Source organism: Cyrtonyx montezumae, unplaced genomic scaffold (genome assembly GCF_038088225.1).
Source record: "Cyrtonyx montezumae isolate F1298 unplaced genomic scaffold, pur_monq_1.0 scaffold_10, whole genome shotgun sequence".
Taxonomy (NCBI): domain Eukaryota; kingdom Metazoa; phylum Chordata; class Aves; order Galliformes; family Odontophoridae; genus Cyrtonyx; species Cyrtonyx montezumae.
This window is the reverse complement of record NW_027071826.1, coordinates 31,906,692-32,175,544: the sequence shown is the minus strand read 5'-3', so window position 1 is coordinate 32,175,544 and position 268,853 is coordinate 31,906,692. Positions and strand designations below refer to the sequence as shown.

Below are 268,853 nucleotides of genomic sequence, written 5' to 3'. Positions count from 1 at the left end.
GCTTCTGGTGTTCTAGTTGGTGCTCAGGTACCTGGGCTTAGTGGGGTCCATTATAGTGAGTCGTTGCTTTCGCATTTGCTGGTGTTTGTGTTCACCTTGAGATGAAAGTAGAAAAATACATACTGCTTCAGCCCTATGTTTAGGCATAAGGCAGAGGCTTTGTATCTAAGCACCTGGTAGTCCTTTGAGTGCTGTCAGTGGGAGCAACTGGTGCAGAAAGTCAGTGGTCTGTCCCTGAGATGGAGACACTGACTGACAAGCTGTGTTTCTCATGCACACCTGCTCTCCTGTTTTGCCATTTTGATCCATACCATGGACCATTTTTTTTCTTCCACACCACAGTGTGTGCTATCTTTCATGTTGGTAAATATTTCTCAGTGGCATTGCTGAAATTTCAGCACTAACGAGGTATGACGGAAGGATGGATTGCTAGATCTTCAGCAGCAAAATACTGTCAGAGCTCAGTGAAAGAGGGAACTTATCCTTGGTGATGTCTTCAGCTCCACGCTGTAACAAAGCTGGGCAGGTAACTCTTAGCAGCAAATGAGATGTCAGCTGTCCCATGCTGAGGACATCCTCCAGCTGCAAGCTCCCTACTTCTTGAGCTTCCTCCTAGAAAAGAGGCTGGTACATTCCCCCCAGGGACATTGTTACCATCCGTTCAGAATTGCACATCTTGGTGCACTTCAGAAACACTAATCAAGTTCCCAAGAGTTTGATGCTGTACCTGCTTTACCAAGTTGTGGGGAGTTGCAGTTCAGAACCTCACAGAACCACTACCCTGCCATCAGAGTACCACTGGGACACTCTTCTTATATGACCATTGGGGTGAACTGCTTTGGCAAAACCAGGCACATCCTGAACTAGCATGTGACTGATGTGGTGTGGGCAGCAAGCAGTCTGAGGACCCTGGCTCCATGAGCTTCTCTTTCTTTCTGAGGCAGGACATGCAACACTGCCCACGGAGCAAATGCCTGTTGTTGAAAGTGGCAGTGTGTGGCAGGTGCTTCATGGGCAGGTGGTTCCCTGTCACCTTTATAAAATGAACCACTTCATTAGGTAAATATTTGTGGTGCAGTGGGCAGGGCAGCAAGGGGACATTTCACCTGAGCCAAGTGAGCAGGGAAAGCTGCTCGACAAAGGCATGTTGGGTTTCCTTTTAAACAGGGAATCTGAACTGAGAAAAAATTCGAGGTGCTGAGCTCCTTATCCACTCTGGAGACAGCTGGAATTTCTTTTTTGCTTGTTTGGTTTTTAACCGGTGATGGACTTGGTAGTTTGTCCCTGTACCTGCTCTCCTGTATGGTGGGATTCACACTTCGTGTGAGAACTTGTTGCCAGCCCTTAAGGTGATCACACACTGATGTGTTTTGAAGATCTCTGTGTAGGCAAGGCAAGCTGTGTATTAGGACAAATTAGGACAGACAGTGGTAGATTCTGCATCCCTCGAAGTCTTCAAATCAAGACTGGGACTGTTCCCAAGAGACATATTTTAATTAAAAACAATTTTAGTTAAACACAGGAATGTCAGACTGAAGGTTTGTGCTGTAGAGGAAGCTAAACTAGATGATGTAATTGTTTTTCGTGTTCTTATTAAAAAAACAGGTGTTTACTGGTCAAAGGGATGTATTCAAATAAAGCTGTCTCTGGATAACAGGCTTAGAATACATTAGTTTAGCATATTCATAAAATCCTTCTCATTTTAACCCATTTTGGATGACCTAAAAAAGGTCACTTTCAGAAAATCACCTTTATAGATGCAGTAAATATTGCATTACATGCCCACAATGGCAGCTGCACTGGTGCCAGCTACCTCAGGCTTTTCCAGGGAATGAACAATTCAGGCTGCATTGTGTGAAACTGTCGCTTGGTTCTGGCTTTCCTCCATAGCTATGTGTGCAGAACTGCCCGGTGTGTGCCATGGTGGCTGGGGAGAGGAGCTGCTGTGGAGCTGCAGTGATGGCTCTGAAGCCAGGAAGCAGAGAAACGGTCCCTATCTTTGGATTGGATCTGCACCACCTGAATTAAAGCATACCTTAGGCCAGTCACTGAGCTAGGAAAGCCACTGTTTACTGTGTTCTGAAGCTGACGTTACTCTAAATAACTTTGAAGCTCTTTTTCCTCACCTTTCTTTAAAAGAGGATCAGTAAATTCTGCCCCAAAGGAAGAGCCTCCCACACTGCTCTGTGCTGTGGGGCTGCTGCATGTTCCACACACCCATACGTGTGGTCTGCCAGGGGTTGCTGGGGAGGGAGGAGAACATGGGGGCAGAAGGGAACATTAGTTAAGCTTGTCACTGCTGGAGGGGTCGTATGCATTGTGCATAAGGAAATTCCAGGTAGAGCTGAGCATGATTCTTCTGTGTAGCATAAAAATATTTTTAAAAATTTGCTTTTAAGGGAACCACAGTTAGTTATTCACATATCCAAGTGTAATCTAGCATATCATTTCATACACAAGAAAAAAAGGGAGGAAATATCATAAAAATGGAAACTGTTTCAGAATTAACGTGACCAGCAGGAAGGGCTGTCAGCAGTGTAAACCTGGTGTCTGTAGGTGGAATTGAGAAGTGCGGGGCTTCTTTCCATGTGGAAAAGGGTTTGCAGCTCCCCTCCGTCTGCACCGCTGGAGAGGTTGGGGAGTCCCACCTTCACCCACATCAAAGCACTCGGTGGAATGTCTACAGGAATGGTGAACAGCAGCCACTCTGCAGGGGCAGGGAGGGGAGGGACCTGGTGGGCTTTACTCCTTTCTTTCATAAATGTCAGTGAGAACATCAGGTGTTTTGCTGTTGAGGACTCAAGCCAATAGCTTATTAATGTTTGCAATATATTTCTGCCACGCTGGGTGAAAATGCAAAGTATTATTACAGCATTCACCTGTGTGTTTAGAATAAACATTGTTACTGTTATTTTGAAATGAGGAAACTACAGTTTCCAGATCAGCTTACCCCCTGTGCATGCATAAAGTTAACAATAAAGCCCTTCATGCTGATTTTTCAGGTACTGATATTTTTTCAGACAATAGATTTCAGTTCCACAGTGCATCAGGAAACATTCCCTCACTCCCCGTTTCTCAGGAGCCAGGGTAAGGGAAGGGCAGTATTGAGTCTTCATATTCATTTCATAGTCATCTCCTCTCCACATCTTGAAGGAAACGCCTGGTTGGCTGGGACAGAGCTCCTCTCTTTGGCATCCTGGAATGGTCTTTGCTACCATCTGTCGCACCTGTGTGTGAGATATCCCAGTCTGGGGTTTTGTCCCCTTGGAAAGGACTCTTCCTGCTGTTGCTGTATCAATCTTCCAAAGTGCAAATTCTCATCAAAGAACCATGTGCTTACAATCTTGAAAATCAGGATAAGGATTTCCTTAAATTCCTCAGGATTTTGAAAGGATGCATGCCAGAAAGGCAGATTACCACCATCACCATCGCAAGAACAGTGCTGGAGCTCGTGTGTTGGGTCACAGCCCAGGTGCCAGGTAAGGGCTGCATTTTGATGTCCACTCTGTACTGGCTGCACAGATTTTGCCAGCAACCTTAACTGGGAAGTAGCTGATCAAAATCAGAGTAAAAGATGTGGATGTTGTGCCCAATATACCCTTCCTTCCTACACTTCTTAGGAATATAACATAAGGGAAGTGCCCCTGCATCCTTTAGGGAAAACTATAATAAGTGCATGAGGAATTTCCATGTTCTCTCCTTTGACCTTCATTATGGAATGTCCTTCATTGTACATCCTAGTATTTTTCTTCTTCTAAATATATTCCTGAATTTCAGAGAAAGTGTGTACCAAAGCTGATCTGAAGGGTCTAGAGCGACTCAGAAACAGAGAGAAGTTCAGGCTAAACCACCAACTTTCACCTCTCCCTTTAGAAGTGTTCAGGAAACCCTTGATCAATGCAGGGAATCAAACTCACATGCTGACTGAATCCCAGTTCTGCATTAAGGTCACACAATCATTCTTTTAGAGTCTTTTGTAGTCATAAAATGTTCTTTAAAAATGCAGGAAGAAATGTTCCATTTTTACCTTGATGGCATTGCCTTTTTGTGCAGCAGCAGAGATCAACAACCCTCCCTCCAGTTTACTCTGCCTTTCTTCCAGCAATGTAGCCTGGGTCAGCAGTAATGGGGACAGGTCCAGGAATAATCTGTCTCATTGAATTTCGGATGTGAGAGAGGCTCAAAATCATTCAAGTAAATTGTCATCTGCACTGATAGTCAGATCACCTAAGAATCAGAAGTTTCTGTACAAGTTAAACTATTACTTCACCTGTTCCTTATCTGCCATTTCAAACACTTTTTTTTTCTTTTGGTTTGCTATAAGTGGTTGTAAAGAAAAACATCAACAAAAAGTTGGTGAATTGGGATCTTTGCTGCTGAACTTCAAGTTGACAGTGGAACACCATTGTCCCCATTAATCATAAGGGGGGAAAGGAGGAGGATAAATCTGTGACATCCTAATGCATCTCTCAGACATAATTATATTATCAGCTGTTTAATGCACTTTTGAAACACACAAGAAATGATCTTAAAGTAGTGGCAACCACATGAATTCATTGGTAGAGCCTTGATGTGTGATGTGATAGTATTTAATTTTAATTAGGAGATTTTAAGTTGTACATATATATATATATATATATATTTGTGTCCCATACTTAAGTTGTTTACCATAAATATGGCTCACCTACCAGGAATTGATCCAGAGTCCTATAATAGGTGTTACTGACCTTGAAAGAGAAGAAGGAAGAGGGAGAAATGGCAAAGATGTGTCAGCATTTTAAGAAAATAAGGCAAAAATTTCCCCTTACAATATAAATCACTGTCATATTTTGACCATGATTTATTGACACATGAAAAAGTACAAATTCACTAAAAGACAGACCAACTTCTCAGCTGCTCTCAGTCAACATTCTTTGACTGCCTACAGCCTGGCCAGGTGCCTTCAGAAGGTTCAGCCTGAGTACTATGAGTCTTTATTCTTTATTTAAAAATGTGTCGTTTTTACTAGTTGAGTACACCCAGCACATGCAAGAAAATAGGTGTTTCAGCCCCAGATGAGTCTGGTCCATTTACTACTGGTTCTGGTTCAGTCTGGTTCTGGTGATGCCATGTCACATACTTCAAAGCAAAATGTGATGTCTCAGTAGACGTTATGCAGCAGTCAGCAACCAGCCTAAATTTCTCCCTGACTTCATGGAGTCTGGACTTGATTGTTCAGTTTCCAGTGTACTACATTTTGATTTTCTGTAAACAACTCCTTCCTACAGTAACAATGTTCTACTACATCAGATCCCACTTCACTCAGCTCTCAGCTTACCTCCCAGCCCCATTTCTAATCTGTTCCAGCTTTTTTGATCTCTCTCTCTCTCTCCTCACGTGGAAATCTTCTCTAGCCTGCGCTGTTAGCATCTGTCCTTGGAGTCGGTCCTCTTCAGCTCCGTTTGCTCTGAGGCAGAAGGGGAGTTAGCATGACTGGGACATGCCACGGATTTACCAAAGGGGGACATGACTTCCTAAGCATGACTTCCCTCCCGGCTGTACATCCTGGCACTGTCCTTGCTTTTAGCCACTCGATGAGCGGTCCCTTAGCACCTTTTTGGCCACTGCAGGTCTGGAGGGAGCTTGTTTGGCAGCCGTGGGAGCCACGTGGCCTCGCTGCCAGCACACGTGCCTGCCTTCCCTGCTGCTCCAGCTGGGGACACGGTCAGACTGCCGGCGCATGAGATCACATCCAGCACGGCTACTCCCTGGAAGCCAAAGTGTTGCTTAGTAACCCACTCATGGAAGTACCAGAAGCATTTTTCAATCTGTCACGTCGGTGAAAAACACTGGCTTCTTGATTTAGAGGCATTCTGCTGTGTGTAGCAGGGCTGTGCTCCATTACCTTGCATCCAGCACTATCTGCAAAGACAGAACAAACCTCCCCAACATGGAGGGGCTGGGAGGAAAAAGCCACAGAAAGGATTTGCCCAGCATTGCGTGTGAAGCCTTTAGTCAGTTCTCCTGACATCCAGACCTCGTCTTAACTCCTTTCCTGTGGGAGATATTCCCTCCTTATGGAAGTGCACTCCAGGGTCCTATAGCAATTGGCCAAACAGGACCCTGCAGCACCTTCATCTATTATGAGACATTACTGCAATAAAACATGGTGTGTCATACAGAAACTGGATGAGGTATTGCAATATTTATGTTGTAAGCCTCAGTGTCATGGACAATTGCTACAGAATAATGTATGTCTTTTTTTAATGTGGTGGAGCCATAGCAGCTTCACAAGAGCACACAGAGCACAGGCCATCTGGGATTACATGGTTTCCTCAGTTATTTTCAAATTATTGTGTTACCGAGAATTAAATGAAAAACATCCTCTTATTTAAAAATAGGCTGTTAAGGGCTCTTATGTTACTTCCCTTATTTTATGGTTAATTAAATTTGGGGGCAAAACATCCAAGAACTGTGTTCTGACTCGAGAGACTTGCTCCATTATCTGGCACTGGTTGTTCTTTAAGAATGGCTTCAAGAAATAACAGGAGGGTTTGTTTTTATTTTTTATTTATTTTTGGTACTTTATTGATTTTTGCTATCAAATATCCTCAGGAAAAAGGTATCTATAGAATGTCTAGCTTTGAGCTCTGGTGTCCAGCTGGGCTCTTCCCATCCTGCTTCTTGTCACAATGAGTGGAGTCGTGGTCTGTATCAGTCTGACCCATTTCTATCTGTGTCCCTGAAAGTCCTCTGCAAAAACTGAAGGTGTTTTAGGTTACTGGAGGCTCAGAGTGACCTGAAGATCGGGTTGTCTGACAAGTGTTCCTGAGAGACTCTTTCAGTCTTCAGGGATTCTCTTACCCATGATGATTCTCAGTACTGTAGTGATGAAATCATCAAGGTTTGTTTCCTGTGCAAATCCCGTTCGGCAAAGGGTCACTGACACACACAGCAGCTGTGGTTTAAAACTTAATGCAGTACGAAGATGAAAAAAGTCCTGCAATGTGAGAAGATCCCAATTTGATTTCTGAAGAATTTCTGAGGAAGTAAGTACTTTCCTATTGTTCTTCCTAGTCTAATAGTTAAGTTTGGCTATGGGATGCAATCTTTTTCCATTTTTGGTTTACATGTAATTTAAGAAATAAATACACAAAGTGGTCAAAAAATATTCCTGATGGCTGGTGTGTCACCAGTGTGAGAGCGATTGAATACCCTGGGGGTCCTAGCACAGAAATGTCTGTCTCGCACAAATGTTCAGAAAGAACTGGCTTCTCTGGGCGGCAGGGAGTGATTTTAGCAGGGGAGACAAAGGCTGTGGAAGGAGGCCTTATTTACATTTTAATTCTTAGAGCTGGTGGTGCCAGCTCAGAATTGATGGAAATCTTGCCCTCGTGATGCTGTGCTCCGTGGAGGGACAATTCAGAGAAGCACTAAGTATACAATGCATTGTTTGTTTGAGAAGTAGCAGGGTATCTGTTTCCCGTCTTCTAATACCTTGACCTTGGAGTTTGTAATTAAATAGTGTTGTATAACCAGCTAGCCACTGAAGCAAAAGAGCTGTTGTTATAAAGTGAGTGGGCGAGGGAAGAGCATGCAGACTGGGTAACTTCTAGGCAAGATTGAGAGAGCACAATGATTCCCTGCAGTCACAGCCCCTCTTTCTTCTGCACGATCTGCGAGATAAAATGGTTTGAGCTGAGAGATGTTTTAGAGCACCTGAGTTATTTGGCTGCAAAGCGGGAGCTGTTCTATTAACGTCCATTCCTGCTGTTTAGTTTTTGAGGCTTTTATCCATTAGTATACTCAAAGCCTTCTTTTAAATATTGGAAATACTCTAGGTTATCTCTGTCTCACCTAACCGGGATCTGCTTTCTCTTAAGGAAGGAGTGAGGTGGAGGCTGGAACCTGCTCTGCCTCTGGCTGTACATACCCCTACACATACGTGACACACGTGTACGTTGAGTGACTGCATCACAGTGACTTTTGTAACCCGTCGGCTGTGGTGTCAAGATAACATGGCTGGAGAGAACTAGGAACACTTCACTCATTGTGAATAAATCAGTCAGTGAAAAGGCAGTACAGCTGAGGAAGTTTTCTTACTTTGAGTTGCCATCATGTCTTCCACGATATGCCATCTCTGTGTCCCCTGAATAGATGTTTGTCCTTTTTGCAGCAGAAAGGAAATGGACTTAGGTGTCTGATCCAAGCTGGAGTCACTGGCGTTCAGACTTTTTGTAATGTGCTGATGAATTGAGAAGCCAGCCTTGACAAGGGCTTGCCAACTTCCATAGCTTCCCACCAGAATAATCTAATACCGGTCAGTGAATAGATGGGAGGGGTTCTGGGATGCTGCTGACTGAAGTGTGCCATTGAAGTATTGGTCTTCAGGGCAATAGTGACAAGGAGATTTTATATCAATGCTCGTGAGAAAAATCTGGCAGTCTCAGATGAAGCTGGTTGTCCTGTTTGTCACACAGTAAGTACAGATGCAAGCTAGAATGACTGAGTGAGAAATAAGGCTTTCTGTCCGACAAATACTCTGGATATCACTCTTGCTTCAGATAAAAAAAGCTGCCTGTGACTGATGCCGGGGTGGCAAGGAGGTGGGCTCATAGGGCTGGAGTGACATCACTATAGAACATTTATCATGATGTCTTCGATCATGTAAATGTATAAGAATAGGATAAAAATGCTTTTCATTTCTTTCAAATTACTTTTCAGCTAAGTACACTACCTCCAGGTCACCCATTCTTACCCCACTGAGGCCTAATAGGGGTTTACGCTACGCTACTTGGTATTCATTTTTGGTGGCCACAGGCTAAGGTTACAGGTTTAGGAACCAGTGCATAATCATAAGGACAGCTTCTTGTGTTTTCTCTTTCCCTCTGTTGTAAAGTGTGAACCTTTCTTTTGAAATCTGAAGTGACTGTATTGTTAAAATGTGTGTATGTAGAGATTTGTTTTGATATGGCTTGTGTGGAGGACCTTTGCTCCTTTTATCTCACACTCTGTTTTCTTAAGTGCTTGATAGCTTTGCAAGCCTTTAGTGAGGGAGGAAGAGGTAGTGGGGTGGGCTCTTACTTTTCAGTCTTGATGCTTTTTGAGGGAGATTTTGCGCAGCTTTGCCCAGAACGACTGAGAATCCAGGGTGCTCTCAATTATTCTTAAGCTGTCCTGATCTGATTTCTTCCAGCAGAAACAGATCAGTTTTAGAAACCCTCAGAAAAAATAAGTTGCTCAGTGCCATAAGCCAGCACTGACCAAGGAGGTCCACTGGTTTGTCATGCACAGAGATGTGCGTGGTGTTTCTCCCTGGCCTGAAGGTGCCTATCTGAGCACAGAGTCCCACCCTTCACTCGTACAACTGATGATGGACCGTGGCTTACGATGTTGCACCTGCCAAGGATCAGCCCTTCTGTGCTTTGGCGGTTAGGAAGTCAGTGAGGGAAATCCTATGGGTGCTGGAGAGGAGAGGGCAACATATGCAGGAACCTCTCAGCTTTGCAGGATTTCTTTGGTATTCATACACATTTGCAAGAATGTATTCCAAGCATCTTGTACTGTTATTAGTAACTTGTACTGTAGTTTGTTAGCCGTGGTGACTACCTACATAACTAATATTCTGTTGAAGTTTAGAAATAGTGTAAGCGATTGCAGAAAACAGGAGTTTAGAACTTGTATGTACTTTTTTTTTTTTTTTATATTAAAGCACTTCAATTAAAAGTTCAAGGAAAAACGTTCCTGTACCCTTTGTTGCGCGTTCAAATAGATGTGTGAAAGAGAAGGGAGAGAGCTCTTTCTGAGATCTTCCCTTCTTGCTTTGCTGCAAATGAGATGGCCCAACCCTGCAGAGGGGCTCTGCGTGTTGAAGTTTATTCAGCAAAGGAGATGTCTGTCACCTAGTCCGGTATCTGTGATGGACTAGTGCAGTGCCTGAGGGTGAAGGCCAGGCTGGGCAAGCCCCAAGTGTCAGAGGGAATGCCGAGCCATTGCTAAGTGGTGATTCACCGAGTAAGGAGCTACAAAAGGGCTGGCAAATGAGGGGAGTTAATGAATGAGTCCGCTGTAAAGTATGTTAATGTAAAAGGAGGAAAAGCGTTTGCTTTCCAGAGTTGTTTCAGGGGTACGGGGAAGCTGTGGGGTCAGGGCAGTGGAAGAGCGGCTTCAGAGAATGGCTGTGCACAGCTCACTGCCTCCCAGAAATTATTTGTCTTTCCCCCTTATGAAATGTGTGTATCCAAATAGTCATCTGGATCACATTGCTGTGGGATTGGAGGGCACAAACAGATCTCTGCAGTGGCTTGTGATGTGGTGATCTCAGCCCAGTTCTTAGTAGCCAGATGCCCATAATACGAAAACAACCATCAAAACTGTCTTTTTTGCTGGCACTGTTTAATCAAAGGAACAATGGGGGAGAATGGCAGTCCTATTCCTACAAAGAGCCCTTCAATGTCAAATTTGCCATACAGTAGAGTAGCATTCACCTCTGTGGCAGAGACCACAGCCACTCCAGAGAGGAACAAAAGCTCTCAGACAGCACGCAATTAATCCAGCATCTATTAAACCAAGCACGGGTAATTTTGAAGGAACGCACCAGATTTCTGCTTTACATTATTCTAAGCACTATTTTTTTTAACTCTACATGGTACACACGACTCAAAGTAAGAAACAGGAGCCCGTGCTTCTGGCAGCTGTTTTCTTCTGAGTCGCTGTTTTACCTCCCCAGCATCTCATAATCTTGAGACAAAAGCCAAGTAAAGCGCAGCAAAGGAAGAACGTTAAAATGCTGATGACTTTCCTGCTGCCCACAGCCATGAGCAGGTGCCCAGTGCAGAGCAAACAATTAGTTCCATGACCAAGGGCACTAATGAAAGCTGGCTTCCTATGGATTTATGACAACACGTTGCCTTGGTGCCAGAGACTTGAAGAGTTAGAGTTTGCTAATATCTTGAATCCAGATGAGGATTTTATCAGCAATTGGCTCTGGAATGGCTTAATGAACTCTGAAGCAGTGATACACACACACACATACACACACACAAAGATGTATTGCACAGCTAAGTTTAGTGAAATTTCAAAGATAGTGTAGAGAAACTGGTCAAAGCAAATGTGTATTGCCTGCTAAGCCCTAAAAATGGGGCTAGTGCTGTTTGTACTGTGCTGTCTGTCTACACTTAAGTGCAACTGTTTTGAATAGCAGTGTAATTAATTGCCACTATAATGATATTTCCAATAAAAGACATGGAGTAGTTGCAGAGGTGAAGAATAAATGTGTAAATAAACAATATATTTTCACAAAGGAGGAAAATGTCACAGACAGATTTTCTTTTAAACGTATTTAGAAGTCATTTGGGAAAAGAGGACAAAGAGTGAGGTGAGAAGTTTGCTGAGAATGAAAAACTGTTCTGGGCAGTCAAAACAGGAGTTGGTTGTGAAGGGCTGCAAAAGTTTGTCCTGCTAATGAATGACTGGGTAGTAAAATGACAAATGAAATCTACTGTTGATAAATGCACAGTAATGCTTCTGGGGAAAAAAAAACCCACCCTAATTATACATGCATAATGAGGGGCTCTAGATCAGTCATCACTGCACAGGAAAACGATCTCAGCAGCATCGCTAATTCTGAGAAAATGACAGGTCAAATCTGAGCAGGTGTCAAAATAGCAAGTAAAATGTTAGGAATTCCTGGGTGGGGAGAAAGAAATGGAGAAAACAGAAAATACTGTTAGGTCCCTGCATAAATCTAGGCGGTGGTCCTGGTCTAGGAAGTGCCTGCAGCACTGGTTCCTCCTCCGTGGCCCTGCCCTCTCATCCGCATAGTGCAGCACATATGGATCCAAAAAGCCTTTATGAGAGCTAAGAGAAGCACAGGGGACAAGCAGGAATCCTTGGAGCTAAGGGACAGCTTCAGTATTAGGAGAAAATATGCCACGGGACTCCTGGCAGGATGTGATTTGGCAAAGCAGGAGAGGCAGGTCTGAGGAGCCAGCCACCACAACCAGCTGCATGGCCGTGTCCAGGAGCACCAGGCTGAGTGCACACAGCCCGGCTGTGAGGTATGTGCTCTGTACTCACCTTCCTTCCCATGTTTTTCTTTGCCTCTGAGATCCTTTTAGAGGTTATGGTTAGGGACAGTGAATCCCAATGACATGTGGTGTTAACTCTGGTTCTTACCTCTTATACTGACAGAATTATTGCCATCCCTGGGTATTTTTCCTGTCTCTTTATTTAGTGCGTATACTGGGGGAGGAAGATCTTCTCAACACTTTCACCGTTCTTGATCTCAAGTGATGCTGTGACTGCTTATTTAATATGGCAAAGCTGATAAAGGGTTATCAAATGGCTTGTGGTCAAAGCTTTCAGCATTATTCTGGCACAAAAACTGTGATAGGGTCAAACTCAGCAAACCACAGCTAAATTCAGGGGGTGGAAACCACGTAAGCCAAGGGTGAAACTCACATCCCCTTGTGTGGGGCTGGGTTTATCACTACGTGTAGGAGTTTCCTGGGAAGTTATGAGGGTGATGGCAAAGACTGAAGCAGACCTTTCACAACAGTAAAAATTGATTTAATGGCTTTATATTTTGTGCTCCCAAAAGGCCCTAGTGTGACCATGTGTTTTGATAGTGCAATAGCTCGCAGCTTTGCCGTCTCTGCTTCAGTAATTTATTTGTGCTCTCACCTTATTCCTGGGAAACAGGAATCCTCAGGGAGGGAAGCAGCCTCCTCCCCGGGGCTGCCTGCCTGGTGCTGAGCAGCAGAGAGCCCTGTCAGTCTCACCGAGGAGCTACAGAGAGCAGAAGAACCTCCCCGGCAGCCTGACCTTGGCAAGGAGACCGGGGACTCGACATTTGCGACAGGCAGCAGCTCCCTTTAATAAATATTTCACGGCAGAGAGCTGCAGACTTGGGGAGAAAATGGAGGGCAAGGTTCAGCCAGTGACGCAAGGTGATGTGACCGGACCTTGTCTGGTGGGGCTGGAGGCCACCTAATTGGCATTCCTGCGCCATGCTTGTGGAGAGCATTCTCGAGTCCTTTGGGAACACAAAAATAATTAAAAGGCCCCTCAGCACACAGTGTTGCTAATGGGCTATTGCCTGCCATGTGATGTTTTTGTGCTCAATTAGAGCTGAGCAACACAGACTGCTAAAAATTCACGTCTCCTTCTGAGAGACACCTGGGTGGACCAAGTCTCCTCTTTGGATGCACAACGGCCCTCCTTGCACATCATTGCAAGGTGTTTGCGATAAGGAACTGAAGGATGAAGCAACAGCGAAGCTTCATGTGGGAAATTACACACTGCTTTGTTTGCTGCTTGGCAGCGTGAGCTCCAGCACAGACAGCCTGAGCTTTCAGCTCGGAGCAGCCATCCCAGCGTGCCCCCGGCACTGCTGCCGTGACCTTGGACTGCAGAATGACTGTGCATATGGCGTGAAGCAGAGGGCCTGGACCTCTTCCAGGCGAGCGCTCGCCCGCGCATGGCACGTCTGTGCGGCTGCTGGCTGCTCCTGGCATGGTGCGTGCTCAGCCAGCGCCAGCTGCGGCCGCCTGGCACAGAGCCTCCACAGACCCCCTCCCTCGCCCCCGGCCTTGTGCTCCAACAGACCCTGTACGAGGTGATGCCGAGACCTATCAACACCTTCCATGCTTTCTCAAGAGGGATCTGGGCACCTAAAGACAGTTTATCTCCACAGTCTCAGCTGTGCCTTCTGCCCAGGCCCTCTCCTGTTTGACAGTTGTCCTGTGCCAGCTTGGTGCCCAGTGCCTGCTCTCCCACAGCCCTGATGCGCTGTGCGAGACATCGGTGGTGCTTCATTTGGACCCAAACAATTTGTCTCTGAGGTACAGTTGGTTGAGTATTCATGGGCTAAACTTTAGGTAATTAGCATTGTTAATGTTCTCCGTGTGATATTACAGCTGTGGGCCTCATTAAAACATCCTCTTGGGAGAAGCCAGGCAAAGAGTCAGGTGTCAGCCCTGCTTCGCATGGAAAAGTCTGCCTGCTATTCGTGAGTGCTGTTTGTTCAAACACAGGACAGGAGGGCCCCAGGTCACCATCCTGCAGCACGGCCACTAACAAAGCTGATCATCCTACCCTGCCTCCATTCTCTGTGCAAGGAGTGGGAGAGGTGAGCACATGGCAGCCGTTACCACTCCAGGCAGTGCCCCCAGCGAGAGAGGCCCGGAGGAGTCTGCATAACTCAGGCAGTGAGAGCTTCAAGGATGGGCTCTGCATTCGCTCTTTTTGTGACCTTTCTGAGTCCTTCTCCCCAGGCCGGCAGCAGCTGGTCAGGCAATTATTTATGAATGAGAGTGGAGCTTTTCCAGCTGAAGGTGGTTGCTGTGGGCAGATGTCAATGCAATACATGGGCACATCCCAGCTGTTTGCAGGCTCTGAGCTCTGGCAGAGATGTATGTTAGCAGATACAGACACACGTGATTGCCATCCTCTGAAACCAACGGCTTCAGGTTCTGGGTAAGTTTTCCCAGCAACTGTTTTTTGTTGTTGTTTGTTTGTTTTCTGCTATTTTTTGGGGTGTTCTGTCAGGTTGCTCAGACGGCTGACATCTCTTCCTTCCTTTTCACGTTAGCTAGTTACATGTCCTCCCTTTCCACAGATCTTTTTGCTGGTGGAAGCAGTAGGTACGCAGCTGGAAAAGCAGAGGGATGGAGAGACCCCATGGAGGTATTGGGTTCCTGGTGTGGAGCTGAGGGCCTGGCTGGGAATGAGGAGTGGTAATGGGTGAATGGGAGGAAGCCAAGTATGATGGGAAGTGGGAGAGAAGAGGATGCAGAATGGGGATGGAAGATTCCCTGACTGCAGGGAGATGATTTTATAGAGAGATGCTGCTTTGTATTATGCAAATAACATGCACCCACTGTGCAATGTCTTCTTGGTTTTGATGTGGTGGTAGAGGGGCATTGGCTGCTCCCCGGGCTGCTGCTACAGCCAGTGCTGAAGCAAGCAATGTCCTTCTCAGAGCTCGGCGGACAGTATCAGCTGTCAACACCCAAACTCAGATGCAAACAGAGCCACCTTGCTATGTCTGTGGAGTTAAAAAGGAAAAATATCAGAAAGGAGGAAAGCCGACTTTGTCTGGTGAAGAACTGGAGCCAGAAGTCTTGCCTTCTAACGTGTCATTTTCAGGTTGCTGTAGCAAGGCAGAGTAAAATAGAAGGTCTCTATCTCTGGAATCAAATATAGCGATAGTTGATGGCCATCTGTCTGTCTTAACAGTGTTATTTAATAACTTCTGTTGCACTTCCTTCCTGTTTTTAGCTCAGCTTCCTAAGGAAAGAAGAGCAAGTGCAGTCATGAAATCATCTGCTTCCTACTAATGCTTTCTAAACTCCTTGGTCATTTTGGCCAACTACAATAAAACCATATGGTTGTTAAGTTCTTACAATTTTTATGAAAACACATGACGAGCAGAGTGGGGAGATGGAATAAGAAATGTCTCGTTAGTCCCTTCTGAATGAAAGGACACAGCATGACATTACACCATATTAAACACTAGGGAACGAGAGAGAAAGATTATGATTGCCCCAGCTGAATGGAAATTTGCAATCAGAGCCTGCGACTCAAAGGCATTGGAGAATCCCAGTAAGCAATAGAAAGCCATAGAAAAAACGCTCCATTTCATCCGCTGTTCATGGCACATCATCTCTCATGCTATGGTTGAAGGATAAAAATGTCTTTTGGAAATTTCACGGAGGACAGCGTGAGGCCAAGAGCACAGGAGGGTAAGTGTAATTACCTTGGTCAGCTACTCTGGTAAGCGCTCAGCTGATTCAGATTGGAGTACCTCCATTAAATCTGCAGTTTTGCACCTGCCAAAAAATCTGAGCCATCAAATTTGTGCTCAGAAAAATGTTTATCTCTTCTTTAACTTTTTCGGTCCCCAGAGAAGGGAGGAAGCTGATCTGAGAATTATTTTCCTATTAAGGTGCTGCTAATAAAAGCGTAAGGCATTGGTAGTGTTACCTGTACCAGGCCATTCCTTGTGCTTTTGGGAACTTTTTACTGCAGCTAAAACCACGGATCATTTCTGTCATCCTGGAACTTCTTGGTGATGGGAGGAGTCTCATGCAGAGGGAGCTCAGTGGGACCAGTTTTCTCTTGGCCACTCCAGATATCCACAGTCCATTCCTGAAGCCTCCGGTGTTTCCAGCGGTGGTCTGTGCCACGCCAGGACCTCTTATACAGACCTCTTATACCTGCAGCAGCAACCAAGGACAGAAGTAAGAGTGGGAATCATGTAAGGAAAGCAATTTTGTTTCAGGAGAAATCAGAGTAGGGTTTTATATGATGGTAGAGACCAGAACAGTGCAATATTAACAACTGACAACTTCACTAATAACTCTGACTTTGGAAAATTGCTGGGCACAGGGTTTTTATGCAGTATAACTGTAGCTCTCCTGTGTTTCCTTTGCTGTGAACTTGTGTAGAAGGAAAGCAGAATAATAACTCTCCAGCAGATGAGCATTTCCACATACTGGAGATCAGCAGTGGCACCAATGAGGTGCGCAGATCCTTCCAGGTGCCGATGTTCCCACAGGGCTCAGCAGAGCCTGCATCCAAATTATCCTGGAGAGAAGTGGCACTTCTGCAGAGCAGCACCATGGATGCACTGGGACCTGGTCAAGGGGGTCTTGTGGCTCACCGCTTGCTGGTCGTGCCCCCATCCTCCAGTTATCTGCCCAATGGACTTGTGTGTGCATCCTATCCTGATGCTGTGCTGCACGTGAGTTTCTGTGTGCATCTGTGTATCTGTTTTGAGGCTGGTATGTTCATCTGATGATACATATTTAAATACTGTAAATAATTGACATGCAATGAGGAAATGTACTTTATCAAATGAAGTGAGACCAGGCTAAGCCCAGCATCAATTCATATTCATATGCTGTGCATTTCCTCCCTGTTTAATCTGTGTTTTAAAGGAACCTGTCCCTACTGGGAATTCCACTGCCAGCCCTCCTCGGCCTCATTTTGTGCATAGTATGCCTTCAAAACTAATCCATCCTCAAAGCCAGAGGCTCGTGTCAGCTTCATTTTGAGAGTGAGCATTTAATTTCTGCTTTCTCTGTCCCTTCAAAAACCCAACGTTTAAGCTAACAACAAGGGAGCTGCAAGGAGGGAGTAGAGAAATAGCAACCTGCACTTCTCCCTCCTTCCTTTAGGAGTTCATTCTCCCCTCAGCTTGCTTGGTACTGGCAGCACAAAGTTTGGGATGGGAGAGCAGGGCCCTGCACTTGCCCGGTGATTCTGACTGCCGGGGCTGGCTGAGCAGTGCAGAGCTCCCCAAAACTCAAGCTTGCTTGTGTGTGTGCACCCCTTTCAGGTTGTGCTCCTCTGAATGTTGTGGCATTAGCTCTTTGTTTTCAGGAATGTGCGGAGCGGTGCTTTTATTAATTGTGCGCTGCAGCCAGCGAGCAAATTAGCATGTGTGCACAAAGGTGCTTTCCTGGCTGCCCTATCCGTGCAGCTACAGCTAATTGGTGTGAATGCGGCCAGGGAGAAGGCATCAGGCAGACAGTGCATTTAGCTCTGTTCTTTCTTCCCCCCTCACTCAGGAATTCATCTACATTATTTTTGAATCGGAGTCCCCAGGCGCCTTGTTTAATTTATGCTGCAACTTTCTTATCATCCCTGGAAATGCAATTGGAAAGGAAAAAATCCATGCAGTGGATCTTCCAGCAAGGGAAGCTGCCGATGGTGGTTATGCAGCGAGCTGATCGGAATGAGGAGCAGTGAGTGTCCCTGAACAAACAAGTTATCAGTAAGAAACAGCAGCTTTGATCAATTTGCGTTCCAGTTGCCTCCCTGTGAAGCTGTAGCCCAATACTTCAAGTTGGGCCTTTCAAATCTGGCTGGTGGTTCTCAAAAGAGGGCTGCACAGAGCAATCCCTCCACCTCCTGGTTTCAGGCATTTCAGATTAGCCCCATGGATTGTTTCTTCACCTCCTTCTGAGCCCTGGCTTTTGTCTTTGGCCTGTGTTGCTTTCCTGTGCTGTGTCTCATTTTCACTCATACGCAGAGCATGAGGAATCTGCACATCCTGAGTGCCTCAGAGGGGCTGGTGAGAGCACAACTGGGGAATACGCCCTGGGGAAAGTGTCTGGAGCAGGAGCTGAGCCCTTTGAGACAGTGCTAGGAGTGCTTTTGTGCTCTTTGCCTGGTTCTTTGCGGAGCAGCCATCCCCACTGAGAGCTTCTGGATCCTCTCAGGGAATGTCCCCCAGTGTCTGCTTTTGGGCATCTCGGTCCACAGCCCCAGCAGGGGGTGGTTGGCATTAGCACAGCACCAGTTTTATGGCCCAGCAGCACTCGGCGGCCTGTAGAGCTGTGGGTACAAGGATAAATTAGCATGCATGTCTCCATGCCTCTTAGGCCCACAGCATCCAGGTCTCATAACTCTTCCTTTCTCTGCGCTGTCCTGATGCCTCTATTGTTTCTCATCAGCTCTCATTATGTTGATTTAACATCTTCTGCATTACCGGGGCACAAATACCTCTTGTCCTTCCCCCACATCTTCAAGACAGAGCTGTGCAGCTGCAGAGTCTTAGGAGTGCATTAGTGGCAGTTCTGACCTACAACCATCCTTTACTAATCTATTCAAGACGAGAGTCCAAAACCTCTAGACCTACAGACCATAATGAAAACATGTGGGGGAGAACAGGCTTGTATTCTCCCAAGACCTGGGGAAAGCATGGTTCCCTGCAGAGGCACTGATGCAGCTGCTTTTCAGGTGGGTGTGTTGATGGCAATCAGGACAGCTGGTTTTGGTACTGGAAGAAGGGCACTGGTTGCCTGTTTGGACCTCACGCAGATACGCAGGACTTCCACAGGGGCAAAAAATCCCCAGTAAGTACAGGAGTCAGCCGCTCCATGCTGCCTTCTTGTGTGGTGCCGGGCTGAGGATACTGCCCAGGAGGCACTGGGACAGAGAGAAACTGAGGCACAGGCTGGCTACAAGGCATGGTGCAAGAACAGCAGGTTTGGTTTCTGCCAAAATGGCACAAAAGTGACTGTCCCACAGCCATACACTGCAGTAGAGGATTCTTTCAAAGCAAAGCTTTGGCTCCTTTGAGATGAGGACTTGGCTTGTTGGGAAACACTGTTCCCAGAGTTGCTAAGAGATACTGCTGGACTCCACGGCTCAGTACTTCATTTGGATTTGTTCAAGAAGTAACACAAGGAGCTCATGTGAAATAGGGCCCTAGGCTTGCTTGGGAGGCAGCTCCAGGCTGAGAAAACAGCTTTGCCCCCAGCACCTCCACCCAGAGCCTTCTGCAGCCTGCCTCCACCTGAGCTGCCTTGTTTGTAGGGCAGCCCCAGGCTCCCTGCAAACCCACAGCCTCCGTGAATCATTCACCACTCCTGGAGAGCCTGCAGCAGAGTCTGAGCAAAGCTTTGTGTCTTGTGTGAACCGAAGATCTGTCATGTTTTGAAGAGTTAATCACGTGATATTTCCCTTGTTTTCTCTGCACCTCCTGTTCTCTGTCTGTGCCTCTCTTGTGCAGTGTTGCTGCTTTGTGCTGGATCTTGGAAGCTGCTGGAAACCCAGTGTAAGAGCTGGAAGCTGGAGTTCCTGGGCTTTCCACAGACAGCTATCACTGGGAATACTGCAAGCACAGAAGTTCAGGCATGGACTGCACTCAGATAAGGGCCTTCATCCCCCCCCTGCTATGCTTCTGCCTGGCTGGGGAAGCAGGTAGGGTGATCCTGGGGACTTGGCATGTCCATGAGCAAGGGGAGACTAAGGACAAGCAGACCATGACGGGAGACTGTGTGGGAGCATGTCAGAGGCAGGAGCAGAGGGGAAATGAAGAGGAAATCTCATATTTAGCCCTCTGCTGCAGTTTCTAGGAAAAAAATTGTTACTCTCAGCAGTGGAAAGGTTAGTTCCCTTAAACATCTTTTGCCCTCCATCCCAAAACCTGTTTCAGAAATAATCGAAGTATTTAATTAATACTTTGTAGTAGTCCAAATAAGTGCAGTCATCTTCCAGGAGGATGTACACATCAGGCTATAATTAGAAGCCTCCTCGGCACCAGCCCACATGAGATGACAGTTCACCGTTCCCATTACATATTACATTTTTCTATATTATTACTCAGTCATGAGTGACTGTGGACTGAGTTAACCAGGCTCAGTAGAAGAAAAGGTTTGGGTGAGCCATGGTGGGCACTGGAAATGCAGTGGGTGATTATTCTATTTGGGAATTTGCTGAGACCCACCAGTACCTCAGCTAAGTGGATACTTCTTCAACAGATAATGAGCCATGCTTTCCCTAGCTGAACTTCTTTCTCCTGCTGAGGTGGAGGGTGGTGCTTTTTCCAACCCACTGGAAGATCTCTTTTGTTCCAACAGAGCCTGATGAGTGAAGGAGAAATGGCACTTAGACAATCCCAACTTGAATGCCTTTTCCTCCTAGATCCTGAGGTAGCTGCTCAGACATGATAGCCCTTGTGAAGAAGCACAAGAAGAGTGTCTCAGACCAGAAGTGACTTTCTGCTGTTGGAGAACATTTATTTGGTTGTAGGTAGAGCCTTTGGAAGGCTGAGTCCCTGAGCATTGGCACTCTCAGCACACTTGCCATTTTCCAGCATCATATGGTGGCTGGGTATTGAAAAGGCTGCAACTGAGAAGCAAAGGCAGAAATAAACCCTTACATGTCTTGTATACCAACACTCCCCTTCGCTTGAGCCAATAAAATTAAGCTTGATATGTATATTTCTGATACTGTAGTTAAGAGCATCTTCACAATTTTTTTTTCTCCTCAGGAAGAATACCACCAACATTACAGTGAAACCAGTTCAGGGGGTTTATATAGTTTCTCAATGACCTATTATATTTTCCGAGAGTACTATTTCTTTTTTTTTTTCCTGTTGCTACAGATAATCTATACACATGCAAAGAAGTAACATCTTTTTATAAAAACGCTTGCTTATAAGAAGAAAAGCAGTCCAGGTCTTTGCCAATAGAGTGAATAAAGACAAAATTTTCAGTGAGTGGGTCAGACAGATATATTTTCTAGTATCCTGTGAAATTTCCCCTAGAAAGATGGTGATACATTTGAAAAAAGTTGAAATTCCCACCCTCACATGGAAAAAGTAATTTGCTGCGTGGTTCCTGGGAGCCTCTAAAAGATTCCCTGTAGAAGTATGTGATCTTTGCCACGTCCCCGCAGGCGCCCCATTGGCATTTGATAGATTTGTGGTGCTGTAGCAGAAGGTGCAGGAAATCTGCTGAGGTTTGGTACTGGAAAAACACAGTGTAGAAACAGAGACTTCGTTATTATTGTTTTACTCAATAAAAAGCCACTTGTAAATGTTCAAATTAAAAGTACGCATAAAACTAAGGAAAAATAGTGAGTAGATCCTTACCTTTCCTCTTACAGAAATGTTAGCATCCTTATTTTGTCACTCATGCACACACACGGCGTATTTGCAGAGCAGTTAGGTGGGCAGAGGCCCATTGAGGTGCGCTCCTGGACTGAAGAGAGTCCTCCAGTTTCCCCAGGGTGATCTTGACCTTCTTGCTGGAAACTCACCCCTAAGTAAGGTACCAGGCTTCTTCAGAAATGATAGCTCTTGGTTTAGAAACATGTTGGCTCCTCATTTAAGTGGGTCTCAGCCTGCAGACCGCTGTGCTGGGTGACATGAAGGGCATGGGTGCCCTTCATGCCTCAGGGCACACTGGGCTCTGCATGTGCTTGTGTGCCTCCCTCCAGACAGGCACCATCTGGCCCACCCTCCAAGTGTTGCTTTTCTCTGCACAGCCTCTCCCAGTGTTTGCCAGCTTGCATCTGTGATTTGGAGAGGGGCTGCGAAAGGTGGTGAGATTTGGCACAATTTGTTACTGCATAAGCAGTGCTGCTGACAGGACTTTTCTTTAGGATTTAATTGAGCTCTGAACCCCTTCAAAAATCCACATCATTTATTGAAAGGAGCTCTCTAAATCTGAGTCCCTCAGACTCCAGGAAAATGAGAGGGGTATGCTTGACTTCTGTTTGGTTTGGAGAACTCGTTGGTCTAGGTTCACTGGCTCTGCAGCTATTGTTTTCCAGCAAGGCTGTATGAAGGGCTCGATCCCCCACCTCCTCCCTTTTACAGTCCCACCACGTCACAGCTGTGCAGCCTGGTGGCCTTCTGGTAGGCTCTCTGCAGAAGTCCTCCCAGTTCACAGCCCACACATGCCTTTCAGAGACCAAGAGAAAGGGCTCATCCGTTCCTAATAATGGGGAAGAGAAAGGGGTATGCAGTGCCCTTCACGTCTGGCTGCAGGTAAGTGGAGTGGGGCTGTAGGGCTGAATAACTGAATGCTTTGCCAAATTCTTCTGGAAATGAGGCAGGAGGTCAGCCAGCAGAAGATCTGCCAAGGCAAGGTCGTGGGTCTCAGCCTGGTATTTGAAACTTAACCTCATCACAACATGAAGAGCTCAAGTGCTGGATCAGCACAACCCTAATTAAAACTGCATCTTTTTAATTAATGATGTAACAAATGGGGCCAGACATTTATTGTATACTAAAACTTGGTTTGCTCTGGTAAAACATGAACAATACTTGCATGGAGGTTCAAAGTGACACCTAGCCTGAGACCTGTGTGCACTAAGGCACAAACATGGGAATAAATAATGCCAAAGAAACGTAAGGAAAAAAAACAATCAAACAAACAAACAAAAAAACATCCTTCTGGACAAGACATTTTGAAAAGCAGTCCTTTTTCTCCCCAAGTGCCTGTACCAAGTTTGAGAGGAGAGTATAGAATAAGACAAAAGAAATGATTGAAATCACTGGCAGGTTGCTTTTTCTCCTTTTTTTTTTTTTTTCTTTTTTTTTTTTTTCTGATTGAAAGAGCTGTTTTTCAGAAATAATCAACTGCACTTCCCCCAGAGTCCAGGGGACCAACAATTGCTCTTTGCCTCCTAAAAATTGAGTCCTGGAGTGTTGCCAGCTCCCAAAGAAATAAAATACTAGCCAAGGGCAAGGAAATGCAGTTGGATTTATTGCACACTTTTAAAGTGAGTGGTACACCTTTTATATGTACTTTAAAAACAGTAGCTTTTTAATTATGGATTGGTTATATCCAGTAGCCTTGAGATACAATTATTATCTGTCTGAATGGAAAACCACCTGGGTGGCAAATTTAGAATGCAGGCTGCCTGGTTTTGCCCAAACAAGGGAACTTCGGCAGTTTTCATGTGGGTTTTATCTGTAGAAATGCTGCAAGCACCCACCAGTACCACCCCACACGCATCCTGTGTCCAGAGGACTGTGAATGGCACCGCAACATTTTCAGCAATTAACTTTGGCTGTTTTCACACCCCTTTTCTTTTCAGGAATAGTGTGACTTAGTTAGAACTTGACTTACTTAGAAGAACGTTTATAGAAACAGTCAGATGAAAACAAATATTGGAGAAAGGCTGAGGAAATCTGACAGTAACAGTGTTACTCATGTTTTCGAGTGGCAGGAGTCTACCAGCTGACCTGCACGTCCGAACACCACTAAGCAAAGCTCCTTGAATATTCAGCTGTCCAACGCCAGTAGCAACAGCTTTGCAAATGAGCCCGACAGAGAATTTCTCCAGGAATAACTCTCTGGCAAGTAAATATTTGGCAAGTCATACTCAAATAGTGAATAAATCTTGGAGATACTGCAATCTACTTGAAGGCAACTTGTTAACACAAGAAGAGATGGAATTTGTCAAAGACATCTTTGCCCAGGAATGACAGGCTCACGGGTTAATAGAAGTTAATTTTCCATCTCTAATACTGGGCACTAATTCTGCCTCATACCGCAGACCTTGACACTTTTTTGGCACACGATGTTGAAAACAGCCAGCCACAATTAGCGTTCACTGCCGCGTTCGCTGTTTAGCCCAGGGAGATGAGCAGCGCTCCCTGTTGGGAGTGGGTTTGCTGTGCCCACACAGAGCTGGCTCTGGGGTGGGTGGGTAGAATCTTCGAATCATTCTGGTTGGAAAAGTTCTCTAAGACCATCTTCTCCAACCCCAGCTCTCCCCCACTGTGTCCCTCAGTGCCACATCTACACATTTCTTGAACGCCTCCAGTGACAGTGACTGCACCACTTCCCTGGGCTGCCTGTGCCAGTGCATTACCACTCTTTTCAAGAATGTATTTTTCTGAATACCCATTGAATCAGAGAACCGTACCCCACATGGCTTTACATCCTGCTCAGGGGCTCTCCCATGGCTCTAACCTGGATGTGTAACCTTGCATCGCTCCACCACCAACATAACAAGCACAAGGTGATTAATTTAAAGGAATCAGTCTCTTCTCTGCTCTCAGCACAGTACTTCCCTGCAAACCCAATGCACACTCATCTCATTCAAGTGCTGACTTCTCAAAAGAGTAATTCACAATCCCACCTCTAACCCAGCCACACTTACCTACCAGTAAAATAAAATCATAAAAATAATACAGCCATCCCAATAATATTCAATTTCCAACACAACAAACTACAATAAATAGACATACAAAATAAAAGTGGTTTTAATACATCACCTCATGCATCACCCCCTAGGATGGTGTCAGTTGCCTTCAGCTGAGATGTCTGAGGTGACCATTGCATGCTCCAACTGTACTATCAAGTCTCCTATCATTGTTCTGTAGAGGTAAAAAGCTTCATGTGGACAGAGACACTGTAAGGATGGTGATGCTCACTCTACCAGCAGAAACACCATGGCAACTGATAGTGCCTTTATCTCCAGGGGGAACAGGTGAGTTGGGGCATTTCAGGTGTTCTTGCACCCAAACATTCAGCTGCAGTGAGTTATCTGGAGCAGGGTTCTGATGACAGCAGAGCAAAATGGGCCAATTTGTCTCTGTATAATGTACCTGCAGGGGTACTACAGAAAAAAATGCCTGACACACTTGCCTTATCTCACAAGAAACTTGCACACAGAAGTCCTGGCTTGGCTTTGGCAGCATCTGTTTGAATATATGCATGTGCTGACCAAGCATAGCAGTACATAGTTTTATAAAGCTTCCTCTGACTTGGCTGCAGGATGGTTGTGCCACATGCAAACAAAGAAGACCTATGCACATTATGCAAGCCAGTCCTGTGGAAAATCAATTTCAGGAATGACTTAGGCAGCATTGGCACATTCCATTGGATCTGCTTCCAAAAAACCTTCAGCCAGGTGCATTAGTTTCCATGAGGACAAGTGTACAGAGTGTTGTGAGTGTCATCCATGTCACATAGAATTCTTTTCCTGAGCCCACACATAGCACATTTTTGGGATCTTTTTTCAATCCGCTCTTCCTAGTTGGGCATAGCTGCAGGTTCCTCATGGTGCTGGGCACAGCCCTGTGCAGAAGGGACTCTGCTCCCCTCTTCAGCTTCTGTGACAGCACTGAAAATGTGCCCAGCAGGAAAGCTGGAACAAGTCTGGCAGTGACTCTGTGTTTCCTTGGCTTTCTTGCTAGGGTAAATTTGCAACTGAAATTCCAAATTTGGCAAGAAAAGGAGGAACCATTTTCCTGGCAGCCCCCTGTTGGTACTGAGGAGAGCGAACATGGGGAGCCACAGAACAGATGGCAGTATGAGACAGAGGTAGGCATAGTGGTCAAAAATGGCAATACTCAGACTTAGCAAAATATGTCACACCACATACACACGCATGTAGTTTGCCATGGGAAGCAAGCACAACGTTAGATGCTGCCTCACCTACACAAGTGATGGGTTCTTTGTGCCCATGGACTGGCACAGCCTTTGAGAAATGCAGCACAGGTGATAGCAGTCTTTGAGGAACAGGAATATGAAAAGAGACTCTGCTTTACAGCCTGAAGTGGGAAAAGACTTGAAGACTGGAAAGTTCTGAAGTATCTATACTGATACCCACAGATATCTACACTGTGCCGTGATAGAGGGTGAGAGCTGAAGTTGATGCAACAAGCAAAAGCTTTGACGAAGCAGAAAAATACATCAAGAAAACCATTTGGGGAAAAAACTACAGTGTTGGACACCTTTGCTGTTTGTGGCCCACAGATGGCTCTCACTGTGTTTGAACTCCCCCAGAGAAGGCTTTTTAATGTGTTAGATCAGAGGTTTGGTTTTTATCCTTGCAGCAAGAATGTTTCAGGTGTGGAAAAATGTGTTCTTGAGGGCATCTGCTGAGGTCCCATCACTGGAGATTTCAGAAGCATGGTAGATAAAGCAACATCGGTGAATATTCAGTAGGGAAAATCCTGCTGATTATACAGAGCATTGTGGGATGAACTGCCAAGGCTTTTATTGTCTGCGATTCCATGACTATTGGTAAGGAAGCGAGTTCTTACACAAAAGCTGCTCCTGGCTTTATTTATGCCAAGGCTGCATTCCAGGAAGGGGAAATCCATCATGTCAGAGACAAATGCAAACACAGAGCTTTCTCTCTTGCTCTCTCTTCCCTTTTGGACTGTCCTTTTCATCTGACAGGGAGTCTGCACTGCTCTGCGTATACTCTGCCACTTGATTTGCTTGAGACTCCCCAGAGGCGAAGAAATGCTGAGGGCAAGATCTCCTTAATATAGCAACACATCTGTTTTCTGGGAACTGATGGCTTGGCTAGAAGAGATGGTCAGGAGGGAAGGGCAGCACAGGCTGCAGGGAGCCAGGGGAGGTGTTGGACGTGGGGACTGCTTGGTGGGGATGGCAGGGCTCTGCAGGGGCTGCAGCATCACAGCAAAGCAGGTTGGTGTCCAGAGGTGGTCACTGCAGCAGGACCAGTATCTGGGGACAGGTGGCTCAGGGAAAGAGACCAGAAGAAAAACAGGAGTTTGGACACATGAAGGGGATTCTGATTTACAGGTGGCCCTGAGAGATGCTCCATCATGCTGAGCACAAGAAGAGGTTTTGTTCTCCCTGTGTTAGATGTATGTGTGTGAGCAAAGCTGGCTAAGGGGCTTTTCTGGCACTAGCAGGAAGCTCTAGCTAGCTTGAGTTGGCCCAAAACCTGCCTGTGTTCCAGCATAGAGGACCACCTGGTACCAGCCATGTATTGCTGCTGGCTGACAAACCAATGTGCAGCTGCACGGACAAAGATAGAAAGATGTCCGTGAGGTGACAGAAGGGCAGCCCCGAGCATGGCCTGCCTGCAAATGCAGTTTTGCTGAGCTGCTCCTGCACCCAAGATGTGCTTGTGCTGCCTGTGCTGCCTGTGGCTTTGAGGCTGGGAAGAAGATAGGGTGAGTTTAAGTCCACATCCGCATCACCCTCCGACTGTTTGTTTTATTATGGAGCAAGTGCAGAGCTCCACCAGCTTCAGCAGGGAAACCTCAGTCTGACATCCCCTATACGAGGCACTCAGGCCATCCTAAGAGAGAAGCCAGGAGTGGAGGGGAACTGGCAGTGGACCCGCAGGTGCTGCAGCAATCACTGCAGGTGTGGTGGCAGTAGCTCAGGAAGGGTTAACAGCACCACGGCTCCCTGCCATGGAGCAGCTGGGCCCTGCTCTGCCAGCTGGCTGCCCGCCCTGCCCAGGGTGCACAGAGCGAGCCCTGAATGGTCACCATGCCTGAGCAAAGCCAAAAAATACACGGCGCTGGGAGGTCATGCAATGGGGCTGCTTTCACCACTTCCCCAGCCCATAGCACAGATCCTAAGTGACCTTTTGCCCTTGCAGAACTCACCCGCACCCACTTGGTGCTCTCACACAGGTGAGAGGCCCTTCAGGCCTGTTTTCTTGTGTAGAAAAGTCCTACAGTGCCTCGTGTTTCCATGTTTGGCTCCAAATGGCCTCAGAATTGGCACAGCTGGGTAGCTCAGAATCCCTCCCAGGGGAAATGCTGTGCTGTGTAAAGCATGGTTCGAATTTTTCATCTGGTGTGCCTTAGCACACGTGGCTGCAGGCTGACAGTGAGGATGCCAACAAGGGGCTGTGATGCTGTGCCACACTCAGGCACAGTCCACACAGACATGGACAGAAGAAACCCTGACATGGATCCAAGTGGAAGCGATCACTCCTGAAGCTCAGCCCAGACAAAGCTTTCCTATTCCAGCCATGAAAGGAGAAGGCCAGGTCTTTTCTCCCACTGCCTGGGGTAGGGTGGCATGGTTTAAGTCCCCAGAGAAAACAGGTGGAAGCTCAGTTTTGTATCTCTGCTGACAGACAGCAATAGTCTGGGGTCACTGCAATCCCACAGCATTCTCCTCTGCCATGTGAGATGTGTCAAGGTCTATATGGGCCTCCAGATGGGATTGTGCGGGTAAAGCAGCATTGCTGTTGACAGCCGTGACAGGACTCACTCACAGCTGACCATCTCCAACTGCAGTGGGCTCCCTCCCCTACAGCATGTCTGAGCTGTGAGCCCATAAACTGCCCTCTACATTCTGCCCACCAACCTCCAGCCTGCAGTAGAGTGCGTGCACAGCTTCACGCTGCCAATGGAAGTGGGCAGTCACTCTGACGCTTGTGGCCACAGCCATAAATTCATGTTAAGAGGCTGTGAGTAATGGTGTTGCTGTGCAAGGCAGACTCCTGAAAAGCTTGTTTTCAGATGCTCAGCAGCAGGATTAGGAGGTTGCTGGCTCTTAGCGGTGAGCTTTGCAGATGTTAGGGGCTGGCAAAGCAAAATCTGTAGCACATGAAAAAGTTGATCAGGTCTGACTCCCTCCTGCCGTGAGATTACTTTTCTCACTACAAAGCATTTCTCCTCGCCAGTAAGTTCAAAGTCCGTATGGGCATGAAGATAGTGCATTGTTCAACGGCGCGCTGTTCTGCTGAGCAGCCGCCTCGCTTATTCTCTGTCTCAGGTTATAAACAGCACTGAGAAGCTGCAAAATTGCTCACAGCTTAAACTACGAAATCATGATAACCCAGCCTATCTCACCCTACTGCGAGCTCCGCTTTAATAATCCTATTTAATCATTAAACCACAATAAGAGTAAGCCAAGGAGTATAAGGAAAAAGCCACACCAAAACATATCAGAGCACTGCTCAGAATCTGAACCCAATTCCATTGGCTCCAGGCAGAGGGAGCCCTATCAGGGGATGGTAAAGCTGCTGTGTGAGAGGTCGGAAAACTGTGCCACAAAATCTGTCTCAGCTGGGACTGGTGGAAGGAGGCAGAGCCAGCTGTGAGCTGCTCCCAGTGTGCAGTGTGTCCTATTTACATCCCCTCCCCAGGAGAGCAGCTTGTTATCTAGTGCACACACTCATCCGAGCTGTGCTGTTGACATAGATGGTTGGCTCAAACCTTATGACTTTTTTTTTTTCTTTCCAGCATACTTTACCCTTTACAGAAGGGTACAAAGAAAGCAGTCCGGCCACCTACTCATTAACCACCATGTTACACATTGTCTTACAGCAAACTGATTTTTTTCTGAAGACATATCTTACAGAGATAGTGCTAAAAAAAGAAGGGAAAAGCAGGAAGGCAGTAAGAAGTACCACCCGAAGAGGCACCTGCCACCAGCCACCCACCTGGTGACACTGAGGACTGGTCCCCTGGGTGCACACAGGGCTCCCACTGATTCCAGCGGGATTCTCCATGTGCGTGTGACAGACGGAACAGATTCGGTCCTCGTTGCTTTGACTTTTCCAGGATGCTCAATTTATTTGTGCATTTCAGGAAACAGGACAGTACTGTCAGATGTTCTGTACCTGGTTTCCCATCCCCACCCCAAAACAGAAATAGCTGTAGGCTGAAAGCACCACCCATTCCAGAAGATGACAGAGCCAAAGCCTTCCCAAGGCAAAGGACCAATGAATTGCCAGTGTCACCTGAGGGAGAACTGACTGAAGAACTTCACCATCTGTGAAAATTTGGCCAAAAAGGCAACGAGTTGAGTTTGTATTTCCAGACCAATATAAGAGATTGGGTGGGGGAACACTCTCACCTCAGCCTTCTTGAAAGCAGGAGTGGACAGGATTAGTGCTGATGCAACCATTCCAGGATCTTAGCTGCCATGCAGGGAGTAGACCCATTTTTTGCAGAAATGGGGCACATGTTGCCTTCACTGTCTCACTGCCACGTCTTGCAGGACTTGCCCACAGCATGGAAGCATCGTGATATAGCTGTACAGTGCATCATGTTGCTGTTACTGTAGTAACTTATTTCTAGCACACCTTGTGTTGGCTTTATTGCTGCAGTACCTGACACAAATATACCACAGGTTGCCCACACGTGCCATCACTACTGCCTTATTCCCCAAACTAGTTTACTGCAGCGTCCTGTTGTGTCTTATTGCTGCATTACCAAAATGCTACTTTACTGCAAAGGCCTGTGTTACCTTATTGCTACATTTATCCTGGTATTATTATGTCAGCTTACTGTGGCTTTTTATGGCTGCCCTGCTACCATTTTATTACAGTACTCTATGGAATTTTAGCACTGAGTTATACATACACAGTGTGTATTAATCCATTTGCCTTAGCCTAACACTGCAGTGACCTGTCAAACCCTCCTCATGCTTGTCCTGGTGCTGGTCCACCACGATGGCCATTAATGCTCTGGATACTCCATTATCCAAATAATAGTGTACAGCCGTATTTCACAGCCATAGCCCTGCAGGAATGGGATGCCTAGTGGCTAGCTCTCACAGCATGGAGATTGTAAAAGCTTTTCAGCCTGCTTTTCCTTGAAACAATGCCATTGAGAACATAAGGAGAGGTGGAAAACTGATTTCCTAACTCATCTTCTAGGAGATGAGGTAGCTGGAAGACATGGATGCTTATAAAGCAGCAGATTACTGCTTGCAGCACTCAGTGGGTGGTGTTCGCTGGCGAGTGCACAAGAGAAGCATCACTTGCAGTAAGTGATGTCAATAAAGAGCAGTAATTCAAGGATGCAGGTTGTGTGGAAATAAGTACACGTTAGCACTGTCATATGTGAAGTAGAAGACGTGAACAGCCATTCGCATGTGCTCCTGGGAGGAGGCCCTGTCTGCTCTCATGATGTTTGTCTCAGAGAAATTTGGGCAGGAAGCTTGGAGAAGAGCTCTCTCCTCTGCAGAGCATACGCAGCTCCATCCGCTCGGCTCACCACTGCTGAGCAGATTAGCTGTGCGAGTGTGCATTTAGATGGCAAGCTGTTCAGCATCCAGGCCCCCTGATGTATGCCCATATGTGTGCTCGCTGTCTGTAGTTCCCCCCATGCTCTCAGCTGTTCGAACCCAGCAAATTACCTACAGGCAGCACACAGCATGTTCTTAGGAGTGGCACAGGGGGACACGTGTGAGTGCACATGGCTGGACGACTGGGGATGTTGCACTAAGAGCTGCTGTTGCCAGAGGGGAGCCTTTGGCTGGGTGGTCAGCATGGAACGGACAGGTCCTGATGAGACAGTTGAGTGACAATCAATCAGCAAAGGTCCAAATGTCCCCGTCAGAGGCAAAATCTCACCTGAATATACAGGCACAGCCGTGACGGTTCTACAGTCCTGGAGCTCTCGTTTGCCACGTATTGTAGGACAAATTTAGTCTGAAGACCCCAGATAATAGACTGATTATGGGATTTAGGTGAATGTAAACAACAAATACCACACTCAGTACTCTACCGTATAGTCATGCAGGTGTAAAAAGCCCTATAGATGTATGTAAAATTGATAACAGGAGCTGTCTGGAAAAAATAATTGAGGTATCAAAATAAGATAATTCATGGGTAAAGAGGGAAAGTCCTTTTTTCTGGTGGAAACTATGCTGGCCTGATTTTGTGCATATGTTAACCTCATATATTAGGATAATATTTGCCACAGAAATAAATACGGTTGGTAGCCAGCTGTCTACTTAGCGAGATAGATTTGCCTAGATAGGAATGCAGACATGTAGCCATGTAGCAGTTTCTACCACCCGCACAAAAAAACAGCTTGGCTTGGCATGAGGGAAGAAGATCAAATGCCTATTTTCACATTCACTCCAGATCTGAACTGCTAACAATATATAGGAGGGTTTGTGGTACTAAGTATTGAAATTGGAAATTCTGTATATAGACAGTATAATGTAGGTGAGTGCAGTCAATTTTCCATATCTGCAGCTAGTATAATGTAAGTCTTATCATTAACCAAATCACTTCGGCTCTGTCTTCATCCTAACCTCTGTAATCCCAACATTCTGAAACAAGCTGTTGGGTCATCTCTTGCAGTTCTATTCATGGGCTCTACATCAGGGGAATTACAGACACTCGAGCATCTTCACAGCCACAAACTGCTTCTGCCAAGCCCTTCTCCATCAGATCTCTCCTTGCTGCAGACTGAATTTTGCTCCTGATTACACATACCCACAGCAGAGTTACCTTTCTCTGTTTACGTGTGAACAGCTTTTGTCTTCCTAAAATTAGAACTGAATTTCCTCTAAGTGGTTCAGCTCTACCTACTCGGAGTAAAACTTGAACATCCATCATTGAATAAGTATGCAAAACCTCAAATAAATAGAAAACCAAATACAATAGAAAACAACTCACTTTTAAATACCACGGTATGTGTGTCTGTGTGTTTGTTTGTGCATGTGTGCATTATACATCTAAAACAGAGCTACGTCAGGCAGTCTTGCACTAAATGTACATGCAGAGCAATCCTGCCCAAGTTGGAGGGTTTGTACCAAGATCAGTCTGACGCAGTGGGGAAGATCCTCAGGTGATGTAAGTCACTCAGAGTCTCCTGCCTCTGGATGAGGATCTGACCATCATCTTTGGACATGCTACATGCCATTGCCAGAGAGTGACAAACTTGATGTGGGCCTTTCTTCCCCTGTTATTTTAAAGGAGGAGAGATATAGGGAAGAAAAAAAAAAAAACAAAGCTAAAGTCAATGGATCTGCAGAAGAGATGCATTTGATACTTTGTGGAAAGGAGCAGCAACTTCCAGCAGATATTTTATTGGATCCAGATGGCCACAGCAAAGGGAGCAAATGGGACTGCAGTGGCATCTTTTACAGCCTTGTCTGTGCTAGGAAGAGAAGAGGTGAAGCAAAACTACTGATCTCTCTGAGTTCCTCTTTCTCCAAGCAGTGGTGAGGTCTGTTTCCTTAAATAACGACACACCAAGCCCTTGCCTTGCTTCCTGTGTACCGTGGCTTGTGCTCCTCCAAAACCAAGCAGGAACCCAAGTCCCCTTGCAGAGCTCAGTGTCCCTATGAAGCTGTGCAGATAACATGTTGATGTAATCGGTGACAGGCGGGCTGTCCCTCGCTGAGCTGCTCTCTGATCCTGCTGTCCCCCGTGGCATCCCACTCTCCCCGGAGGGGCAGCAGACTGGTGGGGTGACTGTCAGGAGGACTGCATCAGGCCTGTCAGGCGCTTGCTGGCCAGAGATTTTCCCTGGAGAAAGGCACAGATAGACAGACAGAAGAGATCCAGAGTGTGAGTGAAGCTGCTGCCATGAGATGGGGATTTTAGGGTAGTTTGGCGTGGGTTTTGGTTGCCTGCAATTTTGCCCCTGAACTTGGTGAGGTGAGTTGTGGCTAGAGATATGCTAACTGGCCTCAGTCACTGCTTATCCAACCCTGCAGACACTACTTGTCCCTGGTATCAACCCAGAAATTGAACTGTTGACTGCATCTTTATGAATGTGACCATCTAACCAATTCCAACTAGAGAAGTTTTTGATCATCTTGCAACATATTCAGAGTGCAAAGGGAAGGAAAATCAGAACTGGCATGCAATTTATACCCACTAAGTATGGAAAGTCAGTAACTTAGGACAGTAATTCACCCCAATTACTCTTCAAAACAAGGTGGTCGCATCCAAAGTACTTACTGAGAATAGGCCTGTGCTCGTGACTCCTATTCTCAGACTCTGAAGCGTGCCATTTGGTCCAGGCCAAACCTCTGCCAGGAATCATTTGAGCAGTTTGAACAGATCCATGTCTGTTCCCTAGTTTAACACATTAACATTCTAAGTAAAAAGGATCCCCTCAGCCTCCTTGTTTCCTCATCTCTTCCCACTCCAGACTACAGCAGGAGGACGCAGTAGCTCTCTGCAGAAGCCTGTTGTCACCACCCAGATATTTTCTGGGCTTTCCAAACACACAGAGCTTAACATGACCACACTCTGCTGTGACAAACATTATTGTCACTTGGGCCATCCCTTCTGGGATGGGAGTGCCACCACCACCGTCCTGCAGGCTCTCTCCTGGGGCCCAGCTGCTATTTAAGATAAGCCTACTTTCTTTCACTGTAGATCAAATTCCTGGCTATTTTGATTTGTGAATGAGCTCCTGGTGAGCTTGGGCTGGTGCAGTCCCAGGAGCAGCACGCACAGCCAGCACGAGCTGCTGTAGGGAACACCAGTGAAAGGATGCTGAGGAAGTACTGATCCTTAAATTTCATTTGAAGGAAAAGAAGGTAAACATCCAGATGTTAACTTCTGGAGGCATAACATGGTTGGTTTTAGGAAAAAAACATTTCTAGCCATATTTGCAGAGTTCCTTATGAAAAAAAACACAACAACAATGAATAATCATTGGGGTTGTATAATGGACATTCAGTCAGACAGTAGATAATGGCAGCCAGGCAGCTTCTCCGTTATCTTCTCTGTGGCAGGCAGCTGGGGACACGCCAGCTTCCACCTCAGCATCCAGTTTGGCAGTGCAAGATGCTGCAGCTATCCCTCACAGCTTTCTTTGTCACTGCAGGCCCAGCTCCTGGCTGGCACAGCAGCAACAAGGTGGGTGAAGAGAGGAGCCAGCACACATGGGTTAACACTGAGAGAACTTTAGCATACATACTGCTCTGCTTTGGTTCCACAGTGGCCTCCAGTCACAGGCACATCTGTTCCAAACCAAGGCGGAAGAGAGAATCGGCCTCACTTTTGGTGCCTGAATGGGGTGAGCACCTGCAGGGTGGAGATTGCTGGGATGCAGGCATCTGGTTTGGGATTCTCAGTTCTAAGACACATCCCTGTATCGTGCAGCCGAAGAGCAGCTCCTGTCTAGAAGGAGCACCTTGGATGCCTCACTCTGGGGGTCTTTACAGCTTGGCCACCCATGAATGCCTGCATCAAGTGAGTGGACATGGCTCTGGGGATGTGGTCACACTTCTTCATAGCTGGGTGCAAAGTCTGCCAGAGAACTTCAAGGGTCCTTTTGGGTCTGACCTAGCATTGGGTCAGTGAGATCATCGACAGGTAGATGAAGTTTCTGGTCGTTACAAAAGATCTCACATTTTCTTTGAAAAGGCTCAACCAAGATAAATGCTTTTTTCCTTCCACATTTCTTTGTTTAGCAGGAAGCCAGCTGCTGGCCCACATTTCTAGCTCTCCTTTCCCCACTGCACAAAAATTTCTATAGCTCCTGCCTTCTTTCTATTATCTCCAGGAGAAATTTCACCTAAGCTGTGCTGACAAAGCACAGGGTCTTGAGCTCAGCACACTACAGTGCTTCTTTTATTCTGTCATACAGACTTCAACCTAGAGTAATCTGAGAAAAAAGTTAGGGAATTCTTAATAAACCTCCTAAAATTTCCTCCCAGAAGGTGGCTTCCAAGCTCTGAGGCCCACCTTCCCACTCGGCTATGTGCCTGGGAGGGGACCAGCCGGCCCCTGGGACCAGCAGAAGTCTCTCACCACAGCCTGCTGAAGCGACCCACAGGCTGCTGGATGTGATTCTATGGCTGAGCACTTCCTGAGCAGCAACAAAACTAAAATACAATTAGTAATTACCAGAATGAAGCAGAATTCAGCAACTTAACATAGACAAAAAGCTAAATAAGAGGAAAAAAAAGAACAACAAAAACCATCTGGGGTTGACACAAAAAGGAGACAGATCTTTCAGATCTCTTGTACAAGCCACCACTTTCCACCTTGCAATTTGCTTTCCTCTACCAAAGCCAGCACTTTGCACAGCTCGGAGAAAAGGCAAAGGCAGTGAACTATTATTTTTAGTAACTAGAAGTAGACAGTTTAGTTTTGTCCCATACCTGTGGTTTCAGACAAGTGGCATGCTGTCTCCAGACAGAGCGCAGCTCACGTGCACAACATGCAGTTGCTCACCACTGGCAGCATGCACTGGCTGGCACTCCCATGCACCTCATCAGGCACTTACCTGAGCTGCGGACAGTGTCTGTCCCCAGGAGCGGGGCCAAGGAAGCTTGTGGGATGCTTCAGGTGCTCCAGCACTGGTTCCCCTCTTTACCACAGCAACTCAAACCAAGCACTGTTGTGCCACTCCACTCTGCTCCTCACCCACTCACCTGGGGCTCTGCTACAGCTGACTCCAATGATTGCTCTCCATCCCCTTCTGCCCTCTGGTGCTGCCCCTTCCCAGCCAGAAGCATTGCTCTGTGGGGGAGAGGCCATCTCCTGGGGTGCAGTATGTCCCCATCCCTCTGTGAGACTGCAGTGGAGGACTGAGGCTGCTCTGTGCCCCACTAGAGGTGAGCAAATCTCTCTTCCACCAGCTGCAATTTGCGCTTTTTCACATGCTGACAGGCACTGCACAATTTTGTAACTTCCAGCTACTGTACTGTGAGAACTCTGGGAGTGGGCAGGCAGCATTCTGCTACCAAACTTAACTCCCAAAGGAAGGGATTTCCAGGACTCTGACCATGCCAGTGCACCTTGATTCACAGTATCAGAGTAGATCTTGGGGAAATTTTATTCTTGTATCGTTGAAAAAAAAATTTTATTAGATTTTTTTTTTTATGAGAAGATAACACTGCAAACATAAAATAAGCAACACAAATTAACAAAGTTAAATACAAAACAGAGTTAAAAATGATAAAAAACAATAAAACAATAAACAAATAAACTATACAATAGGGAACAATAAAAAATAACCTAGTTCAATGCAAAATAAACACAAACTATGAACAGTTATCACATAAATAAACACACAGAATGTCACAGACAAGACCACCAGTTCCATGCTGACACACACTGAACACTGGAGCTGCTGCAGGGGGCAAGCATGACAGCAGCATGCAGGATGCTCACCTGCTCCTACCAGCACAGTCTCGAGAGTCACCCCAACAGTGTGCAATGCGAGCCCGCTGCTGGTACCAAGGTGCCTGAGCTGTTCTGCACTGCTGCTGCTCCCAGTTCTGCTAACCAGGATCAGGCTTCTGACTTCCCCATTTTCTTTTTCAGTTAACGTGATGGGATATAAAAGCAGTTCAGTGCTGTAGTCCAATTAAAATTGGTATCATCCATCCCTGCTTTTATTTTTTTTAGATTTCCTATGCTTTCTAAGCAGGCACTGCACCTCTCTTTCAAAATGCCTGGTGCACAACTACATGTTAAACAAACAAGGAACGTACATCAGCCCAGTACTCACCTACTCCTCAAGCAGCTCCATGAATGCTGGAGCTCTCCTCTGCCTTCCTAGCAGCAGTGGGAGGAAGAGTCTCTTCTGCTGGGAAACAGTTTGGTTCTCGCGTATCTAAGAAGGTGTTGGGGCTCATTTTGGCATTAGTCCAAGCAGTCTGTGGACTGCTCCAACTCATCCTGTGGAGGGATGGCGTAAGAGACCACACAGTACCAGGGGCAAGTGCTCACCATGGTGCTGCATGGGGCAGATAGCCCAGACTCTGTCCAGTAGAGAACTGCCTGGGCAAGTGCAGCTCAGTGGTGTCTGCAAACCTGCCTTAAAACGTGCCTCATCGCTGGTTGTTTTACAGGGCCCTTCTAGGTGTCAGCTCATCCCTCCTGCAGTGTGCCTGCTGGGAGGGGTTCTGTCTGTTGGTGCTGGAATAGCAGCCTGGATGAAATCACTGAAGGCCCTAGCCCTCTCTGCAGAAATCCTTGCTGAGGTCATGAACCAGTAACTGCACCATGTGGAAGGTAAGTTTTGTCTTCTAGAATTTGTATGCAGCTGGAATAAAAGGCAATAGACGAATAGTAAGCATATCCCAAACTCCATATATGGCTGTCATCCAGAAGGATCCCAAAGACGGTGTGCACAGGAATCACTCACCCAGGGCAGGAACAGTGAACTATGGGGCTAACACTGCAGCTGTCCTGTGCCAGCAGGACCACACAGCAGTGTTTCGAGGACAGGAAGAGTAACTTACCCATGAGAAATGAAGAACACTTATCTTTTGAAGTAGACCTGCATACCAAATAGATAACACAATGTACACATGCAACCCGCCATTTCCTGAACTGAGCGTGCAGTGTAAACCTATCCAGACCACACACTGTACAGGTGGGGCACTGTGTGGGTACCAGGAACAGATGTAGTGCACACACGCATGCAGCGACCTGTTAGTGTGTGCACTTACACCCCAGGCATGCGGCCCTCAGCAGGGCTAACCATTGACCAGTTACTGCACATAACAGACAAATTTTCAATCCCCTCTGGGTCCCCTCATGCTTCAGGTGTGTTCTGGTGCTTCCCACACCTACAGAACACAAGCACCTTTTCCCAAAAGAGACAGTATTTGTTAATGACTTGAGTGCTGGAACAAGCAAATTTTCTTTTTAAGTAAGATATCATCCAAAGATAAAAATAATCCTTTTTCCAGATGGCTTTTCTTGGTGCCAAATCTAAGAAGCTTTGGCATCCATTCCTACATCCTTCCCTTCTAGCTGTCTGTTCCTGACACCCATTTCATCAGCATCGCAGGGTATCACCTTCTACTATCCACACTTTATCTCACTGTATTTTCTAGCCATAATGGCTTAAACTTTTGGCTTTATTATATTGCAGGTCATGAATACTTTCCATTCCCTCAAATGCAGTTATCTATTTATGCAATTAGGTAGAGCTGTGAAAGTGAAAAAGAAGAAAAGCTGGTAAGTGTATGACAGTTCTATGACATTATCAAGGAGCCAGCTGGAAAAAGAGACCTGATGATATCAGGCAGCAATTCCTCCTCCAGACCTATGCCATGAATTGTGTTCATGGTTAGTATTTGCAATATATTACAGTGACATACAGCTGCACAAAATATACAGTTCACCTGAGAAAGGTAAAACCCTATTGATATATTTTACATGTGTGGCTTCATACTCATGAATTAAGAATAAGGATGGAGACAGTCAGGGTGTGATTTGGACTTTGATCCAATAGCAGACAAAACAAGAGGACATAACAATAATCTGAACATCACGGGGCAGTAGCAGTGACCAAGAGATGAAGTCAAGAACTGGGAATACATGAAAGTGGAAGCAGGGGTAACAAGATGTAGCTAGAGGAGAAGACTACTGAGAGCATCTGGGAAGGGACAGCCATGTAGGCAGGGTAGACACTGAGGCTATTGTAGCTGCATAGTGCAGGGAAACAGATAAACATGGACTAAACATGGGACTTGAGGTTTTGCAGAGTACTATAGCTTCACCATGCCAAATTGGGATGCACATACAGGCCTGAGCCAAGGGCAGTTCAGCATGAAATCGCTAAGAGATACCAGAATACTGAAGCAGAGGAAGTGCACTGTGAAAATGCAGTTTGAATCGCTGAAAGAAGGAGTGCTTCAGACACCAGGCAGAGATTACATCAAATACATAAAGCATATATCAAATACAGGCTCTCCAGTAATATTCTTGTTCCTTGAAAACTCATCCCTCTGTAAGAAACCATGGAAGGACACTGACTTCATAATCACCAATTAATTATGCGTGGGACTCTGCCCATAAGGCTCCTGGATGACAGTGCAAACACCAGCTACTGCTACCCCAGGGACTTACAGCAGCTCCTGCTGACCAGCCTCTGCCTGCTGCCTCCTGCAGTTCTGTTTCCTATGGCTAACGAAGCTGAGCCCCTCTGTCGATTCAGCTATTCATATATGTCTGAGAACAGAGACAATCCTTGGTCTTCATTGACTTGCTGTCCTGTACAAGATACTCCATTCATAACGTCCAAGGTCCTTTAAATGAAAGCTCATTAGAGAAGTTCTATTCTTGCATTCTTAACCTGCAGTCCCCATGCAGGCCAAACACAGACCACCTCTTCCTTCACCTCATTCTTTCTGCAATGTGTTTAATTTACCACTTGGAAATATTCCGATTCCTTGACTACATTTCACAGCGCATCACTCTTCTGTACCTGATATCTTCTACTATGCTAAATTTAAGGTAAATTTCCTGAGTCTCTTAGTCTCTATATATACTCACATTTCCTCTAAAAGGTACCAGGAGGGCTCCTTTTCCTATTAAATACTGCACTCCTTATGAACTGTAACAACGAAAGATAAAAAACAGGCTGCAGTTTACCATATGCAAGCATAGCCTGCAAGCAGCTATGACATGTCTCTACAAATCATGCCAGAGCATATGCTGCAACGGCCAACTATTGGTTGAGAAAGGAGGTACGGCAAAGAAAACACAGGTAAGAGAGGTCCCATAGACTCCCATATGTAGCTCAAATTCTGGCACTTGCATTTTTGGCCCATGGCAGCTGCTGGTTTTGCCTGGGAGCTGCCAGGTCCTACCACTCTTCTCTCATATTCCATCGATGGAAGAGACAAGCAGAAGCTTTTTCATCTTATTAAGGTACAGAGCTTCTCAGCCCAGGAAAACAACAACACCATGTGATGACAACTGGTTCAGACAGAAGTTATAACAATTCCAAACAAACACTATATCCAATATCTGGCAACTTTCTTAAAGCATAAAGATTGAGAACTCTGGTGCTCTCAAAAGCCGTGTGCGTGCCTTTTGCTCATAAACAAGGGTCAGCTGGGAATAAAATGCAGAGATATGCTCAGTGCTGGGTCAGTGCCTCAGTATTGAGTTGGAAAATTTAACACCAGTTTACTTATGGGGGATATTCCTTCATTGGAATAGTGTGATTCTTAAAAGTTCAAAATCAAATCAGAGTATCATGGCCAAGGTTTATCACTTGAAGTTACCTGCTGAGGCCAGTATCCCCATAATCCCTGTTATTGCTGAGTAACCATTGCTGCTAGAGAGAGAGCTCAGGATGCTGCAAGGTGCAGCAAAGGAAAATAATAAACCTTCTCATTTCCTCTTTCATTAAATGGCCACCAGCACAACTTAAGAAGAGACTTGATAGTTCTCCGCAAGTCGAGAACACCAGTGGTTTCCCTAAACGTACTCATTAAAATATATTTTCCTTCCACTCTTGGCCCTGAAGGATCATCTCAGCTTATGAGAACTAAGCTTCTGTCTGATTATTAAATCATTTCTAAAGCAGATGGGAAACTACTGTGGTTTAAACAGCTAGGCTGAGACTGCACAGCTAAAAATAGTATAGCAGGCTCCTTTTAATTAGTAAGATGATCAGATATGACAGAAGAGAGAGATATAGATATATGGATTTGTGTGTATGTATGTCTTTAAAATTAAGTTATTACCTCAGTAACAAGTATTATTTATAACATATATGATACATGATGTCTGATTTTTATGATGTCATTTATCTTCACTTGGGAGAGAAGACAGGCTAACTCTGCTTTCATAATGTCAATCCTCGCTATATTCGAAAGGAAAATTGTAATAAGATAAACCTGCCACCATGTGCAGTGCCATCATTTTTTTAAATGAGGTGGATTAGTCAGTGCTCTGGTGCAACAGTCTGTCAGATCTGCAATGTACTGCCCAGAGTGAGCGCGGCTCCCTGAGACTGACCCTGTCCCTCGGAGCTCACAGATGGCCAGTCCAGCTTTGCACCTCTGACTTCACACCCAGGAGCCAAGCACAGGGCTGAAGGGGCCAGGGACTGCTATGTCTGCCCTACTGCTGTGCTGCCCATATACTTCTGGGGTCTTCTCAAAGCCTAAATGGTGAATCTGGGAGCAGTATTTGCTACTCAGTGTAAATATTTCGGCATAGTTTATTTAAAAAAAAATTCTCGCCTGTTCCTCTTGCTGGCAAACTTTTACAAAGTAGTAAATATGCAGATGGGCATAGTGATATATTTTGTATCAACATACTTTAAATGTGTGCATATGCATTAGCTATATAAATACATTCCTCAGGAAGCCTGCCAGAGGATATACTACAGAGCTCCGTATTTGGTTTGTATGTGCATCAGAAAGAACCGCTCCAAGTTTATCTGCTATACGATAGCTCACACTTACCTGCAGTTCCCCCTTTCCTATCTGGATGTTTTATATTTATACACTGTGTGTACATATATAGCATACATATATATATATTAACATACATAAATCCTTAGAGACACACGAATGCAAGCACATGCACTATATGTACACAGTCCAACCTCTTTGTTATAAAGCTGAATATCACAGCGGTATGGCAAAACTGCATGGCGTATCAAGTCAAAACGTACTTAATACTAAACAACGCTGGAACAACTTGTTGACACACCTCCAGTGCTAGCTCTCTGCCTCTCTGTGAATACTGTTGATCCCATCCTGCACCCTTCCCTTGCCTCTGCCAGCCCTTCCCAACAAGCCGGCTGTGCTACTGCACAGGTGAGTACCCCAAGGAGGATGGGGATACCCCAGTGTACATGCACAACACTGGGAGCATAGGGAAGCAGAGCACTGCTCTCTTTCTCTAGAAAATCATCAGAGCCCAAGTAGCTGGAGATCAGAGACTGGTGAAGGACGAGAGGAGAGGACCTCTGCCTGATGCCCTTGAGGTCTCACCATCACCTTATCTAAGAGATTTACCACCATCACGTTCCTTGCTGTTAACGCATTCCTTTTTGGGTGTTGGTACTATAAGCAAGACAAAGAGTATCATCCATCACTGCTTACATGAGTACTGACAAATGGGGGCGAAAGAGGGAGTGGCTGAAGTGTAGTGAGTTGCTATGCATGTATATAAATGCACAGGGTAGCAGGAACCATGCATGGAGGTCAGTATGAGTACTGTTGCAATGGTGCTATTAGAATCATGCTCTTCTGATTCCTTGTGCAAAGAAAAGCCAGGACAAATACTGTAGTGGGCACACAGCAAAAAGACATCCATCCATTTAATTTTGGACAGAAACCAATTTGCTTTTGCAGAGATGATTAGCTGGGATGGACATCGTGATGGAATTTGCTCCCCACCCGCCCTGTTTTCAGAGCTGCTATATTTAGATGAGCTACGGCACTAAAAGAGAAGCTGCAAAGGTGCTACCTGCAAACATAAAGATGAAATAAAAAGGTAAGCATCGACGTTCCCCCCAATGAAAAATGGAGTTCTGAGGAAAGGGAGGAGGGAGATAAAAAAGAACTTACCACACTGCGAGTGAACTTTTCTAGAGAAGTTCTACGACCTTGCTCATTCTCTGGCTTACCGGGGAAAAAAGTGGGGAGAAAAAAATACAGAAAAAAAATACCCTTCAGCTTAAATGCAGTTTTTCTAAACAGCAGCAAAATACAAGGAAGCAGCAAAAGGGGAAGAAGTTGTAAAAAAATGTAAAAGGCAGAAATCAATGTTTGCAAAAGCAAACACAAGAAACCAAAACTCCTTACAGAATGAGAGACATCACTACTTCTACTCTTGGAGAATGTCACCTTTCCTCCCGTGAGTTTTTTGAACGGATCAAACAGCATCTGTGCATTGCTGTGTCTCACAGCTATTGGTATTGATTTCATGTTCATTGAATTTTCCTTCTGTAGCTGTTTGAGCTGGGACCTCTGATTCTGGTTAACATCTGCCAAACAGCTGATTGGAGACTGCCGTCTACTTGCTTTGAGAGATGAAAAAAACACAGCAACTTTTACACTGCTAAAAAACAGTGAGTGAGTGAATACAGTGCTGGAAGGAAAATCATACTGAACTCATTGCCAGGGAACTATGTACTTCTCTACTTATCCTGAGGATAGAAGCAGATTTCCAATATGGTTGGCTACATCAAAACATGAGACAGTATGTGTACGTCAGTGCAAGGCCACGGAAAGACACGAGCCAACTTGAGGCACTGACATTTTTGTATCAAGAGTACAGGACTACTGATATGCAAGAAGACATTCAACTTCACCGTGAGAAGACAAGTGTATGTATCATGGCTCTATTAAGATATCCATGAGAAGTTTGCTTACCATCATGTTTCATTCATTTGACAACAGGGAGATCTAATAGTAATTAATAAGGAAATAAATAATTTATTGTCATGTTTGTTGGCATATCTAGTAGAAAAAAAAATTGTTATGGAGCTGAGAAGAAACTCAATAACACGAAGCAAAGCCCACTGCAGTCAGAAAACTGTAAGCATTGGTGATTTCCAGGAAAGAAAATTATTTCAATATGGTGAGTTGGTGAAATGGAGATAAGAAGATGGAAATAAAATGGCAGTGAAGGGGATAAGAAGCTTTTTTTTAAGGGAAAGCCACAGTAATGAAGGTACATGACATTGCATTGGAAATAAGCATTGCACTGGAGCTCCTCATCAGAAGATGATGTATTGAAATGTTGGAGAGTGGCAGCTGAGACCCAAAGCAAGGGGTGAGTAGGAAGGGAACAAGAGGAAGTACAGTAAAATAGGGTGAGGAGATTCCCTGGGAAGAGCTCCTGCAGAGATCTCTGCCAGAGAACTAGAGGAAATGCCGTCAGGAATCACTTTTCAGCAATGCTCTTACTGTGATCAAGCTCGGTTTTTCCTGTGGATGCAGCACCTTTGGGCTGCTCCACGTTGTGGCCCTGGTGCCGTGGGGACAGGGATATCAGTTCTCATCCTATGTGACAGATCTCACTTCAGCCAGTGCTGAGGACAGAGCCAAGGTACACACCGGGGAACAAGACAGCCTCTGTGGCTGGTGGGGAGGCAGGGACATACCTGAAATGCACAATTTCATCCAGGGAAATAACACCTTGTCAAAAGACAGTGATCTACTAGGCTCCATGGAGCGAGGAACTCGGAGTCTGCAGCATCACATTGCTACAGGCTGGAAAACCATCCCATTTAAGCTGAAGCTTTGGAGTGCACTGGGGACAAAGGAGATTAAGCTGATGAACCCGGTCCACACTGTGTCCCTGTACCTGCTGCCAAAATGTAGTGTCTTTGTTTTCACTGCAATCAAGGTGATGCAGCATCCAGCCTTGCAGAAATGCAGGGTGGTGGTCTCCAGGGATGCTGAGCACCTCACTGTGTGCCAAAAGCTCCTCTAGCACAGGTCACCACATGAGGCCATTTTCCTACCACAGCTGAGGATGTTGTGGGGTGGAGCAGGCACAGATCACCCCAAAGCACTGACGTGCCCCCCAGAAACGCCTTGCAAGCAGGGGCTGCAGCAATGCTGCGCTTTGGCATAGGGACAGTAGGCTGGGATCAGCTGAATAGAACAATCATCCCCACAGCATCCAGCTCTGAGTCAAAGTGTGACATTCTCTAATAAAATAAGAAGCAGCTGAGGCTGGCTGGCTGCAGAGCGATGAGTTGGCACAAGTAGATTTCCTGGCAGTGGGTGCGGGTGCTGATGCACAGCTCCCCAGCTTCCCCTGCCTGCATCCCTCCAGCACAGGAAAGGAACAACAATCAAAAAATAAAGAAAAAATATAAGAAAAAATTAGGAAAAGAGGTAAGCATTTCTTGGCCCTGTGAACACATCTTGGGTCCAGCCCAGGAAGTGTCGGATGAGCCTGTCGACGCCAGAGCTGCAGCACAATGGCAGCATTTGGACAAACACATAACTGCAAAGTGCCACATGCACAAGCCCAGGTCAGGTAGTCCTTGTATGTGCAGAAAGGAAGGGAGCCATCCTTGCCTGTAAACACACCAGCTAACAACAAAGGACATGAGTATTTGGATAAAACACAAAACCACCACCCCTGCTGTAGATGAATACATGTCAGACCAGGTAGGTGCTGAAAAACAGATCTTGTCAATTAGCCATTCACTAATCATTGACGATTGCCTTTGAGTTTTCCCTTTTTCACAATTAATTATTTATCTAACCATCCTGAATTTAAGACCCTTTGTGTAGATTCTGCTAGCATAAAACAGCGTTAAGTAGGAAATCTTACGAAAACCAGCTGACACTAATTATTAAAAGTAATTAGGAGAAAATTGCTCAGCATCTTCATAGCATTCAAGCCAGTCCTGCCACTGAATCACACTGGTCATGTGAACCCTGATGGGACCAAGCAAGGATGGCATCTGCAGTGGGAAGCAATACACAGAATCGAGACAGAGGCTCTGGATAAAAGCGATGCTTCATAAAGCATGTGCTGAAAAGGCAGCCTGCCCCTCCCGGCATGAAGCTCCCAGCCACCACCTGGCTGACACTTCTGCCAGGGACTTGAAAAGGAATCAGAAAATGCATTCAAAAGCTCAGTCTTCTGAACTGCAGGTCTGCAAAATTCCTTTCCCCCCCCCTCCCCGGATTAATTTTGTTGGCTACTGAAGGAGAAAACCATGTGTTGCAGAGGGATGCTGCTGCACGAAAATGAAGGGTAATCACTTCCCTGACACCGGTTCAGGAAAAGGCTAGAACCAGGTCCCTGGCTTCTCAGGCATCATTTATACCTGTCCAATAGGAAAAAGCAAGAGGCATGGATAATGCTACCAAATGGCTAAAAAAGTATTCTGCATCTTTTTGTTCTGCAGGGGCAGAGGAAGCTCACCTTTCCACGCCAGCTGATGAGGACAGTCCTGCACGAAACCCAGTGTGCCTGCTCTGGTGTGATGAGGCTCACTCCCACAACTCTGCAGCCCCTGTGGGACACTCCCCTGCCTGTGGGAAGCCACCATGTGCCAGACAGAAACACAGGAGCTATAGCAGTTCAGCCACTGCTCAAGCTGTCAGTCAGGTAGAGATGCTCATCAGCATCCCTGCTTTGCCTTCTTTCTTTGCACAATAATGGAAAGCATCTCAAGATCTTTCCTGCTCCTTTCACAAAATCAAGCAAATTGGAAAAGTTCTACCAGATCATGAGGCCTCACAATCAGCCCCTTGCCCTCTGCCTTGCTCACTAGGAGGCCAGCATGGAGGTGATGAGTGTGGGCTGGGCTTGCCCCTCAGCCCTTCCTCCTCCCCAGTGTGCTGTTTCCAGCCATGCCCACGCCAGAGGCTGACGTCCCACTCCCCGCTGAGTGCCCTGAATCTGCAGGATGGAGGCCAATAGTATTGTGGTTGCAATAATGTCATTGTGAAGAACAGAGGGAGGAAAAAAATCCAAAACAAAATAACAAATGATGTATGCCTGGTCTGTATGCAGCTTATGTCCTCCACTACCATGCATCAGTCGTGCAAACAATGCATCCCTTTTATTCTCCCCAGACCTTCCCGTAATTCTGTCCTTGCATCTCAATCCTGACCCAGAACTTTCCTTCTCTCTCTCCTTTTCATTACTGCACTCCCAGAGCAGGGAGTGGAAGCTCACACGTGTGGTTATTGTACAATGTGGAACTTAGAGTGCCTTCCAAACTCCAAATCCCACCATCCCAACAATGTCAAGCATCTTTTGAGGCACTAAGGAAGCAGAGACATCTTCACTGAGCAGATAGCTCTCACCCAAGACCACAGAAGAATGTAAGTGGGGGAACCAAAGGATGCACATGGATTTTGTGGCTCCCAGTCCTGTGCTTGAGTCACACAGCAGCCTTTTCCCTTGTCCTGCCATCTCAGCTTACCACAGCCCAGCACTGGAGGGCTAAAGATGCCAACAGACATAAACACACCCGTGAAAATTTATGCGTGAATACAAGCCATAGGCATTCGTGTACTTCGTGCATACAACTCTCTTAGCCCAAGTCCACAGTGCTGTTCCTCCAAAAAATTTGTATTTTCTGTAATGTTAATAATATTGGTATTGCATAGAGGCAGCATTAGGACACTGTCTAGAGGATAAGACATATTCACGCTCCAGACAGACATATCTCATCAAACCATAAGCAACTGCAGTGAATTTCTGCTTGCATCACTGAAGCCAAGGCTTTGTGTGCAGGCTCTAAACCAAACCCTCCATCCATGCAGGCTTCAACAGTCCACTGTGTTTCCTTCCTTCTGATTTCCAGACTACAAGAGGAATTTAAAATGGATGCCTCTCAAACCTGCACCAAAGGCACTAATGATCTTACCGTGCAGCTCAATGCACAGAAACTTCATGTTCTTTCTGTCAGCATTTCTCTTCCTATGCTGCTTTGGAAATGTTCACTCACTCAACACAATGCGACATGATTGCTCAGAGCTTGGCAGATTCTGGAGTGACATCAATTCCCCCCCTGCACAGTGTGAAGCAGGTGAGCAAAGCATCTACACGGAACTACATACTACTGCCTTTTTTGCACCTCGCTATGTTTACTTGTGCACCCACAGCTCTTTCTAAAAGAAACTTGATTCTTACTTTCACGGCTGTGTTAACATGACACCAAGGCCTGCTCCTCCGGCAGTTTGCAGGGGGATGAGGATGTCATGCTGACACATCCAGGCCTTGATCTGACAGCAAACAAGGACTGCAGAAAAAAGCCTCTGGTTTGAATGGGCTCAGCTGGGAGAAGAAAACCCTTCTGCTTTGAAGCAGATGAACCCTCATGTGTTCAGCGGAGGGAGGATGGGAATGGCGTGCCAAAAGCTGATAGGAGCAGAGGATGGCAAAGGTTTTTATGCTTTATACTATCAGAGGACTTTGCCTTGCACTTTCTTCTTTCTCCACGACCTCTGAACTCTAAGCAGACTTAACCTTTCCAAATATAAGCAGCACTGCACGGTGCAGTCTCAAATCAGACGCTTTGAAACAAAAGGGCTGACTGCTGCCCTCCATTACTGGCCCCAACCCACCTGCCTGCAGTCCCAGGCTTAGCAGACAGAGGGGTTTGTATCCTTTTGTCACACTGCACATGCTTTTAGGACACACAGTGACAATCAGGACAAAAACACCACTGGGATTTCGTGGTATTGTGCCAGTGCAATGTAATTTGGCAACACACAGAGAATGCAGCAGAAAAACAGCAGGGAAGATGGTGATGGGAAAAATCACGCTCAGGCTGTAGCAGCCAGTTTATGAGTGGTCCTGGAAATCAAACAGAAGAGAGACATATGCATGTGTACAGGCATGCACACAAACATGCATGGACACGCAGACTTACGGGAGTCAGGAGGTGCGGGAAGCAACTGAAGGCAGCCGCTAGTGCAGAGAGCTGTAGATTACTGCCCTGCCCCTCAGAAAGGATGGATACTTGGGCAGGAACTGCCACAACGTTAGGTAACCATTCCTTTGTTACCTTGAACTGGGGGCTCCTGGCAGAAATGCAGTGCTGGCAAAGCACGTGTGGGTGCCAGCAATGCTTAAGAGCTCAACCTCAGTTCTCCTGTAAAAAATGTGGCTGAAACCCTTAATTGCTGCACGGGTTGCAATTGTTTGCTGTCTCCAAGGAAAAAGAAACGTCTTTTTCATGGCAAAAGCAAGGGAAAATGAGAATGGAAATCACTACAGGGCAGTCTAGAGGTAAGGCATCCAAAAGGAAGGTCACCTGGTGAGGCTGAGGAGGTGAAAACCAGAGTGGGTGAAATTTGCAAGACCAATTAATAGATTGATGAGTCGCACTTCTCATACAGACACCATCTTTGTCATGAGAAAAAGGCAATGCAGTTTTAATTGCCTGTGCTGCGTTTGGGTGACAGTTGTGCAAGATGACCACGTTTCTGCATTATTATTTTTCTGTCTTAAGCCATCCTGTTTTCCCAAAAACATGTGTCAAGGCTGTGCATACGGATGCCATACCCTGTACCCCTGGTGAAGAAAACAAAAGTTCTCATCAAATAAAATTTTTAAAAAAGAAAGAAATATTTTCATTTTCACACTGGCAGCAAGCAGCAGGTGAGAATCAAGAGGTGTAAAGAGAAGCAAGCATGTCCTTTCCAGCAGATACCTTCTTCTTTGCCAGCAATAAGTCCTGGTAAGCATTTGAACGGAGGAAGCGCGCATAGCTGTCACTCTTCATCAGCTTGTAAATGTGCTCCTGTGGGACAAGAGGAAATGAGAGACAGAGAATTGTTATCAAACCTCATTTAGACATCACAGAGATTTAAAACACAGTGAATTAGAAGAACGAGAGACTGATCAAAGTCCTAATTAAGTCTGCTATTATCGATTATTTGCGCTGTGGCGGCATACAGGAGGTCCATCCTGGGGCAGGACCCTGCTGTGCTTGGGGCTGCATAAACACAAAGCAAAAAGATGGCCCTCACCCCAAAGGCTGGCACGTATTATTCAGTAATCAGTGTTATTCTGTAATGACTACAGCTCTCAGAAATCCCCAGATCATAAGCAAGTGGCTAGCCAGGCTGAAACTACTGGGACGTTTCAGGAAAGAAGAAATAAATGCCAGAAGTTGTCCCATAGATTAGGTTTCATTGTATTACTCATAGATACTCACGCTATCACCCACTCCCCCATTACAGTTCATGAAGGAGAACTTATACTTGAACACACTTCATTTTCACTTAAACAGATGCCTAGAACTTCTTATTCATCTATCTTATTCATGTCCTGAAAAAGCCCTTATGTCTGGCTGACTATATGTGAAGTTTATAAGACTAGTATGCACACTTGCATCATGTGTATAAAGTTATGTCAGATGAGTCCCTTCCATAGGAGCTTTTGTCTCCTGTTGAGTCAAATTGCTGCTACTAGTTTGCTTGGAGTACATCCTCTACCTATGTGCATCTTCAGACTGACAAAGGAGTACTCCACTGCAGCAGGACCTACTCTTCCATTGCCTTGCTTAGTTTTACTTACCTACTGGAAACTCTTTAATTTGATCAGCTCTTCTCCTAATTGTCCCTAGATTTGTAAATAGATATTATCCCAAACATCAAGAAAATCAGATCAAAATACTTTCACCCAATAAGGACTGAGATTACATTAAAGGAGCTCAAAAGAAAAACAGGCATCCTGGATGTTTCTCTTAGACTTTGCCCACAGAAGCATTCTTACACAGTTAATGAACAGTTTTATCTATACTGATTTATACAACGTAAAATATTTTCTCCTGCCCTACAGCCATTGCAGTTGAAAATTCACAACAAGCAACCAAGACACAAGTCACAGAGTTTATTTCACACTGTTAACAAGCCAAGCAAAATTCTCTTATCTTCACCATCACAGGCAATCAGCGATGACCTGTCTGCATACAGAACTGCCTCATTCAGCTTTCCTGTGCTATTCAGTGCATAGTTCTAAGAGGGGCATAACTACCACTGGTTTATACTGAGATACACAATAAAATGCACCCTTTGAGCTACAAACCGGTGCGGAACACTTTTTACCAGTTAATTTCATTTCCACAGTTGCTTTCAGACCGGTCAAACACCCATTTTTGTGACATAATCTATCTGAAGGAGAGCTCAAGATTTTGCAAAAGACATGCTCGTATACAGTCATCTAGCTAGCATGACCCCTTCTCACTGCAGGAAAAAAAACAGAAGTGAGGACACAGCTCCATGCTGATCATCTACAGCACTGCCAAGGACTTCCCAACCCACTGTGGGACACTCCTTTTTATTCAGGGCAGAGCAAGCCAAGCATGAGCTGAGCTGAAGACAGGGAAAATAATGCATGTCATGGGCATGGTCATCAGCAAATTTATAATTCTCTGGAGTGAATTATGATTTTCAGCATCAGCTCATTCTCAAACACTTCAATACAAACAATTCAATAGAAATAGAAATTAACTTGAGTTAATTTAAATCAACCACGTGGTAACCAGTTTCAGGCATACTGTTATCTCTTATAAGTTTTCTGAAGGAGACTCCATCTCCTACCAAAGTATTCTTCATAATTAAGTAAGGAAAAAAACCTTCAACCCTAACTGTATAACTAGAAGGCTTTTTTCCTTCCTCCTCCATAACTGTGGGGCAGCTGATAAATACCTGGGGGAGGTACTCTGAAGCCCATCAGCAGCAATGAGTCTGAGGGGTCTCCCAGGGCCTCCCTCTTGTTTTGGTCATCCTCCAGTGCACCCGTAAGGCAGGGTGCTGGTGGAAGCAATGCTGAGCTGGGGAGGAAGGGTCCATAGAGCTGAAGACACAGCCATGGGCAACAGGGACATTTTGGTTGACGTTCTGATAAAAATTGATTAAAGTTGATAAAAGTTGATTAAATTGTTGACTACCTTTGGATTCCAAATGGTTTCTTAACTGGTCAGATTACAGGGTCTGCTCTGAAAGGCAAAGATAACATTTTCGGAAAAAACAGCGCTCAGTTTTCACTGCCACACAAGCAGACAACATTAGCTGCTTGCACATAAAAGAGGAGCACTGCAGAGCAGAGACTGCTGGCTACACAAACCTCCAGCATGCCGGCAACAACTATCAGTCTTGCTCATGTCAAGATGGCTTCAGGTATTTGAACTTATAACAGTACAAACTCAATGTCTGACCGTTGAAAGGAGGAAAAAACTACTTTGACCCTGATATGAAATAAACCACAAGCTAAGGCCACTTAGCTAAGTCTTAGCTAAGGCCACTCTCTGAAGAGGAAGACTACTGCACACTCCTCCCCACTGTCACACTAGGTAGGTAGCTGGTATGCAGGATTTTTTCTGTTTTCCATATCCTGGAATCACTGAGCAGCAACCCTGCTGCCTTTCAGCTGTTCACCAGCGACATAATCAAACAGGGAATTCTTAGGCTTTGAATGCTAATGAAGAAAGAAGGCTGGGCATAGGGAAAGGGAGGGACATGCTTCAGATGCAAACTTTACAGCTTAATTGCAAGAATTCAAAGGGCTTGCTTTGAAGAAGCACTGGAGGCACAAATGATGCACTGATCATTTATTTTATAGTGCTTCACTTTTGAAGCACCTAGAGAAAATCTGAGCCAGCTGCTCAGGTCAGCAAAGACTGCCTTCCAATTTGCAACAGTCCAGGACAGCTTACACTGCTGCAGCCAACTCCCTGCTGAGACTGCACCACAAAGCTTCCTGAAGAACTGTGGCTGCAGTCCACGTTTAGCTCAGTTACACAACAAACCTAGCTGCAGGACAGGAAATGTCGGTGCCTGGGACATTTGCTCTAATCCTTAGCCTAGTCTATCCTTTGTCACTGAGCTGTTTACTGTTATACCTTCTGCAATCTCCCTAGAAAGTTGCAGAATTTATTGCTAGCATTTAGCAGCTCCTAATTTCTTAAATAAATTGAAAGCTTCTCGAGGTTGAGCAACTGAGCATAATCTTTTGAGGCAGCCTGAGCAACAGGCATATTAGCAGAGGTGTGTGCAGAGATTTAGCTGCCTTGTGCAACATGTGCAAATTGGCTTGTTCCCTTGCATCACGGATTTTTAACTCACTTGGGATCATTGCAACCCTCTGGTCTCTTACTTTCTAATTTACTGAGCAGCTGATTTAATTCTTTATCATGTGGTAGAGGTGGAGCATAACTTCACCAAAGACTGCAGCCAGCATCTCCAGTGGTGCACCTGACACGTATGCATGCTCCAGGACATACCTGAGGCTGCTGGCAATAGATTCAAGACTTCTTATCCTTATACTAAGAAAACTTTGCATTTTATAAACATGCTTGTTACAGTGGAATTAGCTCATTATTACTGGCTCCCCGAGCACGCAAAGCAAATTAACTATTTGTGTGATTTTTAACAATTCCCTCACAGGATTCCTGCAAATAGAGCGGGCTTACTGCCGACCGTCTTCAGTGGTGCTCCTGGGGTCCTGAGCCAAGGTGCCATCCCTCTTGCCACCATCACACTGTGACAAACAATAAATTTGAAAGGGGAAAATGTTCTCACTTCTGTGAATTAACAGAGAAAGGATCCAGACAGGTAAACCACAGAAAATGCCTCTTCTATGGTTTTACATGTAACCTCAACTTTAGCAGAAGTGTAGAGAAATAAGCACTGATAAGCTCCAGCGTCTCTCTCAGCTTGTTCCCATTCACAAGCCCTATCTCTGGAAGGAGATGAAAGACAAGCTGTGTAAATTTTCTTGACAAAAGGGGAATGGGAAAAAAAATATAGAAGAAAGTTCGCAATCCAGACGGGAATGTGGGAGGTGGCTGAGATAACAGAAACGCCTCAAAGCTGCACTTGCTTCAATCAACATGCTGCAATGTGACCAGGGCCCCCTTCCCATCACAGGCAAAGCACAGTGACCCTGAGGAGAGTGGGCAGCAGCCAAGCAGGACCTTGTGAGCACTGAGAAATATGTGGGAAAAACCTGAATGACAGAAAAATAACAAAGCAAACCAGCTTGTACAGAGCACCTGGTAGGCCTCTAGAAGCCGGTTATCTGTTGAGAACATTTATTTTAAGCAGAATATCTTGGTTGTTTCCTCTGAAATATGCACGTGTTAAAATAGCCGTGTTGGTGGTTAAGCACAGCCATGGCTGGTCTCACCTCTTAGCCACTGTGTTATTTTGTGACAGGTCTGAAGCAGGTTTTGTGGTTGTGAAGGCCAAGCACAATTTTCTCATGACCTCTGAATACCAGTTTGATTCCAGAGAGCCCTTATATTTTGTCTTGTTGAGGGAAAGTTTTCCCTGCTTGTGCCTGAGCACAGCTGTACACTTCAGATGGTGAGGGGGATGAGGGGGAAATATACGATACTTTCCTCATCTCAAGCCCAAACCCCAGATAGACACTGGATAACTGTACAGCTGTTGAGAGTCACCTGAAACCCCATGCCCCATTTTGCTGCTCACAAATGGGTCAAGAACTGCTTGCTGTAGCTATCCCACTCACACCCCCCTTCATCCTGCCACCAAGACCTGGCATTACAGTAAGGCTCTTCTGGACACCTCTTTGCACTGCATGCAGGCAAATGCAGCTGCTGCCCCTGGAGCCAGCTGCAAGGCATATTTGCAGCATGTCAGACAAATCCATTTGAACACAAGCCCCAGAGCAATATAAAGAAGCAGAGAAAACAACTAAATAAACAACAGTGAACTGTCATGAATGTTCTACCTGTGCACTGGGGGAGAATGTTCAGCAGATTCACGCATGAGAGAGCAAAGCCTCAGTGAATGCCTCATGGCCTTCACTGGGAGGGATCTCAGAGGCCATCTGAGGCACTGCCAGGGGTCTGCATCCCAAAGGGATGTCCCCACTACACAAAAAGGTAGGGGGAAGGAGAAAACAGGGTGATGCCATTCTGTGCATGCAATGAGCCACAGCTGCAACTTGAATTAGGGACAGGAAGCCATGGCAGCTGGTAGCAGACACTGAGGCACTCAGAAGACCTTCACCCCTCAATAAGCCCAGCTGATAAACGTCAGTGTGGGAAGGAGGTGGGGAAACATGGGTTTTTTACCCCAATTCCCTTTCATGTCTCCAAATTCCTGCTCATTCAGGTTCCTGCACATAGCGCTGTGTCATTGCCAGAGATGGTGCAGTGCTTTTTTGATCAACCAGCCCACATTAACCAGCAGTGCCCAGCAGCACTGCCACCTAAAATGGCTCTTGCTGCTGCTGGAGTTCTGGGCTTGCCTGATTTATAGTTTAGAAAATAAACCTTTCAGGTTGGTAAGTGACACTTAAGGGTCTTGGCCTGAGTATGAATTGCTCTGGAAAATTTGAGCAATATCTTTTTGGCCTCTCTGAAGTTATTTAAGTGACAAAATAATTTACACCCACAGTTTTAGCTGGCGTATTTTCTTCACACTCAACCAAGTTGTTTTTACTACTACAGAAAAAAAAAAAAGATGAATAATTATACTGTAACATAGACTAACCTCCTTGCTAATCTAAAAAGCATAAAACCTCTCTTCAGACCCCAAATGAAATTACACCAGGCACAGCAACGTAAAGGAGCTTTAGCAGGAGAAATCACTGTAAGCAATGAGAGCTCATTTTGAGTAATACACAGAAATCCTTTGTTTAGCCCTGTAGATACAAAGTTAGAAGCCTAATGTAAATCTTTCGTGCGAAAGTGCATTGATAAAAGTAACACATCAATTTAGCCCTGGCTCCTCTGTAAATGGATGAGACAACTGGTTTGCTTCATACCTTCAGAGGTACAGAGGGGGCTGCAGTGCTGCTGAGGCCAGGGCAGACGCACTGCAGAAGGCAGAGCCCTGCCAAGCACCGTACAGTTTAGGGGTCAGCTTGGTACTGCAGGAGGATTTAGTCCTAAATATAGCAAGGGCTATCCAGGGAGACCAGAGTGGGCTGCCGGGAGTCTAACTCTATATGAGCAGCTTTAGGTTTTGAGAACAATGATCGTGGCTAAGAGGCTGATTCTCACAATGTGGGCCAAATCCTGGCTACTGGCAAAAAGCCCAAGTGAACAGGTTTTGCCTGGGAGGAGGGGGACTATCTCATGTAACTCTTGGAAGACTGGTGTCTCTTTTCCAAACAGTGCAGTACCCAGGAGACACAGCAACAAAGATGGCTTTTTGCGCTTCTTGTATGTGCTGCGGTACAGCCATGAGACAAAACTACTCAACTTTTTGACTGAGATCTTCGCAAGGCTGTAGCTTTTTCTTCCTTCATTTTTTAGGGAAAATCCTGCCAAAAAGCTGAGTTCTGCCCTAAGAAGGAACATTCAGCATCCTTGCCCCAGCAGAAATTAAACTGGGGCAATCTATGTCCCCTAGTGACAGCAGGATGCAGCCTTACAGAAACTAGCAGCATTCAGCTTCTAAGTAAGGGTGGTAATGCTGAGGTAAGTATGACCAATCTTGCTTGGATGCTGACACAGGGAATACATCTTGGATACAAAAACTGCCTTCCAAGTCTCATAAGCATTTTGGCTACACTGCCATATCCCCTTGGACAAGCCTTCAAGTGACTGAGTTCAAACTTTTCATGTCCATGCTACAAATAGATATCAAAATCTATAACGATTAAAGCAATTCAGACAGCATAAGATCAACAATTATACCTGCTGTGGTCTGAGAAGAAGAGATATGAAATGCATTGCTATTAAATCTCCCTACAGATGATTACTTTTTTAATAAGGAAGAAGAACTCTTCAAGAACTAACAAGCCTTAGCACAATTAGACTGCACTGTTCCTGCAGTATGTGGGTTGGACAGGTGCGGAACTGACTTATATCTATGAGTGCCCATCCACTGTCCACAGGAAGTAGATTTGTGGAGTCCAGGCTCCTCAGGAGGAGAGGAATGCATTTGCAAGAACTTCTGCTCACTGCCTGGGAGAAAGAATAGTGTCAGCTATGTCCTGACTTCCACATGAACAGGAAAGGCTCTTGCTTTGAAAGAAACGGTTGTTTCTTGCAACCCAGAAGCACAGAGCTGACACAGGGGTCCCAGAGAACCAGCCCGAGTGTTAAATTCAATTCTTGAGCGAGCCGGAGGCTTTCTCATGCCATCCATTCAAAGGTATTTTTGAAGTTAGGAGATGCCTGGCAAAGACAAAAGTTGCTGGTTAAGACAGTTTTTCATATAACATGACTATTAAAGTACAAAATTTAATTAAAAAACCAAAGATTTAAAAAGAAAAAAAAAGTACTTTCTGATGTGCAGTGTGTATATACATTTAGGAAAAAGTCTCAGGAAAGCTGTAACACTTACTATCTGCTCTTACATCGACCTCTACTTCAAGCCTTTCATTTCCTGCTTTGTGCAGCATCAGACACACCAGCATAACCCTCCATGGTCACTTTCCTATTTTCGTTGCATCTAATTGCTCTTCTGGGTGCATTTGTGGGACTCCTGGTTTTAGATTCAGTTTAGATGTAAGTTGTTCTGGGGAATCCACAGGGAAAGAACTTGCATTTTTGTTTGTATGTGTAACAAATACACAGCAACAGTGAGGCTTCTGGTGAAGGCTGCAGCTACTGGAGAGCACTGCAAGCAAAGAGTTTCCCCTCCATCCCCACAGAATCAGAACCAAAAGGGGAGAAGAAAATAAAGCCCCCAAATTCTTGTGTAATTTCTACTGTTCTTAGGCAGTGACAAGGTGTCAAAGGCCTGAAAGAGAACTGGGCACTGTGTGTGTATGTGCACGCACATGCTCTGTGCATACCCCAAAGCAGTACTTTCAAATCTCCGTGGTGTAAACTGAGCAGTGCTGGCTCAGGGCCACTAGAAGCCACCCTTCAGGGCAGGGTGACTGGGTCTGCCTCATGTCCCCTTCTGACTGCCCATATTGCCAACCATAACTGCTTGGTTTTCTATCCCAAGTTACCATCCTTGACAGACATACAGGTAACTGGGGTGACTAGGTGAAACTTTAAGAAAATACCACTAATCTTTCCTTGAGTTCTTACATGAAAGGTGATCCAGATGCATACAATGAATGATTATTTTCACATTTTCCTTCCGTGCTGTGATTTAGCTGAACATCTACAAAAGGAGTTCTGTATGCTTGGTGAATAGGCACTATGCATATGCTGCTCTATATGCTTGCTTTCACATCCTATGCATGCTTGAAAAAACAAAGTCAGTGGAAGAAAGGTCACTCCTTATTTTCCCTTCTTGGTAGAAATGACATTCCATTTCCAAGAGATCCTTGCTCTCACTTGGAATTTGTTTTTTAATTCAGTAGGGTCCCATTACCTTATGTCAACACTCACAGCTTCTTGATGGCACCAGAATGAAAACTGAGGACTGACCACAGACAAATCCTGCAAGGACTCAGCAGGATTTGGGCCCAGATCTGGGTTAGGTACGTTTCTGGTTTGAACAGCCCGAAATCTGGCACTGTGGTCTAAATCTGCTCAGGAATTAGCTAAGGATGTGCATAGCGCAGTCAAAATCCCTAACAGAACCCAGATTAGAACTGAATTTCCCCGAATCACCTTCACAGAAACAACAGCTGATTAGTTCAGGTGAAGAAACCTCTTTCTAAAACACTATTTATAGAAGAAAAATAAATAAAGCAAGCATAAAAGTAATTGCAAAGACATCTGCGTGGCTTACCTTATTCTAGTATGCCTGGCTCTGAAGCCTACCAACAAATGTCCCTACAAGCAAACGTCAGTATCGGGCAACATAATACATCCTTACAATACTAGCTCACAATGCCAAGGTCTGTGGCACTGATGGAACTGGGGCAGAGGTTAAAGACTTTCTGAGAGTAGAAAAACATTTCAGGAGCGGGGAGATGATGCTTGAAGGAGTGAAGAAAAAAATACTGAAAAAATACATTGTGCAGATTAGCCACAATTATCATACTCACAACTCTGAGCTCTCATGTTAAAGACAAATCAGTTTGACTTCAGAAGCTTCATCAGCCAAAAGAGGCCATTTAGAGGGACCAAAGATTCTTTACTCTCCAAAGCTGGCTGTGCCTGCCTCATATTGCAGAGCCCCACAGGGGTTGTTCAGTGATGCTGATAACTCCTGTGGGAGCAACGATCCTGCTAAGTAGTTCACTGTTTAATTGAACTGACCTTTCCCGATGGTGCCCCATGTATTAAAAGCTGCTTCACTCCCAAGTGAAAATGGTTCAATAATTATAATATTTTACTCAGTGGACAGTTGTTTAAGAGCAGAAAATAATCAGCTCTGTTGGTAGGGTTTCCTCTGGAAGGGTCCAGCACCAAATCAACAGAAGGTGCTGAAGGGATGAGTTCTATCATCAGTAATAAATGCACCCCAATGTCAAGTTAGATTACGAGTATTTTGAGGGTATTTAGAGCTCAGATTTTCTGTATCACTCTTTTTGAATGCAGAGACCATTTGTCTTCAAAGATGGAGTGGCCTTGGGATGCACAGGTTTCAAGTGAGAGGGATGTTTGTCAGGAGCCCTCTTTCTCCCTGTTTTCTTCTAGTTGTCTGACCAGATTTATCTCTACTGCCTTCTGTGTTGGCCTTCATGGTTGTACAGCATCTGGGAGAGCTCTCTGGGGCTGGGAGCCAAGGTTACACTAAGCATCACATCCCTGTAGACTGTTAAACAGCTGATAAAAGATGATGCTTCGTTATCAATGTTACAGCTAACAGGCAGTCACTAGCCTGATGTATACTGGGCTCTGCTGCACCTTCTCCTTCCCAATGCTTTAATTCTCAATGCTTTTTATACACAATTGACATTCCAGGGATCTCTCAGGTCTGCCCATGGGCTACAATGCAACATCACTTTGTCCTATTTTCCATCTCAGAAGCTGCAATTTCCTTTTCTCAGTCCAGACAACCCTTTTTTTTTCCTCATAGTCTTAGGGTTCCTGCATTGCAGGCATTCAAAGAATGTCCTGTTCAGTAAACGATTTTTTTTTTCTTGTCCCTTATTCACAAGGACATTTAAGTTATTTTCCTCCATGCTAAACCTACACAGGACAGGACAATGCTTATATTTTCTCTCCCATAGCGGGATGTTTTGACTACTTGTATCTGGTTGAATCCCTAGGAATGTGGGATGTGTGTGTGAGCTTGAGCTCCTGGTGCCAGTGTGCCAAGATAAGGCAGCTGGGCTATTGACTGCTGCAAATCTGTGAGGCAACAGAGTCTTCAAGGTGGCTGGGCTGATGGGCAGAGATACCAGGAGGGTACCTGACCTGCATGAGGCACCTGCATGGGCTGCCATGAAGTGGAGGCGTGAACAGGAGTGGTCCCTCTCCAGGTGGGGCAGTATCAGCCAATATTGTGCCAGTTTCCATTGGAGCACAAGACATGTTGGCAAAGTCTGGTTTATCTCTGTTTCTTAGCTATCTGGTCAGGCAGTCAGAAACAGATATCTTGGCCTTTGCATAGCTACCAGAGCCCACTATGATGCACAAGAAGGTGAGCAGGGTTCTCCATCACTATTTGGCAGACTCTGTCCCTGAGATGACCATAGCGGGGCCTGAAGGTCTACCTCTGCCTTGTATTTGTTTCAGTGAAACAAAAGAGATGAGCTGAGGACAGCAGTCAACATATAAATCCTCTGGAATAAAATTAACCCAAGAAGCTAAAACTGCAGTCTAACTGCAAGAGCTATGGCTTTATTTCATCAATTCCCTTTTGAATGGCAATTACACTGTAAACTGATCAGTTCAAGCCTCAATCCTTAGTGTTGTCTTCTGATTAAATTCTTGTTGCCTAAACATCCATCTTATTTCTTTGTTCTTCTACTTATCAATTGAATTAATTCCTCCATTATTCACCTATCTTCTTCAGCCAGCATTTTATCATCATCTCCCTTTATTCTTTTTCTTTTCTTTTTTTCCAGGTAATGTAAACATGTACAAGTTCTAGTTCACTACAACTGCAAAGCAAAATAAAATATATTTTAGCCAGAACATCTTCATACCTTTCTGTCTCTCAGATTTAAAAAGAACATTTATGTTGTCTGATATTCACAGGGGATTGCCTTAAGACTTTGTGTACATTCCTTCCATGCGAGCCCTAAGGAGCAGGATTGCATTCAGGAAAATACAGTATTTGATGCTGGTTTGAAAAATTCATTGCCTAACCTTGTATAAGTGGTCCTCAACATCTCTCCTGAGATGAAAATATTTTGTTAGCAGAGTATTTTGAAGAACTGCCCTTGAACACCAATTTAAAGAAAATACAAGAACAAGGATTCTTTTCATTTGTTGTTGATTTTACTACATGCTTTTGATAAAAAATGATTTTAAGGAGAACGTCTTTTAATTGCATCCCTGTTAATATTAGCCAAAAGATTTGTTCTTCCTTTTTCCTTTTTTAGCCTTTACAAAATGACATTTTCACTTTTTCAGAAGGTTATGCTGTTTTATCCTAGCTTGTAGTGGTTTTTCACAGATTATCTGTTTTCCTAAAGGCACTTTCAGTATACAGTTTATCTGTAAAATTTCCCTGATAAATATGGGGCCCCTAGGAGGGAAGGATTAAGCTCACTGCATTGCTTACTGTCCTAACGTTATTCTAAGGCATTGTCTGTGAAGCAAGTTTCTAGTTGTATCGGAGGGAGATGCTGTGTTTGGCTGAAAAGATATAATTAGCTATAAATGAATAAATGATAGAGCAAGCGTATTAATCAGAATTTTGATATGATATCAGCCATTCTGAAAATGTGACAGACTGTTGACAACGAGTACAGAGAGCCCAAGTGAACTTTATAGCACTCTTTCATCTTTGCTTTCTCTGAGACATGGCTACAGCTCGCTGTGCCTTGCAGACTTGTAAATTTTGGAACATTTGTTCCCAGAGGAGAATTAGCCTGTAATAGCTGATAGATTTGAAGAAAATATCATTTACCCAGCTTGAATAGATACCCTCAAAGTCACTTCCAACTGTGCCTCTCTCCTTTTTCTTACAAGTGAGCAGTGACAATGTGGCAGTGGAATATCATGGTAAAACTCAGGGTTTTATTAGCAGTAGTTCCATAAAATAAAAAACAAACCTGTGCATCTTCATATGTGTATCTCCCTGGGTCTTTGACATTTTGGCTTGTTTTTTCATAGCTGTGGGAATCCAGGTTAATAGCACTCTGGGCACCAGGAGCTAGAAACTCTTGCCAGATTTCTTCCACTCGGGTGGTCACGTCCTGAAGAGGTTGTTTTTTGAGATCTTGGACAGCCAACCAAAACCTGTAGTGGGCAAAAATGAAAATGGGAGAGACTTATAAGACAAGAGGAGAGAGATTTAGATAAGATTTTGTTGATAAGCCTGGGCAGAGTCCCAGATGTCAGCTGAATTTGCAGAAGACTCTCCATTTAGCATGACTCTGGGGGAAGGTGTGATATACTTTACACCAAACCATTACAATGTGGTTAAGATCAGAAAAGTGACTTTAAGAAGCAATGCATTCTTATACAAACCATCTCTGCAGAAGTGTGACATTAGGCAGGCAAGCAGGAAACCTCAAGAGCCCATGCAGCTGGAGGAGGAACGTTAACTGCTTCCCACCACCCCACTGCAATCTGCTGGTAATTTCTGCCAGCAAGATCTGTTGTCTGTAGGGGATGCAAAATGGAGAACAACAAACTTAATATTCATATCATTTCCTGGGTGAAGCTGTGGCACCAAAATTTAGAGAAATCTTTTCCTTTTTTTCCTTTTTATTTTTCAGACTTGTAAACTGACCAGCATTCGGATGGATGCCATGGGAAGAGATGAATACAGAACCCAGTTATGCCCATGCCACTGTGCTCTGCAGGGAGAGTCAAGGTCACTGCTTGTTCAGGACGGCTGAAATTGCTGCACAATCTTGAAAATTATGTGTCCCCCACTTTTAATTTTGGAAGACTACCAAATAAATGAGTTGAACTTTAACTGAAAGCCTCATTTCCCATCTTAAATCATTTACTGGCATCCTGACTATTAGAACTAAAGCAAATGCTCCCCCATGTTGGGAGGAAGATGAGGCAGTCTACTCTAAAGCAAAACCCTGCAGGCAGTAAGGGAAGGATGGAGGAGCCAGCAGTTTCTGTGACTCCTGTGCTGCTTTGTCCCCTAGGCTGGCTGCCAGCAGCAGGGTTTCCTGGTGCTGCCACAGAAACATGGAGGGATCATTATCAAAGGAGGCTGCCAATCATTTAGCCTTGTCATGTACTTGCAGTAGAGGGAAAGGGCCTATTTGGAAAAAAAAATAACTGAAAACTTTAACTTGCAGGTGTGATGGTAACTTGCAAATGCAGAAAAGGCATGAAGGAGAAAAATCGCAATAAACCCAGAGTAGCCGGGGCACTTTAAGATTAACACTTGGCTAGATAGAAAATGTTCTGCCCCAGGAGCCTGTGAGGCAGGCTGCGTGCAGGCACACTGTGAAGTGACAGCTTGCCAGCACAGGAGCACCATCCATTTTAATAACCATTTGGCTCAGCCTGAAAACCACCCAACTAAACCAACCTGACGCTAACAAGAACAAGCTCTTCTTACTGCAAGCAACTGTGTATTCATGCCCAAGGCTGAATGGCCTCTTCAAGGCAAAGGGGGTTTTTGCCTTGGTGGGAATTTCAAAGCTCTTCATTTGAGCTCATAGCTGAAAGTCAGGGAACATCAAAGAGGGGTACTTAGCCCAACAGCCATGACTCCCAGGCAAATTCTCTGCTTTGAGAACCCATCCTGAATTAAATGCATAAGCTGGGCTTCCTATTGCATTTCTAGAGCACTTATAAGGGAGCAGAAGATATTTCAACCCAGGATGGGTGCAGACACACAGTGGCTACCTTGAATTTTAGCTCCAAGAGCAAACACACTCCCCGAGTCAATTCTACAAATGCTGGAGCATAAGCTGGCCCCAGGCCCATGAGCAGCCAGTAGGTGATCCTGCATTTTCTCCTCCTTCCCCTGGGAGCTGACCCATGGCAGTCATGTTGTGTGGGGCAGGAGGGAAATATCCGCCCATGTCCTCCCTTGCAGTGCCCTAAGGAGAGCAGGAGCAGCCCAGAACTGCCTGCACCGGGGGGAAGGCAGCCCTGATTGCAGGTTCTCTGCCCTTTACAAAACAGAATGTTAGATCTGGAGAAGGCTGATAATATGGTGTCCTAAGCTGGTGTCAGAGACATAAAGCATTCTAGTCTCATCCAACATGTAATTAACTTGCTGTCACTCGTGGGAGATATCCTGTAATGGCGCTTTATCCCATGCAGACTCCTCATGGCACAGGGAGCTCCTGGAGCTGCAGATGCCTGCTCTGCCTCTGCGGAGTGCTGTGGGCAGCTTGCAGATGCCCTCAGCAAAAAGGCTGCTGGGGAAGGCCTGAGGCTGCTCTCGAGGTATGGTGCAACACAAAAATGAATTTCAAAATTGAATCAGACACAAAATATGGATGATTGGAGACTGAGGAGAGGCTGCCAGCATGAAGATGGTGCTATAAAATCATCCCAGGGCAGGATGCAATGCCCCTGTTTGGCAGCAAAGTTCTGGAGTGACTCTTGGTTTGAAATGTAACCATGTTCCCCTCTTCTTGCCTCATAGCCCATCTTGCATCCCTCATCAGTCACAGCCTTGCTCTCATTTCCTTTTAACAAGATAAAACCCATCAATTTAACATCATGGCTGGGACGGTAAGTGAAGGTGCAAAATAAGCACACATCAACACAGACTGGGGGTGAGGAGGGGGGACAGTGGAATGTTCACACTCCTGCATAGCTTGATGGCTGCAGTGAATGTGGGATGGCTGAAGCCAGAAGAAAGCTGCCCTCAAAACAGAGTGCTGAGACTGGTGTCTCAGAGAGGTTGTGCTAGGGACAAGCACAGCCTTGCTCTTTCATTACTGCAGCATTCCCAGCAAGTGCTGTGCAGTAGGAATGGGAGCAACACGCCCACTACCCTGCTGCCTCCCCATGGCAGTCCTCCCTCCTCCTCTCCCAGGCTGGGCATCCCTCTTCTGAGCCATGAGGTCCTCTCACTGCCCTCTCTCTTCCCTGGGACAGGATGTGGCTCTCTGTGGTTAAACAGCACCTGCTGTGCTCCAAGAAGTGAAAAAAGCCACGCAGAGCTCAAGAAACGGCTCTGCTCACAAACAACAGCTGGAGTGGAGAGATGCAGCTACCAGGCTCAGGTCTCCTGGATGAGTACATTTGATTCTCAGGCAAAAGCAGCAGAAAATCTCTTCATACCCTGCTGCTTTCTCTCGGCCATGGAGCGCCCATGCCGCCTGGTGGCCAGCAGGGACTGAACCCTGATCCTAGGGCATCAGTGCCAGGGCACCTGCATCACCTGTGTTACCTGAGGCACTGGAAATGGCTACAGCCAGATCTCAGCAACAGCTTGCAGAACAGTTAACCAGCTTACTATGAACAGTTTTGCTTTCTAGGAGCATGGTTTTGCATTGTAGAAGCATGGGCTTAGGTACTTTTTCTCTTTGCTTAATAGGTCTGCTTTCCATAATATCCTGGAATTTCATTTCTTGATGAAAATTAAAGGAAAAAAGATCTGGCAACAAGATTTTGTTTCATCCATTAGATGTCACGTAACATAGAAATGCTTTCTGCAGATAAAATTCTTTTACATGTAGCTCCATTTGTAACATATGTTCACAATAGCACACAAAACACCCGTGCTGCTATATTGCAAGCTCTACAGCACATTCCTATCAAGTGTCATGTGTTCCCTACTTAGGCCCATAAACAGGTGTGCAGTCTTCTTTCCCATTGGGTAAAATTAACATGTCCCACATTCCCACCTAGCTTTCTCCTTCCAGCTGATGCCCTTTGAAGCTGGGAAAAAATCAGTCCACTGGTTAGATGAACATCTCAGCTATCTCGAGGTGTCTCATGAGATTTCTGGGAGATGAAAAATGTATATAACTCTCTGCTGGCTCTTATTTATTTATTTTTTTTTAATTGAAGCTTTCTCATTTTGTTTGCTATATTTTGGGTACTTCAAAAATGAACAGTGGCAAAACAAGTTGTAGATGAGACAGCAACAGAGACAGAAAAGAGAAGAGAGCAAGAAAAAGAGTTAAAACAGAGAGAAAAATGCCCACCTGCCTGGCTTTCTTCCTCTCACATAAATAATGGACCGACAGTAAATAAATAAGTTACAGGGCTCAGACAAGCCCGGGAGACTGGTGGACATGATCCTACAAGCATATTAAAACACAGAAACACAGCTGGAAGGAGATCTGGGGGGTCACAGAGCCTGGTGTGTTGCTGTCTCTGGCAGTGTCTCTCTCGAGACCGCCACCAGCACTGATTTTTCTCAGCTAGGAAAACATGGAAATGCTCCACCACCATCCAGCCTGGGACTTTGGTCAGGGGCAGAATTTGGTCCCTTTGATATACTGCTGAATTACAGTCAACACACACTGTCAGTTGGACACATGATGAAAACTGCTTCCTAGCACCACCAGGAATTTCTAGATTTTCCAGCAGTCACTTTCACATATCTGTCCTGAGGATGGCACAGTGGCCTTCAGGACTCCTGCCAACATTAACAGCTGTCTACCTGGTGCTCCCAAGATAGAGCATGTCACTGCTGTGACAATTCCCACATCTTCAGGCTGTTACTGGGAGGAAGGGGGGCTTTAACAGACACCTGCAGAAGTAATTTCTTCTAGCAAGGGGTTACATGCTGTGCCCCCAGAAAGTTTCTCACAGCTTCCCAGACTTTGGGTAAATGCATCTCACTTAGCTGTAGCTGCCTACCATGCACTGTCACTTGGGTTAGTCTCAGACTTATAAATGTTGGAGAATAAGGAAAGCTTTATGGTGTAATTTAGCTGCGTTTAGATTTGTTTTCACTTAAAGTTTAAATGAATCCTTCCCTGGTGTTCCACTGACTACCCTTCAGCTTCTCTCACACTGAAGGGAACTTTTATACTGGATGATGCAGAAGGCATGTGCTATCAAGCTGACTGCCTAGGTGAGACAGGTTCCAGCCTTGCTGTTGGGCATAACTTAAACCCTGCTTGCATGTTTAAGCATCCAGCAGTTGATTTCCTTTCTACCATGTACATTTAATGAGAATTCAGGAGCTTTCTCTGCCACACCTGAACCTTAGGGAGCCACCTTCTGCTTCTCAGCATTTAACAATCCAACCTTCTCCAGCTTTCTTTATGAATACTTCTACCTCTGTGTTCTGTTAATTATTATTTACAGCCCCAAGCAGGCCTACTAATACTGATCCAGTATTAGGTCATAATGATGCCACATTTGCCAGTATCATGGTTATGATACCGTAAGAATGAAAGCAGTGATACAATATTAACTAATAATGATACCAGAGTCTTCCAGAAAGGACGTGGAATTTAACATCTCCATCACAGCCCGCTAATTTGCAGCCTCCCATGGCTACAGGCTTTCTCATAACCAACAAGAATGCACATCCGCAGGAGGAGCAGCTCTGATTGACTGAGAAAGGTAAATTCTTGCTTTGTAATAATGAAAATTTCTCGATCTGTTTGAATAGGATGCACCTGGGGGACACCCACTAGTGGTAAAACCTGCTGGATTTCATTAGTGCAACCCCAAATATATTTCAGGAAACCCATTTGAGGAGCATTTCAATATGGTATATTAATTTGGCACTTCATCACTACAATTTAATTGCAAATGAGCACCAATATACATAAGTGTAGTCATTAAGAACATACAAGTTCAGTACCTGTTCAGCAATACAATGTCAAGTTCATTAATGTAATTTTCCAACAATTCCCTGTTTATCTTAAAATTAACTTTCAAGTTCTTAAAAGTCACTAACATAAAAGCGCATTGATTTTTCACTGTTTTGCTACTGCCATGCTTTTTATATTTCTCCCAGGGCAAGCAAAAACGATAAATATGACAGTCAGTTCCAATGTCATTTAAAGTCACTTTCTGGGAAATTTCACTTTCAGATCTCACGCACTAGCAGACTGCAATAAAGTGGCAATTGTAAAGCACATGCTTTACTAATGCATGTGACTGTTGAAGTAAAGAAGTTTAACAAAATATAAATTTCAAGCCTGTGCAATTAAGTTCTAACTGATATAAATTGACAGCAGCACCAAACCTCATAGCCAGCGAAGGCACAAAAGCAGACCAACTGCATATTCAGCTGGTGGCAGATTTCTTCGTCACTTGGGCAGGTATGATTCTGACAGTGAAACTAGGAGCACTCAGTCTGCATCTGCCAGACACCTATGTGGTCTTTTGGAAGGGGACAGCCCCTGTGCCCATCTGTGTGCTTGACAAGGCACCACAGCACAGCCTCAGCCACTCAATGTAGACTGTGCAAAAAAAGTATTTTCTTTTTTTTTTTTTTGCTGGATACTGCAGTACCTAGGAGCAGTCAAATGACATGCTTGATCCTTGCCTGTCTTCCAGACTAATGATAAGCAGGTGAAGACTGCTGCAGATAGCAATGAAGAGAGTGTAGCACCAATTCACACTTTGGCACCAGCCAGTCACTGCAGCTTGCCCTGGGGCCAACACCACCTAGTGCTGGCCCACCAAAATTGGCAACTTATTCCTGCTGCCTTTTCCTGCTGTATCTGAAGCAGCAGAATTATGCCACAGTATCTACATCATGTTTCATACTAGAAGTTTTGACTTCTTCACAGTGGGGGAAGCCAGAATACAGCCAGAACACCCACAGAAGGGAACTCTATTATGGTGAGAGCCAAGGTCTCATATAGTTAAGAGATGCCAGAATTCAAAGTAGCCAATGCAAACCTGATTTGCTGAGTGAAAGCAACAGATTTTTGCCATGTGAACACCACCTCATATTTTCTCCACATTACAGATCTTGCCATTCTCAACTTTACTCAGATTTGTGTTTTTAGAAGTTCACCACAGAGTGAACACTGCATTTTACCTATGCAATATAGTTCAAGTGAAAAATGGTTTCACCTGAGGTTTTCTGAGCTGAACTCTGATTCCAGAAAACGAAGGAACTGGTCTCGTCCTACTGGATCCTTCAGCACCTCATCCATGGAGAAGCCCCATCTTTTCACACGCTGCTGACTAGGTTCTTTGCTGTTTGGAGAGAGAGGGAAAAACAGATGGAATGTACGTTTTTGCCTGCTGTCCCAGCAGCTGCTGCTGTTCCTGTTAAGCAGCAAAGGGAAAAAAAAATATATCAGACAAGGAGATGGTGGCTATTTCCCTAAGATTTTCCAGAGATACGAGTTAGCAAAAAACTCATAAGAATGAGCTAAAAAGAACAGTGTGTTATTTGGATGCTGCTTCTATGGCAAAATGAGAGAGACAGTGAATTATATTATTTTCAGTTGAATGTCCTGTACATGTTGCATAAAGAACCATTTCTATTATGTCAAGGCAGAAATTTGCCAGCAATGTTCTCCGGGCCATTGGCAAGCTCCAGAGCGTCACCCTGTGTCCCACACAGTGCTGGCTGGTTACTCGGAACTGCCTGCAGATTTTCAGTTGCACATTTGCATTATAAAAGCAGTTCCACTGAGAAGCAGAGAGGACAATATTTCTTCAAAAATGATTTCTGCTTTGTGGTCTTGTATTTTTCAGTGCCTCTGATTTTTGGATACCTAAGTCTTGCAAGACCAAAAAGCAACTCCCTCTTCCCCTCCATGATAAATAGACTCTTATTCTGTGTCTCAGCTGGGACACTGAGATGTGGAGGCACCCAAATTCACTCACAACCTTTCTGCTACATGATTTCTTAATACAACCCTGCTTACATAAGCTGTTGTTTGAATTGCCAGACATGTTGCAGAGATGCCTATGGGGAGAGGCACTGCCTAGGAATCACGAGGATCCTACAAGACAGCCTACATCAGAGTATAATCTGGGCTCACAAAGAGTTTGAAAGCTTCTGGTGTGATGGCGTCATACTATGAGACAACCATTAAAGCACAGTTCAGCTGCTCACATTTGTGACAGTAGAGCCATTGTAAACAGTACGTATCTATTAAATTGTATGTCTCGTCATGTCCAGAACAATTCCTAATCTTAGAGCCTCAGGGGACAGTGACGATCTGTGCTGAAGACAAATAAGCCACAGGGGTAAATAAAATGCCCACTTTGATTTCCTCTTGCTATGGAGACTAAGCAACCATGATGGGCATGTCCTCACTCAAGGCTTAGAGCACTGGGGCTAGCTCCTCCTCTGCTGAGAGAGCCGTGGTGGACATGGGGACATAAGAGCCATGCTGGTGCACAGCTATGCACCAGCCAAGTTCAGGGAATTTCCTGCTGATTCTGTAGATCAGCAGCTGCTCTGCTTGTTGCTACACTAACTGAAAAGGCCAAAGTGATGTCTAAAATTGAAGCCTTTCCAAGGCATTTCCCCAGTGCCATGAAGGATGAGCTGCACAGCACTGACCCTGCTCAGAAGCTGGCTTTGCCATAAGAAGGGAGAGGGGCTCAGTTTCCCTGAACAGGGGCTCTGCTTTCCTAGCACAAAAAGCAGCCTTGCGGGCAGCACAAGGGCTACTGGAGCTCATGGGAATCATTTAATTATTCATGCAAGTTGCAACTAGATGCAGACACAAGGAGGTCTCTTGCTATAGAGAGTAGAATGAAAATACAAACGTTTGTTCTCTCATCTCACAACAGTACAGCAGGAGAATTGCCTTCCATTATTCTGGAAGAGCAAGAGAATCAAAGCTTTTACTCTAATTCTTAATAAGGCTGTGACATCAGGTTGATGATATTCCTTGGGGACACAAATATTTTCAGAGGTTTCCAGCCACCTCAACAGACCCAGAAGTAATGATGCCTGGATTATGCTGTGGGTGGAGCTCCTCCAGAGCAGTATTTTGCAGGGGTTGTATCTGTTTGTAACCCTGCTAGGGAGGATGAAGATGTTGAGAGAAACTGACTGAAAAAGAAATCCAAAATATTGATTTCATATGAAAAGAGGCAGAGACCGGGGAACTAATTACCAGCTTCTGTGACTTTCAGAGAAGCAGAGGACAACACCTTTCACATCCCACATCACACAAAACACAACACACGTGTTTTACACAGATAAACAACTTGCCCTTTTCCTGGTACACTGATTCATGATGGACTGGCTCTCCAAAGCTGGTAGCATCTTAACATTTATATGATTATTTAAGCAAAGGTAGTACTAGATTTGTCTTTTTTTTTTTTTTTTTTTTTTTAAGATTTGCTAAAATGAATTTCTAGTTCTGTTTGGTGCTAAACAACATCAGCTCAGTTGCAGGAAAAGCTGCAGAGCATTTGCAGCCATCTGCCAAATGATGCCCTGAGTGAGCAATGCAAGTGGCATAGTGAGTCACAGCATCTTGCTACTACCTCAACCTGTCCTGTATGCCAGTGGCATCTTGCATAGGGTTCCACAATTTGGGGAGAACCTGCAAGCAGGCCCTCAAGGATCAAAGGAGGTATGCTGGAACAAGAATATTGTAGCAGTATCCCGTATCAGTGGGCTCTCAGAACCAAGTCCAGGCATGCCCTCGATGGGCATGAAAATGCCCTAGCTTACACAGTAATGCAAATTAAGTACATGGAAGTGAAAGGGCTGTGTAATCCACAGAAACTTTTTTAACTTGTTAAAACTTTAGTTGTGTGAGTGATAAAATTACAAGATAACTCTAATATTACCTAAAACTGCCAATTCTTACCTCATTTCAATGTCCCACAAAGCAGCATCATCACTTATCCAGGGATTGGAAGGCTCAGCAGGAGTGATAAAGGGGTCATATTCCACATACTGCTCTGTGTAGGCTATTAAACTGACATATAAGAAAAAGTAAAAAAGAAGGAGAAGAAGAAGACAAATCAATGCCTGAATGCCCAGTCATGTATCAGAGATACTGATTTTTTCTCTTCCCCCCCCCCAGCCCTTGTTGGAGAGCTTTTTTTCCATGCTTGGATCAGAATGGTTCTTAGTACTCGCACACAACAGTCCCTTTTCTCTGGAAGGATTTCTCTGCAACACTCACCAGTGCAGTCAAGGTTTCCTCAAGGTTGGTTCTGCTGAGATGCCTACAGAGAGCCTCATGTGGCAGTAACAGAATTGATATGGTAGGACATCCCACAGACAGCAACATGACTCTGAAGCACGTCCTCTACATTTATTGCATGCTGTTATTCCCCTATTACCCTCCTCCTATTTTTTGTTTGTTTGTTTATTTGTTTGTTTTGCAAAGGTTTTTGCACTCACTACTCTAAACATTGTGAGTAACTCATCAAAATACTGCCATCAGCTGTAGCTAAAAACACACTTAAATGTTTGGAGGATCACAGTCCTGAGTGTCAGATCTTCAGCATATAGGTCATTTTGTTTTGTCAGTATATCAGTTAGCACAATGGCACTTAATTCAATATACTTCAGTGTAGTTTACGGTCATTAACGTAAAATGAAGTAAATTATATAGGTATTGAATAAACACCTAGCTTTTATACTTGTTTGCTTCAAGCCTAGTCAGATAAGGCATACAGCCTCTTATCCTAAGAGCTCCCTGGGAAAAGGACCATCTCTGCTTGCAGAGGCACCTTGGGCATTCCATTGGGGTTGAGGCCAAATGGCTATTTTACCAAAGGTAGGCAGCGAAAAGAATCAAAAGAAATTTGTCCCAGTCTATACTCTAAATATTCCAAGACACTTCTTCATTTTTCTGCCTCAGCCTGCCAGCTAATTTAATAAGTTAATTGAGTCTCACCATGTTGAAAACTAATCTACTTTCACCATGACTGTTCATGTGAAGTGCTACCTCTGGGTCTTCCACACCTTCAAAAGGCAGGAGAAGGAAAGTACCCTGTGAAACCATGGGTCACAAAAGGCAGAAACTTTCCCTGACCTGCCCTACGATAATTACTTCTTTTTGTTTGTCCTAGCTCTTATCATGAGGCATTAAAATCATACACTTTTGTAACCACAGCAGGTTCCCACTGCCCCTCAGGGCACTCAGGGCTGTCTCATCTCATTTCATTAATTACATTTCATGACTGCTGTGGGTCAAGGGTTGGAGGAGGGAGCAGCGTCCAATTTCAGAGAGCAGCAATCCCGGGGACATCAATGAGAGAGAGGGTTAGTTAAAAAAACAACAACAACAACAAAACCCACCACCACCACCAACAAAAAAACAACACAAAGGATCAATCAGGAGATATCTGCTGTGAAACTTGAATTGCTTGTAACAAAATAATAAGGTGGCATCAGAGGTGCTAGTAAATGAACAAGCAAAAATAAAAGGGGAAAAAATAGATGAAATAAGGGGGGATTTGCTAAAGACATGTTGCTGATTCAGTATAATGACAGGAGCTGAATCATGGCCTCATTGTCTAAACAATGGCAGTGGGAATCCTAAGGGAAAGCATTTCTGTCAAAATGCAAACCTGGGCTTTTGACTTTTCAGGTGATGCGATGTCATTCTGGCAGAAGAGGCGGTGGTTAAGGAAGAGACCAGAGCTTGAGCTGAGATTCTGTCTTTCTGAGTATCAGAGTATCCTGCTGAGTCCATAGTAAATTTGGGTGGCTGAGTTGTTAACACAGGTTTGTGACACATTTCCATTTAGGGAACTGAGATTACCTTTGATAGGAAGGTGTTCAGGATTTCCTCAGCCATTTCCATAATGCCGCATGTACTGGGATTGCATCAGAGCTGCCTGATGCGGTCAGGAAAAACAGTAGGTAGAATTTATTCACATTTTTCTTGAGTTTTCAAATCCCCTTGCCAGATGCTAAAACGGACAGTGTTCAGGTCCCAAGTGAGGAAAAAGGATTTGGAAGTAGAAAAACTGTTCCCTGGGTTCCTGAAGCAGCTGAGGGATGCCTCAGTCTTAAAAGCAAAGCATAGCCTGAGAAGTGCCTTGCTACTACTAACAGCACCTCCTTACTCAGCTGATCTGTGCTTGGAGCATGCATCCAGTGTTTCAAATGCAGTCTTTGGGCAACATAGACTTCATTTCAGGCAGCAGGTCAGCTCATTCCCTTTCACTCACCCCCATCACTGCCAAGCCCCACCAGGGCCTTCCCTCATGCCCCTTGTGCCATGCTCTGGGACACCACAGCCTGGGGCCTTCCAGCAGCACTGCCACCCATAGTCCTTCCAGACCAGGCAAACTGTTTTTTTGCTTTGTTTTGTTTTTTGTTGTTGTTGTTTGTTTGTTCAGTTCTATTTAAAACTAATAGATTTTTCTTCTGGCACTGACAATGACATATTTATCATGGCTGTATAACTTGAACAAGAGGTGTGCTCCAAGGACCCAACGTTCACAAGTGAATGAATTTTATTGAGACCGTCCTATTGAATTAATATGTACCCAGAAAAAAATCAAGCAAAACACATCTGCTTTTCTGTAAATTACCAGCCTGGAAATTATTACTGTCACAGTATATTAAGGTCACTGTAAGTAAATTCAGTATAAAATGAGAACTTTTGGTAAAACACAAAATTATCAGCACAGAACTAGAAAGCCCAAAACATAAATATGAATGTGCTAATTTCAATAGTGCAAAATAGCATGTGAAGGATTTCAGGAAGTCTCTGAAAATTTTCTTTTTAACTGGATAAACTTTCATTTGAATTGATAAACATTATGAGCCACTAGGAACTTTCTGTTGAGCTCCTTCCATTTAATTTGCCTAGTTTAGTGTACACACGGTAATTACAGGAGCAAGCACTGCAAAGCACAGAATTTCACAGGGAAATTCTTTTTAATTTAAGTAGAAATTCCTCTGTTATTTCTCTAGAAAGAGCCATCCCTTGTCATGTCCATCATGTTCAAGACAGTTTCGCTCTAAAAGTGATGTTACAGAAAAGCACGCTGATCCCTACATCTGTCTCAGCAATTCCACTGAAAACGTGCATAGCTTACAAGTATCTGAGTAAAGGAGCTGTCACTCTCAGGGAGCTACATTTGAGCTTGTTCTTTACTTGTTCATACTTTCCTACAAGGACTAAATTTTCTGCAAGCCAGATTATGCCTTGATTTGTCTCTATGAGAAATCTACCATAACACTACCTTGGGATGTCCAGATACAAACCTAGTACTTTCCATATGGTTTCACATGCATATTTTGGAGCAGAAACTGGCCCCACAACCCCAACACAAATGAATCCCAGTATGAATACAAACATCACATGCAACAAGATGCAAACACAATGCCCTCGCCAGAAGTGTGTCAGTCCAACAGGAGAGGAGTGCTCAGAGTTCATCCAAAAAGGAAAAATGAATGCTTTTCAACTGAAAGAGGAGAGACTTTTCTTTAAATAAGCACTAGGCTTGTGAAGGGATAGGAAATGAATGCCCTGCAATGGTTCTTTCTGTTGTGATCACATTTCTTTTGCTTTTACAGTACAATATTCTCCTTTTTCACCCACTTATTTCCAGTGGCAGAAGGGCGAGTGTCACATGTCAGTGGTCAGCAGATAAGCAGCATGTCTGGGCAAAAAGGGAATAAGATTCACTGCTCAGAAATGGAATGAGCCTTTGTGTGTTCCTGCCTACTCGCTATTTCTGGAAATGCTAAATTTGAGATGAAGAAGTAATGAGAAATCACATACATGGGGACACTCACCTTTCTGCTACTTTGGACATCTTTAAACAATGCCTGTCTATCTGCAGGTTCAGAAAAGTTATCTGAGGAGAGAGATGACAAGGGCATTAACAATCCAGGAGCTCCACAGCATGCATTGATCACATCCCAACACACTATTGATTTCTCATTCCAAACAGCTTGAAAATAACTCAGAAAGAAATGGGACCCTCCCCCAGGTAATAGAAACAGCTTACTAGCTGCTCCCATCAGGAATCTCCATTTCATGTGGCAAAGGAGCTTCAGAAGAAATAATTAAAAGTAGGAAAGATGTATTTGGGGCTGAGGTTCTTAGATGACTCAGAGGGCAATGTCATCCTCATTTTATAACACACACTTCACAATTTCTGTAACCAAGAAAATAAAGGTTTTGAAGTACATTTGTACTGAGCTATAAACAAGTTCTTCACAGTACTCTGCATTCTATATTGCTTAGGATGGAAAAAGCTCAAGAGATGTAGTGTTCAGACTTAGTTCAGAAGATCATCCTAATACTGGCTGCCTAAGAAACAAGTTTAAAGCTGCCATTAATAAAAAGCTGACCCAGCAGTTCCTGCCCCTTCTTGAGTGAGGGTTGCTTCCTTCAGGAAAGCAATTTTGATGGAGAGCTCCCCAAGGAAGGGCAAGTATACATGAGGGTGACAGACATTCCTCGGAGTGATTCTGCAAATAACTTTTTCTCAATTACCCAAAAGCTCTGTGCCTGTGTTCTGGGTGTGTCAGCTTCTCTAGCCTACGCCAGTGCACACTTTTCAAACATACACAGTGATCTGCAAATTAATTCGCCTACTGTCTCACAGAGAAAGTAATCAAAAGGATACTGTTGCCCATAACTGCACTGCTCAATTAAAAGCAACAGTGGTCCTTACTGATATCTCTACAGTGTTATATGTTTTGTTTTGTTTCTTTTAAACAGATTGCAACTGCCTGACTGTTCCAGATGTACTCAGTTCTCAGGACATCTGCTGCATAGATATCTACTTACTTGTTTCCGGAAATCCTCCTTTGTAGTTTTGCGTATGGGTTGGGAGGGCACATGTACAGGGCTTTGTGGCTGAGATTCTTCTGTGACACCATACACTGACTGCAAGGAACCAGCAAACAAACAGAAGAGATTGCAGCCTTTTTCTCTGTTATGCAATGAGAAGTGCAGTATGCAAAACAGTAAGGTAATAAGCCAACCATTTCCTACTATTTTTTTTTTCTGCACAGGTAAACAATCATTCAGCCAGGAGCAAAACTGACAGATCCAACTGTGCTGCAGATGCCTGCGTTTGGGATGTCTGCAGGCACTCCAGCAGTGTGCTCAGGGCTTCCAGCACAGCCTGCTTTCCAGCAGAACTCTCTCACCTGAGACCTTCCCCTGTTGCACATGAGGTGGCCACTCTCCCACTGCAGTCTGCAGGGCTGTTTCACAGTAAGTAGGAAAGAGTTTATCTTAAATGATCTTAAAGTTATCTTAAATGATCACTTCTAGGAGCACTGAGGGCTGTGCCTGTCATATTTGCAAGAGGAATGCTGTGAATGATTGTTGTGGAAAAGTAAGTGGCAAAAAAATGTAATATAATCCAGCCCTTTTCTTCCATTTTCTTCCACTCAGTTGAATTGTTGTAAAACTACGTATCAAAGAAAGAGCTTAACCAGTTGTCAGTCAGCCAAGTTCATGCGAACCTACAGACTGACTTGTAGACATTAGTTTTCAGGACAGAGACTTCCACTGAAAGCCACTTAGCTTTTCACTTAATGTTCAAAAGAGACAAATGAGTAGCTCTGCCGCAGTTCAACTACTAATGGAAGTTAGGAGTTTAATGTCACCTCTAAAACTAGTAAAAACATGTAAGAACTTGCTAGAAGTTAAGAGAATCCCAGCTGCTAATGATCAAGCCTTTTAGATTATAAAGGCAGATAAACCACCCTGAAACACCTGTGTCCAAATAATTTCTGAAAAATGTGACCAAAGTATTCTAGCCAGCTGATTTTACTTTTATGGGAATGTAGAGTCAGTAGACACCTGTTGCTAAAACTGAAAGAGTAAATTCACCAATTAGATCAAAACAGATCTGACATTTGCCAAATCCTACATTTGATTTCTACTAGGAAAGTCTGATGCAATCTAAGTGTCAAGAATAACTTATATTAAAAAAAAAAGAGAAACAAAACCAGAAATTCAAACTGACCTTTTTCACCTTCTGTGGGTTTTTCATACGACGACACTTTCTAATGTCCATTTCTGTGGTGTTCACACAGCCTGGCTGAAAAGAGACAGTTAAAAGACATAGTTATCACGTTATTGTTCTCTGCTTACAATCTGCACGCTACCTTGCCTACCTAAAAATAGAGTTTAGCTCTTGTCCAAAATTGTTTCCTTATGTTTGCATCCCAGAGATTATGCTTACTAAATATGAGAGTGCACGATACCCAAAGTTGACATCTCTGCATCAAATCCATCTACTCCTAACTTCAGCATCCAGAGGAAATGCCTCAGATAAGAGGAGAGCTTTTTCTAGGAAGTCTGTGACAAACCGGGTAAAGCTGCTCTTTCATGTGCACAAAAAAAAAAAAAAAACAACTCTTCAACACTTCATATTTATCATACATTTCCAAGTCAACAGTTCCAGGCATGCACAAACCAATGATGTCTGAAATAATCTTGTAGTAACCTGTTCTGAATTGTGAGGAAAATCCATGCAGTGACTTTAATGACAATATCTGCAACTCATGGCACAGTGTTAAGTAAATAAAACTGATCATTTAAAAAGGGCTTTACCACAGGCCTGTGCACATCCCAGAATGCTCTTTCCTGGCTGTCCAAAATTTTCCTTTCTGTTTTATCCTTTTTCCTGTCAATTCTGAAAAAAAAGAAAAAAAAAAGAAAAAAAAAGTCCATAAAAATGTGAGTTACCATATAACGATTTCTTCCTTGTTACATTTTCTAGCTGGCATTTCAACTCAGTGACAAAAATGTTCAGAAATCTTTTTTTTTTTTTTTTTTTTTGTATGGAAATGTTAGGCCCTGACTTGCAAAGCCGAGTGAAAGCATTGCGGATGTTTACTGCGATGTGTATCAAGATAAATTTTCCTATTAACGTGGAAAATTTGTCTTAACATTTGTTTGTTTTTTTCCATCTGCTCCCAGACTGGGAGCTCACATTTAGCTTTGGCTCTGCCAGCATCATCCGGCCTGCATCTCTGGGCACCTCTTTCCCGCAGGCTGGAGGGCCACCTCGGAAAGTCCTGCTGCACCCAGAGGCCTCACTGCTATGACCACATAGTCCTACGAGGCAACTGCTCAAGGCCTTGTAGTGACAGCACAGGAAACACTTGTGGTCACTGTCTCTGGAGATTCAACAGAGCAGCTCCACCTGCCCTGGTGCTGGCAGTGAGGGGATGACAGTGTGAGTGACAGGGCTCAGCTCACTGACAGAGCTGTGCAAGCCAGCTCTCATCTGGAGATACTTGATGGAGTTGGCACAGGTGTAAGTCACTAATTTCAGCCTTCAAGGAGCCAGTAAATCGATTCACTCAAAATGTACACATCAAAGGCCACTGAAGGATGTTCACAGTAGCTGTACCACTACCTCTCGGTGGCATCTAGCAGCTCATGTCTGATGCTCAGCTCTACACACGAGCACAGTACAGTCACCACCGGCTTGCAGGACCTGCCTGCAGAGAGACAGATGACTCACAGGGGGAGGAGGAAACACCCTTGCCTCCAGAGCAGGCTTGAGAGTCTGACATCATCCCCGTGCTGACTTCCTGCACTGCTGCCACCTGAGATAATGACAGCAGTGAGAGAAAACCCACATGAGCTACAGCTTCTGACAATCAGGTTTTCACCTCTCCTGTCTTTTTTTAGGAGGGGCAGTGATCCTCAGCTGTGTCTGTGCTAGAAGTGTACCAAGGAAACTGGGGACTGAGACTGAAGTGTCTGAATACCCCTCCCAACAAAAACCTTGAGTCCAATGCACTTTGAAGTTGGTTGAGATGAGGAAACCAACTCAGCACAAGCAGGCACCAGACACCGCTTCACTGTACTGAGCTGAGAAGTAAATGCAGAACTTGAAAACTGGGAGAGATGCTTTCAAGTGTTTCTGCTTTGTTTTTTGTTTTAGTTAATGCACGCCACGGATTACAGTTTGGACCCATCTTTTCTCCATGAAAAGATGAATAAGCAACACTGACCCTGTAAAAAATCTGAATTTAAAATTTATGTCTTAGGCGACAATTTATGATGTAGATGGAATGCAGAATTTTGTTTTCACTGAGATTCTTTTTCCTTTTGTCAACAAACCTTTAAGTAACTGAAAGAACCACTGCTAGTGTAGCTTCTCATGTTTTCTTCTAAGCAAAACAGTGGTATTCTCTTCAGAAAAAAATCCCTTAATTTCCTTGTTATTTTCCATGTTATTATCCATGTACTTAAATAGTGCATAATTGAAATGTGATTGAGCAAATAATTAATCAAAATTCCAACGAGTTAGTCAAAGATAGAAACCAATGCCTCAGCCATACCCTCAAGTGAAAACATCCCTTAACTTCTTAGCATCTGATACTGAAAGAGCGAATTCTTTCTATCAGTACAGACCATTAGTACAGGTATTCTTATACACTGTCTTCATCAGCCTTCCAGTTTTACAGGAGACAATTGCATGCACAAAATGGGCACATAAGCTTTTAAGTACACTGGTTTACATGCCCTGGACAATACTCATTTTGCAGCAATAATGACAACCTGTTGTAAACATCAAACTGTTTTTGGAAAGATGCGAACAAAAATGTGGATTTCAACTAGAGCAGAAGACAGGAAAAACAAACAAACAAACAGGATTTAGCTGACGTAAGTTTCATGTAAGCGGTACTACCCAATCCTCCACACTATTAGGAGCATAAACTGAAGTGCAGAAAATAGAGGTACAGCTGAGCTGACTGAGGATTGCTATAAGTGAGAAAAACAAATACAGACTGCTGTAAATACCCCCTTTATAAGCACTTTTAAACAACAGTATTTTTAATATCTATAATACTTTACAAAGATAAAGTTACACAGACTGCTGACAAAATCTTGTTTTTTCCATTTACGTGAAATAAAAATACTATACAACAGTAGAAGTAGAATGTGTAAGTGAGTCACCCAATGTCACATGGAAAATTCAGGCTCAGGAACTCCTGATGGGCATTTCTACACAGAGATGATTAAACACATCTTTCAGATTCTGGCACAAATCTTAGCAATTGGCCTTCTGTTGTTTCCAGTCTGCTGCTGACTTAGCAATACCTTCTGGACTTAGCTGCAGTAGAGGCTTTGAGAAAGAAATTTTCAGAGTCCCCCTCCCCATGCAGCCCTAGGTGCTGGGGCAGTTCAGTACTCCAGGATTACTCACTTCACTTGGGCCTCAGCTTGCATGAAGATGAATTCCCACTTCCTTGCAAATGCTCTCTGAAGTCTTGCTAAGTTTTCCTGACAAAAGATGAAAAATAGTAAGAACAGTTAATTCTAGTAATTACAACAATTGCTTAAGAGCAGTTAGGAAACTGGGAGTTAATTTTATTTCCCTTTCATTTATTTTTTTAAGCTGGAGAACTCAAGACATGGAAGTCAGTGCTGGTTTCAGGTGATTTATCCCATAGGCAAGGCAAGGTTGTGACACATCCTTTTGGGCTGCAGACAAGAAGACCCTGTCAGGAGAATTAATAGAGTGTGATGAAGACAGTCCGAGTTCTATTAGTAAAATGATGATGGTCTTGTTCCCAAAAGATAATACTGAGAAGCTTTGTGAAGCTGACAACTTCCATTTCTGATAGCAGATGGCTGCCACCTGCATGATTCCTTCTCCTTCCCACTTTCCCTTCCTCCCCACGTTGGTCCCTTTCACTAAGGTGCAAAGCCTGAGCATCCCCTGCTCTGTTCAGCCCTGAGAGCACTGCGCAGCTGCACTGCACTCAACTCTGGGAGCTGCCAGGATGATTCACAAAAGGAAATAGCTTGTTTGTCTGAACAATGAAAATAGCTAACTGAGAGACCAGATCCAGATGCAGCCTTTTTCCTGCATCTGAAGTAAGAGTTCTAGTTCAGGTCTACTGCAGGGAGCATCAGAATCTGAACATTTGGAGATCAATGCAACTTCCTCACAGATCAAGGTCAAGCTTGCTGACATGATCAGAATGTGAGGCTCAAACAGCACCCTGTAGTCAAATATCCACAACCACTTGAAGAAGAAGGCCTATGAGACCACAAATATGACCCTCTACGTTACAGCTGGTTCAACTGTTTCAAATTTTCTTTGAAAATTAACATTAAGTTCTACTGTTGTCTTTTTACACTGATTACTTTTATTTCAAGAAAATGCTCAAGTGCACGCATTTCAATGCAAGAAGCGTTCCTACTTTTTACTTCAAGCTCTTGTATAACACAAGACAAAGCTTGGCTCAGTTACCATCAAGTCCACTTAGGAGTTTCAGTCTTCTACTTGGAGGAAGACAGTTAAGCAAATAATTTACAGCTGTGCCAAGCTGTGATTATTTCCTTTACTGTGAACTACTTGTAATATCTGCAAAAATAATTTTTTTTTGTGACTTTGATTTATTTCTTATTTTAAATTACGTCCATGTGTGCCCTCTGGAGTAAATATGATGAAACCAATGAAATATAACCAATTGAAGCATTATTTGAATCATGCCTATGTTAGGCCAATTATAAATTGAGGTTAAATCCAATCATGCAAGCTCAATCATACAATGAAGAGCCCTGCTTTACCAGCAGAAATTGGGGGTGGGAAGTTGCCTGTGAATGATGCAAGCAGAACCTCAAATGAGATGTCCCCTGCAATGCCTAGTGGAAATTCTCTTTGTAAACTCCAGGGCAGTGCTGATGCCCGCAGAGAAACATCCTTATGCTACATCTCCAAAAATGGGTACTGAATATACAGGACTCCTTCCCAGTCCCCTAAACCTGTTTCTCTCATATGTGCTCAGTTTACATCTCCAGTGTTGGGTCTACTTCAGCTCTCATAATGACTAGGAAGAGTCAGTGCCATTCTTATCTGATTGTCTTTAATTAAGAGAGCAATGCTTGAATGCGAAACGACCACTAATTGTGCAATGCAATATTCACAAGAAAAATGAGAGACTGCCAAGATCTAATTATTTGCCATCACTAGCACATTGCTACTCTCAGTCGACAACGATGTGCAAAAGTACTTAGCCATAGCCTCATGGCATGAGTGTGGGAGTGTGTGGTGCAGAACAGTCTTGTGTTGCTTTATCACAGGTACTTAGAGTACTTACAGCTAATTGGTTGGCTGTGACCAATTTCAATGGTTTTAAAAATGAAATAAAAATTATTCAGAAGTTAAAAGTCAGCAAAATGTTGTATAAATGCATATGCATTATTTCTTTATGTCTGTACTTCACAACTAGAACTCATGGAAACACTCGATGTATTTCAAGGGTGGATTAGACACTGGCAATTTTTGTATGCTCTTTGCTGAAAGAACCTAGTGGTGCATATGCACTGTGTGTACAAAAGACCCAAAAATACAGTAGAAGGCAAAGAAGAAGGAGAAAATCGGTTCTAGGAAAAAAAAAGACCACTCTATAATTACACAATATAGATGTGTATAATTAACACAAACACACAAGTCCACTAGAACCTTCTTTGAAAAAAAAACACTGAAAAAATCCACATTGGAAATTCAACTGTTACGCTGTTGAACTAGCGAAGGAAAGGAAAGATAGAAAGCAAAGTTCAGCCAGTCAGATTGATATACACTGCTAGCATTCAAAAAAACTCATTTCAACACGACCACTCCTGCCTCCACCCTCTCGTCCCTATTGACCCAAACTCTTCACAGTCTGAAGCTAAGTTTGGTGATACTTTTGTGAATAATTTCATAAGAGAAAACACGCCTTGAATAAGCATGATAGCATACTGAAAATACAGTCTAAGGTTCATAATTGAAAATTTTTATTTATAGTATGTAAGTATATAGTATGTACAGAATGTAGGTATATCCCATGAGTCATTAGCAATTTAATTGCTCAGTAATGCACCTGAAAATCCATGATTTCTGCAGGTTTGTATCTGCTATATAAAACAGGAACTGTTAACTGGAAAGAGGAAACCAATGTAAATTGTAGTGTGATTTGCTTCTTGGTGCTGATGCTTTAACTTGAGAGGCTGCAGAGCTGGGGACATTCCTCATTTGTGAGCCTGATGTTCTTTCCAGATCACCCTTCAACAAATTGACAGCTAAAAAAAGACACATAGTAAAGGCTAACCCCACGGCATTAAATGACAACATTCAGTTTGCAAACAAAGCCTTCCCCCTTGCCCCCACACTTTAAACTTTAGCAGGAGTGTACCTACGGCTTCATAATCGGCCAGCTCCAGCCTAGCTTTGTTCTGCATGGTCCGTTTGCAAAGATAGATGGCTAAAGGGAGAAAAAGAATAGAAGACAATTACAGACAAATTATTAGTCCAAGATCTTAAAAAAAAAAAAAAAAAGAAAAAGAAAGAAAGAAAAAACCCCAAACCTCCACAATCTTCTCATCTGAAGGCAATGTAAACCAAGGAATGAGAGGTCTGAATACCCAGCTGACATTAAGGGCTAGCATTCTCAGAGGCCTTAAACATCTGGGACATCTCATTTAAAAATGTTGAGAGTTGATGCCTGGACCTAACAAGATGTCTGAGAAAGACACAATTACTTCTGGGGCTGGTAAAAGATTTAGCATTAGCAACCTGTTCCCCTCAGCACTTTGGAAAAATTCCTGCAAAAGTGAGCAGCCTTGTATATTTCTGCATTTTCTTTCCTCTTAAAGAATAACTAGGAGAAAATAAATTGGGATATTAAAACAATAACAGAAATACAGGCTGGATAAAGGTATACCTCAAGCAATTTTTCATAGCTCCATCGACTTATTTTATACGTTTCAAGCAGTTGAGAAAAGCCCTCACCCATTTCACCATAGGCAGACACTGCAGAAATTGGTGTGAGTTGGGATTCAGGAGGGTCAAGATACCAGATGACACCTAACCAGTTCCAGGCTGACTTTTGGTACTGGCTCAGCTGGGCTGGCAGCTCACCCCATTTCCACTAAAGGCTGAAACAAAAGGTCCCCAACACACCTGGGGTATACAGTTAGAAGTGCACTACATAAAAAAGATTCAACACTTTTGATGAAACCTGGGTGTGAAAGGTATAGGTTTAATTGCATTTTGCCTCCTTTCTCATACTGCAGGACCAGCTAAAGATTACCAACCCAACTATGCACCAGACTGGCGTGGGGCAGAAGTCAAAGCATCCTCTATAGAAAATAACATTTTTCAGAAATGTTTCATTTTTCTTTGAAAACCATGGGATTTTGATTTGTGCATAAATATGATTTTCTGACACTTCCATGAATGTTCTTCATTGGGAACCCCATCATCTATTTAAAATACAACAAAAACAGTGCTATTTGTGTTGTTTTACTCTATGCAATCCCTGTAATTCTAACAGGCTTATAACGAGGCAACATTATGCATAGTAACCAGAGTTGATTGGGTCAAATATATTTACTTCTATGCTTCTCAAAAGCAACTTCACCTGTGAATCATTTATAATACCAAATAAACTGAGAGTTAGTTATCTTGCAGTACTTCTCCACGCAAGGCAGTGACCTGCCATTAGCAAGTTCATTACTGTCCTGTGAGCTGATCTATGCAAATTAAAAAAAAAGTAGGAAGAGCTGATGGATTTCAGTTTTATTTGGGTCTACTTCTAGTTTGGGATTAATTCCTGGGAAGACTCCATCTGCACAGACCCCTGATATGCAGAGGCTGATTATAAGCATATGTTAGAGATCTCTGGGATAGATGAAAATCTGTCACTACAAGGCTCAAAACTAATGCAGTTTCAGCTTGTCCAGCTGTGGGTCAGTTTGCATGGGGCTTGATTTTGAGGTGCATTGTTCCACCCAATGCCTTTGCAGCACAATAGCCAGTTATTGAATAAATATTATACACAGAAACAGAACCTCTCTTGTAGGACTGTTATGCTGATATTTACAGAAAACATACTTAGTACAGTTCAGACACATATATGGTGACTGTTTGTAAAATCTGGAAGTCATTTTGCACACAATGAACAGCAACTCATTTTCTCCTAAGCAGTCTCCTCACTGGGATAAACACATAAGTCTGCGTTAGCTTCCTTGCAGTGGAGGACTGCAAATGAGCTATCACATGACAGACACCATCACAAGTTACTCCTCCACCCTGGCAAACAATTTCCAGAATCCATAACACTGAATAATTATTACTTGGGAAATAAACAATTATTATTCAGGGAGGAGTTATAAACTGATCTTAGCTTATGAGGTATTTCAGAAGAGGCATTTCCAGCAGCTCCTGCTTTATGGGCACACACATGGATTCACTTCCTGTTTGAGTGCCACTGCAGGATGCATCAATTGATTTTATCATTTAGCTGTGAAAGAAGCGTAGTTCTGGAAGAGACAGCAATATTGCATGGAGACAGCTAAAGATAACAATACTGACATATTTTCTTTATGTATTATCACTGTCTGTAGGCATTCACACGTCTAATACCCCATGTTACAGTTTATTAGCTCATAAACCATGCCCAGTTTTCTCTTTTTACTGGCTAGAAACTGGTAATCTTAAATTAAAAAAAAAAAAGTGTGATGTCATGCATCACAGAAGCTTAACTACAGGATGCCATCAGTTATATACTGATGTATTGATCAGCCAGACGAGTGCCCAAATGAGGTAACTTTTTATTGATCAACACATCAAATTCAGCTACAGATCAAAGCATGTTCTCCCACAAAAGCGATATGGATATTATTTAAGATTCCCATGGAGCAATATTCTGCTTGCCATAAATCCTGCTGAAATGAACAGAGCTACTGAAGAATGAAGGCAACAGTATGTGAAATCCTGGCCCCAATGAACTTGTCTGTTGAAGGACAATTTCTTTCATTATGAGCTTTCTGTACTAGCTTTCTGCAATGAAATAATTATGCTCTCACCATAATCTGTGTTTTCTGGCTCCCAGCAGTTTGAAGGCCAAAAGTATGGTGCCTAAGAAACAACATAAGCATTTTCACAATTTAAGAGATGAAATGCAAATCAAATGCAGAAAAAAAATGTTAAGTGCAAAAAGAATCACATAGTCTACAGCCTGGTCTCTACTCTGAGGGGAAGGAAACACTGCTACAGCTCTCAATAAAAGTGGTGACGCTTTTCCAGAAAGGTATCCTCTCTACCATTCCTCACTGCAGGCAGAGACATTGCAGTACTGATTGAGGACATCCACCCTCAGGGCATTTTAGACACTCCTATCTCATCTGAATGTAAGACTCCTTACTTTCTATCACCAGAACCTCCTCTTTCCCCAGGAGTTCACAGGCACCCAGATTTATTTACTCGTTTACTTATAAAGGACAATGACAAAATCTTCGTGGCCTTTTATATATGCTATGTGCCACTTGCTCTTTTGTAGTGGCTTTTCCATTTTGGTTGATAGCCAACAAAACAATTGACTTTTAAAATAGATTAGATGTAAGAGCTCAAAACTCAGCTGATTATGGTCATTCTGAAAGCTGAAGTCCTGCTAAGCTTGCTGGTTTGGTTTCCTATCCAAGTCTGTATATTGCAGTTGCTACAATTAGTTTCAAGATCATCTGGTTGTATCTCACTTTTGACATAAACGAAGAATAATATCCTTATGACCACACAGATTACAGAACACTGTTTTGCATTAGTGATGCAATTTGACAACAATGCATAGGTCATTACACACATACAAAGACTACTCCCTGCACCAACGTGCAGTGAGGAAACACAGAGGGGTCAAACAATACATGGTTCAATGCACCTCACTGATATATATCTCCTGAACTTCACAAGATGATGAGCTACTGTTAAAGGGGGGATTGATGTCAAGGTAGAAAGCGTCAAGTAATGGAAAGTGGAGTAATGGAAAAGAAAAATGATCCTATCAGCTTATTTTTGTAAAAAAGGTCTGAGGAGAACTGTTGCAGGAAATGACAACAGGCAAAGAGTAAACACAATTGCAGAAAAAGATAAGGAGAGAGAAAAAAGTCAATAAGCAGTCAAGACAGTCTCATGATGTAGTTTGCACAGGCTTAAAGTACAAAATTAAATGATACTCTGTTTTTGAAATTTGGCACTGGATAATTTGAGAATTTAACTTCCTATAACATCACAAAAATATAACTAAACAGGCAATCAGCACTGCTCCTGCTTCTGCCGAGTCTTGCATGATGGGAATAGTAAGACTTTGTGAAAAGCAAGAGAATTGTCATGAAAAATCTTAATCTGAGTGATGCCAGGTAACCAGAAGGTGGGCAGAAATAAGTTGTAGTCTGTGATCTCCCTGTTGGGTTTTTGTTGTAGTTGTTGTTTTTTTTTGTTTCCTGTGCCATTGGTCTCATGCGATAACAATACCACATTAGCAGTAGGACTGTGAGCGTGAGCAGAAGATGCAAAGATGAAAACAGGCTTTTCAAATAATAACTAAAAAAAAAAACAAATGAAAAGGAAAAATGGTAATGTGAATAGAAGAGAGGTCACAGGAAAGATAAGGAAGCTGGCAGAGATCAAATAACAGAAAAAAACACAAATTTAACAGCAAGATACAACAGGACTCTAGTTTTGAACTTGCTTCTTTTAAAGTTACACAATCTGTCTAAAAGGAGTTGTTGCTGCACACAGTTATCTAGGAAGTTGACAGCAGCAGATTTTGGAAAGGTCACTGAACTCAAGCACAGGATGCTTTAAACACTGAACACATCTAGAGGCACAGAGACAACATTGGATAGAAGTGTCCCAGCTTAAGTGGCTGCCAAGTTTACATATCCATTATAACAGAGGCAAAGGCTGAAGCTTGCCCCTTCCTACTTCCACCTGTAACCAGGAGAGGATAAATATGAACTTTCCACTGTGCTAGAGATCAAACGCCTGAATCCAAAGTTTGCTTTGGTTCACTCTGGACAGGAGAGTGGCTACTCAATATTGTGGTACACTGGACATCAGTAAGGGACGCACAAGCAGGACAGTGGGCTCACTAACCTGAAAACGATAGAATGTCCCATCATCTTTCAGGGTAAGGACATGGTCTGAGATTGGAAAGACGTAACCCTGCGCTGCGATAAGACTTCCCAAGTGTATTGCTTCCCCTGTTAAAGAATAGAAAAAGAGAGAAAAGAGAGGAGATGTGTCAAGATGATGCACCCTGCACAGCCCTCTGCTTTGAGCAGTCACACCATGACCTCATGTACATAAGCCATGTTTCAACTATGCCGCATCCATATGCCTTTCAGTGAAATCACGCAAAGCAGGAGAGCAGAAAGCAGCTTTACAATATATAGATGAAATTTCCTAAATGCAGCCCTCACCACTACAGCAGCGGGGGAGGGACTTTTTCTAAGGGCATGTAGCGACAGGACAAGGGGAAATAGTTTTAAACTGGAAGAGGGTAGATTTAGACTAGATATTAGGAAGACATTCTTTACTGCGTGTGTGGTGAGGCACAGGAACAGGCTGCCCAGTGAGGTTGTGAATGCCCCCTCCCTGGAGGCATTCAAAACAAGGCTGAATGGGGCTTTGATCAACCTGTCTACTGGGAGGTGTCCCTGCCTATGTAGCAAGAGGGGTGGAACTACGTCATCTTACAGATCCCTTCCAATCCAAACCATTCTATGATTTCATAATTTGCACAGATTTTAAACTGTTGTCAATTTTCAAAAGCCACATCTATTGTCTCAGACTTGCAAAATACACATTAGGTTATCACTTGTGCCCAGAGAGATAATAAATCTGTTGCTTGCAGCTGAAATTCAGGTTTGGACTTGATTGGACTCATGAGAAGGGTGGAGTCTAGAGAGTTGCCCTGGGTGAGTCAACACTGCCTCTACTCCTGATTTTACATGGTAACAGCAGAAGCAGACTGCAAAATGGAATGTTTTTTTCTCTTTCCAGGAAAGCAACAGAAACTTCTGGGCCTGAAGAAGGCCCATGCCTTTCCTTTTTTCCCAATAGTTCTCAACCATGTAAAAAGTGATTTTGGTTTCTCTGAACTGTGAACTATTTGGACTGTGCCCAAACACAGATCACAGTTTATGGCTCATTATCCATTTATCTAGCTGCCACGATAAATCACCATCTGATCCCTTACTACTGTCTGTGTCATCCTTGGCCACTATGTCCTGTCAGCTGTGGCTACTCCTCTCCACACCAGGTAGTCCTGTCACTACCTTCACCCATTTAATCACACATCTACCATCTTCTTTTCTAGGTCTGGGAACAACCTGAGAATACATCAGGCTTTCTTAGGTAGCAACAATTTCACAGACAGGCTAGGACTCCTACAAGATGCTTTCTGTGCATTGCAGTTGTAAGGTATGAGACTCAATTAAGTAGCTGATTCTTATCTGTTTTCCTCCTTCCCACCAAATGCTTAAATCAACCTTGCTCTACTGTGTTACACTCTGCAGTGAAGTAGTATGCATTCTCTTATGGTGCACACACACGACAGCTGAAAGGTCTACTAATTCCTAGCCATGGTTCACTTTACCTTGATCCTCAATGCTGAGGTTCTTCATAAGCCACTGCACAATATCAGCACCTGCAAAATAAATAAACAAATGAACAGGAAAAAAGAAGGCATTGAACTCAGAGGCCAAGAAGTTTTTGAGAGTCCTAGAGAAAGACAACATTGAGATGAGATACAAAATAACTTATATGAATTCTATTTCGTTTTCTTTTTTATCTCTCCCAAGGTTTCAAATTGTTTTTGCTTCCTGCGTCATACTGTAATTATATACTCACTGATAGGTACTGAGCCCAAGTGCCCTAGGAGACTTCCTACACTTTAAGTCAACTGCTACTCTAATAGTTGCATGTAACAACTTCTCTTCCAAATGCATTTCTCTCACCTCAGCATATAGGAAGTTCTGTTTCTGAAAGCACTATCCAGCAAGGAGATGAAGAAGCATTTATTGACACCCAGCATCTTAAATGTCAGGGCAATTGTATAGTGGCGTAGAACTGAGTTATCAGCAAAAAAAAAAAAAAAAAAAAAAAAAAAAAAAAAGAAAAAGAAAAGAAAAGAAAAATAAAGAAGAGAGAGAGCTGAAAGTCTCATTTGTATCAAAGATGAGCAGCAACTTGCAGAAGAGAGTGTGCCTAGTAATCCCTTCTTTGTCCTCTGGCACTTAGGAACTCAGTTAATCCAAAGGCAGTCACACTGCAGAACCCCAATAAAACACATTTAAACTAATATACAGCCTTACAAATTTCAGAGCCGTAGCTGACTACTGCTACATGAGCATATTCAATTAACAGACAAGAAATGGGCTATCTTTTCACTGAAGGTACTGCACATGGTTGAATGATGTGGCAATAAGCCATATTTTTAGTGAGCCCTGATTTGTCCATAGGCAACATCCTTGCATTCAATATGAAGGATATTTGCTTGGGATTTTACGGGCAGATATGGTGCTAGCAGAAAAATATATAGGAAAATGTTTGGAGTCCATAACTGTTGTTTTGACGTGTTTGTTAATAAAATTTTCCATTTTATAAACATGGATGCTGCCTTCTGCAAAACAGAAATAGCCTAAAGATATAACAAACTCTTGGGGTTAGAAAATCATTTCAGAAAGACTCAAAGCCTTCTGTATTGTTGGAAACAAAACAAAACATCACAATTTGCTGTCTTGGTTCAAGGTAAACCAGAATTATTCTTTTTTTTTCTTTTCTTTTCATATTCCAAACTAAAAAGTCCACTGTTTTCCCTGGTTTTGATCTCAGAATATAGATCTGCAGTACTCTCTTAGTCATTTTACTCCCAACTGATGTGACAGCTCATATCTGAACATCTTTTAGAGTAGTTAGTTCACTGTCTTGCTCAAGGGAGAAGAAGTGCATTCCAACCAATCCCTTTCCAAATATACAGGATACTTAACACAGGATTAACTCTCCATAGAATGATCATATTCTCCTTTTCTTTTGAGGAATTTATTCAGTTTTAATCAAACTGCAGTGAAACGTTTGAAACAATGCTGAAAGCTGTTTCAACGATCTTTCTTCTTGCTGTTAAGATTAACAAATAAAGGCTTAAAGGGGCAAACTGAAAACATTGACTCAGTCAGAACCACTGTGATCAGTCACTCTGGAATATAAGCAACACTAGAGATTTTAATTTGTCTCTTAAAAATATGAAGTCATTCTTGAATGTTGCCAAGAGCCTGGAAGATTTTATAGCTGTTCTCCAGTTGTCCTGAGGCAGACAGATTATCTTTCTGCTGAGTTTGCTGAACCATTATTTATCACCTGCCAAGACTGATTACTCACCCTCAGGACAATGACAAGTCTTTCCTTCCTCTGTTAATTACTGTCATCATTAATAGCCATGTCACTAATTAATATTCAATCATAATGAAAACTCTTCACTGCCATCTCCTACAACACCTTCAATTTTTAGGGTTACTCTCAGATTGGCTTTGCTTTTCTTTCTGGTTGGTTCTATCCCTGCAACTTAGTTTTGCCTATCTATAAACTCTATGTCTTTTGTCAAATTAGAAATTAGATCTATACTTTTAAGGTGATGAACATATTACTGAATCCCTTAAAGACCCTCCACTGTCAGATCAAGACACGGATGCTCTATCTGTACTTTTTCATTAATATTTCTTCTTAACCTCTCCTGTAGATGAGGCCTGACTGAGCCTCCAAATAATTCACCTTCCCCAAAAGATCTTCTCTGGCTGATTTTCACATTCCATATTTCACGAGTGCTTTCAAAGGACACCCAAGGGAAACCTTTGACCATGACACATTTCCATTAAAAACTAACGGGGCACTTGAGACCTTCTGAAAACAGATGGTTGAGCATGTTTTCACAATATGAAGTGCTGCTGGATCTAGGTAGAGAAATGGTTCTCTGTCATCTTTGCTAGGTATTCTGTATTTTCTCCAAGTCTGTATGCTTAGTTCAAAGGTAGGCAACAGCCTAAGAGCACCAATTTCCTACCCACGTTTAGGAAATTTATTCTCATTGCTTTAGGCTTTTTTTTTGAAACCGAGGTAGATGAAGTTGCTTAACACCAAAAGAATAGTTATCACCTTATGCTCAAACAGATTCACAATGACCACTTTTTCCACCTACCTGGTTCTGAGACAGAGTAGTAGCTTTATATTTCCTGCTATTTTCTTCTTTTCTGTTCAGCCTCAGTGATCCCATAATAGTAACTAGTGTTCTCAGAAGGCCATTGCCTGTCAACATGACAAACGACTGGCCAGCCATAGAAAAATAAATTAAAGAAAAGTTCATGTGGTGTGAGACCATTGGCAAGATGTGGTTAATGAGGTGAGTCACCACCACTGTAATCGATACCTTTCCTACCTAACATAACTGTTCTAGCTCTTCCAGAAAACCCAAGGTTTACATAGGAAATGTAGACCCACACTCATAATCAGACGTGCTGATCTTCTACTGACTGAAATAGCAGAAGAACTCAGAAGGATGCACCCTCCCTCCAGCAGTTTCTAAAGATATTTTGCTTGGAGTGGAGACTGATCCTCTGGGAAAGGAACTGGGACTGCTAGGGTCTGTCTGTCACCCAAGGGTCTGAGCATCACAACAAGCTACACACACAAACACGCACATATTTATTAAAAAAAAAAAAGGCAAGTATTTCTGGGACTTCTGCAAACATTTGTGTACCTTTGCTTTTCTTTCGAGGCCTGATAGGAAGGCTCTGCTTTTTGCTGAGTGCTCTGAGATGGCAGAGTTGGTAAGCACTGCAGTGAGGAGCTGCTCAGTGATTTGACATGCCACCCAGATGACACACCAGTGATCAAGGACAAACTTCGTCCTCATGCAGCTGAGCCCTACTCACTGTATACCGCCCAACAGCTACAGCTGATGAGGTGGAGATGAGGTGGAAGGCTTTGGACCTCAGACCATTACACAGACTCATATTACATTAATGTTAACAGTGAGCAAAGGGAGGGGCTTATAATAAATAAGTAAAAATACTGCCTAATCATGTTATCAAATAATTTGTCATATATACATATCTACAGCAACAGACATAGGATCTCTAGGTTATTTCCTCACTTTTTCCAATGTTAGTGTAACTCTTGTAACCCTAAACCTCTCTGAATATATTCTGATGGGGTTTTGAAATTACTTTTCAAAAAGGAATGTGAAAAAACGTGGAATGTTCAGATTCTTCTTGTATAAAATCTACACACTCCATGACATACTAGATGAGCAAATAAACTGCATCTCTCTGGTATCAATCATCTACAAACTCAAGGTTCAGACAATATTTTGATGCGAGGTATAAAGGTGTTCTTTCTGTCACTTCATTTTTGAAAATAGATGAACCCACTTTAACACCAATTTTTCCAAACAATTTGCTCCTGAGCACAGATCAATCCTAAAATATTTCTATCAGAAAAGTAAGACTGAAAAAGTTCACAAGCAGTCAAGAAGATTTAGAAGAATACCTGCCCAGGTACTTGTGCAGCCCCTTCACACTGCTTTCTACTCTGCCAGTTGTGGCAATCACACCATTAAATGATGGATTTTTATTTTATTTTATTTTATTTTTTCACTCCAAGAGCACAATACCCTTGGTAAGTCTGCAAACAAATATAATTAATTATCCACACTTTCGTCATTGAATTTGCAAAAAAAGAAACAAAGGAGCATCATCCATGGTAAAGGGAAAAATGTTTTCATACAAAATTTCCCAAGGCCTCCGGCACTCCTTGCTGCTATTTTGCTCACACAGAGCCCCCAGTGACTCCCACAGTAACTTCATCTTTTAAGATACTGGATTTAAAAATAATAATAAAAAAGAAAGAAATATCTAGTTCTCTTCATAGTATTGTGTTACAAATACTAGGGAAACACTTTATAGACACTGCCTACAATACGCACACAAATACGTGCCAATGTAAAAAAGCAACACTTAGCAGCTGACTCAGAAAATGTGGTAATTGCAGCTCTCCTCCATCAGCATGTGGTAATTGCACCACTCAGTGTCAGCAAGGAGCATCATCAAAGCTACAACAGCTTCACGCTCCTACCAATAGCAATTTTTCTTTACACTGTACTCACTTTAAATCTTGTTAGTGAATTATTAACAGCTGGTAGCAGCAGGACTGTTACCTGCTTTTGACTAGAGCACTTAAAATTTTTTAAGGGGCCCTTATTTTTTGTTCATCTCAACTTTTGAGTGCCTGAATTTACAATCCATTTTTCTTCTAATAAAAAACTGAAAAACGTAATACTTGAGTGAAGCAGGAATGCAGTTTGCTGCACAGTGGCAAAGCAGCACGTGGAACTAAGTTGCATAGGATGATAAAACAGCAACAAGGACAGAAGATGTGTAAATTTAATGGGTTCAGAATCTGCAGATCCTCTGCATTTTCCTGACAAGCGTGGATTACTTATCACATTGTTCAGGCTGACTCCAACCACTCTTCTCTGTCCCTTTACTGTTATCTGCAGAAAGCTATATGGCATGCTTGTCCACTTACAAAAAATATCAATATTTCAGAAAGGAGTCTCAGAATGATATTCCAACCACAGGTTTTTGTATGTTGTTCTTGAACTTCAGAAGCACGCTGTGTCTCTGTTGCATGAGTGTTCATGCCTGTGTAAACAAAACGCTGTGAAGCTGACCACAGACTTATCAAAATCCTATGATAATTATCAGCTCTGATGCTTGATTCTTGCTTGTTCCTGTCCCTGTCACCAGGTGCTGAAGCAAAATTAACAGCAAGCCTATTAGTACATTCTTTCACAAGAGGGAGCAACGACTCAGGCTCTTGGCTGCAGCACATCAGCTTGGCACTTAAGGACAAGAGGCAGAGAAAATCTTTGAAGGGAAGGCAATGCTGCAAGCTCACCGTGCTAGATTGCAAGTTAGAAGGATTTTTCCTTCCCTCAAGGAGTCAGGCTAGCAAAGTACACATACCACTGTCATGCAAATCTGCTTGGGTTAACCCACCTGGGAATGCAGGCTGGTCAGGTCTTGGGAGTATCAGGGTCAGGCTGCTGCATCACAGCACTGCCCATCTTAAAACAAGCCAGCTTTACAGATATGAATGCAAGCAGCACAAGTTACACCAGGCTCTGAGCTTTCAGCACCCTTCCACCAACAGAGGGACACGGCCAGCTGAGAGCAGCAGATTCAAAACAAGCATATGCCAGCTACATTATTAAGGCCCTGCTTCTAAGCCCCATAATGGACACATACATTAATCCTGGTGGAAGAGACCTGCCAGCACGGCTTAACCCGTGTCATCAGATGGAAAAAGTGCAGCACCAGCGAAAAGACTCCTTCCAGCTGACCTGCACTACGTGAGGTGCTCGGCCACATGCCAACGCCAGCCTTGTTCTTACCCTGCTGGGCCCAGACCTCACACGTGGCAGCTCTGGCTCCTCGCACTGTGGCATTCGCTGGCACCCACAGACCTCACACAGCAATCGAACCTCAGGAGTGATTCTGAGCTCTGCCCAGTGCTCCTTACCCTGACCCACTCATTCACACGTGCACCAAGCCCTCCTGTAACTGCCACAAAGATGGGTGCGCTGCCTTGAGAGCCATCATAAAGGTACACAAGAGACAGAAATACAGAACTCCTGGTCTCGCAGCAGCAACAGCAGTGCATGTAATAGTACTAGAAGTTACCTCATTTTACAAATCGCTAAGAACTGTAACTTTACACCTGCACTTCATCACAAATTTACAGTTGCTTTTCAGGCTGTTCTTCCTTCACATTCCTCGAGCCACTGAAGCGACCTGGCTTTGTGCCACGCAGCAGTGCTCACACACTGCTTCTCGTGCTGTCAAAACAGCTCAGCAACAGAACAGCCAGGGAAGCAACTCCAAGTGGTGCTGTAACCGTGGCTTTTGAAGGTTCTTGTGTCACATCTTGTTGGGGCTGAAATGTCTTTACTGTGACACAATTCACAGTCTTTAAATCGAGGGCAATCCCTCCATCATTTCAACCATACATTACCATTTTTTAATAGCAAATCTTCTCCTGATAGAAAGATTAATAAAGCGTAGAACTGGCTGGTATATTTCAGCACAGGATTATCAGGTTTCTTCACACAGTGTTCTTGCTCCCAAAGCAAGCTTCAAATACTGTCAGATGAGGTTCCTCCTTGCCCACACCAGCACTGTAACAGTTTCTCTGCAGAGGTGCAAATGTCACAGACTCAGGCAAAGCAGTACAGTGCACCCCAAGCTACAGCATGTTAACAGTTCTGTTACTATATTTATCTGTTAGGAGATCTGACCCTGTTGCTCTCACGTGAGACATGTTCCCACAAATTTTGACAAGAATTCTGTTGGCAGAACACTTCAGGCCATAACAAACATCTCTTTCACAAGATCATGCTCTTCTGTGTCAACTATGGCAACATTACTGCCTTTCTTACAGGCAAGGACAATTAGCATCATCAAATTTTCTAAGAAACCTGCTTTGTTCTGACACATTGCTACTCCTTCCCATGTCATTCTCCAGTAGAGGCAGGGACAACACGCAGTGCTGCAGTAACAGCTTCATTTACCAGAATACAAAATAAAAAAGTTCAGCATCCTGACAACGGATCAACCAGCTCTGTGCATTCCCCCCTTTGCCTGCCAGGTCTTTCAGTCACACAAAGCAGGGTGCACTGCACAGCAGCAGAGGGCTGCACTGGTGCTGTAGTTACCAGGTACAGTGGTCCAGCAGAATTAAGGCTGCACATAGCTTTTGGCCAAGGGCAACTCCATATGAGTTTCGACCATTAGCAATTGCTAGCTGTTTACTTAGGGCCAGGCTAAAAGCTAAGTGCTAAAGCCTTGTGCCAAAGGTACTTGTACTGGCACAGAGCAGCTTCCTGCCTCTCAGATACAGGCATTTATCAGTGTAAACTTTAAATTTGTTTAAAACATATCAGCAAGCACCTGTCAGAACTCATACATAATTAACATAGAAGTTCAAAATATGTAAACCATTCGTTCTTTCCCATGCTTGATGGATTTTGTAGGGCTGCACATAGTAACAGAAGCAGTAAAAACAACAACCAGCTTCTCTTAAATACCTAAATACCACAACTTTTCTATCTGGTAATTACTCCAAGTTTATTTGATCAAATAACTGAAAATAAGCAGCATTTTAAAAAGCTGAAAGCTGCCTTAAACTACTACCATTTGGTTTAAACAACTGAAGCTAGTATCAAAGCTTTGTGTAGCTCAGAAAAATACTTTCTGAATAGCGTTCTTACTTCCATTTTGAGAACAGACCTAACATAAGATCTATACGTATATATATATATATATATTTCTTCCTTTTTTTTCCCCTCTAAGAAGCTGAAGATCAGCCTTTTATTTAACTCCTTTGGAGGTAAGTATGGCTTTGGACATAGCAATACTGCTTCTGGGCTGCTCCGAGGCTCACACCTTGCATGGCACAAAGCAGCCTTATAACATGCAAACTACCTTCTGGTGGCTTTAGTTTCCAAGTAAATAAAGCATCAATTCCTCTCTACGTAAAGCAAAAAATAAATAAGTAAATACAAATTAAAGCCAATAATACCGTGTTCTACCTTAACTTGGGAAGTGCTTTAACTCATCAGAAGTTTTTAGAGAGAGAAGCATTCAAAGATCCTCAGAGGAGATTTTCACAAGCGACTGCAGAAACTAGAACTACGTAGCTACTTTAAGATCCTAGAAATACTTGTAAATATGAACACGAAAAGCAAACGCGCTTCACCTGTGCACGCAGGACTACTGCCCGTGCCGCAGGTAGCACGGAGCTCCGTGCTCAGGCTGCAATGCCCGCGTGCTGCCACCAGTGGGCGCTGTACGCATACAGATGGAGCGGCTCCTCCACCGCAGCGCCGCTCCGTATGGGGTCGTGGTTGGGGCAGCGAGGCCGGGTGACGGCTGCGTTTCAGCGGGCAGTGCCGGGAACGAAGCGAGAGGTTCGTAGACGTGAGCGCACCTGCTGGAAGCCTATTTATAAAACTGGCGCTAAGTTAAACGAAAAGCGCGGGGCTGCGCGCTACCGGCAGGGGGCGGTACTGCCCGCGGAGCCGCGGCTCACGGCCACGGGCGGGGACGGCGCAGCGCCCGCCGCGCTCCGAGGGGCTCTCTGATCCCCTCACGGGGCTGGAGCCGCTGACCCGAACGCCATCCCATAGCGAGCTGCCGGGCGCCGCGGGCGGGAGGAGAGACTTCTGACAGACCAGACGGCTCCTGCGCCGAAAAGCGCCGCGCTTACTTCTAGAATGGAATTAATTTTGAAGACGGTGACAGCCAACGGAGAGAGGTGCAGAAGGAGCAGGCGCCGTCCTCTCCGCGCCTGGATCAGAAAGGAGCAAAAGGGGACAAAGTCTCTGCTGAAGTCACTTGCAGGGCCACAGAGAAGCGAGAGGAACGGTCCCAGAGAGTCACCCGTCAGGGCTACAACCTGACAGCAAAATACAACAGGTTGCAAGTGAAAATAAGCATGGAAAGGCAGAGCGAGGAAGGTCCTTGCTTGTCTTATGTTTACTTCTCACTGTCACCCCAAGAGCACACATGTGTGAGGAAGGCGCTCCGATGTGCGATGCTCCTGCTGCCGCGGGATGAGTCACCGGCATCGCACCAACAGCCCAGGCAGGCGGCAGCAGAGCGGCCAGCGCTGCCATCGTCATGCTCATTCACTTCTGCTGCACCGAGGACAGCTACAGTGGGGTGCTTGTCACCTCCCCACCGCTGCCTGTCCCTGAAGTGAGGGTAGGCATGTGCAGAAACATCTGTTAGCCTCGTGGGCAACAGACCTGGCCTTTTACGGATGTACTCATTGACTTTTTCTTTTTAAACTAAGGGATAAAGGAAACTCTGCATTTATGAGATCCACAACAGCAAAATCAGGTGAAGACCTGTATGTAAGAGGAAGACTTGGGGCTGAAGTTACAGAAAATCATGGCTTTGTCCTGTTATTCCTGCACAGCCTCTCCCTAGGAACACAGATCAGCCAGTACCTGGCTGGCTGCTCATTGTACGGTATCCACTGCAACAGCAAGCAGTACATGGAAGGTGTGGGACCAGAAATCCTGCCGTACAAAAGCATGGTAACTCAGTAACAGTTAATCATGAGAACTGATTAAGCATAATAATACAGAATGCATGCATTAATGTTATAAATACTCTATATATCTCAATACCAAATACGCTTATAGGCCATGTAAAAACTATAAATCTGACCAACTCTGATATAGTGAAGGCCTCCCAAGCAGCCTTGTGTTTTCCATGAAAAAATACTTTTCCCTTGCCGTGGCCAACATTTGGAGTTTTCCACCAACTTCACTGCAAACAACACTGTCATGAGCTGCAGAATCCATCCCTGGCTGGTCAGCATTTATGGTGGCAGTAACTGACAAGTCTAGTAGATTGTGTGTAACATAATGATTTATTCTGAAATAAACTTATTCTGTTCATGCTGGGATTAGCAATAGCTTATGCTGCACATGCATGTGTGAATGCAGATGTAGTGGAAAGTGCAGAGCTACAGTCCCTTACTTAGAAAGCATATAATTCAGTTACACTCCTCCACCACTGATACTTCTTCCTCCCTTGCAGTCAGAAAAGAAGAGTAAAATGAGTGAAAGGACATACACAGAAAAACCAGTCGCAAGGAATAACAGCTTAGATATTGAAAACAGTAAGTATAACGAAATTGAGTTACTTTGGCCAAACCCAAATGGTCCAAATATTACCCTGAATATGTGAACATACCTTCCAGTGAAGCCTAGAAGAGTCCCATGCACGTACTAGAGTTGAGCGGCTTCAGTTTTAAGAACATATGAACTTAACTTCCTCTGCTTTCAGGATCAGCAAGGTATGCAAAACTACCTAGAGCGAGTCTGTACCAACACAAGGGCTACTCATTATTCAATTGTCATTAGGAATGGTAATTCAACAAACCTGCTAGCTGGATGGCAGTGTTACATCTCCTGAATCATGAATCACAAGGTTTTCTTGTGCAACAATTACTTTTCTGCAGCAAGCTCCAAAGCTGCTGATACCATCATTCCATACTCAGCCACTACACTGAATGAGCTTTCTGCAAGTCTCTTTCCTCCCTGTTTTGCACAGGAACATCATTTAATTTTTGCCCCAAACAGTAAGAATAAGCTAACACTCTAACCCCCAGCTACTTGCAGACATGCTAATTCAGGCTAATGTTTTCAGTTTTCCCAAAGCAAAGCCCTGAAAGCATAAGTCAGAAATATAAAAGATGTCAAAGTCCTCTGCTACTCATTATTTCTGGACATCTTTCACCTAGTAGACTGGAGCTTGACATCAGGCATATTTAAGCTCCAGTTTTCATATGTAGTCATGCTTGATTTTGGAAAGACCATACATAATACTTGTGTGGGACAATTAATTGGCTGAAAAAGATACATAAATACAATATTCAGGCATCTCTCAGTTGTCTGTGTTGACCGCGCTGAAAACTTTAAGCAAAGACTGCTCAGATTATGGCTAAACCAGAAAATTACTGGCAGAAGGAGGTATGGTGAGAGAAGTGATGAAAACAGGAGTTGATCTTTGTTTCTGAAAGCCATAAGAGCTTTCTATCCATTCAAATTTGAAAAGACAGAGAGGCATGACACATAGGAAGATACGATAAACAGAAGTTAGGATAAACTGCAGTACTGCAGTCTTCCAAACATCTCTCCCAACAGTAACACCTCCCTTCAACGTACTTGTCCATTATCAAACATGGACAAGCCACAGCCATCATCTCAAGCTTTCTCTCTGTATCCCATAAAAATAAAAACCTTTCTTCAAATTACACCTACAGAACCACAGAATGTGCAACTAGACAAATGACTGTTTCTATCAGGGATGCTTTTGTGCATTTTGCTTACTATGATTTTAATTCTCTTTATCTTATTATCTTACCCACTATGCACGGGTAGAAATAGGTCAAAGCCTAAGAAGGAAAGATCATACCTTCATAATAGAGGAGTTACTCCACTTTTTTTGTTTTGTTGGAGTATTTAACATAGCAAAACTTGGTATCAGAACTCTTTTATACAGAGGAAATCTACTTTCTGAAGATACACAGGAGCAGAAATGTATGAACTTCTTCCCTTGGCTCTTGTACAGGTGGGAACCATGGAAAGTAATGGGCACCTCCATTTGCCAATTCTATATCTCACAATTCTGGGGCTTATAAAATGGGGTTGGGAAGTTGGCAGTCTCCAGTCTGTTGGCAAGATCCTGTTATCTACTCTGTAGCACCAGAGCTGCCTAGCTAGCCCAGTGGACACACTGATGCATCACCACATCAGGCTGTCCAGGTACTAGGGAAAAAATAATAACTGCAAGTAAAGAGAGACCAGTTTGACCACTAATCAATTTCTCCCTGAGAAGAGCAAGAGTTCCATATAAAACCACAACACATGCTAGTGAAAACAGCCACACCATTAATAGGGCTTGATTTCTTCATTAATAGTAAAATAATGTAAGAAAAGTTGATGTACAATGATAACAAATAGGTGTGTTTTTTACCATCTTATTTTCATCTTTTTTGCAAGGATTATCAGTGGCAATCAGGAATGGATATAAATGTATTACATCCATTTATATGGATATCCAACCCCAACATGCTTATAATGTATAATACAAACCCAGGTGGCTTTTTTTTTCTTCCCCCATTGAGATATCTTCAATGTTGTAATCTGTTTATTAAATGCACATTTTTCCCCCTTACATCTATTTTGAAGCAATTGTATGTATTATGCTGGTTTAAATTGCTCTCTTGTATGAAACTAAATTGTTGGGTATCTGTATGCTGTCTGTAATTGGCATTCTAAAGTAATAGTTCTGAAAGCAAAACAACACACCTCCTTGCCTATTTCTCCTTTTCTTCTCCAAAGCTGTTTGCAACTCTTTGTCCCATGAATACACAAAGACATGGGCATTTCCCTCTTTTTACTGCAGGGCCACAGCAGTCTAATAATCACCCATGCCTGTGAGAATTTCCCACAGATAGGTTTGTTACATCTTCTGACTGTTAATAACATCAACATCAGTGCAACAAAATGGTGTCCTATATGCAATCTTTATGTATTTTTAAAAGATGACACTCAGCATGTTTCAGTAATGCCAAAGTTACTTAGACATACAGATTCTTAGGAGCTTATATCCTATTGACTTTCAAAAACAGATGTAGTGCCATAGTAGTTAAAGTCATTTTGTAACATCAGATTTACTTTTTCAAAGATAATTCAGGTATCACCTAGCCTAGCCACATAAATACTGGAGGAGCTTATCCTTGGTAGCAGGCACTCAGCTCCTTCTTGAGTTGGCCTATAGTCTATGTTAAGTTACATAATTCATTAGATTACTTCTTTTTCCATTATTTTAGTGGTCAGCATTTTGTTAAACACATGAATGAATACTTCTGGGAAAACTCTCGCTTTTCTCCAATTATACTTTCACAGGTAATTGCACATTAAAAAAAAAAGAAACACAGAAACGCATTTTAGTACATATACAGTAAAATTTGCAGCAATACAGCTTACGTCAGTCTTGCAGCAGTGCAAAGTTTTGTTCTAAAATAAACAACAATATATCAAAATTATTATTTAAGGCTAAGTGAGTAATTTCTTGCAAGAGTGTACTCACTAATGTAAAATTAAAGGAACAAAGCACTCAGTAAGTCACACATTTGACTAATAACTACAAGCCACACATTCTAGATCCCAGTGGACATTTTTTCTGTACGCTATAGGAATATCTATAACTCCACGTTTAAGTCTAAAAAACAGCTAACAACTGTTGCATCAAATTGTACACTTCAGCACAATCCCAACCAAGCATTCAAGTGTAAAACATTTTGTGACTTAAGCACATCCCAGAGATAGGGAGAGAAAACTGGGATGACAACAAAGTAAGTACAGCAGAATTTGCCAAGCATGTCTAAGTAAGATTGGGATAAGGTAGGGAAAATCACTTAACTTACAAGAAAAGGTGAAGTCTTTGTGCATATCACAGTAGGGATGAGATATCCCTCCAGGTGGTCATAATCAGCACAGGATCCTCCTGCAAGGAGAGGCTAGTTCTCCACAGAACTAGAAGTACTCCAGATAGTTCATAAGGTTGGAAAGGACCTACAAGATCATCTAGTCCAACCATCCTCCTATCACTATCTCTACCCAACTACTAAATCAAATCCTTTAGCACCTCATCTAAACGCTTCTTGAACAGCGCTAGGGATGGTGCCTCAACCACCTCCCTAGGCAGGCCATTCCAGTGCCTGACCACTCTTTCAGAAAAAAAATGTTTCCTCAGGTCTAATAGGACAGCATGTTCTCAGCCAGCCTCTCCACCTTCTGTTAAGTAGCTAAGATGGTTACTTGACCATCACTTGCTGTTGGGCTAGAAGCAAAGGATTGCTCAAATACCTGCATGTTAATCTGAACGCTCTTTTAGTTCAACGTGAAAATCCAGCTGTATGAGATTACACCTCTGTATACATCACATATACTAAGGGAGATGCACATGTGTACACTGACAGGATTTTAAGCATACTATAATGTAGACTGTTTCAAAAGTAATAACAATATTCCAAACTGCTTCCAGATGGCTTTTTGTTATTTTTTTTAATCCTTATTGTAAAGTAAAAATGTTTGCTCTGCAAAAAAACAAAACAAACAAACAAGCAAACAAACAACTAATAAACCACCATCAAATCTAAACAGAATACTAAACAGAATAGCTGAATATTTGACTGAGCTCCCCCCTCCAGTCATTCTAACCGGACGGCAGAAGGCTGAGGAATATCCTGGTACATTTTTTTTTTCCTGTTACATTCTAACCCCAGGTATCCACTGTGGGACTTACGGCTAGATAAATTATTGCTGGGCACTGGTTTGACTCAGAATAGGCACTTTGCGTCCTTTATAAATAGCTTTTGCACTTCTCAGTAGCTAACTTGGTCCACACTGGTTAATATACTTACCTCAGAACATCTTTTGCCTACATATTTCTCATTAGGTGAGACTACTCCCCTCAGTATCTGCAGGTTACAAGGAAGAAGGTAGAAGCAGAAGGGATTGCACGGGGTTGAGAAGGATGTAATCTTATCTTCTGTCCCGCCTAGCATTTACAGAAAGCTTGCAAAAGTATCATCTTTATCCCAGTGATTCCAGGAGTAACCACACGTATGCTTGTGTACAGCAGCCTGCCTTCATCTGAAGCAACCCTTTTAAAAAACTACTTCTTTTGGAAAACTAGTCTCCCAGTACCAGCAGAAGTCCCAAATTCCTCTCTCTTGCCATTAGCCTCCTGAAACACACCTCAGAACAAAATGCTTATTCCCTAAACAAACCCAATGCAGCTCCTTCAGGGACCCCAAAGCCACTTCAGCAAGCTCTCCCAAAATATAGTATTGGGCATCATCACTACTGCAGCCCTACCTGACAGTTATAGCTATTTGTAGGCAGTAGGTTGTATGTTATTCTGTGCTTCCATAGCATACCATGAAATTACTGTCTTAAACTCCAAAAGTTTAACAATAAAATATATGTTTATTTTATGAGATAAAATGTATTTGCCATTCAGGTTAGTGTGCAAGTCTGTAAAGATTTTAGCTAGGACAGTGGAATTGAATAACATCTCAAGAAGTAAAACTTGCTATGCAATATGAAAAATCACAATGAATGACATGCTGTGCTTGTGCTCTCTCCCTTGGCAAAGAGAGGCAGAATCAGTCTTAGAGCCTGAGTCATGCTGATCAGCCACTACCAACCAGTGAAGTGACACAGCTGAAGAGCAGATGCAGCTTTATTTAATTTAGTAAAGCCAGCAAGGTGGCTCAACAGTCCAATGTAGACATGATGTAAAATGGCCACAGGTTTTACTGTTCACTGCAGGAAACGTATTAAAGTCTCCTTGTCAACATAACCTGTTAAGCAACCCCCTCCTTTATCTCCTCTATTCTACAGTACAAACTTTCAGGTCTGTACTTAATGACCATTGCTACTCTAAGGCAGCCTGAATTGAAAATATGTAATGACAGGAGACAATAACAAACAAGATGTGATGGCTTTTCAATCTTTCCTTACATCCCCCCATGCTCCTTTTCATATGTACTGTCATACCAGACACATCTACTTTGATCCTTGAGAAATGTGAACTATTTTCATATGCCTACATTCTTCCACATCTCTAAGACTGAATTTGGTGCAAGTGTACTCTAACAAGTTCAGAGGTCACATCCTGCTGCAGGTTCCAATTAACAGATACTGCTTTCCATAGCCCCCTATTTACACAGCTGGCATCGACAACCTTTCTAAGCACGAGATCTAATCCTATCACAGATCTACTTTGTGCATTTTGTCTTTAACCAGTTCATCAAATTGGAGAAGGCAGCTCCAAGCTGCTCTGCACATTTGCTGGCTTTTATCTCGGATCTCTTGTTCCTCATTCCATCCAGCCCACGTAGATGTGCTAGCAGTGTGCTACCTATATTTGGATGGCTGGGAGGGGTACCTTCTTGCAGTCACACTGAGTAAAGAGATAGTTTTGTATTTAGGTCTCCAAGTTCACCAACATTACAGCCTGCTTGCCTAATACCAATGCACTTACTCCATTCTTCAACTCTTTTGTGAATGAACATAATAAAACCTCAGAAGTACACTGATAACCTACACAGCTTAGCAATGTCCAGAGACAGAAGGTCCACGTGTAAGAATACAGATAACCAGAAAGCTGTCTTTATGGGGCATAACAGAGTGAACCCTACTTTCATGACAATAGTCACAGATGTACAAACCCTCAGTCTGACACAGCGCAGTGAAAATTTCTCTATTAGTCTACAGATCCACAACCTGACGTGACTTTTCCAGAGCTCGTGCTATTTTCTATTATAGTGTTGCTGATGTTTTTATTCACATAACATAATCCTCCATCTCAGAAAATGCTCCACAGTCTGAGACCATTTTGAAGAAAATTCAAGCAATTCGTCCTTGAATCTATCCAAACTGGCAACATATCCTTTGCTGAAGTAATGAGGGAGAATGTAATCTTGACATTTCTGGATTAAACAGTTGAAAGGCAAAGACTAGAGGAATCGATGGCACAAGAGACAGCTGTTTTCAGAGCTGTGGTAAATTGACAGAGTCTAGACATTATGAATGAGAGCTTGTCACAGCAGAGGTGGGAATCCAAATTTTAATGATTCAATTATGGAACGCCATGGCTGGTGGAAAACACAGAGCTATTTCTGTCTCCTTGTCCCTGCAACTGCCCTCGTACGGCTGTGGGCGTAATTACATAAGACAAGCAATCCTTTAATGGAAGGTGGAATTATTTAAGGAAAACAGCTGGCAAATTTAGAACCAAGTAGGAGCAGAGAAACGTCAGTGCTGAACTGAGAGTGTGTCAAACATGACCCAGATACCTAATTAGAAGTTATACTCAAATCTAACTTGTACAGGACTCAAGAAACAGACTGACTGAAGACAGTACAGAGCACAAAAGGTGCATTCTTGTGCTTTACTACCCTGCTTATTCCATGTACCATCCTGATCACTCCACCCTTCCACAACTTTAACTTCACAGTACTAACAGGTTTGCCTGGAAAGTGGCAGGAGAGAAGAATCATGCAAAAAGCCTCACCTGTGAGCTCTCAGGGAGAGACTGAGCAGCCAGAGAGCCCAAGGAGGTGGGGCCTTCAGCTCCATGCCTCTCCCCAACCCTCCCTGGGCACCCGGTCCCTTGGGCTGAGCAGCCAGGGGCAGGCTGCTCCCTTTCTTTTGCCCACAGGAAACTTTCTGCTTCTAGCACACCTGCCTGACAGGACATCTCATTTCCAGAGAGCACCTCAAGAAAGAAAAAGGGAATGTGGAAGAATTTGCAAAGCACAAATGCTACTCCCTCGAGTTTATTATGTTCACATGGAACAAGCTGAGTCCCAACCCAGCAAAAGGATTAACAGTATAAGGAAATGTAATACATTAATTAAAGAGCAGCTCCATGAAAGCTAACTATAATCAGCCAAAATATTGTGTTCTATTAAGAACAGCTGTTCTTAAAACTCAGCACTTTGCAAAAGGAAAACTCAAGCTTTGCTTCTTTTAATTTTTCCTTACATTGCTGTCCACAGGGGCAGGAAAATAAGTTCTTTTGTGCTTTTACATAGAAGTACTCAAATGCAGAGGGACATACTCAGGAGCGTGTCTGCTCAGCCGATCCTGTGCAAACTCATGTGAACCCACAGAGATCCTCAGTGAATGAATGAGATGGGACAGGCCATATATGGAAACAGGAAAGAACGGTCTTCTAAGAAGGACTGTGATATGACAACATCCTCCCTAAAGGACCTCCACAACCTCTCAGCCTGCATGCTGCTGAAAGTTGGAGGGGTGAAGATCTCCATCCCTTCTCTGCTGCTCATCACCAGGCTTGTTTCTCCCAGGAACAGGTCCTGTACTTACCAGCTATGGTCACACAGCAAGACTTGTGAGTGCCTTTGCACCTGTGTTGTTTACTGCTGAGCACAACTGTCATGTCTAATCTGATTGCTGTCAGCTCCCATAAGGCACAACACAGAGCCTGGACACATCACCAAGCTGTTGTAGTAAAGCAAGTGACAAGTTCATTTCAAAATTATTCTTAATGTTATTTACATATCAATGTTCTGTTTGTTCTTCATCTCATAGGCATATCATTTTCAAGTACATCTTGGAGCACACCAAAAAAGCAAGCTACCGGTTTGTATCAAGTACCTGATACCCTTTGGATACCTAGAGTGAACATTTCTTATCTAAAGGAAAAAAATCCATAATATAACAGCCATGTAATAATGACGTAAGTGATGAATAAACGATGCTGCAAAATAAAACTAGAAATAACATTTAAAATGCTCATTTCTGACTGTATTTTTTCCTACTTCTCATTAATATGCCACTGTTTAATTCATTATTCCCAGCAGCCACAGTCTTGAATAGAATAGCAATTGAAATTACTCTAGAATACAATAAACCTTTTTTCTCCATGAGTTCTATTACAGTTCCCTCACCTGTCACAGTGCCTCAGGTTGGAGAGCATTAACTAAATTACTAGACGTTTAAGCAAACATCTTAATTATAAAATATGTGGTTTTCACTCAATCTAATCTCTTCAGGAAAAAGTCATGAATTTTACTGAATACTTAGGGCAAAAGTAAATCATTAAAAAAAAAATCAGATATTATTCAAGTGAATTTGCAAGTGATTTTGGCATTGTCCAGAAAGCAGTCAATATTCTTAGTTAAGTAAATAAGTAAATAAATAATGAGTAGGGGAAGAAATTCTATCTATTGTAAAAATAAGACCAAAACCAGCATTTCTATGCAATACAACACACAAACTAACAACCAGGAATAAGTGGCCATAAAACAAAATCTTCCACTGCTACAGACAGACATTACTTTTTTAAGAGTCTACATTATGCTACATTTTAAGTGTCATAATTATCATTTTACGTGAACAAACTTCTCAAAGTTTCTTGCCTATTTTATACCAGTTTCTGGGCAAGATTTAACACAGTACCTTTCAGGTCATATTACTGAAGTATCTTCATGGAAATAATTCTTATTGTATAAGTGACATCGTAATGGAGTAGAATTCTAAGATTCTCTTATTTCAAAGCATGCAGCCATCAAACAGGAATTAACTGAACACAGACCTAATTGCTTAGTTCTATTTCTCTGCAGGACCAAAATATAATTTTCTTCTCCGCATGTGGTAGTGAATCATACATCAAAAATATCCAAGCTCATCAGTTCACACCGCACTCAGAGCACATCCATTGGAAACCAGCGTGCAGTTTGAGAGATTTATTCACACAAGGGAAAGGAAGTGTTAAAGCAACTGTGTAAAGGTGTATGAGGGGAAAAAAAAGGCTGGTTATTTCTAATGATGGACATGTATGGAAAGACAAAAAGCTTTAACTTTTTTTTTGTTTGCCATTTCTGTTGGAAATGTTAGAAGTCAGATTATAGAATCATTGAGGCTGGAAAAGACCTCAAAGATCACATGTAGTCCAACCGTCCATCTACCATTAATATTACCTGCTAAACCATGGCCCTAAGTATCACATCTACATGGTTCTTGAACACCTGAGCAGCCCGTTCCAGTGCTCAACCACTCTGAGTAGAAATTCTTTCAAATATCCAAGCTGAACCACCCCTGGTGCAACACAAGGCTGTTATCTCTTGTCCTATTGCTATTACCTGGAAGAAAAGGACAACTCCCATCTCACCACTATCTCCTTTCAGGTAGTTGTAGAGAGCAATAAGGTCTCCCCCAAGCCTCCTCTTCTCTGAACAGAACAATCTCAGTTCCCTCAGCAGCTCTCAAATTGTGCTCCAGACTCTTCACACCTTCACTGTCCTTCTCTGGACACACTCCAGGGCCTCAGCGCCTTTCCTGTAGCAAGGGGCCCAAAACTGAGCACAGTACTCAAGATCTGTGACATTCCTTGTTGCTATACAATGCAAATAAGAAGCATATCAAAGAACTCTGAGTTCTGGAACAGGTAGAACAAAACAAGTTACTCATCAACTATTAAGGTCTCCACACAAAACTGGTAATAGTTTCTCCACACTAGCAGTCCTGATCCCTTCAGCTGCAACATCCAGACACAGGTGGTCTAAGACTTGCAGTCCCACAGATGCCTCAGTATATGCAGCTCCCTAGGCTCAGGGGGAGCAAAGATGCTCTGCTGCACATCTGATGCTCAGAAGCCCATAGAAGTGTTAGAGGCAATGCAGAAACAAGGTGAGTGGTGTGAAAAAAGACAACAGAAGTGTGTTGGTGGATCTTTCACCACACAGTTCTCAGGTTGACATGAGATGAAGACAGGAGAAGTGAAGCACTGCAGATGGAGGGTAGTCTGCCCAACAGTTACGCACAAAAATCAAAGTCACACAGTAGTTGTAATTAATCTCAGCTCTTTTGCTGCGTCACTCTTATCTGAAAACAAACTTCTATAATAATATTGTGCTTTTGAAGATAGCAAAATTAATGCAAAAAATGCACTAATCATTCATTCCTATGAATTTCTACAGGCATTTAAATATTGCTGATTTTTTTTAATGCTTTATTCATTAGCCACAATATTCCATCAGCTAAATGCTGTGTTTCTAAATAAAAATGCAATCAGCAACAAGAACACTCTTAATATTTAACATTTTTGTTGTTGTGGCTGAATTATCAATTCATCTAAATACTGGAGTTCAGCAAGTAACTTAACATGCTGAATATCTGTCTCAGTCTACTCCAGCTTTTAGGCTCTATCGAAAGGCCTTACTGAAAACAATTCTCCAAAAAGGTATATTAACCATTTTTAATAGATCTGCTTTGTTTTAGCCATGTAGATTTCACGTGATTCCTTCAAGACCACTGATTCTTATGTTCAAATTCTTTAGCAAGAGAAATTCTAGTTTTGTGCTGTTCTAACTTCTCCCCAGTGGCTGGAAGGTTTTCTAGTTTTTGTTTTCCCTTCTGACAGCATCTCTGGTAACTTGGAAGAGCAGACCAGCTGCCACAGGAAGGTGAACAGGTATATTAGCGATTGTTTGTTGTATTTTTATTTGCCACAAGAACACCCATACCGTGATTATTTAATCTTCTGTTTCATCATACTTTAACATGATGAAGGCAAAATTTCAATTCCAGCAAGGACAAATCAGATCAGGAAGCTTCACATGATGCACAAAAGAGCTTTCTGTGGAGACAAGTAACCCTGACAAGAAGGGAGAACCGACTGAGACACTCACAAGGGGCACTGGGAGCCTGCTCCAAAAGCAGTCCTTCCTCTCATAGGTCAGAGCAGTCATATATACTGCAGTATTTGGGCTGAGCTTGTGCCGCACAGGCATTAAGGACCACTGCCACAGGACACAAAACGTTCCACTCTAGCTATATTTGAACTGGGAAAGCACTACACATAGAGCATGCCTTCTGATAAAGGTGAGGTTGCATGAACTGAAGTGAAGCTTGGCTACAGCAGAGGGCAGTCATACACAAATGCTGGCACTCATCACCTTGCACAACAATTACAAACAACGCAGAAACTTATCCTTATTTATTTCTAGCATCCAGCACTCAGATTTATTTTATGTAAAATCATATGCTTTTTGTGAGTATATGAACATACGCATGCACACTGTGTGGTCTTGCACAGATGATAACATCTTGAATATTCACTTTTAAAAATATTAATTCTGGTTGCTTTCTCTCATTTCTTTGACAACCATATCCTATTCAATTAGTCTGCTCTTCTACTTATCTTCTCAAAATTAAATCCTTTAAACTTTTGCTTCACAAGGCACTGACTTACACTTTAACGATAGTCAAAGAATTACAACGCTTTAGAAAACAGATTTCAATCTTCTTCCCTGACTCCACTCCTCCTTTGAAAGGTAGAGAGATGGATGCACTTGAAGGGAAAAATGGGAGGAGGAGGGAGCTGCAGATGAAAACAGCATAAACCCAGCTAAGGAGCTGAAGAGTTATTTTTCTCCTGGCATGGGAATACAGAGCTTAAGAGAAAGCTACAGACAAAATTGCAAGGCACGTGCCTCTCATGTAGCAGCTGACATGTCTAAAGCCATGCAATTCACAGCAGCTTTGAAGTACTAGATTAAAAGGTATAACTATGTTCTTATTGAGGGAAGGATGGATTACATTTCCTTTGGGTGCAATTTGAAGAACAGATGTGTAAGAGAAGAAAATGTAAGTTGCAATGAAGAAGCTCAGCCTTCACAATTTAAACTAATTAAAGTGTTTGAATTAGTCAAAGCCTTCTTGTTTGATTTGTGGTTTCTTAAAATAAATGATTTCATTCCTGTTTAGTGAAAGATTGCATTTGGTTTAGATTTGGGACTATATACATCTACTACCTTTGCCTGAAATAGAGCCAGTACTGAATTTAAGTCCTCTGTTTCTCGGAGAGCAAAATTGCAAAGGAAAGCTGAACTTAAGAAAAAAATTTAAAAAAAAATTGATCAATGGACTCAAATCCCTGAATCACACAGTCATTTTGATGTTTTGGATACTCAAGTTCAGCATCTGTGGCTGCTCCAAATTCAGGGATGTTTATTTTAGATCTAGAATGACACTGCTGAAATGCTCATCTCAGTCTGCCATCAGGGCCAGTCCTACAACTAAAATCCTATGGTCAGGTGATGCAAGATGCTCAACAGACAGCCCCTGTGGAAACCAAGCCCACTTGCACTCAACTTTGGAACCATTTGGTCTCAAGGAAAGCAGTTCCTGTGAGGAACCAAGGCAGGTTCTAACTCAAACAAAAGCATTAAGAAAATGAACATTGCAGCAAAACACACAGCCTTTCAGCCAGCTCACCGGGCCTCGATAGGTGATGGGTGCTGCTGCTTGTTGGCATTGCCAGTTCTGGTCCTGCTCCTCTCACCACCAACGTCTCTTTTTGTACGGTTCCTCTGAACCAGGAACTTTCAAATCCTGAAGAGGAGGAATCTGTTGTTTACCTTTGCACCTCTGGTTGCCTTATCTGGATGAGAGATGAATTTGAGCTCCCCTGAAGGAGAAATGCTACAAATACCACCAGATCAGCTCCTGAGGAGCTCATCTCACAACATGCATATGAAATCCTCCATACCTTAGCTACCATGAACAATCCAATTGGGGAACATTATCAATAATAAATTCTCTTTTCTCTTTTCCAACACGATGGGATTTACTTGCTCTAGCCAACTGACATTCTGGGACAACTCTACGTGCATTTGCCAGGATGCACGCTGGCTTCTTCAGACAGAGACACATGGCAGTTTAAACTTGGTATATATCATGAGTCTTGATAAACGACAGGCCATCTGGCAGTATTCAGTAATACTGGCACTCACTGCTCAGTAAGGTCTGGAACTTGGTATAAAAGACATGGCAGGTCAAGAATGAAATTTACTGGCAGCCCTGTGTGCATAAAACTTGCATGGCACTTACTTCAAGTCAGTACAGATGGACATCATCCATCAATCTTTTCCAAGCCATGCATGCAGCTACAAGGGCACAGCAAGGAGACAAGTAAGCCCTGGGGGTAAGGGAAACAAGTGGGGTGACAGCTAGGGGACTGCTGCTGGAAGGAGTTATTTCTCCTGTGGGGGACAGGGCTGCTTGAAATGATTGGGTCAAGATAAAAACTTCTTAGGATGGGGACAGAATGGTAAAAGACTAATAGATGGTACATTTGCCTTGGTTTGCAACAGTAAAGATGCTGGTTCACAGGATCAGATAGGGAAATGTGGCATGAGGCTGGAGATGAGGGGAAGATAGGAGAGTGCGAAGAAGACTTTCTTACATGGGAAAGGTCAGATGTTGCAGGTTAGCATTGGCTTTTCCAACTTTTATCATCAACATTGCCAAGGGCAAAGTCTGAATCAGTAGGAGGAGAAAGTACAGATGTGTCCACTGACAAAACAGAAGGCTAGCTTTAAGATGCAAAAGCATGGAAATCAAAAAGAGTAGAAAGCCAGTTTTGTAGATGGGTATTATAATGAGATATTTTTATGACAGTCTAGGTCAACAGAGAATTGCTGATTCATTTACAGAAACAAATCATTACTGAAGAAATGGTTTTCTCATTAGAAGAGAAATGTAAACATCTATACATTGCAGCAACCGTCATCATGGGCATGGACTGATGATTTGGTCAGGGTACGGATCACAACCCTTCTCAACATTTACCTTTAGTCACTTCTCCCTTCCGTTTGTCCATCATGTCAGTGTTGTATTCCAGACTTAGCAGAGAGTCTGTTGAATACATGCAAACAAATGCTACATTGTCTGGTTACATCTTACTTTCATTCTCTGCAACTTGCCCATAAAAGCGACGACTAAACTACAATAACCGTGTGATGCATCCTCCTTCGACTGACCTACTTCGAGTCAAAAGCCAGGGAAGAGGATACACAAATCTATTTCTAATGCAGATTAAAACTTGCCTTTGGCACAGCACCCGCACACAGACTCATCATACATTCAAAAAAGGTTTTTTCATCCTTTTCCCAGGCTCCTGTTGTTTAGAGAGAAGTATCAATGATAATTCCCCGAATTTCCTTCTCCTTATGTTACAGGATGCTCCATTCATACCTTAGGCATCCAGACATGAAAGAAAAACAGAGAATTTAAATCAAACTTTAAATCAAACACCCACTTTTCTGTACTATAAACAGAACTGCATGTTCAGGGCACCAAGGCAGTGCTGTAATGTTTTTGGTTTTTTGTTTTGTTTTTTTTTCTTTAAGATTTTACATTTCGTCTGTGAGAAGGCATTATAATAGAAGTGTCAAGCAAAAATAAAGCACTGTTAATCAGAGTAGCTGTGAACCTGCCAAGTAAATCATGTCTTAGCATCATTGTTTTACTTTTCAGATAGAAGAAAAGTGTGCAAGAATGCCAGAGTCTAGAAATTAAGTTCTTCCTAAGGGTTAGCTGTAAAGATGTGCCCAAAGCTTTTTGAAATTATCTTGTGTTCATGAAATTGAAGAAATTATAGAAGTGCTAACTAACACTGAGTAACCAATAAGAATAATTCAGGGCACAGGGATTGACAAGAGGTCACCTAGTCTAAACTCCACTTAATGTGGCATTTAGCCTTGCTTTAGGTCAGACTGCTCACTTCAGCTGCGCTTCAGGGATTCTTGAATAGCTCCAAAACACATTGGTACCAAAGCCTCTCTCCTGGCTACTGCCTAGCTGCTCCAACCACAGAGAGCTTTCTTCCTATATTCCTATTAGGGGTTTCTATTCATGTAACTTATGTGCACTGTCTTTTGTGCTTCCACCACATGTCCCTGACATTACTTTCTTAATAAGCTCACATTCCCTTTATCTTTCCCTTCCCCAGACTGCACAAAAGCTAGAATCCTCCACTTCCACTCAGATACATCCTTGCCTCCTTCCACGCATCAAGTGCTTCACCTCTTTGACCATCTATTATGAACACAAAAAACATAAGCAAGCATATGCACCTGAAGGGAGAAACATAAAATGGAGAAGACTTTGGCTTTTTTCAGATCCATTATTTAACCATACTTTTCAAACTTGGAGGCCTCATGCAGAACCCAGCACACCTCAAAGCAACTGCCTTCACATCACCTGAAGGGAGTGTTACTGAGCTTGTTCCACTCCAAATTTGAGTTTGCAGTGAGCTTTAGAAGGAGGTTTTGTTCTTATTTTATCTTTGTCTTTCTACTATTCCCCATGCTGTTGAGAACAGCCACTTCAAGGTGATGCAGCAGCTGTTCTAGAGGAATAGAGGGCAGGGGGAGCACCTTCCATCATGCTCTACTTAAGGATAATCAGTATAAGAAGGGTGAGGTCTCCTTTTTATCTTGACTAACAAATGACAACATGATGACTATATCAACTGCTTAATCATTGCTATAAATATTAACAGGAATATCAGAAATCTACTTCAGTTGAGTAAATCTCAAGACATCAAGCTTGTGTATTGTAGACTACCACCTTAGTATCACAGTTTTCACATCTCATTCTAGATCCACATTTATTTCGCACAATAATCCTGCAACTGACAGTGACTTAGAGTCAACATCCTGGAATCAATTTCAGGCTCAAGAGCTTGTTGCTCAATAAGAAGGGATTAACTGGACCGAGTCTTACTTAAATAAAAACTTCAATTTCCACATGCCTTGCCTTGCCACAAGAGCTCTGCAGATTTATATCCTATTCCTGTAGTTTAAGTCAGACATTATTTTCCTGATACAAGGATATTAAACCACACTTCTAAATGAATCATCACAACCTCAAATTCTGCTCAGTCCAACATTTTTCACAGTAAGGATATTTCTGAAGTGCTTTAGTTTAGCTATGCTCCGCTGCAGGGAACCATCTTTGCAGTGACTGGACACCATCTGTATTACCAATATTCCTATTGACTAGAAATATTATCCTATTATCTTACAACAGTTTAGAGTCTCTAAGAGCAAGAAATGTTTATTTAAACCATCAGGTTTTTTTTCCAATTATCAGTACACTGCCCAGATGCAATAACGCAGTTTTGCATTTTTAGTGATTATTTCAATTTTACTGGAGTGAAGATGTCACTGTAGCAGCCAGAGAATGAAGTTCTTCCCTTTTTCAGAGGTGAAACTTCCCTAAACTGACCAATCAGTGTGCATATTTGATTTGATTCAGAAAGCAACTCTGCAGGACTGTGAAAGTTATGCTTACATTACAGCTTACATGAGATTACTAACAACAAGTTAAAGGAGTAGTAGGGTATCAGATATTGGACAACAGACTAGCATTAGAGAAGGGAAACGTGTCTGTGTCACTGTAGTGAGTACTACCATAGAGTTCCAAAACGCACGTATCAGAAGCATAAGTACAGTCTCTCCGAGCAATTTATATCACATCACCCTGAACAAATTTATAAAATGAGAGTAAACTTCATTGTTGCACCAGCAGCTAGACTGTCTGGAAATATGGGTAGGAATGTTTCTGTATTGATAGCCAGTTCCTGCACTATTCACACCTTTAGACATTTAACAAAAAGGCACAGGTGCATAAAAGATCTCTCTCATTCTTCTATGATAACAGAAGCCTGAAAAAAAGTATTTGGGCATAAGTGAAGATTCAACTTCCTTTCTTGAATACTTCCCTAAAAACTTCCTAATCCCATCACATGGAAAGATTCTGAGACAGGCACTGAAGCATGCAACATACTTTTAAATATAACTCACTTTACAGCGAAATAGAAATGCTTGCTTACTTAAACAATTGATCAATCCTGGTTCAGTACTTTGCCCCTAACAAAAAAAGTGCAAACACTGAGCAGAGTTGGGCAATTTTTCTTTCTTTCATTCCTACTTTTTGCATCTATGTTGGCCTAGAGCCAGCCAGCATCAGTTCACTCTCATGTCTGTTCTAACCAGGGTCCTTACCGGTGACGACACTGGGGATTTTAGACAGAAAGCTCTTGACAGTTCGGATGGGAACTCCACCTGTTTTGTCATCCTGCATTCTTGTAATGATGTCTTCAATCTGTCAAAAGGAAGAAAAGACTTAGTGGATTATGCAAAAAAGTGAAATGTTATGTCTGTATAATTTGACTGCTTTGAAACCCTGCTGATGGGATGGGGATCGAATATGTCACACGTTACTGTACAAAAACAAACGTAGAGAAATGGCCACCAACTCCCAAATTTAAACCCTGAGATAACAAAGAGCAGCTTGAAAGATTGTGGTATGAAAGCACTGACAATACTATTGCTGTCATTTTTATTTGCTGACTAGTGGTGATAGAGACAGAAGAATGTTGATTACACATGTGAATTAGGTTAAATTTCACTTCACAGGAAAATATGCAATCTGTCATAAACAGGGAAGTATATGGTCATATCCATAAGCCATGGCAATCAAGGGATCTATAAGATCTGCTCTGGAAGTAATACCTCCTATTTTATTACATTGGTCCAGGACATTAGAAGCGAATGGTGGTGATACAGCAATAGAGGTTGAACCTTCCCACCAATATCCATTACACTTTGTTGCTGTGCAACAGATATCAGGAGAGGGGCAGCTGTCACACCACAAAATTAAGAGCATCTTGGTCAGCTCATTCTTACATATTAGCAGATTACAACCAGGGAACAATGTACACAGCTGAATATTGGCTTCAGTGTATTAGAAACAATGGTGGCAATGTTAGTACAAACTATGTGATATTCCAAGTGGGTCCCACGAATGCTCCACACAACAGAGAAGAGCAGAAAGAACACCATATACAAGTTTTCACAATCTACTGAACCAATACAAGTCCAAAAGTGTCTTTTTCCAGAGCACATCATTACTGGTGACAAGACATGGTGTCACCACTATGAGCCAGAGTCAAAACAGCTGTCCACAAAGTGGGATGTGTGAATACTCCATCAAAGAAAAGCTCAAGATATAGACTTCAGCAAGTAAGGTGACATGCACTGTCTTCATCTTTGGGATAGGAAAGGGGTGATCCTTCTGGATTTTCTGGAACCTGACTAATCATCAGCTCTGACTGATGCATCACAACACTGACAAAACTGAAGGCTTGAACTTCCAGAGTCAGCCAGAGAAGATGCAACATGGTAATGCCAGGTTTTAGACCAGTTTCAAGACCATGGAGCACACTGCCAATTTTGGCTAGACTGTCTTAATGTACAGTCTGGATTTGGCACCTTCCAACTTCCATCTGTTTAGGTCAATGGAAAATGGACTGCATGGCCAATACTTTCCTGGCAGTGAAGCTGTCATAGCAGCTGTGAAACAGCGGGTCACCTCAGCTGGCGCAGACTTTTACAATCACGGCATTCAGGCTCCTATCCATTGCTGGCAAAATTGCGTAGCTAATGGTGGTGACTATGTTGAAAAATAAGTGTTTTGTAGCTGAGAATTTACTCCATCAGATGGTATTATGCTGTAACTGTTGTAGTTTCCAAGGAAGTAAATAGGAGGCACTACTTTCAGAGCACCTTATGTAATTACTGGCGAAAGGAGCTTAATAAAACCTTCCACTTTTTTTTTTTCTATGACAGGAAGGGATATTTACTGAGGATCTGCATCTACTTCAGAGTGACAGCATGAAGAACAGAAAGCTGAAAGCAAGAACAACACAGACACATGGTACTTCTGAGAATTCAAGGCATGGAGGTCTCAAACAGCAAAAATAAAGCAGAAGCTCTCCTGTTAGCTCAAGTGGTTCAGAGTAGAGCACACTGCCTGATAGCCACAGAAGCTTCAGCTGTTCAGGGAAGAAGCTAACAGTGGTCACACTGAGAGCAAAACTCTTCTGAGGCATCACACTTCTGATAGATTTCCTGAAGATTTTCTCTTCAGAAATGATGTGAAATACAACCTCAGCAGAGGGCCCCTCTGTCCGGGAGGACAAGCTTTCTCCAACTCTGATATGTTCCTCATTTAGATGTGAAAGTAAATTTGTTTCACAGGCTCAACACTCACATTTCAAAACAAATTTAACTTCAAGTCTTCCCAAGATGGTATGAAAATCTTCCTGCCAACATCAGACACTGCATTTGATCACCATATTTTTAACCTCTGACTATCACATAACTGAACTGTTCACACCTTGTTTACGTATTATTTTTAAGTTAACACATGCAACAAAGATTCTCAGCAGAAATGAAGTCACAAAGATGAAAATAACTTGAGAAAGTCAATAGATTGCTGAGGGGTCAGTTATCTGGTTGGCCCTGCTTGAGCAGGGGCTGCGCCAAGTGACCTCCACAGGTCCTGGCTAACATAAGCTCCTCCACGGTTCTCTGATCTATGGCCTATTTCTGATAGATGCTTATTTTGCCCCAATCCAAACACTGCGAACATTCATACAACCCTTTCCCCTTTTATCAGAGCACACCAAGAAGGGCTCTCAGACCTTTCTATCCCAAAATCCAACCTTTAAGTTTACTGCTTTCCTCCAGATGCACTTGTAACTGGAATCAGAACTCAGATTTTCCATGCATACTAGGGAGAAAATACTCTGAAATGAGTTCTATGTCTCAAGGAACACTTACAGACTTCAAAAACACAAGCATAGTTTTTGCTTACATTGTTGCTTTCTATTTTTCACTCCAACAAAAAGTTTAGAATTTAAAAAAGAGCTAAAATAATTCCTTTAGTGTAGGAAAATAATTGCTTCGCTCACTGGAAACCAAATAAACATGATTTAAGTATTTACAAGTTGTGATGATCACGTCACGATAAGAAAAGCTAAATTTCAAGCAAAATAAAGTTTTCATTATCTAAAAAGCAAAGTACGTATTTTTTTCCTAAACCAGCTCCATTCAAAGCAATAAAGCTGGCTCTGATACCTCAAATGTGACTGCTTATTTGGATTTCAGTTGCAATCGCCCTAGAGATGACGCCCTCGTAAAAGGCTCTGAAAGCTGCTTCTTCATTTTTCTCTCCAGCCTGACTACCAGCAGTTTCTGCTCTTGTCAAAGTGTTGGATGTTACTTTTCTCTTTTTCCTCAGGTGCCATATCTTCCTTCTTTCTCCGTCCTCACATCTGATCCAGAAACAGTTACCATCTTCCTGTGATACACCATTTGCAGTCCACTGCCTAAGAGGTTACAGCCTCCTCTTTCACACAGTCTCTCCATTTCCAGCACAGTTCCTGGTGATCTCCAGCCGATTGCTGGGTTCCTCAAAGGAATACCTGATTTTAACTTTACTTGTAATCAAATTCAAAATGAAAATATGAAAACTGAAATACGGGCTGCCCACACTGGCTGGCTGCCTTCGCAAAGCCCCATGCATGCAGCCAGGACCAAGTCCCCCCAAGAAGCTCACTGCAGCTCATTTGTTTCACCTGTCCAGGTAATTTCACCCTCCCCTACTGCACAGAGAGGAAGCTGAAAAAAACAGGGAGGATCCTCTGAGGGAGGAAGGACAGTCTTGCCACCGAGACAGTGCTGGGAACCAGCGAAGCAGCACGGTTGGAGAATTGCTTCATGACCTCCAGCAAACAAATCCATCTGTCTCTGTCTAAGGCTCCCCTCTTGCCTCACGGAGATAATAGCACATCACAGGGGGGCAACGAAGCACAATTCAAAGATATCAGTGAAGGATGCAGGGCTCCTAGGATAGCTACAGAAGATCTGCTCAGCACCTCTGAGGGTCTCTCACATGCCCAGTGCCTGAAGTCAGGCCAATGCGAGGCAGCGCGTGGGTGCGTCAGCTGGCAGTGCCGGTCGACTGCTTCCACACAGCTAATTCACAATGACTGCCGAGCGCAGGGGCATGGGAGGAACTGATGTTGCTTTCATCTCCACTTCTTCCTAATTTTCAGATGAAGGCAGAGTCTGCCACAGGGTCTCCTCACATGTAAACATGTGAAGACAGAAAAGAACAACTACATTCTTCAAATGTTACCGGAAGGTGAAACTGAGCTAATAATATCATCTTAAGATTGTTGACACTTTTTAGCTTTTATAATCATCTAATTGAATAGCTTGAATAGGTGGCAGAGAGGGAACAGATACAGTGACACCCACTGCAGTTGTTTGTGCCCTGCTGCTAATATCACTGCAGCTCCACAAACGAGTGTCTGCTTGTCAAGCCTTCACAGAGTGAGGCAGGATTCAATCCATCAATAGGATGACCTGAAATGATGGTCAAGAACAAACAGTGGCCCTTCTTATCCAGCTGCTGATAAGCAACAACAGGGCCTGGGCAATGCCATGCAGTGCTAAATGATTGATGCACATCTCACATAACACATCCTTCTGCATCAGCTGGGCTCTGCACCTCTCTCTGCCCAATGTTAGAAACAAAGACAGCCATGGAAAGCAGGAGCTGCAGCTATTCCCCTCAGGCAGTATGTATGCCATTAGAAGAAAAATAGTTTAACATTTAGCAAAAGAAAACAAGCCCAGAACGTAGCAAATTAATCCAGCAAAAAGAAATTCTCCAAATCAGTTGAACTAACGCAATTTTCTCCCCCTGCCAACCCAGGCTTTTTAGCCCATCAGTGTCAACAGTTAAAAGCAAAAAACATCAATGCATCAATGGTTACGGAAATTCAGTTTTTCATTAAAAACATTTTGACAGACAATTCCTGATGAGCTCCGTTTCTACAGTTTCTCAGTTTCTATAATCACACGAAAGAAAAGGCTGTATTTTGCAAGTCAGAAAGCTGTGTAAAAATACTCAGGGTGAACTCATGTTCACTGACCATGCAACTTCAACTATGGCAGCAATGCTAGGGACTCATCAGCTTCAAATATCTTACACCATTCAGAATAGAACCATTTTCATCAGAAACCTCAGGCCAGCTTCAAATTAGATCAAATATTGATTTTGCTGTGCTCTGCAAGCAGAAGCGTTAAACTTCTTATGACCCAGTGAAGATGATGTGCATTTTGAAGCACTGCAGTGGAAGCCAAATGGCTGTAAAATTATTAGTAAGGTATGATACAAGTCATATTCTAGGGGAAAAAGTTATATAATTTGTGCTACACAGTATATATTGAATACAGGGGGCTTTTGTGCAGCTTATGAACTAGGCACACACATTCAAAACCACGCACAGACACACACACAAAAGCACAGAGTGTTCTAGCCAGGAAAACTTATGTGCAGCACTGCTTCCTCCATACCAACACCAGGAGGAACTTGGGGAGAGCACGTGCTTCCTTCTGGTGAGGTTTGCTGAAGTCACTGTCTGCAGGGATGTGCAGCCTCCTGCCTCCCAGCCAGGGGCAGATGCACAGGTTGCCTTGGAAACGCTAGAGATTTGTTTTCCCATTGCATCACTGCACTTCATATAAACCACACAGCCCTCTTGATCGCTCATGCAGTGATGAATGAGTGCAGAGCACACATGCCTACTATAGTCCGCATAGGAACTAATTTGGAAAAAGCAAACTCCATCCAAGACATGAAAGAGCAGACCTGTGTGCCCTCTCTGCACCCCTCTCTCCAGGCACAGCATGCAGGCCCTCAGTGGGAGGGTGAAGCCCCTGAACTGACACCTAGAGGCAAATCTGCAACCCAGCTGTCATCTGAAACAACACTGCAGAAGTCACCTCAGTTGGCAGGCACCAAAAGTAAGGGCAGTTTTAGTTCAACAGCTTTGAGTGGTTCCCTTGTTGGCAGCACCACGAATTTCACTTTGAGTTCTGGCTGTGCACTAACCATTCTAATGCAGAGTGAAATTATGCCAAAACCTGGTTTAGTGCTGCAGTGACCAAGAAAGCTCCAGGAATCTTAAACCTTCCAACAACACCAGATTGCGTCTACAATCTGTAATGTGATTTAAGGCCAGTTTTTCAAGTCTGATGAAAGGTAGTACATAAAAGGAGTTTTAGTATTGCACTTGGTGACAAGAAATAACGAATGGTCAAACTGATCACAGCAGTCAATGTCAGAAGGGAGGTGCTGGCTCCCGGACTCATTGCACCCAGGACATGGATCCCTTCCCACTGCAGGTGGGGACTCCAACAAAAAGACTGCAGAAGTCAACTCTGGAGGCTGGGACAAGGCTGACGTAGGCACAAACACGTCAAGTTTATGCACTCTGCAGAGGATGCTCTTGTCCTGCGCAGCCCAAAATGTGGGCAACGTTGCACCAAGTAACTGCACTGTGCCCTCATGTTAACCCAGACTCAGCTGTCACTGCTGCCATTCACATGTGTACACTCATCTTCTAAAGCCTCGCGGGCAGAAATCTATGATGAGCTCTCCCTCCTGTGATGCTGAACTGGTTTGATAAACGCAGTACTCCTAGAGAATTTGGCAGCAATGAAAGGGTTTTAAGTAGTAGTGGAGTTTGTGGATGCCTGAACAGGTTTCTGGCATTGCTACAGGTGTCGTTAAAAATCCAGGAAGTAATGAGAGGGAACGAAACTCCGTAACTTCAAATGCTCACTGAAGATTGAGTGGGTCATTCTCCACTACCCACTTCTTTTTAATTTAGAAATTCATATTCTCCCCCCACCCACCTTTTTTTTTTCTTTCTTTTGTTGAAACTTCAGGCCCCAGCCCTGAGCAAAGTTTACATCCACACCTTCCCAGAACAGCAGAAAAGTATCTGTAGGGAAAACAATGATGCTTTGAATCATAGGACAGGACTTGCTCATTGCAGGCTTTTGCTTCAACTTGAGCTTCAAAGCTCTATCAGCTGCAGGCAAAATCAGATGGAACCATACAGCATGAGCTGGAACATAATACAGTGAACTAAGAAATACAATGTATGAGCATTTTCTACTCCTTTGTTAGAGCTTCATACACGTAAGCATAACCTTTCCCACAGAAGCAAGAATACTTGGAGCCATTTAGAAAACAGTTCAAGAACTACTTCCAACTTGGAACACAGAAAAAGCTTTTGTTTCTGTTTTTTTTTTCCTACAAAGAAATCTAATCACAAACATCCAGTTTCCACTGTTCTTCTCCCTAATAAATAGCTGAGGGAAACCACCCTGCACATCCCTCTTTTATTCAGTATCTGATAGGCTCCTGTGGCTGAGCTAAAGTAAATTACATAGAAATACATATACACACACCAAATGTTAACTCTTCAAACCAAGAAAACAGCTGGGTATAGGGAATTGCTTTTCTCTGACAGAAAAGGAAAGAAGCACTGCTCTGTACACATCACTGTGGCACATAATGCAATGTGACAGGTCATTTCATGCATCATTTAACTCTTTGCACTGAGAAGTGCCATACCACAATAAAGATGAGATCCTCCCCCACCCCTAAATGCTGTGAAGCAGGGGCAAAGCAGAGCAGCTTGCAAATTACTGGAGAAAGAGGCAACCCTATTTATCACACTCAAGATACTATATTTTTTAGCTTCTGTCCTTTTCTACATGAAGTGTCACCCTATCATTTTTATGCATTTAATCAAAATAAATAAATAAAAAAAGAGCAGCAGAGACATACAGAAAAAGATTTGCCACTCAGAATTTAAAGGGTAACCAGTGAGAAAGAAAAATTGCTTGAATTTTAGAACAAAAAGAAGGCTTTGTAAAGAATGCTTTGCTGGACAGCAAAAAGAATGTAGATTTGAAGCTTTTTGAATTTTCTTCCACTAACTGTATCTTTCCTCTGTAGCGCATACATACATATTTCAGTGCAGTTTAAAATAATCAGGCTGTGATCACGAAAACATACATCACTGGACAACAAAGACTGTAGTTACCCATGCAGGGACAAAGCTAGAGCATTCAGCACTGTGCACCTATCTGCAGTGGCACTCTGAAGGAGCTCCCAGCACTGCAGGGCAGCCTGCAGAAATCCAGGTGTTCTACTGAGCAGTGGTAAACTGAAAGAGGAACTGTGGAGGTATTAGAGAGAACTTAAGCTAGATCTAAGCATTAGTCAGTCCACATTTGATACTGTCTGAACAGAGCTATCTTAATTTAGGAAATAAATCAAATGCAAATAGAGCACTTTGCACCACTTACAAGACTCAGAGTCTCTTGAACTGAGTTACTCAATTGCTTCCACACTGGACTTTTGATAGCAGCTATTGCTAAAATGCTAAATCAAACAAACTAACAAACCCACAACCAAAACACGCATAAAAATCACCAGAACACCAGATTAAGAAATTGTAAATGCCCTTCAAATAGCTCCCAAAAAACAACAAAGACAGCTCCAACTTTTATAGGTCATTAACTTAAAGACAAAAAATAAAATACAATTCTTATGACACAACCATAATCATTGGATTCACGAAAGTTTTAATGCATCACAACTATCATTTGTTACTTTGAAAGTGATTAATTTATTCCCTTTTGCACACGCACAGAAAAAAAGGTTTCAAATCAAACAACAGTGATAGGATCTGCCAGGACACATTTTTGGTACGTGGATAATGTTTAATTCCAAACTGACTTTAGGACACATTCAGTGGTTTCACTACACTATTAGCTCTGTCCTTTAGTAGCAATGATATTGTCAACTGACTAAAAGGAACACTTAAAACTGTTTATAATAACACTTCAGAAAAGAGATAATTTTCATTGTTCTTATTAAAAGAAACATCTGCCTTCCCTCCCCCAACAAATTTTTCCTTCATTTGTTTACAGTGAAGCAAGAACATGTCACTTGAACTAAATTTGTGGCAGCTGACAAGCAACGCCAAATCTGTTCTTCTTTCACCTTGGAGTCAAACTGCTATTCAGTCCAGCTCTGACGTTTCCCTCTTTTTGGTTAAAAGATGTTTGAACCATGCACTGATACCATATCATGTATTTTACCTAAATAACATCAAGCAGAAGGAAAGCACATCACTGACTTAGAGAGAAAAACCAGCAGCATTACTACTGCCCACTTGAAACATCATTTGTAATACTGGCATTTAAAACATCTAATGCCCAATGGCCAGGCTCTGCTGCTCTTTTTAATCCTCTATTTCCTAGCATGTCATAATCCACAGCTTCTGCAAACCTTGCCAGAGACACCAATTCTAATTACTTCTAATTCATCAGTATGTTGCTTAATTCAAGGAAAATGTTACCTGTAGAAGAGAAGTTAGAAATCCTACAATACCATGTCCTTTTGGGAACTTATTTCTATCTTCTCTATGGGAGTCAGCATATGATACAGTTGAATACTGCTTATATGGTAGAAATACCCACAGTGAGAACGTGAGATTCCCTTGCCCCTCCTCTACCAGCAGGCAACATAAGAGACTGTCTCTGGCTACTGTAATGCTAACTTGCTATTTTACTCATTGAGAAAGAGCAGAAAAGAATAAAACAGGTACATTCAGTGGCTACGGCCAAATGGCTGCTTCAATGTGCGGACCCACCAAGTCAGAGCAAAATGTAGTATTATCTGCCTTTATATCATTGCCACCAGATGCTAGTGTCTACATTTAGTAGATTTAGAGCTTCCTCACCGAGCAAAGAACAATAAATACTCATAAATTCTCCTTTAAAAAGCAAACAAACAAAAAAAGGAGAAAAAAATAAGTTCTGGAGCAGTAGGATTTGTATTCATGCAAAACAGAAAAAAATTCAGCAGAGCACCTTCTCTTCCAACTCCACTGCCTGGCACCCCTCTGCCCCTTGCCCCCAGGCCTCCTCCCTCAGTCCCACCTGCACACCTGCTTGAGCACTGGCAGATCCAATGGGTAAGTGCTTCACACGCTGAAGCACAGTGCCACATGCAGCACGTGCCACCTCCATCTTTCTGCACATCAGAATCAGACAAGTGGCTCAGCAATTAGAGCAGCAAACAAGTGAAGTTTATGACTGCTTCCTCCTAGATTGCTAACACTCAGGTTGAAGGTGATGCTATCACAGTGAATGGCAGATGAACATTTCCATGGAGCTGAAGGTGCAGCCACTTCACCAGTTACAGGGCAAGCCCTGGGCTGCCTGTGCCCAAGGTATTTAACAGAGAGAGCAACGTCTGAGCTCTGAGCATAGCCAGGCAAGCTTAAAACATTTATTATGTTTGGGAAGCTTACAATGGCACTGGTCTTTGTCTATTAGCAGAGTGGATTAGCACAGATAAACAACCCAATTACCAAAAATTGCACTGTCTTTGTCCCTTATATTAGTTGACCTGATAACAGAGGGCAAGCAAAGAGAGTTTAAACTAACACAAAGCTTTGATGAATATTTCTCTGTTTCTTCCCCCCCATAGGCTTCCAAGCCTATAGATTTATTCATACTATCAGATAATTCACTAAGAAGTTTTACAATAAGTTTCATTACCTATTCAGAGTTGTTCATTAAATCCTTTCTTCTGCCGTTTACTTTCTACAATCTAATCATGGTTATCTTTGCAATACTGCACTTTTCTCACTCCAACACAGCATTATTATTTCTTTTTTTTAATAGAACATGGCGTCATGCTAAAATGGGAGAAAAGTTTTGCAGAAAATAAACTCCATTGGATTCCAGCTTGTCCTCAGATACCAGGGTTAGGGGCAGCTGGGCTTACATTCTGAGTGATTTGGCGTTCAAATCCAGTTGTATTCTATGTAAGAACTATCACATACATATTGTCTAGTAGTGCACCACCCATTCATCTAGGTGTTTTTAAGTGAGTTCTCATGACAGCCCTTATGGAATTTGACTCCACCTAATGAGAACCCATGGTTAGATTAGTGAACAGTACAGTTTATTAAAGCAACAGGAATACAGATTATTTTGGTCTGCAGGTGATAAACAGACTATCTGTAAAGCATGTCAGGTTTACCAAGAACATGAATAATACAGGCAGCTACAACTGTGTAATCACAGAACAATTCTGGAGATTTCTAAGTCTCCTGGGGAATCACTCAGTAATTGAGTGTGCAAATCTCACCCAATAAACATCCCTGTGGGAGGAGGGAATAAGAGGCTCAGTCTGTTGGCTGGTCTCAGAAGTCAACGATGTCCTCCCGATATCTGTGATGATTTCTCCCCTTACATTCCTTCTGTTAGGCCATTTTCAATACTGTTTTCTTACTTTTAGGAAGAACTTGAATAACACTTTCAACATATTTTTGTTTTGTAAAGTTTACTCAGAGAATGGTTCTGACAGAAGGATGGAGAACTACTGGCTCAGCGCCAACAGCAACACAGTTCAGCAGTTCCATGGTACTGCCAAGCTCTTACCCCTGTGATGCTATCAAAGAGTCTGGTCATGTGTACATTTACACTCCTCTCCACCCTCCATGCTGTACCTCAGAGTCAGCACACTAAGCTCCCCTGGTACTGCTAACAATCTAAGGTTTGCAAGTTTTACATTGCTTAGGGATCTGTCATGGAGCAGGCTACCAACCTCATTCCATGCTGGAGGTTTACCTTCTATCAAGAGGTGAACATCTTATTAAGCTATATCCAATAAATATTCCATGCGATCCACCAAAATTGGTGATAGGTGGACAATTGGACTGGATGATCTTGTAGGTCTTTTCCAACTTTGGTGATTCTATGAGTCTATAAAGTCTATAAATACTCAAGCTTCACAATATTTAGAGGGAACTGAAGAGCTCACATGCAGGTCTTGTTATGAGGATTAGAGCTTAAAGGGCTCTTGGCCTATATTGGCACTATATCTGGGGTAGGTGCAAGTCTATGTTAACAGTCTTGAGCAAAGCCTTGGGCATAACAGCCAGGCCAAAGGAGGAGGCTGGGGGAGGGAGGAACACCCTGTCACAATCTGCCAGTAGTGGTTATCTGACTTAATGTAAAGAAAGTTAAACAGTGAGTAGGATTTGGTACTTAATGCTGATCACAGAATACTTAGAGTTAGAAGGGATTTTTAAAGGTCATGTAGTCCACCTTCCCCGCAATGAGCAGGGATATGCACAACTAGATCAGGTTGCCCAGGGCCTGATCCAGCCTTGGCTTGAAAGTCTTCAGGGAAAGGGCATCAACCACATCACTGAGTAACCTGATCCAGCACCTCACCGTAAAAGGCTTTTTCCTTATAACTAACCTAAATCTACCCTCTTTAAGGCTGAAGCCATTTCCCCTTCTATTACCACAGACCCTATCAGGGAGTCTGACTCCTCCTTTCCTGTAACTCCACTTTAAATACTGAAAGGCCACGTCCATGTCTCCCTGGAGCCTTCTCTTCTCCAGGCTGAATAGCCCCTGCTCTCTCAGCCTGTCTTTGCAGGAGAGGTGCTCCATCCCCTGGATAATTTTTGTGGTGCTCCAACAGGTCTAATAACTTCAGTAAAAGTAATTGATGAAAATCAACAGGAATTAGACACTTAAACCCCACCTAGCACACTTCAACAATTGACTGAAGTTCAAAGGTAGGAAATGCAAGACTGCATAAATTTTACTTAAACAGTATAGCAAATGGGGGTGGCGGGATACCATCACATCTGCCATCAGCTTGGCATCATCTAGGTTTTCATTTCTTACCTAGAAGACCAGTGAGATAGTACAAAGGAAAAGAATAACTACTGAGTAAGCAGACAAAGAATGAAAAAAGAAAATCTGCAAGTTCTCTTTGCTACTATCAAGTGGTCCCCATTAGTGTTCAGAAGTAGGCATGAAAAGAAACAAGACCTGATCAGCAGTTTGGGCTGCACGCTGATCCCTGCACCTGCTTCAGCTCAGCGGTACATAAGGGCACAGCAGGAGCAGGGTGAGAGGAGATGGTAGAATGGCATCAATAATGCATATCTGAACAGTCAGGGGAGAGGAACAGAAATGCATACAGTCCAGCAACTTCAAAGCATTCCAGGCCATTTCTGTGAGTGTGGCAACTCTCTCTTTACTGATTTCTTCCTAGACTACAACCCTGAGCAGATCTCCAACATGCTCACAGAGAGAAGAGGTAGCAGTTTCAGTCAGAAATTCAACAGAAGTTCTTCTCTGTAAGGAGGTCTGATTCCATTCTCATAGTTACCAAAATATAGACTAATATCAAGTTTGCAGAACCAGCATGACCTTTCCAAAGGCTAAACAGTTGTTCACTCAGACAAACGGTTCACTACTAGCTTCTACTCAAAGTTAGCCTACCTGTTTTCTGCGCCTACTCATGTAGTCCTGCACCCGGACTCAGTGCTCCCTGGGTTCAGCAGTAGTCTTTTCTTCAGTCCTCCTGGGACGGAGAACTAGCAAATGCTTCACCTCGGAGTTTGGCTGCACATGATCACAGTATTGGCAAACTCTGCTGCCTAATTTATCCAGTGAGACATTTATCATAGTGTCCTTCAAAAATTCTCTCTGTCTTTTCATATTGATGGGAGTCATGATGAGAATTTGGCCATGACATTTTTCTTTATAAAATCCCATAAAATATTCTAGGAAATTATTCCTTTTGTTATTAAAAATAACGACTCAGTGATTACAGTCTCATTTACTATTGCTTGCATTCGTAGCTGGAAAAAATGGTTATTTTTATTAACAAGTTTATTCATAAGCATTTTAATTAAAACAATTTATAGAACTGAAATTTTGTGCACTTTGCTCACTCCTCCTGGCTCTGTCTCAACATAGTTGATCTTACACTGAAGAAAACTTCCATATAAATTTTTTCATAAAACAGTGACAAAAAATTAATTAAACGCTTAGAATTTGCGGAGTATTGCCAGCTGATTACAACAGTCTAAAGGATCTGTAACAGGCAGGAAGTAGGGATACACCCATGCAAAAACACTGAACTGCTTACCACTGCTAGCTACGATTTGGCTAGTAAAAGTCTTTGAACCAACACTGCTATGTTTTCTGCACATGGAAATACACAAGTAGAATCACCCATAATTCTCATTACTCTGAATTGCTTTTTGGCTTTGTTACTACAGCTTTCTCTAGATTTCATACGTTGCTTAAAACTATTTTAGTGACTTCTTGCTCATTTAAAAGCACTACATATAACCTGGTGCTTTCACTTCATCTAAATGACTCCATGGGCAAATCTAGGCATGCCCTAGTTGCTAAGCTCAAAACAAATGTGTCTTCTAGTGATGTATTCAAGGGAGCTTATTGCTGTACAGATCTGTACAAAGCCTATGTGGAAATATTAAGAAAAAAAGCCAGAATAAAAACTCAGCCTTTTCAGATTGAGCTCTCTGTTCCTCCACTGGGAAAAGAAAACTAAACTAGCATATTTTCTCCCCTCATTTGAGGCCACAGCAAGACACCTGCACAGAAACTGCAGACATACACACAGACGAGTGTGCTGCCTCAGGGAGACACTAAAAGACGCTGCTTCAGAGATATCTGGGACAATTTTTCTTTTAAAGCCTGTACTTAGCCTCCAATACCTGCGTTCTGAGCCTTGTTGTTGCTTTGCATGCTAGTGCTTCATTAGAATTCCTTTCTGCAGTAAGCAAAATTAAAACTCCCTATCCCTGCAGTTTATTCAGCCAACCAGCTAGTGACTGTGGGCAAATGGGAATGGAGCCACAGCCTCAGGGCCACCTTCACCCTTCAAAGCAGGGCAAACAGCTGCCCAGAACACCTCTGGATTGAGATGTCTTTCACAGCATGCTATAGAGGGATCAAACTTCAGCAATCTCTCTGCACAGAGAAGGGCCATAATCTGGCCCTTTAAGCCAGTAGCAGCTCTCCTAGAACACCTCAAAGAATTGTAAAAATATGTCTTAGAAAAAACTAGAGACTCAGAACACCATGTCGTAATAAATTTGTTTGCTTAGGAAAAAAAAAGAAAAACTATCAGTCTACACAATTGTTAAAGTAACTTGTGATTACACAATCATGTTACAGGACATTGCTTTATACAAACATCTACTGCTTATGTTGTATCAAATTGAATTTATGAAATGAGTCTATGAGCACTCTAAGGCATAAGGAAGTTATAAATACTCGAACAACTCTTACTACTGTTATCCCTGGGAGACTAAAATCTTAGTCCTGCAATATTTTTAATTGCATTTCCCATGACCCTTGGTTTTTTGCTGTAATTAACAAGATGGGAAAGCACAAAACTGTGCTTTGGGAAATGAGAGTTGCCTTACAGACCTGTTGCCTACTGGGTAAGAAATAGACAATGACTTTTTCACAGCTGGGTGAAGGGTTATGCAGAAGTAAACCTCAGTCTCACTACAGGCAAGTTGGGGAACTTGAAAAGGCTGTGCAACTTCCTTGGACCAGCTCAAGCCTGCTACATGAATTCACGTGGAGGATGTGAGTTAGTGTCACAGATGCATGTGGAACGGCTATTGGAAACATGCAGCTTTCCAACACAGACATAGCAAACTAAATGATGCCTACCTAATCAAGCAAAATATTCTTAATTAGAAACACACCTTTCTTTAGGTTCTGTAAAAGGAAAATTCAATTTGCACTTAATGTGAAGTTGCTTTTTTTTTTTTTAATTGCTTAATTAGTAGTTACAATCCTAGCTATTGAAACCTAAATATCTTCTTTCCATGCTCCTACATAGGAGGTCGTGAGGCTCAGCTGCCAAGCACACACAGCCAGGCTTCCACAAGAGCTCTATGCATGAACACAGTGAGGGAACCCTGAGCTTGGCCTCGGCTGGCTCCGGCACTGCAGCAATGTACCAGCTAAACTCACATCTAGCTGCTCACATCTTTTGAAGCTGTAAGAAAGTACAGCTGTTAGTATTTCTCTTTTCATAAAGGACACTTCGGAAACACTAGCCCGTGAGCAGTGACTCACTGGCAGTCAGTTAAATTCAGCTGCTAAGCAGCACAAACCCCCAATTTAGACTTGGAAGGCTGAGTAGGCTAAGACAGAGCAAACATGCCTGCAGTGAAAACACTTCTCTCCCTCAGGAAGAAGCCTTGCCAGTTGAAGCAGGCTCACAATAAAGGCTAGAGAAGCCAACCTGACAGCTCTGGTTCTTCCTCTCCACAGTGAGACCATAGGATGCATTTAAATTAGCATATGTATTGTATTACTCTGAAAACTCTTGTTTTATTCAACACCTGCAATGGACATTTCCTCACTGTACAGTTTTCAAATACTGCTTCCATTTGTTTTAATGAGACTTCAAACTCTTTAGATGTATGACAAAACAAAGGCTACTATGAAAATTTATAGCTAATTTGACAAACATTTTTAAACTACTCAAAAGCCTAATGGAAAATTGTAGAGTTAAAAAAGCAGCATTTTAAGTGCAATACATATTTATGTAAAAAAAACCTGCCATTTGAAAATGTTCCCTGTTCTGTAGCAGCAATGACTTAAGCAAACACTGATCACTAGGTCACTTACTGCTGGCAGTGTTCACTGCAACCGAGCAGAGCAAAGGAAACGAAACTCTTGCCCTCTGATGGAATTTCACTTGTTGTTTTAGAGTCTTGGGAAGCATGAGGCAAGCTGATGCCAACACTGCCTGGTAAAAGCCAGCTTGGTCTACCAGGTTCCTCTCGCCCTGCAGTTACAGCAACTGAACCACAAATACTTAACAGTGATTTCTCATAGTTTCAAGAGCATAAGACAGAAATCACATCAAGTTTACTCTGTAATGCTCAACAGCACCTTCTCCTGCCCTGGCTCTGTTTTCCCTGTAAACAGTCAATATATTACTCAACCGTTTTCAATGCAGCAGCCACTGGTCACAAATAACAAAACAAACATGACTGCACAATTTGAGGAGTGCTTAAATTTCAGCATCAGATTTTTCCTGTACATCTCCACTATTGCAGGTTCAGTGCCCTGTCATTCCCAATACATATATTTCCACAACACCATGCGTGTGTGTTTAAGCTAATTGGTTAAAAAGAGTAGTTTATATTCCATTCCCCTCTTCCTCCTCCCACATTAATCTGCATTGTGTCCTCTCTGCCACAGCACTGCAGAACCGGATGCCAGCAGAGTGATTTATGGCTAGTGATAAGCTCTGCTGCAGATCAGAGCTGAGTTATGTTGGCAGATTGTTTTGGCAGCCTGAGCTGGAATAAGAGCATGGCACAACAACTGAGGCACAGGTGTGCATGCACATACCTATGTTTGGGTGCCTGGTGATGGCCAGGGTGGGGAGGAGGCCCAAGACTAAAATATCATGAGGAGCAGTTAAAAATCAGGATTAAGCTGCACTGGCAGAGCTGCAAAGAAAAGTTTTCATGTTGACTGCCTACACTGTGTCTGACTCAGAGCTCTTGGTCACATTTGTATGAATAACACAATTCATCACAAGTACAACTGCTTGATGAATAATATTGGTGCAACTGGGTCTTTTCAAACAACTTCAACAATTCTCCCCTCTCCAAATAATTTCAGAATTAATGTACAATTTGCAAAACCTGCAATGTGCTTCACTTTCACCTACTACAAGAGGCATATAGAGAGGAATAGAAAATGCATTATTATGGTCCTTTAACTGCTACACCTCAATAAAAATGAAACAGCAAAGTACAGAAAAAGCCCAAGCTGTTCTGCACAGCATGCTTCCCCTGATCTATTATTCTCCAAGATCACTTTGAGCACCTTTTTCTACAAATCAGTAAAATTTACATTTACTAATTAGCCCTAGACACGTATCAGCAACAAGATGAAAAGACTCCTCTAGAAAGCAACCAAATTAGAAGGATTTGGTGAGAGCCGGGCAGGCAGTGGCAGAAGGCAAGGGCTGCCCAGTAGGAAGCCAGGTTGACCCTCAGGTGAGGGACAGGTTCTGGAGCCCAGGTACTGGACCATCGGTCTCAAACTTGTTAAAGAACACGTGGACGGGCTTCTCATGTTCTCCATGTGATTTTGGAGAAGTGCTCTCTGTAAGTGCAAAGCACTGCTAAATTGCTTTGCTTGGGGATCAGAGCCTTCAGGCAAATCCTGCTCTGTCCTGGTGATTTAACTTGTGTGACCTCAGCTCCCCCAAATCATCTCTCTAGCAAAGCATACCTCCATTTCTCTGAAAGGAACACTATGGCAGGATGCTCTCTCACACCTTTAAAGCTGGTAACTTGTCAAGCCACTCAGTCTCACGGTTACTGTGTGCTATAAAGCAAATTGACAGCTTTCCTCTGCCCCACGTATGAATGTGAAAAACTGACAGGGTTTTTGTTTAGTTTTCAACCACAGAACAGAATTCGTCTGGGCTATGCAGGATTTTAGAACAGGGACAGGAAGACAGACAGTGCCTGTAAAGCTTCTACATGCAATTTTTAATAATGACAGCAGTCATCCATGCGGTTTAGTTAAGCAATAACTAGATACTTAGTAGTAGCTACTGTACAAGGCATATCCAAGGGATATAGCTACTACAGAGTAATCAAACCCACAGGATTAGAAGCAGTCTGCTGAGCTTAATGCCTTAACATCCTAGAATAATTTATCATCTCATGATAACCATATTTTCTCTAATGTATTATTACTTCTATGTTAATGGGACCCTTACAGCATGAAAAGCTGTCACACCCAGCACCACGCTGCTGTTATTTCCTGTATATATACCACTCGCTGTCATCAATGCCTGTTCTTGAGCCTTTTTAGCTGTTGACCCAATTTAATGCCTTGCTGGAGATTGTCTTCCCAGCTATAATTAAAGTAAAAAGAGATCTCACAATAAACATATCTCTCCAGTGCCCATGGCATCTATTAATTCTCCTCTCAGTGTATGCGCTCGCTTGCTACAAGCATTCCAAAAAGATACATGTTTGGTAAAATAAATTCTATCTTCCCAGTAACATTTATATCAGAATAAACATTTAGATCCTAGCCATGAAAACCTCAGCTAATCCTTCAGATAGTATTTTGCAGCACTAAGTGTGTTCAGGAAGAATCACGGGCTGCATAGTAATTTGTAGTGTTCCTCACAGCACTGCAATCAAACTTTACCTCAGCAAGGCAATCGATTTAACCCAATTTGGTTGCTCTCAGAGCTTGACACATTAAGGCTGGAACAAACCCTGGCTGCAATGCGGTAATTAGCAACACGAATCAGAATAAAATAGCTCCTGCACTGCACCCACTATCAGATAAGTTTAGCTGAATAATCTTCAAGTATAGCCTTTCTAGCTCTGCCAAATAATATATGTTTGGGGTTTATTTGAATCTTCCTGTGCTTTCCCACAGTTCTCCAATTTATGCAACTCATATCCACATCGGAAATAGATAATGCTGACAACTATTGGGCTGACTCCCATAAATGATAATTCATAGCATCAGATCAGGTACTCCCAAAAACTCAAAACCTTAGAAACAGGCTGCTACTACTTCACCACTGCCCAACACTTTCTAAAAAAGAAACAAGAATTGAGGGAAAAAGGAAACCACATTAACGATATACAGATGAATCTTCTCTCCTTGTGCTCTGTGTGCATATAGGGTATCATCCAATTTTTGCCGCTGTTCAAGTATTTCCATGCCCACACCAACTTACTCTGGAGCTCTGAAAACCCATTGCTTGCTATCACAGTCAACTTTAGGATTTCACAAGCAGATACATGGAGCTGATGAGACCACGCTGTCCTGGCCAGATATCAGAGGCCAGCTTTGAAAGCAGACCAAGAATGACCATCTAGACTCAGCATTACAGGTACAGTACAGCTCCACTTCATACGTGAACAGGCAACTAATATGCATGTGAAGCTCAGCATTAGCAAGGGTATCCTTCCATGTGGAGGGACCTGGGGTAGAGGGATAGAAATCCCCTAGCACATTTGATAATCTGATCTGGGTATACAATGCTTAGTGCTTTCTAACTTGAGAGAGGTAGAAGAAAGGGAAGGTGAACAGAGCTGGATGCCAGGAAGGACTGAGCACAAATCAGCCAGGATGGTCCCAGCACCATGTATGACACTCAAACAGAAGAACTCTCTGAAGTAAATTTACTTGTTTTCTTAAGGACAGGGATGCAAAGTGATCAAACACTGTCAGCTAAGGAACAGATCCTACAACTGAAAACTCAGCAGAAGACAGAGAAAGCTTTTCTGAGACTTGCACTGGCACTTGCATTTATCCCAGACAAAAAAAAAAGCTTCCCTTCAAGCAATAGAGAGAAAAAAGCAGTTACAACAATATAGTCCCATCACAATTAATTGGAGATTAAAATAAGATTAGAAAAACAACCTAAAAACCTACCAGACATAGGTATGCAAACACTATCTGCTAAATAAATTCTGAAGTAAGAATTGTTTATTCAGTTCGTAGGTAGCGTACCAGATATCTGCTCATGTTTGCCACGTGTAATGGAAGGCACAAATATTATTCTATGGCAACTGAGGGAGTGCTGCTCAGTGTTTTTTGATCCCAGATCTGGATTCAGCTTTTGATGCACCAATAATTACAATGGCAGAATGAGCAGACACAGATTGCCCAGCATGAAAAAAGGATACTGGTAGGAGGAACTTCATTTCCTCAGAATTGACAGAGGATGCAGAAGCCTTATCATGCCTTTCTGCCTTTTTCACTTGAGGATAATGATTGCTTGGGAAAAGAACAAAACTTAAAATCAAATTTTTAACATAAATTGCAACTGCATTTCTCTCCAACTTCCTCTCATCCTACTGATCTTGCTTTTAAATGCAACAGTGGGTGCCACGGTTCTATGAAATGCAATTGTTTCTTGAAGTGTTTGATACCTGGATGTGTAATAATTAAAGTGACAATGATGAACAATCATAGTAGAGTCCCTTGAAGCCCATGCACCCGGCAGTTGATTTTCTCTTTAAGTGTTACACAAAATACAGGAGACTGACTGAAAATACCTTAGAAAAGGGCTACAAAGATGCTTATTACACCAAAAAAAGTCCAAAGAAGTGAAAGGTAAGAAGGAAAGAGAAAACAAAGAAGGGGTAGGGACCAGAGATGACATCCATCGCAGTTGCTTGAGTAAAGAGGGAGCAGAAGCTGTTGCACAGTAACATAGATGAATCACAATGCCATCCTTCACAATACAGGAGCTGTAATGCATCATCAGACCACCATGGCCACGTGTCACAACAATTCAGTGTCATCAGGATTCAGCAGTTCTTCAGTCACTAGCAGGGGTATTACACTCCTTACAGGCAGCACAGAAAAGTACTGCTGTTCAATAAAATTCTCAGCTATGCAATGTTAGACAATTGGACGGCTTAATCAAACTTCCTGCTTCAGGGCATAATACAATTGCCTACAGGATGAAGAAAGCATTTCTCTTCCCACACCCACTCCCCCAGTATTTCATAACAGTTGTTCTTGTCTGTCTCTAAACTAGGAAAAGAAATAGATGCTACCAATAAGGGCATATGGTACAAATAATGATAGATGATATGTAGGACTACTTTGCACAAAATTACCAGAAACTTTTCATCATTTCTACTTGCACTGTCCTTAGAAAAAAGTACAAAGTATTTGGAAGAGATTTAAGTTCTATAATTTATTAATGAAAAATTGGTAGAAAAATGTTCTCATCTCTGCCTTCTCTATTTTTAACGTACACATAACCTCAGGTCATTCACCACCTGTTCATTAGAACTACTTATATTCAGGTTTTTTCATCTCACATTAAGAAAAAAAGAATATTCGTAGTTATGGAATGGGTAAAAAAAATACCCTTAAAAAAAACACTGAGCAAACTGGTTTTTAGTAGGTTTTTAAGTGTAGATAAAGTTGCATCTTCCCTTTGTCTTCTCAAAGCAATGCTTTTACACTGAGAACCAAACTTCATTCCAATCCCTCCTCATCCCCACCTGCTGACAACTGAGTAGCAAAGGCTCACCAGGGCTGCTTACCAGCTCACTCCTCATACCTATCTATTCATTAATAGATAACTTCATGCTTTAATGCAGTGCATGTCCTGCTTGTGCTCAGCAAAATGTATCTGACCAGACTGACCCAGAGAGGGCCAGTTGCAGATTTGATGTAAAGATTTAAGCTTGAAAAGTATGGTAGTGTTACAAATATACATATTACAATGGGAACTGCTTCTACAGCACCATCTCCATGCACAACAAACTGACTAAATATCCTTTTTTTTGGCCTAAATTACCAGCCAACCTCTTACGTGCTTGCTTTAGCTTTGGAGAAGAGACAGACATAATAAAGACATACTTTAGAAAGCTGTTCCAGACTGTTTGCTACTGTGATATAATACAAACTATCACATGGTTTGAATTCGCATTGGATAAATCGAAGTCATGACCTGTGAAGACATTCCTAGAAAAAAAACAAGTTTAGAGTGATTTCATGGTGGGGCTAAGGTTCCAGTCCTCTCCAGGCTTAGAGAGAGACTCTCCTGAAGTTGGCATCAATCTGATCTGTGAGTGACTACAGTGAGAAAGTCTGAGAAAAATAGTACTTAATATCTGACTTTTTCTCATGTCCTGACTAAACTTGGTACAAAGAGATCATGCATTAATAATTACATGATATTTCTTTACTGTAAATATCTTGGGATTTAAAACTGTAAGGCTCTCATGTAATGAATGATAAATTGCAGCTGCAAAGAGGATGAGAGAACACATGAAAGCAATTCACAACTACCGCGAAGCCTCATACAAGAACAAGAGAAATATAGAGGAAGATTTCCATATATACAGAAGCCCTATGTCTGCTATTTGATAGATGTAGAAAAATTCAGAGGAAAGTACAAAACTTTCATGGGTTCAAGGATTCAGTTGAGCTGCCAGGGCTCAACTCCGGGCACTGCTACCACAGAATCAGAGAATGGTTGGAGTTGGCAGGGTCCTCAGAATCCATGTTGTCCAATCCCTGCTCAAGTAGGTCAAGCCAGGTGGCTTCTGAAGATCTCCTAATGAGGTGACTTACATAGCTGCTCTGTCACCCACACATCACACAAGTGCTTTCTGATGGTTATGTAGAACCTCTTGTGCCTATCTGTGCCCATGGCCTCTTGCCCTGGCACTGGCTGTGACTAAAAGCACCAGGCTCCATCTTTGTACCTGCCATAGACATCGATGAGATTTCACCACTGCTCTTCCCAAGCCTACCCTTCTTCAGGTTGAAAAGTCCCAGCTCTCTCAATCTCTCCTCGTATGCAAAGGGGCGGGAACATCTCTTCATCTTGGTAGCCTTCTCCAGTATGCCAGCATCTCTGGCAGGGAGCTCAGAACTGAGCCCACCATTCCAGGTGCAGCTCCACCAGTGTCGAGTAGAGCAAAAGGATCACCTCCCCTGACCAGCTGGTTGTACCTTGTCTAACACAGTCAAGAATACCATTAGCCTTTGCAGCTAGGCACATTGCTGACTCACGTTCAACTTAATGTCTACCAGGGCTCCCAAGCTTTTTTCAGCAGAGGTCCTTTACTGCAGAGGAAACAGCCTGGTCAAAGCATTTGAGCACTCTCATAAGCTGATCTGAATCCAGGTTCACAACTGGTTTCAAACACTCATCTCTGACGACTTTCTTTCTAGTTCAGTGGGTTTGCTGAAAACATGCATTTTTTTATAGTTTAAAATAAAACCTTAAAGGCAGTTGGAAAATTGAGATGTGTTCTGATTCTTTCCATAAACTAAAAGCAATCTTGGAGAATGATAGAAGAACAACTATTACTGTTAAACTATTCCCAACCTAAAATGAAAATAATATGCTTTCTCTAACACACTGGTATTTTTCTAGCCAGATAAGACCCCTTAAAAACAGATTTTTATTTTAAACACTAGAAGTAAAAACCCAATGACCTCTAAAATTCAGAGAGACATAAATACAGTGTTTGATGCAACTTCTCTTCTTCATTTTTCCAATTATAGTAATAAGCACTCAACGTTTTCAGGTGCATCAACAGTTACAACCGTAGCACATATTCATGGGAAGCCAAAGAGTTCCTTCCTCTGTGGTTGCATAGGAAACTTCCATTTCTATCCAGATTTTTGCAAAAAGGTACTTTCCTAAATATTATTTAAAAAAAAAAAAAAAAAAAAAGCAGAAGCAACCACTCTGCTAAGAGAGAACATTCCCAGAAGTCTGTAAGTACTAAATCTTGCATGGAAAATGTGAACATTTAACTTTATGGAGAGTGCCCATTTAAAAAAAAAATTCTTTCTTTACCTAACAAAGTCCTCAGATGAGATTGTCTGGGGGATGGCATTTAAACGTACGTTTTTAACTAAGTTTCTGAAATGAGGTCATTCTTTTTATTATTGTCACCACCCTTTACCAGAATACAGTTTAGTTTTATGGAACATCATATCTTCTCATGGCTTGCTTAGGCTGGAAACTTTCCTTTTCCTCAGTTTGGATTTTTCAGGGAAAACTCCATGAATACCGATCTATTTTTTTCCCCAAATAGTTTCAATATTTTTTAGAAAAATCCATTATCATCTGAATTAGTGTGCCTTGAATTGATACATTTATCTCCTCATGAATTCAACACTGAATAGGTACGTAATATAGTGAGCTCCTCACGCGATCTGCACTGTTGTCATTTGACCTAGTTGTTGTCACATTTAGAAAGGGTCTAAAATGGTAGGAATGATTCTGGTCCCATTCATGCTGCATCCACTCTCAGTAGAACCTCACTGATTCCAAACTTGTGTCTACATAATGCATAAGCAACTTAAGACATGCTCAGAGTGCAAACAGAGGTACCAGGGCTAATCCTGCACAGATATATCTGGGGTTTTCACTCAGGCACCCACGTGTGAAGCTGTCACCATCACTGAACAGGTAATGAGCCCTGTATTAGTTCCTGCTACCTTAGTTCCCTAGTTCTGGGTTGACCCAGGACCTTGTTCCACTATATAAAGGTTGTCAGGTATGGAAACAATGCTGCACAACCTAGCTCTGTGCAAGCTCTCACCTACTCCCTTGGAAGAGCAATAATGCTACAGATCTGGTAACTCTTTACCACTTCAGAACTAAGGTATGACTTCTAGCACCCGCTAAGCAGAGCCAGAGACCCCAGGATGGTCCCTGTACAGGGGGGGTTCCCCTGTACACGTATGTGGGCACCTCTATTCACAGAATTAGCCAAGGGAAGGAACACTTACTACAAAGGTGGAGACTGAGGAATGGTTTACTAGGAATAGACAGGACTTGTGAGGAGTCTGCTAGAAAGGGGGCAAGGCTTTTGCTTATCAATGGCACATTGAGAGGTGGTAGATTCTTTGAATTCCAGGTCTGAAGCTTTCAGATTAAAAAACAAACAAAAAAAACGACCAACCACTACAAGGGATGCCATATTCAAAAGGATAGCTACAAATGGCCCCAGAATACAGACACCCAAGGAAATCTTTCAGGAGAAATATTCTCCCATCACACAGGCTGCGGCTAGGGCCTTACTCTGAACCAGCAGAGGGAACCCAAATACTGCATGCTCCGACTTCCATCCAGCAGCAGATCCTGGCTCTCCAACGGCAGCACCCTGCCCGTCTGTATAGACTGGGGATTACGTTTTGGTTTTGCGGGTTTTCTTCCTCCCCCTTTTTTGGTTTTGGCCAATGAGGTAAGTTTTTCTGGCAGAAAAACTCATCCATGTGGGATTTTCTCCCTCAGCGCCTAAGAATTTCTTCTACTTAAATGTTTGGGGAAAGCTACAGCATCTTTTCCAAGCGTTTTCTGGCACCCTACTTAAATACCTTTTCAGAATCATGAAGTAAATTTGCATGTGAAAACAGACTACCCTAAGACAATTACAACGTCAACTGAAACTGATGGAGAAGCTCCTACACTACAAAGCGTTAGGGAATTTAATTAAAAGGGACAATGAGAACTTTGTGGGAAAATGAATGCTCTGGAAAGACCTTGAGAAGCCTGGAAATCACTACCTTTTTTCCATTCCTTGTGTTACAACATTTGTGAGGAAGAACTATTGGCTTCTGCTGAAGTTAAATTCACTCTGCCACGCACCATTTCCTTCCTGTTGGATTGCCCACAGCCACTTTTCCACACATACTTTCAACAAGAGTAGATCTGCATCAGCTCCTCCACAGATGTGAGCACTTGGTGGATACATCAGAGTGATGAATGCAGCAGAGGTAAGGGGGAAAAGCAAAAGTTAGAGAACTCTTCAATTAAACAGACCATTGCAGATTTGAATACCGACTCTGCATCCACTTACTCACTACCTTAATAATTAAAACATGATGAATTCTCCTTTAGCCTTTTTTTTTTCCTTCATATGAGCAGAAAAATAATTGCAGACTTCTGACTTAGAATCTGTAATTTCCTTTTGCCCTGGTTCTGCTGCTGAACCAGATAACATACCGCTGGCAGCAGATGTATTCAGAGGATGGGGTTAACAGGTGATGAAAACACTCCCAAGGACAAATTGTGTGCTGTTGGGTTTCAGAAACTTCAGAGAGGTCACATCTCTCCCTTCCAAAATAACAAAAAGGTAAAGTCCCTGCACGGATTCAAATCCAGCATATCTGTCACAGACATTATTCACACGACTGCATGTTTTGCCCAGCAATGAGGAATGAATGCAAGCGGCTAGGAACCAGAAAATGGGAAGTTCATTCTACCAGTGTTTACATGGGGAAGGTATAACCTCTCTTATTTTTAGAGCAGAAACATGAGAGTATAATTCATGACGTCAAATACTGATATAGGTTAGGCTTGGAAAGAAAGAAGTCAGTTCTGGGCTCAATTTGGAAGCACATCTAACAAACTGAAAAGCAGGTCTGTGCTTCTGTGACTTATAATAGCTGGACAGCAGAAGATTTATATGGCCTGTATTTAATTTAGATCCAAAACGAGAAGCAGTGTCACTTATTACGAGCCTTAGCTATGAGGTATGTCCCCCATTCTCTTGCTTGTCAGGCATTTCCATTATCTCTTATTCTTTGTTATAAATAAAGCTGCAAGGAGATGCTCTATTCCAGGCTGTCTGCAAAAACCAAGGGCCCAAAGGACCCAACATTAATTTATATAACAACTCAAGACTGCTGAAATTGCTAATGATATTCACATGAATTAATCAGTGTTTTACTACCACAAAAGTTCAGCTGTATTTACACAACCAGCAATACTCAACTTTCACCATTACCTCTGATTTTGTACAACAGAAACTCTAGCAAATATGCAATGGATACTTCTGAAGTGTCCAGTTTCCACCAGCTGGTTTTACAGATAAAGAAATTTTGCTTTTACTCTCATAAGTATGTAACTTCAGATGCTGACAGCTGTGCTACTATCTGGGTCATTAGACAATTGTACTAACATCAACCAACTTGATCCTACAACCTTTATCTTTTCCTCTCCTGTTCAAGATTGATTTCCCCGAACTTAATCACATCTGAAAATGTCTCTTATGATAACAGAGTACTACATATAGAATTTTTTTTTCCAGTGTTCATAGCAAGGAAATGTTCTAAACTGGATATAATGTACACGTGATATCACCATTTACACATTAGCAAACAAGTTAAATGGATGCTTCATTGTAAAAAGCTCCTGACTTGGTGGGAAATATTTTTATAGAGAAGATGACTTAAAAACTGAATTCAGCTTAAGCTGAAGGATCTTTTCCAGTCCTTGCTCACATACTCACTTAAGGCAGTCTTTCCTCAGACAACTGTTCTCTTACTTAAGCTCTTTTAAACGTTTTGAAGTGATAAAATGTAGCAACAATGAAAAAAGAGAAAAGAGTCTGAACAGTTCATGACTTAAACAAGACCACTGTCCTATCCTGTCACCTCAATATTTGTCCAGATCCCTCAGGTCAAAGAAAAGCAGCCCAACACAGTTTGCTTAATCACAGCTTTTTTGTTTGTTTGTTTTAAATAACGAATGGAGAGGAGTAACTATTCTGCCTCAGCCACACCCAGGAACAGGTGAGCCTCATTTAGCTGCATTGATTTCACTTGAGCAATTGCTTTCCATCAGCTTTCCTAGAGATTTTCTGTACATAGCAAAACAAGAACCATAAAAATGGATAATCTTAAGCTCGGCAGACAGCTATTTCTATCTAAAATGAAATAGTGGAAGGTACAGCTGAATACACCTACTGTTGTCATTTCCTAAAACTCAAAAGTCCTCATTAATATTTTGTTTCCCAGTAACTGGAAGACGGGTTACATTTAACCTAATTTCTCCTCTACAGAAAATAACACAGCTTTCAAAAACTACAATACATGTGCTTTTTTTTTTAAACTCCTAGTACTTCATGCTCCTTGATTTACAATTAGTTGGTGGTAAGAAGGAAGCTAATACTGTTTCATTGCTACTTGGATTCAAATTTAAATTACCAATTAAATTCCCAAGGTAACTACTATCTTAACTACATATCTTCCCAACAAGGAGAATATATTTGAATTTACTGTGTACTTTCCATTTGACATTGTTTGATTTACAAAATTTCATTGTCTTCCCATGGCAAGGTGAGAAAAGCTATTTTGATAACCTCTGGTGCTTTTTGAACTTATCTCTTCATAATGACTGCAATGATCTGGCCAGTCACTAGTTAAGCACTGGAAGAAGTCACGCTCACAAAACAAAAGTTCTGAAGCAGCAAGTAGGCAAGACAAGGCCAGGCCACAACAAAGGGACTATTTTGAAAATTGCCTTATTAGAATCACAGCATATAAGTTGGTAGATAGCTCTTAAATCAGATGCAATCCATTTTATAGCTGTAAAAACATTTTTCAAGAGTTGTACTGTTTTAAGAAATTATACTTTGCCTTAAAAAGGCTGAAAAACCAGTTGCTATTGGTACTCAGTATTTAGGATGAATACTAACTACCATGAAAATGAACCAAAAAACCTTTTGTAAGAAGGAAAGACTTTGCAATTATTTTATAACATCTGCTTAAAGCACATTAATTGCACATCAGCTACCAGTAAATAACTGAAAATTGATGTAAAATTTTCAAATATATTTTCAAATATATTTTCAAAAAACTGGCATGATTACTTTGTGTATTGAAAATGACTGTGCAAACCAGAGTCATAAACTGTGGGATATAATTAACTCTCAAACCATCACCTGGACATTAAAAGTCTCCAAATCAGTAGTAAAATACTTGGAATAAAAATTTCTCCTTTCTACTGATGTTTAAACCCAAAAATTCACAGCAGCAATTGCTTCCACTGGAAGTACTTATCAACATAATAACGCAAACAACAAAGAAAACTGCTAGCAATTATGCTATGAATTTAATTAACAGCAGTGAAAAAAGACCATTTAATTAACTAAAGTCTCACACACACAAGTAGTCAAAGCAGTCCCCACCACAGCAAGTCATCTTCCAGTAAAAGTTGCTCTAAGATGGCTTTGCTCTCAAACAAGCCTTTTCAGAGTAATAGAATGGTTCAAGTCAGATGTTCTTCTGAATGACGTATAGTCCAAGACCCTCGTTAAAGCCAGGCCATCTAGAGTGGTTTTTCTGATATTCAGATTAGTTTGACCTTTTAACTGGGTGTAGGGTAAATAATACCCAAGGATGGTACTCAAAAATAGTATGAAAGATAGTATATTTCTTTAGGTCTATATAGATGGTATGCAAATAGTAAGCAAAACAAAAAGAAGGCGGCTCACCTTTAGGATGATAAAGGCATGCTGTGGACTCCACATGGAAGGGATCTCCAAGAAGGGATCCTTCCCTGGTGGTGGTCTGCCCTTAAATGGGGTTTGGGAGAGGTGGAGCCAGGCTCCACCCCTTCCAATCACACAGGTATTTTACTTCACCTGTGCCTCCATGGCTGACTCAGTGCTCATCTCAGGTGACTAATCAGTGTTTCAGGCTGTGATTCAGCAGTTCCCATACATGGAGGGGGGGGTAATGCTGTAATACAATGTGAAACACAGATGATAGTGGAGTAGCAAAGTCCTATGCTGCAGTAAGTGAAGATATGCTCAAATACAGCAGCTGTGGAAACAGAAGCAAAGGGGGAAAATTTTTTCTTACGCTTAGAAGGCCTCAGGTACACAGGAATCTCCATCAAGATACCCTTGCCTCCACTGCCAACCCTTAAATGAAGTCTGGGAAGGGATGGATCTTGACTCCACACCTGGTCACTCAAGTACATCACTTGGTTGGCCCTGCCTTCCCACCAGGTGTTCAGCCACTGTTTCAAGCAGTGACTTGGCATTTCCACTACAGAGGGTGTAGGAAGGAATTTTTTAAATGCTGACTGAAGACCTCACCTACAAAGGCATGAATGCATTTTATGTTTTGCAACCTTAAGAATGGATAATTGAGTAGTTGTTTTGGCACTGAATATAAACAGAAACTCTTCAATCCTTGTACAGATGCAGGCAGAGATATCTAGCTAATGCAAGGCAGTTAGGTTTTCATGGGATTAAAATTAATCTGTTTTAACAGAAAAACAGTAAATAGGAAATAATGAAGGCATGTTTTTTGCAAAACACATAAATACCAAGAACGTTGTCTACATTATAACTACTCTTCTTGTGGTTACCATGAACAGCCGATAGCAAATAAAAGACTGACTAGTTGCTAGGACAGCTTGCATACAAAAAAATACTTCACAAAATTACAGAAAGCACAGGAATAACCTGGAGGATATGGTAATTCCCCCCAAAGAAACTCAACCTGAAAGACACACAATGGGAACTGCAAGAGCAGAGAATCACGTGGTTGAAATTAATGCTACTAAGATTGCATTTAAATTATTTACAAAGTTCATAAAGCTAGTGCAGAAGAAATACAAGTGTCAGTGAGGAAAGGTTCTCTTATCTTTGATTAAGGTAGGGAGAAGTCAGGGGGACAAAGCAGCCCTGGAGCAGAAAATGGAGCTACACTCAGTTCCTCATCAACTCAGTCATTGCAGCTTCCTTCTGATTTAGATTTCCTTTTAGTAATGCTGACAATTCATATTCAAGAATAGCAACCACTTTGCTAGATTAAATATGTTTATCTTTGAGCTTTTTCAGTGATCTAGGTAACTTGTAATATTTCGGGAGTGAGGCATCTCCAGAATAAAGAGCTATGTGTTCAGCTTAACGTCTAACACTGTAGTATGATTTTGTCTAGTAAAGAAAACTGAATTTGAAAACAGAACAGCACACCAGTCATGCTCACGGTCTGCAGCACAAGTGTTCCCTCAACCCCTAAGGTCCCAGCAAGCACTCCAGTGCACCTGGAGACATTGAATGGTGGCTGGGACAAATGAAACTTTGCACTTCCCTCTCCCACTTCCACTGCCTTGATTGTGCTTACAGCAGACATTTACTAATCCTTACAGTGCTCTGGTTACTCTAAGGATAAAGAAGTTACAAAAATCTTCTAAATAGTCAGAGCCAAGTGAGCTGCTATTAACACTGAATGAGGACTTGACAATTTTAGAATTCCAGTATTAGAAAAAGTAAACTCTGATCTCTTTATACAAAGGTTGGCTGTCCAAAGAAGAACAACTGAGGTCACAGCAGTTTAAGCTTAGCTGCTATAATACTACACCTTATGACACAACATGCTATTTCTACATACTGGATGGAAATGTGCACTGTTTCCCTGGATGTGTGTGCATCTGCAGAGAAAGAGAAGTGAGTTAGGAGATAGAAATCTGTACTTCTAGCAATATAACTGTGGGTCCTGGAGACAAAATCGTGAGAGGACAAAGAAATCTCAAAACAAAAACGACTGAAGGATAGCTAGGCACGTATAACAGAATATAGTGCTATTTAATGTAATGTACTTGGCTATATTTGTTTCTTCCAGGTAGCAGGAAAGCACAAAATCTTCGTTGGATCCAGCAGCAGAGACAAGCAGAGTTGTCTGATAGTTTCTGTGCTACAGTATTTTAGAATTAATAATATTCTAACTTTACATGACCTAAAATTCTCACAAAATTTGTTGTAGCCAAACAGAACAAAAAGATATCAAATTGTTGATTAAAACAACTTATTAAATTACCTCTGATTTCCAGAACAGATTCAGTTGAATTAAAGAGAAGAAAAACACTCACAATTAAATGCAGACTCTGGGAAATCATAGGTATTCAGGTTTCCATTTGAGGTTAAATGATTCTTTTTCTACCAAGCTTAAGTAAATGATGCTTCAAAATGAGCAAGTCAATATTTGCATAAAAACCTGCAGAATTTTTTTATGTGAACCCATTTAAATATAACGAAAAAACTAACATAAACAAAAATAATGGCATGTTGTTCCCAGCCATTTGTTAAGTTAATGTTTCCCAAATGTGAGAGGAAACATGTAAGAAATAATCACAGCTGTTCACTTCTTGCCATCATCAGGCTTGACTACAGTTTAGCATGTCAAAATAATGTCATATCTGGAAAATACAGAAGCTTCTGCTCTTCCTACATTCAATTTAAAGATGTATATGGGCAGTGATCTTGGCAGTTCTGCCACACATAGATTGATGGATACAAGAAAGTAGTTGACAAGCTTTCTCTGTGGTGTGAGAGCTACTTCTCCCTTGGGCAGTGCTGTAGGCAGGCTAATTTAGCCAGGTGAAATTGCTCACAAGCCTGACTTCTCCCAGGCAGCACACTGGCCCTCCTCAGGAAAATTGGGTGGGCAGCATCTCAGGGATGTTATTAGAAACAGAGCAAACTCAAGTGACCACTGTAACTTGGAAAAACACACACCATCTAAATCCAAGAACAAGAAAAGGTCACCAGCTCACTGCCTGCTCTTGGCTGTGGTATGAGATGGGCTGTTTAAAAATATCTCTACCTTTGGCACAAGGAGAAGAAATAAAAAGAACGTCTGTTTACAAAGTGAACAACATCTCCAGAGTAACAGAAACTGACTGGCATCTGATGGATATCTGACTGACATAAGGTGGATCATCTCATTCCCAGATGGAGCTCTGACACACATGTAATGTGTGATGCAATCAGACCCCATTCCAAAGAGCACAAGCAACAAAAATGCTCCCTTGAAAACAAGAAACACTGTTGACACTGACTGCGCAGTCCTAATGCAGTAGTTAATATTTTCTAGCAAAAAGCAAGCTTCCTGGACAATAGTCATATGCCAATACTATCCACAAGTTAGATCAGTTAAAAACAAAATAAAATAAAAAACCAAACTTCCTATTCAAAGCTAGGAAAAACACAATGTTTTGGAAATACACAACAAAGAACTTACTGTACTGCTCTGGTCCTCCTGCATTAAGGCTATGAGTCAGGTGTAGCTTCTGGGTTTGAAAGACTCAAAGGGAAAGGGAACATAATCTTACAAACTATCAGTAGACAAGAACCTAAACTGCAGAACACACTCAGTGGAATCTGCTTTTCATAACTACAGCCTATTACTTATAGCAGTAATTCAGCTTACATGCCACAGTATTAGTCTCTAAAGATTATTTCATAGCTGCAGTTATGATTTCAATTGAAAGCTCAGAGCCCTGCCTGGAAGGTAACTAGAGGCAAGGGGACCAGTAAAACCACATTACTCATGTGAACTGTCAAAACGTGAGGCACAAGAGATTTTGCTTCTATTCATATTTCTTATTCAGGACTTTTGCTTTTCTATAGTTCTAGAATTAGTCATCGCATAAGCATAACAATTTAGAAGAGATTTTTCTAAGTTGACCCTTATAACAGAAGTTTAGCAAGATGGTATTATTTTAAACACTATTCATTAAATGTGACTTTCAGAAATCATCTGCTCTCTAAATCATTCTACAGATAATGAACTATAGAAATTTTTCCTCCTATTCAGTTTCTTACTTGATATATGAAAATTTTAAACCAAAACTACAGAGGAAAGATTAAGCAAAAACTTTATAATGCATAGAAGGAATTTAAATAAACTCATTACAGAAATCATTGTATTAGGCTTACACAGGCCAATCTTTTGTTTAAAGGAATGGAGATTTATATATAGCTAATGGTGCAGACTGAAGTGGAAAAGATTTGCCTGCTACAGGCAACACATAGAATTATTAGACAAATCACAGATGTGCAAAAATCTGCAATTACAACCTTCAGTGCTCAGCTACAGAGAGGTGGGAATTCAGTGCTACAGCTCCCAGGGTCTATAGCCCGAAGCAACAGCACTGGCCTTGTCCCTTCCTGCCTCCTCTGTATAGTAGCCACACAGTGGGTCCAGTGTCCACCCTGGCATCTGAATAAGCCACTCAGACCCATAGCAGACTTTAATTATCATTCTCCTGCAGGCAGGTTACGTGTTAGCTGATTTGTACGCTGTAATGGTATAATGGCAATAGGACCAGCACAACCAAGTAGACGTTACAAAAGAAGGGAAGAAGAATGCTTCTTCTTCCTCTGAGGATCAAGGCAAGCAAGGGAAAAGTCCACAGACAAGGGATCCCCAAGGGATCCTTTCTCAGCTGCCATCAGCCCTTACATGCTATCTAAGAGGGGTTGAGCCTGACTCCACCACTTCCCATCACACAGGTGAATTGCTTTCACCTCTGCTCCTAGGGTTGACTGGGTCTTTTCTCCAGGTGTTCAATCAGTGGTTCAGGCTGTGACTCAGCAGTTGCCATACACAAGCCTCAGATTGGTATCTGTTTATTAGTTTTTTAGAAAGTTATCTAAAATGTTTCACTTAACCTGAAACAAAAGAACTGAAGCAGAAAGCTAAACCACCACTGTGCGGTTTCTGTGTGCTTTGGCTGCTGTTATAGTATTAGAAGAGTCTTTGGATGCTGCCAGTGCAGTCAGATAGCCTAGACACAGTGAATATTCAGCACCCAGTTGTAGCCTCCACAGTTTGACTGCTCTTCAGTCCTCTTGCACCTGTGTTTCAGGCCATGCTCTTCAAAAGCAAGTCACTGATTACCTCTCAATATAACAGAGTATATTGGCCTATCTTCTGTTTGAGAAAGGCAGTGGTGGCTTTACACACAGACTACTGTCTCAGTTAAAATCAACACTGAAGAAGGGATTTGTTACAAGGAAGAGCAGGACTTTGGCATCCTATAGCTTTCAAAATCAATGTAATTTCCCAGGTAGTGTTGCCCATCCAAATGTTTCAACTTTATACTGTTAGCAAAAGTTGGCCTACAGCTTTCATTTTGTACCCCTGTATGTACAGACACATTTGTGAGTAAAGGCACAAGAAGTGGCAGGGCAGGAGGCTCTGGTGCTGGGTGACCTGCTGTTTCTTGAGAAACTTTTTCTTCTGGGGAGAAGGGTGCAGAGGAGACACGTGAAGGGGAAGGTAGACCACATTTTCCTCATGACTAGTTTGTTTAAGGGGAAGCCTTCCCTGGATAAAGTCTCACCTGCTCCTTGTTGGAGAGCAACCTGAAGCCACAAAACCTTTTAAAAATCTCCCCCCAATTTTTCAGTCTGGTATTTGGCATCTACTTCAGGTTGCCACAAGAGCATCTCATTGTCCAGGTGGTTCTGCAGTGGCTGTTGTCATGGCCCCAACACACAGCATACAACCTAGGGCACAGTAAGCAACTTGTGGAAGTTCACTGGTAGGAATATCATTCTATTTCCTGTGGCACTGGTCACACTTTACTCTTTTCTTTTGTTCTTCTCCTAAGACAATACCTTTTCTCTCCTGGAATAAGAATCACCTTCCACAACCATGCATCTGGAAATTGAATATTTAATGAAACTTAGCAAAAACTTCCTGCTATAATAGCATTTCCAAACCCAACAGACTATTTCACCCATCATTTTCAGCCCATACAGATGTCTGAGTAATCAGTCAAAAGCCTAACAAGTACTACTAAAATGCCTATATCAAATGAGTGACAGTTGCTTTCCATTTGTAATATGCTTTATAAATTACATGCTTTCCCTAAATTATCTGCAGAAGAAATGACATGCTGCTAGACCTAGTAAATCAGAGTTGTTTTTTTTTTTTTGTAAATTCAGTATTGGGATTAGAATTTCAGTACAAGTACACTTTCCCTACAAAAACATTTTCTTTTTCCAGTTTCCAGATGGATACTAAGCTCTGGTAAAAGACTTGAATACTTCAAAGGCATTTGCTCTCTTCGATTCAAACTATGCACTCCTATTTAAAAAGGAAGGACTTCAGATTTACAGATAGTGGTGTTTTCTACCTAAGCCCATACTTAGATTCAACAAAAAAGAAATACTGCAATTAACTCAAAATTTGATGATTTCAGAACCACCTACCAAAAGTAGTTAGGATATCGATGTTCCCTTCTTTTGCATGTTTCTAATCTATTCAGGAATCAGCAGAATCTCCATATTATCACACTGTGATCTGCAGCTTTCTAAATAAGAAAGTGTTGGAAAATCAGCAGTGAAGTGCTGTGGAATCTGAGCATTCCTAGAGACGGTTAAAAACAGTGAAAGTGTTGACAAGTTTTAAGGTAAACCTCTTTTTGAAGGAGATGGGGAAAAAAAGTCTGAGAAAACTCAAGAAAGTCTCTTTACCTGTTATTTCACAATGGTTAGTATTTTCTTTATCCTCTGGTTGGGCTATCTGAAAATTAAATTCTAGGAGAAACAAGAAGTTTTGGAAGTTTTAAAATAAATGTAAATGCAGAAAAAAATAAGGCAATTAAAATTATTTCTACAACAGAAGAACTAATTTTGAGCAATCGTGACTTGAAATTGTTCAGATTTTCACAGAATTCTCCACTCACATTTAATTCAGCAGCAAGAGCAATTATCTTTCCCAGTACTGTGACTTGGCACAACACTAACATGAGATCCACCTGCCTTTACTAATATTAATGTGCCTTCTTCCTGGACCCTGCATAAGACCCTTTGTGGACTTGTTGTCTTTGCTGATGGAAGGATGAAGGTCAGGCTGGTGGGAAAAAGTAAGGTTAAGTTATAAAAGCTACCTTGGGTTGGCCTGTTAATCACAAAAGCACCTCTACATACCTGTTTCTAGGGCTTCCCCAGGAAGGCATTTCAGCAAAAATACCGACAAGAAGTCAGAGTTAATGAAAACCTCAGGAAGCACATACCTTCTCTTTTCCTTCCCTCCCTGGGTAGGAGGGATACAGGAGACTCCCACGGGAGTGCTCCTGCAGCCCTTCCTCAAGCCAAGAACTACTTCCTTCAAGAGACAGATTGCCTGAGACTGAGTATTAAAGCCTGGTTATACAGCATAAATTTTACATTGATGTGCACTGCTTTCCAGCCACCTTCTTTCACAAAATGCAATAGAACAACAGCAACAAAGAAAGAATTAAGTATTTATGAAATAGAAATGCTCAAATTAGTGTTTCTTCCAGAAGCAAAATGTGATAATTCCTGTCCTAAATTAGCATTCTATTGGCTCACCAACAACATTGAACTTGATTTCACTTAAAGAAGTTTTACAGCAAAGTTAATAGAGAACTTAAATAGAAATACTGTTGATTTATACCACTGGGGCAGTGGAACCAGTTGGGAGAGGTACAGATGAATGCTGAAGCCAGCCATTGGCATACCAGCAGAGGAAACCCAAGTGCTTTATCGGTTTCCTGTCCCAGCTAATTTTAAGAGGACAGAGGAAAGACAGGAAATTTATGTTACTGTTACAAGCGGGTTATGGAGAAGGTCACTGCACGTTCTGTGTGTACACTTGCTGTTCCTGCCCATGATCTCACTGGTGGAGACACAGCTAATGACTCACCTTATGATGCATCAGTGTGAAACGTAAGCACTAGCAGTCACTTTTTTAATACCTGTGAGGCAATCCAGCTACAACCATAACAAATGCATACATGCAGAAATGCAGTTCTCATCCATGTAACTCTTGCATTTTACTATTAAGCGGGGCACTAAGGAGGTGAGTAGTTTAACCACATGTTATGGCTATCAGTGTCACAGGTAAGAGTAAAGAAAATGGATTGTTGGCCTGCACCTATAAACACCGGGTTTATTTCCATTTCTTCATTCCCTGCATCTCCAGAGTGCCTTAATCTTCAGAATTCTTTCCATTTCATCACTACCCCCAATACAGTGACACCACTTGAATCAATAGCAAATGATTCAAAAATGTTCTCTGACTCATTTTCCTTAATGAGACAATCAGTTTTATCCAGAGCAGTACACCAGAGTTAAGCAAGCACAGTTATTGACTGCAACTAAATAACAGCACACAACATAAACAGATTTTTTTTCCTCTGGATTCTTCTTATAAGTAAGTGGTTGTTGCTTTTCTTGATAAGATACAGATGCCTCTGTCGCTGCGTTATGATGCAGGATGTGCATGGAGATCCTGCTTTCATTGCCCTCCATAGGATACTCATGGGTAAGCCTGGTTGATAACTCCATAAGTCCTTATAGGGTCCACAGAGCATAGAAGACTGATCTGAGCAGGCTTTTTGACCTTCTGAGAAGGGCTCTCAGTGGACACAAGCCACCAAAAGGAAAACTGCATTTATGCAGAAAAAGAACGTAAATGTATCAAGAAGCAATATTATGACAGCAAAAGGCAGCTCTCAGAGTGCAGAAAACAGATTAAGCATCTCAGATTAATAACAAGCAAACAAAAAAAAGATTACAATTCATGACAGCAAGTTTTTTTGAGGGTGACAAATTTTGATGCATAAGAGAAGAGCTGGGAGGTAACATGTGGCCATGGTTTGCTAAAGGGAGGAATATGCTTTACTGGGCAACTTACTCTCTGCATTCAGATTAACACTAATTTAACCCAAGATTTTACTGGCTTTGTTTACAAAGAAGGGCAGGAAGGTTCCATGGCACCTGTTTTCAGTGCATGTACCAGGAGGTGTGCCAAGGAATGGGAATTACGCCACATCTCTCTGGCATCCACTACATTCACTATCCTTGAAAAAAAGCAAGCACACAATGCTTTCACACTGCTCAGGTGTCTGTGCACAACAATGACATTAAATGGATTGATAACACAACAGAAGGGCTATTTCTCAAAAGGCTAAATATGTGCTCAGCAGCCTCAGCAAAGCAGCTCACTTATTGATCATCTCACAGGATAGATACCAGAAAGCATTCTTGAAGGCAATATGGAAAAGACCTAAGATTAGCCCTTGGGGCCTACAGTACACATTGAATGAGAACAGCCATCGCTACCTGCGGACCTCTAGTGCCTGGAGCAGCTGGATTGCAATGATGCACAGGTCTTATAGCCCTGCAGTTATTTACGCCCATGTGCTAAAGACAAGTTCTTTCAGTAGGAAGGATTTGTTGAGCGTCAGGCTGACTGACTTGTTCTGCAATCAGCAGCACAGAAGAGGAAATCCCTGACTAACTGATTAGTAGTTTTCCCTCCCTGCACACCACAGGCTCACTTACCTCATTATGGTGGAGGTTCTGAATCTCAGAGACAGGCAGGCAAAGCTGCACGAGCTGTTCTGCTTTCAGTGAGCCAAGTACACTGAATTGCCTAATCTCAGAAGTGTTAGCAATACGGCAGTACTCTGCTTCCAGTACTTTACAGCTGCAGAAATCAAAACACTTCACAAAGACGCACATTACCAAACCCTTAGCTCTTTGGGAGCCTGGGGAAAAATTAACATCTTTCTGAGCAAATGCTCTTGTATTTTTAGGCTGACTTCCATAGACCTGTGCAATTTAGAAAATCATAACTCACAGCCACAGATTCTGTGAGGATACCTTATTTTTGCTTTTCTGACCTCTAAGTAAAAGGAGTTTCTGCTTGTTTGCTTTATAGATCATTTTATTCAGCTAAAGGAAATGCAGTGTGAAAGTAGTGGAATGTGCTTTATCTAATAATCTCCACTTAAAGAGTGATAATGAACATGGGAATCTCCTATGCCCCATACACTGTTTATGAGCATTTAGTGTTAATCACAAACTGACAGCATAAGACAGATCTCTAGGCTCGTAGAGAGGAGAATTAGAGTGACAAAAACAACTCTGAATGTATGGATGTGGTGTTCTGGAAGTTGTAAAGAGCAAGTTAGATGGTATCTGATAAAATTTGTTGAGCTGATTTGATTTTGCCTTGGTGGCCTCACCCTTCCTCAGGTTACCCAGTTTCAGGAAAAGGAAGGGAAGCAAAGCAAGCAGTGAGATCTCAACAAGAAAGTACAGACAGGGAGGTGTTCCTGCAGCAACCAACTGGTGGAGAATAACATCAACACCAAAATTGCCTACACTGCTGCTCGGGTAGTGGACTATCTTTCATTGTATGTTTGTGCTACACTTAGTGTAGCAGGCTCCTGGTCCGCTCCTGCTCTTCTCAACTGTACACAAATACAGATTAGAAGCAAATGACACACTGTCCTGACTGTCCCTTCTTTTCTGTTTCCAGAATGCCTACCTCTATCTCCTAACTCTCTGAAAAACTGTGCTGCTCCCTTACCACCTTCATTTTCTTGTTATAGACAAATCCTCTACCCTTCAAATGTTTGTATCTTCCAGTCATGAAGTCTGCAACTCATGGATTCGTGCAAACTTCTCAATACAGTCAAGCCACAGTGTTAATTAGGATCTTTAAAAGTTGTCATAATATAATTTTTACTGCTGTTATTGCTACTAATGAACTGTAATGGATTCGTTTCTCAATTGTCTTACTGACAAGTCATTTACATGCCTATTCTTCTGCCAATTATGAAATAAGAAAAATAATTCTGCCTTATCATTACAAAGCACATCTTTCATGTCAAAAGCTTAAATGAGGGAAAACACCATTGTTTTACAATTTACTGGTGCATTTTTTCCCCACAAAAGAATAAAGGAGTATGATAAAAGAAATACAACTCCTATGGTTTGTTCTGCTTTGACATTACAAGATAACAATTCAGCATTAACGTCTATAAATATCTAAGGTGCTGGGAGGCAAAGGGACAAGATCAGAATTTTTTAGGTGGTGTGTGGCAACAGGACAAGGGGAAATGGCCACAAACTGAAGCATAGGAAGTTCTGCACACTCTTCACAGTGAGTGTGACAAAGCACTGGCATAGGCTGCCCAGAGGGGTTGTGGGGTCTCCTTCTCTGGAGACGTTCCAGACCCACCTGGACGCCTACCTGTGCAACCTGGGCTAGGGAGCTGCTTTGGCAGAGGGGTTGGACTCAATGTTCTCTAGGGATTCCTTCCAACCCCTACAATTCTGTGATCTGCTTTTAGAAATGTCCTGCTGGTAAAAAAAGAAATGGTACTCATACAAGCACCTTCTTTGGCAGAGGTCCTTCAAGGTACCCTGTTCTTTACACACACAGATGGTACAGATGACATTAAGATTCTGAATGACAATGGCAACAGAATATTAACTGTACCAGGAAATTTAAAAAATTGTTCTTACAGTGTACTGGATCTTAAAATTTGACAAAGCACTCTGAACATATCACATCAGTATTTTGATAGCGTTTTCCTGTAGTGTATTTTAAACAAGAGAGCTGTATCTGTTGGTAGGGCAGTGAATCCTGCCAATACAACTTGAAACAAGCAGCCTCCCAAGGTCCCAGCAGAAGCCTGCTGTGTGGTGCAGTTGGAGAGAGATCTCAGACAATGTAGGGGAGAAAGGCTACAGGAAATAAAACACTAGGCTTGAGGGGCCTTGGCGAGATTTTTAATTTCTGGGACTCAGACTTGCGTGACTGTACAGAGAAGCCTAGCTTTTCTCTTCATGTCCTGCAGCACTATGACTGGTTAAAGAAAATAAAATAAAATGATAGCACGTGTGATTAGAGTGGCTTATGGCATGCATTAGTAAGTGCTCCCAAGGCAGGCCAGTCTTTCTTTTCACATCAGCCTATCACCACAGAAGCAAACTGGAGAGAGGCAGGGAATGTGAGAACAAAAGCAATATAATTTTAAAAGGGATGAGAGGAAGTCCAGCATCCACAGATAAATGGCCACTCAGTTGGCAGAGTGCAGTAATGAACAGTTAAGTACTGGAATTAGTAATTTCCCTTTCAATTAGGGAAAGGAGTAAATGCCCTAAGCAGCTCTCTACTCCCACCCCCATTGCCAGTGCCCTGAGTTGTATATTTCTCTGAACAACCAACATTTCTATACAGATATGGTATCTGAATGCTCAGTCAAGGGATGATCTTAGGGGTTTATTCCAACCAAAATGACTGCATTATCTTCAGGACAGCTAAAACAAAAGCCTACCTCCCTCATCAGGGCTGCATCTGCAGCCAGAGGGCTTGTGCACAGCTATCACAGTGTTCTTTCCACTGACCAAATTCACTTCTGGAATGTGTTGATTATCGGTGACTCTATCATCTATTCAGGTGCTCAGCCACTTAAAAAACTACTTATGCTTATGTAGATATCTCTGCTTCACTCTTCACCAAGCTTAAATCCACGTTTTTCTACAAGGTGGAATACATATAATCTCTCTCTCTATCAACTTTCCACCTTGTAGAAAAACACAAAAAATGACTCAAAAATATCAACAGAACTGACGTTTAAATTATACCAGAAAAACAAACAAACAAAAAAACCCAAAAACCCTAAACCTCACTCCCCAACAAATCTAAGAAAAAAGAAAGAGGTAATCAGCAAGGTACTCCATTCATTTCATATTCATTTCACTCAATTTTTGACAGTTAGAAAAAACTAACAGAACCAAAAAGCATGGCATGTCTTCCAGTAGCCTGACTGCTTTTGCCCAGTGCATACCAGGGGAACAAAGAACAAGGACTACCAGTCAGTATAGGTGTCAAATGGTTCCCTGAACTCCTTAACCTCCCTTTCTCTTCCACTCTATTTCCTCAAGCAGCAGCTATTACTTCAGTGATACTCTACGCTTTTATCACCCCACAGAATTTCAGGGGTTCAGCTACCAGCTCACAGTACACAGCACTGATCAGATACCTGCCACTGAGTCAATAGAAAAGCCTGCTTCCAAATCCCTAACACATGGTCCCACAATGCTTAACAGTTCTGCAGAAGAACAGAATAAACTCTCTCTACCTTCATTTCAGACATGAAAAGAAACACATGGTATCTGAAATAAATGAGAGCTTTCAGATCTATAACAGGAGTAATACTGATGGTCAACAGACATGAATATCTGTGACCGGCATCTTTAGTAACAAAGGCATGAAGTATGATGGAATCAATTTCATTACTAGCAAAAATAGAAGCGTAATATATATTAAAAGAAAGCAATACAGTTTCATTTCCAGAACGCAGACTGAATATGAGAATCTGAGAGGTAAAAGCATTAAGGATAGGTATAGTGATAAGAAAATATTGAGAAGGAAAAAGATAAAAATCACACCATGTCATTTTCTAATGTTTAATTCAACACATGGAAGGGGCAGATCTGAAGGAACTTGTGCAAGATACTGATTAAGAAAAACATTCAGGCAACTAGACCTATCCTACTCCCCAGACTCAGGACTTTCATAATCCAGGATAGTAGTAGTATACAACTCCTGGGCTTTCTATTTTCTTTTTAATACTGAATTTGCTCCGCTACCAGCTACAGTAGGTTCCAAGCCAATTTTTTCTTTTTTTTTTTAATCTTTTCTTCAACAATATCATACACATAACCTTATTTTCTTTCTGCTCTCTGTAGCACTTGAAATTGCTAGTTGGGTTGCTCCATGCATCCTAGAGCCCCTGCTGGGACATGACCACTTGAGACAAACAAGTTTTCTTCAAGTGAGGCTAAAAGAACAAAGCTATCACAAGGTTTTCTTGAGGCAAAGCTAAGGCATATACCTGGGGTGGTGGAGAGCAGGGAATAAATGGTGGAAAGCTGCAAAGAATAATGCCAGATTTTGCCATCATAGCCTTCCTGTGGGTCCCACACAAGACATGTAAAAGGGACACAGAGACACACAGAAACTGTCACTCAGTGAGAGCAGTGATGAGGGACTGCATTACTAAATGACATCTGACCTTTCAGAACTAGAATGTGACAAAGTGATGCATGAAAGTGTAACCAATTTAATGAAGACAGAAGAAATACTTGATCTTCTGAAGCCCTCCAACCCCTGTTTAGCTGCTGATGTTTCTCTGATGTTCTTTTTTAAATACCACACTCAGCATGGGATTTACCTGTTACAAAGAAAACCTTCACCTGAGCCAAAAATGACAAAACATGCGTGGATAGAACAGAAACAACAGATCACCTCTAACTTCACATTGCTGGAAGGGAGCTCCATCTTTCCCCTTCCTGCAGAGGAAAACATCTCAAAGTGATGTGAAAATACATCACCCTCCCTCTTTATTTCCATCTCAGAATTGAAATATAGTACATGGATAAACAACAGATATCTTATTGCTCTGTGTTTGGCTTAGAAGTGGTAGATAAATGGCAAAATTTGGCAATGCAATTCTTGGAAAAGGGCACAATCACTCTTCCAACAACTGTTGGTACCACCAAGAGAAAAAGGTTCTCTGCTTGCTAACAGCTAGGTAGATGTGTAGGCTAAATAAACGTTGACATGACTTACAGAATTCACTGCATAACTTTGGCAAATGCATGAATTGACATCTGCATTTAAATCTGAGTGCAAACTGAAATGCTACCACAAGAAAATAGACCAAACAGGATGCTAATGACCTATGCTTGGCAAATTGGAACAGTAGCAGAGAGATTTTTCTATTTACTTGGCAAGTGGACATCATACTTTTTGACACTGGCTGTAAATCAAGTGAAAAAAATAATAATTGGATAAGTAGCGATTTTAAGTAAGACTGCTGTGTTAAAGGACACATGCTGAGCAAGTGATGGATTTCACTGCTAAAAAGATTGGAAGCTCTTAATGGATTGTTAAAGTGCTCTTATGGTAATGGCTTCTAGGTCCACCCTCTAGAGAGATGTGAGGGCACTACAGCTTACATACCAATCTGACCATCAAGGGTACAAGCACACAGTACTCACATGCGATAGAAATGTGCTATAATGAACATTAGAGTACATGTCCTTTGAAAAGCTAAGCCTGTCTACTCCATATCTCACATGAAATGAGTTAGTGGTCTCAGACAACTGTAGAGTTATATCTATATGGATATGACTTCAAGAAATTGAGTTTGATTTCAGTCTTAGGAAAGGATCACAGACCACAAAATGATGTCTACTGATATCCTACCTTGCAAGATGTCATGTGGCTTTTGAATGCTAACTTTCTATTCCATCTCCCATTTCTGCAGTAAAGCACTGACAAGCCTTACTGACAGACTTAGCTGATGATCTTTAATAACAGAAAAGACTACACAGATGTATAAAATTCAAAGATAAGAAGACTCTAAGAAAAAAATGCACATTTAATACCTACATAATTGAGAGAAACTCCCACTGAGAGCCAAGTACCTGGCTTTGCCTGCTAGCCTATATTCCAAAAAAGGCCTAGGCTGCCAGTGCCAGATGCAAGACACCAGACTTTTCTCGTGGATGCAAGTTATTTTTAGGAACACTTCAAAGTTCAAGAACAGCGATATATTTCTGAATCTATCTCCATGTTTGGTACTGCAACTGTTAGCCTCTGTAAGGTGGTCAAATATGGAGTGCTCCAAACATGCTCAGATCCCCTCTGACACCCTTTGAAGTGGTCACAGTCATGAGAAAAAGGAAGGGCAGCTTGGAGAAAATTATAATCACTTCAGTGCTACTGTCAGCAGAACTGGGAATTTATTTCCCTACTAGATTTCTCTGACCACGTATTAAAGTCAAAGTTTGTTGGCTTTTTTTCCCCAACACTAAACTTCGTTCTAATTCCAGTGGGTTTTTTTTTCATGGCTTTTTTTCCCCAACACTAAACTTCATTCTAATTCCAGGGTTGTTTTTTTTTCATGACCAGTCAACGTTAGGATGTCTCCATTCAAAAAGGAAATCTCCACACTGGTTGTTTTCCTAGTGAACCAGACAGGACAACACATTTTTTCATAACTTAACAAATTAACTCTTATTCATCCCCTTTAAAGAATCAACAAAACTTCCAATACTACAGTAAAATCTATCAATTTATCACGAGTGTTGATAAACAAGAATATCTTACATTACAGTTACTCAGCCCAAGTCATAAATAACTGTTGCACTATTTCCTTTTTCCCCACCATAGATGTTTTCCTACTACTCACACACTATTCCCTTCATTATCAGTCTTAAGAGCTCTGTTTCATAATTGACACAGGAATTATATAAATCTGTACAAGGGTAAGATTACATTCTGTATTCAACAAGAGACATCTAAAAGTAAACTTCGCTGCTCTTTTTTTTTTTTCTTCCCTGTCCTGGAAGGTAAAAAAACCCACAAAACTTAGAGTCATCTGCCAAAACTAGTTCTGACTTTCCAGGACCACCTTGCAGCCACTAGCTTGTCACTGAAGAGTGAGTAATTTGCAACAACAGCCAGTACCAGGAGCTCTACATCCAGCAGATTACTCAGGCTAAGACCAGCCATAGTAGCTGTCTGCAGACAAAGATTACAGGAAGCACGGATTGCTCTGCCTGCTTGTCAGCTTCACATAACACCTTCTGACAGCAGCCTTATTCCCTCTGCCAAGCACTGCAGAACAGTATATTGGGAGTTTGCAGAGCAAGGTTACAAAATAAAAGAGCAAAATAAAAACCAGCAGTCTTCAGTTGCTGCTTGAGTTTCTTTGTTGTCTCATCCTCCCCACAACACTTCTTCAGCAAGTGTTCCTCGCTAGCAAACATACACATCAAAATAAATATTTAAATACAACCATCTTCATTAATACAGCAGTTGTAGTTACACTTAAAAGATCACAGACTCAAAATTCACAGGACTACAGGCACTGAACTTTTTGTCATAGGTTATTATCACTCATTGAGAACACTAAGTTGTGTAGGGGCCAAACTTAAGTTTGAGAGATAGTCTAAGACTGAATGCTAATGATTTATTAGCACTCAGTACCCAAAGGAACTGTGATTTGTCTGGACTGCAACTCAAAGCTACAAATGTTTACCAGTACCTTGAACATTTTTATGTTTCTCATATTTCTTTCAAAACTTATCACTCAAAGGCTCTTCAATTTTCATTTGATATTCAGAAACCTCAGTTCCTTCAAAAAGAGTTAATTTTAAATCACACACAGATAAAGTGGCTGCTTGATAATTGAACTTTGCAGGTGACACAGGAATTTTTTCCCCTTTGCTTACACGATAGTCAGCAACCTCCCTCTACTCCAAGTGCTTCCCTGAAAATCCTCATGGGCAGATTAACTTCATCTACTGTTGAAATGCATTTAATGACCTTGCTTGACTTTCAGAAAACACCACAGTCCAAATTACTGCGTCTTGCCAAATGAAGAGTACAAACCAGACAAATTCTGAATGTGTTTGCTACTTCCAGTGTTCAAATCTTCTGTTATGTGGAGCACTGCTCTACAACTCAGACCAACATACTGATTTGAAGAGGTATGATGCAAAGAGAATTACTGTTAATGTAACTGGAGACCAAGTCTGCAAGTGTCCATGTATATACGACAGCAAAAAATTTGAAAATATTAGAACTGAAATCAAAGGATTTGAGAATCACTTTATGTCTGCTTTGCTAAGCTGATACAGAATGAATGGTTCTAGTGAAGTTGCATTGTGATGTTACAAGATATTACATGAGTTACAGAGATATTTCACTATTGATGAATATGAAATACATCTTAGCATTTGTCATGTTATTTCAATTTACTTCAAAGAATTTCACGTGATTACAGGAAAATCTGGGGAGAGATATTAATAAATCTCCAGCACAACCTTCTGCTCTGGCCAGGCCCAGCTGCAAGGTCAGAGCAGGTTCCTTGGGGCTTTGCTCCTTGGGGTCTTGCAGACCTCCAAGGACAAGGCACAACCTCTCTGGTCAAGCTGTTTCTTGCCTCCCTGTCCTCATTGCAAAAAGGTTTTTAGCAAAACTGGGAGAGATGTCACTCCCAGTATGAAATCTGCATCAGAAGCCACTTGTGTAGATTTATTTCATGAGAGCTGGGTGTTTCTTCATTTATTTATCAGTTTCTCTCCACGGTGTAGTTTCAGTAGTGAGCAGCTTTGCCAGGTTAAAATGAGGTCAGACTTTGCTGATGAACAAGTGGCTGAAAAAGTCCTGCACTCCAGTCCAAAATAGGTCATTTACAAGCACTTCCTCATTTTTAGCTCAAGCTAAAGCAAAACAGAAGGTTTTCAGCATTTTGAAGTCTGAAATGTTCTTAGCACATTCACAAAATGGTAGTGTAAGCTGGCAAGCAGGGCAGGAAAGAGGCAATTACCAGGAAATTTGAGCCAGGGTTTTCCCAGTGAAAGGTAGAACTATGCTGGCTCTGAAATTTCTGTTCTCTCCGGAAAGAGAGGGATGGGCACCTCACAGATAACCTGTATTTTCTGCCATCTAACATGTGCTTACCTCCGCACAACAATTTTAAGTTGTCATGTTATAATGACCATAGTTTGCCACTACTTTTTTCCTCCACCAAATATTACAGCATAGGCCCTGTGCAAAGAGGAATGCATCATTCAACAGAGCTACTGGAAATCTGAACAATTGCACCGAGGACAACAAATTCAGTCATTCCCATGGCAGTGGGTTTAACATCCCTATCCTGGTCCCCTTCCCAGAATAAAACTTTCCCCAAAACATTTGTTTTAGTTACAGTTGTCAGTTACATACTCCGCAGTTTATGAAAAAGTTATTCTACTAGTAAAGCCAGAGTGATTTCACATGGTATTGCCATGTAATTTCATGGAAACATATCTAAAATTTACGCAGAGCTAAGCTGGGATGCATCACTGAATATATAAGCCTTCAAAAAATCCAACAGTTCAGAGCAAGTCTTTTTTCTGCAGTATAGATTATCTTCAACTACTATGAGCTGGAGTATATCCTCTCAAACATCAGGCTGGCACAAACAGTGGTCCATTGAAATATTATTTCCAAGTAAGGTATCACTATTGCTCAGCCATAAGGCATAGGCCATTAGTTAGCCAGGTTTGTGGCCATCCCATAAATAATTTTTCTGGAACAAAATATGTCCATAACGGCAGCAGTCACCTGTGGTCTCTGGAGAAAGTATGTGTTGCCACCTACAGCAATGACAACTTCAGGACGTTGTGGCACAGGTAACGCAAGATCTTTCTGTTAGAGAAAGGCATAAATATGGCGTGGGAGTTGCTTTCCACACCAGCAGGACCCAGAATTTCCTGCACTAATAACTGAAGAGAGAGCTGGGAGGGCAAGAACAGATTCCTCACTGTACAGTTAAAAAATAAATAAATGCAAAGAGTAACGTTTCATTAATAACTTCTTTCATTAAATGTATTCATTATCTTGGTTCTGTTGACCCTGTAGTTACTCATTCAGTAAACTCATTATAAAGCATACAGATTCCAAGAGATGTAGCCTGCCACAAACAATGACTTTCCAGTCTCTCTTTTAGTAGACATGACATTAACTTGGTAACAATTCAAAACATTTTCTTTATAAATTTGACAATGTTTTGGCAAAATAAATGAATATGATAGGCTCTCTTATTCTGCATATCAGAAAAGCATATATAAAAACCTTTTGTATTAGCTTATAGTCAGCTTGTCAGTCAATTTTCTGCAATGAGAGAGGGGCTCCAGGGAGGGCAGGAGGTTTAAAAATCAATCTGGATTCTTCACAGCACCTGCAGTCAAAATTGCTGCCACCTCTCTGAACATTTAGTTTTCTTCACTGTGACTTTTAGAAATCATTACACACTTCACAAAGGCAAAGAGCAGGAATACATGGAGTATCCTACTCAGAGTGGGGCTGAGGAAGAAAGGAAAATCCACGCATCCATGCAAAGGCCACAAGTTTCAGACACTATTGTTGTTATGCTCTAGGTTCATATTTAATTGTTTTACTCTTTTGTTAGATGTCCTTTAAACTATCTTTTTCCCTACAACACTGGACTTCTTGCAGATCAATGGTGAATTGTATATTGTGTCTTTGGCATGAAAGAAACTTTGACTTTTTTCTCCGAGTGATACTGCTTTGCTGCTACTGAATAACAAAAAGATAAATTTTATTAGCAGCCTTACTGCTTGCCATTACTTCCTTTATTGCTGTAATGGCAATTTATAGACCTGCGCTCCCAGTTATAGGCCAGATCACTGGCCCACTTAATAAGCCAAATACACAAGAAAGTACATAGTTAAGGCTTAACACTTTGATTTAAGCTAGGCATGAACACCCAGTTCACGGAATCACAGAATAGTAGGGGTTGGAAGGGACCTCTAGAGATCATCAAGTCTAACCCCCAGAGAGTTGTTGTTGGAGCTAGATGATCTTAAAGGTCCCTTCCAGCCCAAACCATTCTATGATTCTATGATACGTAAGATGAGAAAAAAGATGAGACATCTGAGAGTAAAAGCAAATCAGATATAGCCAGACATCAAAATGCACAGAAGGAAACTTTGAGGTTAGTGCAAATACTGTCAAAGCACAAATTTTTCACCCCATCACCTCACATTGGATGGTATTAACATAAAGACTTTCAATTTCAAATGCTCAACCCTATCTCATACATAACTTGCTCTTGCTTACGTGTAAAAGTAAGAAGCTCAGGAGAATGGACTGACTCCCCTTCACTCCCCTGACCTGGTCTAGCACAACTGCAGAAAGCACTGATGTTGCCTTGGCTCTTAGGTTCCTATTTAAACATTTTCAGAGATCTACAGATGCTAAATGATAGAATTCCCACAGGTCCTGACGTCACAGAAGACCACAGCTTTTTTTTTTTTTTTCCCCTCTTCCATGTTTGCAACTCTGCATGCATCAGCATCTCCTCAGGCTTTGGAATTCACCTTTACCACAAGCTTCTTCACCTCTTCCTATTACTGTTTCCCTTTCAGATTTCAGTTTGCTACATGCATAAATAGCTACAGCTTTCAATATTCCTTCTGTGCAGAAGCACAACAGCATTGCACAATTCTGACTGGCAGGTCACACACTGATTTCAAGCTGCAGCTCATGGCAACTCATGTATTCAGTGCCTCTGGTCTCTCTGTGTTCTCTATTTTGATTTAACATTTGTTTCTTGTTGGCCCATTAAATTAATCTTGTTGCTGTTAAACACAGCAGCCTTTCTATCTGAAAACCCCACCATCTGGAACTGTCTTCCACTTATGTTCCAGCAAATCACATGCTTTTAGATATCTAGAAGCCTATCTTGTCTCTACTGGCTAAAAAATAATTGTCTCTCTTTATTAGCTACCACTGCATCTAGGACTGGTTTGCCATGTCCAAACAAACTCCTAAACTGCTGCCATGAACAAACCCATCCCTCCTCAACTTTAGAGGGGCATACTCCTTCAGATTGAGATAATCTCCTTTTTCTTTTTCTTTTTTCTTTTTTTGTTGTTAAAACAGTGCATGTGATGAAATCATGAGGCATCTGGGGATACAGTCTGCATGAAAGCTTTTACACAAAATAAAGCTGTCTTACTCTCTTTAACTGGACAGTATTGCCTGTTTCTGGAATTACTTGTGATAAAATAAACAGCCTTGAAATAAACAGCAAAAGTCAATTTTCTGTGTTGCCTACTCTGAAAGCATTTGCTTGAAATAGAGCAATTAGGAATTTTTCAAACAAATGATGACAGCTGATAACTGCTGCTGATATAAAGCCTGGCATTACTCTCATATTTTAGAATAAAAAAATAGACAGTAGCATACATATATTTCAACACTTCATGCGTTACTAGCTCTCTCTTTTAAGATTCAATATGCTATCAGAATTTTAACTGAACAATCCTTGCTTTCCAACATTACTCTGTAAACCTGGTATTACAATAATTCATAACATAGCACCAACTCTTGAACAGATAACAGCATAACCTTCGGGAGGCAACAAAGATACAGAAGAAGATCTAGGGTCAAAATTCATAAATGGTGAAGTATGAGTGCATTAGGTCAAAGATTTTTACTCAGAGTCGTAGGCTGAAGAGTTAATTTCAAAGAGTATCAACTGCACCCAAGAGTTAGGAACAGATAAACATGAAATGTGCTTGATACAGGTATGACTAGCAGTCAAAGAGAAACTACAGCAGCTTTAAGAAAATGATTGAAAGGTAAAAAGTACTAAGCCTTCATGTTAGTTCACAGAGAAACACTTTTATTCTATGCTATTCTATTCTTGTGGTGCCCCACAGTTGAACAGGCCATAAACTTTGAACCAGTGGTTTAAGCTGTGGAGAAAGACTCACGTGTGAGTGATTGTACTATGTAGCTCCAGCAGAAAAAAAACTAAAATCTGTAGTAAGAGAAAAGAAATTCTACCATCTCCTGCCCCAGATGCTGGATGCAAGTCAAGCTGCGCCATCCTGGCTGGCCTCACTATATGATCTCCATAGGCTGAGCTCCTTTTGCAAACATGTGGGGTTCTCCAGCTAAGATGCAATCCAGAAAGACTGCAGAAACCTCCCACCTCCTTGTATGTGTTCTTCTGGGCAAGCTGAACTTGTTATATCTTCTGCACTCATTTTATGAAGTTAAGGTGATAATTCGGTTTCCCCTACTGTTATGATATAACAATGGCTAAGAAACAACATTAAAGATGTATTTTCTGTTTCAGTTGTGCATATTTTTTGTGTTTTCACAGTAAATCATGGAATGTATGGGCTTTAGGCAGAGCATGACTACCTCCAGCCTCGAGTCCAGAAACTAGCAGTAGGAAAATAAATGTGAAAAACTCAGTTCCTTTTCCACTAAAGGTATGAGACAATTTAAGAGAGCATGAACAGAATAAAGCTGCTACTTTTACCCTTCAGGGTACATAAGTAATCGTTAAAATATGCAATTAGAGAAAGAACCTGAAAGCAGTATAGGTTTTAAAATGGAAAATTCCTCATGGGATAAACAGGAAGAAAAAAAAAACAACAAAGCATCAATTTAAAGCAAATCATAGTCTGAGCTAAGAGAGAGAGAACAGTACGTAGGAGGGCAGAAAGTAGCTGCCGAGTCATAGTAAATTACAGGACAGGACAAGCAGTTTTATTAACCCCTGACCTAAAGCACTGCCTATTGGATATGTGAACATCTGTACTGCAGTAGAAACTTTCTACCTAGACACGTAAATCTTAGTGCAACTGCCTTCGGAAATCTCAGCCTGCAGTAGGCTACAAAATGAAAACATTAAGCCTTCTTTATAAATCATTGTACAATGCATGTGCAAACAGTACTACACATTTTACCTTGATTCTAAATTTCTTTGACATCACAAGATGATCTGTTCCTGTAAGGTTCTAGGAGTTCTAACTGTATATTTGGTACATTTGTTTATGTTTTTTAAAATTAGCCGGAAAAATAGATTCCATGTCCTTTTCCCCTTTCAAACTGCCATTTGTAGACAAAATGTTGTCACTAGCTGAGATGCAAAAATATAACCCTGACTTTCTCTTGCTTGGAAGTACTATCCTGACCCATGACACAGCTATTCTTTGTAAGGAAGAAAATCACATCTCTATCTCTATCTGCACGTAGGAAGAAGTAGTCCATAATTAGATGTGAAATGAGCAAAGAAATGAATTAATGTCACTAGAACTGCATAGAAGAAGAGAAATGAATTAAGATCATGAGTATTCACTGCACTCAGGGCAACAAATTGCAGACTGGCTAAATGCATATAAAGAGAGAATGCATTACAGAAGATGGCTGATTGGCTATTCTTGACTGCCAAAAAGCTTTCAGAATGCACTGAAAGAAAATTCATGCAGCTAGCATCCATGATTTCTGTTGCTGATAAGAACAGAGAAAAGGAGTTATTCCCTCCCTCTCAATTCTTGATTATCACAAAAGGTTCTTGCACTTAAAAATAAAAAAAATCATGCTGATTCTGATTAAAAGACAGATGAAATCAAGCAGTGACATCTACTTAAAGGAAAATATGTTCTTTGTTGACTTGACCATTACTTTAAAATGTGTATTCTAAAATAATTTGCTTGGGCTTAATAGTATTGTTGCTTATGGATCTTCTCCAAGTTCAGAAGAACACAGCTTATGTTTGGTTTTTGTCCATGTGCTGCATATAAAGAGGTTATTTCAATAATCTTACTGAAAAGACAATGCAGCCTGTTAGGAACACGTGCAAGGAGAACAATTATTATTACCATATTATTACTATTTTAGCCAAAGATTGTGTTTTAAGTCATTCTTCCTCACAAACAAACATCACAGATTTTACTGAAGTCTTCTATGAACTGTTTGCTTACACCCACAATGCAGTATGAAAAGCTGCCTGACAGTGGCTCCACATCAAAAATTGGAAATCCTACATAAGAAAGAGAAAAGAATGGGATTGATACTGCGTTTCCAGAAATCATTAGAAGTACTGGATTTAAATTTTGCATCCCCTTCTACCAGACTCTGAAAAAAAACCCAAATATTTGTTTAAAGCCTTGTATTTGCACCACATGAGCACGCTGCTGGCAGGCTCCTAGCAATGGCATGTAAGGTGCTTGAGCTGGGCCAGCCACCAGGACCCCCAGTGCATGGACTAAGAGCAGTGGCTTGGGGTCCAGATCCGGTTACACTCTGGACACTGCAGCATCTCCCCCTTGCAGCCACATGATCATGACAGTTTCTTCGAAGCAGAGAAATAAACATTGCTAAAAGCAGTACATGTACTTTAACACATCCTTCCTCCAGGAGCCACAAGGCACTTAACCCAGAAGTTACCTATCCCCAGGGCTGGATCTGGCAGATTATACTAGATCCTAATACAATCAGGAAACATATATTTTGGGTAAGAGGTACTTCAGTAGCATCACCACCTACTGGTTTAGTAGAACAACTCTGTCTTCTCTTCAGACTGGTAGTTAGACACAATCCTTGTGTTTTTAATAATGATAAAACAGCTCAAGTCTCCTATTTGGCTTAAAGGTTGAATGGAAAGGCTATTTTACAAGAACATATAATAGCAGGGAATAAGAGTTACCTCTCAGTAACATCTGGGAATACAGTAATATTTTGGATTTCACTCCATTCTTGCAGTGGTAAAATTCAACTGAAGCTACAGGGCTATAAAAGCAAGTAAAGTAATTGGTCTGTGTAGCTAAACATGTTTATTCCCTTAAGGTCACCTAAGCTGTACAGCTAAAGGGACATTTGCCTCATGATTCCCAGAAATCATAGTTCATTTCAGCAAAGTGATTAAGGTTGCAGAACTATTTGGACCAGTTACATCGCTCCTGTTCATTTTTATATGCAGGAGATGGAATTTGTTCTCAATTATTTTTCCTCATGCCCAGAGAGAGTTTGATCTAAACAAAGTGATTGTTTTCCAGCACCTTATTGACCAGTGCACTTTCCAGCCAGCCAAGTACTGGCACAAAAATGAACATTTTCTTGATGGCTAACATTTGGTGACCTTGAAATAAACCTGCAGCAACTGGTAGGAAGCCTGGGGAGATCAAAGAACCAGTTCAGTTTTGTATTCACTCGAGTGCAGTTCTATGTCTGCCACTGTGTGGGCTGATGCTACAAGAACAGCATATTACCATAACATTCAGTAACAGACCTGCAGAGTCCAATAAACAAAAAGCACTGTTCTGCACTGAGTGCTGTATCTATGGCATTAAACTGCCAGAAATCTCCAGAGAACAAAAGCTGTACTTTGTACATCTAGGTAAGCTCCCTTCTGCAATCTCCAATGATCTAAAGCCATCACACTTATGCATACTAGGGAACCTTGGGGACTGTGTAGGTACCATGTCACCTATCAATGAATTCCTGCCAGCATGAAGCTCCACAGAGCTGCTATGCAGCAGCTTAGCTACTGAAAGGTTTGGAGAGCACCCTAACTCATTTAAAATGCCAGGAGATTTTAGGAAAGCACTGCAGACCTGAAGTCAGGCCCACTTGTAGATTTAAAACATCCCTATTTATGAAGCTTTGTTAATGATAGCTGGTGTCAAAGAGCTCAGATTCATGTTTCAGGCAGGAGAATATATGTTCTATGACAAAACTCCCTTAAAAATACCTTGCTGGGAAACTTCTTATCCAAGAACTCAAAGAAAAGCATCATCCTTGTAAATCACCAAATGAACTGTTCACAATGCCCTGTTCTCCCTTTCAGTCTTGTTTGCTTACTTTACCAGTAAGCTGTGACATGCCAGAAACATCACAACAAAATGATTTTTAATTGCTGATGTGTTGGAAATCACAGTGGGCTGTGTCATATGCTGTGAAGAGCACAGGGCACAGCTTGTGTGTCAGAAAAGCAACAGGTCTTGAAAAACTGTTGGAAGTAGCAGTGAGAAGCAACGCATGGGGGATCAGCACACAGCACATTACCTGGCATATGGGAAAGTAAAGCACTGCTCTGCTGACATGGGATAATCAGGAACAGCAGGGTCACCTAACACATGGGACTGCTGCAGCCACAGCTCCTTGCAGCCTTCTTGCTGTGAATTGAAACAGCACCATACATGGCCCAGCAAAACCTCATCAGCAGTCCTGTGCTTCATTCTGGTCATGTGGAACATCCAAGATCAATAAATACACAGCAGAAAAGAGCTGTAAGGAAGAACAGAAGGTCCATGCTGCAGAAAGTAGACTGAAACTTGGCTTGTTCAACCTATTGAAGAAGCCGATGGGAAATAGCACTGCTCTTCCTGAATACATAAATAGGAATAAACAGAAGAAGGCAACAAGCTACCTAAAACTTAAGACAGGACAATGGTTGGAACCTAAACAAAGGTCAGGAGAAAAGCTCAATAGCAAATTCAAAGGCAAGCTCTGCCAACTAGCAGGGAAGTTTCCAAAGAGACTTTTCATCAGGGCTGGAAGCAAACCCCTCTGCTCTGCTGGGATGCCATGTTTCCAGCAGGACAAAGGAACCAGGACAGCACGAGCTACAGAAGTGACATATTCCCAGACTGTACATCTTTTTCTTTAACTTAAACCCCTTCTGGTCTGGCCCCAGAAGTAGCAAAAAGAATTTAAGGACTCATTTTCTTCCCTTCAGCTGACAGCAGCGTTGAAGAAAGAGCCACATGCATCTTTTCGTAGACCCGGAACTGTTTCTGTGCTGGGTATAATTCAGTACCTTTCTGGAAAGATGTTTTTTGCTCAAAAAAAAAAAAAAAAAAAAAAGAAATGAGTCAACAATGATGCTATAACAACTGAAACGCAGCCAAGAGACTGAAATGATCATCCTTACTGTCACACTGAAGGGACATCCGTACCATTTCTCATGTTCAGGACACAGAGGGACGCATCCACGGTGACTGAGGTTTGTTTGCCAGCTCCCTCTGTTGTCAAGGAGGAGAGGCTGATTCAAGAGGAAACTTGGAACAAAATTGGTTAATCTCTATTTTGCCCTTTCTAAGTTCATCTTGCTGGTGGGCAGAGGGGAAACAGCCACCCAATCCTCAAAGTTCCCCTTGTAAATATTTCTTGAAGAAGACTGCAACCTTGTGTAACACCCACACAATCATTTTTGCTCTATTTCAGAATTCTCAAAATATAAAACTCTATTTTAATAGACTATTTACTGTGTTTTGAGAATTCATCATACTGAAATTTCCGCAGTTATCTGCAGAGCCAATTGATTTTTATTTTTATTTTTGAGTAAGAACATGAAGATTAAAAGTCACTGTTACAATGAAAAATCAGAGGATTAGAAAACAATCCTTAAGTAAGGAGTGCACAAGGCAGGATAAGAAGTTTGCAGTCAAACACTCCTGACAAACGCGAGCGTAATTTCTTATTTATTGCACGTGAAACAGTTGCTGAGATAGTGTCTTTCTGGGATCATCAGAAGCCGCTGACCCCCAAATCAAAATGAATCCAGCAATTCAGTAATCACCAGTGAGAAACAATTTGGTATATCTTGTCCAGCAAAGGGTAGCTTATATGCACAGAATCTCTGAGTGAGCCTGTTCTGAGGTACTTAAGGCATGCCCACATACAGCCATGTCAGCCCTCCTTAGCCTCCTTGTTTTCAGCACCATGTCAATTTTAACTGATTCTGGCTGAGTGAAATAGCAAGCTGCTGAAAACACTGTCAGCAACCCGCAGGCTGACTCCATTAAATACCCAGTACGGCCAACATCAGTTCCACAGGCCTTAAAATGCCTCTCCTGCAATATCAAAAATCTGTGTGGTTCTCCCTCACGCTACCACAGTGCTAGAAGCTCACAGAATGCACTCCACATGAGCAGCATTGCTTCACTGAGCAAGGGTCACTTCAGCAGTCAGGGTTCAAACAAAAATAAAACTGCAAACAGAAAAACGACTGGAGCTGCAGAGGACATCATACTGATGATATGTCAAAAATCCACACAAGTGCATACAGAAAACAAACTTGATCACAGTTTTCACACAAGATGGTTCAACATCAAGGCAGGAAGTGCTTTAGGGAAAGATCTTTGGTTAGCTATGGTAGTGCTAGAATTTCTTGCACAAAAAGTAATGTTAATGCTCAGAATTGTGCTGCCAATTCTGCAGATGGCTGAAGGAGATGATGCTATACTGGAGTCCACAGTCGAATGCATTTCTTCACCAAATTTCATTTGGTTTCAGAGTACAAAAATGCTTTCCCTATGAAAGTTAAAACCCATCAAAAAAAACTGTTTGTTGTGGAAAGAGTAATTTGCAAATTAGCAACTGTAATTATTTAAGGAACGCCTGGTCCCATCTTCAAAGCCAGAAAGGCAACACCATAGTTGGCCTTTCATGAGCGTGTGTAACTGAGCTACTCTTGCCTCATTCTCCACTTCCATAATTCTTTAAATAAAACCCCAAATCCTCTGCTTGGTTTCACTAAGTGAGGCTCTATGGCACACAAAATGCACTAAGCTGGAAGAAAAAATGTTAATGTCCCATTTTTAAAACCCAATTATTTGAGATTAACTACTACACAATGCAAGTACCTTCCATCATCTCACAGGGCAAGAGAGAAACTCTGAGCTTGTGAGAACCCTCAGTGGCAGCATCCTCCCTGCTTGTGCCAGCTGCAGGAACATAATGCTGAATTTATCTTTGTATCATCCAGTCAGTAACGCTAGCAAACTACTCCAAGCAAGCCTGGCTGTAGCTTAGTAACCACTCAAGCATACACCATCTTTCTTTATCCAAAATGCTTTGCACTCTGATGATGCTTAGGCTAGACTAAAATACTTAGATATTCAGTGGGATTGCTGCATTTCTGCATAACATCCCCTTGAAGAAGGAGAGCAATTAACCTCCATGGAATTCATGGAACATATAAATCTTCCACATCCTCCTCCTGAGTTTATATACAAGCTGTAAATGACCAAGTCATGATAAGAGCCTTATGAAGAAGATGAGTTTTTTTTTTCTCTCATTTGTCATTTTTGTGGATGTTTGAACAGGGTCTTATCAGACAGTAAAGAAAACAAATATGGTATACATTGCTTAGTATCAAATCATTCTACAGATTAAAAAATGCAATCAACGCACAAAATGAGGACCTCACAGCGGGATATCAACACACAGTGCCTCATCTGAAAACTGCCAGCTTTGGAAGGTTGCAACCTTCTCTTCCCTTAATTTCTTAAGATCTTGTTGACACAATCACTTAGACAATGACTAAATTGTCTGTACACATTCCACCCTAATTTACTTGCTGAAGGATGGATTCAATTGTGCAAGAAATAATAATCCAAATTCACAGGGTATCTATTTTCAGAGCAAATATTCAAGAATGGTTAGTGAATATTTCTCAAAAATGTAACCCCAAAAAGTTTGGTTCTTAACTTCTGGGGCAAAAGCACTTTTGCTTTGTCATTTCTCTTGATCTGTAAATATGTTTTGCCCTTCTATGCAGATTTACATTAACATTACCTGACATACAGAATAGCTAAATTAAGCCAAGACTAACAAAAATATTGATAAAAATACACTGTACAGCAGAAATATATTGATGCACAGAACTGAAACGACAATGGCTCGGCTTCCAGTGTCATCACCAAAAATATGAGAGCACTGTGACCAAATCTGTGAGGAGCAAACATCCATCCTTACACTCGAGTATGAATAACTTCCAAAGCAATAGTGAGATGTGAAGCTATTGCTGAAACCCCCAGAATGTCCATCCTTTTTCCCCAACTCTCCTCTTTTCACTGCAAAGAACATTGCCGGCAGCATCTCAGTTGGCATTTCACCCATAGCACCAAGGCAACACACAACTGGCCATTTTGTCTCACAAACAAGAAACCTCTTACCAGAGTTATAAGAAGAAATATATTTCATTCTGGGATAAATAAACAAAAAAAAAGTCCCTTTATGCATATCTGAAGCAGAGTTAGAGCTTCCCAGTCTTTATGACCTTTACAACAAATCCCCAGAAAAGATTATTTATTTAGAAGCTGTACTAGATTTCCTAACAGTTACAAAGAATCCAAGATGGGAAATTTCTATGTGAATTTTCCAAATGAATTTTTTGTTTTACTAACTTATGGGTTTTTACTAGCTTTTGGTGGCTCACTAGTTAATAGCCAGAAGCTAGCTGCTCACAGCAGCTCAATGTACACTGCCCCAAGCAGCACCTCAGCTCCTTTCATCCCTGGCCTCACTCAGCTGGTCCCAGCAGCCAGATGAGCCCATCCCCACCCTAACCGCCTCTGCAGCAGTTTTTTGGGGTGGCTTAAGCAGATTGAGCCAGGCTGCAGCTAGGAATGCCCATCAAGATGGAACTGAGGATTTGAGCACAGCCAGAGTACATTAACACTTTAATTTGCCATGGCAGAAAATCTTGCTAGTTCAGCATCTTCTATTAACATTGTTATTTTTTCTTTCTTTATCTTCAATTGTAATTAATTCTTTTCTTAATGGTAATTGGCAAAAAATTAAAATGATTATTGGAATAGAAGGAGGAACATCTAGAAAGTAGTGTGCATTCTAAACAAGCTGTACAACAGATTCCTGCATTACTGATGTTGATTTATGTGAATATAGTTGATCAGAAGAGTTTATTTTGTTCTGTATCTAGGTCAAAGCTTTAACATGATGCACTGGGATAGCTAGCTAGGTAGATGCTCATCAGACTTGGAAAACAAAACTGATTAAATCATGCCAAATGAAATTGACTCAGATGGAGTTGGAACAAAACCTGCATGGTGGTTCAGCACAGCTCATGTTCTCCTGAGTCACGCCTCACAAAAGGTATTTAAAATATAATGAGACTTCACGCATTTGGAAGATGGAAGGCAGTAAGTTTTATAAAATTATGCCAGCTTTGTAATAGAGATGCAATGAAAATTGACTGCATTTCCTGACTAGGAAACTTTCTGTCTCAGTAATTAAAGCATCTTGCATTACTGTAAAATGAATACAGTTGAGCTTCAGGAGCAGCTGGATGGAGCAGAGTAGATCTGAAGAAACCCTCCTCCAAGAGCAGTACACTGTGAAACCTGGAGCACTTCTAGAGAAATAGGTAGACTCTCTAGCAGCAACAGCACCTGTAGACAGAGGCTAGTCCTACTACAAACCCCCATGGAGAGTGGGGGACAATTCAGCATGTCACAGGGATCAGCTACTTTTCTTCTGTCGTGAAACTTTGAAAGTGATGTGCTCAACAGGAGCACCCAAGCACACAGCTTCATGGGCTCCCACCTCCCACAGTCCTGTTGGTTCTGCTGCTATTTCCTCACCTCCGTAGGCTTCTGCCATGTAAGGACCACCACTGGGCTCAACAGTGCCCCCTGGCACCGTGTCCTCATTGCCAGCCTGCACAGACATCTTAGGATGCTCCCCTGGGGGCAGCACCAGGAACAGAGGCAGATTTTTACCTAGAATCATATATCCATCTGACCCCTGGATCTACAATCAATACAATAAATCATACAGTGGTGGAAAAACAATAGTTCTCTCTTCAGCAGCTACGCATTTTGATGAGCAATATAACAGTGTCCACTTTTTTGGCCTCCTGGATCCATAAATTAGTGCACTTGATTGCACTCAAATGTCAACAAGCTATTCCTTGTTACTGTATTTCTACAAGAGAAATTGGAAAACTATTTCAGCACAAAACACAACTACCATGGTACTTGACAGTACTGTTAGCCAGCTATGCTAACAAAGGTTTTATTTTGCTTTTAAATCAATAAAAACAAAACCACTGCCAAATGGTAACTGTAATCCTCTGGCCTGAGAGATGCCACAGTTAGAATAGCCTGAAATAAAACTCTCAGAGGACCTGCATTATTTGAACCATCCTGAGTCTAACTGGATTATGGAGCAGTGGAGGTTGGGATGCAGTCCTTTGTTAGCTATAGTCAGCATTGCTGTATGTCAGAAACAAAACAAGAACAAGTTTAGGAGTCAAACTTCAGATCAGGAGCATTTTGCTGTTGACCATTACTGCCTTCCCAGAGGAACCAAGCAATAAGCAAAGTAATGCTCTTGTCAGAAGATACACATTTGACAACTGAAAGCCTCAGTGAAAATAAATTTTTTTGACAGCAAATAAGCTGTCAATTCCTTAACGTTACCCTGTTCTGTTGTAATTACAGATCATATGTGCAAGGGACCTGGGTGAATTCTGAGGAACAGACAAAAACACAAACAATCAAGAATTGCTTACTTACATTTACTCAGAGCCAACAGTAACTTCTTGCTGGTATTCACTTTCCAGCAAGCACAGTTTGCATAGATGCCACTTCAGAACTAAATTTGCAGAAATGTTCTTCCAACACAAGTAGACAAGGCCAGCAGGAGTCTGACTGGATGATGCTCAGTCAGACATTGTCAGCTGCTCTGACTAAGTGACACTGCCTCTTACCCCAACTCTGCTCAGTAGCACCCTGCCTGCCTGACATGACAAAGGGATCCTGGGGTGCTGTGGGAATGCACAGGAGTTTCACCTTCCACTAGTACCACTACATTGCATCTACTACATGAACAGCCAACCAAGCAGCTCAGTCCCATATTCACTTTCATGAAAAAAAGAGACCTTACACTGCAAGTGGCATGTTTCCAGTTAGTATTCTTACAGGTTTAATGATGTTTTTAAGATATGTGTTGAAGTTTTAAGACAGTTCTCAGCTATGGGTCTAATCAGAGCAGTAGATCTCCCCATAGTTTTAAACTAAGACCATGCTTTTCTCTTCTGCAAGAGCTTCCAAAGGCTTTCCTGTCATCTCACCAGTACTTATTTAGTAACTGGACCCAAAGGCTGTACTCTTGCTCTACTCACCTGAGCAGCAAGACAAGACAGTGACCCTCAGCCAACCACCCCAAGCTCCATAGCAGGTACTTAGTGCCACAGGGTGTATGGAAGGCACCTGAGCTGGCCAAGCTGGCACTGCCAAATGCAAATGGTGCAAGAATCTGGAAAACAAATTGCTGCACCAATGAGACTTTTTGGTCCTAACACCAAAGCTCCTAATCTAGCTTGAAAGACAAAACATGGGAAAATAAAGAACCTGGGTGTCTCCTTTAGTTTGATGCTTCCTTTTAACTAGTTTCAATTTCTTATGTTTCATCTAGGGCTGTAGGTTTTATCCTGTAAGTTGTAGGTCTAATACAGTCAGGAAACAAAAAGTGATTAACAGTAAGAATTGCTTCTCATCACAAATTTTATGTGCACAGAAACATATAATTTAAAACAGGGTGAGATAAGAAATACAATTGCTGCTTTCTAAGTGGAGAACAGAAACAGGAACAGTGATTTAGTCCCAGAAACCAGGACAGGAAGATGGCCCTGCACTGTAGAAGCCCATCTCCATTTCTAAGCAGCAGATGACAATGCAGAATGCGCCACCAGGGCAGCTTCCCCTCTACAAATAAGTTACTAAGAGAACTCCAAGCAGAAACTATTTTCCTCTCCTCACTCCTGCTCTTTATGTATTTAAATAAAATTTATAGACCAGCAGTGAAATGAATCTGTGAAGGAAGCTCGTTTGCTAACTATTCCAAGACAAACCAGAGCCCATCTTCTGCAAGAGCAAGCCTAATATTTCACAAACTTCCAGCAAAACTTGATGGAGCACCCAGAACAGCACTATTTATTTACTAAGGCAAGAAGCATAAACAAACACTGTCTGTAAATCATTTTCAGTAAAACTACATGTTTTGTGTTAAAGTATGGAGGCTGATTCCCTTTGGCCTTGTATCTTCTGCAGACATTTACATCAGCAAGAAGCACAGCAATGGTATAAGGAATTGTTTGATGTAGTAACATTTTACCTACATGGCATTCATCTGCACTGCTGTAAATGTCTCAAAAGGCACAAATTTCATACATCTGGAGAGAAACAGTACAGTCTGTTGGACAATACACAGGTATATGCATAAACAAACCAACTAAACACTCAACACTACCTGCCAATCAACTAAAAAGAAAGCTAGGATGTGAAGAAGACAGCTAGAGTAGATACAGTTTATTAGTGTTACTTCATGATGTTCGTAAATACATCTTACGCACAGAGACACTGTTAAAAGACCATGCAAGTTTAAAGCTTGCATTGTAAAGAATTACAGTCGCTACAGCAGCATTATTGTAGCTATGAAGCATACTCTGGAATACAAACTTAAAATGCTTAAAAGAGTTTTCTTCTACGAAGCCCTTCCCTCAGTCACGGCACAGACGCTCCAGTTTCTACAGCTGCTGGACAACTGTTAGGCATGACTGGTTCCTCGCTGAGCTTAGCAGCAGGACTTGAGCACTGCATACCACTCACATCCTGTTCAGCAGCCTGAGGGATGCATTTCCTGTTACCATCATCACTAAATCCAAGTGCTTCACAAACATTAAGCATTTTTTACTTCTCATCCACACTCTATACAATAGCAATGGGTTTATAGAGAGAGAAATGTCAAAATATACCCAGTGGATTTCAGGAACCCCAGCTGAGAATCATATGACATGATCTCCTGACATGATCCCTAGAGCAGCTCTCACCTGCCTTAACTGCATTGTTTCTTCCCACATTTCTTGTTTCAGCCTCTGCACTTCACATCTGCCAAAGCAAATAAAGCAGGTGCAACAGCTTCCATGCACAGCCCTGATTTGTCTCTAGGCAGGGGTATTCCATGTATTCAATGAGACTGGAGCATTATACAAAGCTCAGACTGCAGCCATCCAGTTAGAAAGACAGTATCACTATTCAGAAACATCCGGGGAAAAACAGTGTCATAGATACACCTTTCATTGTGGCATCTCATAGTCTTGTGAGCACCAGTCTTTACAGCTTTAATAGTATTCTTTGGAGCTATCTTGTTACCTACAAAACAATCTAGGAAGATCTGTGGTCTTTTAAAATAGCAATTTTTTAAAAAGACCGAAGATTCCATCATGTGACATAAAATCAATACCCAATTCTATTTGAAATCTTGCAGTACCCACAATGGAGTCAGGATACTGTTAGGAACCCAGGGAGCCTTGGAATGGAGGAGGCTTCATCCTCAGTGCTCGCTTTAGAGCTGGGCTCAGCACAGGAACCAGAGCTGCAGATGTTGGGACAGAGGTGCTCTATCTTAGGAAAACCTTAGTTATTAAACTCAAAGTGATCACAGAATAAGGCATGGATTTCTATCTCAATGACAGAGGCACAAAGACCAAAACCTTAACTGAAATAATGTGCTTGCTCAAAAGTTTAAGATTGAAGGGTGCTTAAAGGATAAATAATGAAAATATTTAAATGGAAGAGAGAAAATATTTTTTAATTCTGCTTGAGAAATGTGTGTTCAGACCCATGGTTACCTTAAACAGTTTAAAAAATTATAAGAGCCAGAAAATTGGGTCTTAGTAATTAGATAACACAAGCAAGTACTATGTGAATGTTGCCTAGTTTGTAATAGTATGCAGATGTTTCTTGAGTCTTGTCTGATAACTGATCTAGCTACAAAGCTGCTTTACATGGGAAGGGGAGCCAGTTGGCTTTTGAAGGTTCCTTTTAACCTGACTCCGCAAAGAGACTTTTCAAAGCACAGCTATCTCAAGGAGATACCAATCCTGCTTTTTCATCAGGCCAAATGACATCAGCATAATATCACATATTGTAAGTGACAACTTTGAATTCTCATCATGGGAAATCACCAAAAAAATATAGACAGCCTTAAGTTCACTGATGCTATAAATTTCTCCAAATCTGTATTTTCATAGCCAATAATTCTTAGGAAACCTCATGTTTTTCTCTTTTGGACCACCTTGCTGTCCAGAATCTATGGATAAAAGAAACTCAGTTGAGCTTTTAGCATCATTCTGTGCCTTGCATTACTGAGAAAAAACAGAACTGTCTAGGATCTCACTCAATTTGTCTGTAAGAAAGAACAATTCAGGATGTACCAGCTTTACTATTTCAGTGCTGTTTCCCTTAGACCACTTAAGCTGCTGTGAGATTTGCCAATTTGTCATTTGGCTCCCTGTGTATCTGGGGGCAAAGTGCACTTATTCTGTATGTAACTGCATTCTTAAGTGTGATTGAAATGTACTTCTCATCCGACATCTTGCAGAGAATTTAAACTTAGCTGCTTTCATTTATGCAAGCATCTATGCAGCTAGAATTTCAGATCAGGCACTTGAAGCATTGGGAATCGTTATCCCCTCCTCAGGCTTGCTATAAGTAAGCAGATCAGGAGAAGGAACATGGAAAGGAGAAAGATGGAGAAGGACAGAAGGAGGAGTTCATTTAAATATGCCTTCCCCTATGAAAACACTTTTCTGAGCTTTCAAGCATGTTGCCAGATCTAGAGTTTATAAGAGAAATGCAACTGGGAGGACAAGAGAGAAAAGAGAATATCCTATAAGAAAAACTTGTAGATGATGTTGAAGAGGAACATGTACAGTGAAGAAGTACAATTAAAAAGAAGAGGTGTAAGTGCCATGAGCAAGATGATATTTGGAGGACAAGCTCAGAAAAAAGGAAAACAGATCTGAAATGAGGGACTGACAAGCATGGTGGGAGATGAAAGCATCTGTCTTATGACAAAAGTGCTGGGTCCTGAATGTTACTGCTCACTGCATGCAACTGTCAAAAAAAGGAAAACATGGTCAATGAAAAGCAAAGGAGATGGATGCAAGGATGCCTTGCAAAAAAAAAAAAAACCCACACCAATAAATACTGCAAAAGCAGGCAAAAGACGGTGATATACTAAACAACAGCTCTTCGTAATCTAGCAAGGCTTTTCCAGACTAGCAGAAGAAGATTAAGTATCTTGAAATCACATCTATTTCAAAACAAAACTGCAGAGAAGCCATGCAGAGATAGGAGTGGGAAGGAAGAATTCCAAACCTTCCCTCTTTGCTGAGAAGCAGAGACTCTTGCCTGCGGAATAATACTCTGGGCCTCACTATAATGAATTCCTCAGTTTAGCAGTAGAAGAAAACTTGTCTATCTGTGGTTCTTTACTACTGCTGCATGACTAATACTTTCAAGCATTGTTGCGCTGAGTTGCAGGACACGGAGATCCTATGATCCTTTCTGCTGCTGTTTGATATTCATCAGGCAATGTGCAGTGCTCTCATGGGAAGCTGGGTTACTGCAAGGTGTCTGAACTGACCCTAAGTGTTCCATGTGCGGTCCAGCAGCACACAGCATTCACACAGCATGCTCACACCACAGTGCTTCCTTAGTCGCACACCAGAAGTGCCAGCTAATGTACTCCTCAACAGCTCCTCCTCCTTGATTCCACATATTCTCCTTGCTTCATCCGAGACAGCAGTGACTTGGGGTCCTGCCAGGGTACTCCAGCCCCAGAGAGGTCCTGACTGTTGCAGAAGTGCAGGAGGTCCCTGCCTGCTCTTAGCCAGCATACAGCTTGCTCAGAAACTCAGAAGAAGATGGGACTGCAGCCAAGCATCTCTTGCTCTACAGTAAGGGTGACTGATCATAGATTCACAGCAGAAATCAGCAAATCATCAAGAAATAAGCAAATAGTGTGAGGCACACTCCTAGAGTGCAGTTCTGGGAGAGAAAATAGGATAGGGTCTTCCTTCAGAGGAACTGGATGCAGCAGAGGAGGAATCAACTCTGACTGGTTTGGGGAGAGGTAACAGGGATGGGTGCGAGGGATGTCAATGGCTGGAGGTGAGGAGATGGGAAGGGAGGAGGCAGAGCCAGGGAGGAAAAGCAGCAGCAGGAGTCAGAGCTGACTGATATTCCCTGTCTTCCATGAAGAGGCTGTCATCCAGTTCAAAATGCTACAAGGCAAAGTGAGAGACCAGAGTCATGGTGGACCAGAGGTGTCACTCCTTCTGTGTGAAGCGTGGCAAATGTTTGTATTTCTCACTTTGAGGTCAGTGACAACTGTGCTTCATTTCAAATGCCTTCAAGAAATAGACTGGAAGAAACTGAGCATCTATAAAAAAAAAAATCACATATCTCACAGGGCAATGCGTTACCGCAGAAGGAAGATGGCAGCTCTTAGTCTGCAGAGCACCTCAGAAAGGGAAGGCTCATATTGGGTACAGAGATACTCTGACTCTTGAGAAATGTACTCTTGCAATGGTACTGATTGGAAAGTAGTCAGAAAAGGCTTAATTCAGAAACAGCTCAAGCTTTTGGGTCCCTTGCTCAGCAGGTTGACAACTCTGACTTTTCCTGTTTCACTCATCTTAGCAGGATTCACAGGCTGATGACTTGAAAGCAATTAATCAGTGTCCTAAATTCCATCTGCCAATGAGCTTCTTTGTGCAGTTTTCTTAAGAGAAAAAAAAAAATTAAACTTTTTAATTAAGTTTTTTCATCAGAAATCCTGTCCTGCTGATAATGGCCAGGAAGGTATGCAAAAGTAATTACTCGCACAATCTGTTTTTCACATGCTTGCCACTCTCTTGTGGGGCATCCACTCTTCCTCTTCCAATTCATTATCACCCCTGCCCTGCCTGCAGAGCCTCAGGAACAGTATGCCACTGGTTTCCTTCCCTTGTGCTAGATGTTTCAACACCTTCACAGGTCAAGCATTTGGATGCGTTCCCCTCCGCCACAATTGCATAAATCCATATACATTTGTTGCATATTTGCAAGAGCCTGGGACCAAGGGAGGTATCCAAGCCACATGCTTCCCTAGTGAGCTTAATTAGCATGTCAGACAAAAACCCAGGAGAAGGAAATGTATTAAGAAGCTATTTCCAAAATCACAGCCACCTGCTAGACAGCAAAATTCTTTGGCCTATCCTCACACAAGGAGGAACTTGCTGGGCCCTCTCCTGCAAGGATACAGCACCAGCCAGCTAGCACTGGCTCAAATCTGAAATTCTGTGACTTCAGGGAAAAAAAAAATAAGGCAACGTGACTACCTGCACTGAAGTTAAATGTCTCCTGCACCCTCCAGGGGAGACAGAAAAGATCAATAACTCTCAAATTTACAATGACCATTTAACTTGCAATATTTCCTACTGCAGATGACAGGCATCTCCATTTATTATTTTTGTCAGAAAACACTATCCTGTATGGTTTGCTGCATAACCTGTGTTGTTCACCTTTGTCAAAATGAAAGCAGTTAAATCACCAGGGCACTCATCACTCTATTTCCACCTTGGCTGGTTTGATTTCTGTGTTTGAAACAAAACCATTTCCCCAGAAGAGAATCAGCTGTTCCCACCGCTGGTCAGTACAGGGATCTTTACAGCAAGAAGTGTTGCTGCTTCAGCTCATCTGTGAAACGAAAACTGCATTCCCTTCCTCAGAGAGGAGAAGATGCTTTGGCCAACCTCTGCTCTCTTTTACTTAGAAAAGGTTGTGACAAGAACTAGGAAGTTGTGCAGCAAGGTTTGAGTTCTCACAAATAAATCAAAGGTGTGCAGATACTCTGGTAATCAATACTTCATGGAAATAATCCTTCACCAACAGAGAGCTATTTGCTGAGGCACCCACCTTTCAGACTAGATTTGCTATACCTTACCCACAAGCAAGCCACATGATCAGCCTGCTATTCCTGCAAGGTTGTTCTTGCACTTATCTACCACTAAGAACAGCAGACCTTGCCGACAAGATTGTGGCTGGGAGATCTCCAGCCACATTCCTAACCCTACTCACACCAGGCAGCCAGAGCAGTGCTGCCATAGGAAAATAACATTTTCCATTTCTCTGATATCACTATTCAGTGATATCAAGGACCTTACAGCCCACACAATTCCAATCCGTGTTGTGGGCAGGGCTGCCCTGCAACAGATGAGGCTGTCCAGGGTCCCACCCAGCCCAGCCTTAAGTACCTCCAGGGATGGGGAACCTGCAGCTCTCTGGGCAGCCTGTGACGGTGCCTCACCACCCTGACTATTTTAAAAGAGTTTGCAAAGTGGCTTCGGGCTTCTCACATGTCAGAGAAAATGAGCACGTTAAGAAGATGATTGGGAGCCAATTATATTTTTCCCATAGATCCTATGCTGAGCAATCTAAACCTCCAGCTTCACCAGATCTATACCATTCTAAGGCTCTGGAGGTCAGATTTCTGTAATGAAACCAGTTTCTGGAAACCTATGTCATTATCCCATTTCAGGGAAAGAACAATTGGAACCTGTGTAGCAACAGTTCAAGGTCTATAAAAGCAACATCTGTGTAACCACAGATGATAAGGAAAAGGCTGAGGTTCTCAATGCCTTCTTCACATTTGTCTTTAATAGACAGAACAGTTGTCCACAGGGTACTTGCCCTGACCTGGAAGTCCGGGACAGAGCGCATAATGCACCCCCTGTGATCCAAGCAGAGACGGTAAGAGATCTACTTCTCCATCTGAACTGCCACAAGTCCATGGGACCAGATGGGATCCACCCAAGGGTGCTGAGGGAGCTAGCAGAGGTGATTGCCAAGCCACTTTCTGCCATCTATCAGCATTCCTGGTTATCTGGAGAGGTCCCACAAGATTGGAGGCTTGCCGACGTGACTCCCATCTACAAGAAAGGCCATAAGGAAGACCCGGGGAACTACAGGCCTGTCAGCCTGACCTCGGTATCAGGGAAAGTTATGGAGCAGATGATCTTGAGGGAAATCACACGACACGTGCATGGCAACCAGGGGATCAGACCCAGCCAGCACGGGTTCACAAAGGGCAGGTCGTGCTTGTCCAACCTCATCTCCTTCTATGACTGGGTGACCAGACTGGTAGATGAGGAAAAGGTTGTTGATGTAGTCTACTTGGACTTCAGCAAGGCCTTCGACACGGTCTCCCACAGTATTCTCCTGAGGAAACTGGCGTGGACAGGTTCACTCTTCTCTGGGTGAAGAACTGGCTGGAGGGCCGTGCCCAGAGGGTAGTGGTTAATGGAGTTAAGTCCAGCTGGCGTCCTGTTACGAGTGGTGTCCCCCAAGGGTCAGTATTGGGGTCCATCTTGTTTAATATCTTCATTGATAACCTAGATGAGGGGATTGAGTGTACCCTCAGTAAGTTTGCAGATGACACCACTTTGGGAGGATATGTCAAATTGCCTGAGGGTAGGGAGGCCCTTCAGAGGGATCTGGATAGGCTGAACAGCTGGGCTGAGCTCAATGGGATGAGGTTCAATAAGACCAAGTGCCGGGTCCTGCACTTTGGCCACAATAACCCCATGCAATGCTATAGGCTTGGGGCAGAATGGCTTGAAGAATGTAGAGAGGAAAAGGACCTGGGGGTGTTGGTTGATGCTCGGCTTAACATGAGTCGGCAGTGTGCCCAGGTGGCCAAGAAGGCCAACAGCATCCTGGCCTGTATTAGAAATAGTGTAGCCAGCAGGAGCAGGGAGGTGACCCTGTACTCAGCTCTGGTGCGGCCGCACCTCGAGTACTGTGTTCAGTTTTGGGCCCCTCACTACAAGAAGGACATTGAGGCCCTGGAGCGTGTTCAGAGAAGGGCAACAAAACTGGTGAGGGGCCTGGAGCACAAGTCTTATGAGGAGCGGCTGAGGGAGCTGGGATTGTTTAGTCTGGAGAAGAGGAGGCTCAGAGGAGACCTTATTGCACTCTACCACTTCCTGAAGGGGGGTTGTGGTGAGGAGGGGGTGGGCCTCTTCTCCCTGATAAATAATGACAGGACGAGAGGGAATGGCCACAAGTTGCGCCGGGGAAGATTTAGATTAGACCTGAGGAAACATTTTTTCTCTGAAAGAGTGGTCAGGCACTGGAATGGCCTGCCTAGGGAGGTGGTTGAGGCACCATCCCTAGCGCTGTTCAAGAAGCGTTTAGATGAGGTGCTAAGGGATTTGATTTAGTAGTTGGGTAGGGATAGTGATAGGAGGATGGTAGGACTAGATGATCTTGTAGGCCCTTTCCAACCTAATGAACCTATGAACATGCCTCTGAGCTGCACCTCGATGAAAGTCAGGCTATTCACTCAGTGGCCTGGCTCTAGGGATTTACATTCGAAATTCTGGTCTTTACTTTCATGAAATACAACCTTTATGGCCGAGATCATAAAAAATGAGAAATTATCTAGAGGCAGGGCTGCCATCCTCCAGTTTCACCCCCTTTACATAAGAAATTCTGAAAAAGGACTTTAAGACAATTTTAGGGTGTGCTATTGCATGCATGTTTTGTTCAAGCTTTCTAATTTCCCAGAGTTAGAAGAAAATCTGCAAATGTGAAGTCCACAAGGTGGCTGTTAATATATTATTAATGCTGAGTTCATGACTCAGCATTCACCTGGTACATGAATTTCTCTAACCACAATGACTGAGATGAAATGAAGATTGCACAAGTGCTACAGTTTCCTACATAAAATATTCTGTAGATTGTGAGTCTGTATGCATTGCTAGAGCTGAAGTACAATTAATCCCTTCAGGGTATAAGTAAAGTGAGAATGAAAATCTCCTGACCTACTTTTTCCTTCAGAAATTGAAAGCAGTATTTTTACAGTACTCATACCTTCTCCCTCTCCCCAAAATCCTCAGCAAATATCGTATCCTTGACAGTGTCAGTTGGTGTTTAAAAGTACAGCTGACTTTGCATCTGTGACTAGAGTCACTTTCAGTAAAGCCTCATTTATTGCCTATGATTATTTTTATTTTATAGACTCCTAACTTGTTCGCTGACCCATAAATCCCTTTGTGACTCTCCAGAGTTTTATTCCACAAACATAAAAATCCATCTGCAGGCAGTGCCAGGGCCAGCTTTTGTTTGATTTCTGCCATGAGATTTTTGCACTATGTCTAATTTAAACAACTTCCTAAGCGCTTCTGTTTTGCTTTCACTTGGCTTCAGCTCTGACTGCTGTTACTTTTAGTACATCAGTAAAGGTGAGTACATCATTTTTTTTCTCCTTGCCTATTCAAATCAGCTATCCAAGATCTTAGTAAGTTTTCAAATTCCCAATTTAAACTATTAAGAATACCTAAGTGCTCAGCAGTCTCCTAAGCACAATTCCACCACAAGTTGTTGCTGCTTAATGAACTGCTGATTAGAGAGCGTTCTTTGCCTCTCTCTTTAATAGTCCCTGGACAGCCTTTACACACAATTTCTCTTCCAGCAAATCAAAGCAGTTGGTCAGGCACCACGGCAAGAGCACACACATGCACACGCGTAGAAAGAGATCAAAGATGAGTATTAACAAAAATTAATGTAGATCATGGATGGAAGAGACTATCCCATGTGGGCTTCTGATGAAAGAGTAGTTCAGGAAGAAGGAACAAGATGCTTGTTTATACTTATTCACAAAGCAAATAAACAAATACACTGCTGGATAGATAGAATTGGGCTGCATCAAGTGCACATATAGCAAAGTACCCTCTTGTAATTTCTACTGCTTTGGTTTTCCTGAGATGTATTTTCCATCTCCACAATTTGACATAAGGTAACTTCACAAGTACAAAAGGAGAACACATGCAGGAAAACACCAGCCCACATCACTGCTTCATCCCCCCATGATCTGTAGATGCTTCCCACCCCACAGCATCACTCTGAACCCAGGAAGTGCTGCTGAGAGCCCCGTTATGGCAGTGTCCCATAACTTCACCTATTGCTTGCCACTGGATAAACAGCAATGCAAGATAAATACAATGTAAGTATTAAATAAAACTGCCAATATTCAAATACCTTCCACAAAGATACAACACAGGAATTCAGTGTAGCAGTGTGATGAAATGAATCACCCTGCATGTCCAGAACAATTATTTATACATTAGGGAAATCTGACAATCTGGGCAAGCTGCTACACTGCAGAACAGCTTGTTCAGGGCACGAACCTATCCTACTGCATGCTGCATAGTGGGTTAAAATTGTGTTAGAGTCATTTGCCCTCAACCCTTCCCTGAGAACAGATAATAGCATGGTATCTCAGCTTAGGAGCATGCAATTGTAGACATACTGCACCACTGCCAGCAAGCAGCTCTCAGGATAACCAACTGTTCCCAAGTCGCATGAATCATTTTACGACCAGGTCAGACGAATGTAATTTGTTCTTGTTGTGACCTGATTCAGGAGATTTAATTCATTAGTAAATATTCTGTCTCTACACATAGTGGGAGCCTGACTGATATCTCTGTATGGCTGTGCAGACACTGTACCCATCCACTGCTACTGCCAAATTCAGCACCTTTCCTTAGGCAAGGATATTTCTCATTGAGTGGTAAATCAAACACCAGTTCTATAGAGAATCCTGATATGGGAGCACTGACAAAGCCAAAAGGCTGCAACTCTACTATCAGGTAAGAACACAGCGCCTGTGAGGAGGGCAGTCAGTTAATCAGGGGAACCCACTGCCTGAGGAAACCATTCAGGCAAACAAACTTGAGAGATTAAAATGATGTGAATATCTGTATGAGCATGAGTAGTATTTGCTTCTGAATTTCAGAGGATTCCCTTCAAAAGGATCAGATTTTAAATCAATTAAAATTTAACTTGTACCCATGGTGGTTGTACAGAATAGCACAGAGTGTAGCCATGGAACAGCCTGCTTCATGGGCAGGGGGTGCTGCCAGCACCCAGTGTGCTGCTTCACCTTCCAGGGCAGCTGCAGAGCAGCAAATATGTGACTGCTATTAGGTATGGCCTTGTCTGCTACCGCATTGCAAAACGTAGTATTTCTGTTCCAGAAACTTGCTTTTAGTTGATTACACGAGTAAGTGCTGAGATGCATATACTTGTTGCACAGTCAGCATCATAGAATAAGAACATGTAAAATAGGAATTCAGAATAGAAGTTGCTCTTATTTTTGATCTGCCTATCTGTACATTAGGGAAAGCAGTATCTACACCATAACACAGTATATGGATTTATCAGTATTTATAAATCAGACAGAAATCAACTGCAAAATAGAAGGCAATGAGGAGGCATTCAGGTCCTCACCAAATGTAAATGGGCAGGTCTAAAATCCAGAAAAATCACTCCCACAAAGAAATGCCAGTAGCAGCAATACTGTACACCATAATTACCACTCAAGAGAAACCAGAGATACAGGCAGGACTCTGCACTGACTAGACCCTACCCATGACAAACCTGAACACGTCTGGAGAAGCTGAGCAATGACAGCACATTCACCCTGCAGAGCACCGAGTGCAACGTACTTCACTAAGAAACGCAAGCTGACTTTTATTTATTTATTTATTAACATGATGGATATTAATCATGGACTTCAGAGAGTTTTATGGAAACAAAGAGGAATTCCACTGAACTTAGAACTGCTTCTAGAACCACTGTGGATATCACACTGAAAGTCAACATCCTCCACTTTTTAAAGCACAGACATTGGGACTATCATTACTCTGTCCTGGTATTACAACATAGATCAATAAAAGATGTACAAGTCAAACTGCTGTTTGAGACTTGCTCAGCTGTGTAGCAGACGCCTCCAGAAACATCTCCTCCCAGTACTGAGTTCTGTGAAGCCATTAAATTCATCACGAAGGGGAAAGAATAAGCATCACATCCACACAGTGAGACACTGCTACTCACTTCATCTTGTAGACTAGCAATCTCAGCATAGTTCCTCTGCTCTCTTAAAATTTTCACCATGTCAACTTTCCCTGTACTCACTGAGGGAGACTGGAGTGGGAGGATATTTCTCAAGGTTCACTTCCAATTATTATTTCAGTGTACAACTTCTGTATGCTTGAGTATGCAGAAGAGGAACAGGACAAATATTTGAATGAGCTTTCCCATTTGAAAGCTTTTCTTTGATTTGTATTTCCTTAATGAAAACAACAATTAAACAAACAAACATGTTTACCATAACTGATTTCCCTTTTATAGGCTTCAGTGAGTGATAAACTCACTAGGAATGAAGCAGGGAAGAACAGACCAGCAAGGTAAATCGGAAAGGAACTTGGGGCACAGAAGCCCTGTTCTCCCCAGAATGCCTTCCCTGATGAAAGGACTGCAGCATCCCAGCTCCTGCTTGTCCTTCTGAGCTCACATCCCAGGGCAGCATGATCACATAGATGCTGTGCGTCCTCCACAAAATGGATCTGAAGTCCTAGCTATGCCGTCTGGCGCAAGAGATCAAGTTAGACACACTACTACTGTGTGCTGCCCCTTTGGCAATAAGCACACCAAAATCATTCAAACAGGGAAAAAGCCAGGGCCAACACACCATAATACTTGGGCCAAAGCACTATTCCAATCCCAAACAATTAGTATTTATGTTTGAGTAGGGTGAACATGAAATGAGATCAGAATTTATGGAAATTGTTTAATAAATCAAGAAAGCCAAAATAAACAACATCAAAAATCACGAGCTAATAGATTTTCCTAGAAAACATCTCCTAAATCAGGAAAACAAAGAAGTAGCACAGTTCACAAAACATCTAAAGTAAAACTTTCACATGAGAGATAAGCATGTGCACTTTTTGGTTTAATACAGGACCTATACATTGAAAAGAGTGGGAGAAGTAAGATATAGTAACACTAAGAGACGCTGCAGATAAAGAATACACTCCTTCCACCCCAAATAATACAATTGAGTCAGTGTCAGTTATAACTGTGCCTGAACATTGTGTTTTCACTAACATAATAATTGAGCTTTGCAGAAAATGACCTGTCTATCCTTGAAGATAACAGGTTGGCCGTGAGACAGCAGCATGCCCTCTATGGACAATGTTATACTGGAGTGTATTAAAAAAAGCATAGCCAACAGGTCAATGGAAGTGATCCTTCCCCTCCACACTGACAGTCCCTGTGACTAAGGAAAAGAAAAAACAAAGTTACTACATGCTTGGATTTGCATCACTGTAATGGATTACCAGGTAATAGTTACCCATCAAACCTGTGAATGCTGTAATTGGATAGAATAGGGTTCCCAGTACCAATTTTCTAAAACTGGAGATGAAATTTTTATCTAAACTACCTATATATATGTATATACACCCACACACTTGAAATGCATGGAAATAGTACTGCTGAGTTTTAATTACTTAAATATTTCCATTTATAATGATGCTGTGCCTTTCTACCACCCACTTAAACCAGGATATACAAGAATACAGTTACCAGAATAGATTCTAGACATTACTGCAAACCAGTATTTTAAAAAAATCAAATAATAATTAAAACTAACATGCAATTTAGTGTCAGATCCCATAAGGGCACAACTAATCCAGAAAGACCCATATATCATTGTAATGTCAGCTGCACAACACCTTCTGAAAACTATAAGATGCTTCCCACCAGTTTGGTTGCTCTGTTGTATCAAACACAGCCCACAATTCCCACCACTCAATCTCATGTCCAGGATGACCCTAATCTTCAATTTACAACTAATTCTTTCAACTTTCAGCTATTTCTAGGTTTAGAGTTGGGTATCTTGACAAAAGCATCTATGCCAAACAAGACCATTAGCATCTTCTCTCCCTCTCTCTACCATGATTTCACGTTCTTACTGGTGCAACAGAAACTCATTGTGCCACTGAATGCTTTCTGCTTGTTTGGTTAGCTTGGGGCAATGCAGAGAAGAAAACAAGTACCAGTACTCTAATGTTCTTGCTCCTAGCTCATGTGTATTTTCTAAGCAAATATCTAAGTACAACAAAGAGGTCAAAGGCTGAAATGTTGAGATTACTGATTAGTATGAGTCCATACAAAAATTTCAGTAGATATGGAATGCAATAAAGCAGATTGGAAAAATTACAAGAAAACTCCTAGAAATCAGAGCTTGAATGTATAAACTACTGTAAAATACGTGTTAGATTTGAAACAGATAAAAAAAGATTGCCTGGCAAAATTGAAGTTCTGGGGAGGAGTATTCATAAACCATAAAATATTAGCTACCCCTTAAGAATTAAACTTAAATACGTTTTAAGCATCATCATTTTTAAGGCTGAAAAATGTGATCAGCCATTTCAAAATTTCTATTTTCTTTTAAGCATTCTGTGATGTCAAATATATAGAGAAAAAACAGGGGGGAGAGGGAAGAAATGAACAGTAAAAGCTGATGCTTATTTCACTGTCATGAGTCTTTCTCTAACAAAGTATTTGAAGAGAGTAAAGATAATCCCTGGGATAATTTTTCTACAAATATGAGCAGTTATCTTGTCTGCATTTCTTAGAATCAGGAAACATGAAGTGACAAATCCAAGCAGTGAGACACGTGTGTGATGATCACACCCCAAGATCAATTCTGATATTACTAAGGCACTGTGGTAAAAACCTACATGAGAAGAAAAATGTAAATTCTTTTCAGCCTTCTTTCTCTTGGTAGTTTCATTTATAGCTTGTACATATGAAAATGCATTCACGACTGTAAATGTCATCTTATGTTCTTAATTTATTCCTACTCAACAGTATAATAGCCAAAACCCATACACAGATAATGGGGTGAGAACAAAGTAAAGATGATGCTGGATTAAAAAAAAACAACAATGCATTTCATGACTTTTAACATCACAACATTCTGATTCTTCTGCTGTTCTAGCCCTTCTCTTTGTGCATGAAATATATTTTCCTGTTATATAAATTGAACAAAGCAGATTTCTGTCTTTGCTAATTTTATTTGATTTACCAAAACTGAACATTAATTATTCAGTCCATATAATTAACTCCCAGCAGAGACAACATTCAAGATGCAGGAAGACTCTGCCTTGGGCAACTGAACAGAGTTAAGCAGTTCCACCTGAGAGACTCTCAAAATAATTCAAACTAGTGGTAGGCATAAGAAGTATGCAAGTCACCAACTTTCATTACAGTAGCTTTGGCTCTGTATTTCCGGAGTACTCCACAATTTTATGTACTTTTTTTTTTATCTTGTCCTTCTTTTAATCCCACTTACTCCACTTGCACATCCTCCTTTCTTATCTCCTTCCTGCATGCTCCCATTCAGCCCCAGCATCTGTCTCTCCCGCTCAATACCCTTTCACCCTCTCCCTCCATCAGCTCTGAGATATGGCAAAGCAAGCAAACTGAGGCAGCCACACAAAGCATTCTTGGATCCTCCTTCCATAAGGCTTAATGTATAGTACTAGGGAAGCACCCACACATAGCATTTTAGGGACAAGTCTGTGCCAACATCAGTTACTCCCATTAGTTTCTTCCCTTTGGTTTAAAGCAATTAAGCATGGGGGCCCTGCTTACCCTATTTCTCTGAGGAGTGCCTAGGGCACTACCAATTCTGTACATGCTAAAAATAAATGGCAACAAACACTGATAAAATGCATAATTTCAGCACGTAGCCTTAGATAGCCTTCCATTTCAGGGACAAGATGAAAGCTATGGAAGTTGCAGGACCTCCACATTCCTGCCACAGCCACAGCACATTCAGCAGGTAACCTTGACTCTTTCCCACTTCCACTTGTGACATTCACTGACTTGCAAAGAAAATAAACCAGCCAACCAAAAATCTGACCACAAAAGCTCCCAGCAACAGCAGGTGTTCCATGGGGAAGAGCATAGGTATCAGTGAAGGCCAGCTCCCTTCCCTTCCAACAGCCCTTCCCAACCCAGGGCGCTTTCATTTCAGACACCCTGGAATGAAAACAGGAGGGAAGGGCTCTGCTTGGAGGGCACCCCTGCAGATCATAACAGGTGCAAAGGAGACAGCAGAAAACTCTAACAAAGTACACTGAAAAAATTGGAATGTGTTGGTTGGAATATACACATCTGTGGAGACAAGCAGAACACAGCTACATTAGGAATGGTGTAGTTATTGGTGATCTTGTTTTGAAGGCTAGAAGAATTCTAATTTTCCTCACAGATAAATATTTGATTTTATTATCTATGATAGACTTTATATGTTTAGGTTCAGGTAGGTAAGCAACCTATTACAATAGCATATATATTCAGGCATGTGCCCATGTGTGGATGTACAAAGAATACAATGTTTTAGAATATGTTTTTCCAAATGTTAGCCTAATTAATTACTGAAAAAACATTGTATTTTGAAATATGACAGATTCCAAAGAAGTGTCTGCACTTTAATTGAGTTTAGCAGGGTCCAGAAAGCCATGACCAACATTTAGACCTACTCAGAAAACATGCTATCTGCAATAAACAGTGAAATAGTGAGATTGTCTGTCTCTACTCCTCCCTTCACTTATGTTATTTAGAACTTTACTAATGGTAAGTAGCCACAGATCTACTCCAGTCTAGGTATGATTTATTTTTCCTGACTTTAGCAGACAATCTTTTTTCCCAAGACCTGAATTTAGAGCAGTAGAAGCTCACTTTATAGCAGTGAAACGTGACACTGAGTGTAGAAGTTTACAGAACACTTTAGCTAGGCTTTTTCAAAGGTCCTGCAAAAAGCTGCTGAGAATCAGCAGGTATTTGAGATATATTATCCCTTAATCTGGAGATAAGCAATCTGAAGTACAGAGCAGAAACATAACTTTTCCAAAGTTACCTTCAAGGGATGAAGGCTGGTTGGAAATGCTTTTGGCTGCTACGATGTACTTTTTTTTTTAAACTTGCCCTGAGAGCATACTTTACATCGTGCTATTAATGACACAACATACATCATAAAGGTTGCAAAAAAAAAAACCCTGAAACGGGATAGAGGATTTTGAATAGAGATGATTGAAGAGAAGGGAATGCATAGAGAAGTGACAGTTCCACACATGGTTTACATTCAAATTCAGCTATAGGTCACAACTGAAAAGAAACATGAATAACTATCATAAGCTCAGTCCACACATCACCTAGATGAGAAGATCAATTTGTCACTGTGTCATCTCTTAGTGGACTAAAGTGGTAGTTTACATTACATTTTCTTTAATGAGACAAGCCAAAGGATGAATGCATAGCTTGTATTAGCCAAGAGTTTACATGCACAAGGCAATAAAAAAATAACTTGTAATTCAAGGCTTCTTGTAATTCAAATAACTTGTAATTCAAACACTTCCTTTCAAAATAGTCCAGTGTTCTCTTCTCCAGTGTCCAACTTCTTATTCATCTGGTAATTCCCAGTATTAAACTGAACCTTCTCCCTTCCATTTCCAATCCTTTATGAAGTCCACACAGATATGCATTACTACACTTTTCCACAGAAAATCATTCGTTGCTCTCCAAGAAATCAGTGAACAGTGAAGGGTTTGAAAGAATCTTTCAAATGCCACTTGTCAACAGGATTTATGACTTTAATTAATCTTTCCTTAAGAAGCGAATCAAAAGTTTCACCTGTGCTGGGGAAACAACTGCACAGCAAAGTCAGAACCATAGGTCTGTAGAAAGTGTGAGAAGCGGGGGGGGGGGTTTGGCTGTCTTCAGGCCTGGTGCTATACACAACAAGCCAAGGTATTCTTAAGTTGTTGTGACACAGAAGGATAAGGGGCTTTCAGCACGTAGGAAGAAGAAACAAAATTGTAGCATGATCCTATAAATTCTGTTATCTTTGATGCTTAGGATAATCAGGGAACACCTCCTAATTGTTTCTGTGATTCTAATTTCCTCCACTTTTATTTCATTTCTCCTCTGTGATTTATCTTCCATAAAAATCACAAAGCAGTTGTCAGGCTGCTGATGTGGTTCCCTTGCTCATGTCAGCACTGCATCCAATAAGTTCTGAGAACTATTTCAGTATCAATAGTGAACAAGCATGACACTCCTTCATACTCAGCCAGAGTAACAGCAGCGTGAAGAAGCTCTTCTTTAGCACCTGGATAAGCAGCAAAACCTCCTTTGATGTTTCTCTTTGAAGTCAGGGCAGAATTAGCTTTTCAGTAGTATTAGGAGTGACTCATTCACTTTGAGTGCCAACTAGGATACTCTGACTTTTCTTTTTATTCTCCCTGCTGTTAGGAGAGAAAGACTCTCCTGCCAGCTGCACTAGTAGTAGCAGTCATTACAGGACTCCATGTTCATCTCAATCTTACTGCTTCTCCCTTACAGAAGGGAAAAGCAGCCCTGTGCAGAGGAACACTGAAGCTCCTTCTGCTAAGTCCAAACACAGCTGGTCGGGCTGTGGCCAACAGCTCCACCTGACAGTGTGAGAGGAGGTCACCCACTGAGGAGCTCTGTGCTCAGTGAATTTGCCTCCAAAACTCCAACAGTGAGAGAAGAAGGCATGTGAAGGGAAATACCACCAGCGGATACCCTGTATTCCAGAGAACACATTTTATTTGCATATGCTACTCTTTAAGATCCCACAATTGCATTTAGATTGGCGGCCTCATCCATTCTCCCAGCACGTAGAAAAAGAAGTCCCTGTCTGGTGAGGCAGCTCAAAGTTCTCCTGATATTTCTTCAGGGCTGAGCATCCCTACAACATGGACACACAGTCAACATTTGCATATACCATATTAGAACACTACCAGTCAACAACTCCAGTACTTTTGCAAGAAAATTGAGTGCTGTAAAGAATTTCTTCTGATCCATGCAGAGACTTGTTCACACAACTAAGCAGGTACACTGTTCAGCACAAACAGAAACATTAATGATGCTGGTGCAGGCTTAATTAGCAAGCCATGGGAAATGTCTGTTCTTTACTGTGACTGCAAGGACTTTCGTTCATCTCCAAAACAGGTCTAAACCATTACCATAATTGCTGTATCCCATTTTCTCTGGTAGATTCCTTTAAGGACTATCATCTCTTCAGCTGCAGACAAACCAAAACCCCCTGCTGCTGTTATCCTCCCACAATACCTGACAATGAACTAGATTAGAGAAAGGCAGTAATCCCAGGAAGCTTAGATTTTCTCAGCCATGAAGGACAAGCAATGTCTTCTTTCATGAAATACTTAGGAGCCACTGTAGTAAAGTCTTCCTAGAAAGCGAACAAAATAATTTTCTCTCTACAGTAAAGAAAAGCTGTTCTTCATGGCTGAGGTAATTTTTCTGTTCCATGAAATTAATTTCAGTACAGTAAAAAATGAAATTTGGAAAAAATATATGGATTTTCCTAACTAATAAAAAAAAGAATAATGTTTGGAATAGCTTCTTCCCTTTTGATTTTCTTGGAAAGGGATGAGGATTGGAATTTGGTTTTTTAGTTGAAAAGATTTTATAATACAGTTTATAAGAATTAAGCAAAGACAAACCTTCCACAGGACTACTCTACAAATGCAGTTTGTACTTCTGATCCTGTTCTAACAGGAGGATGCTAAGTGTGCCCCAAGTTCCACTCTTTTTTGCCAGAGCAGCAAGTGATTCCTATTCCAGTTTATAATCCCATATATCCTATGACGTCAGAAGAATCCCACGCTGAGCTAACACTGTGCCGTGCTGGTACATGCCAAACAGGCAAGTGAAGATGAAGCTGGACGCATCTTATATGCAAGCAAACATTTGGAGCTTAGGCCTTTTCCATTCATATGAGACTTCTTTCATCTTTCCTACATTTGCTTTTTGGTCAGAGAATGCTCAAGGAATATAATTCCTGTAAGCTCTGGCTACACTAAAAGTTTTCTGGCATTCAGTGAGGGTGACCTAACTACTGAAGTGTTCTTAAAATAAAATTCTACTTAAAAACAATCAAAAGACCTAAGGCATTACCTATTGCTCAAGCTTGTAACATGTACTGTGGCAGGCAACATTGCATTGCGTCAGAGCACAGAATCATAGACACATAGAACAGTTTGTGTTAGAAGGGACCGTCAAAATCATCGAGTTCCAATCCTTCCTCTAGACCAGGTTGATCAAAGCCCCACACAGCTTAACTTTGAATGCCTCCAGGGAGGGGGCATCCACAACCTCACTGGGCATCATCAAGTCCAACTCTCCTGCAAAGCAGGCTCCCTACAGCAGGTTGCTCAGGTAGCCTCTCTTAGCTTGTCCTTGTAGGGTAGGTGCTCAAGCCCAGAAAAGATGTCTCTGTGAAGGTGGCTGTATCCTTCAGATCATAACGTACCTTGCCAACCTACCGTGAAGAGGTACCAAAACAGGCAGTGAGCTGCCTCATGACCATCTTAAAACCAGGACCCATGTAAGATGCTGATACAAAACATGCAGGAGGCCCTCTCAGCACTGCCACCATTTGGTTACAGACAGCAGAAAAGTTTTTGATAACTACAAATTCTATGGTTATTTTCTTTTTACAAGTCCATAAGCCAAAAAAGAAATGCAAATGACAATTAGTAAGAAAGGCAAGATTCTTAATGCCTCAAAATAGCATATGAGTTATCACAATAGAACAGTAGGAATACAAATCATATGGTTTAAACCAACAAACAGCAACACACAGTTCTAAACATACGTACCGTATACGTATGTTCATAACAGGTCTACTCAGAGAAAACACATTACAACGGCAAGAATGCCATGAAAGCCAAAACTGAGGTCTAACAGACTGAACAGAAAAAATAAGGCATTTGGTTAACTTATTTTCTCCAGCCCTTTGTTATTTGATTGCAATAAGTTGATACTATAGTTTTTCCTCAGATTCTCTGTCAGTTTGACTAACAACTATGGAATTAAGAGAATCATCATAAATCTTCAGATGCTTAAATAAGTTCATGAACAGCAGGACAAAAAAAAATCTGAGTCTATCTTATTCATGTTTTTCAATAAGACCAGAGGATGTGTCTAATTAGAGGTGTCATTCATAGACGAAACACAGCTTCAGATAATAGAGAAAAGCAGAAGCAGAACTGTACAGCATTTACATGTAAAATGAACACAAAGAGCCAGGGAGTTGCTGAGGAGCTTCACAGGGTAAAAACATGAGAAAATAAACCATATTGGGCAGACTTCTCCACAATACCTAAAGATAGCTTGCACATAGAAAGCACATTGGAACCAGCATACCTTATGTTCAGAATGGTTACACAGGATGCAGGGAATCATTGTCTCAGTTCCATGCCTGAGAAAATACTAAATTCAAGAGGTGAAAAATAACCATCAAAAGTGGTGGGTTCTCATAAAGGTCTCCGCTGTGATGAGCAAGCATTTTGAACAAAAGTATTTCTTCCACTTCTCAGCTGAACCATTGGATGTTTTCTTGCAGAACTCATCCTTCACCACAAGACAAAAATCAAAATTTGTCACTAAAACATCTACTTAAGCTTACAAAACATTCTATTGTTATCAGAGAATAGGATCTTTGCAAGCAACATTATAACACCAGTAGAGAGATAACAGAGTTTGGCTTCCTAGTCAAGCCAAAATTACAAAATGAAAACAAGATCACTGTAGAAGTAAACATTTTTGAATGTGGTAACTTTATCTCAGTGATTTGCTATAATACTGCTCCATTTCTACATATTCTACATAGTAGAATGATGTGGACATACATAGGCAATTCAATAATCTCTGGTACAATTAGCTATAAGCCCACCAGCAGGATAATGGTCTCTCTTGTCTACTGCTAAATGCAGTTTTATTTTAACTGCAAATTCCAAGTTCCACAGAAGTACCAAAGTCAAGAATGCTTGTTCCCTGACAAAAGACTTTATGGCTTTTCTCTTATCTTGTTCAAGTATCTAAATACTTGAATAAACTGCAGCTGATTTCATCCTCTACTGCAGTGCAAAAATTTTGTAAACACTCAGGCCAGCTTTATGCCCTGGGTTTCTTTCTTCCTTTTATGTTCTCTGAGTTTCATTCCACTAAAGCATAGCAGGAATTACATTATCTTAATGTTTTTCACTGAAGGATGTCAACAGTAAAATACAAACTGTTGTGGGAAAAGCAAAGAGAGGCTGTGATTAATCAAAGAGAAAATGAGTTCCTAACACATAACCCTCTAAAAAATGGAACACAGGTTCTCAAACAATGACAAAGACTGTGCAACAGCTGTATGTTTCTTTTAGGGACAGAAAATCAGAAGAAACCTCATGAGTCCATACATTCAGTCTTGTACTATGGCAGACTATCTTTTGTACAGGAAATGATTAATTCCACATTCCTCCTACTGGAAAACTCTTAATATAATTCTTTACAAGCCTCTTCAAAAATATCTGAAGCATTAAGGGATAAGGCCTTGACAGAGAACTACATTTAGGGACAGCAGTATTTTTTAAATTCTTCAGTCCTTAACAAGAATTGTATGATTCTACTTCCATCTGTTTTATTACATCACACTGATTTCACCTTTGTATGATTAACACTAACCCTTTTCAAAGGATGTAATCACTACAGATGAAAGAAAAAAATCCCCACTTATAATTCAAAATGGATAGGCTGTTTAGTCCAAACCTTGGAGTAGTTAGTCCACGCTTTAATTGTTCTAATCTTCAGATTTATATTGTTTTTCCCCAAACCACCCATCAGTCCTCTTCCAGTTGCCTACAACTGTTAGCATGGTACCATTAGCAAACAAAAGCGTTTTGTACCCAAGTCATCAGAAAAAACACTAAACAAACTTGTTATTTAGAAATTTTCTAGTCTTTTTTTTCCCTTCATTATTTCTCTACCTACAAATACTTTTGTGTTTGAGCAGTACTGTACCTAAAGGAAGAAGGGTACATGCCCATAGTCACACCAGAACAGAGCAGGAAAACCAAAACAACATCTGGGGAATTACTCCCAAAAGCAGACAATGCTAAACACAAAGCTCTGACCAACATGAGTGGAAAGGCTGCCTGAAAAGCACAGATCTAATCTTTAGTTTAAAAAAGAAAAAGCTGGAAGTTGGACAAATTTTCATTGGTCAACATTTATTACTGTTGTAACTGCCTTGAAACAGAAACTGCAGGGATTTAGATAAACAAACTGTAAGGTCATCTAATTTCTCTGTGATTTCTGGAAACACACTCTGTGAACTCTCCCAGGAACGCTGTTTTAAAACTTCCTATTGTAATCCCAACAGATTTATCTGCTTCTGTAGCCTATATCAGAAGTGTCTGCTCTGAGTCTTAAAATGAAGCCTAAAAAAATCTGTGATATTTATGTTCAATATATGTATCTTAGATTTTTCCATTGTTCAAATGCAAAATACGCTCAGCATGAAAACCAAACTGAGACAGCAAAGAAAATCAAGATAACTATTTTATTTAATCAGGCAACAGAAGGAATGGAAATTAGTTGTGTGTGGTAGTAATAGATATGCTGCAGCCATTAAGTCAGCTTCTGCTACAGAACATGCAGCTTCAGCAAAGTAGATTTATTAGCGATTTTTCAGAACAAGACTATAACCATCCAGTGGAAAAGTTCTGAGACAAAGTTTGGTCATGCAGCACCATTCATGTGTGTTACTGTCAATAAAATATTCCTCTCACTCAGACTTTGTTATTTACTTCCAAAAAGATGATATAATTTCTGTTGTAGTTGCTTTGTTGTTTGTTTGTTTTGTTATTTTTGTTTGTTCATTTTAGTTTGGGAGATATTTAATCTTTTTTTTTGAGCTGTTGTCAGGGAGTGGGAGAAACAGAAGTAGAAAGATTCTAGAGGATTCCCTGGGTATGCTGCTAGGGGGCAGGGGTGAGGGTTTAGTACACATAGCTGCACTTAAAACAACATCCTATACCTAAAGGAGTATTTTAAATAACTAATGTTATTCAAACTAACTGCTGACATGCTGTTTATTTCTGACAATAATATTCCACCTCACCAAGTTGAGAGCTACATATAAGCAGCACCATCCCAATATTAACTAAGAAAGAAATTAAAAATAGATCAAAGGTCGAATCAGCACTAAAGAATGAAATTTGGCAAGCACTTGTTATATGGGTACAAGACAAACAGGAAAAGTGGAATAGGAAAAAAAATACAAAAGCCATATTGTTTCTCTCTTATATACCTTGCTTCTACAGAGGAATCACAAACAGCGCTAAATAAACCTGAAGAATTCCAGCCATGAGAAGCTAGCAAGCAGATTGCACCACAAGGATTTAGCCTGCAAGTTTGGAGGTGAAAGCTTTCTTGGAAACCCAGCTTAGCACTTCTGTGCCCACAGTGAGCTTAATGCCTTGCATGGCCAAAGCCTGGTTTGGACAGAGATTTCAGGTGGAACAGCTCACATTTTCTCTCCAGCCTGGGCACAAAATTTAGATTTCTATGATTTTGAATTCTAAGTTTAATTATATGAAACTCTATATATTATTTTAAAACCAACACTACCAGGGAAGACAAAAGAAAGGAAAAGGCCTGTGCAAAACTTCCCTGAGCCACAGCAGACTTGACAATTCTTGTTACTGTGCTTAGCCACAGTTAACTCAATGACAAGTTATCAAAATTTTGTGTAGTCAAAGTGTTTCTTTTCCCAAAAAATAAACAAAAACATTTGTGCCTTTCTTTATTCACTGTTATTTACTCTTTGCAATACATTACTCATCTTGTTCCTACACACCCATGGGAAAATACAAGCATACTGTGATGCGGATGTATGAAAGACACTGGGTTTCTCATTCTCAGTCTAGCTTTCCTACTCCAGAAAATTACAGTTTTTACACGCCTCTAAATTGTGGTTTTTGAACAAACACATACACTGCGATCAGCTTTGATAACTCAGAGAAGTATGGTGTGTGACCACAGTGTGTGTACACCCCTACAAACTGTTCCAAAGCTTCAAAAAGAGTAATTATGGTAGAAGAATAAAGCCTCTGGCACTAGGCAATACAGGAATATTTCTGCAACTGGAAACAAGCTAATAAAGCTAACACAAGACTCCCAATAAAACTGATGGTTGAGGGTATGCAGCACAGCTCACTGAGCCACCAAATTCACTAAAAAGTGGAGAATGCTTCAGAATTAGAAAGTCCTGAGAAGATTAAACAAAAGGCACTACAGTGCTTCCTTATGAAGGGAAATACAACTCACTCCCCAAAAAAGTAAGGCACCTCTGCATAAGGTCTCAGTAAAAAAGCATAAAGAGAAGCTAGAAAATAATGGCAATACCAGTTCCAAGCTCACAGACTGATGTGGTCAAGATAAATACACACATGAACTGCTAGACCAATGACTGACTTTCACAGCTCAGAAATGTGACACTTTTAACCTTCATAACAAACCCTTTCAAGATTTCATAAATGAACTAATTAACAATTAGGAAAAAATTATCTGAGAAATGTTATCTTCCAAAACACTATTAACACTATTTCAAGAGGCTCATTTATTAACAAGCTCTATGCTGTATAACTTCCCTTGTATTCCTCCTGTGTTTATCTCCTGAGATCTTCTGAGGATGTAATGATTTCACCTAATTTGGTAGTTAATATAAGGAAACAATTTAGTTTTCTGTTAAACACAGGAGGTCAAAACCAGCTGACACATCAGCCCCTTCTAGACTTAAAATATAAGAAATTATCTAGTTACCAAAATCACCATAAAAATATAGCCAAATTTGGAAATGAGTCAGTAGATTATTTGGATTGTCAGTGTATTTTAAATCTGTAGTAGGTGCTAAGAACAAAAAGCCTCAAACCAAAGCTATCCTCTGCTCAGTAAAATTTGTTCTTCTGAGGACTTCTCTGAAATATTCAGCAATAGTGCATGCAACCCATTTTAGGATGTACAAATTCAATACTAAGTTTTAACTGTTACACACAACAAGGCTATATTTTCAGGAATAATCTTAAATTTATTAGAGGCAGCTGGATTCCATTTGAATTAATCAGAAGGTACAGTTATGTTATTTACCTGTACAGGAAAAATCTTCTCACTTTCTAGACTACTAACAATTTGCTTCTGTCTTCATGCAATATTACAGAATTTTAATCAAGATGACAGAGTAGAAAAGAATGACAAATTCTTAAAGAAAAAGAAAAAGGCAAGATTTTTCTAGAGGGACAAGTAAATTCTTGCTCCATCAAGCAACATAAAAAGAGTATAACCAGCTAAGAAACCCAACAAAGTGTGCGTGTGTGCTTGTGGGGTGGGGGGATGCTGGAGAGGGGTAAATGCCAGAAGGAAAGGGAAAGCCCCTGCAATTGAACATATGTTCCTTACTTGGTGTTATGACCCAATACAACGAAGCAGCACCCAATGTCATCAAAGGACAAAAGCCTCCAGCTTCCAAATGGCTGTATAATGCCCAAGAAGGAACTGAAGGAGCTGTAAAAACTGCTCAACAGAAAGATCTTCAGGACCACACAGTAGATACCACTGTGAAACTTCTAAAAATGTGGTAAAAGATCTAGCAGGGAGAACGAAGCACACAGGGAAGGGAATGAATGAAAGCAGTGACTGCAAGTTCTCAGTAAATGAAAAAGTTAAAACTCTGAAACTCAGAAACTGACTAAAACCAAAAGAAAACCAAAATAAATAATTCTACTCCTAATCCCTGCTTTTGTCCTTTCTGGGAAAGTAACTTAAATAGATTTTGATTACCAGTCCATTTCGTGGATACTGTGTGTGTTCTTTAACAATGAGATTCACCTGTTTCCACAGACACTTAGATAAACTGGATTCCACCTGTGACCAGTTCCATCCCTTAATGCTTCTTACTTTACGAATGATTTCTGCATTCTGACAGCAGAGCTTTGCACAGTACTTGGAGAACTCAAAAAATAAAAAAAAATAAAAAGCAATGCTTGAAGATCAAAGACATGGTGTGCTATTGACACCACTGCCCCTGGTAAAAAATAATCTCAAAAATAAGAATTACTTTAATATTCCCTGTCACCATTGTTGCAGCAACAGCAACAACAAAAAAATGGGTTAGATAGTGTTACTGTGCAATTCCAACTTCTTCTGTTTCATATCAGCTATCAAAGCATAGAGGACATTCACAACTGGTGTTCAGGAAGCATGCCTGTAATCATGTCCACCTACAATAAGCTGTCTGTACCTGGCCAACACAGGATAAAACACTGCCAGCAGTGCTCAAAATGAAAAATAACCACTAATAGATGTTTTTAAGGATGATCTGTAATGATTTTGCATCTAGCTATCCTCCTCTCTGTTTCTATTGGACCAGAGCACAGTTATAAAAAAAGTTCAGATGCTCTGGAAGTCAGAGTTTGCTTAAAGTTACAAATGGTACTGAGAAATAATAGTGTTCAAGGTGGTTTGTTTTTATTCCAGCAGCTAGAGGAAACTAGGAACTAACAGAAGCTTGAATTTAAAGAAACATTTGCCATGCTGATATGAGCTACAGACTACCTACATAGGGAAACAGATGTTTCTTAATCCTCCCCACAAAAAGTGGGGGTTGAATGAAAGAATTCTCAAATAGATACAACTCTAAAAAGCTAAGGCTTCTCATCCCTTCACCAGTCCTCCTCAAATCCCTCTCTAGTGTTCAAAACAGCTACTGAATACCTACTTGACCTATCAAAGACAACAAACACGTAACAGCAGAACAACCAGTACAAATAAGGAAATGTTACAAAAAGAAGGAAAGGAATGCTTACCTATCTCTGAACATCTAGGTTCACAGAAAAGAACCCCAAGAGGAAGGATCTCCAACAAGAGATCTTTCACCTGTGGCAGTCAGATCTTAAATGAGGTCTATGATGAATGGAGCCTGTATCCACTCCTTCAGATTACATAGGTGAATTGCCTTCACCTGTGCTTCCAGGGCTGACCTAGTCTTTTCTCCAGGTGCTCAGTCAGAGGTCCAGACCACGACACAGCAGTTCCCATACAAAACTTGATTAGATGTCAGAAAAAAGCATTACCAAAGGAGGTCACGTTTTAACAGGATAGTTGAAGACAGTTGAATAGGACAGCTTCAATTATAAAAATTGAAGGTAGCATTTCTTACAGCACAGGATATTACTGTTTCTATAAGCAAAAATATGTTGAAGTAATCACAATTGATACAAGAGTAATAAGGCTATTCTGCTAACCTAGTTATCAGTTGTGTACTACTAGTAACTTTCTCCTTTTTTAGCGTTGTACTCTACCAAACCGTGTGGTCGCATGTTCTATCTGGAATAATACCATGCATTCATTCCATTTTGCTGTTATCTCTAATATACTCCAGATTTTAATATGGCAAGTATGGATTTCTATTATATAAAGTTCTGCTGAAAATGTAAGGCCAGGGACTTTGATGTTTTCAAAGTAAAATCACGAATCTGATGCTAACTTCTTTATATACTTCTTTATATTATTGAGAATAACAGCTAAGCAGAAGAAGAATCGCTTGATATTCAAGCAAACACCAAATGTTAGAAGATTTGGCCTGCAAGGAAAGATTTTGAACTTTTAAATGTGTGTTTCAGTAATAAACTGTAAGTATCCTTTACAGTGGTACCTGAGACAAATGCAGAAAAACAGAAGCATAAACACTTGAAAAATGCAACAAAACAAAACAAAAAAAAAAAAGAAGAAAAAAAGTTTTCAATTTTATTCCCCCTCTCCATATTATCTGACTGGAATAGCACCACAGCCAACAGTTTTTACAATTATCAACTGTCTGAGCCTCACTGTACCATTTAATCATTGCTTAAACACTATTCACTGCTTCACGTACTCCTCTACTGTGAACATTATCCTATCATTAAACAAGATGACAATTACATAAGAAGGTGAATCTCATTTTGTGGAGTGTAGTCTTTAAAAAAAAAGGTGACAAAGAGAAAACCCAAGACACATCACCCAGAAATATAAAGGTAGTGACATGACCAAGTGAGCTATTTAGAGAAAAAGACTGAGGATTTTCTGCCTTCCTCTGGCTCTTTTTGTCAGGGAGGTTAAGAAAGAAATAAAGTGTTTGAAGTATAAAATGCCAATAACTGGCAAACTTGCAGCATTCAACCTGCCAGTTTAACAAGATTTTTAAAAAATAAATAAGTGATCTATTATATATGTTTAACGTAGGCACAGCTCTGGGTCTTTCTGTGGTTGACTAATGCAACATCTTCTCCCTCTAATTACTTGGGTTAAGGATACAGAAATGCAAGTGCTTAATCTTTGTTCACTTTGAATTCTGAGCATGTCATTACTTATTAATCCTTCTATATTTCTTTTATGCAGTGCTTCTGTTAATGATTCTATGCTATATTAGGAATGATAGCACATGAGGAAAATGAAGACAGATATAAAAGAGTACTCACAAAAATAGCTCAAAATTTCACAGAATTATTTATCTACTTGTTTACTGAGGTAAGCGACCTTCATAAAAGTACTCAAAGACAATTTTTTAAAGCTATAAATATACCCAGCAACTCTCAGCATATAATAAAAATATACATTTTTAATCAGAATTTTTATTACCCAAAACAGAGTGTCTTGGACTGCATCACATCAGAGCTCTGTGCATTTAATAATTGTCAATATTTGGCTGATGGTTGCTGACAAATCTGTTAAGAACAGAGCATCTAATAAACAGAAGAAACAACTATGCAGCAAGCCTATCAGAAAGATGACCCCTAGCAGACACACTGATTGCCTGTATTTTGGGAGGCAGAGAAATCATCAGGCAATGCCGTGAATACCAATTCTGGAGACTGAGCAGTCATTTCTGCATCCTCAGCCTAAGCAGCAACACAGAATTCAGCCAACCTGACACAATCTTCTGGTACACCAAAGAGGTGTTACTATACAAGATTTCAGTGAGGTCCTGTCTGAAATACTTTTAATCGTGTCATTAATATTACAAGAAGACACATCCAGACTGGAAAAGGTGCAAATAAGGAATTTGATGATAATCAGAACAGAAGTGGAGAACACAGTTTTTCTACTGACTACAAGCTTGACTTGTTCAGCTCTGCAGACTGAAAGCCAAGAGAGGCCAGGATGACTCTTTCAGCAGTGGTTACACTGGGGAGGGAAGAAGCATGAGTATGCCAAAGGATAATGACAGCAGAGGAGAACATGGGTGTAACTTGCCTATTAAGAAGCGTAGCTTGGGAATGTGACAAGTGTTTCTACATAGGCTTAAATGTGAGATTGATTACTTTACAAAAGAAATTATATATGAGATGCAAAAGCAGAGCCCAGAGTCAAAAGCCCTTATATTCTCACACTTTGCTGATTTTAAGCAGTTCAGATAAGGACTTCCTTTTCTACCCTCAAGCATAAAGAAAAGGGCAGACACTCATCTTCTGGGCTCCTGCCTCCTCTAGCAGCCACAACTCCCCCTGCAGTCCCCACTACCACCTGAATCCCAGCTCCTCAGGAACCAGGAGGGAAGTTCTGCCTCAGAACAGAAGGGGAAGAGAGAGAAGGCACGAGAAAAGAAAGAAAGCTAGAACTAACAAAAAGCAAAATAACACACAGTGGTGTCCAGGCTCTGAAAACATACTGAGTTCCTCAGTGCCTATTCTGATTTCCTCGGTATCTCAATTTGTTCACATCAGAGCTCTGCTCTCTGATGACAGCAACAGGACTAAGAGAATGGGATGGAGATGTGGGGAAAGGTCAGGTGGGCATTAGGAAAAGGTTCTTCACCAGAAGGCATGGAACAGGCACCCCAGAGCAGTTGACATGGCCTTATGTTGACAGAGTTCAAGGAGCATTTGGGCAACACTCTCAGACATAGGATTTGAATTCTGGGTGCTGCTGTGTGGAGCCAGGAGTTGGACTCAGTGACCCTCACAGGTCCCTTCCAACTCAGGATTTTCTGTGATTCTATGAATATCTTGGAAAAATATTCAGTATCTGTGAGCACACTACAAACACCTTAACACCTCCAAGCCATTTTCCAGATTGTGCACGTTTTCAAGTTATTTTTTGCTCCCAACTCCCTATCCCTAAGAGGATAAGGAGCCACTAAGAAAAAGATCTGAAAATTTAGAGCAGACTTCTGCAACATAGGATAAACTCTCCATCATAGAGCTCGTCTGAGAACACATGTGATTTGCATCCTGCTTTCTTTTTCAAGTTAAATGTCATAGCTTGGTCAATACAGTTTCTTTAGCATGGTAGCTATATAAAATAAGGCAATTCTCATCATCCCTCTGCATCCAAGACCAGTAAGCAAGGAGCACCAGGTGCTGCAATCAGAACATTATTTCACTGTGGTTATTTTTAACCTTCCAATATGAAACAAAAGCTGATCTCATTAAAAGACAAACAGGACTAGATGACTACTTGAACTAAAGGAGGAAGAAATTAAAGAAAAGAGAGAGTCCTAAGTGCTTCAGGAGAAGTATCTTTACTCTTCACAGTCAGTGTCTGTGCACTGGACACTGTTCAAACAAGCTAGATTTAATGGATTCCGCCCTAGTATCTACACTTTTTTGCTCAGGCCCAGGGGAGCTGGGACTGCTGAGTAATGGAGCTAAATCGCTCCTGCTGCTTATTAGCAAGCAGCTTAATAGACCCCAAAAGGAAAAGCACTTTCCAGCCATGATGACGATCTTCACAGGTGGTATGCAAGAGTTAGCCATGCCAGTAGCACTGCAGGGAAGAGTCTCTCTCTGTCTGCAGTTAAGCTGCCACAGGTAAAAATATGAAAGCATAGACTACCAAATCCAGCAAAGACAGGGACAGATGCACAGGGGGGTGTAAAAGCAATCTTTCAGCCAGGTAAATACAAGCTTGGGGATATATCTCGCCCAGGAGCTGCAGCTCTCTCTGTATAGATCTGCATATCTATATATTTCCTCACAAACAAGTATTGTTGGGATATCGCTCTCTCTGTATAGATCTGCATATCTATATATTTCCTCACAAACAAGTATTGTTGGGATATCATTACTAAAGCTCACTTTGGGGATTTTGCACTTTAAGTGTATATTACAGTCAAATTTCTGAATAGAAAAGCTTAACAAATACAGAGTCATAAACAAAATCTTCCTGAACCTTTTACATAAGCCCCAAACCAATGAGCTACATCTACCTGTTCTTCAGGAACCTATCCACCACCTCCAGTTCCCAGACAGGTACTCGGGAACATGCACCCAGCAAGTAATCCAATAGGATGGAGAGCTGTGCTCAGGAAGCTCTGTAGTGAAGAAGGTTTGTCGCCATGTGTCAGTGAGAGAGCAGCTGTGACTCATTTCACAGTCTACTAAAAATGAAATAAGTTTGTTTCCATCTGTGATAAACCCTGATACCACTTGTGATACATATTAGAAGTTGTGGCTATCATGCCTTCTAACATCACAGCAAAAAATCAAGATTAAGCAGCAGATTAAGTGACTTCTCTGGTTCCTCCTGCATAAAGCAGTACCAAAGTCTCAGATCCAGCTGAACTGAATTTTAGGCTCAATTAGCCCTGTGCAAACAGAGGCCCAAGTGCTGGTCCTCATTCATCAAAATATCCCATTCATGCTGGTGCTGAAGACTCGTTCACTGCTTGCTGAGAACCCTTTAAGCTAAGGCACAGAGAGGGCTGGGCAGTTTCAGTAATTAGAAAAAAGAACATTATTGTGGTTACTTAAAACTGATATTGTCCTCTTAATACCAGATCACGAGACCTAATAACACAGTATTTATCTTCAAAAGGACTTTCTCAAGTACTATAGTAAATCTTGCAGCCTCTGCAGCTGCAACCCAGGAACTTCAAGTGCATTTCAAAGTGAAACACAGCTCTCTTGATGATCCAGCTCCTCTCTCTTACTCAGGCTTAAACTGATACAGCCTACCAAGAGCTACCAAGAGTTCCATTCATCATCTTTCTGCCTCATGGAGCCAGTGCAGCACCAACCCCCATGACAGTGAAAGCTGCCTGAACCAGTATCAGTGTTCTATGGCCAATGAGACACCCACATGAATCCAACCAGTCAGAAACTTATGAAAGGTCCATCTTCCATTTCAGAGTGAAAAAGGAATGAGGTACAGAAGTAATGAACATGCATTGCATTTCAGCATAAAATGGTATCACATAACAAAATATTTTGACAGTCAAACAGCTGGCTTCATTACTACTGGCACCTTTCTTCTGTCATATGCAATTATTATGTCATTTCATGTTGTAACAGTCAAAACAGGCTTCTGTTAGGACACAAACAGGTAAGAGGATGAATAAAACATTGTAGCATCACTATTTCAAGAGGACCAAAAATCTTAGCTCTACAGAATTGAATGGAAAATGGGAAGAAATACTACTATTTCCAGTACAGTGCAAATTTGAGTTTCTCGCTAATGCAAGCTATCAAATCTTGGCAAATCAGCACATTTCCTATCTTATCAAGAGTATTCTGTCAATAGCAAATACAGATGCTTTTAATAATGAGATGAAGCCTTAACAGAAATTCTCAGCAAGAATTCAGAGTTGGGTGCACTTGTGCTACCATCATCACTAGCATTGTGGCAGCAGTACACTTAGTTTATTCACACTGCAATACAAAAGTACTGAAATAAAGTAAAAAACTACAGTTGGAAAACTTTTTCTCCAGACCAGTATGTTTAATGAGAATCAGTGACAAACACACTCTCTATTTTTCCCTTCACTTTTTGATCAAATGCCAAAGATGTGACAGATGCAAGATAGCTGTAGGGGCTCCCAAACTGTGATGCAGTTTTACCACAATCTACCTCAAAGTGGTATCCAAACACTGCCTCAGCAGCCTAACATCTTATTCCCCAGTATAAGCATCGCAAGGCACAGAGCCAGGAGCTGCTGTTGCTGACAACAATAACATCTTTGCAAATTTGATTCAGGAAAAGAAATTTTCCAGTTCAAGACTGGAAGTTACAGGCTACTGACGTTTAATTGCAGGCTAAAAATTTTTCCCTGAGCATCCTCAGGTGTATCACTGACTTTCATCTCTATCATACACAAGCTTTACTTTTCTCACAATTTCATCCTAGTGTACCATTTACAGATAGCTGCAAAGTGAAATTTCATACAACATAATTCAAACATTTTGACCATGATGAGCATTATACTTTATTATTATTATTATGCCATAAAACACTTGTTTCTAAGGATTCAGAAGAGCTGCATGCCAGGGCGTGCTGCAAATATATATATATATATATATATATTTAAGAAAAAGTAAACAAAATACAGAGGTCAACCACTGCAAAAGTTCTTATATTTTTAAGAAAATTGGGCAGTGCTTACAGAGAAGAGAGCGCACTTTTTTTTTTTCCAGAGAAACTTGTTTTTTTTCCCCATTTAAGTAGGCTAGATGCTAACAACCAGTGATAGTGATGAAGAATACACTAAAATTTTTGGCATTTGACAGAATATTTTAACTCTGAAACTTACGAGATACACAGGAAGCTAAAACACTGTTGAAGTTTGTATAATTGGAAGCAGAGGTGGAGACATAGTGTTTGAGAACAAGTGTCTTCCTGCAGGGAAATTCTACTACAACTTGCTATGTTTCAGAGGCCAAATGTTTTTCTCTGGAGAAATTATTTTTGTGAGACACCAATGATTCATCCCTGGCAGAGTGATTCAACTTTAGCTGGCAAAGCTGAACTCCAGCAAGAGGAGGAAAATCACCCTAGTCCTTCTGTTGTTTTGATGACTGAACTGAGTAACTTCTTGTTAGTGAGTCCCCCCTAGAGTACCACTGGATTCAAGGAAGGCTGTGAATACAATTTACAAAGGACAGACAAACTAATACTGGCAATAAGAGGCTCATTAAGGAGAGTAGCTATCGTCATTAAACAGGTACTCCTACCGCTAGCATTTTCTGCTGCAGAAAGCTCCTACTTGCTCTCCAAGGGAGTAATTAACTTCCAGAAACAAAGCATGCTTGAATGAGAGAGACTTCTTGGAAAGATGCAGTTTTTACAAGTCAGCTAAAAGCTGAAGGTTTTACATGTGCAAAAAGGCTTAGAAAGGCCATGTCATTTTGCCAAAGGGCTGCCTAGCAGCAAACGTTTGCTGTAAAAGTCATTACCTGATTCAGTCCTTTATTAGCTGTGTCACCACTCCAGAGATATGAGAACTAATACTGAACTAATACTGTTGCAGCAGACATTTAACAAATGCACAGTACATTACAGAAATTAACAAACACCTCAGTCACACAACTGTGTTCTGATTTTGCCAAAAATTGTTAAAAGAAATGTGAGAGCATGGTAATCACCTAATTTTTCTTCAACTACATTTATTTAAATATAGAAAAGATCCTTTGCAGAGGACTAGAAGCACTAAAGGCACTGTGTCAGAGAGAATGACTCGCACAGTTAATCCCTGCATATTGAACAGCATGTTTACCATTTGGTACAATAAGATCTGTGTTTCTCTAAGTAACAATTCATTAACACTAATATAAATTGGTAGAAAGAAGCTAGAAAACGTGAGTACTGTAACTAACCTCTATAAGCAACATCAAAATTACAGTCTCTTTTTGATTTCATGCAGCTTCTATTCCAAAACACATTCATCACTATTCAGGAATACAGTGATGCTTGCAACCCACATCACATGTGAAATTTAAAAGCCATAATCTCATAGATTCATAGATTCATAGATACATTAGGTTGGAAAGGACCTACAAGATCATCTAGTCCTACCATCCTCCTATCACTATCCCTACTCACTAAACTACTAAATCAAATCCCTTAGCACCTCATCTAAACGCTTCTTGAACAGCGCTAGGGATGGTGCCTCAACCACCTCCCTAGGCAGGCCATTCCAGTGCCTGACCACTCTTTCGGAGAAAAATTTTTCCTCAGGTCTAATCTAAATCTTCCCTGGCGCAACTTGTGGCCATTCCCTCTCGTCCTGTCATTATTTATCAGGGAGAAGAGGCCCACCCCTTCCTCACCACAACCCCCCTTCAGGAAGTGGTAGAGTGCAATAAGGTCTCCTCTGAGCCTCCTCTTCTCCAGACTAAACAATCCCAGCTCCCTCAGCCGCTCCTCATAAGACTTGTGCTCCAGACCCCTCACCAGTTTTGTTGCCCTTCTCTGAACACGCTCCAGGGCCTCAATGTCCTTCTTGTAGTGAGGGGCCCAAAACTGAACACAGTACTCGAGGTGCCGCCGTACCAGAGCTGAGTACAGGGGGATGATCACCTCCCTGCTCCTGCTGGCTACACTATTTCTAATACAGGCCAGGATGCTGTTGGCCTTCTTGGCCACCTGGGCACACTGCCGACTCATGTTAAGCCGAGCATCAACCAACACCCCCAGGTCCTTTTCCTCTCTACAGTCTCCAAGCCATTCTGCCCTACCTCACATGCTCCAGGAGGACAAGTTGCATTACTTGAGCACAATGCCTGCCTGAGGATGGAAGGAGTCAAATTCTTTGCAGCCTGTCTCAACTTGAATGCTACGAGCAGTCCCTGGGAAATTCTGTCCCTAGATATAATTGAGCATTTTGGATGGCATAACCCCTAGATGAGCCTGAGCACATGCTAACAATTAAACACCAACCTGGTTACCTCCTGGCTCCGTTTCATTTGTCGGTTTAGGAAGAAGCTCTCAGGCAGCCAAAAGCCAGACAAGGTGCTTCCAGAGGTTTTTATTCCAGCTCTTGAACTTCTCATTACAGCTCTGTGCTTTTACACACAGCAAGAACTGCAATCCATTTAGCCTTTCTCCTAATGGAAACTACAAACCTGTTAGAATCATATTGATAAAGGGAAAAAAGCTGTGTGCTGAGGTTAAGGAGGTGAGACAGAAAGAAGCTGTGCAAGTTGAAATGTTTGCAAATGCTAGCATTTCAGGTGGTTTAAAAGCCTGTTAGAGTAAGCAGAGCCATTTTGCTTAGAGCATTTGGAAATAAACTGGAAAAGTTTCAAGTATAACACAATGTAAGACTTACTGGAGCAGCTGAGATCTTAGAATTTGAGTATCAGACAAACCTGTTGCACAGTTTCTCTTAATGTGGGAACTTAATTCCTTAAACTAGGGCTAGTACAGAATAGTGTCATTTTGTAAGCCTTTTGGAAAACACAAAGTGTAACTTCTGAAACAGCAAGAGAATCCAAACTCAGCTGACTTGCAGATATCCCTGTGACTCATTACAATTTTATGTAACTGAATTTCATTCAGTCACATAGTCCTGTGCACCTTCCAAAAGCACACTTGATATGTCTTCTGTAAAATACTAACACCCTAACTCAACAGGCAAGGTGTCGGCTTTCAACTTAATATATGTTCCACTGAAACTGTATTCTCAATCAACAGTTTTTCCTTCTCTTAGAAAGAAATGCCTACTCATCTCTATCATATCATGAACCAATAAATGGGTAGTAATCCAAATGATCCATGATTACCTCAGTACAGACACTGATTAATCCTTGAACTGCTCTGCCAACTCAAAGCAACAAAGAATCTTGCCTCAAAGAATCTTACATATTTTTCTCTTTTCACTTGAATCTTTACTTTTTCTTACAACCTTCTTTTCCATTTTTATGGGCAAAAGCAGCAAAAAAAAAACAACAAACAAACAACCAAACAACAACAACAAAAACATTTAAATATGAACTTGAAATTGCATTTCAGTATGATTTTTTTTTTCCTGAAAATGAAATTACTCCAGAACTAAGCTTCTGACATCCCATTTTCAACATCCTCATTTACTAATTGTAACACTGGAGACTCAATTCATAAACACTGGCTGAATAATTAGCAGCATAGATTCATTCTAACATATCAACCCATTGTCAACGAATTATTTTTTTAAAGCAATACATCATTGATTTAAACAAAAAATAAAAAAATGAAACTCCTCCTACCCTTGCTGCATTTAGCACAGCAGTAAAAACCACCTTAAAGTTTCTATGAAATCATCCTTCAGGACAGTATGGATCAAGACAATATGGAGTCTAAATATAGCTTTCTTTATATGAAAAATTAAGCAACTATTATATATAATTATTAGTAGTACACATTTGCTTACAAATCAGTGCTTTGAACTCCCAAAATCACTGTTGAATTGTATAGTTAATGAGAAAGTTTCTGTTAAGCAGGCAATTTAATCCGTGTCAGGACAGCTGGAAGCAGCACCTTTTGGGAGGTGAGAAAATTCAAACTAATGAAACAAAGCCAAATCTGTGCCACACTTAGCAAACATTGCTGAGAAGAATAAACACTTGATGTTTATTAGCCCACACACCTCTTTTACTCTCAGCTAAATTGAAACCACACACTTATGCAATAGCTGTTATTTAGCACCTACATTTCAAGCAAGTTTCAAACATAGTTAGAGGTTCAGTCTTAGGCAAATATTATCCTACAAGCTGTTAGCTGATGTGAATTTCTTCATTATTGCTTCCTGCATGTAAAGGACAGCTCAAACAAAGAATGTACAGGATGCACCCACAGGCTGATACAGGCAGAACAGTGAGGTGGCTCTTGGTCCTCCTAGAGAAAGAAATTTTTTTTGTAAGCACAAGAGGCCTTCAGTCAACTGATGGGGGGGGAATTATTCCTGTCTATTTCACATCTTACATAGCACTGCATATGCCTCTGTTTCATTAAATGAATAGAGAAATTTCAAGATGCATAGTGGGAGAACTGAGCATTTTTATGTTGGCATTGCTTGACAGAAAACGCTCACACAGAAAGTTGAAGTTCAGTGATAGCAATCTACCTGTTATTTTCCATGTGCAGGAATGATGGGCAAGCAAAGACAGGAAAAATGTCCTCACACTGACAGAGTTCTGAATGGGGTTACAGTGCATCATACTTGCAAAGCAGCAACAAGTGTAGCCCCGGGATCCTGGAATTCCTATGGACATCCATCTTCTGTAATCAGAAAGGCTATGCAGCCACTCCCTGCTTCTAAGTGCTAAATGTCTACATTCCTTCTCCGCTGTGAAGACTGTCAGAAAAAAACAAAATCCTCAGTCTACCTCCAGAAGGCCTCCGTGGTAGTGAAAGCAACCATACACACCTGGAGATCACCTCCAACACTTTCTCTTAAATTGTCCAGGGGCAAAGTCCATGCTGAATGGAAGCTAGACTAGCACAAGACAAACAGAGAGAGTTCAGGACCTTTCTAACCATCTGCCCAGCATTTGCTTTCTCAACCTATGCAGGGCTGAACTGGGTGAGAGCAAGCTTAAAGACACATTAGGTTCCCACTCGCCCCATGATGACAGCCTGAACACAAATGAGCAACAACAACAAAGACTCCTAAGTGAGTTTGCATCACATTTTTTTTCAAGAAGCTTCTTTCACAAAGAGTTTAAAATCAATAGAGCAGAGCTCTTGCTGAAATTACTCATTGATAGGTCATGACAGAAATGCAGGCTGCAATGGGAAGAGAGACAAGAGGCCAAATTTATTTTTGACGTAAGCAAAGAGGTCACACAGAAGACAACAACCATAGCACCTCTTCTTACCTGAATCCAACTCATAGAGATCAAAGATCATCACTACTAACCTCTCTGATGAGGTCATGGTGAGATTTAGGTGTCTAAATTCTTCTATAAAGGTGAAGAAAACATGAAAGGCAGCATTTACTCACTTGGAGATATAACTATTAAATAATAGTTGCAGCCTAAATGGGATGTTTCCAAATAATCTGAAAGGTTTCTGAATTACAACTGAGGATGGTTTTCACTTATGCAGCTAACCCTCTCCTTAAGTCAGAGGCACAAGAAATCCCTGTAGCCACCACCCCAGCAGACAGTCAGACAGAGTGCTAGAAACATCTTCATTTCCTTTTACTCCACCAGACACCTTTAAACAGCATTACCTCACAATTCATAAGCCGTATTAGTGCTGTTACTGTAGTGAAACATCTCTCTACATAGGCTGGCATAAAATTAACAGCCTGTTTAGCAGATTACAAACCTTACAGCAGTTGATTTCAAATCCGTCTATTACATAGCAAGCAAGAACAGCAGAAAATCACAGCATAAGTCTTCAATGTCATACAGCTTCTCCATCACCACAGGGACATAAAATTAAATGCTTATATGAAAAATGAAGTAAAACACTAATTTGTCTGACAGTTTCGTGAGGCTACTAGTGAAATAACTGCTGCAGTCAGCCTTCAAAAATCAGGACAGCACAACTTGCCAAGGGATAACCTGCTCAAGCACTGCAGCCCGAGTCTTTCTCTTGCTTAAGGACTGTTTAATTATGTATACCAATGGAATAGCTCCAGCAGAAAAGATTAAAACAGGCTCTCACAGCCTCACATGAAGGCAATTGACCAGAAGCCTGCAAGGCTGTGAACCAACATCCCCCATGTTCATGTGGACCTGGGGTGGGAATTTCATCACTCCCTGAGAAAAATCAGGAAACTCTGAAGGGTCTCAGTTACACTCTGAAGTTAAGCTTGAAAACAGCTTTCATATGAAACAGGATTATCTGCTCCCGATTGTCTCATAAAGTGCTTTAAAAGCACTCCAATGTTTTTGAAGTACAAAAGAGAGCATGCAAAGTGTACACAGAGTGACACTTTTCCTTCGGGCATGGAAACAATAAAGACCCTTATCTTAAAACTGATTTTCATGGGGGAATAAAAGCCCTCAGAGCCCTTAGTATAGGGTGCTTTGTAACACCCTCAGCAGCAGCAGTTTGTCATCAGCACAGTCATTGAGGATACTTGCCTAAACGATCATACCTTTGAAGGTGAGGTTCTCTACCGAAGACACTAAAACGATTTTTATGCTGTTTTATTTAACCAGACAAAATTTAGTTAAAGCAAAACATTAAGGTTTCTATGAATTAACAGAAACAATAGAGAAGTGATGTGGTGGTGTAATGCTACAATGGGGAAAAATCAACACTATAATGAAGGCAAGATAGGTACATTAAAAGATTGATCTTTCTGTATCCCTTTTACCACCTACCAGCAAAAAGAAACATGCAGCCCTAGATGAAGACACACTCTTTTTTCCACCCATCATATTAAACTACACGGTGAAAGGAAGCAGCTACTATTTTATTTCATGAGCCCTCTGGAAAAGCGAGATAGATTTCTCAAGCAACAGGAACTCTTCAAGTCTCTTTGATATCTTTCATCTCTCAAACATACGCCTTCAGGGAGCCTCCTCTCCTCCTTTTTAAGCCCAAGTACTCTTTTAAAAATCAGGAAGATAGGGCTGACAAGCAGCAGATCCCAGAAGCCCAGGGTTTATTAACATGAAGCTCTTCAGCAAAGCCTGAGAACTTCCCAGCCCCCCTGTTCCTATATCCTGTGTAATGTTGTTACAGGCAGAAGACAAATACCATGCCAACAGCACTGGAGCATAGAGTGACCCTCGCCAGGCTGCACTGACCCTATAACAAGAGCTGCATTTACCAAATTCTGCTCACTGCTGGGATTCTATTAAAAATTAAAGCAAAAATATAAAATGTCACACAAGAACAAGTATAAAGATTATAGGAATGGAGCACGTGACCACTTAGTGCAACTTCTTAATGATCATTATTTAAACTTTGAAAAGCAAGATACCAGCAGAGCAACAAAATGCTTGTGTGAGCTCTCTATACTGCATAATAGCTGCACCCTGCTCTGCTTTTAGAGCCCCATTTTGGACATCCAGCAGCAGCATGGAGCTGACTCAGCACTGTCATCTCCCAGACACACTCATTCCCACTGCGCTAACAGTTTTCTTCTTCCAAACATCCAAGCAGTGTAGATACCCCTTATAGAACAAACAAACAAACAAAAAAATGAAGCAATCAGAGCAGTACACATCAAAAACTATTGGAATTACAGCTGGGTTCCATTTGTGGCTCACCATAGACTAGAAACAAGGGCACCAGATCTCACCAGCCCCTCACCAGTGAATGCTGCATCTCACTTCAGCTGAAAGCTGCTGCTGCTACCCATGGGAAGCTCATGTGGCAGAGCACAGCCACATTCACATCGACTAACAAACGGGTCCTCATTGCCTGTGATAACCACACAATCCCTAGGTAGAGAACAGTCCGAGAGCTCTGGGCAATGAATTTCCTGCCAAGTTACCCCTGCCCTGAGAAATTAGGCAGTGCAGAGGAATGCCTGCCAAGGCTTGTCAGTGCCGCAGTCAGAAAAATGCCACACTCCAGGGATTTAGAAGTGTTAACTACTACAGTCCAAAAAAATAAGAATGCCCTTCATTCTGAGTACAACAGTCTTCTGAATGCATTATTAAATGCCAGTAACTCCCATTTTCTCTGGTATAGAAGTCAAAAATGCAGTTTTGTGTTGTTATCTAGGAACATAACTATGTTTCTTGCAATATAAATCCATTTCTATACTTGTTTCATCTCTTTGTATTCAGATTTGTATCTGAGAATTCAAGAGGTCAGCTCTGGAAGGTACTGATAAGTCACTGCTCACTCTTACTCCTGTTCACATAGTAGCATGTCTGAGCATTATTCCTTTCCAAGGGTCTGGCTCTTGCAATGATGAGTGCTGTGGTGACTCAGTAAAAGAGCAAATGGTAAGATGAATAACACATTAAAAACCCAACAGCGAATATAACACCTCACTGCATTTTACATTGCACTAAGGGTTAGGGAGACATAAAGAGAACAGGTGAAATCACCTCCTGAAGATGTCTCAGCTGGACAGCGGCAGAACCAGGAATAATAACAAGTTAATCCTACTGACTCCTTCCAGCTCTCATTTCTAACAACCATGCCTGTGCATAATAAGCACTGCTGTGAGCTCTATTCTTTTTCCCCTTCTTCAGAGCTGTCAGTAAACTCAACCAACCTGAAGAGTTCAGGCTAAAGGATAACTATGTCAAGAATAAAGTGCCTTTGTGCAGCAGGCTCATTCTTTCCTTCCTATATAGAAGAGCACTTAAGTGCCTCAGCCCACAAAGGATGGCTCCAGGAATAATGTATGTCACAACTTCTGGAAAAAGATGTGAACATAAACAAGAAGGAAAATAAATGGAAAACTGAAATGTTTTGGCTAACATCTTATGACTTTTTGAAAGGATCTCCTCTTGTAAAGAGACTTTTAGAGTGAGAAAGCCCTAATAATCTTGTCTTCTCACTGCATTGGCTTACAGAACAAAACATCAAAACTATGAAAGGCATATTAATGTAAGCCTAGGCTGGTGTCACTTGCATCTGTAAGTGCATCCTCTTGTAGCTACATCACTTCTGAAGTCCTTCACACCAAACCCTACTTAGAGTACGAAACCAAAAGAACCCCAGCCCCTCACAGCATGGCCACTTCCCACATATGACTATGCCCTGTCACAGCTCTAGTAGCTCTCCTGGTGATAACCAATAGTCAGAAGGACCTCAAAGGATAGTAGGTAGAACTGGATTCAGTCTATAGTTGGAATTTAAGCATGTTGACTCTGTGAAGCCTCAGCCCTCTTGATTGCTATTCTCCTTTGGTTTCTATTTCTGGTGGCACTTCCATGTAGACATACCACATAGACTGAAGATTAGATTCATCATGTCTATTCTTTTATTATTAGTAGTAGTTTTACTATTGTGTCTGGAAAGGACAAGGGCTTCAAGCACTGCTCATATACAGTCACCCGCCTCCTGCTTTTGTAACAAGATTGAGTTATATTCAAAGTTTAAATATTTTCAAATATTTTTTCCTGCATTCATGGCTAAGATGGCAATCTACAGAAAACACAAACCACAAAACACCGCAGTAGGTGAAAAACCACAAAACATGCAGTGGCAGTCCCAAGCCAGTGATAACCATCAGTGACACAATTCATCCTGACAAAGCACTGCAACCTACACAGACTTCATGTGCTTCCAGCCCTTCACCACTGGTTTGGTGAACATAACACAGGCACACTGAGCAGGAAGCCTGCACCCAGATAGCACAATGACCAGCTGGCTCTGAAATGTGTTCCCAGGCCAGAAGTAGCAGTGCCCTTGAGCATCCACCAGATAAATCCAGATTTCTTTAAAAAACACAATATAATTGCAGCTGAATAGGAAAGAAAAGCGTGGAAAGAACACAGTACAGAGTATTGCACTTGGCAGCACAGGTAGGTTTGTCCTGACTAACTAATTTGACACTAATTTCATTACAGATTTCCAATATGCCTGTAACAGAATCTTCCCATATGCTTGCTGCACCTGAGTGCTACTGCTCACAGCTCGAGACTGATGCATAATAAAAAGGGCTCTGTCTGCAGCAAGAAAGGATCAAACCACTACATATTAGATGCATATTCCTTTAACAAATTCCCATCCAAACATTTTAGCAGAGATCAATTTCTAAATAAAATACACCAGATTTCTTTTTTTTTCATTTCTAAACACTACTTTATGATAGAAATTTATTTTTGTTCCTGCTGTATCAGTAATAGTGCTAGTTGTGACTGCAATTTAAAACAAAATGTAAAATAACATTAATCCTGTTAAAATTTAAAACAACCGATCGCAAAATGCGAAATGAAATATTCTAGTGTTATTAAGAAGAGGTATCTTTACTCTTTAAAACTAAATTCTCTGGAGAATTGGCACAAAAGGAAACAGATTCTCAAACAGCTTCTCTATGAGAAATATAATTGACATCTCCCTGACTTTGATGGGACAACCAGCAACCTTCAGGTGTCTCCACGGAGAAAAGTACTGATACATCTTGCTACCAAGGAAAGCAGAAAACAAAACTGATCTTCCATTTTTAAATACAACATGCAGTAAATAAACATCAGATTAATATTAAATGCTCCAAGTCTACAAAATATAAGATGTTCTACTATTCAAAATAACTGAAAAATCAGTGAAAGTGCCATGTGAATAAGTGGTAAGGAGAGCTTTCAAGCAAAGCATTCCTGGCTGCCTCGAAGTTGATGTGTTTTTATCCAGAGTCAATTAAACAGAGTGTCAGACCAAAGAAGAACAAAGAATGTGTTGGATTGAAAGGGTCAAAGGTGATTGATTCAATTTGTAGCTGCTGAATTCTTCTTTTAAATAAAGTTCCCCAATTTTAAGGAACTGCATTCAGTGAAAAATTGGGATTCATAAGCGTATTTGTGCACCAAGTTAATATCAACAGTTTCATTAACAACATTTGAATAGTATAACATCTGTAAACAGAGCACTTCATTAATCCATTCCCAAGAAAAATGCGTCACAGCATATAGACATGTCTGAAAAAAAATGTTTCTTGAGCTCAGTCTTATTCATGAAATGAGACAAAAAAATGGCTTTGACTATGTTCAGCTGAAATAAATAAGTAAATAAATATATTATTAAAAAAAAGGCTAAGCAGGACAAAGGAAAAGAGGGAATGCCTTCAAACACCAAACTGTTCACCTTCAAGGTCAGTTGGAGGAACGGAGGAACAGCATTCCAGGAGAGATAATGGTCTGACACTATGAGCTCAGTGCTTCAGATGCTGGTGGGCAGAGAAGCCCAAAGCACTGACATCAAATAGCAGGCAAAACAAGGTATAAATAATATCTACTCTGTAGATAATACAACACCTCAGGTATTTGAGAGTCTGTAAAATAAGGAGGAGTGAGCAAAGCAGGAGCAATATTTTCATCCCTTTTGAAGTGGGTGGAAAAAGAGTTCCTCATAGTGACCTCAGCACATCTTCAATATTAACTGTGAGCAACGGTACATCATTCATGAAGTGACTACAAGAAACTGTAAAGCAATGCCCAGTGCCTCTGAAGTGTACTGTCACAAAGAGGAAACCTTTGTGGTTCTAAATGAATAAAAAACAAAACAAAACAAAGCAAAACAAACAAACAAACAAACAAAAAATGAACTTGAAATAATGATAAATTCTACTCCTTTGGGTCTTAGATAAAATTCTGCACATTTCAGGTGTGCAGGAAGTTACGGCTCTGACACTATTCCTCTGGATGGTGCAAGGAGTGAAAGGATTACTCACCAACCCACAGTAAGAAGATGCCATCCTGTCAAAGACAAACAATGGATAAAAATATATTTTCAGGAAGTTACAGGTATCCTATACAGCAACACAAATAAGCAAAGAAACATACTGTATTGCACATATATGCAATATATATGTGTGTATCTAGATAGTCCAGTTGTACTTATACATACATATACATCAGAGTACCTCATAGACCCATAGAATCGGTTGAGTTGGAAGGGACCTTTAAAGGCTATCTGGTCCAACTCCCCTGTAATGAACAGTGACACCCACAGCTACATCAGGTGCTCAGAGCCTGACCTTGAGTAACTCCAAAGACAGGGCATCCACCAAATCTCTGATGAAAGATTGAACTGTTTCCATTCTTGCCAAGCTCATCCACATACAGGTGAAATGCAGAAAGGGAAACGTAGCACGTAAGAGATCTGAGCAGATGGCAGCTCTGCAAAGCATGTTCTTCGGAAACGCACTAACACACAAAACCACTTCTGAATAAAACAAATAGTGTTAACTTTGTAGCAGTCAAAAACATCTAAGACCAAATCTTGTTTACACAGATTTCACAGGGAAGTTAGCCTACATTTGGAGCATAAGTAAATCAGTCACCTTACTAAGCATGACTACCCCATCTCCTGGGGTTACTCAGAGGCCAACAGACCTAACAGTGCAACTTTAGAGATACAAAGAAACCACCAGTTTTCTCTCTCTGAATTAAGGACAGCTTTGTGTCAGGTGTCCCACCCAAGGATGACCCACAAAGGCTGTCCAGCACCCAGAGCTCCTCAAGCCAGCATCTGGCCAAGGGCTTGGCTGACCTGACAGAGCATATCACAGTTCTGCAGCAGATTAACTCCTTCCTTTGGGAAGCAGCCTGTCTTCACTCTGATCGCCAGAAAAAAAAAAAAAAAGAAAAAAAAGAAAGAAAATAAAAAGAAAGAAAAAAAGTGTTTCATGTAAGTATGCTGCTCCCCATGGCAATACAAATAAGAGCCAAACAAACAACAATCAAACAAACACAAATACTAATAAAAAGTTGCTGAAATAAAAGCATATAAGTAAGACACTTCTTGCCAAAACAATCTGAAATACAATGTTTTTCTTTTGGTACTTGAGATGCCTCTTCAGAAGAGTGCACTGATATAACACCAGATGAGTAAAGCCACTGCCAATGAATAACACACTGATGCTGATTGCTGAGATGAGCGTACTGCAAACAACAAAAAAAAAATAGAAGAAATATTTAGAGTGTCAAACAATTTCACATATGAAAATCTAATACTTTGAGATCATTGCCTTCCAATATTTTTATTTCATACTTGTGCTTTGTATAAAGTAGAAAGAAATCTAAGAATAGCTTAAAAGAAATAATCTACCTAGAAAAAGGTCCATAAAACAGAGTTTCAAATGCCCCTTCTTTTAGTGTAGAACAAGACTGCCAACATAACTTCTATTTCTAAAATAGGTTAATCAAGTTAGTGTGTGGATAATGTGAAACTGTAGAAAGGGAACATGCTATCCAGGTTGGGCATAATGACAGAAGAGCTTCTGCACTTCAAATTTTCAACACTCAGATTACTTAATATCATTGCTACACCTTCACTCTGAAGTCCTCTGTTTTTATCAGCCTTAATACTGTGAAGAATTAAAAGATTTTCCTTTGAATTATTTTCTCAGAGCTGAGACAAAGCTGGTGGGAGCATTTCTGGTGAAGACAGTGGGTTGTACAGCATTCTTCAAGACTACACAAGCCTCTGCTTGCCACAACTTCACATATCAAATTGAGATCAGGGATCACAGAATCATATGGGTTGGAAGGTACCTCTGGAGATCATCTTGTCCAACTCCCTGCTAATGCAGGTTCCCTACAGTAGGTCATACAAAAAAAAAAAAAAAAAAAAAAAAAAAAAAAACAGATTCCAACTACATTCTGCAAAAGTTGAGGCCAGAATTTAACTTTTCTAATCTGTATACATGCATTGAAGTCTTGTAATCCTGAGAATTATGTGAGTGTGAACCACTTTTCCCCAATCTTTAGATTGGCAAGCAGATTCCTTATCAAGAGTACCTGCACAAAAGATCACTCAAGCAGCTGTCCTGTGCTATTGCAATTCAAGGCAGTGAACAAATAGATCCTGGGAAACACTCATTTATGGTGCCGCTTTCCGTGGTCCAAACAAAAAGGGGTCATACACACACACACACAAACAAAACAACAACAACAACAACAACAAAAGAGAAGACCTTTTCAAATGAGTAGGTAGCATAAACATCAGATATTGCACTGAGCCACAACTTCTTCAGAGTCTTCACATTCATGCTGTATTTCCACTACAAGAGTTTTAATTATCGTAAGTTAATCACATCCCCAAGGCATTAGAAGGCAGCCAGCAGTGGCAAACACCTCTAATCTATCTGGAGTATAATTATTTCATAACCACTACACTTCAGGGTTACCTGATTGCCATTACAGAAAATTTTATTCTCTCCCTTTCTCAACCAAAATCTTTTAAAATTAAATACATCTCTGGCCTACTTTATACAATCCCCATTCTTTCTCTTGAAGTTAAGTGTAAGACTTTGCTCTTTTGAAACTTCATAGCACATCCAGCACAGTGCAGACTACTAGAGGCACTAATTCCAAAGGCAACACTCTGGATTTGAACAGAGCTTTATTCATTGCTTGATTCAGGAAGGATTATGATTATCAGTTTCACAATGAATAATTTCCAGAAGACTTGTTGTAGGTGAAAATGTTTGATTGCTTACAGTATATTACCTTTCTGGTGTGAGTGTTTTTGGTGTTATGACTTGCTTGCCTTATGTTGCTATGGTATAAGATTAAACTGGACAGATCAACATGGATTTTTAAATTTCCTTTTATTTATAAAGTCCTCCATGTTTTTTTCATCTCCAACCTCAAAATCCTGAGGGAAGAATCACCAATAAATCTGTAAGCAAAAGAAGTCTCTCAGAGAATAGATCTTATTTTCAGAGACTTCCAGCTTCCAATGAAAATGATCAGATAGACTGGGAGCACAATTTTTGAAAATAGAAGAGAAAGAAACCCTCCTTTCCGCACCAGCCCTCAGGCAGAATGACTTTCCCACATCACACCCAAGCCTTTTTATAGGAATAACCATACCAAACTCAGGTCTTTCAGAGAAGGGCACTGTTGACAACTTCTCTAAGTCTTTTCATTACCTGTCTATACAGCTCTGGCAAAACCCTACAAAGCAAAAAACTGCAACTGCACAGTTCCCATGTCCACACAGTAGAGAAACAACCAGACTTGTGCTTAGCAGGCTTGACATCAGGGAGTACTTAGACTCCAGAAAAGGAGAATAAACTACATGATAGAAAATTTGGAATATGCTAAAAATATCATTCTTCCTCTTAAAGTTTAAAGATTTTAGAAATTGCTAATATTTCAGTCTTATTCCCTCCTGATGTACAGGTCTGAGGTCCTGATGCATTTCTTCTTTGCAGACTTTCTGTAGGAGATGAAGACAAAGGATTCATAATGAACTAAAAGGGGAAATAGCGCACTTCTAACTGAGTCTACTTGCTCAGCAAGAACCTGGACAAAACACTGCTGAACTTAGACTGAAGCAATCAAAATAATCAATATAATTGTAAAATACCATTAAATGTTAAGCATCTTAGCCAAATCTTACAGTAGCCAGCATACCCATCACCTGATATTGCATTCCAGTGTTTCTGTTTAAAGCAGTTTTGGAGTGGGACTCTACATGAAAGCTTTCCCTTGCATGATTCAGCAATTGACATTTTAAACTCTACTGTCCAAACAGCTGACAACAGACTCCAGCTCACACTGCTATGCCAAGTAGCTACAGCACACTGATTTATGCACTGTATTTTACGTGATATACCGAATGGATGGTTGCTAATACTATCTTTATTTGAATTTATCAATTTGAAGGCACTTAACGGAAGACTAAGGAGCTCTGAGTATTCAGAACCTTAAGAGTTCCGATTTCTGGAACTGAAACTCAACAGTTTTTTATGTAAACTAATTAAGGCATTGAATCTTTAGAATCTGTAGAGGATAACTAAGCAAAATCCTAGGGTCTCAGATTTTTAGAATAGTGCTTTGAATTTTCGGCTATAGGACAAAGCTTCCAGAATATCTCCACTCTACTGCTGGTTTGAATTGACATCCAAGACAGTAAGAGTAAGCACTGCAGCTCAGACACCGAGATTTCCTCTAAAAAGAATTGAGGCAAGGTGAGAAGGAAGCTTGCTGGAAAGGTTATTTGCCTGCACTGATTCTCCTGAGGAAAAACTCAGAATCATTAGATAGAAACAAGTAATAATAAAAAAACCCACAACATTCTGTGCGTAATTCTTTTTTTCTTTAAGGTATTAGATAATAAGTCTCCTCTAGTTATCCTAGAATAGGATTTCAGATAAGCTAGGACAATAGAAGCAGAGAGCACTGTTTCAAAACTAATGAATAGGTCTATGTAATGTGTATTATGAAGCAGAAATCATTAGTAAACTATGTTAAAATTTAAAAAGGAATCTATTCATGCGTTTTAAAAAGTCCTTCTATTCTCTGTTCTCCAGTGACTTCTAGATGCAGTTCCATAGGTATTAGAATGAAATAGTGACCTTCCTGATAACAGAAACATTTTCTTTTAAGATCAATTATGAAAACACAAGAAAGTTCTCAAGTTCACTGATTCAAGTCTATACCAAAGTAAGGTTTCATGTATTGACTAAAAGACAATGGAGAGGGTGCAGTTTTAGGTAATTATACATCAGCTCAATATTCCAGGAGAATAGCAACATTGATAGTCTTCCAAATCATGAAAAAAAGAAGGCCTCATATTTCAAATTGCTTCAGCTCCTACACACTTCTGAGTACCACCCTGCACATTTGAAAATAGCACTTCATCAGTTTTTTTCTTGTCTGATTTAGTTATTTGACACTGTTTCTTTCTCACTCAAACAGAGTAGGAATGAAGACAGTCAATCTGGACAGAAACAGCTCAACACATTGGTAAAAATAAATGGTTTGATGCATCTATATATACAACTTTCAAACTCCATTTAATTGCTTTGAATCTGGTACAGATGGGGTAAATTAAGAAGTACTATTGAAATTATTTGATGTTCATCCAGCAAGTGCTGATCTGAACAGCTTGATTTGGGGAGGGGGAATGTCCTCCTACTAGTGGGAGACACTTGTAACACCATACCTGCCATCTGAACTGGTCTCACTAGCAGTTGCACGGAGAGGAACAAACAGGAAAGGACTAAAGATTTTAGCCCACCTACTGTAAACCACACACAAATGTGGAGAAGTAATGGAAGAACTTGCACAGGTTTGCCCAGAAGACTTAGAAATTTCAACCAATGCTTCAATCATAGTAGAAACTTCAACAAGTATTTCACTGCTTTGAGGCAAAACAAAGTTCAAAAAAAGGCAGCAAGAAGCTGTTGGAACCTAGCATCACCTCCTCCTTCTATTTGTACACCTCAGCATGGCTCACACCCAGCCTGAACTGCCGGGGAAATGTCTATTTCTTCCAGGGCACAAGTGCTCATTTAGGAACAAGTGTTGACTACTTCACACAATCCACTGCTGATGAACAGGGACTCATCAGTTAAAACTATTTGGTACCTGGTGGAGTAATCACGTGTTAATGCTAAGCACCAGCGAGAACAATGAAGACAAAACAGCTGTAGAGGTTGGCTCCAAAAGCCAAAAGGCTGGTTGAGGAATACAGTCAGTTAATCCCAGCAAGCTGCAGTCATTGGCTCCCCTGGCTTTAAAGCCCAGTTCCACCAACCTTAGTGACTCAGACTGCAAAATCGCTGAAACGTTCAGATCCCTTCTTTGGTGAGTGGCAGGTGGGCAGGCAAGACATTTGTGTTCTAAGTTTATACAACAGAAAATATAAACTTCTTTAGTCATCTGGATCTCAGTTACTCTTCCATGTGATATCTAGCTCCAAAGGAATATAGTTATCTCTCGCTTAGAATTAGAAAGTATACTTACATGATAGCTTGTATGTGCATCAGTAAATCCAAAATATTGCTGCCTATCAGGACTCAAATGCTACTCTGATTTTGCCAGACAGCTATAACTAAAGGACTTTAGCCTCTTCCCTCAGGATGGGTTTCTACTTTGACCAATGCAAAAGTAGGATTTAGCTCGAGTCCCAGGCCATTAGGCTAAGTGCTGTACATGCAGGGAGAGAAAGGATGCTTCTCTACTAAAGAATGGGTAGAAAATATGCACAGGGAATGCTAGAGGGGATGTAGCAATGCTAAAAGACTGCTGTGGAGCTGGGCTGTGGTTTTGTTTTATTTTTTATTAAAAAAAAAAAAAGGTATAGTAGTTAAAGCTTTTAACCTAAGCTAGGGAAAAAGAACTGTGAAAGGAGGGAAAATGAAGAAAAGTGCCCAGAGATAAGAGATCGTAGGAGGAGAAGTCTTTAGGTATGTACAGCAGGAGCTGTCTACTTTAGCTAATGACAGAGCAAATCGATAGGTTAAAAGCGTGACCGCCAAGATACAAGAAGATATGAATACAGCAACTGACACTCTCAATTTATGTACACAGATTGATTGGGTGATTACAGAACAACAAGAGCTCCCTGCTCCCCCCAGGTGCTGCTCTTGGGGCTGCTTGGAGAAAGAGGAGACTGCCTGGGGAAAGCTTCAGTCAGGATGGGGCACTCACCTGCAACTTATCTGATACTCCTAACACTTGCAAAAATGCCATGACATTAGGTTTCTAAGATTATGTTATGTAGGAGCAGTAATGCAACAAAATGGTGATTTTATTTTAGTTCCAAGCTAGTGACTCTAGAGGAGCACCTTTATCTTTTTTTTGCTATGTTTATTGTGTCTTGGTTTTACTTAGCATTAGAACTGAAGGAAATGTCAAAGGCTTCTAAAAAGGAACACGTGAGTTGTTTTTTTGACAAACTGTACTAGCAAGGAAGAGCCACTGACAGAGGAAGGGAATGATACAGGAAAAGCAGTCCTTTGACATTCTACACTGAGTGGACTACAGCAGACTGAAGTCAGATGAACTGAAGAATGAAAGAAAACTAAAAAGAAAGAAAATCCCAGTTCTGTGGGAACTGTCTCCAACACAGGCTATTTCTCCTTCTCTTCAAATGATTAACCCTACCCCTATACACACATAAACATATAGTGTACATATATATATGCATAAACCTTAATGTTACACTTCCAGAAATACAAACATTGTACATATGTATGTATCCTTTACTAATAGAGGTCATTTCTGGTATTGTCTATAACTAACACTCCCCTGGTAACTCTTTTTGAATGTCTTCTTCCTGCATAGTTTCCTAGTACACTAATGTTCAGAAATTATGAGGGTTTAAGCTTGAAGCAACTAAAAAAAATTAGCTTAGTCTTCTGCTGTAAAATCACGGAGGGAATTTAGACTACCACTAAGCACATCCAGAATGATTCGATGACCAAACATAAAATATTTTCATTGCATAAATCCCATTAGGACAATGTCCTTGAATGATACCAGCAGCCATGAGTCCCTTCCCATGATCTGAACATGAACAGAAGGTAATGTTACACATGACCAGAAGGGGCTGCAACCTTTAGTTTCATGGGTCCCTTTGGATGCTTTCAGAAGCATGGCTAGCAAACAAGTGATGTGCTAGAAGAACACAGAATTTTCGGACACAGCCTCTCTCAGAAGAGGTTGCCATACCTGTAGATACCCTCCAGGTAGCCCAGCCAGTGCAGTGCTGCCCACCTAACAAAGATTTCTCCTCTTATGATCTAACTGGACTTTCCCAAGCTGTAATTCATGGCCAGAGCCCTTTGTTGTATCATCTGGCATTATCGAGAAGCACTTGGATTCATCAGCTTTGCCATTGCTCTCCAATCCTCTGCACGTTACTTTTAGATCTCCAACATCTTCCTCTCTGTCCAGCTGTCCAAGTCCAGTTCCCCTGGCCCACCTCCTATAGGAACTATTAGTTCCCAGGCACCTGGATGTGAAGCCCAACATCATCTGCCCAAGGAGTGGCAGATCTTGGATTCTAACAGTCATACTGCGTAACTTATAATAAATATAATAAAATAGCTATGGTCTAAAGGGAAATAAACAGCTATGGTCTGGCTTCTGACAAACATGAGCTGTCTTCTCAGTACAAATGGACTTTGGGTTTTTCACCTAACCAAACTTTTAATTCACAGGTGACTTTCATGGATAAACAGAGCTGAATAAACACATGGTTTTTCTTTTTTTATTTACAAGGAAATTATTTAGGACAAAATCCTGATCAAAAGGTTACTAAAGGCAAGGGGACCATATGCAATTACTAATTGGTTTTGGATTAAGTCATTAGCAATCTTGTGGACAGTCAAGCCTGTATTTGCATTTCTGTAAATAGAAGTCCAATTGGCAGCTGGGAGAACTACAAAGTAGAAGCGATGTGTGTACTCCAGGGGTCGTGCTGGCAATACACTTGAATGAGATCAAACACATTGCTCAATATGGCACTAAGGCAGCTTTCAGGCTCCAACATCAGCTCCTGACTAAATAATTTCTTTTTCTAAATGACATTAAAGGTCAGACTCAGAATACTGACAAAATTCCAGTTTGAGTTGTTATGTTTTGATCCAACTATATCTTTCTATAGCACCTTCATATGTGGTAAGCATTCTCAGCTCTCATGTAACAGTATTTCACCTTTGAACTCTATACTTATTCAACTCAGAGCAGCTGCATTTCAGAAGCCTGTGAAATTACATTTGGTAACATTTCTACAAATAATATGGATATTTATTTCATTTTAGTTTGAGCCCATTAGTTCAAAAAAGACTCCATCCTACTGAGGCACATCCAATTCAGCATCTTCAGGTTTGATTTTTTAACATTGTTATCCCTAGATTACTTTGCTCCAGAATTATAGTAGGCTGAAGCAAGACATTAATTATCTGAGGATGAACTACACACTGAAAGCGACTATTCACTTTAATTAGTTCAGCACTCTCAAAAAAGTCATTAAAATGAAAAAATAAAAAAGAAAAGGAAAAAAAATGTAGAGAAAACTAAGAATAAGTTGCAAGCCAAACATTTTATTTCCTTTGTAGGTTCATAGTGCAAATTTGATGTCAAAAGTGCCAGTGCAATCACAGCAAGAACAAGACACCCCAAACATGCTGCTTTTGCATGAGGAGACCAACTGAGAACACAAATAAATACAGTGCCTTAAAACCAGGTGACAGGAGAAATACAGCAGTGTAACTTCTACTCCTGATGCCTTTGTGCTGACATGCACTGAGCAATGCTACTTCATTGGGCTCCAAAGCATCTGGACCCACAGAGTGGGGAAAGCTCTGCTTTCATATATCCAACTGCTATCTCACAGCAGCTGTTTCTGACGTACACTGTCCATCTGCTGGCTGGAGTAAATGAAGAATGGTCTGTAGCATTTTCCTCATGTTTAAAATTAACTTTGAAGGACTTGTGCCATTATCCTGTCTCCCTGCTTCTCCACAGAACAAGATGTAATTCTCACATCTCCACAAATTATCATGATGATGTATTTAATGAGGATTCATTTTAGCTGTTCATATTCTACTTCCAAAAGCCTCATTTTGTATATCATCTCCTAAATACCAGCACTGTTGCCTATATCACTGTGGTCTTTGATATGTCCATCCTGCTCAGAAGTTGGTACATGTAGTCTGACAAACACATCAAATTTCTAAGATCAAATTTCTAAGATTTAAATATCCTTTTATCTTCCCCTTTCTCTCATTTTGCCATTGAAGTCTGCAGTGCTCTCTCTCAAAAAAATAAATGATGATAATGCACAATGCCCAGATGCTGGGAAACTCAGAACAGCTGCTCATTTGAGGAGGCACTAAGGCAGCTGGCTCAGAGAACTGCTAACCAGCAAAGAAAGGCATGAGTGACAGAAACAAAACAGCTTACTGGTAACATCTGGATTACAAAAACACAAATATTGAAAAAAGTTGCAGAACATAGCTGAGCAAAGCAGCTTCACAGAGGCATGCTTACATCAATTCTCTGCTCTGCTCCAATGGGGACAGCAAAGAGAACTGTCCTGACACTGTGCTTTATGGCATGCTCTTTACCTGACAGATTCAATACTAACAGCTGTTTTCCTATTAAGAATAGGTACCTCTAGGATGCTGTTATTCAGACTGCCATCTATAATATGCATTCCCAAATACAGAAAAAAAACCCAGACAATTATTCCTTAGTCTTTTTATTCATGTGTTATTCTTTAGTCTGATAGGAAATAGAACAAATGAAAACTCTACAAGAAATCGTTACAGTAACAGAGACAACTGATTTTGTCATCCAGCACCTTATACAAACAGCACACCTTGGACAATCCTATAGGAGTAGTAATCATTTGGGATTTCCAATACCTTTAAGCACCTCACATTTAAGAATTTTGAGGGCTTTAAGCAACCATGACATCAACTGCCCCCATACCTCCCCCTCCACCCCCCAAAAAAAAAGTAATAAATAAAACAACCAATTAAAAAACATTAGATGCATAAATTGAGGTCACTGTATCCCAAATGATTAAACCAGAGTGATTTAATATTCATACTTCCCCTGGAGTATGTCTCTTTGTTTTCAAGTGCCATCTTGAGACTCCTTGGCAGCAAGGAAGACTACGAAGCGCAGCTGAGCAGCTCTCTCGCCTGAACTGCTCTCAAGACAGCTTTTTGAAACAGGAAGAGACAGGACTCAGGAGAACATATAAATATCTTATAAGGTGCTGGAACAGTCAGTAATTAATTTTTCAGCAAAGAGAAGCAGTTTTTATTTCAACAATGTGTAAAAGAATTTTGAATTTCACATGCACTGCTTGGCTACTCATGTTCTGACCCAAAATAAGAGCAGGAATGGAAGAATCACAATTAAGGAACCTGCCTAAAACAGGCCAAGAGCCGCCGTTTTACTTAACCTGATTTCATCTGCAAAAGATGAAGCTATGTTTCCATTACAGAACAGTGCAGGAAATTTTGTTTTCTTTCTGTAAGGAACTAAGAGATGCAGAGGACTCTTTAATTAGGACAAGAGGCAAGCAAAATGTCTCAAGAGCTTTATCCGCTTCAGTGCAGAAGTGCTTCTGTCATTCTGGAGTTGGGGTAGGTGCAACAGAGCATAAAAGCATTAAAAACAAGAATGGCCAATTTTTATGGGCAGCATTATCTTAAAAGTTACGGTGAGCCAGATTCAGCACAGTCTGACAAGGTGAAATGCTCCTCCTCTCCACTTCACCATGAGCAACAGTTCTGCCAGAGATTCTCCTTACATCATTATAACTCGTCTCTCCACAACATATTGTCCCTCCTCCAGGTGAGATCACTTGTCCTGCTTCAAGCTCTTCTCTGCCAACTCAATTAAACAATTAGTGATAACCTTGATTAGCTCCCTGGTTAGCTGACCTGCAACACGTACCAAGATTTGGAGGATGGCCTCAAGAAGGCACATTAATTCTCTACTGCACATTTCCATTTTCAGTCAGAAAGCTGCAGAGGAGGGAATCTGGTTCTTGTGATGTTTCTGGAAAATCTTCTCGAATCAAGAAATCAACAGATCTGAATATAACCTATAAAAACCCTAACCCTTGATCTAAACGTAGATAAGAAAAGTTTTCTACACCGTTGCTGCAGCCCACCATTGATGGAATGGCCCTGTAGTAAGAATGGTAAACAAAATTATTGAAATGTTTGGCATACAGTTTTATTCTACAAAAATCAGAAGGGATTTGGAAAGAAAAAGTCATGGCCAAAAGGAGAAAACCCAATGAAAGTCAGTAGTCAAGCTGTGATATGCAATTAAGATGTCACAGGCTTGGTTTCAAATACCTGCCCTCGATGAGGTATCAAAAGAATTTAAATCAAAGTAATGTGAAGGGTGAGTGTATTGCAGTACTTGAGCTACTGAAGGTCTCCATCTCTAGATTTGATAAAAACACTAAAAAAAAAAATAAATAAATTTTTTAATTGATAATTCAAGCACAAGGTTTCTTTAAATAACACAGTTCTCATCCTGTCAAGCCCAAACAAATGTACCTCATAGCATATAGTTCCCCTACTAATTATAAAGCTGTTTTATAATGACTGGAGTATTTGTTCAGCTGTTTGCAAACTTACTACCCTAACAATGAACAATAACTCTTATTAACTATTTAAGACATTTCTTTCAAAAGTCGCATCCTTAGGAACTCAGGAAGGCAGAACAGATTTCCATTTGGCACAAGTTTTGTCAGCAACACTTCAAGTTTTGTACACTAAGCATTCCATGGAGGTAAAAACATTTCTTGGATCAGACCCCAGCATTAGTAATGAATGCCCAAAATCTAAGGAAGAGATTTTTGAGAAGAAAAGAAATCCTTAGTATGGACTAAGGTCACTGGGTTACCAAAGGCAGAATGTGGTAGAACATTCAGTCCTCTGAAACAGGCGCTGCCACCTCACTGCTCTGAGCAGCTAAGAGCTGTTTACTATGGGCATTGGAAAAGCCCTTTTCCAGCAATCAGCCATCCCCTTGATGAACCATTTGTTACCATACCCATCAGATGCTTCATTTTGTTTAGTCCACTTCAGCTGCGTGCTGGTCAAATCCCAGAAAAGGGTATTCAGCATGCTGTGAAAAGAGATGGTTCTTTCTCGTGAAATGGGAAATGAATGCACTGAAATAATCAAATACATCGTAGAGATTTTTTTTTTTTTTTTCAAAGATGATTCAGGCCCACTCCTGACAGCTTGAGGAATATCACAATGCCATCAGACCTCTGTAACACCACAGCAACTCTATTTAAAAATAATCTGAATTTTTAAGTTGTTCTGCCAAAACAGGAAGATTAATCAGTAAACTCCAATCATGGGACTAAAACTGTTGATGGCCTTCATTTCACGAACAGGGCAGAAACTTTCAATATGACTTGCTTGCCTACAAGAGTCTGTGCAGGAAACGTCCCTTCCAAACCCATAGTGAGGTTGCCGTTTTTTTTTCCATTGTTTTTGTTTGTTTTAAGCAGCAGTGGCACCCTCAATATTTTGTGGAGCTCTGACTTTGTGGGTGACAACAGAGACAGAAACTTCACAAGCACCCTCCAGTCTCAATCTAGAGATGTGTTTTGTTCTTTCTCAGAGCTTTCCTTGAGTTTTGCTAAAGTAGAATTGGAAGATCAGTCAAGATCTGGGTGTGATTTTTATCTAAACTGATGAGTGCCAGGCAGAGTCATCTTCTGACAAGCTCCCTCAGCACAGACCCTGGCTCCCAAAATGTTGGTTGCATGGACAAGCAAGGGGTTTGCTCTGTGCTCAGAACACTGCCACCCCCCATAATCTGCTCATTTTCCCACAGGATAAGACTGTCAGGTCCCACAGATATGAAAACCATAACCACCAGAGCCAAGGAATGATATTTTTTGGACATCTCAGTTCATGCTACCGCAGTCCTTCACTCTCTTATTTCAAAGGCACCACACAAAAGAAAGTACTCAAAACTGCAAAATGCTTCTCTAGTTAGAAACAGATAATGGAACTAGTTAGAAAAAGATATTACTTTAAATTTAAGCTTTCAACAGAAGACCTGTTTTTGTTGGGTTTCATTTTGCCTTTTCAGAAAAGTTCTATACAAAGCCAAGGACATTACTGGTTCTCTGGTCTCCCCCTCTTAATTCAGCTGACCATGGTTCTGCCAGGGGTTTCTATCCGATACACAATGAACCAGAATTAAATGAATTCCAACAGACCCACAAGCAGATGACAAGTTGTCACTGTTTCCTGGTGCTTTAGATACAAGTCTGGGTGTGAGATGCAAACCTAGAAGCTAAAGCAGCCTCTTTACCTTACAGTCTCTCTTCTCACTCTGTTAGCCAGATTCCCAGACTAAAATTTTACTTCTGTCCATGACTACCTCAGAGAAAAGTGGTCAACAGCTGTAATGAGAGTGCGAAGGACCAGAGAAGAAATTAAGATGCTAGAGAGAAATAAATTAAAATAATAGAGCCAGTTTATCCGTTCCTGCACATTTCTGTAATTCATTTAGAAAGAATTAAATCTCAGCTGCTTGTCCTTGAATGCCTCAAGGGAGCTCTCTGCAACCTGATGCATTTAAATGGTCTCTCTGGTCACTAAGTCTTTCCTCACTACTTTAAACGAATGCACCACAGTCAGTGAAGTGAAGCAGCCTCCCCACAAAATACACATGACTGGCAGCTGGCCTCAGGGTCACTGAGAGGACCAGGGCCTAAGGGGTGCCCACCTTCCACATTCAACAGTTTAAGACAGCTATACCACAAGAATGACTGACCAAAAAAAAAAAAAAAGGCCCTTGGGGAAAAAGCAAATCAAGAAATTACAAAGAGGACTGGAGCACATAGCCTCTGTGTGCCTTCACTTCATCTCAGTGGTCTACACAGTGCCCCATTCTGCAGCCACATGTTCTCCAATAAATCAGGGTTATGCAGCTATACACAACAGGCTACAACTGGAGTTTGCATGCAACCCATTAAGTGGAGTCAGATACTGAAGATTCCTTTAAGCATTTCAAAATCTTTCTTGCAATTCTAGATCAGCAGGTGCCTTTTTTCTTTTTTTTAAGCCAACCTTCAGTCTTAATTCTCTCATCTTTCCTCTTGCAAACCGTCTTTCTGCCTACTTTCAGTGCAATCTCTTCCAATTCTCCATGTTCCCCTCAAATAGCCAGGGAAGTCAGACACACACACTTGAAATGAACAATGCAGCATACACCACTGTGACAAAACTTTTAAGTTGCCTTTATTTTGTACAACTTTGAGTCAAGGTCTTCACCTGCAATTCCCTAAAACTCCCGAACATCTCTCAAGTGGGAGGAAGTGAGTACTACTGATCAACAATGTAAACATTGATTTAACATTGTTGAAGAAACTAGAAATTTCTTATTCATACATAGAAATGAAAAGTTGTTATAATTCCATGCATTTAAAATACGTTCCAGTCAAAAGTATTTTCAGAAAAGTCAGTACTGAAGTAGGTCACCTTTACTGTTAGCAGTAGGGCAGGGAAATCACAAAGACTCCATGTTCCCAAAGAACAGGTGCTTTCACTTACGCATGCATTTATAAGGTGGATTTTCATGCTTATAACTTTCTAGATACAAGCCAGTGGCTGAACTACTTCTGCACACTAACAGCCAGCAGTAGCGCCATTATTGTAGCTGTGTTCTTCCAGGCATGGAAAAAATATAATTAACAGAACTCCAGTTAATTTTACTATCAAGAACCCAGCAGGGAGCAGTGCAAATGACAAGAACCCACTGCTGCCAAGATTTATGTGACATTTTGTGCAAGTTATTGAATGAGCTAATTTGTACACAGTTACAAGCCCATGTTTAACTAAATTGTGTGGATTTACTGATGAGGAAAGGCATCTAATTACAGCATCAATGAGCAAAATATTCTCTTTGTCTGGGGCACCATCTACTGCAGTTATGGTCATGCCAACAAGCAAAGAATTGTGCTAGCAAGCACAGAAGATGTTAAAGCCTTCACAGTCCTCCAATTTCAGGTTTCCTGGCTGAAATCCACAACAAATGGAAGAGATGAGGAAAAAAAATCCATGCTAAATGGTAGCAGAGTCAGAGATTAAAATTTTCAATATGCAACAGACTCCAAACCTATTCTCATCAAATGATGAACAAATTCAACAGCAAGTAACTGGTAGAGGATAAGAATAAAAGTGATTTCTCAAGCACTAGATATGCTAGAAAAAAAATAATAACTAGATTTAAAAACATAACCGTAGAGCCATTGCTAATTAACTACAATCACAGAACAGTGATTTTACAAAAACATAGATATAACCAAGATACAGCCAAGAATTGTCTCTCCATCAATCAGGAAAGAGATGTGAATAATTAGCATGTTCTTTATTAAATTCTTCTTCTTTTACATTTATTCTATTCTCAGTTAAAGCTTTAGAAAAGATTATGTATTTTGTCATTTCCTGTGTATGTTACAAACACTCAACAATTTACTTTCAGAATTACCGGTCCCAAGTATAATGTCTAAACATTAAGGGTGAGACAGTATTAATGAGCTGTTTTTAAGAGAAAACAACAGAGTGGGAAGACATCTATTTAGAAAAATGCCTTAGCTCAGTATCCCCAGCTCAGAAACACGTGTAACTTTGAGTTAGTACACTCAGACCTCATGAGAGTACAAGTCCCTGTTAAGCAGACTCATGCACTTCACTGTCCAACAGTTAGTGGATCATTTCAATTTTCATCTGCTTTGGGAAGGGAGAGGCAAGGAAAAAAGAGACACAATGATAAAGGAAAACAAGAATAGGTCTGCTACTCCTTGAACATGCTTGACAGCTTCTCACGAAAAAAAAGAGAGTCCTTCAAAATGTCTTAGGATGTAAAAATCTGAGTTTTTAAATGAAACTTCATTTGCATACTTTCATGGTCCTGCACACATACTTCTATTTATTGAAATGAATCCTCCCACTCAAACTTTATCTCAGAGCCTTGTGAAAGAAATCTGTAATCCTCTGAAATGATATTTTAGTAATCAGGATAGAAGAAAGGTTTAGCTAAAGTCGTATCACATACAAAGGAAAGTGTTTTTGCATGGATTTCATCGACTTCCACCCAAACCCTCCTCTCCTCTGTCTTAATATTATGGCTCAATACTGCTTTTGAAACAGGTAGAAGCTATATCACAAAATGAGCCAGTCTGGGAGCCCTCCTTCACTAGAAAATATGTTCCAGAAGGGACACCAAAGAGACAATATCACTGCTCAGGATGAGGACATAACATGTGAAAGCTAGGGTTACTGCAGTGCCAAGAGCTGTAAGAATCTCAGCTAAACCACAACAGTCAACAGAGATATGGTAGAATCAAGTGATTATGAAAGGTTTCTTAAAGTCAACATAAAAAAGAAAAATTTAACACAGTAATTTGAGAGAAATTTGTTTCTTCCCCCCATTACTGTTCTCACGAATTTAATCACAAAATTCAAAGGCAGATGCACAGTAAAGTGGAAAGATTTCCTCATTTCTTCTAGCCTTTACAATTTGGATGCCAGGTGGGCATCAAGACATGCACTAAAATATGCATCTACACACACGTACATAAATGTACACCATGTTTTACAGTCAGCCAGGGAAGTCTGCTGTAGCTCTATTTTTTCCCTCCGTGGCACGTACCGTAACACTGTTAATGTTTGCTCCCTGATTTATATTTTTTTTTTCTTCAAGAAATAACACAACTAGCGACAACTGTGTTGAACACATTTTATGATAGGCACAGCCTCCATGGTGGGACACAAGGAACCTCTAATTCTGAGCATCCTGCCACCAGGAGGGGTCACCCATCATATGGGACAGTGTGCTGGGGGCAACACCAGGATCTACACAGCATGGAGGGCACCTGGGGCAGAGCCATGCCCTGTGGGGGGAGGGTGTCACAACACCCTTACATTTGGGGATGTGGGAGCACATGTTTTTGTGTACAAGCACTACTTCAGGGGCTCAGCTATAAATGGATGCTTGACAGTGGGTTGAATGTCAGCATCGTGCAGGTGTTTGGAACTGTGATTTATCCACTGTATTGCTGATATTGATCTTCCTGATACAGTTTACTGATTGCCGTCTAACTATGCCTCTAATAAAACAAACACTTCAGTCTGGATTTGATTTAAACAGCATTAGATGAGTAGTTTTCCCCTGATGAGAATAAAAAGGAAAAAGGTCTCAGAACAACACAGATGAAGGGGAAATGGAAACAAAAAAGAAAAGAAAAAAAAAAGAGTAGAATAATATGTAGCAATAAGAGGCCTGGGAGACTGAGGAAAAAATACAAAAACAAAACCAAGGAATACAAATTCTTGTGCCCTCCTTGGCATGGCTACAACTACCATGATGTGGACTACTCATACTGTAGCATTCCATTAGCACCACTGTGACCATTGCTTATGGCTAACAAGAATTTGCATCCAGATCAGTGGAAACGTGAACAGCACACAGCCATGCCACATCTGCATAGTGAGAGCCCTTTAAGATACTTGCTATCTTATGTAACAACCCAGAGCTGAAGACTGGCTGTATTAGTTACAGAAGTACAACTACACAGCTCCACCACGCCAAATTTACATAGAGACTTAGGATTTTTATTTTCATTGACTTAGGAGCCACCCTGTTTATATTCTGGTCACAAACAGGATGACAATCCACTGTAGAGAATACCCATTTCTGAAGGTTTCTGTTTTAAAATAGATTACAGCAAAAAACTTTTACACTGACTGTCAAACTGCACAGTCTCTCCACACTACCTTTTTCTTTTTTATTTGTTTTAACAGATTAAACAATCCCCTGGATAAAATAATTCTATAGGCAGAAAGAAATCTTATTTAGCATCTTGCAAAATAAATAAATAAATAAATCAAACAAAAGAAAATATTCCAAGGCTTTAACTTAACTAAAAAAACTGACAAGATGCTGGAATGAGGCAGAAGGGAACTTTTTCCAAAAATGCAAGGCACTGAATACACACTACAGCTAGAACAGCATAATCTTACCCTCTAGCTGAACCTTCCCTTTTTATCTGTGTTCTAAAATTGCACTGGTTGCTTTGCTAAAAATACACTTTGAAGTTGTCATAGCTTTTGGTCCTGGCTTGTCTTTTTTCTGCCTCTGAGAACAGCTAAAGTAATAGATCACAGTAATTAGACTCTGATTGGTGCAGACACAGTCTGGTTCCATTACAAAGAGGATTAGGTAGAGAAAGATAAATAAACAAATTTAAATAAAACAACTAATATGAAATATGGAAAAAAATAAAAAAATAAAATAAAAAACTGCTACAGGCTTATCTTATCTCAGGCTTATCAAAATTTCTAATTATAAGACAAGCACAATACACTAGAGCTAAGGCTACCTTTTCCAAGAAGAAGAAGACAGATTCAAGTGGGTAAAATATCAACAAGAATTATTTTGTCCAAGCACAAATAAAATTAAGAGATTTATAAAGCATATGGAATAAAACATAGAATCATTTTAATTGGAAGGGACCCTCAAATGCCACCTAGCCCAACTCCTTTGCAATGAACAGGGACATCCACAGCTAGATCAGGTGCTCAGAGCCCCTCCAGCCTGACCTGCAGTGTCTCCGGTGATGGGGCACCCACCACCTCTCTGGGCAACCTGTGCCAGAGCTTCTCCACCCTTATTGTAAAAATCTTCTTCCTTATGCCCAATCTAAATCTCCCTTCTTTTTAGGCTATCTAGGTCTCTCTGGATGGCATCCTGTCCCTCAGGTGTGTCAACTGCACTACACAGCTCAGCATCATCCACAAACTTGCTGAGGGTGCACTTGATTCCACTGTCAACATCACTGATGAAGATGTTAAAGTGCACTAGACCCAGTACAGACCACTGAGGGACACCACTTGTCACCGATCACCATCCAGACATTGAACCACTGACCACAATTCTCTGGGTACATTCTCGCAACCAGTTCCTTCATTGAGAGTGACTTGATGACTACATCAGCCAATTACCCCGGGATTCTGGGATGCATCTCATTTGGACCACAGACTTAAGGATTTTATATATCCTCTATGAGGCTAACCAGTATAGCCAGGAAAAAAAAAATTACCTGCCCATCCTCACTATTTCAAAGGCATGTAAGTGTATATGTGTAGGCATGGGCATATATAAAAAGAGAAACAAGCAAATAATGAGAAAATCTACCTACCACATTGCATGCATTTTTGTATTTTGAACTTTGCACACTACCTGCTCCATTGGATAGTCAACCTCAGCTAAGACTCAACCGTTAGGGAATGGCTTTAAGTTGTACCAGGGGAAACTCAGACTGGACATTAGGAAATACTGCTTCTCTGAAAGAGTGGTCAGGCATTGGAATGGGCTGCACAGGGAGGTGGTGCTGTCACTGACCTGGAGGTATTTAAGGAACACTTAGACATTGTGTTGGGGAACATGCTTTAGTTGAGTACAATTGGTGATGGATGGTTGGGCTGGATGACCTTGCAGGTCTTTTCCAACCTTGGTGATTCTATGATTACCACAGAAGGAACAAACCACAAGGTGCCCACAAGGTCCCATCTGACTACAAGCACATTCTGCACTTAGATGACCATTTTATTTGTGTGTAGGTAATGATTCACATCAGCTCCTCAAGTCCTCCTGACTTCACTTCTCATGATATTGCAATAATGCTTTAGATAACTGATCACTCACACACACCTAACAGATGCAAAAATCAGACTCCTCAGTCCCCACATCTACCCCAAATTATTCCTGACAGCTACAATCAAGGTCAGTGGCACTAACACTGTTCAAGGGCACCTACATGCCACACTTCAGAAGTACAAATTATTTATTGCTGCACAAATATAACATGTTTGCAGATATCTTAGTCAAGATAAACTAAGGAAGGTATATCCAACGTAATAATGACTTCCTGACACTTTATGTCATTTTATACTTCTCCAAGGAAAAAAAAATCACATAGTCCATCCAAAAATATACTGATATCTATCCTAAAAACAAGTAGCTTTCTTGGCCACATTACTCCATGCAGTGGTTGCTGCAGAGCTCTGGATTACTTAGAATTAGGAATCACTTTCTAATTCCCAGGTTAATTTCATCCACCATAAATTTATTAAAAACTGCATGAGTGCCTGTACTGTCCTTAACTTAGTTAAGACTCGTCCCTGCCTGACATCACTCTTGCAGAGTAATTATGTCTCCTATCTCACTTAGTTTTGCTCAGCTAACTACACTGCTTGCTCCCAGCCCATCCTCTAAAACCATGTCATGTTCTCTGAAGACATAAAAAAATAATGTGTTTCTACTCTTGAAGTACTGACACATACTCAAATACTCAGTCCCAGTTTAATCTTGAGTTATTCTTTTAATACAGAAAAAGGGTACAGATTAGGAAACATGAGCAAATCTGTCACGAGCAAAATTGATTAAAATGTCAACTAATATCTACTATCAGCGCAGAAAAATTGTCGTGTAAAATTTGAAAAGTCTAAGCCTGCAGTACTATCAACCCAAGCATTTTTATCATCATCCTATGATTTTTGTGTTAAAGAATCAGTTATAAAACAGAAGCAATTAAGTGAGAACCTCAGATTTCACATATAAATATCAAGCTGAAAGTCCTGAAAATATAACTCAAGAGACAAATAAAAACAATGCCAGGAGTATCCAACAGTATAAATGTCTTTTAGTCATTTATATTTTAGGCTACTTCCTAAGAGGGAGATCATTTTTTCCAATATCTGATATAAACAGAATTTCTGCTCTGATAAAAACATATAAATATTTACAAATAATGAATCTAGTAGCAGTCCAAGATGCAAGTCTCTCACTAGAATACCATGAAATCTTGAAAGACTCAGGAAACTTGAAAAAGAAAACATGAAAAAGATGCAGACTTTCATTTAGTAATGCATAGAAGTTATGTGCATGGATACCATCTCATTTTCACACAGCAGCTTTTTCCACCTTTGCTGCTAAGTCGTCACTTGGACTAACCTCTTATCGTTCTCTCAGCTCTTGATTGTTTGTACAGTATTCTGCTAAGGTAGAATTTTGCGTGATATCTAGTGTAATTTAAGAGCAAATAGTAGTCTCAGTCTTCTGACTAGGTCCAACTCTGTTTTTTAATGTAAAATGTTATTTTTAACAAAAGCCTCTTCCTCTTATATTCCTGATTTTTGGCCCACACATTTCTTGCACGAACACATCTCTCTGCCTTGACATTCCTCTCTGCCTTCACAAGCATCTCCTCCTTTTTGCTCCCCGTCACCACCTTGGACCCATTCTCACAGCAGCACTTCAGATATTTGCTGCAACCAGAATACAGGGAGCTGCCTGGAAGAAAGCTGCTAATGGAATGTTGCGTACTTTTTTACGTGGTTATTATTCAGATCTTACACAAGCATTTATAAAGCGGATAAGGCTGGCAAATACTGAAGGTAGCACACAACCCAGATTTTCTTCTGAAAGCATCTTGTGGCAGCTGCAAGTTTGTAATACATTTACTTAGAGCAGTAATTGCCTTTGGAAATTAGATTTTTCTGCTTGTTTAAAAGATTGATGATGAGCAATGATAAAATTCAGAAGTTAACTCACTAACTGCTGACCAGTTGTGTATGGCAAAATTCAGCTGCAGTGATGGAAATGTACCATCAAATAACCTAGGTCATTTCTTTGATTACAGACTTTGAAATCCCTCAGAGCTTATGTGATCAGAGTGCCTCTAAACAGCTCCAACAGTAAAGTTTATGAACTCTTCCCCACTTCATTTCTATATTTTCATTCTTCTTGCACACAGGCACTTCTAAACAAATCTTCCTTACTGATATTTTCAGTTCCTGTTTAGTCAATCCCTAAGTATTTTGACTTTACTTTCCCTGATATCAGCAACACAGCAGTGTTTTCACCATCTTTTCTCTAAGAAGATTCTATCTGCCAAGATTCTTTTTAATAGGTCACCATTAGAGTAACCTAAGTAGTTCTGAAGCCAAAAGTTGTCCATGAGCAGTTTGCTTTTTGATACAGTCTGCCAGTGAACTTTCAGGTCCTCAAAGACAGGAACAGTGAGCAAAAGAGCCCCTGGGACAGATTGAACCAGGCTTGGAAGGAAAAACAGGAATTAAGGGAGGGGACTAAATTTCAAGGTATAGCAACAAGTATTTAAAACAAATAGGCATTTTTTGCCGCTGTTTGCTTAAGCGCAGCTTTCTCCTCTTTTTCTTCCATGCTGCAGCACCCATACAATGCTTACATACTACACAGAGGACAGGGATATCACTCATTTCTGCAGAAGCTCTTGTGCATGAAGGCTAACTGCTCCCTTGAAAAGAACGTTAATGTGATTCAAAGTCTTTTTCAGTTATGCCTACCACTCCTCCAGTAATAATGCCAAGCACAACACCAGCATCACTTCCAGATGTGGCCAGACATAAGACAACATGGCTCTAACTTTTTAACTCACAGAGTAGTACTTCAGTGGTAACACAAGGTCCGCAGCACCCTTATTTTCACTGGATATCAATATGCCACACAAGAAAGTAATAGCAGACCCCTACAGTGCAACAGTGCTACCCTTAACACCCCCACAAGCAGCTTGGGGCTCAGGGCTGTGTATTGAGACATACAGAAAGATGAGAGATAACCCAAATAATAAGTTCAGGATGCAGCTTAATTAATTATAAATGTCTACACATGACATGACCACCTGTCAGCTAGGTGTCAAGCATCCATTAAAATCAATGGAGACCTACTCAAATACAGCTCACGTAGTTTAGGGTGAGGTTCATCTTAATAAGTAGAGGCAAAGCACACCCCAAATATTACTTACACTAAGGAGTGTACCAGCATTACGTAATTTACACACAGATGTCTTCCAGAACAGCAGGGCAACATGGAGCATTTTGAATTAAAAAATAACACGCCTCACAATTTCATAAATATCAGCCCCCAAAAGGTTAACCCTGAAAGAAGAAGAAAATAAGACATATCTCGTTGAGACCATCTGCTCTAGCAATCAAAGGAGTTAGAGTCAGTTTGCTTGCAGAAGTCCATAGAGAATATCACAAACAAATTGGAGTCAAAACAAATTAATTTATTTTGTTCTGCATGGTCAAAATCCATCTCACTTAGCTTTATGTATCCAAGTAAAGAGAACAGTCAGTTCTAGGCTTTTCTTCATAAACAAATCAGATTTTACTCCAAAGGGACCCTCACTATCGCATAAAGGCTGATTTGTCCTTTAGATGCACAAACCTCTCACCATTGATTATAAACAAAGGCAGGCTACTGTGAGCACCCTGGTGGCTTTTGAGTTTCAAACAGACCTAACTAAGGCTCAGTAAAGAAAGCATGAACTATCTGAGTTTTTTCACCTAGGGCTTCTCTCTCCGCTGACCTCTACCTGAAGCCCCCTTAAGAACTGCAAGAATGACAGCTATGGCAAATAGTGGAACTGTCAATGCTGGGAATTACTGTGGTCCTGTTAATGAAGACCCTTATTTTCTTCCTTCTCAGGGGTATCTAAAGTAAATTGCACCTCAGGTTTCCCATTAAAAGAAGCAAATCTTTTATTCTCTTTTGTATGACCCACTAGAACCATCTCTGAACTGCATGGTATGCAGGCAGACTGTGTTCTTCATTTCAGGGAGTCCAGTGCAGTGCCTTTCTCATTCATTACTGGCAATCAAGTCATCTGAAAGGAAATTAGAGATGAAGAGCTAAACATTCATTTGCAGAGAGGAGAGATAATCAAAAGAATAAAGTCTTGGTCCAGATTTTGCATATGATTTCTCAACACTACGAAATTGATGCACAATATATAACTAATAACCAACAACAAATTAAGCTTAGAAAATCAACAATCAGTAGAAATTAACTTTGTCCAAAAACCCTCAAAAACAAATGAAACAAACAAAAACTCTACAGATGTACGTATGCTAATATAAAATACCATACTATTGAAAAATGTGTGAGGCAGTGTATTTTGATGTATGACTTCATTATGAAAGGCTGTTGGTACTACTACCTGAGGAACACCAGCATGCAAGATGAATCAGATGGAACGAGCATGCTCCCCTCCATTTGTACTACAGAACTCACAAGAGTTATTCTACAGTGACACTCATGAAACAGTTGTAGGCAAAGAATAAATCCTTAAGCAGAAATGCTATGAGATTAAAAAAAAAAAAGCATTCAAATTAAATGAACTCAATTTCCAAGAATAGATAAGTGGATTCTCCACAGAAGGACAGCTTTAATGCCCTAATTGCAGATCACGCAACCAAAAAATTCCTTCCTACCCCAGATCTGCTTACATCTGCTGGTGTCGGACCTCTTGGCAAACAGGTTCTAGAAGACAATCTGACTAACCAGCTACTGCTGCTTCCAAATTAGCAGTTGAAGTGTGTTCATAACACATTCAAAACAAACAAGCCTACACATTACCCAGAAAATCTTCCCATGTTAACAATTCCAGATTCCAAACCAAATATGCAACAACCAAACCAAAATCACGGTTATCAAAAAGTAACACTTCAAACAACTTATGATCTGTATGAAACAAACTATTTTCTCAGAGTATGAAAGTCATCAAGATTGCAGTCACTCAAGCAGAAAACAGTACAGTGTACACCCAACACATTTATAGTTATAGTTGTAGTTATCTACAGCTATTTTCCAAGGTGTAGAAATGAATGAAAAAATATTGTTACCCGGGATTGTACTACATAGGTAACACTGTAGCACCCAAGTTACTAGGATGGTAGCATATTCTAGCCATGCAAGAGACATTTCATTTTTGTCAGAACTACACAACATTTCCTTTCACATGCTTCATAAGAAATATTTTGCTGGCTGAATAAAAAAATACTTACAAGATTTCATCGAATTACACAGTCTAAATATCATAGAATATATGTAAGTCTACTCCAGAGGAAACAATATCCTAGCAAATAGGTCGTGCTCCATCACTTTTAATACCATCTCCAAAGTAATTCAGAATAAGACATTTCATCATAGTGGAAAAAAGTGTTTTTGACATCATGCACTGGTGATATTTTACCTTTGTCTGAGTCATTTTTCAATAGCATTTCTCTTTTAATTCAAGCAATGCAAAAGGAAGTAATAAAAACTACCTTCAAAGAATCAAACTATAAAATATGTAACAAAAAAATACAAAACGAAAAATAGAAAAAAATATGTGAGAAGACTGTAGTACACATGAAATGTCTGTTGTGCAATATAACTTTTGAAAGGTGTGTAGGATTATTTTAGCTACATTCAGTAAACTTGGACAATACCTGAATAAAATTGCATCATAACTCTTCACAAGAGGTGATACCTTCCAATTACATAATTATAAATCTGTTATCAAGTATTTCAAACTAAGCAGCACAAATGCTTCCACTGTACAGAACAATACTACCAATCCTTCAAATGCTAAAATTTAACAGAACACCTACATCCCTGGAAAATTATCTTGAATATGTACCCAAGCAGACGGGAACCTATTTCTGACTTCAGACAGGGGCAAGGATTCCTCCTCAATTCAAAGGCCAGCTAGGAGCAGGTTTTTGTAAGCAGCTCCACTCTTACCTTCCTGTAGACGATCATGTTTGGAGAGCTCTCCTCGGGGTCTGCAGCTTCCACACTACCGGGGTCAGCGGGCGCTTGGGCCATGCTTGCCTCTCGTCGCTGTGGCTGTAGGGAAAGAAGAAGTCAGTGGGCTGCAGGAAGCATGGCAAGGTAACAGCCTCCCAAACAGATGGACAAGAACAATACAAGGGGAACCATGTTCTGGACAACAGGCTAGGGCAAGCTGAGGCTGAGAGGGCTGAGCAGAGGACCCAGGGAAGAAGGTTGGTGAGACAGCAACACCATCTCTCAGCCATCCACATGCTAGGGTAAGGGCAGAGGGGAGATTGCTCCCCTCTCCTCATCATATAGCCAGCAAGTAGCAGGAAGAAGCATGTCAGTCACCAGTTGTAACACACCCTAGCCTCACTCAACTGTCCTCTAAACACACAAGGAATGTGCTCCCTCACCTTCTTCAGATCATGCCAGGCTCCAGACAAAAACATTAGATTTTTTAAAGTAAGATCATGGGGCATGGAGGACTCTAGCTTCTGAGTTGTGGTGGACTTGCATGATGCCCCTCACTAGCCCAAGAGGTAGCATTGCCTCTTGCAGTCACCAGCACTACAGCTGCTCCACAACCACAACTGCTTTAACACTGAAAGAAGTGCTGCCAACATTTTACTAAAATTTGAGACCAAAATATGCTGAAATGATGTACACAAATACATGATCTAAAGATTCAGTTCTATAAAAAAAAGTCCACCACCAAAACACATCCCTCATGTAAGACTTTCCTTTTCACATTCCCACAGGCAACGAAATGCCCCAGCACCTCATACACATATACAACATACAACTATATGTTCCAGCTGTCAGTTATCAGTTCCCAGAGACAAGTCAAATGCCAGAACTGGATAAGTTCAGACCAAACCCCAGCTCTGCCTCATTTCAGCAGTGAAAAGACTAAGGTGGTAACACTGCATTCTCCACTGGGGAGGAGAAACACTCCCTTCATGAAAAATACACAACATAGGTTGTTTATGCTTGATATCTGTTAATTCAGATACCTGTTTCTGTCCTAAAGTATGTACGTTCACAAATAAAATGGGCAGAAATGAGTATATATGTGCATATACCAGTTTAAATCCAATAATAGAGTTCTAGCTTCAGTCAAACTATATATATACACCCTTTCAAACATGTTCAGGCCACTTTAGATGTTACTTAAAAATTAATCAATATCCTTTAAATATTACATAAACATTTTTCTAAATCATGCTCAACTCCCATTCTATTATTTCTAGAAGCACAAGCATTTCACTATTGTGTCACGCCATGAGTTACAAAGGAAATAAACTCTCAAGCATAATGACTAGATTAAAAAAAGTAGTAATAAATAGCACAAACAGTGAAGAATAAAGCATCTTAAAATTATAGCACTTTTAATGATTTACACTATTGTGCTTCTTCACTGTGCTTCTTAGTCTTGATTTCAAGGTGCTAAACAATGGAGATCATCTGTCAATTTAACAAAGCTGAAGCACCAGCAGAGATTTTATGCAACTTACCAAAGGCAATGACAAGTCAGAGCAGAATTGAGAGCATATATCACATCACCCAAGTTTCAGCTTTCCCTGGAGTATATGAAGACAACGTTCACTCCTCACATTACATCTGAGATCATATATACATACTTTAAAATGAAATAAATGGAATTAACTTTTGATTGAGCAATGCTCTTCAAATAATTACTTTCTGATTTCTAGTCAAAAAGCCCTCTGCAGCTTTTTTTTCATTATTTAGTTGTGCTACACTCTTTGCACTATTCACTCTAAATGTCCATGCTTACAAATCATGTTAGACTGTCAGCTGACTTCATCTTTTCAGGTACTTCAGTAAGTACATCTACTCTGGTACAATGCAACAAAAAGACCTCACAGAACTCACAGCAGTGTCTGCCACACTGTTCACAGTAATGTCAAGGGAATCACTACCTACCTCTGAATACCTACAAAAAGTACTGAATACAAATGAATCAGTTGTCAGACAATAGAAGTTTGGGAAAGATCCTCCCAGCAGCACCAAGCATCTTCAGTTGGCCTTTACTCAGTTCAGTTGTTACTGTAACTCAAGCTTAAGTTGGGTGAAAGCATCTCAAAAATGACAAGGTGCCCTTCTTTGTTCAAGGAAGTTCCTTGCCAAGTCCAGTTCAATAGCAACTATGATGATACTGCAGATCTCCACTCACTTTGTGCAGAAAGAGTAAAGACTTTGCACAAGCTTTGCATGCAGGAAAACACCATCTGATTTTTATTTCTGAATTGTAATAAATAATCCAAATAAGCCAGGAGAACATTTAGATAGGCACATTCCTTCGTGATTGTTACCTTACTGTGAGAATTAATGTTAGCTAGGAATTTAGTTCAATCTTATTTCTGTGTACTTGGCAGAAGTAAAACCCATCACTCACTGTACTGTTTTGGTAGTTGGACTGTTTACTTTTCCTGTCTGCATTCCCATCTATACATTTTAAAAAAGCAGTACTAAGGACAGGATGACCACAAGAGCTGTGAAGAGCATTAAGCTATTCTCCTCTAGGTTGCCCATCCACATCCAGCCAACACAGGTGATGACTCCACTGAGAATATCTGCAGCCACCTGATGGCCTTCGAGCAGCCTGCCAGTGCTTTCATTACAGCCCCAGGAGGGCACACACCATCATCCAAACAACATCAAGTCTGGCAACACTCTAGACAATTTGCTCAAGGGAGTACCTATGGACTCCAGAAGCCAGAAAGAACAAAATACTCACTCAGTCTTAATGATGATCCCAGTGAGAGCAGGACTTCTCCCCTACCCTCTCTCTCTATTGCAGGCAGAATTTGAAGACATTTTTTGGCCCACTGCATTGCAAAACCATAGAAAGTTGTGCTGATAAAAGCTACCGCACAGTGACACAGTATTAAAAAAAACAAACAAATCCCTAATTACAGCATGAAAGAGTTATGTGACTAATTTTTCAATTGAAATCTAATTTCTGCACCACATTTTCCTCACTGCCAGTCTAATATACTCAAGACAGAGAATAAGGCAAATAAATAAATAAGCCTCTTCCCTCTGAACCTTTCTAAGTAAATGTTTGCAGTGCATCAGCTAAAAGAGAATCGAGCTCCTTCTTACACAAACATTTCTGTTATGCAGAGCTGAAAAGGGTGAAAACATTTATTCTAAATAAATAAATAAAAAGAAAACTGCACTGGCACAGTCTCCAGATTATTACCTGAAGAACACTGCCAGAATCTCACCCCTACAGGCAGTTTACCATGCTACCAGCAGCTAACACATATCAGCACACAACCAAACAAAACAGCAACTGAAAGCCAAATCCACGTCCTCAAATAAATATCTATCTATATATAAAAAATGCATATAAATTTATGTATTTATAAGTACATATAAAAAAAGAACCTAACAATCCATGAATGCCAACTCTTAAATTAAAAACATGCTATTCTCTCATAGCTATTTTCCAGACAATAGCCAGGCTTCCAGTAATCTAGACTCTGCAGTAGCAAAAGCAGTAACACTTGAAAACTTCTTGTGCTAACAGTTCTCTGTAACACACAGGGAGCAAACCACTAGTCCGTAACTTTGTGCATAAGATAGCTGATGAAGCCTTAAACTAGGACTTCCTAAATAAGTAAATAAATAAATACTGAGGCACAAATGGTAAAAAGAGAGGATCCTTTTGGCTCTTGTTGGTATTTCTTCTTTTATTTTGTACTACAGATCTGCTATTTCCTGAGAAACACAATCATACTGAACTAGAACCGAACCATGATGAGTTTCACCTCCCTCTTATCTGATCAGGCTTCTCCAACTGCCCCCAGCGCCAGAAGTTTTAGAGATGTACCTCCCATGTATCAAAAAAGAATCCACAAACTCCTTTTAAATGGTTTGGCTTGCTTTCCTCCCCACAACTATTCTCTTTACAGTTTCTATACAGTAACAAAATTTCAGAGTCACCAGCCTCTGTATTTTATAGCATAAATATTGCCAGATAGAAGCTAAATAGTAAATCAAGAGCTTTCCATTCATGCTCAAAACTGTCTCAACTACTGCAAACAAGAAGGCTGTATGAAAACTCTTACAGGCACAAGAAATGCACATCACAGAAATTACCCCATCAAGGTGTTCTCATTGACTCCAGATTTTAGAGATAACAGAGAGAGAAAGAAGCGATACAAAGTTGAAGAACTTACGCAAGAAGAACTATTTCTTGAATTTATCATCTGCATTTAACAAAACAATACAGGGTATTATTTAGACATATCTTGCATTTTAATAGATTATTAGTGAACATGATAGGCAAAATTGGCAGCAGCAAAACATTTCTTGCACATCCAAGATAAAATGAGATAGTTTACCTGAGTAATGATCATCATTAATTTGTAAAACAAAATCTACTACAATGTAAATGTCCACCAGTACTGCTCAACTGAAATGTAGACTCGGGTAACAGTAAGAGGAAATGACATTTGTGCTATGTTATTAACATATTTCAAGGATAGCTTGTAATTGTCTTGTAGTACTTACATCACATCATAAGAGCTTTTGAGCTTAAGCATGCAACTATAGAATAAAAATAACTGTCATTAGCATCCAGCTAATTTGATTCTAACAAGTGGAACACATCTAGACTACATGGCCCTTTCACATGCCTGAGAAATCATAGAACTGCACTCCTTGCTGAACTGATAATTATCTAACAGGAAAAAAAAACTACCTAGTTTCATATATTTAATTTAAATGTTGAAACATATTACTGATATGACAGGAGGGAAGAGGCAGGAAAAAGCAGTCCATTACCCTGCACACAGTTAGCCCTCATTAATATTAAGTTGATATTTAGGAGTTACTACTAAAATCTCTCTAGAATTTCACCAGAAAGAAAGAAACCTGTAGGTTTCCATTTTTCTCCTGGTTGCCTGTCACTTCATTATGCTAGAGATCAAGCATACCAAGCAAGATGCGCATACTAGCAGGACAACACAATGTACTATAGAAGTCACCAAAATGAATCCATCAGTCTGAGAATCCCCTAGAACCAGCTGGGCTGTGCAGTCTGCCTGCAACTGGTGTAGCTTAGAGATGCAAAGGTAAACCTTTATGAGTAGTGAAACAACTTTCCAAACAGGAACCAATACAACCAACACAACAGGCACTGCCACACACTGCCAGGGAGGTTGTGGAATCCCCATCCCAGGAGACACTCAAGGTCAGGCCATGAGCACCCTGACCTAGCTGCAGGTGTCCTTGTTCACTGTGGGGAAGTAGGGCTAGATGACTTTTAAGGATCCTCTCCAACTGAAAAGATTCTATGATTAATTTGAAACAAAAAGAGAGAGGTCAGGATTCTGCCATCCTCACCAGCACCTTTACTGGCAAGGAACAGGAATTGCTGCTCCTGCACACTGCCTTGCAGACCACCTCAATCAGCAGAGCAAGGTTTTGTAGCCATACCCTTCCCAAAACAAGTTCAGGAAGACTCAAGTGAAACATGGACTGGAGATTCCTGTGCAGGGAGCCACAACACACAGATCACAGCGCATGCTGAGCCGGAAGGGACACACAAGGATAAAGCCCACCTCCAGTCTTCACACAGCACCACCCAACATTCCAATCCTATGCCTGAGAGTGCTGTCCAAATGCTTCTTAAAATCCTGCAGGCCTGGTGCACGACCACTGCCCTGGGAGCCTGTGCCCAAATGGAGCCAGCAGTGACAGACTAAAGGGCTCTATGCCCCTCTGGGTGCCACAGCACTGCTATCCTGGCTGTAGGGGCAGCCAAGAGGTCTGCATCTGGTCCATGAAGCCCAGTTCCCAAAAAACAAAAAAACCCATAAAAATCCCTTCAATGACTGTTTTGGACATCAATCTGTAGGCGAACAAGGTTACTCCAAAAATAGCTTTCCAGTGGAAGATCATCCCCAGGCTTTCTGCCCCTTTTTGCAAGTGCCAAGCACTGCAGTACCATCAACAACAGTCATTCTGCTGCTGCTTTTAAGGAACAAAGTATAAACACTTCCAGCAACTACTTAATGTTCGATTTTGGGGCCAAATGATTTTCTCTTTGTTTATGAGTAAGCAATTTGCTTAGTACAGGGAACATTCATAGAATTCAAAGGCCCTCATTCCCCTCTGCATAACACTGAGGCACAGGGGCTCAGCACTTCTGCCCTGTGACAGGCAGCAGGAAAGGCCAGTGCACACCTGACAGAGCAGGAAGGAAGGGCACTGTTCTGGACTGCTACCTTTTTCTTCCCTTTTATGGAGGCTTGGATCCTGACAGAGACTAAGACTGCCAATTTCTAATGCTCTGACATCTGAAGTTGTAGCCTCCATCCACATATGTGGCAACTTGTTTCCTGCAAAAAACTTGCCACAAAACATCCTCTATCTACATTTCCATACAATACTAGGCAATGAGCAAGCTCCCGACCACCTGCACTGCTTAGCTGCTGCCTTACACCCATGCTTCCTTTTGAAGAGCCCCAAGGCAGTATCCAGGCACAGAGGGGGGCACACAGCTCTCTACCAATCACCACAATGGCTATTGTGTGCAGGAATCTCTACTTTTTATCCATCCCTCCAGCAGCTTCCAAAAAAAATTCTGCAACTTCACTCACCCTGACACCACATCCCAAGTCACCTGATGCATAATCTTGTCCCGATGGGCTCCAAATATATCTAACATTTTTTAAAACCTTAACTGAAAAGAAAAAAAACCACACATGATATGATCGTGTCTCCAGGTCACAGAGATAATGCCTGGTGACCAGAAGCAACTCCCCGGGCAAAGACATGCATTGCAGCCACTCCAAACCACTCAGCCTCCCACGTGCTGACAGGTCACACTTAAACTCAGCCCACTGCATAGCATAACACAGACAGCTATCTTCTGTACATAGTCCTCACCAATCACCTGCTGTTGCCTTATTTATGCCCTTCAATAAAAGGACTACATGCGCAAGGTGTCACATTAGCCACAGATATCACATCTCATTTACCTGTCAGAAGATCGCCCTGCTTCTTCATAAGTCAAAGGAGATAACTATTTTCCTCACTTCTCCCTGGGTAGCCATGCCCCATTTGGATTCCACATATTTCTAAAGCTGCAGATATTTCTAGATACTTAGAATGCTGAAAATACTGTCTACAGCTGGATATAACCTCCAGGGACAGAAGTCAAGATAAACTGACTTTCTCAGCATTTGCTACTGACTAGGTCCCATGTTTTCTGACACCTAACTAGATCCATATATGCTTTATTATTGTTATTAAAGAAAAATATGCTTTACTCTTTTTCTGGTCTGTCCACCAAAAATGCACTAGAAGTACTGCTGATTTAAAGGGGAGGTGCTTCCCATTTTCAGAGCTTTCTATTATTTGGTAGACAGACACACAAGAAGAGCCAGATAACAGAAAGGAAAAGTGCAATGCAGATGGGTGGTACTGAATATTGACACATGAATTGCTTGTTAACAAGGCAAACGCTTCCCTTTACAAAATCAATTGTTAAAATTGGCACCTATGTACCAAGTTTATTTTTGATTTAATGTATCAGGAAGAAATTGGCTCCAGTATGTCCACCTTCCTTCCAAAGAATTCAGAACAAAATGCAGTACCCACCTATCATCACTTTACCTTCCAATAAAACACTGCTGCGAGCACAAGGGCTCTTGGAAAGGCTCTGAGCCAACTTGCTGTTACCAAGGATAGCTGCAGAGAACATAACAGCAAATATATGCTGAATACTTCACTAAGTGTCAGCAGTATATGAATTAAGAAATGCAAAGAGATAGATGTAGTCCAACTTTGAACTTCATCTGAATTGGTGATCCCAAACAACTGCAGTATTTATACAGTGCTCACAGCCTGTGAGGAGCAACTGCAAAAGAAAGAGCTGAAGCTGTGTTTTGTTGTTTTGCAACAATGCCAACTTTTTGACTAAAATCATCCCCTGGGGAAAATGAGGTGACAAACTACACCAATAATATACTTTTCTGCAATACGAGTCCCTTTTTGAAATAATATCTTCCTTGGATCAGTTAAGGCAAGCAAAGAAGCTGAGACAATACATTTGATGGACCAAAGTGCCTTCACACAGAACAGATATATATATATATATATATGTGTGTGTGTGTGTGTGTGTGTGTGTATTAAAAATGCAGTAAGCTACTTCTTGAGGGGAGGGAAGAATGGACTGCATTTCCTAGTTTACACTGTATCTATTAAGTTTAAAAGGGCAGAACAAATTTTATTTAAAAAGATAACAATGACAAGTGCAAGCTACTGGATGCTCTAATACGGGCTGACACAAAAATCAAACACTAAAATAAACAAATTAGGCTCCAGAACCCATTAGATCCCCAGTTCAGAATCCCCCCATATAAACTTCCTGTGTCAAATGGAGTTTGCTAAAATTGAACTCCCTTCAAGTAGTCTAATGCAAGTAGATGTAACAACCAATTCACCCCTACGTTGATCAGCGACTGTATGATCTCATTTAAAACACCCCAAAGTGCTGCATGTTCTTGTTGGTTGTTCATTCTCAAGAGGATGGAAAATTGCAGTTCCCCACAATCAAATAAAATGGGAAATCTGCTACCCAAAAGCACAGGTGGTCTTGAAGATGTGGTACCATGCAACAGCTCTGGTTACATTCTGTGTACTTGGAGGACATTATGCAATATATTATGATTTCACTGCCCAGCTGTTTATCTCAGCAACTTACAGCCTTTACAGATGCAAATTAAGTCCAAATCATTACAGTAATTGCAATGTAAAAAGCATCTGAGGCACTCCTGAATTAGCCAGCTCCAGTTCACACACCCACACAGTTCAGCATAGCCTACAAATCCCATTGCAGCAGTTTGTCTATCCTGAACTCCATAATGCCATAACTGAACTACTATAAGTAACAAGATATGCTATGTTCATTACAAATACTAATATGCTTTACTACAGTGCTGTTACACCATAATGCTCCTGTATAAACAGCTCCTTCAATTGAGCTAATAAGTGTCTATACCAGACTGCAGTTACACTAGTGAAGGAGTGACCTATAACTAGCTGCTCATCTGTGGCAGAAACAAACACTATTTTCATTTATAAAATGAGAAGCTAAATCACAATGAAATTAAGTGACTTCCCCACATTCACATAACAGATGACAGAGCAATAAATTGAACACACAAACCTTGGCTCACTAGCCATTAGTTTTCATTTGCACAGCACACAGGCTCAACAGAACAGTAGGATCTGTATTAATCAAACCAAGAAGCTTTTAACTACCTTGTGAATCTCTCACCACAAATGCCAGTTGTGATAAGTACAGTGGATGACAGTACACTCTTTTCCATTGGGATGGTATTTGCAACTATCCTTAAGATGGGGGAAAGGGGAAAAAAAAAAAGGGGGGAAAGGGGAAAAAAAAAAAGGGGGGAAAGGGGAAAAAAAAAAAGGGGGGAAAGGGGAAAAAAAAAAAGGGGGGAAAGGGGAAAAAAAAAAAGGGGGGAAAGGGGAAAAAAAAAAAGGGGGGAAAGGGGAAAAAAAAAAGGGGGGAAAGGGGAAAAAAAAGGGGGGAAAGGGGAAAAAAAAAAGGGGGGAAAGGGGAAAAAAAAAAGGGGGGAAAGGGGAAAAAAAAAAGGGGGGAAAGGGGAAAAAAAAAAGGGGGGAAAGGGGAAAAAAAAAGGGGGGAAAGGGGAAAAAAAAAGGGGGGAAAGGGGAAAAAAAAAGGGGGGAAAGGGGAAAAAAAAAGGGGGGAAAGGGGAAAAAAAAAGGGGGGAAAGGGGAAAAAAAAAGGGGGAAAGGGGAAAAAAAAGGGGGAAAGGGGAAAAAAAAGGGGGAAAGGGGAAAAAAAAGGGGGGAAAGGGGAAAAAAAAGGGGGGAAAGGGGAAAAAAAAGGGGGGAAAGGGGAAAAAAAAGGGGGGAAAGGGGAAAAAAAAGGGGGAAAGGGGAAAAAAAAGGGGGAAAGGGGAAAAAAAAAGGGGGAAAGGGGAAAAAAAAAGGGGGAAAGGGGAAAAAAAAAGGGGGAAAGGGGAAAAAAAAAGGGGGAAAGGGGAAAAAAAAAAGGGGAAAGCAATTTCTCTTCACAACCAAACTGCTTCTCGGTCCCAGCATGAAGACTCGTGTACAACACCACTCCAAAGGCACAACTTGTGCAGCGCTCTGACAGAACACGTTCACTAGTCAGAAAGTTAAGAAATCAATGGTGAAGTGGGAGACCTGCAGACTAAGTATCAGAGACATAGGAACATAGTAACTTAGTTCAGAACAAATACAAATGTTTAACTCTGTGTAAGATGCAAAGAGGAAATTTTGTAGCCTTAGGAAGTCAGGCTTGTAACTCAACAGGAACAGAGCAGAGCGCCTGACTTGTCTGGTGCTTCTGAAACCCCCAAAAGGGGTCCACCACCAGCAGCAGGCACCTCAGTGCTTCTGAAACACACTCAGACAGCACAGCTCTTCCCCCCTTCAGCTTTTTCCTAATGTGCAGACAGCAGCAAGCATTCAAGGTTCAAAGTACTACTGCATCTTCAGCAGGAACACAGGGACTTGGTACCTAACTCACATCTCATTTGACAACAGCTCAAAGATTTATGCAAATAAAAACCTTTCCAAATAAGCATAATAATCCCACAATAGCCGAGTTTCCTTTTACTTACAACGGCGTAGTACGAATTTTCATACTAAGTAAGGCAATGATCAACAGCCAGAGAAAAGTCCCATGAGGAATCAGGAGCATGTCAGTTCCGAGAGCTAGATGGATTGTTTGTCCTCTGAAGCACTCCGGAGCTGTTCGGTGACGTGGACCTGTCTGCTCACACAATCTGCCCTCTACAGCGCCGAGGTGTGTTTGCAGAAATGCCACTTCTGCATCAGGCACTGAGCACACAGAGCACTGAAACGGCTCGTAAGGGCAGAAGTGCTCTCCTGTGGCTCTACCAGTGCTTCACAAACACAAGGGTTGATTGAGAAATCAAAGGCATTTCAAGCTAAAGCTTTTGAGTTCACCATCCCTCATTCTTGAAAAGCTGGAAGCTCATGTCACAGAGAGAGCAAAATCGCCCAGCAGCAGTCTTGCACACCATTAGGAAGTACGAGCCACAGCACATCCAGGAGTTTCCCCACAGACTAACAAGCAGCATTAAGGCGCTGCAGCTATTTTGTCACCCTACTACTGCACATGCAGCAGCTTCTTTTCTTCCCCTGTCATCCGCTGTTTTGCTGCAGTCTGTTGGGACAGGGCTGCCCTCTTCTCTCCTTCCCGCTTTTGTCTGCTCATGGGGTCAGGGACAGACCCTGTCACTCCCCCTTCATGAACGTTACCCAATACAGAGTTATCCCAGGAACAAGCAGTGCTCTGCTCACCACCCATGGGCTCTACCAGAATAATGTGCTAGGCACCAGAACACCTCAACACTGCTTAGGAAGGAGGCAATCACTACCTGAAAACGGCACACCTCTTGCTCTCATCCTCAAGTGTTATTTTGGCTAAAACAGGAGTACCCACACTCCCTGCATCAGCAGCACCACCAGAAAGAAACGAAGGCAGGCAGCACCAACCACCGCATGCAGCTTTTCCGTACAAGGGCTGGGTGGTAGGAGGAAGACAGAAACTTGGTCAAGGAGACTGAACAGCAATCTCTAAACATCTATTGCTGATAAACCTCAGTGAGATGTGCAGCCAATGTCTGCTCCTCCTTCACTAGTTTCTGATCACCGCTATAGTTTAAAATGTAAAAAGTAAACAGCAGCTATTTAGAGGCCACACTTGCAGGAAAGAAATGGGAACATTTGCCATTAAGCATTCTATTAGTCAGGTTGCCAGAAAAAGGAACAGCTCATCTAAAAATAAGTCAATACTGGCTGGGTCTAAACAGTTTCTTCAGCATCTTACACACGCGTGTGAGCAATGAACACTATCATTCTATGCTCGCACCCCACACCTCTAACCACAAGCCGACATCTGACCTCTGTTTAAGCAGATTTCCAAGGCAGCCGGGTGAAAGTGCTCACCATCAGCTGCCGACGAAGTACGGCCAATGGCGAGCATCTGCAAGCTCCGATACCAGGGAGGTACCACGCGGCCGTGGGACGCTTTCCTGCAACTGAAGCTTGTGGGTATGCCCTGCGGCTGCGGGAGACCTGCATTTTCCCCAGGAGCACCCGAAGCTTGCTGCTTGCGCTACAGCCTATCCATCTGAGCGCGCTCGCACCGCTCGGCTGAGCGGCGATGCCCGTAGTGGCGCGGGGATGAAGGCTCCGGGCGCTCCGCCACATCGCTGCTGGGAACCAAGTGCTGCTGCCCGAGCGCGGCACTTCCCAAGTTCCCCACGGGGCACCGGCTCCCCTCCCAAGCCCTGCCCTGCCCGACTCTCAGCACTGCCCCGTCTTTCCCAGGGGGACGTCCGGCGACACCGCGACTCGCGCGGGGACGGCCTCGCCCCACCTGCCCCGACCCTCCGCCGCCCCATTACCGTAGCAACAGCGTCGCCCTTCCGCCCCTCGCACCTCCTCAGGGGCGGCGGCGAGCCGGGGCCATGGCGCAGCCTCCTCGGGGGGCTCTTCCTCCACGCTTTCCCTCTCCTCCGGCCGGCAGAGCTGAGAGCGACGGGCACGCCGCGCCTGCTGCCCGCCCTTCGCTCCCGCCGGGCGGGGCGGGCCGGGGGTGGACCCGACCCCGTGGTGGTTGCAGCGTCCGCTGCGGGCGGGCCCGGTATGATCCGCTCCGCCCCGCCCTGCCCCGCCCTGCGGAGCGCAGCGGCGGGCACGGGTCTCCCTCCATGGGGCGAAGAGAAAGTTCGGCCCCGTCGTCCTGAGGGGGCAGGCAGAGCGCGAGGAGAGCTGCGTTTCGCAGTCCCCCTAAAGGCGGATCAGTATCGAGCGGTCCCGATGATTTGGGCCGGCTAAGGGCACCTCAAGGCCGTAGGAGGAAAAATCTGGACCTGGTCCGGCTGTGCCTGAGCCCTTGTTCTTAAGAGTCCCACCTCCAGATGCCCGCTTTGGGGTGAAGTTCAACCAGTGGTGGGAAGGAGGGAGGAGCGCTGCTTTGTATGTCTGTAGCACGATCTTTACGCTTGACTTCAGCATCACTTCCGTTTGGTTGTATTTTCTTGCTGTTTCATGACCACACAGGGTCTGTTTTTTGTACTGTGTGGCACAACTGCATACAGCATTCCCATGCTCCTTGGACACTTGTGATGCCCAGCAGCAGCCTGGGGCTGCTGGCACCAGAGCCCTGCACACCTCTCACTGCCACAACAGCTTCAACAAAACTGCTCTTAGACACATGGCTCTTGTAGGCAAACCTGTCCCATGGGCAGAAACCATCACTGTTGGCTACAGTGAGCTTCCATGTGTTAGTTAGCTGTGCAAAGGTGCTTGCATGCTTCCTACAGATGTACTCCACCAGTTCCTCCAATGGATAGGAATCTTGTTCCTTAGAATGAGAGCTAAACCCTCCTTGCTCAGAAGCAACCCCAGTGTCTGTGGGAACCTCATGGACAGATTGCTGGAGGTGCTTCCCCTGCAGGTTCCCCCGATCCATATGGTGTCAGAAATGCGTTGCTGGGCATAGTGCACAAGCTCACTGACCCCTACAGGACATCACAGCGTGCTTGTTTAATGTTATTACAATGGGATAACCCTTACAGGATATTGTGGGATGCTGGCTTGCCATTATTCACACCAAAAGCAGCTCATCTAGGTTTTCATTTACACTAATATTTACTCTGAAAAATGCCATCACTTTTACCTTATCACCTTCTCAAGTCTGCAGCTGCAGAAACTCAAGCACTGATGATACCCTGGTAAGGACTCCTTACCCTCTTTGCTGCAGAACCTTCCATCCCAGCACTACAGGAACAGGTTCCAGCCCCTCGTGGCTGTGACACAGGAGTTACCCCCACTTGTGCTTCCCAGTGCTGTACTGCTTGCTGCTGTGCTTGCATTGTTCTGAGACTGGGCAGATGCTTTCCTTCACGGGACTGTTGGTCCAATAACTAAGCCTTACCCTGCAGCACTTCCTTCAGAGATAGTCATTAAGTGTTAATTATAAGAAAAAATGGAGCCTCTGGCTCAGGCCACAGAACTGGGGCTGTTTCCCATGGGCACAGAGGCAGAATCAGTGCCACTCTCTGTCTGAGTGCATGAGGAAAGCAGAGGTTTTCAGAGTTGCTCCAGGTAGGTTCTATTTTTCATAAAATGTTTAAGAGTGACCCAGTTTTACAGTGGGTTTCAATGTCTCAGCTTTTCCTATCTCCTGTGTCTTAGCCTACATCATTAGAACAACAGAGCAATAGGCTTTACAGACATTGCTACAGCACACTAAGACCTTAGCTGGTGCGTTAATTCCTCTCTCCTATTTTGTTTCAGGCAGCTGCTATGGCACAGTTTCTTTGTAGTTTTAAGGAAGCTTTAACCTATCTTTTATGTCACATACTGTGGATGTTTTTAAAGCGTTGGTTCAAAGCCCTTTGCTTATTTAATGGCACAGCCTCAAGTACCAGACTGCAGCTGTAGTCTTGAATTCCTCAGCATTTTTAGAGAAATATCTTTTGCTTTGTAAATAGTCAATTAACTTTATCAAATTGATGCCAACATTGACTAGAAAGTTCGAAGGTTTACAAGCAGCATCGCCTCATGCTAGCATTCAGCATGAGCAAGGTATGGAGTACTGCTAGTTCTGCCTATCTTGTTTCCCTTACTTGGAGTTTCAGGAGGAAGAAAGAATTCTGCATCTTGTCATTGTAACCAATATCCTGTGAAACAAGTGATGCTTTCACTTTTCTGCTTTCTTTCACTGTTCATTACATAAGGTGGATATTATCAGTTGCCATTTCACAGTATCCTTCTGCAATTCTTAGCTGGTCTTCCCAGAAGAAGACTTTTAAAACTTCTGTTTCTCTATTGTGTGTGCTAAGCTCTGTATGGATTCAGCAGAAAAATGCAGCAGTTAAAAAGAACAGCAGATTTCAGCCATTCAGCCTCAAACAAATTAAGTCTGCAGAAAACTGGCACTTCCTTCCACCTCCATCACTGGACTTTCTGGAAATTGTCAGCAGAGAGCCAAGTATGGGCAGTCTTGCTCCACTGAGTCCTTCTGCATACCCTTCCCAAGAGGGAAAGCCAGCGCAGGAGGTGCTGCCAGGTCTACCAGATGTCCGTGATTACAAATGTTTTCTCTCCAGGGAGAGCTCTCCCTCAGAGATCTCTTCCCAAAAGAGGCTGCTTTGATCCATGTTAATGTGCGTTGCAGAAATTGAACTTGTCAGGCTGACAAAGGCAGGTAGTGTGCACTGGCAATCTTCAAGCCATGAGTTAAACAGTGTAAGCCAAATGAGTACATCTACATCTACAATGGTCACACATACTAAAGAACAAGAACAGCCCGCTCCTATCTTCGTGTAACAGAACTACAGCTGTCTTTGCAAATGCAAATTTTGTGTCAGTTCTGATGCTTCTTAATTTTTGGGTGATCCTTGACAACTTTCTCAGTGACCTGTTACCATTAGGAAAAATAAAACTGGTGAATTTCGGGTGTGGGAGATCTTGTTCCTTAAATCTAGAGTGATCACAAAACCAAACACACCAAGAAGAACTTTATTATATAAAGTTAAAAATATCAGAACACCATGAGTAGTAGCGCCTTTTCTCATTTTTATCAATAAAGAATACTGTAGAAAAGAAATAGAGTGTTTGCAACTATACCTGGGACATTCTGGAAGACCTTGTTTGCTAGATGTTTTAAACAGGGTTGTGTAAGAAGCTTTGTCTTTCGCTGTCTGGGGATGGTCTGGGGACTAGAGTCCCGAAATGGACCAAGAGCAGTACAGCTAATGAGAAGGGAAACACTTCGGTTTCCTCAATGCC

At 41.6% G+C, this 268,853-nt stretch overlaps 1 protein-coding gene across 3 annotated transcripts; it reads right to left on the bottom strand.

Moving 5' to 3' along the window:
* Positions 1–29,446: 29,446 nt before the first annotated feature.
* RGS6 (regulator of G protein signaling 6) lies at positions 29,447–265,628 on the bottom strand. 3 transcript variants are annotated; one of them, XM_065754747.1, is made up of 18 exons: positions 265,460–265,628; positions 252,933–253,037; positions 117,494–117,593; positions 90,063–90,113; positions 88,559–88,665; positions 86,494–86,545; positions 83,824–83,888; positions 80,840–80,916; positions 78,226–78,307; positions 77,636–77,710; positions 76,444–76,542; positions 75,441–75,502; positions 71,539–71,649; positions 68,822–68,947; positions 61,945–62,131; positions 49,592–49,681; positions 43,017–43,070; positions 29,447–33,243 (listed from the first exon to the last, which is right to left on the bottom strand). In XM_065754747.1, the coding sequence occupies exons 2-18, from the start codon at positions 253,014–253,016 to the stop codon at positions 33,193–33,195; spliced, it is 1,473 nt and encodes a 490-aa protein (XP_065610819.1). In that variant the 5' UTR covers positions 253,017–253,037; positions 265,460–265,628; the 3' UTR covers positions 29,447–33,192. The 3 variants fall into 3 exon arrangements, with proteins under 3 accessions (XP_065610819.1, XP_065610821.1, XP_065610820.1); XM_065754748.1 differs by lacking the exon at positions 29,447–33,243 and adding an exon at positions 42,276–42,915; XM_065754749.1 differs by lacking the exon at positions 43,017–43,070.
* Between the last annotated feature and the right edge of the window lie 3,225 nt (positions 265,629–268,853).

Bases quoted from the DNA above. Each gene is read 5' to 3' on its own strand.
- RGS6 (XM_065754747.1), bottom strand. From the start codon at position 253,016: ATGGCCCAAGCGCCCGCTGACCCCGGTAGTGTGGAAGCTGCAGACCCC. The intron at 77,711-78,225 runs GTAAAGCCCTTT...GTCTCTTTTCAG, and splicing joins GGGATGTGCACAGGCCTGTG to CCAGGCTGTGTGAACACCAC. The intron at 43,071-49,591 runs GTATCTGCTGGA...TTCCCCGGTAAG, and splicing joins TATTGCTGGCAAAGAAGAAG to CCAGAGAATGAGCAAGGTCG.